The sequence below is a fragment of the Alligator mississippiensis genome, chromosome 7 (assembly GCF_030867095.1).
Source record: "Alligator mississippiensis isolate rAllMis1 chromosome 7, rAllMis1, whole genome shotgun sequence".
NCBI lineage: Eukaryota > Metazoa > Chordata > Crocodylia > Alligatoridae > Alligator > Alligator mississippiensis.
In genome coordinates this window covers 65,977,384-66,265,741 of record NC_081830.1, presented here as the reverse complement: position 1 = coordinate 66,265,741, position 288,358 = coordinate 65,977,384, and the positions used below count along the sequence as shown (strand labels likewise).

General features: G+C 44.4%; 2 protein-coding genes and 2 long non-coding RNA genes across 8 annotated transcripts; 2 read left to right on the top strand and 2 right to left on the bottom strand.

The window, feature by feature from the left end:
- Positions 1 to 40,807: 40,807 nt before the first annotated feature.
- On the top strand, positions 40,808 to 55,627 carry CCNL1 (cyclin L1). 2 transcript variants are annotated; one of them, XM_006258731.4, is made up of 11 exons: positions 40,848 to 41,244; positions 41,427 to 41,501; positions 41,589 to 41,698; positions 48,321 to 48,441; positions 48,863 to 48,927; positions 50,463 to 50,562; positions 50,705 to 50,809; positions 51,108 to 51,249; positions 53,418 to 53,529; positions 53,683 to 53,781; positions 54,844 to 55,627. In XM_006258731.4, exons 1-11 carry the CDS (start codon positions 40,960 to 40,962, stop codon positions 55,190 to 55,192), a joined length of 1,563 nt encoding a protein of 520 aa, XP_006258793.4. In that variant the 5' UTR covers positions 40,848 to 40,959; the 3' UTR covers positions 55,193 to 55,627. The 2 variants fall into 2 exon arrangements, with proteins under 2 accessions (XP_059587048.1, XP_006258793.4); XM_059731065.1 differs by lacking the exons at positions 50,705 to 50,809; positions 51,108 to 51,249; positions 53,418 to 53,529; positions 53,683 to 53,781; positions 54,844 to 55,627 and having other exon boundaries at positions 40,808 to 41,244; positions 49,156 to 50,555.
- Positions 55,628 to 72,423: 16,796 nt separating this feature from the next.
- On the top strand, positions 72,424 to 81,953 carry LOC132251435 (uncharacterized). Its single transcript, XR_009463493.1, has 2 exons — positions 72,424 to 72,652; positions 78,818 to 81,953. It is a non-coding gene; the product is annotated as an uncharacterized LOC132251435 (long non-coding RNA).
- LOC109284207 (uncharacterized) lies at positions 79,435 to 117,963 on the bottom strand. Its single transcript, XR_009463492.1, has 4 exons — positions 117,894 to 117,963; positions 99,576 to 99,719; positions 84,821 to 84,920; positions 79,435 to 79,538 (listed from the first exon to the last, which is right to left on the bottom strand). It is a non-coding gene; the product is annotated as an uncharacterized LOC109284207 (long non-coding RNA).
- A 22,369-nt stretch (positions 117,964 to 140,332) lies between these two features.
- LEKR1 (leucine, glutamate and lysine rich 1) lies at positions 140,333 to 286,963 on the bottom strand. 4 transcript variants are annotated; one of them, XM_019491840.2, is made up of 14 exons: positions 286,897 to 286,963; positions 277,108 to 278,630; positions 276,037 to 276,166; positions 261,215 to 261,429; positions 214,399 to 214,518; positions 213,541 to 213,716; positions 208,201 to 208,365; positions 179,350 to 179,431; positions 165,968 to 166,045; positions 165,145 to 165,348; positions 158,527 to 158,620; positions 148,647 to 148,799; positions 147,156 to 147,455; positions 140,333 to 140,993 (listed from the first exon to the last, which is right to left on the bottom strand). In XM_019491840.2, exons 3-14 carry the CDS (start codon positions 276,082 to 276,084, stop codon positions 140,583 to 140,585), a joined length of 2,046 nt encoding a protein of 681 aa, XP_019347385.1. In that variant the 5' UTR covers positions 276,085 to 276,166; positions 277,108 to 278,630; positions 286,897 to 286,963; the 3' UTR covers positions 140,333 to 140,582. The 4 variants fall into 4 exon arrangements, with proteins under 4 accessions (XP_019347385.1, XP_059587046.1, XP_019347389.1 ...); XM_059731063.1 differs by lacking the exon at positions 286,897 to 286,963 and having other exon boundaries at positions 277,108 to 281,425; XM_019491844.2 differs by lacking the exons at positions 148,647 to 148,799; positions 286,897 to 286,963 and having other exon boundaries at positions 277,108 to 281,430.
- Positions 286,964 to 288,358: the final 1,395 nt, after the last annotated feature.

The following is a 288,358-nucleotide window of genomic DNA, read 5'->3' as shown; positions in this document are numbered from 1 at the left end:
TTGGCCACAGGTGGACCCTGGGTGTTCCCCCAGACCCAGGAGGCACCAGTCGCTGAGCCTGGGGTGCGTGGGGGGGCCCCCTGCCCACTCCCCGGCAGACCTGGAAGTGGACCAGAAGTGCTTCTGATCCTCATCTGTGGCTGAGCACGCTGGGGAGCCCCCATACTCCCGTGGGACGCTCCATCTGGTCCACCATCGCAGCATTCGTGAGCCGCCTGGTACCTTGAGGTATGTAAAGAAAACATTTAAAGCTGTGTCTGTGTCCAAATCGTCGAATCTATCCAAATTGATTCAGAGGGTTCCGATTCGATTCAGAGAAATTAAAGGGTCTTCTGATTTGATTCAGATTTAGAGATTCGACCACCAAATCAGGCTGAATCTCTGCCGAATCCAATCAGGGACCAAAGCTTTGCACATCCCTACTGGAAATACCAATCAACTGATGGAAGCAGCGGGAGGAGGTAGCACCATGTGCCCCTGTGACTGGGAGCCTTGTCACTGATCAGAGCTCTCAGCCACAGTGGGCACCATGTACCACTGTGGCTGGAAACTCTATCAACTGGTTGAAGCTTTCAACTACTAGAAGTGCAGGGTGTATCCCTGGGGCTTGGAGCTCTGATCAACTGAGGGGTCTCCCAGCCACAGGAGCAAAGATTGCTGGTGCAAGGAGAGCCTGGGATCATGTCCCTGCGCCAGCAATATGGTGTGATGAGATCTGATGCTCAGTCCAACTGTGCCTCCTGGCATGCATGTGTAGCATAGCAGGAAGCACAGTTGTTGAGATCACACATTAGATCCCATCATCCTTTTTTTTAAATATCTGTCAGTGGCCTGGGTGATATAACCCTCTGTGCTTGTCTCCAGTAAGCCTATGTGTTTGCAACTTGCAGTGTTTGGAGAAGGTTGAGGTTTTGCCAGCATTTTCCATGCAAAAGCAAATGAAGCTCGAGACTAGGTTTTGAAGAGTCTTTTCAGTCATTAAATGACCACCTCTACCTCTCATAGTCTGGGGTGGGATTTTTTTTAGAGTGATGACCCAATTCTCAGCCCATTGAAATCAATGGTAAAGGTCACCTTGACCTTAACAGGAGAAGTATGATATTTACAATGTAAAGTTTTGAAAATACCCACCCTTAAACAGTAAGAACCACCCTTTTAACACAGAGAAAATGGACTGTAGGCCTGGCACTTAGCCGCATATCTGAGTCCTGTGACTATCATTAGCATAGGTCAATAAACTATAGCCTAAATGTATTAATCAGATTGAGGTTACTATTGTTTGAATCCAAAGTTCTTCATGAGTAGACAGGTGCTGAGGAATGGGACATGGAAGACCCCTGTGGCTCAGTTCAAGGAGTTGAGAGGGGCCATGACATGAGCTGTTGTGTCAACTCTATGCCATAGGAGGTTTATTGAAATGATTTTTAGGCCACGTAAAATGGGTTAATGGCAAAGTATACTTGAAGGCTTGTCCCGCTGTATTTGTCTTGAGATGGTTGCAAACTTTTCACTTTGCCAATTCATAGGTTATGGTTACACTGACAACCTATGAGGCCCAGCAGTGGTACCCACAAGCACACTATGATGCTCATGGACTGCCCCCAGAAATGGAAATCAGTGTAGCTGCACCCATTCAGCACTGAAGGCTGGCTCATTAGAAATGGCCAGGCTAATTGGTATGGTCACTCAGCAGTACTAGTTAGCCTACTCAAAATGCCATATGCTTTTGATTTAGCAGTTCAGTATGCTTGAGGGTGCCACTGCAGGCTAACTAGTACATTTTCTGTGTAGGCAGAGCCAGAGATGGGTCACTGGTGTTGTTTCTGCTCCTTGAGAGAATGACTGAAACTATAACAGGAAAGCAATAAATGGCAAATGTTGAATACATTTCCAGTGTGACCTCATGGATATTTCTATAAACACACAGCAGTCATCCAGATAGCCATAGCTCAGAGTTTAAGTTCCCCCAAAAGCAGCAAATTGAATTCAAGCTACTTATTTATAGGCATATTTGAAAACCAGCTTCTCTTCACTTTGTACTTCACTTGCACACATCTGGCTGCATCCTGTTCTGTTTAATCACTAATGAAAATGTAAGTGAAAGGCAGCATTCTTTTCCACAAAGCACATCTCTGGTTATGATCTTCATTTTCTGTTATCTATTAACTCTCTGTATTTACTCAACCTCGCTTTCTCACAGTCTCCTACGGCTCTCTGATCTTTCCATTTCCTTTGCCAAGCAAAAGTGTTGGGAGGGAAGCGGGGTGCAGCAGTAAGTGTGATGGAAATAAATTGTTTGGAGGAGTGAAATATTGTACATGCTGTTGTAAATAAGACAAAACATTCTGTAAAAATAGCTATATTGCTATAGACAGGAAAGAACATGAAGATGAAATTAGTGGGGCATCATCTTAACGGTGGGATGGAGAAACCAGGATGCACTTCTGCAATGTTAAATAACAGTCAAAGTTTGCAGTTTTCTCTTGAGGAGCTCAAGGCCCAAATGCAATAGAAAAGGTGTTCAAGGGATGGATATAAAGTGCAGGGGACTCTATGTGCCACAGAAGTGTGCTCCACAATGACACTGCATAGGATCCAAAGGAAGGAAAAGTTGCATTAATGCTATTTGGTCCACATACAGCATGAAGTAGCACCCAGATACAGTGAGCTCTCCATTATAATGTGATAACATATTATCATATCCTTGGTTTTCCATTTCTTTGGAAAGATGGTCCTTCCAGTAACATGTTGCCCCAGAATGTCAAACCACAGCATGAGTCTACTAGAATGTGTACAACATAGTGGCATTGTTTAAAAAAGCAGATAATGGTCTTCATGGCTCCTAAAGAAGATACCACGCAAATCTTCCTTCAGTCCTAGACTGTTTACAGGACCCTGAGCTGACATGACCTTAGCTAATGAGATGCTGCCAGATCAAGGGCTGCTCACTGCGTCACAGTGCATTGCTTGTTGCCCTTCCTGTGTCTTCCCACTGGAGTGCATGACTCGTTGCTCAGTGCTCCTTCCTCGCTTATGCTAACATGTTGTCAAAATGATGAAAAACAACCCAGAGATTATCTAGAAATTATGCTTGATCAGCCATTCCCACTTTAACAGTAAATAAGAATGTTTTCAACCTTAGGCTGTTTTGCAGTCATTTCAGCGCAACAGAGAAAGTGGGAGGTTAGCTATGGTCTAAGAATTGACAACCAAAGAGCAGTCACTCCTGCAGAGTGTCTGGATGGTAGGACCACTCCCCGTGAGACATGTTATCCCCCAGAGCTGATTAATCACTCTGATTGCTCCTGATCACTTGATAGTTTCTGCTGCCCATTGCAAATGCATCTCATGACCCTGGTATAAATGAGGAATAACTCCACCCAAGGTTGTGGAGTCACTCTCAATTTACATTAGTATTACTGAGCAGAATATGCCCCTATATGTCCAGCTTGATTTGAAACTAATCTTCATAAGAAAAACTCCCATGACAGTGTTACATTTAAGCACTAGAGATGTAGGGAACATGATGGTGCTCACCACAACGCTGCTCCTAGCAGACAAGCATCAGTATTGCTAAACTATTACCACAACTTGCATTGACTTGGCACACAGTGGAGCTGCACAGGGAAGCCTGCACTGCATGTTCTCCCTGCTTTGTGTCTAGATAGAGATGTTCAGTTGCTAGACGTGTCAATCTGGATTCGTGCAACAGAAGAAAATTCCCTCGGCCTTTCAAATATGAATAGAGTTGTGTGAATTGTCCAAGCTTCCTTTGATGAACATTTTGTTAATTAATATCAGCTGGGCTTTGTTAGTTTAAATCTCTTATTTTAGAGCCAGAACTTCTAAAGCAGGTTTCCAAGTACTGTATGTCTAGATTCCCATCTTTTGGTTATCCCAACACCAGTTATTCCTGTTCGGCTACACGCTGAAAAAAATGTGGGTCACCATGTTGTGGTGCTGGGTATTGGCAGTGCTGCTTCTGGGAGATCCTGGGTCGTTAAGAGATTTGAATCCTGAAAATGTCCCTAGGCGCACGCCAAAATGTGATACTGTAACACTTTTTGGCAAAACATGTGTAGAGCAATAATAAGAAGGGTTTGGTTCTCAGTGGTTGTCTTGGGATCACCCCAGAGACTGTACAGACATAGCCAGCGTTATTTCCACAAAATGCATGTGTTCCTGTTGTAGACACAAAACCTGTTCTTGTGCACGGCTGACACCTGTGTGCTATATAGTACAGTATTACCTCTGATTAATTCTATTAGGGTAGTCTTGAGGGGCCAACTGGGATGGTGACCCAGTGCTAGGCACTGTTCAGACTAAAAGTCTCTGCCCTGAAGAGCTTACAACTAGGCAAATGGAGGGAGAACAGAGGGAAGGTTTGCACCATTTTAAACAATCTTTTTTTGGTGTGCTTAATTAAGGAGGGGTTAACTAAATAGACAGACTAGGGAGGGGACAGGGAATACTGAAAGAGGACAGTGATATGATGAGTGGGAAAAGGGAGGGTGGGGAGGCAAAGAGTTTGAGGGGACGTGGTTTGAGGCTGAGGTGAAGAGGCTGTGAAGGAGGGGCTGAAAGGTTTTTGGAGCAAGAGGGCTGTCTGTAAAAACTGCAGGAAGCAACCTCATGACATCATCAATGTCCACTGGTACCCTGCTGCAGAACCTGCCAGAGGTACTTGCATCGGCTCCAACCAGTTGTGATCTCGTCTCACGCCTGGACTGGCTTCCTGGAATTTCTTTCCTTCTCCTGGTTACATTCCTGGAGGATGGGAGAACCCACTGGCCGTGTCCACACAAGCAGGGACATTTGGTTCCCCGGGGACAGCTAGCAACGGGCCACCTTGTATCGCCTCTAGTTGTCCCCGAGGAACACCTGTGCCACGTGCTCTCTGACACACAGCAGGTTATCCTGGATGAGGATGGGGAGTCTGGGCACTGGGCTAGCCCCAGCAGCCTTACCTGGCTTTCTGGGGTCCTCCTGGGGCTTCAGCAGTAGAGATCCTGTCGCTTGGAGCCTGGCTGGCAGGCAGAGTGTGGCTTCTACCATACAGGCTCCAGTTTTGAGCAGTGTGTGCTGCCCCCAAGTGAACTACTCTGCTTTTTTTTTGCGCAGGCTTTTTTGACCCTTGGATATCCAGGGGTCAGCACCCCCACTCCCACCCCCACGCTGCTGCCTTGCAGTGCGGAGAACAGCTGAATGTGCAGTACGTGGTGCCGCAGATATGTTTGCAGCGCCACATACCACATGGCCGCACTTGCCTGGACACAGCCATTGAGTCAGATTCTGTTCCACCTATTTGGCATCCAAATGGATTTAGGCACTGAAGTATGATTCTGTTCCATCGTGTTCACATTCTGATAATCCATTAAAACATCTGCTTGGGTAACAAACCATCCTCTTACCCTCAAAACAGGAGTCACAGAAAATCAATGAGGATGACAATGACCCACGCCTATTTTGCATGAACTGATTTTCCCAGACTCAAGTGAGGTGGCACACTTAGGCAAATAAATCTGCTTATGTACCTAATAGGTGAACTAGACCCTTGCCCGTGGTGTGGAGAAGAGGTTATGCACTCACAGTATGAGTGAAAAGGAGGTGCCTGTGTTCTCAACTGACTACTCAATTTTAGTACTGCCTTTATATTCTCTGGACTATGTTTAGTTACCTGGGTCTGTTGGTGTACGTTTGAGTGCATGTGTGTGTATGTATATTTTTTTGTCCCCTGCTTTCAGTCTTCCTTGCTTGAAATCTATAGCTCTAATATGTATATGGCAATAGCTTTCCTTATGTCTTCGTCAGTCACTTTCTTTCTAGGCCTCCTCCTATTTTCATTTTTCTTTTAATATATATATCTGTTATTCCCCTCTAACAGATTGGATTATGATCCATGAGTCCCCTGGGGAAATAAACACTTGTGGATTTGGGATTATAGTTTATCATAGAGGTCATCTGCCTTTATTTGGGAAAAGATTCAAATTTGCCAGAGCAAATTAGCTAGATAACAGGGGTGATCCTTTTGTGTCTTTTCCTGGCATGGGAGCATGGAGGGGTCAGGTGTGAAGGTGTTTTGGCAGGTCACTCAGAACTTGTGAGGATGTGCTGAAGGATAGTGTTGGGATGGGTCCCTCCAAGTGTTGTATATTTGGTGGTTGACAGCATCTGCCCAGCCGAGCAGGATGGTGGTAACTCCTCTGTAGTCTGTGGGTTTGATTGTTATTTCATTGCAGTTATTAGTTTTCTCCCAATTCCAGTCTTACCTGAGACCCCATCCTGGGCCCATGGCTCTGCCCAGCACACACAAACTCGCATTAGCACACACCCCAACACACATTACATTTAATCCCTGCCTGGTTTCAGTGATCTAAAAGGCCTGATGTGTCTGACCCAGCAGGCAGAGCATGGGGCTGGCACCTGCTGCCTCTGCTGCTCACACAGGCAAGTGGGTCCTGCAGGGCTGGTTTATGTACAGGCTGTCATGCATTTTCATTCACTGTGTGGGTCTCTGGCACAGTAATACCATGCTATGTCTGCAGGTTGGAGCCCGGTCATGCTCAGGTCCACTTGGTTGCTGGAGGGGTCTCTGCTAATACTGAGGAGGCTTTGGAGATCACTGTTATAGTCAGGGCCTCCACCTCCACCTCTCCACATAGCCCCAACCCACTCCAGCCCTTTCCCTGCTGCCTGGCGAACCCAGCGCGTATCGTAGCTAGTGAGAGAGAATTCAGACACGGTGCAGGTCAGGCTGAGTCTCTCTCCAGGCTTTGGGCCAGACTCCTTCAGTGTGACCTGGGATAGGACACCTAAGAGAGAAATGAACACAGTGTTAGCTAATGGACCCTCTCTCCCTGCCTCTGCATCCCCCTGCCCCTCACAGAAGTAGACACTCACCAAGGGGGGCTGCCAGCAGGGTCAGCAAAGCCAATGTTGGCATCATGGTTGTTCAGTCTGATGCCAGGTGCTCAGCAGGTTGGAAGGGGCAGATCTTGGGAGACATTGAAGCACCTGGAGCAGGGCTGGAGCTTAATGAGGAGGAACCTTCCAGGAAATAAGCAGGAAATGGAGCCGTGCCATTTGCACGTGCTTATTTTATAAGGGTCCTTGTCAGATCCCAGGGGATGGCCCTGGATGTCTGGCCAGCTGTGCGGGGGAAAGTGGGAGACAGGGAGGGGAGAAGGAGGTGGTCCCAGAGGGGTAGGTGAGGGACTGAAGAGGTGGTTGGGGCACTGGGGGTGTCGCATGTAGCGTTCCAGCTCCAGGGCAGGCTGGAGGTGCTGGGAGCAGTGGTGTTTGCAGATAGAGGAGTTCCTCCTTCAAAGGGGCTCTTGGGATTGAATTCAGTTCATGATCCATCTCTGACCAGTTGCTTCTTGTACAATCAGGAGCAGATCCCCTCCCAGGGGATGGAGGCGGAGACCCAGGCCAGCATGCCCCTCATCATCGTGGCCAGCACCCAGGCAGAGGGCCCCCAGCATGAAGACACCTGCACCAAGACCAGGGCCCCCTTCCTGGCTGAGGTGGGGTGCCAAGGCAAACCCCTAGCAAAGTTGGAGGCAAGCACCCAGACCAAGGTTCATCATGGTCTAAAAAGTGTACCCTGACTCGGCCCCTTCTCCCACAGGTTGAAGCTGGCCTGGATCTTTCCCTGCTGTTTTCTCCAAAAAACTTAAACAGCTGAACTCCAGCCCTCCCCTTCCACCTCTGTCATTCCCGCCCTCCATCCTCCCCTGCCTGATCCTGGATGGACCCACAGGATGCCAACAGTGGTGTTGGTGCCTCTCTTAGCATGTAAGTGGTTTCTCTTTACTTTAGTTTTCTTCAGCTGCTTTTTATGTCTCCTTGTCTTGGGCCTGCACACTCCAACTAAGGGGACATCACAACCTGTCCCTTAGTGCTATAAGGATCCATGTCCTATTAACGCGCCCATAAGCCAGGAAGGCTGAAAACACCCCTAAGCTATAAGGCAGGGCAGGATGCACAGGTGCGAACAGCAAAGCAAGGGGCATGGTATGAGCCACTGCTGCATTACCCCAATTTTATACCTGTTCAGCTTTCTGGCTTTTAAGACTTCAGACTGATGGCAAGATTTTCTAAAGGGCTTAAGTGATTATGAGCTTGACATATCCTGCTTTGATCCTTCTGAGTAAAGCATTTCAATGCTCGGTTTGGAATTATTCAGGATCTGTAGTTTGAATTTTAATTTTTGTTTTCATTGCAACCTTGGGGGCGTTTTCCTCCCAATTCCTAATGAGGCTGTTTAAAGCCGTTTGGAATGGGTCAGAAGTGTCCCCACTCTTTTGAATTGGTTTATAGTGCACCAGTGTTACATGTAGCCTTGCTGTATGATGAACTTCTTCTAGAGTGTCCAGTTGGAAACTCCACGTTCCCTGAAAATACTGTCTCTCTGCTTGTCTTCAGAGCACAAATGTAAATAGGGGCCTATACATTTTTGTGGATGGCTCCAGCTTTTATGAAGAAGTAAAATGCACATGTCCACAGCTCATTAGTCAGACAGCCCTGGGCAAGATTAAGTAACCAGGCTATGTGCAGGCTGGTCCATCGCTTAACATCCCTCTGACCCCCAGCTGCTCCTGGCCCCATTTGACTATAACATTCAAAGCCCTAGGAAATCTTAATGTTGAGATTGCCCCCCTTACTCTCATGTAACCTTTTAACAGGCCCCTGCCCACCGCACCTTGACACTGCATCTCAGGTGGCCCGGCTGCAGTCAAGGCAGACAGTGCCACACCAAACAGAGGAGCCCCACCAATTGGCCCTGGGGTTTGGGTGCAATGGCCTAAGAGTGGGCCTGGAGAAGGAGGCACTGGGGGCTTTCACTGGACTCTTTAAACAGGATTGGATGCTATCCCAGCTGCCAGAAGTGATCTGGCAATTTTCCCCAAGGCCAGCACACCCTGCTTCTGTAGCATCCAGGAAAAATGCAGATGCTCAACTCATTACTGGAAGGGGTCCAGCGGGTTCCCTCCAAAAGCCAAAACACCCAGGGAAGCACTGCACGCTATGCCAACTGCCAGAGCATCAGGAACACAAGTGAATGCTCTCCCTCCCAACATAGTCAGTGAGCGCCTGAGCTAAGAGGCAGCAGGACCCCAAAACACACACAGAAGCTTGTGAAGAAGCACCCAGGTCAGGTGTGGCTGGGAGAGGGCTGTCCAGGGTGATCTGAAGGGGGAAACAGGTGAAGAACTCTAGCAAGGAGGCTTCCCAACACCACATACCCAGTCAGTATGCCTGCAGGCTTGGAGCACCCCAGCAGGAGGCCGGTGGAAAAGCAGGCCTCACTTAGGTATGGTGGTGGCCCCCACGAGATGGTGCTATACCTGGCCTAACGCCAGGGTGGGAAGAACCTGTGTGAATAGGGCAATACGCCAGGAGGCATAGAGGCCCGATGGTGGGTGAGAGAGGGGTGCTTCAGGCACCGGACCAACCCATGCCCAGGAAAGGGATCGCTTGGTGCAGAGGCATTGTGGCCCTGCCTGGCTGCCCAGTATGAGCCATTTAACTTACATTACCTGTTTTGTTGTGATTTGGGACATAAAAGGCAGAAGCAGAAACCTTGAGGGCTCAATTCTTGCCAGATAACTAGCATAGAAGAAAAGGCAACATTGTCATGCCAAGATATCACTACAGCTAATTACAAGACTCAAGTACAAAGGGGTGGGCTGTAGTGGGGGAGGAGCCCCAAAGAAGTCATGCCAATGCTGTCGTCCCTGGACCCTCAGGGAACCACTGATCGCCACCCCCAGACAAGTGAAGGTTCATCCAGTGGAAACAACCAAGTCGTGGTATGATGTGACCCAACGGGGCGGGACGTGTCTGCGGCCCATCAGCAACTGCATTGGGTGTGAGCCTGTCACAAACCCTCTCTCCCTTGCTGTAGAAATCTCTTCCATCAATTTGTCCTTTCCCCTTTTTGACACCAGGTCAAGCCCAGGATGACCGCAGTTGGGCCTGGTGTTGGCAGTGGTATCCTAGTAGAGAACTACAGAGGGGTGAGGATGCTGCAGCACTACAGACTCCCTGTGCAGTTGGCCTAGGCACAGCAGGATGATCCGGCCCATTGCCTGATTTCCCAGTAGATCCAGAGCTGCCCTGTTTCCCAGGGCCAACAATCAAGCTGTCACAGTAAGTCCCCTGTTACCCCTTTCCATGTTCTTTGAGAATGTCTTGAGGGCTGCCTGACATAGGTCAGGGTTGTCTTTTTCTGGTGTCCCAATGTGACAGGTAAAGCTTTTCAAAAAATACCCTTCATTTGTGTTTTTACTGGTCTTTTCATTTTGAAAGGCTCACTTACAGAATGAATGACATTCAAGTAAGGCAGTGATGGTGCATGTAAAAGGTGCATGTCACAGTTCCTCACATACAGCGTGCCCCACAATATAATACACACCTTGTTCTTGAAAGTCAGAATGAAGAGAAAAAGATCATTACTTGTAGTACCTAACTGGGGAGCAGCAGCAAGGAACCTGAGCCTGCTCATTGCTCTGCACCCTTTAGATCACATGAAGATTTGATTTTTGTTTTTGCCCAGTAACTGGCAGAAACTGCTCTTACCCTCTGTCTTGCATGTAATGATCAGTGGAATTTCCGGCAGCGGTTTTTTTTTTGCTAAGAAGGGAGTATGTTATATTTTGAAAAATACAGTACTTCCTAGGCTGACACATTAACAAGCCCCTGATCCTGGAGGAGGGGATCTGCTGGGAGAGAAAGAATGCTGCCCAATGTGTCAGCTGATCCTCTTTCAGTTTTGCTCTCTCCTAATATGCACTTTGCTGCATCAGGAGTTTGAGGAAATCCAAATCTTAGTGGGGCGCTGCAACTCAAGCCCCAAAGCTTTGGCCAGGTCAGTTAGCCCTGCAGCTTCCATTCCCTCTCTGCAGACAGGCAGGCCTTCATCCCGCTAGTGGGCTGGGGGGGGATGCTGGGATGGCTAGACTGGGAGAGGAGCTTGTGTTTTTCTCTTTTTCTCTTTTTCTCTTTTGGAGTATCCTACTCCAGTTCCGGCCTCTTCTATTCTACAAGCCCCAACCCCACGAGATCCTTTCCCAAAGCTCAGAGCAATGGGCAAAATGTCTGTGTCCCTGTCTGCAATACACTGGCTACTAATGCTGGCTACCAGAGAGAACCTGCACAGTACTAGCCCACCCAAGTGTCTTTCCGAAGGGTCTTCATTGTCCTGATGTGGAAATCACAGAGGATTGTACTCATACAGGCTTTCTGCTTTATTTTTCTCTCTCATGGGCAAGGGCCTGTCCCCCCCAAACCATCCTCACAAAGATTGCAACTGTGACATGATGGAAAGAGGCTTGTCTGCTGTCACTGACATTGAGAGTGATGCCATCTGGGGTTTTGTACTTCTGCTAGGGTCATCCCTGTTGGCAAAGTCAAAAGCAAGCTTGTCTGGCTAAAGTGATTAAAAAATAAAGATACAACTCCTTGATGGTAGAGCATACAGATGAAGAAACAATATTTCTCAAAGGCAGCAAAGGCAGATGTAAACTGCAGGAGAATAGAAACCTTTAGTCCTTTCAGTTTTCCTTGCCATAAGATTCAGGTTTCTGTCCTGTCAAGTAGTGTGTGGTTGCTGACGTGCAACATCATCCTCACATGAAAAGAGGACATGAGAGAGCTGGTTGACATTTACTTCCGAAAGGCCTTTGATCTAATATCCCACGATGTCCTCGTGAGAAAATTGGAGGATTGTGGACTTAACTCCTAGACAGTCAGGTGGGAGAGAAACTGGCTGCAGGATAGGACCCAGAGAGTCATAGTGAACAGATCTGTGTCATCCTGCAGTGTCCCGCAGGGGTTGGTGCTCGGTCCAGTACTTTTCAACATCTTTATTAATTTGATGTGGGGGTGAAGGGCTCACTGGCCAAGTTTGCAGATGACACCAAGTTATGAGGGAGCGTGGCCATGCTTGAAGATAGGCTACAGATACAGGCAGACCTAGACAAGCTAGCAAGTTGGGCAGATCAGAACCTGATTAGGTTTAACATTGAGAAATGTAAAGTGCTGCACCTCGGGACAAGTAACCCCCAACACATCTACAGGCTTGGTAGCACCAAACTGACTAGCACCATGATGAAAGCTCACTCTAGCCTCTGCTTGCATCACCTTGGCATTTGGCATTTTGGTGGGATGAGAATAAATAATCCCCTGCCAGTGTCTGAGCCCCTCAGCACTGCAGGAGGTTTGAATGCATCTCCCTGTGACCAGCCTGAGGGTGTTTAAAATGCCAAGGGTCTGTCTTTTCCTGCTCCTGTTTGTGCTGCATCAGCCCTGTGTCCCCTGCAGCCTGTGGCCCTGGAGCTCCCTTCGCCTGGCAGGTCTCCTACCACTGCAGCCAGGGGTTTTTGTCTGAGCTCCCTGTCACTTCCCTTTGCTGTGTATCTCGCACAGTGATACATGGCAATGTCCTCAGCTTTCAGGTTGCTCATTTGCAGGTAGAAGGTGGAGCTGTCCTTGGGAGCTATGAATCGCCCTTTGACAGAAGAGGCATAATTACTGTCACTGGTGCTGTAATAATAGAAAAGCCACTCCAGCCCCTTCCCAGACATTTGTCTGATCCCGTTCATATAAGAGCTGCTGAGCACAAACCCACTGGTGGTACACTGCAGTGTGGGGAACTCTCCAGGCTTCTTCACGGCTGCCCCCAGTTGGGTCAGAACCACCTGGGAGATGGCACTTGGGGGAGAAGAGGCAGAGGTTGATTAATGCACAATCCCAAACCATCAACCACTTGAAGGAGAAAATGAGAATTGGCAAAGGAGTAGTGTGAGGCCTAGTGACACCACAAGCCTTGTCCAGGGCCCTACATTAGGCCAAGGACCAAGGGCTGTTCCGTAACACTAGACTCCACATCAAGAACCCAGGCTGAGGACTCGGGGAAGGAAATACCTTCCAGAGTTGCTGCAATGAGAAGGAGTTGGAGCCACAGCATTATGTTTCCCTGTGGCATTGGCAGAGAGACCCCCTGGGAGTGGCTGAGTGAGATGGGTATTAACAAAGACACAGCAGCCCTATTCGCATCTCTCATTTCCACCCCGCTCTAGGAGACACTCGCTGCACTCCTGGGGCAAGGTCTGTCCATCTCCCCACCTGCCCCATCTTTCCGTTTCTCTCCTTTTTTCTCCATTAAACTGTTCACAAACAGGCACTCAGACCCCACAATCAAGGACTATATTAAAATGGGGTTGAGTGAAATGTACAGGAAGACAGAAGAGGATGATGGGAAAGAGATGGCAGACCTCATATGGTAGAGAGGCGACTGGCATTGACTTTTCAGAGGTAAACTCTCTGAGGAGAGCAACAAAGAGGATGGAACTAAAATAGTTTAACTGTCAAAGTGGGTTTTGGTTTGTCAAGCGAACCACAGTTGGTTACTTGATGGGTTGTTAGAGGTACGATTATATATATTTATTTTGATATATAGAAATACATATTTTTGCAAAAAGCAAAAAGTATTGTGGCTAAAGGCATAAGCCTGTTCATGACACATGGTCAGAGGTTTCCTGCTTCAGTGGAGGGTGCTGTTGCCCTGGGGAACAATTAGTGACCAGCCCAAGCTGCGCCCTTCTTCTCCTGGACTGCAGGGGCTTTGCTGTCCATGGGAGTCCACTCCTGGGGCAGTTGGCATGTGAAGGAGCTGCCTTTGCAGCAGGGGCTCAGGCCCCTAAATCGTAGTGGATTCCTGTGGCCCTTGAACTCCTGAACACCTTGATCTCTTCTGACCAAGGGACTTGCTCCCGCTGTCCTGCAAGTGAGAGCTTGGCTTAGGCCTCCCAGTGTAAGAGGGGCTGAGGAGCCCTCCCTCGCCTCGCTCCCCCTGAGCACCAATGCACCGATGATCTGAGGGCCCAGAAGCTACAGGGCTGGGGGGACCTGATCCCGGGGGGTTCTGGGCTGAGCCGAGGGTCCTTGCAAGAGACGGCTTTTCCCCACTGCTGTTCCCAGGCAGAAGCATCTCCCCAGGGAGGGAAATGGGTGGAGATTTCTCCTCACTGGAAGGAGGCAGGTGCAGTGATGAGGGAGGGTGCCTGGTGTGGGGGGGGTTACAGGGACAGGTCCAGTCATGGGACCCATTAGAAAGCATGGCAGTGCCCAGCTGGGCCACTTGGGACTTTTGGGGCCCGGCCCTCCTGAAACAGCCTCAGGGATGTCTGTGTCTGTGTTCTTGCTCTGTGCTGCGGGCAGGGGCTGCCCAAGGTTGGGGCCATGGACCTGGTGAGAAAAGGGCCAGGTGGGGTCAGGGCCCTTGCAAACACACCTCTTGCTGCGGGGAAGGAGGTGGGGGTGTGTGTGTGAGGGGTGGGGGTTGCCTCTATGGGGAGGTGACACATGGGTGGGGCAGGTGCTGCCCCTTGGCAAAGGAATCTGCTTGGCTCAACCTGAGCCTCTCCAGGGCCAGGGAGGGAGCAAGACCCTCCCTGCTACTGTCACTACCCCTGGGGAAGCCAGGCACAGTAGAAAGCTCTGAGCTGGCAGGACACTGAGTCTCTGGACCTCCCTGCCTCAGCACAGACCATGCTGAGCTTCTGGACACTGTGTCCTTGCAGGGCTGCACAGAGTTGGGGTGGAGTCTCCAGCTGTTGGGAGCTCAGCTGTAGGGACCTGGCCCTGGGAATGCCTGCAGAGGGGGGATATGGCCCTTGAGAGATGAAGGGGACAACTTCCATGCTCTGAATGGGACTAGAGAAAACTGGGGGGGAAGCAGGTCTGAAAGAGTTAATGGGGACCTAATTAATTATCTCCTAGAGCTGCAATCACTTGTCATCAGCCTCAGCTGCTCCAGTAGGCTCAGCCTGGGGGCAGTTGTTGGCCACTCCCTGCAGTCTGCTGCCCTGTAGTGGGAGAAGCTGTGGGAGAGACAGTCTGCAGAGGAAGGTGCCCAGGTGAGAGGTGTCTCTACTCCCTGCCTTGAGCTCCAGGTTGGGCCTCAGAGCTGAAGCCCTAAAGTAAAATCTTGCCCTGGGAGCCAGACACCCCTTGGCAAAGAGTCTGGAGGTTTTCTCTGCATGTCCCTCCATGGCCCTCGGGGGTTTGTTCTCCTGACTGGAGCTGCCTTGGTGTGTCTAGGCCAGTGTAGCCAGGGGGTTTTGTCTGAGCTCGTCCCTGCACGTCGCACCAGAACTACACTGACAGTGACAGCACCGGTAGGTGGTGCTGTCACTGTCAGTTTAGTTCTGGTGTGACATGTGTGGGGATGTATAGGGAACATCCCTGGTGTGGGTCATAGCGTCTGGAGAGTTGATGACTGAAGGAGTGCTATAGAGAGACTGTGCTAGAAGGCAGTAGGAGCTGAACCTATGCTGGAAGTCAGCAGGTGAGTGAGTGCAGGGGATGAGCACAGATGATGCCAGTGCCCTCTCCATCTTGTAGTTCCAGTGCGGCCTGGGCAGGGGTGTATAGGGAACAACCCTGCAGGGATGCTCTGCAGGGTTGGGAGTGCACTTTTCTCCAGCTCCTTCTCCCAGTGGCACATGTAGAATGGGCACTCTGGGGACATGTTAGTGCCCAGAGCTGTGGTTTGGAGGTGGTCGTGGTTGTGGAAAATGAATTTGTGCATTAAGATGATGCAATGAGCCCTAGGGTGGCTGGGGGCTGACCTTGCTGCTCAAGTGGAGCTGAAGGAACAAGTGATGGTGCATCAGGATGAAGCTGTTTAGGGGTGTGTAGGGGCTGTCCCAGGTGAGGATCGTGGGGCCTAGATTGTTGGTGCATGGTGCTGTGGGCCTGGTGTTTCCAAGCTCCTGGGTGCAGGCTTTAGGAGACTCTCCCCTCCCAGCCCTTCCTCAGGGGGTTAAAGTGACAGGGCCTGAACTCAGAAAAGTCTCCCAAATGTCAAAGAGAGGCAGCAGGGCTTTGGGGGTCAGGGCCTGGGGTGGGCTCAGCTCTTGCCCTTGGTTGGGTTAGGGTCTCTCCAGACTTCATAGCTCCTGGGCCAAACTGGACCAGCTGTACCTGAGAGCTGACCCCTAAGGGAAAGAGAAAGCAGGTGAGGAGCAGGCTCCCACGGAGGAAGTCCCAGAGTCCTGGACTCCCTGGAGCACCCCACCCTCACCTATAACACCTACACGGGGGAAAAGAGAGAAACAGCTGGAGTGGGAATATATTAGTAGTCTTCTGCATGCATTATGAACAGTATTATAGTAATACCAGCCTGCCAAAAATCTGGCTCTACTTATTGCATCTTTAATAGTGTTGAGCAAATATTTGGAGATGCTAAGTTCTAACCCTCTGAAGTAGCCTTCCAGACTCCAAGCTGAAATCAAATATTAGCAGCCTTATTGTAATGTATCACAAGCATTACAGCTGATCTAAGTGTACTGTTTGGGGTTTATATGAATTTCAGTTCGACTTATTTGTATTTTTTTGTTATGTTTTCCACAAAAAACCAATATGGTGAAAGCAATATTCAGCATAAATCTAGTGAGTTTTGTTATACTCTTGGCCTATGGGCTTAAGAGAGTACATTTGACCCACATCAACAGTTGTTTCATTATAAAAACCAAAGCAAAATCCTGAAACATTTTTCAAAGCTGTCTAGAGACACCAAAAATGTTTGCTCAGTTTCAATAAAAGGGTCACAGGTCACAGAAAACCTTCACTTATAACTCAGCTAGTTACACTGGTGTGTTTGAACCTGAAAGTCATTGAGTTTTGCATGGTTTCTGGTTTCCTTGGGACACGTTGTATAATTCCAGTGATTATATCTTTTTTGTCATGTTGTTTTCAGGGTGATATGTTGAGATAAAGTTTGCATTGCAATATCATATTGAGGCTTCTCCATAGATTTGTGCTGCTCTAAGTATGGGTCAGAGTCCCCACTGGGACAGGTCTCCAAAAGATAAAGTGGTTCATAGAGCTGAAATCAAAACCTCTGACTGATCTAATGTTACAGAACACTGAATTTTCTGGTTTGGTACCAGTTTTCTAGTGTCATTTGATTCAAACTGGTATAAATCACACTGATCCCTCCAAAGTATTAAGTTATACAAAGTTTGTAATGATTGCAGAAACTTCACTGAAAATGGTATGAAATGACTTATACACAAATATTCTAAATGTCTCGGTCGGGTTTCAGTTTGTGACTTATTTTTAAATTAAAAATAAGATATCATGGGTTTTGATTTTTTTTTTTCTGGTAAAATGTTGCCTCCTTCTGGATGAAAAGTAACATAACAGACTCCTATTTCACTGATATTCTTGAAAATAGCCTACCACCATAATCATTGTTACTTAGAATCATAGAAAATTAGGGCTGGAAGGGACCTCAGGAGGTCACATCTAGTCCAACTCCCTACTCAAAGCAGGACCATCCCCACCTATATCATCCCAGCCACAGCTGTCAGCCTGGTTTAAAAACCTCCAGGGAAGGAGATTCCATAACATCTCTGGGTAACCTGTCCCAGTGCTTTACTACCCTCCTAGTAAGAATGTTTTTTCCTGATATCTAACCCAAACTTCCCTTGCTGCAACTTCAGATCCTTGCTCCTGTTTTATCATCTGCCACCACTGAGAACAGTCTAGCTCAGTGGTTTTCAACCTTTTTTCACTTGCAGACCCCTAAATAATTTTGAATGGAGGTACAGACTCCTTTGAATTGTAAGAAGGTATTCACATACTTTTGACTGATCATAGCCATCTTTTCTGGACCACTTAAACCCCAGAGGTTTGTAAGCCACAGGTTGAAAATAACTAATTTGGCTCCAAACTCTTCATAACCACCCTTCAGGTAGTTGAAAGCTGCTATTAAATGCCCCCTCACTCTTCTCTTCTCCAGACAAAATAAGTCCAGTTCCCTCAGCCTCTCCTCAGAAGCATAGGTGGCAGAAGGCCAGGTCTAACAGAGCTTAGTCCCCGCAAACATGGCACCAGTCATGCCACCGCCATGCCCTGCCACTGCAGCACTGTACTCTGTGCCTCTGCTGCACACTCTTCCTCTGCACACAACAGCAGTGCACACCGGCACTGCTACAGCCATGCAGGAGGGAGGGGCAGAGGTCAGGCGGCATGCTCTGCACTGCGCTTTGCACCGTCCCAGCCTCCCCAAATAATATTTTCCCTTCATACGTATGCTCAGAAGTCATGTGCCCCAGTCCCCTAACCATTTGTATTGCCCTTTGCTGGACTCTCTCCAATTTGTCCACATGCTTTCTGTAGTGGAGGGCCCAAAGCTGTGCACAGTACTCCAGATGTGGCCTCACCACTGCTGAATAGAGGGGAATAATCACTTCCCTCGATCTGTTGACAACACTCCTACTAATGCAGTCCAGTATGCTGTTTGCCTTTTTTGCAACAAGAGCACACTGTTGACTTGTATTCAGCAGAGTTGCTGCTTAGCCAGTCAGTCCCCAGCCTGTACTGGTGTATGGGATTGTTCTGTCCTAAGTGCAGGACTTTGAACTTCTCCTTATTGAACCTCATGAGATTTCTTTTGGTCCAGTCCTCCAATTTGTCAAGGTCTCTTGAATCCTACCTCTATTCTCCAGTGTGTCTACTACTTCCCCTGGTTATGTGTTGTCTGCAAACTTGCTGCAGGTACATTCCATCCCGTCTTCCAGATGGTTGATGAAGATACTTTTCATAGATTTCATAGACATTAAGGCTGGAAGGGACCTTGAAAGATCATCAAGTCCAGCCCCCTGCCCCAGGAGCAGGAAGTCAGCTGGGGTCATAGGATCCTAGCAAGATACATGTCCAACTGACTCTTAAAGGAGTCCAGAGTAGGTGCTTGCACCACCTCTGGCAGCAGTCTGTTCCAGGCCTTGGGGGCTCGGACAGTTCTTCCTCATGTCCAGCCTGAAATGGCCTTGGAGAAGTTTGTGCCCATTTGACTTTGCTGAACAAACTGGTCCCAGGACCGACCGCTGGGGTACTCCATTACTCCATTTGATACCAGCTGTCAGCTAATCACTGAGCCGTTGATTACTACCCTTTAAGCTTGATGATCCAGCTAGTTTTGTATCCACTTTATAGTCTATTCATCCAATCCATACTGTCTTAGCCTGCTTACAAGAATGTTAAGGGAGACTGTATTAAAAGCCTTGATAAACTGAAGGTGCATCATGTCCACGGCTCTCCTTGAATCCACAGAGCCAATCATCTCATCATAGAAGGCATTCAGATTGGTGAGGTGTAATTGGCCCTTGGTGAATCCATGCTGACTATTCCTAATCAAGTTCTTGTCCTCCAAGTGCTTAGAAATGGATTCCTTGAGGATGAAGATGAGTGGTCGTTCCTTAAGGAGACGATACTCGGGGCCCAAGGGGTGACAATCCCAACAAGAAGCAAGGGGGGAAGAGTGCCCAAAAGCCCCCCTGGCTCACCAAGGAAGTCCGGGAATGCCTGGTTGCCAAAAAGGCGGCGTACACCCGGTGGAAGGGGGGGGGGGCGATCTCCAAAGAAGAGTATACCTCCACTGCTCGGGCCTGTAGGGGGGCTGTTAGGAAAGCTAAGGCGGACATAGAGCTAGGACTAGCGTCCAAGATCAAAGATAATAAAAAGTCCTTTTTCAAATATATAGGGGGGATGAAGAAAGCACTGGGAAACGTGGGGCCCCTGCAAGATGCGCTGGGCAATCTGGTGGTTGCGCCAGAGGAGAAGGCAGACCTCTTTAACAAATTCTTCACCTCCATTTTCTTGTGCAGGGACCGGGACTCCCTGCACCGTGTTTCAAGATGGACGTGAGGGGAATGCCTCAAGACCTAAGGTTGAGGAGGACCGGATTAGAGTGCTTCTGGAGGGGCTGGACGTGTTCAAGTCAGCAGGTCCCGATGCTCTCCACCCCAGGGTGTTGAGGGAGCTAGCAGGGGTTATTGCTGGGCCCTTGGCATGGCTTTACAAGCACTCATGGTGCTCGGGCCAGGTGCCAGATGATTGGAAGATAGCCAATGTGGTCCTCATCTTTAAGAAAGGGAGGAGGGAGGACCCAGGCAACTATAGGCCTGTCAGTCTTACCTCAATCCTGGGGAAACTCTTTGAGAAGATCATCAAGGAGCACATCTGTGATGGGCCGGCATCGGGGATGATGCTGAGGGGCAACCAGCACGGTTTCATTAGGGGCAGGTCATGTCAGACCAACCTGATTGCCTTTTACGATCAGGTCACAAAAGCACTGGATGCAGGTGTCGCTGTGAGCATAGTCTTTCTGGACTTCAGCAAGGCCTTTGACACTGTCTCCCACCCCATCCTCACTAAAAAACTAGGCGACTGTGGCATCGATGCCTACACGGTCAGATGGATTGCTAATTGGCTGAAGGGTCGTACGCAGAGGGTGGTGGTGGACGGGTCATATTCGACCTGGGGGGAAGTGGGCAGCGGAGTCCCCCAGGGCTCGGTCCTTGGGCCCGCACTGTTCAATTTCTTTATCAGCGATTTGGACGACAGGGTGAAAAGCAACCTGTTCAAATTTGCTAATGATACCAAAATTTGGGGTGAGGTGGGCACGCTAGTAGGGAGGGAAAGACTGCAGAAAGCCCTGGATAGGTTGCAAGGGTGGGCTAACAAAAACAAGATATGTTTCAATATGGACAAGTGCAGGGTGCTGCACTTGGGCAGTAGTAACCAGCAACACACTTATAAGATGGGAAACTCCCTTCTTGAGAGCACGGAGGCAGAAAGGGATCTTGGAGTCATCACTGACTCCAAGATGAACATGGGCTGACAATGCGAGTTCACGGTCGGCAGGGCTAACTAGACCCTACCGTGCATCCACAGGTGCATCTCAAGTAGGGCCAAGGAGGTGATCCTCCCCCTCTACGCAACACTGGTCAGGCCACAGCTGGAGTACTGTGTCCAGTTCTGGGCACCCCACTTCAAGAGGGATGTGGATAACATTGAGAGGGTCCAGAGGAGGGCCAGCCGCATGATCCGAGAACAGCAGGGTAGACCCTACAATGTAAGGCTACAGGACCTGAACCTGTTCAGCCTTCACAAGAGAAGGCTGAGGGGGGACCTGGTGACTGTCTATAAACTCACTGGGGGGACCAGAAGGGTTTGGGGGACACCTTGTTTCCCCTAGCGCCCCTCCAAGATAACAAGGAATAACGGCCACAAGTTGTTGGAGAGTAGGTTCAGATTAGACATCCGTAGGAACTACTTCACAGTTAGGGTGGCTAGGATCTGGAACCAACTTCCAAGGGAAGTGGTGCTGACTCCTACCCTGGGGGTCTTTAAGAAGCAGCTTGATGCCTACCTGTCTGGGGTCACTTGAGCCCAGTTTCCCTCCTGCCCAGGCAGGGGGTCGGACTTGAAGATCTGCAAGGTCCCTTCCGACCCTACTTCTGTGATTCTATGATTCTGCTCCATGATTTTTCAGGGACTGAGGTGAGGTTGACTGATCAGTAGTTCCCTGGATCCTCCTTCCCCTTCTTAAAGATGGGCACTATATTTGCCCTTTTCCAGTCATCCGGGCCCTCTCCTGACTGCCATGAATTTTCAGAGATAATGGCGAACAACTCTGCAGTCACATTGGCCAACTCCCCTTGGGTGTATTGTGTCAAGCCCCATGCACATGTACACATTGAGCTCTTCTAAATAGTTCGTAACCTTGTCTTTTGCCACTGTCATCTGCTCCCCTGATCCCCAAACTGCTCTGCCAGGTGCAGTAGTTTGAGAGTTGACCTTGCCTGTGAAAACAGAGGTAAAAAAGGCACTGAGTACTTCAGCCTTTTCTGTATCATCTGTCACTCCCCCATTCAGTAAGGGACCCACTCTTTCCTTGATCTTCCTCTTGTTGCTGACATACTTGTAGAAATCCTTCTTGTTACCCTTCATGTCCCTTGCTAGCTGCATTGCACTTTGGCCTTCTTGATTTCATCCCTTCATGCCCAAACAATACTCTTATACTCCCCCCTAGTCATTTGTCCAAGTTTCCACTTCTTGTAAGCTTCCATTTTGTGTTTTAGCTTAACTACATCTGTAACTTCATTCTCCTGAGGAATCTCATTGTCTTCAATAGGATCACTCATGCAACCAGAGTTAAGGAGGTGCTTAAGTATTTGTAGAATTAGAAACTTAGTCCATTCCCTTTGTTTCTTTTTTCTTTCATAGCAAAAATATATATATATATAGTTTTTGTTTTTTAAATTTAAGGTACCTAAATATGACAGCCCAAAATCTGGTTGAGCAACTTTGAAACAGCTCTTGAAACAAACATCCCTTTTGAAATAAGCTAGTACTTAATGATGTCCCTTCCGAAAATGGAAAAGTGAATTTCAATATCTGGTTCATTTTCACAAGTAGTTGTGTAGTTCTCAGAAGCCCACTTTTGCAAAGTGAATTAATGCTTATGAAAGCTGTAGATTGCCAGCTTGTTTTTACTGAAAACTTTTTTTTTTTAATGAAAAATGTTTTTCCCCCTGAACAAATTTTCACACCAGGGGCTTATTATCTTCGTTAGAACTTGTGTATGGAGCAATAGTGCTCGTGTTGGAGATGACATACAAAGCATGTAAAACCATCCAAAATTGCACGTTAGTCATTGGTTCAGTTCAGTAACTTACATTTCTTTCTTTGCATGTGTCTGTTACAAAAGAGCATTACAGCCTTGTGTAGCATATTTTGGTAAAGTATCTCCATCAGATTTACACTTGAGAGTGTAAGTTGTTTTCCCCAAGTTAGTTTGCCTACCTATTTTGGCAATTGGGTTGATTAATCACATGTTGAAACAAGCAGACATACATGATGAGGTTTTGAAAGTCGATAGGAATTGGGCTCCTATTTCTTTAAGGCAGACAAGGTTCCTTGGGTGAATTTGATATCTTTTATTAGACCAACCCAAATGGTTGGAGAATAGTTATTAAGCAAGCTTTTGGTTTCAAAAACCCTTCGTCAGGCTAGGGAAGCTGCAGCAGTCGGTGTGTGCTCTTCCTGGATGGAATGAAAAGTAAAGAAGCCAGGGGCTGGGCTGGGCTGGGCTGGGGAGTCAGTTGCCAGGCAGATTGTAATGTATCAAAAATCCAATGTCTATGTTTAGTCCCTGATCTCTAGTATCCAGCAGGTTGATGAAATGGAGCTCATAGGCTCGTCTCTGGGATGTGTTGTGTAAGTTTCCCTTGAGGATCAGGACTGAGAGATTGGAGAGAGAGTGGCCCTCCTGTGAGTTACCTGTGTGCCCCCACCGGTAACTAGCTGTTTCTGTCTTTGATGGATTTCTGGTGTGCGTTCATTCTGGTGCGCAGTTGTTGTCCGGTCTCTCCTACGTATCTTCCATCAGGGCATTTGGTGCATTGGATGAGGTATACTACATTCCTGGAGGTGCAGCTGTAAGATCCTGGGATGCTGATGGCTCTGTTGTGGGGTGTAGTAATAGTGGGGGTGGTGGAGATGTGGGGGCAGGTTTTGCATTTCTTGTCATGGCACGGTCTGGATCCTTTTGGTGTGTTCTGGGGTTGAGGAAGTTTGCTTCTGGTGATGAGGTTGGCGAGGTTCGGTGCTTCTTTAAGGCACATTTTAAAATCCCATGCACAAAAACTCCTGCTATCCAGCTTTATTTTGAGTTTTCCAAATCTAGTCTCAAATCTTTTGCTATCACTCAGCAAGTTGGATGAGAAAAAGTAAACAAGTGAAACAGGTCAAACAACCTTTTACTTATTTTGAATTTCTGGTAAACCTTTGAGAAAGAGAGGTGTTTCTCTGTCCTTGATCAAGCCAATTACATGTGCCATGGATATTGTTTATAGACAATTCAAGAATTACTTTTCTTTGTGGCCCTTGGCTCCGTGATTCATTTTATTCTCAACATTTTGATTTTGTATCACATCAATAATAAATCAATGACATTTGTGAGGACGATTGTGCAAAATCAAATAATCCCACTAGATGGCATATGATCACTTATAGAAAGTTCAGGAGTACAGTTTCCTTAGAAAGAACATACACATATTTTTTTTTCGACAATAAAGTTAATGCTTATCGTTCAACTTAGGGATCATAATGGAATAAATCTAAGACTGTAACAATTATGTTGTTAATAAGCATAGTGTCCGTGTGCTAACACACAGGGAACATTCTCATTTTGTGTCTATAGAATATTTCAACAGAGTTTAAAGCATGTTCCCATGTAATTACCTGATGCCCTCATCAAATAGTTAGCATCAGTGAAGTGGCATAGTTGAAGTGGCATATAATCCTAGCTACAAAGGATGAAATCCTAACCTTTCTGAAGTGAATGAGAGTTTTGCTATTGGTTTAATAGGACCTCGCCTTCACCTTAAGTGTTAGTAGGGATCTACAGATGAAAATATCCATGTAATATCTGTAACGGAAAAAGAAATGTATTCCTTTGTCCTCTTCAGCAAATGAAACTAAACGTTAATAAAACATCTCTCTTTTTTTCCCCAGCAGTTCTGAGACAGCTTTTCATCAGGAAAATTGATCAGCTCATGACTAAACTCACCACCATTATTACAATTCCTATGATTAAAAAATTATCAGTGATTAACTTGCTCTTTCAATATATCTAATACTTTAACTTCTAACCAATAGTACCTCATCTCTGCTCTGCCCTTTTTTGTCTTTCACTGTTTCTTTTAATACTTAAGAACATAACTGGTACTATCATCAGTTCTGTTTTCTCCTTAATAAAATATAATACATGGGTACTATCCCTGTGCTAGTAGTAAATTGTGCAAGCTCAGGCCCTTGTCTACCAGAAAAAACAGGAGCAAAGGCCAATGCACTCAAGAATGTTCACCCTCAATTGACTTAGTTAAATCACAGCAGGTCCGTTTTGTGAACACTTAAATTGGCCTAAGAATATCTTGTATCAATTCAGTTAAGAGCCATTCCACACCTATTTTACTGGTGCAACTTAATGTGTACTCAAGGCCTGAGATATAGCCAGTCTTGTGACTGCTGAATTTACCCTTACTTATTTGGTACTGATCAGTGAGTACAATAAATACTACTCTGCAAATAGATTAAGTGAAACATTTACTTGCTATCTGCAGCAGATGAAAGACTTCTGTAGTGACTGCTCTTGTAGGGGAAACACCTGGTAAAATTATTCGTTGAGCTCTTCTTGCACTGTTTTCCAAATCCTGCAGCTGCTGTTAGCAAGAGATATATCAGATAATACTTCACATAAGGGCCATCTGGCCTATCCCCAATAGTGGCAAGTGGTCCTGTGTTTTCAGTACACTTGCTGCCTGTAGCGAGGGAGCCTAGGTTCAAATGCAAGATACAAGAGTCCATCACTTTATTCTGGCTATAAAACAGACAGTCAAAAAACCCTAGGCTGAATCAATTCAGTCATTGCAAGTTAGTCTAAACTGTGTAGATTGAACTGATAAGCAAGTGAGCAGACATTCACTTTTGATTCTGGAAATCCAGACGTGTGCTAGTAGCAGCCCAGACCAGAAGCTGGGAGGATGCTAGTGCACTCAGCTGGCTTCTGACAGCTGGGACAGCTTGGGCCAAAGCTAGCCCTCCCACCCTATGGGGACTGGGGGAAGGAGGTCTGCATGAGAGGTGCAAAGCATCCTGAGATACTGGAGGACTGTGAGTTAACTTGAGTCTGGAACGGATCTGGGACAGAAGTTTAATAAATCAATTTAACCTAAATCAGTTAAGTCTGATACTACATCCATCCAGGTTTATCTTAAACCAGTTTGGGCCATTTTGAAAGCAGTTTTTGTGCACTGAACTTCTGTTGTGTTACAGATTTGAACCAGTTTCTGATCACTTATACTGGTTTATGTGTAACTTCTCTTCATAGCCCAGAGGGGTGAGGCTGGAACTTCAAACATTTTCTCTCAGGGAGATGTCTTATAAATACCATAGAGAGACTTAGAAAAATACCTTTAAGCTTGCTGCAAAGAAAGATCACTTTAAAATGCTAAAACTTCTTAAGGACGCTGGATCAGATGTGTTCAATAAAGTAAAGCAGAGTGAAATAGCTATTTACTTACATTTACAGAAAACAAGGAGAGGCTTTCAGTACTGTAGGCATATATGACATGTCTGTTAGACTTTGTTTTCAGGCATGTCCCAGTTTCCATAGAGCAATATGGTACAGCCTCATTATAACAAACCCTGCTTGTATCAATCCCTCCTATTTAGTAGCAATCCCAACAGTTGGAATGGATTTTTTTAATTATGATTAGGGACCTACCAAATTCATGGTGGCTGCCCGCCAATTTTGCAAGCAGATTGATAGGCTTGGCAGATATTTTGTGGGTGGAGCACAGTACCCCCCTCTCCCCTATGCCTCTGATTGGCTGAGGGGCTCCAGTGATCCTGCCCCTTGCTGCTGATTGGCTGCAAGGGCTGTCCATTATGTGATCTTGCCCTTCGCTGTTGATTGGTGGAGGGGGGTGGGCCACATGACAGGTAGCTCTTACAATCTGTGGTGAAGGGCGGGGACAGCAGTCAACTTGTTGGCAGCCCTTTGAGTAGGCAGCCCTTACTCCCCAGTTGGCTGCTGCAGTGCCCTGAGGACTGCTGGCTCCCTTTGGGGAGCCAGTATTTTCTGTTCAGTGAGTTTTATTTTCTCTTCCCCCACAGGTAATGCCAGACTTCACAAAATCCATGTAATCGTGATTTCGGTATGTCCCTAATTATAATGCAGCAAATTGACTAACCTTCTTATAGCAAACACATCCCTCTAATGAACTTTTCTTCTCACCCCCCAGGGATTAGTAATAATGAATCGATATTGTATTTCAAGCTTCAAAAGTTTTTTGCTAGAAAGTGTTCAGTTCTAGGCAAGGGTATCATTTATACAGATAAGTATATTGACATCAAGAGAGAGACTTCTATGAGCAAGGCCTGCAATAATGACATAGCCAGTAATAATGAAACCAGACATAGTGTACTCAGAGTAGTGTAACAGCACAAGGTATCTAGGACCTATTCCATGCTATGCTGACTAAGTGGCTGCTCCCAGACTCTTGGGAAGCCTATGCACAAGCGCCGAAGCTGCTCCAATGCGCTAGAATTCTAGCATGTCGGAGCAGACTCGATTAATCTGGAATAGATATAACTGTCCTCCCCAGTAGGATAACTAGGGTGAGGCAAGGAGGACACCTATCCCAAATGCTGGCAATGAAAGGGCGCTGGGTTACTCCTCCCCTCCCCACACTTCCACTGGGAGCTACTGCAGAGGAAGCTCTGTGCCTCATCACAGGAGCTGGTCAGGGCAAAACCATGCCAAATAGTGTAGCTTGGGAGCAGGTAGGGTAAGTAGAATGGTGCTCCCCTTGCCTTAAAGAGTTCTCTATGCCAGCTGTTCTCAACCAGGGCTCTATGGTCCCCTGGCGGGCTACAAGCAGGTTTCAGGGGAGGAACTAGTTTCCCCCTTCCCCCACTAGGGCTGAGGTGAGTCCCAAGGAAGGGGTGGGGGCAGGCTAGCCCCACTTGCCCACACAGCCTCCAGTGCTGTGGGTGCATGGATGAGCCTCTGTGATGCTGCTGCTCAGTTGAATCAAGGTATGGCAGAAGAATCAGGGCAATACTGTGACTGGCTCTGGGATGGCCCCAGTTAAAAGGTCTAGATATTCTTGTACTAATAGTATTGAAGGTCAGAAAAACTGCAAAACTATTATGATCCTCCTTTCTACTGGGGCAAATAGGGACAGGACTGACTGCACCTGTTCTGCCTAGGCTGAGCTTAGCTATATCAACTCAATAGAATGATAGCGGAATCTGGCCCTGACGTACACTGGTGTGAGTACAGAGTAGCTCTACTGGAACTTTAGCGTGTAATTAAAGTATTAGGGAATTAAGCAATAAACATGGGTTAGCTAAGAAGACATAGTATCAGTTGACACCAACCAGAGGCCCATTTATACAAAAGGTTATGTCCATAATTATATTTCTGGTTTTGTACAAAAGAAGTCAAAGTAATAGGGGTGCACTGATAGAGATTTTTAGGGCCAATACTGACAGCTGATTGTTAATGAGGCATATCAGCCAATACTGATCCAATTTCTGATACCAGCCCAGCAGCTTGGAGAGCTGCGTGCAGCTGGTAAGTCTGGTGTGGTGGAAGGGGGAGGGAGAGGGAAGGGTCATGGGGGCTCAGATCAAGGCGTCCGTGGAGAGGGAGGAGTGGGGCTGGGACAGGGGCTGGTGCAAGCACTGCCCAGGTGGGGCAGGCACAGGATGGAGCTGCGGCTCATCCGGGAGGTACAGCGACGGGGGTGTGGATCCTGCTGCTGCACGCTGCTCATCTCAGTGTCACTGGTCCAGTGCTTACCTGGCGGCTCCCGCTGCTGCTCCCACCACTCATCCAGGAGAGCATGGCGGGGTGTTGTGCCCCTGGATCTGGGTGGGGCAGAGCGGGCTGAGCTAGGAAGAGTCCCACACAGCCCCAGCCCCACCCCATGAAGATCCGGGGGCACACAACCTCCTCCCATTCCCTCTTGGACGAGCGGCGGGGGCAGCAGTGGGAGCTGCCGGATGAACAAGCAGTGCACAGTGGTGGGAGTTGCCCCCCCATCACTGCAATCCCCAGACAAACCGTAGCTCTGCCCTGCCCCATCTGGGCAGCACCTGGCTCAGCCCTACTCCTCCCCCACCATGCCCCTCCCCTCCCTCCACTTCTACCACACCAGACTTACCAGCTGCATGCAGCTCTCCAAGCTGCCAGGCTGTGCTCCTTGCTGCCTACATACTGCGCTGTGGCTGCATGCATACACAGGCATTTATCAGCCAAATTATTGGCCACATCAGGCTGATTTCCAATGCAATCAATTTTCTTTATATCAGTGCCGATCCTATATTGGACTGATGTATTCATAGATTCATAGATGTTAGGGTTGGAAGGGACCTCAATAGATCATCGAGTCCGACCCCCTGCATAAGCAGGAAAGAGTGCTGGGTCTGGATGACCCCAGCTAGATGCTCATCTAACCTCCTCTTGAAGACCCCCAGGGTAGGGGAGAGCACCACCTCCCTTGGGAGCCCGTTCCAGACCTTGGCCACTCGAACTGTGAAGAAGTTCTTCCTAATGTCCAATCTAAATCTGCTCTCTGCTATTGGTGCACCTCTACAAAATAAAATATAATAATGGTGACCTCATGGGCTTTAAATGGGACTTTTCTCTTTCCAAATGGGACTTTTCTCTCTCCAAAGTCCTAAAAAAGTGTTTAGCTAAATTATCCTCTAAAAATATTTCTAGTTTTTCATCTTATCTCAAGCGTATCTAATTTAGAACCCAGAATTAACTGTCACCTCAATTATAAAAACATATAATTAATCCCTCTTAAAACTTAAATTGGCAGGACAGGAAACAGTAGCTGCCACTCTAACAGGGGTAAATTCAATTTTTGTGTTTATTTATATTTTTTAGTCTTTGAAGCCAAGTTCTGCTGTCAGTTTACACCAGTATAACTCCAGTCTGGATGTGCAGTTTCCTGTCATACTGAATTAAAGGAGGGATTAGGCATATGTTTTATGACTAAGATGACAGTTAATTTTAGATTCTAAATTAACTTCTTTTTGGGGACAAGATGAAAAATTAAAATCAATCTCAGACAATAATTTAATTAAAAGTTCTTCCTCTTTCAAAAGTCTAAGGAAAATAAAATTGATTTTAATATTGTAAGTAACAATTTCCATTCTTTTAGTTAGCTATTTCATACAACAAATGAAAATTATTTATGGATATCACCTCTTGTACCTCTTGCTTCACTATTACTTGTTAGGTGATGTTGTTGCCATTTATGTATTTTATAGATAATTATTGCTTACTCACATTAATTATGACTACATTAAGTAAGATCTCATGTAATTAATTTGCTAGATTTTCCCTATCTCCAGATGTATGCCATACCACTCTTTATGTAGCAAATTATATTTGCAGAATGCCTGGCACTATAGTTCAAGAAAGCACTATAGATTAATTCGGCTGTGTTTGGTGAGCTCTAAGATCTGGTGGGCCCCAGTATGCATATGCTTTCACACATTCTTTCCAGGATTCCAGGCATTGTGAATTGAGCTTAACTGACTCATCTCTGTTTGGCTTATTCATTATGGGTACGTCCACACATGCAGGCATATGCGCTTGCAGCAGCTCATATAGGAGCGGCACAAATTTGAGCCAGGGATTTTTGCCTTGGTGCACGTGCCCAGACATGCACTTTGGTGTGGGGCACGTTGTGCCACTTGGGGCAAAATAACCTTGCCCGACTCCTCCTGCATCTGCAGCCAGGGGGAGCTAGAGCCTGGGGACAGCACCCAGCAGTATAAAAAACCTTCCCTGGCAAGCAGCTCAGGCTATTTGATCTCATGATCTTCTGGGGCCTGGCAAATTGGTATCTGGGGACACTACCACTTGTGCCAGCTGGACTGCTGAAGCAGCCCTGAGAGTTCCTTGTACCCTCTACCCATTGCAGCAGCCTGGCAGTGGGGGCTGCTGCCTGGCTATGACCTGCTGCCACCTGCAATAGCATGTGGCTCCAAGGCTGCGTGCCTGCCAGGCCCAGACAGGGACTTCACAGCTGCAGCAGAGGCATTTGCACCTCTGGGCCAGCTGCTGGTGAGCCGTGGCTGCTCAGTTGGCCTTTGTGCAGAACTACAGCCATGTGTGCCACCGTCCTGCCATCTGGGCAGCTATCATCCAGAAGATGTTTTCAGTGTGGTGGCCTGCTTTGAACTGTCAAAGCATGTCCTCCTGGCCCCTAGTGGCCAGGAGGTCAGCCACCTCCAGCTGGGTCCTGGGTGCCAGCCTTGAGCAGGCTCCTCTGCCTGGGTCCTGCCACCTGCCTCACTAGCAGGAATTCAGGTGTTCCCTATTTAAAAACTGCAAAATCTCTGATAGAAAAATCCCAAAATCACTCTAAAATACCCCAAAATCCATGGTCTTCCACAATTAGAACAAAGGACCACTTTATATATCTTTATATATAGAGAGAGAGAACGAGAGAGAGACTGAAGAGTTGGGCAATGTTTTATTGCTATATGTACAATGTTAAAGCAGTTTGGAAGCCTACCAGTGTCTCAATCATCATAATAAAATAAATCCTAAATATCTATGTTTTGGTGTTTGCTTTTGGTGTTCTTATCACATGATGGGTGTATGACGGGGGGATGTGGGGTTTCCTGCAGCGATTGGGAAGGGGTATGGAGGGATGCAGGTGGGTTTGTGTGGACTGTGGTGGGATGCAGGTTGGACTGTGGGGGGACTGTGTAGGGGTGGCTGCTCAGGAGGGGTGGGTCCCCTTTCCCCCCATAGGGCACAGCCCTCCCACACAGCACATAGACTGCCTACAGCTCCCCTCCCCAGGGCCCACAGCTCACTCCTGCTGCAGCAGTGGCCGTCAGGCGCTCGGGACCTGTTGCTGTTGGAGCTCCCTCACAGTGTGCCCCCAATTGCCTCGGAGCCAGCACTGCCTGTGCTGCTCGTCACGGGTGTGGCCTGGTTCAACATGGTGCCACGTGGGGCTGTGAGCTTTTCTGCAGCCCTGGGCTGCTCGCACTGTCGCCCAGGGGCTGGCGCTGCTCACGGGGACCATGTGTCATGCCTGGCCGGGTCCTGCCTCCACAGAACTGGCCCAGCCCGGCAGCGTGTGGAGCACGTGCATGCAGGACCTCGCCCAGCACGACACACAGTCGCCCCAAGCAGCTCCAACCCTCCGGGTAACAGCATGAGTAGCAAGGGGCTGCAGAAAGGTGCATGGCCCCACGCTGAACTGGGCCACACCCATGACAAGCAGCACAGGCGGTGTTGGCTCGGAGGTGATTGGGGCCATGCTGTACCGCGGGGAGGCTCTGACAGCGGCGGGCCCTGAGCACCATGGCCAGTGCTGCTGGGGGGCAGGGGGGGGTGACTGTGGGCCCTGCAGGGGACCTTTGCCCCCCAACTAGCCCTCCCACCCACACACAAAATGCTGCAGTCCCCCCACACAAGCACAGCCCTCCCCCACACCCACAATTCCCCCCCCACCACAGTCCCTACTTACCTCTGACAGTGCCTGGGTCCTGATCTTTGCCACGCTTCTACTTGCCCCAGCATGCCAAGGGTGCGTGCCCTGTGTGGCGAGGCAGCAGGAGCACATAGAGACACTTTGGCCAGAAACCAGAGCATCAGAGGACCGGCTTCCTGGTTACCTCAGGGCATGGTCCCAAACCACTTTTTTCCTCCAGTATATCCAGGTATCAAATTTTGAGCTGCACTGCAAATATGCAGTGCTGGGAACATTTTTTCATTTGCAACATGCCTCTTGCAGTGTCTCAAACTGGTTTGGGACACTGCAAGAAGCACGTGTATGCTCATCTGGACATGCCCTACATGCTCAAAATGTGGTTGTGCAGCCTTCCACTGGACTCCTTCAGCTTAGTTACCCCTTCCTTGTGTTCAGGTTACTCGTGGACAAGGGTCAGTTAAGGCAAAGGCTTGTGGTGCCTGTGTTCAAAAGTAATATAACATCAGGATCTAAACTCGCACTTTGAAGTTCATGAAAATGCACCTGGTAACTGATGCAGAATAGTTATGGCCACTGGGAACTGCACTTCTGTCTGCACCCCGCAGCTGTAACAAGCCTTATAGCACAGGTGAAAGCTAACATTTACCATTAGAAAAGGCATTATTCTCCTCTAGGGCCTGGGGAGGGAGACTCCTTCAGGCCATAGGCTGGGTATGCTCTAGAGCAGTGTTTCTCAACCTGTGGTATGCATGGTACGTGGTACCCCTTGGGGGTATGCAAGACACGGGCAAGGGGTATGCAGGTGCTGCATTTTGAGTTTGCCTTACCCGCCCACCTGCAGGTTGGAGGTATCTTCGCCTGTTCGGGCTGGAAGTTTTGGCCACTGCCAGTCCCGCCATATCCAGTGCACCGGGGCTTTCACTCCCTGGCATTAGTGTATCGGGGGACAGAGAGGGGGGCCCCGTACAGGCTGCTTTGCCCCGGGCCGTGGTCCACGAGGAAAAAGTGGGACTCAGCTTGCAATGGCAAAACCGGAAGTGCCACAGTGGGACTTCCGGTTTTGCTTTTGCCACGTTGATCGGCAGGTGGCACGCAAGGTACCAAAGGTTGAGAACCACAGCTCTAGAAATGAATCAGATTGTGGGACAAATGGAAAAAATAGTAACTGTGTAATTAAAGACTATATCTTAACACAGTAAGAGTAGGGGGGCAAAAAAGTGATGTAGGCAACCATAATTTTGGCATTTCCTAACTTCCAAGTGCCTTCCTTATTTTGTAATCTGAAGGGTCTCGTAACATTGTTTTTAAAATAAAGCCTGGAAATTTTACCACTGATTTAAGTGGACTCTGTTGTTCTAATGTGTAGGGATTGTTTTCTCAGGCAGTATCTTGCTGCAGTCCTTCTTGATATACATGCTGCTGGAGTCTGTGTGTTCTGAAAGGCCAGTGCTAGCAAGCAGTCTTCCAGGTGCCAAAGATGACACAAAAAAACCCAACTCAAATCTGTGCTTGGTGGCAGAAGCTCAGCAAGGTTTATTGAAGATTAAATATTAACAGTCAGACCAACTTACTGAAGTCAGCCCTTGACAGGTAGCCACACAATATACGTTTTTTACATTCCCCAAAGTAATTACGAGAGACAGGTCTCCCAGTCCCTGTATTTTAACTTCAGTCTCCCCTGCCCCCATCGGGTACATTCTTCTGTCTCTGTCAAGATGTTCATCTGTACTTGCTTCTTCTGCAAAGTTTACGCACCTATGCTTTCATTCTTGATATCTCTGCCTCATAAGTGAATTCTTATTTGTTACTTTCGTCCTTGAGTTTTTCAGCTGCTGTTTTCTTTCTTCCTGCTTTGAATTGGTCCCTTTTCACTCATTAGCGTGTTTATTTTTTCCTGTCTTATCAGGTTATTCAGCGGTCAGTCATATTGCCTGTTTCTCCCAAGCTCCTTTTTGTCACCTGAGCGTACTATAACTTAGCATAACTACAGCTTAGCATAACCAAAACTCCTACAGACTTGTGCACATCCTTAGACAGAAGAGGCCAGCTACTATGAATATTTGTGTGGCACCCATTGTTATATCTAAGCATCGTACAATGTTTAATGTATTTATTTTTACAGCACCCCAGTAATGTTGAGATGCCTACTTATCCCCATGTAACAGATGGGAAACTAAAGTACAGAACGATTTAGGGCCAGCTTTTTAAAGGTATTTAGGTGCCTAAAGATGTACATGGGCACCTAGTGGGATTTGCAAAAGTACATACAGCCCAGATCCCTCCTGTTTCTGAACATGTCATGGGGGCTGAAGGGAGTGTTGCAGCATTTGTATCTGCACCCCTTCCCCAGCATGTCCAGAGACAAGATGGACGCTTCTGAGCACATGCTGTTTTCACTTGCATGGGCCAAATCTGGAAATCCAGTGACAAAGCCATTCCTGAGTTGTCTCCAGTAGCCACACACAAACATGCTAGAGACAGAGACCTCCATTGCAGGGCGATTTCCACAGAGCGGCTTCACAGCTGTACTTCCAGGTCTGGTGCATGTGAGCAGGAACAGGTGGGCAGGGCATGCTCGGTAGTGACCTTCTCTGGACATACATGGCGAATGCTGGGTAGAAATACTGTCAGTGTCTCAAACAGATTTCTGGCCCCTGCACTGGAACCTACGGATCTGAACTCAGCATCTATGCTCCCCACACAATGCACAGAGACTGGCAGGCACTGAATGAGGAAATAAGCTAGACCAGTGATTCTCAACCAGGGTGTGGTGGTACCTAGGGTGCTTTGAGATCCTTTCAAAGGTGTCACACAATGTTAGTAGCAGTGTTAGGTAGGCAAACATGATTCACAAGACAAACCTACATATGTCAAACAGGAATCCAATGTTAAAACCATTGGGTGCCTATACATGAGTGCGAAGGCTGCTCTGACACCCTGGAAGTTCAGTGCGTCAAAGCAGACTTGATTAATCGTAATTGCCACACTCCGGCAACTCGTGTATCAGCGTCCCTGCAATTAAAAATGGCAGTGGGGTGCTTGCTCTAAAGTTTGGCAAACAAGCTCTAGTTCAAGTGCCCCCACTGCCATTTTCAAACGCAGGAATGTTGATACAGGAGACGCATCTGCGCTTTAATTAGAGCAGAGCTGCTCTAATGAAATGTGCCACCCCTCCCACCCCCAGACCATGTATAAAAGTGCCCCTTCTACCTTATTGCAGTCTAAGTTTTTTGCAGCAGCAGAATTGTTATGCTTTCTGTAGTAAAAAATTGAGTGAAAACTAAGCTGGCATTTTCCAAGGGGGGCCTTGAGTGTAGAGAGGGGTGCCTCAAGTCTGACAAAGTTTGAGAACCTCTGAGCTAGACAAGGGGCAACACTGAGAAGGACAGCAATGCGACTTAAAACGACTTGGTCTTTAGGATTTCAGCATTTTACTCAGCACTACCAGGCAGTGCTTCCCCTCTGCACAAGCTCCTTCTGCCACGAATGCTTTGCTGAAATGCAAGTACCCACACCCGATCCAGCTGGAGGGGGTGGAGATGCCCCCTCTTTCGTCTGAGAGCAGGGAGGCAGTCACCCACGTCTGTCTACAGTACAATACTTATTGCCTTGTGAACCGTGGGGACGGGACTGGGGCAGCCCCAGGTCCTCTCCCACATGCGACATCCCTGCCGGTAACCAGTCAGACTGGGATTCACCGATTCCTCCTGCCCGGCTCATGACTGTGAACGTTTTCCTCTCAGCAAATGCTCGCTCCTGTCACCGGCCTCCTCCGCGTGTCAGTCTCCTGGCTTGTGTGCGAGATGTGGTGGATTCATCCTGTCTTCCTATCAATCGAAGATTATCCCTTCATTTGGCCCCGGGCCCAGCACAACCTGGTTTAGGAGGCCTCGGGCTTCAGGGAGCTTTGTGATCTGACCCAGCCTGTAACTCATCCCCGGGCCGCGCCTCCCTGCAACCCTGAAACCAAAGCGTGGGGAAACCTCTCCCCCACAACCACCTCCTCCCTGGCACTGGGGCACAGCAGCCACCCTGTCCTTTTGAAGGCTGCTGGGTGCAGAGGAGCTCTCCAGGGCCCAGAGCAGGCCGCTCTCCTCCCGGCAGCCGGCGTGGGCACCCCAGCGCAGCACCGGGCCGGGGGGAGGGGCAGCCAGGCTGGAACCTGGTAAACAGCAACTACGGCTCACAGCCGGAAAAGCACAACGCCAATCAAACTGAAACCAGCCAATCAGATCGCGACCTGGCCCCTAGGGGCGGGATTCGCCACTTCTCATAATCGGGCTTCCAAGAACGCGGGAGGGAGCTAGTCCCGGCTGGCGGCGGCGGAGGGACACGGGCCGAGGCGGAAGAGCGGCGATTGCGAGAAGTGACGCGCCGAGTGGGACTTTCCCGCCCGCGCGGTCAGGGCTGCTTGCGAAAGGTGCCGGCATGAGTCACTGCGGGTGGGTACGGCGCTGCCGGCTTCCTCCGCGCCGCCGCCTCGCCCGGCCGGCGCCCGCCTGCCCGCCCGCCCGCCTCCAGGGACGAGCTGAGGGGTGCGATAGCGGCACTGCTGGCAGACCTGGGCTGCACGTGCATGCGTCAGCCCCAGGCCCCTTCCCCTCCCTCGGCCCCCCTAATGTCGCTGGGCCCTGCTGCACCTTCCTTACCGCAGTCAGTGCACTGGCTAATTGACCTTCAGCAGTCAGCTCCCTGATTAACGACTAATACATTTAGGGTCACGTGGTGGGCCATGGCTCCCGGGAGGAGAGAGGCCTGCTCTGTGCCCTGGAGAGCTCCTCTGCACCCAGCAGCCTTCAAAACGACAGGGTGGCTGCTCTGCCCCAGTGCCAGGGAGGAGGTGGTTGTGGGGGAGAGGTTTCCCCATGCTTTGGTTTCAGGGTTGCAGGCAGGCACGGCCCAGGGATGAGTTACAGGCTGGTGGGACACATGCCAAGTAATCACGGCACAGAACTGACTAGCCATGAAGGAGGTCCGGCTATGGAGTCAGCTTGAAAACGTGTGGGGGCTTCCACCCAGCTGTCATGTGAGTGTGTAGCAGGGCCCGCAGGAACCTACCGCAGCCCTTTGTGCCTTGGGGCAGCCAGGGCTGTTGGCTGGTGTCCATCACACATAAAACAACCTGCGCTAAGAGATCCTCCCAGTTGTGGGCCTGAAGAGATTAAGGACAGGCACTGGAAATATGTCCTGAAAAGAATAGGGTCTTCTTTTGCTTTTCAACCCAATCTGTATCCCTATAATCTTGCGAGGTCCCTTCCAGCCCTAATAACTATGAAATCTTATCACGGGAATAAAGGCCGTGAGGATTAATTCAGGGCAGGGGGGAAACAAAAGAGCAAGCCGTTTGCAGGGAGAAGAGGATAAGTTTGATCATCGCTAAGCTTTTCCAAAGAAGTGATTCTGGAGCACCAGCTGTGGCTGTGCAAATACATGGCTGCGCAGTAATTGGGGCAGCCCACAGAGATGTAACTGCTTGCCCTCGTACATGTTTTACTGAGAATGTATTTCTCGATTCTGGAACAGTTGCTTAAAAAGAAGTGTGATCCTCCCTGCTCTGGGGCAATCCTGGGGTTCCTAAAGAACATTTACACCAGAAAGGTGAGGTTCATTCCAGATCCTCCTCAGGTGGCTGCAGAGCTCTGAAGTTGCCACCTTTGAGCAGTAGGGAAGTCAACAGTATAAGTGATTGCAGTCATTTCCACTGTATAATAATTCAGTCAGAGACTGCTGGAGCTTGGGAGAGGATCAGATCCTTGTTATTAAAGAAGCATTAACCATAAAGTGATACAACTAGTTAAAAAGAGGATTTGCATTCTAGATTAGAGTCAGTGCCCTAATGAGTTGTGCGCTTGAATTGCTATGGTTACTTAGGTACCTGGTAGACTTTAAAACACGATTAACCAGTTAATTACATTTTAAGTAGTAACCCAGCCACAGGTTAATACAATTAAGGCACGATAAAACAAGGAATAAACCACAAAGCTATTACACAAATACGTTATTGTTTCCCATGTGCATTAAATTTAAGGCAATCCAGGCATGAGATAATCAATGGGCCCCTGAGGCTGGAAGTGGCAGTCAGCTGGATGGCTTGACACTGTCTGGATATGACCCCTGATCCCACAATCATGCCTCCTGCTATGCACATATAGCAGGACAGGAGGCATGGATGTTGGGATTGTGCATCAGATCTCCTCATGCCTTTGCCAGAAGCCTTGACATACCAATTAGAATCTGTACCGATCAATCGTATTACTGGATGAAGTCCTTATCCGACTTAAAATGACCAAAGGCCAATTGGATCATAAAAATGCAGTATTTTTAACTGGTTTGTGAGTAATCTAGCATCTGACTGGCTGCACCAAACAAAATGCATTCAAGCCAGCCAGAATGCTGCTGGTGACTATTGGGGTATTGAACTGTCACTCTACTAGATCAATATCCATCACATAAAGTACATTAGTTGCTTGGTAAAAAAAAGTCATAAGATGACACTGGTACGTGATTGATGTTTTCTTGCCTTAAAAATAAATAGTTGTAGCTCTATGTATACGTAGGAGAAAATGACCATTTATTATAAGAACATTGCAGTCTTCTCAAACAATATTTATGCCAAAAATACTTGTTTAATTAGTTGAATAACAGTAATTTAGATGTTTAAATGTGTATTTGGTTTATCATGTTTCCTAGAACTAAATAAAGATGGCTAGAACAGTCAATTCAGTCTCTGGTATAAAAATATATTTTACAGATTTCTGTAAAAGTTTGGGGTTTTACAAGCTAACGCTATTTGAAAATAAGGAAATAACAAACACAAGGTGGAATAATTTAGGCTGTGCCAAACCACCATAACCCAAATATATTCCTTCGGTGGTCGTAATACAAGTTCAGGATACAAAGGCCTTATGTTTTGACTACATGGTGATGACACTGTTAAAGACACAATTCCTTATTACACACAGGGTTTCATGTTCCATCTTTGGCCATGGTAGAGTTCATGGTACTGTTGGATGACACAGTTATTCTAGGAAATTATTCTAAGAAAAATCTGTTGGTGAGAAGTATTGACATCAACATACACTAGAGTTAGTCCTTACTTTGGTTGTATGTTCCCATGCTTCTGTTAAAATTTATACTATGACTTTAGTGTTTTTTAATTGCAAGTTTTCTAAACAATTTTTATGTATTCTAAATTTTTTTGTATTCTAATCTTTATGTATTTTATGTATTCTAGCAATTATTATGTATTCTATTTTGTACTTTATTAATAAAGTCAAAGAGCAAAGAACTTCACTTGAGGACCCAATATGAAATATTTACTGGTATATCAAACAGTAACTACCTCTCCATTTAAAATAAGTTGCAGCGCTATAATCTAAAATGTGAAGTTAGGCCAGTGCAAACCCCTGCATGGATACTCATTTCATTTTGAGTAGTTTTCAGTTTCAAATGGCAACTGGGAACAGCTTTAGTTTAAACTAGATGAAGTGACTCAAATGAGTGTCTACACAGTGGGATTTTGCAAGAGTTCAAGTAAATCATTTTCAACCAATGCAACCTCTTCAGATGAATATGGTCTACTCTAACTAACTTCTTTCCTTTGCTGTTATACGGAGTACAATGCCCTGGTTAGCTGCCATTTTTCCCCAAAGCTCGGCTGCTTCAATAGCGTAATGGCCTAGTAGAGTTTATAAATCGTTTTGTGATGAAAAGCAGCATAATAAATTCAAGTTATTGCTCTGAGTTCCCTCCCAACCATGAAAGCCATCAGACAATCTGTGTGCAGCTGTGGATGTAATAATTTCCTTTGCTTCCACAGAAGAGAGAGCAAACAGAACTATAGATGGTTGTGGCTATAAACATTTCCTTCCCCTTTCTTGCACAATGACCCAGCAGGTCTTTACGTACTTGTATGTTCTCTTCCAGCCCAAGTGGGAACTTGGGGGTTTTCTCTCCTCACTTTAAAGAGTAACCCAATCTGGTTGGGTTGGAGGCAGCTTTGTGTCTGGCTCCCCTTGTGGGGCTGCCTAATTCTCATGCCGAAGTTTCATAGCTGGTAGGGACAGAAGGGACCCAAGGAGATCATCTAACAGGGCTTGTGCTGGAGTCCAGACAACTTGATTGTCTCGTGGCTGATCGTCCTGGACTTTGACTCCCATCGAACAGTATGAGGCTGAAGTTGATTCCTTATTCCCGTGTCCTTTTTCAAAGCTAATTCTTACACAATTAAAGGATCATAATAATGAATTACACAAACTAAAGAGTGTTTCATCAAAGATGTGTATTTACTAATAAAAATGTAAGATAATCACATACATAGCCCTAAAAAAAAGACCTGGGATTAGGGGGCAAAGTCACTTTCAGGTCACCCTCAACACATCCGTACACCACTGGGGGACAAGTCTATACTTCTGAGTAACAGAGCAGGGTGCCGCCCAACCCCAAGCGCGGAAAGTGCCAGTCTGCTCACTGATGGCCCCCGAGGCCTGTGTGCCATGCACGTCGCACTGAAGAATGAGCTGGGTTTGGACGCGATGGGCAAAAATCCTTTGTGGGTCACCCCAAAGCCCAAGCGGACTCCCCCCAAGAAGGCTGGGCAGAATCCAAGGCTTCGTTTCTGCATGCCGTGCTCCCAACTTGGAAGCCCCCAGGCCTGAATAAAAAGCTAGGTTTGGGCTGGGATTGTGGGTGGAAATCCTGTGCACCTCCGAACATTCAATCCTCCCCGCCCCACCCCACCCCGGGGAAGCCGGCTCAGAGCCCGCAGCTGCGGCCGCGCAGCCAGCCCGGCCCAGCAGCGCAGCGAGCACAAGCACTAGAGTCAGCACAGAGGGGGGGGCTGTGCGCGCCGCCTGCGTCACCCGGGTGGGGCCACATGCGCATGCGCAGAGCCAGGCCGCGAGGCCAGAAGGGCAGGGGGAGGGGGACTCTTTTTTCCCAGCGCGCCCCGCGCGGAGGCGCCGCGGAGTGCTGCGTCACGGGCCCTGCCGGGCCGGGTCATTCCCTGCGTGGCCGCCGCGCGTGAGGATCGTGCCCGCGTCTGCGCCTACCGACCATGGCCTCCGCCGCCGCCCTGCCGCCTCCGGCCGCCGCTGCCGCCGCGCCCGCAGCCCCGGCCCTCGCCCCGGCCCCGCCGCCGGCTCCCGCCCCGGGCATCCTCATCGGCGACCGGCTGTACTCGGAGGTGTCGCTCACCATCGACCACTCGCTGATCCCCGAGGAGCGCCTGTCGCCCACGCCCTCCATGCAGGACGGGCTGGACCTGCAGTGCGAGACAGACCTGCGCATCCTGGGCTGCGAGCTCATCCAGGCGGCCGGCATCCTGCTCCGCCTGCCGCAGGTCGGTGGCGCCTGGGCCTGGGCCGGGGCGGCCATTGTGGCGGGCGGCGGGTGGGGGGAGGGGAGCGGGCGGGCCGGTGCCTGACACAAAATGGCGGCGGCGGTTGCGGGCGGGGGGGAGGGGTGCGCGCCCGCCGCCCGCGGCTGACCCGGCCCCGCTCCCCCCGGGGCTTGTGTTGGCAGGTGGCGATGGCGACGGGGCAGGTGCTGTTCCACCGCTTCTTCTACTCCAAGTCCTTCGTCAAGCATAGCTTTGAGGTAAGCAGCTGGGCGGTTGGGCCGGGCGGGGGGGCGGTGTCTCTGCCCATGGCCCCGCGCCTCTCACGGAAATGGGCTTCTTTGCAGATTGTAGCCATGGCCTGCATCAACCTGGCGTCCAAGATCGAGGAGGCGCCGCGCCGCATCCGTGATGTGATCAACGTCTTCCACTACCTGCGCCAGCTCAGAGCCAAGAGGTAAGGTCCGCTCTGTCTCCTGTGCGCCCCCCCCTCCCCCGCAGCCGCGGAGGTTTTCAAGCCTGCCAGGCGAGGCGCAGAAGCGGAGAAGGGAGTGACCGTAGGCAGTGACGTTCCCAAAGCTGGCTTCCATTTGTGCCATTGCAGGGATCGGCCAGGAGCAGCCTAGGCAAACCTTGTAGCTACATGCTGGATACTTGCAGGAGGAGCCCTGAGTGTTGGGTGTAGTGTAAGAGTCTGTCTGTGGCTAATTGGGGGTCTGTAAGTCTTAAAAGAAATCCTGGATGTGAGTAGTGGTTACCCGGCTGGGTTGTACGTTCTCTTCTTGCCTGCTGAATCCTTCATGCAGGTCTGGTGTCACTCTTGAATTAGGGTCTTGTTAAAGCACTTAATCCCCATGTGGCTGCAGTAGACCGTATATCAGGTCTTAAAAGACTGAAGCCTGATAAACTACAAGCCCATCAAAAAAATATCATAGTGTGTAACTAGGTGGTGTAATTTGGCCTGTAGCACACGCAGCTTGAAAATGTATATCTTTGCTGTCAAGTACCTAATTGGCTGGAGGCTGAGTGTACCTTTAATTACTGGAAGGGAGACTGGTATTTTTATGGTGTAGTGCCATTACGTAAGTTAGAGAAGTTGGAATGTAGTCACGTGATGATGTTTGCGTTCTGGGTGATGCTGCTTGTTTTAGGTTTAAGTCTGTTTTTAGCTGAGTGCTTATTTTTTTTTGGCTTTTCTTGTAAAGCCATGTGTGTTCCTGTGTATAAGACCAGTTAACATGATATTAAAAGAGCAAGGAATGTGTTTTTGAAGAGAAGATATTCTCTTAATAAACTGATTAAGGCAACACTTTTTCTTAAAATTTGGCTTTTAAGCCGTGTTGCAAACTTTCTTGCAGTGCTGGTTTTGAATAGTTTAATTAAACATCAGAATTTTTGTCTGAGAAGTTCTGTCTAGCTGTAAAAGAGAATTTTTCTTTGTCTTGTCTTACAAGGTAAAGGGGGGATTCAAAGAGCGAGAGAGATTCCAAAACTTACCTTTTTGAAATAGATTGAAATAATTGAGGGAAAGTAGTTACATTTATTGGTGCACTTATTTAAGTACTTAATCTGGCTACAGTTGTGCCTTGAATTTAAACTTTTCTCTGCCACACGCTTACCTCTTCAAGTCAGTTTTACTAAAAGGAAAATTGACTACTGTTCTTTTTTCTTATTTGAATGGAACCTAGCTTTTAGAACAATCTTGTACTGGGAGGATTCTGCAAAGTTTATTGAGCTAGTACGTTGTTATATGGTGGTATGTTCTTACCATAATTACCATAGAAGATTCTGCTTGACTGCTAAAATTAGTTTTAGTTCTCCTTAATATCTCAGGCTTAACAATGAAAGTTAATTGATCATATAATAATGTCTTTATGGTGAGAATGCAAATTAGTTGCTTCTGTAAGCTGCTAAAGGATCAAAGAAATGGAAACTTAGGTATCAATGTGACACTTGGAAGATAGATTGTTCCAGATGAGAATGTCACTGCATGCCACATGGTGTCAAGCGCGCATCATGTCTAAAGAGGATCTTGTTCTCTTATTGACCCATTTGTTATCCCACTTCTGGAGAAATGGGTATCGTCTTTTAGATTCTGAGAAGTGAATCTACACAAAACTGTTCTTTAAAAACCTTAAGTCTGAAATTCAGACTTGCTTTTTTTTTTTTTTTTTAACCCAAGCAGGATAAACATTTTTCTGTACTTTTTACAAGCTTATTACATAAGCTGTACATGTTATTAACTTCAACTCTTTTTTCCCTTGCAACCGACTATACAGCGACCAGCTACATTTACCAAACCCTGGGTGATGTGGAGTGGTACATAGAGATGAAGCTGTCGTCATGGCAACAGTGAGTGAAGTATCGAAAATCCCCAAGGAGAAGCCAGTGCTCTGAGAATAGGTCACTGGAATCGGGGGACTAACAGGTTGGCCGCTGGTGAACCATTTGGAAGAACTCCTGTATCTTGTTCTAAGCCTTTTTCTTTGCTGTCCAGGTTTTTAGAACATTTGACACTAACATTTAGGTTGTAGTTGTAGTCTTTTTTTTTTTTACACAGACACAGGATTTATTAAAACAGGTTGCACTTAATTCTCACATTGCCTTTAGTTTCATATTTTTTGCAAGTCATAACATCTAGGTCAAGAGTGAGAAACAACAGGATTGCTTTTTTTGTCTCTATTTCGACATGTTTGGTTTCTAGTTCCAACTCCTGCCTCTTAATTGAAGCTTCCCCAAGAGAGCCTGTTCAAGGATAGAAAGACCTGACACTGTAAACCTGCTTTTGTGCCTAGGTTACATCACTTGTACACAAGTGCTAGTATGAATGGGACTCAATCTAGAATTCCAGAGTTGCTTTCTAGATAATGGATGCAGGTGTGTGAGGTAACGTTTCCCCAAGACCATGCAGAATAGAACATTACACAAAAAATCTTTCATAAATGAACCATCATGTTCACAATCTTGCTTTTTAAGAATACTGGTATGTTGAACAAGGTTGGGGGTAAGTGAGTATTTGAAAATATGCTTGCATTATTTAGCATGTGGGACATAAGTTAAAAGTAGGTAGGAATTGTATCCTTTGGATCTCTTATTTTGGTTGTTTTATATCCTTAAGTGTACTGTGTGCTGACAGTCCCTACTGAACATCAGCCAAATATGACTTCTCTTAAAAGCAACATGTGCTTCATAAACCAGAGCAATGTTTTTAATCAACTTACTGTAGTTTGACTATATCAATGAAGTAATGTCACAAAATTGTCACGAGTCAGACTTTACTTTAAAGTAACCTGTATTGAAATAACTTTGACATTCATAAAAAACACTCTTGAAGTTCGTTTTAATCATTTAGACTATTAGGCAGAACTCTTCCTTACATTGCACTGAGTAGGGTGACATAATTCAGGCACTTTTAGTTTTAGCAAGATGCAGGCGTTAGGCAGTGTCTGTAGTCTGAAATATTTTTGTACAATGTAAAATAAGTATAGATTTGTTTTCTTTTTCCTCTTCTATACACTTCATCATCATTTTTAGTGGAAACAAAAGATGTTCTAATGTGTTGTGTTCCAGAGAAGTGAGGGTTCCAATTAGGAGTACATAGCTTTTCATTATTCCTTTCAGTTTATTAAATGCATTTGCCAAAAATATCTTCCACGTCTTAATGATCTATTGAGTGTTACTGGCTACATCAAATGTTAGCTTGACCTGATAATGCCACGAGGCTTACACTTTTTAATGTTTTTAGTGAAACTTAACCTACACCATTGATACAGTTAAACTGTTACACGTGAAGAACAGTATTCAAGAAGAAAATGTGAAAGCTCGTTTGGCTGCATTGGGTTGGAGGTCTGTATGGTTAGAATAGATGTCTCTAATTCTGGCATCACTAATTTCTTTTCTCCCGTTTGAAACCCACAAAAAAAAGTGGTGGCCCCATGTGGTAAGCAATCTGAAAGCCTTTAGGACATCACATTTTGGGTATGGGGGAGAGCTGAAAACAATAGCAAGCTGTTTCTCTTTCCATTGGCTACCAAACTAAGGAGTTTATAGCCCTCTGTAGCATTTTTAACCCCTAAACTTAAAATCTACCATTTTGATTGTCATGGTATAAGCTTCTAAAGGTCCTTTCCATTAGTTTTAATACTTTGAAATTTGCATATCTACAAGCCACATGTAATGATGGCCCCTTATACAGAAGCACAGTTTTACTGCCTTGTAGATAAAATATTCCACATTGCAGCCCATAAGTTTTTTGGGGTTTTTTTATATCTGTTTATAGCTACAAGGGAAAAGTTCTTTCTGTAGTGGCACTATAAAATTGGTGTCTCAGATGAGCATAATTTCTTATCTCGGCAATTGAGTAAAACAAACATTCTCTGTTGGTCTGATCTTCCCTCCCCTATCACTTTGATGCTGATCGAGTACCTCTGGAGTAAGATCTAGGAGCGCATAACACCTAGATATCAAAGCAGTATTTAAAGATACGGAAGTAACCACAAACCTCTAATCTTATGCTACTGTCTGAAAATATAACAGAAGGTTTCTATAATGTTGGTTTTATATATAACAAACAGATAAGAAAGGTAGGCTTCCTTTGCGTAGGTGGATGTAAAAAATACTACCGGGGGACGTTAGTAATAAACCTTTAGAGCAGGCCTAACTTCTAGTCCACGTGTACTTCTGGGAGAAGTCCCAACTTCTGTGGACTAAACTGCTTTTAGGGAGATTATTTTTTCCTCTTCTTACAACATGGCATAGTAACAAGATAATGAGAAGCTGACCCAACACCAAAATTATTTTTGCTTTGGAAATGTACTGGCTTTGTTAATATTCTTATTCCATTAGATCTGTACAAATTCTAAAATAGGATTTTTAACTTGAATATTATCTTAACATTCTCTGAATAGATTTCAGTGCAAGTCAAACTTCAGCACTCTTAACTGTAGACTGACCAAGTGGCAGTAGGGCTACCCCAAGCCATTATGTTTAAAGTTCCATTCCATCTTGAATATCTGCTTAATCAAAGGGCTGTTAGTTATTTTTGTTGTTCTTTTAAGAAGAAAGGTTCATTCTTTTGCGGACTCCAAAATGTGAAGGAATACACTTCAACAGGATTGTAACATTCGTAACATTTAGAATAAGTTGTATAGTTTCTAAAACATGACAGAAAAGCATTATTTGCATAGTTAATAACTGCATAGTGGCAAATAACTGCATAGCTTCCGGTTCTGTGGGTGAGGAGCAGAAAAGCTAATGAGCATATAACCATTCATGCTCCCCTTTTGTCTTAAAGTTTTTTATGAGTTAATTTCTAGACACCTTGGAGTTTGTTATATTTATATTGCATACATATAAATACATGTGTATTTTAAACATCATTGTATGGACTGATGTGTCCAGTTCAGCTTTAGTTTTGTTTTTTTTTAAATAATTAGTGGGTTTTTCCCTCTTCCGCCTGGCCTAACATAGTCTGTAAACTCAGACTTAGTTATGGGTGGCCAGATACAATCTAATATGTTGAGACAGCTTTTCAGATTTCAAAAGATACAAGCATTTGTAAATAATGATAAAAATCATAAGTAAGAATTTCCCTTAATGATGACTTTTGAACTGTAATGGTATTTGTAATTCAGAGCATCTAAATACTAAGTTGGCCTTGTAGTTTGTTTGGTCACTCCACCCAGGGGAGGAAACTGGACTGTGAACAGCTTCACGTTATTTGAGTACCTAAAAGAGAAAGGTAGTCGGCTCCTAACTTCAGAACTTCCACAATTTCCTAAGAGTTTAATAAGGAACTGCGCTGTTCGTTTTACTGTAGCATTGGAACTGAAACTCTTCTGTGTTGCCCATTTCTAGTCAAACTAGTGATGTAGAAAACAGGTTTTGTTGTGACTAGTGCGGGTATGTTATTCTGTTACTTGGGTAGATGAACAGTTTGCATTTTAATTGATTACTAAGTTATCAAATATATAGCTCCAAAAGGTGGTTGACATTCTGTAGATATGGAGAAAGTCCCTGCCCCTACAAGTTTTGTAAAACGAATGACTATATTTACAGCCATATGAGTAACCAAGCAAAAACACAGGCAAGAGGAGGGCGTTGTTAGTACATTGGTTTTATTGAAGGATTTTTAAAAATGGAATTAAGGATATATGAAATTTTGGAAAGGATTGGGAATTTGACAATTGTGGGTTTTAGTATCTCTGTATTAGAAGTGATATAAATAGATATAGATATATGTTCTTAATTTGCAAGTGTCTTAATGGAAAAACAAGCACCTGAAGTTCATAACTTAATACTTCAGGATTCAGAATGTGTTGTATTTTTCTTTATAATACTTTTGAACATGGGTGCATTAGTATTTTTAAGGCAGACAAGGTTCCTTGGGTGAATCTGATATCTTTTATTAGACCAATTAGTATTTTTTATTATTATTATGAAAAGAAATCCTTCTTGCTCTATATAGGTCTCTTTTAAAGTACAAGACATCTGTCTCTCTTAATAAGTTTTTGTGAGCCTTGTTTTCTTTTGACAGGCAAGGTTCTTTGGGTAAATCTGGTATCTTTTATGAGACCAACTAAAATAGTTGGAAAAATTCTTCTTTGCAAGCTTTCAGGTGCAAACACCTTTTGTCAAATTTCTTTTGATGCACTCTTCATTTTCCTCCCATTCAATGGGAAATTTAGTAAAATAAAACATGAACTTTCTGCATAAATTAAACTTAGAAGTGAGTGCTGTCAAGTGCTTAAAGTATGGTTTGAGCTAATGGATATGCAGTCAGATTTTAGTCACTTGGCATTTGAAAATATTAGTACCTGATCCTAGAGAAGGCAGTTTGCACACAGAAGCAAAGGATTATTGTTCAGCTGTAGGTCTTTAATCACAGCTAAGTCACAGGAATTTCAGGCAGAAATGAAACTAGCTCATCTAAACATGGACAGCACAAGATTAATGCTTAAACTTGCTTGCAGGAGTTTAAAACCGGTTTCTGTTGCCATTAGTTGGTTGGAAGGGAAAACAGAGAAGCCACTATTTTGGATATGCAAAACAGTTTTGATTTTATTTCTTACAAACTATAGGACTCCAAGCCCCCTGATACTTGATCAGAACTACATAAACACCAAAAATCAAGTAATCAAAGCAGAAAGAAGGGTACTGAAGGAATTGGGATTTTGTGTTCATGTCAAGCATCCACATAAGGTGAGTTGTCAAAGATTATTCTACTTGTAAATATTGTGCTGCTGTCATGGCATCATTGTGAGCTGTGGTACAAGAAACACAGGTTTGGAAGTGGCCTCGGGTTTTTCTGCTACATCATTTTGAAGTTTGCTGGAGTTGATAATGTCCAAGCTACCAAAATGTTTGGGTGACTGGCAGATCAACTTTAATAAGCCACTTCCTTGTGAAATGACAGAAGTGACTTTGAAAAATCAAGTGTGGAAGTAGTGGAATAGGTTTTTGTTTTGTCCAGACATCTCTGATTCAAATAATTAAGTATGGGCATACAGCCTATACTCTGGTGGGGTGGGAGTAGAATACAAATACACGCTAAAGCATTAGAAATCATTTATCTGTCATTTCTCGTATATTAAAGTTGGGTTTCTTTTCTCTTCTTCCTTAGATCATTGTTATGTATTTACAAGTCTTAGAATGTGAACGTAATCAAACCCTCGTTCAGACTGCCTGGTAAGTTATTCTTTTCCATTTTGTCCTAACCAGGAAAATAGTAGCAGAAATGAGCTTGATGTCCTCCTATATGCAAAGCAATGAGCTGTAAGTTGTTTTTTAGATCAGATATACATTATACAACATGTTGCAGTGCTTGTTTCTGCCTACTATTTTCATGGTTTGATTAACTTATTTTAATGGAGAACTCAATTTAACTTTGTTCTTTTTTCTACTCTTTAATTAAAGGGTAGTCCATGATGGTAAGTCATAGAACTCTGCCCTCTGAACCACAGCTCATGACCTGGGGATGGCCTGATAGGCTGCCCTTCTCTCCAGCCAATCCAGTGCAAGCTCTCATCCGAGATTCACTGAAGTGGTCCATATCCATCTGGCAGCATCTTCTAGTTCTGTCTGGGTGTCAAAAGGATTTGTATATTTACTTTTAGAAGTAACCATTCAACATGTTTCTAATGTGTATTTATTGCATACCTACTGTATACTATAGTGTATTTAAAGGACACATGGACAAATTTTGGGTATACTGCTTCCTGCCAACGAGAATCCCATCAACTTTTATTTTTGACTGAATTTGGGTTACGAAATTAAAGTGCATGCAGCATGCTCACTTACTGATGCTAGTATTTTGGATCTATTTATTGGGCACCATTTTATTTGTAGCAAGTACTCACCTAGTGATTATTGGTTGTGCTGTTAACTTCTGTAGTACTTCAGGTGTTAAATACTTAGAGTTGTATCTGCAGTTCAAAAGTAGTTATTAACACGTACGGCTTGGCAATAATAGCTTTTCTAGAAGGAAAACTGCTTTTAAAATTGGTGCTTGAGAAATTGATTGTGCAACTGGTTAGCTTTCCCCCCTTCCAGCACAAAAGGTTACATGATAGTTGGATTACTTATTGCTGGATAAAAATAAATATTGCTGAATATAAAGCATATCTAGTGTATTCACACTTGAACATTTGCTCAATCTTAGCCATAATGTCCTTAGCTACCTGAAAATGCTGGCCGCAAGTGTATTGGAGTTTCTAATAGATGGAAAACACTCTTGAATGAAGGGGTTTTGGTGCTTAAAAGAGAACAAACACTTGACTGACATAGCTGGACAGAAACTTTTTGTTGTTCTTTGCCTAGATTCTCCCTCCCCCCCCCTGTATTTTAAGCTTCGATTGGACTCTTCATTGCACAGCTGAACATATTTAATTAATTAATCAGAACTCTGGTGCTTGCAAAAATTCCTCACGTTTTGAAAGAAGTTTCAGAAAGAATTCTAAAGTGAAAGGTAGCTCTTGCATTGACATGTCAGAGCAAAGACAGCAGGCCATATTTTGACATTTATACAAGTAAAGTAACAATTTTAATTCTTAAAAATGACAACTGTAGAATTACTGCAGTCTGGAACAACAAAGTATTGGATATATTTTACTTAAAGAAAAAATAATAAAGTAGATTGAGTCTCCAATTTTGTGCCTTATTTTAAAGTGCTATGTAAATGTGAGACCCAGCTTATAACTGTAATTTTTTTTCCCCCCTCCCAGGAATTACATGAATGACAGCCTTAGAACCAATGTCTTTGTTCGCTTTCAACCTGAGACAATAGCATGTGCTTGTATTTATCTTGCTGCGCGAGCTCTGCAGGTAAAGGTTATTTTTTTGTTAATACTTTAGCATGGCATTAATTAACAAATGACTAATTGTTACACGATGAGATCAATGAAGATATTAAATGTCAGAATATGTTTCTAACTGTTATGCATTAAGACTTGGTTTTATTTTTTAGATTCCACTACCTACCCGTCCTCACTGGTTTCTGCTCTTTGGTACCACGGAAGAGGAGATTCAGGAGATATGTCTAACAACTCTTAAGCTGTACACTAGGAAAAAGGTAACTAATATTATAGAACTAAGTAAATGGTGAGAGAGACATCTTCACTAAAGCAGCTTTATATACAGTGCATTGTGATGACCTGTGTAACTCAACCAAAACAAAATGATGGTGTGTAAAGTCACTTTGGGTTGAGGACCAAAGAGGAAAAAGCGGTCATTTTAGTGGAATTATTTCATTGGTAGTTGGCATTTTGGTGCTGTTATGGTGATTGTGGTATAAGAACTAAGGCAGAATAGAAATAATCTTGGTCCAAATTCCTGACTGGCTGTTTTGTTTTCATTTGTTTGTTTTACAGCCAAATTATGAATTGTTGGATAAAGAAGTAGAAAAGAGGAAAATGGCACTACAGGAAGCTAAATTAAAAGCAAAGGGGTTAAATCCTGATGGGACTCCAGCACTTTCAACTTTGGGTGGCTTTTCTCCTGCTTCCAAACCATGTAAGTTGTTGTCAGTCATGTGCCAAGCCTACAAGGTGGTCATCTCTTCTGTACTTCTATACAAATGTCTTGATTTTAGACTTCAATGCAGTTGGATAGATTGAGAGAGAAAATAGAGCAGTAAGATATATTTATAACTTAAGATTTCAATAGTCGAATACTATACATTTATTACTTCTGTTATTGGATTTTTATGGAAACTAATTATTGACAGCCTTACTGTAGAGAAGTATTGAAGGAAAACTCCAGTCTGTACTCCGTGTGCCATTTTGGGATACGTTTTTCGTTATTGCCATTAATAGAAGTACATCAATGATATTCATCATTCAGTAATGTGTTTTGACTATAGAAGTATGTGGGAAATGTAAAGTTTTTGTTTTGTTTTTTTTAATGATGAGTTCAAATAATTGGCAAGAGCTTAAAATAAGCTGTATTTTCATATGGCAATCTTCCCACAAGACTGTGTGGTACAGTTTTTTTTTGGTCAGATCAGCACTCATGAGGAGCCATTGGTTCCCCAGGCTGTGTGTGGGTGGGTGGACATTCCCTCCCCCTAGCACATGTGGGCACCTTGCCTTCAATTCCCTTTGAGCTCCCTTGTGGTGCCACACTGCATGAGTGTCCTCAGCTCTTAGTGTCTAGGCAGTGGGGGCTGCATTGCATTGTGCTACAGTACCCCATTCCCTGGGGCAGGGATATGCAGCAGAAGCTGGGAGAGGGAGGGAGCCCTGACAGCTCAGCTGCTATCATAGCTGGGTTAATAGGGGCTGTAGCAGCTTCATGTGTAACCCCTTACGGACCATATGCAGCCTACAGGCCCCAGTTAGACAACTCTATTTTAAGTGACATGTCTTACTCAAGTCCATTTAAACGGGGGGAAAAAAGAAATCAAGTAATTTACCTACCTGTTATGCCTTGCTAAACAGCTGTTCCTAAAATCTCACTCCATAATAATTTTAAAACTTTGTTTTAGTGCATTTACGTAGCACTCCTGTGAGTGTGAACAGCCAGCAAATGCAGAAATTTGTTTAGGCTTTGTGCATTAATGTTCTGTTGTGCAATATGGCTATGTTTAAACATAAGTCAGTAACTAACTCGTTCCTTGCAGCATGGATAATTTTGAAGCAACAGCATTGGCAAAATAGCCTGATTGCCCATGTTATTACAAAGAATGTTGAAAATCCAAAGGTCTGAATCTTAAAAAAACAAAAGCAAGCTATAGAATCTTTTGGCCTTCAGAATAAGTCGATGGCAATTCTACCCCATTTGGTAAGATGGAAGGTGTTAGCTTGTTAACTACGTTATATGGTCATCTGGAGCCCTCTTGACTCTTTTAAAAAAGAAAGAAAATGTAGATTGGGGAAACTAAGCAGCATTTCTTCTCATCTTAAACACCAGTCTTCCAGGTCAGCTAGGCTAATGTGAACCAACTCTCATATGGAATTCCCTTTGCTGAGAGGAAAAAAATCTGCTTTGTAACTACACCAATCGTTTTTCTCATGCCTGGATGCTTGGGTGTCTTGGACTGATTGTAGGTGGAGCATTTCACAGAGTTCAGCTGTAGGTTAGTTTGGATTTTGAATTACGTTCAGCACTATCTGTTCAGCACATGGGGCCAGACCGAACAAAGGCTTGCTTCAGTTTTCACCCAGTCTTTCATCATGGCTCAGTTCTTATCTTTGGCATGAGCTACAAAGCCCACCTTTTCCCATGATTTTAAAGAAACGAAGTGGGGTTAGGAAGGCTCCAAAGCTTGTAGGTAGGTTTGACAGAGGTAGTATTTCTGCTGTGAAGAGTGCTTAGGCTTTGCCTTATTTCATGAGATGTTTTATATATGCTTGAGCCAAAGGAATACAGTTCTTTGTTTTTGTTTAGGAAATTTTTAGAAACTGTCACGTGTTTCAAGAAGGACTTTGCTTGCATCTCTTAAATGTAGCTGTTTGCAGACTGTTGAAAAAAATCTTTTGTAACTATACACTCTACATAAACTTTATTTTTAGGAAAGGTTTAAAAATAGGAAGGAATGAAGCAGTAGTCGGTTTCTAAGTATCTTATCCAGTGAGCATTCATATAAAAGGGTTAGGGCTTGCATAAAATATATTAAGGAAAATTACTTCTTGATAGCCAGTTCCTACCACTAGACTACATATTAACCTTGAATCTGTTAGGTTCCCCAAGAGAGATGAAAACGGAAGAGAAGACTCCAGTATCTCTGAATGCCAAAGCTGTCAAAAAAGAGCCAGAAGAAAGGCAACTAGCTTCAAAGAGCCCTTACAATGGGTAGGTAAAAATCCAAGCAAAAGCAACACTTTACTTTTTAAGTGAATTGAATAACACCAAACTGCTTTCAAGTTAGTCTTTTCATTTTATTTCATGAAAATAGTACAGACCTTTCAAGGTTTTCCTTAACTTTTTTTTAATTTTTATTCTAAGCATGAGGAAAGAAAGCAAGCGAAGCAGAAGCAGTAGAAGTGCTAGTAGATCAAGGTCAAGAACAAAGTCCCGGTCTCGATCACATACTCCTAGGAGACAGTAAGTATAAAACTCTTGAATGCCTTGTTTTCTTCTAGAGGATTATTCAAAATGCAGTTTCTTCTAGTGGATGATCTTGCAGTAGTTTGAGGTATGTTTTGACACACGAACTTTGTTGTTCAACAAATATACTGCTATTAATGCAGTTTGGTGGCTTAAGAAATTCTTATTGTAAGTGGAATAAATTGTTTTATGCTAAGATTTTAACTGGTGGAATAACTTGGTCTTATGATTTTCAAACAAGCCAGTGCTTACGTAAAATGTCATGGTTCAAGATCTGTAAGAATTTTCTTAGCATTTCATTTAAAACAATAATAATGGTTCACGAAAGCTTATGCTCGTAATACATCTTGGTCTATAAAGGTATATATTTATCTTTCTCTCTGACTAAAAAACCATTAAACGGTTAAGAAATTGAAATGTCTTGCATAGCAGCAAACTTCTGGCATTTGAAATGCCTGCTGCAACTTGCTCCCCAACTTGTGGTGTGAAGCCATACAACAGTAGTAGCAGTATTAATAAAAGCACTCATGTGCTGTTGGAAATGCAAATCCTGACTTCATTTGCACCACTTAGGAGTTGAGGCATGTTCTAGCTGTTGTGATTACAGAGGAAACATTTATCTGTATCTGATCAATGCAGTCATTCCTGCTTATCTTAAAAACAAATACTAAAAAAAGGGCTCTAAAATGTTGATGAGAACTGCCCTGCAAGTTGAGTCTAATCCCTGTGATAATGGCTGAAATGCAAACATGAGCATTGTTTGTAAAATGTGAAAAGCAGTAGCTGCTTAAGTTCTGCATTTCAGTGTGGAGGCTTATTGTGAGCTTGAGAGGGAGAGGATTCCTAAAGAGCAGCTCTGTTTTGAAAAACTTGGGGGAACATTATTGAAGTACTCATTTGATAGGGGGAGCCTCTTGCCTTGGGCTCAGTGGACATTTGTTTTCTTTTCTGGAGTTTCTTCCTAAATCCTTTAGTTGTAACAACTGACTTGAAATTTCATATTTTATTTGCACAACATATTGAAAGTTAGGATGTTTACCTTTTTACTTTTTCTCTAAGTTACAACAATAGGAGGAGTCTCTCCGGAACATACAGCTCAAGGTCAAGAAGTAGATCCCGCAGTCACAGTGGCAGTCCTCGCAGACATCATAATCATGCTTCTCCACACCTAAAAGCCAAGCACAGCAGGGATGAGTTGAAAAGTGCAAATAGACATGGTCACAAACGGAAAAAGTCTCGCTCACGTTCTCAGAGCAAATCCAGGGATCATTCTGATGCTGCTAAGAAGCATAGACATGAACGTGGACATCATAGGGAAAGACGTGAAAGATCCCGCTCCTTTGAGAGATCTCATAAAGGCAAGCACCATAGTAGCAGTCGTTCGGGACATGGCAGACACAGGCGCTGAGGCTGGGTCTGCCCCCAAACTAGTTGAACATGTATATAATACAGTACATGGACTCTTTTCAGGAAAAAAAAATTATTAGGATTTGATTTATTTAAAGCCCAATGTCTAATTTTCTAAAACATGTAGAACTTTTTTGTTTTAAAGAACTATTGTTTTTCTTTGTTTTTATTTGCACATAATACCTTAGCAGTATCACATTGATGGAAAACAATGATCAGGATAAATTGTATGTATTAGAGTTGTGTATTGTATGTCTATAAAAACTGGAGAACAGATTTCTGTAAAAAGAAAAAAAAAAACTTATTTTTATACAAGCCAATTGCAGACACTTATATTTAAGTATAGTTATTTGTTTAAACAATGGTGAATACTTTCTTACACTGGTTTTAGTCTGCATGTGTAAAGATTTTTACAGAAAATAAAGTATAAAGCTGTTTTGTTTTGTTTTTATTACTTTTCTGTTGAATGTATTTATTGAGTTATTGCCAGAGCTAATACTAAGAAATGTTTTCTCTCATTTGAAGTATCTCCACTGTTGCTGCTTTATGTGAGACTTGGAATATTGAACCATTGAAATATTCTTCTATGCAGAATCAAGTTTGTTTACTGGCTGTCTGTATTGGTGCCATGGGGGAGGGCTGGCAGGTATTTTTCTGGATTTGTTTCTAGGCTTCAGAAGTGTGGCACTAGAGTTGGGTTTAAGTTATGAGGCAACTAGGAACCACTAGTGTGCCAATTACGTTGTGGATAACTCGGACACTTACTTCCCTAAATATTGGTTTGGCAAATGGCTGGTACAATAGAAGAGCGTATTGTAGGAAGGGATACATTTTTTAACGCACATAGTAGTCGAGGCTGGATGGGAATGTCTATCATGCTTGTCTGTCTTCTACTTTTAAAAAGCTCAAGCACTGTTATGCCCAGACATGTCCATTTTACTAAATGTCAGGAGCAGATTTGCTCTCAGCACAGTCAGTCTATGTTGGCACTGTCTCTCAAGAGTTGGAGACGGAGGAAGAGGGACCTCATCTTAGAGCGTGTGGTTTGGGTTTTTTTGTTTGTGGTGGTTCTTTTTTTGAGCTGTTTGCTCCTCAATGAAGCTTGTTCATATCCAGACCCTTCCCAAGAGATCAGTCTGCAATAGAAGCCTCAAGATATAAAAACAAAAACAAAAAAACCAACAACAAAACCCAAAAAACCATGGCTTGTACAAGTTCTCTAGAACTCAAAAGTAACTTAGTTGCGTTTTGATTGGGAGGGTGGGGGGTAAAAGGGCCTATTGATTTTGTTTCGGGAAAAGGTACTGGAACCTGCTACAGGTTAATTTTCCAGTATCTTTAGTTCAGAATTTATGACAGTTGTGCTTCTAATGAAGGGAGCAAGACTGATGCAATTAGATACATGAAGTGCAGCATCATAATATTAACTCTCAAGTTTATATACATAGTCTCTAACGAGCTATAGTAGTAGTGTGAAAGTATTAAGGAATCATGGGGCTTGAGTCTATATTTGTACTAGTATGAGAGCATGTGGCTATAAGTTAAAAACCTTTTGTGAAAAGTTCACATCTGGTGATGCTATTAATTAGTCTAGATGCTGTCTCCTATGCTGCTGCAGATAGTGACTCCAGTCAACTGGCTTCACGTACGCACCCTCTTACGTGGAAGGAAACGGATACCTTACAGGCAGCATTGCGGATTTTACTTATCAATAAAATTTGACTTGGATCACAGGATAAAGTAAACTTCACAGAAGAGAGGGGGATAGGTCTTTTCTCAGTTTCATGTAAAGTAAGTGTTAAAATACCTGTATATAAATCAGGTGAAATGAATTTTTTTTTAAGAAGAAACGACCCAGCACTGGATTAGCAACATTTGTCCAGGTTCAAAGAGTAAGACTGAGTATTAATTTACTTATCGCAGATCCTATTGATGTAAATAGAAAAACTCACTTAAGGATTCTTGTCTTCAATGTTTGCAAACTTTTGTATTAAGACAAAACACCTTTTGAAACATGAACCTCTTGACTACAGCTTGTAATATAGAGCAAGGGTGTCAAGTAAGGCCACCCATGGCATGGTTCCAGCCTGCAAATCTTCCATCTGCCCTGCAGGTAGCCTGGTGGGCTGTAGCCTACCAAAGTGCAGCAGAGATGATTGGTGGCAACTTCTCCCCACCCCCAGCTCTGTGCCACTGCCTGACTGGCTTCATGCACCTGCATACCTCCAGCTCTGCTGCCCTTTGGCAGGGAAGTGTCAGATCCAGCAGTATGTGTGTATAGAGCTGAGTTTGGGCAATAGCATTGAACTCAGGACAGTTCCAGTGCCAGGGCATGCAAACTGGAGGATACACAGTGGTGTGGAGCTGTGTTTGAGTAGTGTAGAGCTGGGGCCATGCATCAGTGTGAATCATGGATTTGCAGCTGGGTGGAGTTCTGCCTGGGCAGCAGCACAGCTGGGGGGCATGTGACTACCAAGCCATTCTTGTGTGGGGACATGGAGCCAGGGTACTGCTGCTCCTAGTCATATCTGTGTGCTCTGCTGCATGTGCCTAGGCTCCAGCTCCATTCCTGGCTCGGGGTCTCTCCTGCCCCATGCCTCAGCTCTGTGCTGCCTGAATGCAGCTCTCTGCAGCTGCTCAGCCCCATACCCATGCTGCTGCCCAAATGCAGCCCTGCAGTTCCAGCACTGGAGGAGCCTCTAATTTGGTTCTGATCCAGGGCCCCAAGTGAGTTTGACACCCCTGATACAGAGCTTTAAAATACCTGATAGATGACTGTTCTAGCTGATGTACAAGCAAAGGTGGCGCAGGAAGCCTGTGTGGGGCATGTGATAGGTTGGGGATGGAGCAGAGAAACATAGGGGAGGAGAAGAGTCACAGTCACTTTTAGGGCTGGATTTGTGGTGCACACACCAAAAAGGTTAGACCCCACAGGTCCAAAGCAATGTTGGTTTTCTTTTCAATGCAACTCAGCGATGATGCATGTGAAGTAAGTTATGCACTGCTGATCCACTAAAAATAACATGTTTCTAGGGTGTATAAGATTGGGTATATTTAGTAGCCATACCCAAGGGCTAGTTGTGTACTGCAAGGTGTTGGCAAGACCCTGCTTGGAATACTAGGTGCAGTTTTGGTTATTGATATCTAAAAAACATTAACTTAAATTGGAGCCAGTTCAAAGAAGGGCCATTACAGTGGTAAAGGAAATCAAAACCTTTTCTTATGAAAGAAGATTAAAGGTTTGTTTGCTTAGCTTGGTGATCCTCAACCAGGGTGCCATACTATGATAGTGCATAAGTATCTACACAAGATTCACAAGATAAATCTAGAGATTTCAAATAGAAATCCACAGCATCCAAAACATGCTGACCTGTTAGGGTCTTTCTGAGTTCTTTACAGCAAATGAATTACTCTGCTTTTTTGCCACAGTTAAAAACAAGTGAAAACGAAGACCTGGGATTTTCTGAAGGGTACCTTGAGTCTAAAAAGTTTCAGAACCACTGTTTTAGTTTAAAACAGATTGGCAGGGGATAGGAGTAGTTTTTACAGAGGCATTTGTCAGATGAATATTAGGGACGGAGAAGAGCTTTTTAGCAAAAACACAGAATGAAATGGTTTGTTATGAACAAATTGGGATGGGAAATAGAGTTCCAACTATAGGAGTAAAAATTTCAGTCACTTCTGGGCAGTGTTGTGGGGGGCAAACAATCTCCGTTTCAATGTATTTATGGAAAGGATGGTTTCATAGATTTCATAGACATTTGGGCTGGAAGGGACCTTGGAAGATCATCGAGTCCAGCCCCCTACCCCAGGGGCAGGAAGTCAGCTGGGGTCATAGGATCCCAGCAAGATAAGCATCCAGTTTGCCCTTGAAGGTGTTAAATGTAGGTGCTTGAACCACCCCCGGTGGCAGTAAGATGCATAGTTTCTGGTCATCAAAATGTGTCTTATGGATTCAAATATTTACAATCCTACTGCAGGAGCAGAGGTAACTCTTACAGTATGGTAGGTGTCTGATAATCCCAGGTTTTGGTGCTTTTGCTGGCTGGCTGCAGGGACCAGGAGGGAATTTGTGTGTCATGCAGAACAGTTCAGATTGGTAAGGACTGGGGAGTTTGCCTTCCCATCACAAGGCATGGTCTTGTGCCTGGGATCCTCTGAAGCAAGATTTGAGGTGAGGCAGTATCTTTTATTGGGCCAACTTCAGTTTGGAGATGTTAAAATGTTTAGGAAAGAAGCTAAGTTAGTCTATAAGGTGCTTCTCTACTCTGACTTCAGACTGACATGGCTAGCTACCTCTCTGCTTATAAGTAGTTACAGACCAGGTAAAGAGCAGAACTGATATGTAAGTATGTACATTAAGACTATTCAAAGGGAAATGGCTAGCCAGGCAGCTGGCCAAGGGGAAGAAGGAAGGGAGGCTGCCAGCACAGAGGGGAGCTCAAAGAGGGCCATCGCTACCTCCCCTTTGCTGGGAATTGGCTGAGAGTGCTGCCTGTCATGTGGTCCCACCTCTCTCCAATCCACAGCAAGGGGTAGGGCTGTGTGATAGACAACCCTCACAACCAATCAGTGGCAAGGGGCAGGTCTATCAGGGCCCCTTGGCCAGAGGCATGGGGGAGCGGGGGGACCCCTGCTGCAATCAGCCTGAGAAAATAGTGGCCGGCCCCACTATCTTCCTGTGAAATGGACCTGCTGCCACCTTGAGTTGGGTAGACCCTTACCGATAGAGCATGGCAAGTTATGCACCATAATACTGTTGTTTACGTTAAGTTACATACTTCTGTTCCCAGGCCCTTCTTCTGTAGGTTTTCTCTGAGAACTGGGACCATGAGATGAAGCAGTTGTGTTGTGAAAAGTGTCCTTCTATTGCTAATGGGTTGTTTCTGTCTCTCATCATTATTGTGTGATATTCATTCTGCAGCATATGGATGAAACCAAATCTCCCATTAGTTTGTGAGGGCATTTGGTGCATTAGATGTATCATATTTTGTGATAGGTATGTGTAGAATCTGATGGTATGTTGGTCGTCATAACAATGTTGGTAGGTTTTGCATTTGTTATTTAGGTAGGTTCTTTTTCCATTTGGTCTTTGATCGGCAGAGGTTGTTTCTGATGATCAGATGTGTAGGAGAGAGATTGGTGGCGGCTTCGGTGGCAGGCAGGCTTCTGTGGGCTGTTGCCACTTGCCACCACCCCTCCCCACCCCCCTGCCACCAGCGTCTGCAGGCAGTCCCTGGGGTCTGCGGCCGGTCCCTGCTGACCACCAACACTGGCATCTACTAACGGTGCCCCACCAGCCTCGGGAGGCACCAGTCGTTCATTCATAGAACTTGGTGAGGTAAGGGATTTGAAGACCAGGAGGGAAGGGAGTGAGATCTTCGTGTGAGGTGTGATTGCTGGTCAAGCTGTTATTTAATGACCTATCTTACAGGTTGCGGGGTGGGGGATAATGTGTGGCAACCAGGGGTGTGTGGTCATTGGGGGTTGTCTCTATTGTAGTGTTGTATACAAGATATACAGGTAGTTTATTCAAAGAATCACTGTTTCTCTGGTAAAGTGTCCCATGTTTGGTAAAGGCAGTTTTTTGATTGAGAAGGGTGTCATAACCATATTTGCTCCAAAGAGAATTTTTATCTTGGGGGCTGGACGTAATTTACAGCTGTTTTGATATGCTTAGGATACTTCTTGGTTTTGTGGAGATATGTGGTATATTAGATGAGGTGTTGTGGTAAGTACGTGACCATGGGTTTCTTTGATACGGTTGTCTGTAGGGTGCCATTCTTGCTGTGCAGTGTGGCATGTAGAAATGTGATGTTAGTGCAAGAATATTCCACAGAGAACTGGATGGAACAGTGATGGATGTTGAACATGTGTTAGAAATCAGAAAGAAACTCCAGTACTGAAGATGATAATGTAGTTTATGTATCATAGGTATTGTAGTTGGTGGTACATACTCCAAAAAACTCTTCTTCAAGGTAGGACATAAAGAAGTTGGCATATTAGGGGGCTTCCTTTGTGGTCATGGCTTAGAACAGTGGCTTTCAAATTGTTTTGGCAACATGCCTCTTTTTGCACAAAATATTGCTGCTCAGACCCACTACGCTCAGCTCATCTCTATATGTTCATTTCTTAGAAAGAGTGCTGAAGCTGACAACAATGCATAGCAGTGCCACTATTCGCTGCACATTGACCAATCAGTAGCTCCACCACCATTATTACAATTTAGGCACATGCTGCTTGGCAAAGCACTGTGTGCCCCCAGGTACCCCAGTTTGAAAACCACTGGTTTAAAGGACACATCAGTTGTTGAAGGAAAAATTGCAAGTAAGGATAAAATGGATGAGTTGTGCAAAATCTGGGATTCTAAGTGTTTCTCATGTTCTCGTAGACATTTCAGGCAGGCTGTGATGTGTTTGTTCATGGTGTGGATGTTAGTGCAGAAGTAGATGACCTTCCTAGGACAGCGTTCCCAGAGTGGCTTTTGTTACGGATTCTGCTGAGGAAGTCTGTTGTCCTGTAGAAAGCTTGCTCTTTGAGTGACAAGTGGTATGAGGGTGGTTTCTATGAACCCTGATAATACTTCAGTAAGGGTACTGGAGTTAGGTATGATGTGTCTAAATGAGTTCAATTATTCACGTATCTTGGGGAGCTTATAAAATGTTTGTAGTTTTTCTTGGAGCAGACAAGGAAAGGATTTGATGTCTTTGAGTTCAAGGGTGAATATTAGGGTGTGTCCTCAAGTTTCTTATATACTAAGTGATATAACAGACAGCCTAGTTCATGTAGTTCTCACAATCTAGGATAGCTGGCTCCTTTTTAGACTGTATCTGATTCTTCCCCAGACTTGAGGAAAGGCATTTTGCATCTGAAAGCTTATCTAACATCTGTCACAACTCTAAGGTTGGCTCAGTAAAAGATACTACCTCAACAAAAAAAAATTGCTGCTCGAATGTTCCCTGGACCATCATAGCTAGAACACCACTGCTATGAGCATCTTCTGAGCATTACTTAGCTGCTTCTGCTGTGCAGAGGGACTGGCAATGTCATCACCTCTGCTTTTACCTATAGCATGTTGTAGGGTGTTTTGGTATCTCTTGTTTTGCAATTCATAGCTGGGTGTGAAGTGGTAATCTGGAGTCATCCTTGGGCAAATGCTTGCCTGTGAATGATTGCTCCTTCCAGTCCTGTGCTCCCATTATATCTAGGTATTTTAATTCCTTACAAGAGGAAAAATTCATTTGCAAAAGCTCTTTGTTTATGAAAGACATTGCTGCCAAAGCTGCTAGAATAGATTGCTGTCCAGACTTGAGCAAGAAAATTGTGTGGAATGTATAGGAATAATTCACTGCAACCTCTGCAGTAGACTTTGCAAGAGCTAGGTTATTTATTAGAGGTGCACCAATATATTGATCCATATTGGATTGGCACCAACAAAAGGAATATTGACATTATCGGCTTTTTTTGGCTGGTGTACCCAATTAATGTCACTGATAAATGCTGCGTGCATGCATGCAGCCAGGCAGCTTGGAGAGCAGTGTCCAGCCTTTAAGTCTGTGGGGGAAAAGTGACATGGGGGGAGGGCAGCTGAGGCTCCCACAGTGAGGGAGGGAGGGAATGAGGCTGTGGCAGGGGCTAATCCAGGGGGCATGGCGGGGTGGGAAGGGGGGTGCAGCTTGTCTCCAATAACTCTTCCTCAACTGCGTCAAAATGATCTTCAGTCTCCTTCCAGTAGGTGACTAGCTATTAGAAACAGATATACAAGTAAATCCAGCAGCAGCATGGCCTTATGCTGAACACCGATGGCTGTTTGTGGGGTGGGTGACTTTCTCAAACTTGATATTTGCTAAATCCTTGTTTCCAGTATACTGGGGGGGCGGCTGTCGGTTTTTTGGGGTTTTTTTTGTTTCTGCCGCATTACTACTTGCCATCTTTACGCTTTCTGTTTTATTGTACTTATTCATCAGCAATGATCTACATGTCTGATTATGAATGTTAATGTAAATGCAATGATCTGCCATGGACCTAAGGAAATCTGTGGAGGACAGAGCACACTCAGTTACCAGAGTGCAGTGTAGGATGTAATGTGTGTCCCCTTTTGTATGGCAGGTATTTTTAGTAATCATTAACTTCAGCAGTGGCAGAAGTCCATCTGATGAAGTCACAGCAAGAAGGTTATCCAATCTGCTCTATTAAAACCAGATGGTCAGCAGTATAGTATTTATTTGCCACTGAAGAAGCAAAAATGCAATAACTGCAGAGTAGCAGATGGCAGCCAAAATGAAACTGAAATGTCAACTGCATGGTGTATTGGATAGAGTCTAAATTTTTCAGCCTGTAAACTTGTTTCAAGAAATCATTTTAGCACCGAACTCAGCTACAGAAGCATACCAGCCACTTGGATTCAGTTACCATACAGCTCATGAGCCTTGATTAGAAAAAATTGCTATGACTCTAGACAAAGAGTTTGGAAACCAGCTCGCATGGCAGAAATAGATTTAAAAAACACTTGTTCACTTCTCTTATGAAACTAAAGCAAAGGTGATTGTGACTCACTAAATTGCACAAAATTTACCTCTGTTCTTTAAATAGACAGCATATCCAATGCAGTGATAGCAATGCACAGGATAAATGGGTAGCAGAGAAGGGCCCAAGTTTGCAATATGAAAGCATGTGCTTCTAATTCATTTTCTCCAGTTTTTTGAAGTTCTCCAAATCTTACCAACCTAAAGAAACAGAAGAACTTTTTATTAAGTGTATAGTTGTGGGGATTTCTTCCCCCAGTTCCAAAGTGGGGAATCTCTCTGAGAGGCTGAGCTCAAATCTTGCTTAAATGTTGGTCAGTTGGGTATTGGAAGATCTCTAGGAGACCTCCAGACCCTTTATCTTCTCATTTTGCTCTTCCACCAGTTTCTGTGCAAGAAAATGGGTTCCTTTAGACCATGAATGACACGTGCCCCCAGCAGCTGAGGGGGCATGGCAGCAGTGGGAGCGCAGCAGTAAGCGGGAGCTCCCATAAATGCTGCCAGCACTGTCGGCAGTGTGGGGGAGGGTGGCGAGCAGCGACCAAGGGTCGGCAACCATTTGCAGATGTCGCCGGCGATGCCCAGCGGGAATCACTGACCACCTGCAGATGCCGCCAGTGGTTTCAGTAATAGTGTCAGCGGCGCCTTTTTGTAGGGAGTGTACCGCCATGCTCAGGGGGTGCAGGTGCACCCACATGCACGCCTTATGTGTTGCCCCTGCCTTAAACTTTGCAGAGAGCAAACTCTATCCTTTCCTCCCCACTCCCTCTCCCCAAATGTTGTGATCCATATTCCCTGCTACTCTGCTGCTTCTCAGAGCACCTTTCCTTCGTCAACTACCTTTTATCAGAGCACAGCAAGGGAAATTGAGCAGCAATGTTCTCACTCTCTGTAGCAGTTGCCACGTAAGGAAGGACCTTGCAGGATGCAGACAGGGCTTTCTCCGTGTATGGGCCAAAAGTCTCTTACTTCCCTTCACTTCCTCACTTTGCTATGTAAGATAGCAGATGGGCCCAGTTCATTTCCTGCATATGCGAGCAAGGCAGAGAAGTTTCTAAACAGGTTGTCATTAGAGCTGGCAGACCACTAAGGTTTCTAAGCTGTAGGAAGTGTCAGGTTTTAGAAATTTTCGTTTGGCCTCAATTGGCCTGAAACTACATACAAACTGCCGTTTACTGGGTCAAAAACCATAGGTTTATCTTACTCCATATCCTGTGCAACACAGTGGCAGACAGCAGATGCTGAAAGGGAGAGTGAACAGGGTATGGCCAGGGCTTTTTCCACTGTTCCTCTTTCACTTCCAGCATTTAAGGTCTGGTAATTCTGTTTTCGAGACTATAGCCACTAACTCCCATCCTCAAAAGTTACGGGAGACTTTCCTCCACGAATTTGTTCAATGCCTTTTTGAATCTGGCTAAACTGTCAGCTTCCATAATTTCTTGTGGCAATGAGTTCTACATGTGGATTACATGCTCTGTGAGAATAACTTCTGTGTTAGTTTTAAATTTACTACCAATTTCATTTTGTGAAACTGTGAGAGAGAGTAAATAATACATCTCTATTTACTTTCGCTTCACCATTTAGTATTTTTGTCAACCCGTATCATGCCCACCCACAAGCTAATACAGTACAACTTTCTAGTGACCCAGGAGCTGCCCAAACCCCGGGGCTGCTCAGTGAAACCTCACAGTATCACTTTTAGTGACAGCTGCAAGGGTCTCCTGGGCTAGGGGCAGACATTCAAACAGCCTGAGCCTGAATTGATTCAATATTTGTAGGTTAGTCTAACCTGGGTAGGCTCAACCAGTTTGTAACTGTACAGACATCCCCTCTGGACTAAAAAAAATGCAGGCATGTGCTTGCAGTGGTTCAGGCTAAAAGCTGAGGGGCGTTAGAGCAGCCCTCTCTTCCCTTCCACAGTGCTGAGCTGAGGGGGGGCGTGGCCAGGCCCTGGACGGATGCTTTGATTAGAGAACCCCCTACTCCCCCCGACCAGCCCAGCAAGGAATTGATAACACAGTGTTTATCACCCCATTAAGAAAACAACAGAGGGGCATTACCAGCTATCTGTTGATTCTGTCTTTGTCCCATCTGCCACAGCACAGACGGGAGCCAGCGTGTGGCTGTGTGTCTGTGTAAGGCAGAGGGGACGGCAGAATCCCTGCTTGGGCAGTGGGGAGCAGAAGCCAGGCAAACGCCTGCAGTGTCTACTAGAGCTGCAGCCAGGGAGCAGAGGGGAGGGGCCAGCTCTGCTGTGGAGCAGAGCACTGCCCAGCCCAGAGACTATGATGGGATGCTGGGGGAGGCTGATTTAACTTAAACCAGCAAGGAGTCTGGGACAGACATTGCATACACCAGTTTGACCCAAATCAGTTAAGCCTGATACTACATTCAACCCGGTTTATCTTAAAATAGTTTCAGCCATTTTCAATCTGGTTTATGTGCACTGACCATCTGTTCTGTGACGGGTTTAAACCAGTTTCTGATCGCTTAAACTGGTTTATGTGTAATGTCTGTCCCTAGCCCTAAGGTCCCCAGCTCTGGGACAGACTTCTACCAATGGACCGTGCTGGGGCTCAGCAGCTTCCAGTGTCCCCAGCTCGAGAAGGCCTCCCAGGAACCCTGCTCTGGGGTGGATGAAACTCAGTCATACCCAAATAAGAGCCACTGGCCTGATAACATTTTGTTTCATTGGAAAATATCTTAGTTAAGATTTTCAGCCTCTTTGTCTGATGTGATTTCAGTTAGCACGGTTGTAGTTCTCTTGATTAAAAGGTGTAACCGGCTAGCAAGCCTTGTGTGAAATACCTTGCCCTGTCATCTAGGTTCAGCCCTATACAGAGGAATTCCCCTGGCTCACAGGAATACACGTCTCTATCCCACCTGGATATAAGGGAGGTGGACTTGTTTATGAGAGAGTGGGGACATGGATTGTGGACTGAGGCAGAACCCGATGAGTGGCCAGGCCCACAAGGGATGGCTTGAGCTGAACTTTTCCATTCTTAGGAGCTTCTGATTTAAGAAAGCCAGAGCCCAGGGAAAGGCAAGATCTTAACTCTTCCAATGTGGGCTTTGTTTTAGAAAGCGGTGGGAAGGGTAACTAATCCAGGGAAGACTGTTTAAATCACTACCTTCTGCAGCTATAGCTTTAAATTGACAAATGTCAACTTCCATTCAGAACATGAACTATCCCTTACAAAGCAGAATTGGGAATTTACTATTGAGCATCTGCCAGCTCCCACAAAACAAACGCAGAACAGACATGACTTTCCTCGGTTAGCATGGTGAGTGCTTACACCCTGGAAACAACACTGCAGTGGGGCCATTTTTCCAGAGGCTGTAACAATGAGGCAATATACCTGGGATTAACATAATCAGATGCTGTAAGCAGTGCTATAAATAATGTAATTGAGATTCAGAGTTGTACATAACCAGAATCTGTGAATGTGAAGTAGATTCAAACTAGAGCTAATATAGCTGTTCTGTTGGGGAAAAAATTGCATTAGAAAAAGCTGATTTGGCACAATTGGAGTGTTTAGCAGGAATATGCCAACTTCATTAACATTATCAACAGGAAATTAGCAAAATCTTTCACTCTAAAACATTAAAAATATTTTGTTTCAATTGTTACTGTCATTAATATTGTAAATGCTAACATAACCTATGGAACAAAATGATAAAGGGAAATGTTTTGACCGTGCCTAAAAGTTGTGGTAAGATTGAAAAAAGCAACATTTTGGGATATTTAGTTTTGCAAAAAAATCTGAGATTTCATTTTTCTTCCTGACTTGGGGCCAAACTAAATTTTAGAATTTCCCAAGGCATGGAAATATGCTGCACACTATGTGCCTCCAGACAGAGATTGTGGAGGAAGACGGCTTGAAAATATTGGAAGTAAAAGCCAGTCAATTCTAGTGGGGCCATTGCTGTACCTTCTACTTACCATTTGTCATTAGCATGATTTCCCTGGAGGAGAGTCTATGGCCTGTGTTATGGGATGGATCAGACTACTTGATTGTAGTGTGTTCTCTTCTGGCTTTAATATCCAGAGGCTCAAAGCATAGCTGTAGTTCAGGACCATGAAGCACCCTGAAACCTGTCTTGAGCCATTGCCTAGGTTCACTTACTCCCAAGGAATCCCCAAGAGGTGCAGAGATGGAAGAGGCTAAAGTTTAGTTACTGAAACTTGGGTAGGCTTTGAAGCAGCCTACAGATGCCCTTAGTTAAGTCAGGAGCCCTATCGTCACCTGACAATTTAGGATCAGAAGAGGAGGAAAGGGAAGCAGAGCTCACATCCTCTCCTGAGCTGTAGTTGAGATCAGTTCAATAAACCTGAGGTCTGAGCCCATGAATCTTAAGTGGCCTGGGCAGTAAAAAGGTCAATGACTTCTTAGCCACTAACCATTAAGCTGCCTTTTTTCCTCTGTTTCACAGGAACTGTTTCTAATAGGCCAGTGACACCAATTAGAACAGCATACACCTTGTGCAGCCATGTCAATTATGCTTGTACAAGCCATGCTGAGCAGTAAAAGCTGAGCGGTAAATGTGCCTGACAAGAGCACAGCCAGCACTTCTGTTTCTATGAGTTCTGACAGTTAATAGTATGAATCGTGTAAGGGAATGACATGCCAATTCCAAGCAACACACGCTGTTCCAGGACATTAATTCAATGAATTTGTTTTAGGCTTCTGAAATTCTCGGCTAATACAGACAGGGTTGAAACTGATGGACATAATTCTATCTGAATATTTAGTTCAAAACATTTTGATACATCTTTGCTGCCACTAGATGACAGTATTTAGCAAATTAATCTATACGAGGAATTGCTGGCTGGCTAACACTGAAACCAAATGTTTGGCTGATGTGAAGCCACTGAAAAGCACTTGTAGCAGCACTCTGGTTTAGCAAAGAGAGAGAACCTGAGACACTACACTTCAATGCTTTTAATTTTATTGGCATTTGTGCTTTGATGGATGGATGAGTGAGAAGGTGAAAAGTCTCAAGAAATGAAAACCATCTATTTAAGTCATGAGTTACCAATCACCATAAGTTCAGCCATAGGGTAGGTTGCAGTTTATGAACACTGCACTCCTGAAGAGGTATTTTTAGTGCTGTCAAATAACTGCTGAAAGTTTCCAAGATCACACTGTATTTCATCCTGATATTAGACTCATTTCAAGCACACATATGCTCTGAAACAGCTTAGTTCTGATTCCCCTTGCCTGTTTTTTCAGAAAAAAAACACAATGATATTTTAAAGGATTAAAGAAGTGATTTGACCGTGCTGGTCCCAATAACATGGGAGGAGCAGGGGAGGGGAGCAGAAGGAAACTGAAATTGTTTGCCCTTATTATATATGACTTAAAACAAAATTACAGCTGTGCATCCCTATCAGTTTGCTGTCTAATTTTATTTTTTTTAATTGACATCTAGCATAGGGTTGCTCATCTCTAGACATGAAAATGTTTTCTAAAAGGGCTATCCCCTGCAGATAGGGAAAGAGGCATGTGTTAGCATAGAGGTACTCCCAACTGGCATAAAATTGTTACTTAAGCACATACAGTCATACACTAACTCTCCCCAACTCTTACCCTTGTGGGGCAGGGCAGGGCAGGGCAGGGCTACATTTATCACTCATTAGTGTAACTTAGAGCAGTTCCTTACTGTTCTAAGGTTATCAACCACTTGGGATGGATACAGACCAACCTTACGAATCAGGGAGCCATGAGAAGTACAATGATTTTTCTCTCCTCTTATTCCTGCATTAAGCAGAACTTGGTCATAAAAAAGAATCCAGCTCTGAGTGTGATATCCGTGCATAGGCAGACAAGGTTCCTTGGGTGAATTTGATATCTTTTATTAGACCAACCGAAATGGTTGGTCTAATATCCGTGCATAACACTCAACTTTTGCTGAAGGGAAGATACGTTGTTCAATGCAGATGAAGAAATCTCATGTGAAGAAACACTCTTGGGCAAAGAGAAACTGCTGTTTGCTTTTCAGCGACTGCCGGCCACATATTTTTAATGGTATTTTAAACATTCAGTCTCATTAATTGCAATAAGAATTGGGCACTAAATATGTTTAAAATGTGACCGTACATGGGCTGCATGCTATTAATGTGATGACAAGGTTCCTATGCAGCAGATGCATTTGTTTTGTAGGCAAAACCAGTATTGTACTAAACAAATGATGCACAAGTGGCATGCTTCAACAGTTGGCTAGTGGAAGGATAAGATCTGCTAGTACTTTGATGCCTGCAAGGGTTTCCTAGGCCAAAATATGGAGAAGGATTGAGCCTAGGGGTGAGAACACGTGGTCTTTGTTGTCAGCTACTGTCCAGAACACAAAGAAAAGGGGTGAAAATTCTACTAACAATTCTAGTATCGTTAGTAATAACAATACTAGAATTATTGTCTTCTAGTATTGAAGACCCTAGATACAGATTAAAACAATCACATAAAAGATGTGGGGAATGGGATGAAATGAGTGTGAAAATACAGATAATGATAACACAAAGCAGAGAGGAGACAGATGTGAAGGGTAGACTTTCAAGTCAGTGATGTTTAATTTTGAAGATGTTTTTTTGTCCTGTTTCTAGACTACCACTGTTTCTTTTCTGAGTGGGAGGCACCATAGGAAAGAGACAGTACATTCATTCCTTGCACTCTCAACCCTTGCACTACCTTCTCCCTTTCTGCTGTACCAGGTTCCTGTTCTTAATCCTTGTCTTCAAGGCCCTGTGGGTGCCCTGTCCCACCTGCTGTTATGTTTTCTTCACACCTGCCACTTCATAACTTATGGTCGTTGTTCTCTGTCTTCACAGCTCATGTCACACCTTCCCTGCACAAGGATTACCTTCTTGAAATGATCTATGAGGCTACTTACACTCTCCTCAAAACCCACTCCTGCTGGGAAAGGAATTAACCATCTAATCACAATTTAGTAGGGGGAGTATCAGTGATAGCAGTGAATAATATAGTGTATTTTTGGCTGTAGTCTAAGGCAGATTGTAAACTCTTTGAGACAGGACTTGTAGCTTCAAGTATCAGTGTAACATACCTAGCATTTAGTGGCTGCAACCAGAATACAAATAATAGGTATCCATAGAGCTAGAAATTTCAGGCAGAATTAGTCAGACTTCTAACTCAGTCACTGCAAACCAAGGCTCAGAGTTTGTAAAGGTGGAGTTCATTTAACTGAGCAGTGCTTTGGGACAGAAAAGCAAAAGGCAATAGCGCTGTCTGTTGACAGGAGCTGTTTCTGGTGAAGTCCCCTAGGGACCGTTGTGCTGTAGCTTCCCCCTGCTTTTTTGTGAGACTGGCAAGGTTTCCATTTTTGCAGACACTGCCTGATTTGAAAGAACTACAAAAAGAAGAGTAATAACCCAGCCATGTACAGAAAGGCCCAGATCATTCACTAAAGGCTAAACAAACAGCAAATGCAGATAACTGTAAACTAATGAACCTTAAAGAGAATACACAGAGAGGAAATGTCTGTCACGTGGAAATGTACCACAACATACAGAGCAGGAAGAAATCAGGGAGCTCTTGTGGGTAAAAAATATCCCCAAATCCTACCCCGTCCCTTTTGTATAGCTGCAGCTAAGGAAACAAATCATTCTAGATGTATCATAGCAGGAACATGCTATTAACTAGTGCGATCATTGCTATGCAAGGCCCTTACTAGCAATATGTGATGCCTCTATAACCAGGTACATAGTGTAATTTAAAAAAGGTACAGAGGAGTGCTGAGCTGAAACACCAAAATGTCACTACCCTTGCAAGATTTAAAGAGACATTGCCCAAATTTGGTGGAACCAGAGCACAGGCTCTTTGTTGATAGTATCTTCCAAGTCCATGTAATTCTGTGTTGTGGGGAAAGAGGGGTTGTTTATAAAAGCAAAATCCCCTCCCTCAGTTATCCTAAGTTCAGCTCTGCCTTCTCCCTTTGCCCAGAGAGCAGTTTCCAACTGACAGACACTCCTATTCTCCTCCGAGCTGTACTTAGAGCTCCTGGCTGTTTGAGAAGCTGCAACAGCCTGCTGCCACTGCTGTGCTCCAGCTGGCAGCAAGGCAATTCTAGTCACTCAAATGTCCTGCTGATTCTTTTATTACCCGCTTGGATTCAGCAGGGTTGCCAGTGTTTTGGTTTTCACACCTCGCATCATGCAAGATGCTGGCAGTTGTCAGAAGCTCAAGAAAAAACTAAAGGTTCCTGAGGAAACTGGAGCATTTTCCTGCTGGATGGGGGACAGCCCAGTCCCCAGCCCCTGAAAGATGTCATTTATGGGAGAGTGAAGCACACTGCTAGGAAAGTAAGCAGCCTTATCCTCCTTATTATGAAAATGGGGCTTAGCAACTTAACCAATGTCTCACAGAGAACTGGAAACTAGTACACTGGTTTCTTCACTGGTCCAGTGCCTTAACCACAACTTCCCATGACTAACTGTCTCCTGGTATATAGCTATATAACAAGGATATCATGGTCTTTTAAGAAACACATGGACCCTACCAAAGCAAGCACATTTTCCCACTGCTTATTTCTCACTCATCCTGCCTGACCTCCCCGCACCAGTTCACTGCCGTCTGTCTATGTTCAGAGAGTAACTGCCAAGCACAGTGAGCCCTGGCCTTGAACAAGGTCTAGTGATATTACTGTTGTAAACACCACCTCTGATGTTAGACATGAAGGTTGGTGTCAAAGATATCAGCTGCTCTAATGGAAGCTACTGAGACAAACATTGCACAAACCATGGCAAACTGTCTCCCAGCACACATGGGGAGGAGGGGCGATGTGTTCCTGTCCATGCTTCACGGAGAAGGCAGCCAGGATGGCTGCAGTGATGTGTTTGAAAGTCAGTGGAAGAGCTGTAGCTGGACCACAGCAGGCCCAGCTGCAATTCAGGTGTCTGATGATTGCGCCTCAAGCTTACTGTAAGTGTTCCTGCTTCTTGCTTGTCACACCTGCTTCCACAGGCTGCAAAGGAGCATATAATAATAATAGTAATAATAATAATAATAATAATAACTGAAAGACTTACAAGAACTACTACTTAGTGGTTAAAAAAAAAGGTCTATAACGATGGATAAATTATTTACAATGCTATTAGAAAACAGAGAGCAATGGGCTGCATGAGACAGAGCCCTGAGAGGAGGGGGTGTCTGGGGAGCAGGCATTGAAGCAGTGTACCTTCAGGAAGGTAGAGCTGAGGCAGGTGCTGTGATATGAGGATTTTGGCTGCAAAACGTTATTGGTTATTCTCATGAATGCTGTGGTACAGTGTATCGGTGGATCCATGCCAGCATCCCAGCACTTCCTGCCAAGCTCACAGAGGAGACAGCTTGTCACTGGGGTTAAGGTACAAGACTGGAAATCTGGCACGTATGGCTCTCTCCTTTGTGCTGCCACAGCCTTCTCATTTGTCCTGGACACACCGTTCTGCCTTGGTTTCCCTCTTTCTAAAATGGAGAAGGAGCTTTTCCTACTGCACAGTGGTGCAGAGGGGAACTAAATGCTCTGACCTGCAAAGCGTAACATATTTATATTAGTGCAGCAGTGAACTGACATTTACATGCAATAGAGGGAAAACACGTGTGTCCTATGAACAGCTTTTCTGGCAAATAACCGACTTATTTGGTTTAAATAGGTAGGTTTAAAAAAAAAGCCAACCTTTAACAAATTAAGAAACCTGTCCTGAAAACTTCTTTCTGCCTTCCTTCCCGTTTTCTTTTAAAAGTGAGTGACTGATGCGATATTTCTGTGCCAAGAAACCTCCTTGGTGATTTTATTGCAAGTGCTGGAGAGTTCATGAACACTCATAAAGAGATGCTTTGGTCTGTTTTAAAAGTGATTGACAATAAAAAAAAGAACATGAGTTTTTATGACTCGCAAGGCATCCCCACTACATAGGTTGTCATTCTGGGTTTCATTCTGTAGGTGGAAGCATTGCAAAGCAGACACACACGTGCACACAAGCACGCACACACAGTTGTTTTTTACCGTGCTGGAAGAATAACGTTCTGTATTGCTTCACTTTTCTGGGTGCGACGTGCAATACAATAAAGGCTTTTCAGTGCAGGACAGAGGACTTGCTCAGACTGAGCTGTTCTTGCTGGCTCTCTCCATTTGTTTTGCTGATATAGAAACCCTCCATTTGGGAAAGGAGCTGGGGGAAGGGAGGGTGGTGGAAAGACAGACAAAGCAACTAATGACCCTTCCTACTCTTAGCGAAAAGGCCTATTAGAATGTACAGCCCCTTTGCTTGATGCTTGTAGCCATGGGGCTTAGAAAAACTGGAAAGCATTGCATCCAGCTTTTATGGTCTACCTAGCACCAGCTCTGCTTTTGCAGGGGTTTTTTGCCAAGTAAAAAATGTAAGCCTCAGTCCTTATCTGTGACCAGGCCATTGCAGCATCCATAGGCTTGTTGTAAAGATGTAGGGCATCCAGGTGATTGCAGAGACTGCTGGACTGTCTGTAAGTCCACCAGCTGTTATGAGAAATCATAGGGAATGTTCTTTGGCTTTCTGGTACAATGGGGCTAGAGTGGGGGAGTGCACAGGCAGGGCTCTACAATGCTGACAAGTGAGCAAAAACTTTGTTACCAAAGTGGCTAGCCCCTGGTTGCCTGGGGTTTTGTGCAATGACATAGCACAGGAGTTGTCAACCCGGGGTATGCATACTCCTGGGGGTACTTGAGAAGGTCCTACGGGATATGCACGGGTGGGCGGGGAATGGAGCACCGCCATGCACCATCTGGACGTGGGGGCCAGGGGAAGCTTGCATGCAGAGGCTGCTGCCGCTCTGCATCTGGCCGCATTCCCCCCACCCCCCACCACCAGCATCCGGCTGTGTGGCATCTCCCCACCCCCACCCCCACGTACACTGCCCCACATCCAGCTGCCGGAGGTACTATGATCCAAATGGGTTGAAAACCCCTGACACAGCAGATGGGGAGCCCTTGAATACACTAAATCTTGGACTAATGTGGCCACTTCCCCAGGAATGAGATCATAGTTATGACTATAAAATAAATATCCTGGCTCAGTGCTGGTTCAGTGGGTTGGCTGATTCTAAAATAGATCAGTCTTCTCACAGACTTAAAAAATCAGACATGAGTTTTGAGACCAGTTTGGAATTAGCACTTTAAAGCTGGATGTTCGCTCTGGGGCTCTGACCTCAGTGGGTGTTCCAGACATCCTGGAGGGAGGAGAACAGGACTCAGAGGTCTTGGTGTAAAAGCTGATGTCACTGCTCGGAAAGGGGCATAACTAATGGTGACCGCAGCTCAGATTCCTACCTCTGCTCTGAGCTATTTAGACCTCAGTCTCCGAGCTTAGCTGCTGTCACCAGACTGAGCATTTGTACTGTGTTACTTAGGGACATGGGCAGCTTCCCAGCACGCAGGACCCTTCCCGGATGTAGCAGCCTTTCATAATATTTGTTCTAAATAAATGTCACCATTTGCTGCTTCCTGCATCAAGGCCAGAGACGTATCAGCTTCATTGCTAGGACTAAATGTACCTCCCCACAATCACGATAGAACCTGTTCCATGTTGGAGACTCCCGGGGAAGTACAGACTGCTATCCACTGCGGAGGGAGCATGACAAAGAACGCTTGAGCTGTGCCAGGCAGTCAAGCTGTCGGCATGGCATTTAGTGTAATGTTACTCACCATTCTTGGCAACAGGATCCTAGCTGAGTATGCTCTTTAGGTGCACCAGAGCCGGATTGCCACTACCCTGGTGCTTCCCCAGCAGGGTAGAACTTTTGATTTGTTGCTACTAAACAAATAAAACCCAAACCAAACACAATCAATCTGGCTAACAGAGCATGAGGGGAGGAAACGGTCTCCTTCCATGGAGTTCGGATACACACACACCCACAGGCACTGGGGAAGTTGGGAATTAAGGGTGAGTGTGAATGCCAGGATGTAGGAATCATTGCTGCAGTAAGCATGAGATCAGCTTCATCTCTGGCAATGATCTAACAATTGACTGGAAGGAGGGAAACTTCTCAGCAGATTCCAGAGCTGGCATTTTCAGGACTCCAGGTGTCTCTGTGGGCCTGATCAGACATGTGTGACTAGAGAGGGCTAGGTTTTGATACCCTCTACTCCCAATGGGTTTGATTCTCAACTCCAGCCACATCCCACATAGAGTGGGGGAAATGGGGCGTAAGAGGCTAGTTGCAGCTCTCTGATTGCCAGCAGCAGTGCAAGGCAGAACCAGGGCTTCTATGGAGTCCTGTGGGGACGCATCAGCAGAAAGATATCACAACTGAGCTCTTAGCTGGGTGAAGAAAGGGTTTTTTCCAAGGAGTTTGTGAGGACAAAATCTGATCCCTACTCACTGACTTCATCATGTGGGGCTCCCTGGCTCCAATGAACTTTGGTTATTTGATTTGGAAATGTTAAGGCCTAATTTCTTTTACCCACTAAACTTGCAGTGTGCAGAGGCAAAAAAAAAGGCCTGCTATTCACGATGAGAGGCCGGAAGGTATCATGCTTCACCTGTGGAGTTGTGTAGTTCTCCTATACTTTAAATAGGGAACTAGTACATAGATCATGTATGACGTGAGGTGTCTCAGGAGAAATGTGAGTTCAGGAGACACTTGACGGGTGAGCCAGCTGGTGCCCCACAGTGCAGTGGGGAAGGGGCCAGTGAGCAAGGTCTACGGACTACTCAGTGTTGTATACATGTGAGCCGTGAATGCCGTGTGCCCCCGGAGGCTGGGGGGGCATGGCAAGTTCCCGTAGGCAGCAGGAAAAGAACATACGAGAACTCCTACGGGAAAAGAACATAACAGACTTTGAGGTATGCTACTACCAACCTCTCAGGCTTTCTCCTTTCTCCAAAGGCAGGCACACACTCCTTTGTATTAAGGATTCTGTGTAATGTCTTCAAGAGGCATTCCCTGTATGAAGAAGTACTGTGATGAAGCTTATCACAAAGACTTCTTCAATAGTGCTTTCTGGGTGTGTATTCAAGCCCCATGGGAAGGGAGTTTCAAGCAGGTGGAACACAATGTAAGAAGGCCTATTCTCCTGCCCCAGTGCTGTTGATACAGCTGCTCCAATGACTCTGTAATGCAGCATGCACAAACAACATTGGAAGCAAGGACTCACTGATCCCCCACCAAGACAGCATTCACCTCCCAGAGCCATGGAGTCATGGTCTCTTTTGCTTGTTCATTTTCTGTCCTCCTCATGCCTTTTCTCTTGGTTGCCTGGTGGCCCAGCTTCAATCAGAAAGCACTCCCAGTCTTGCCTAGCCAGCAGTTTAGAGATTAGGATGCTCCTGTCAGAGGTCAGGCTTCCTCTTAGGAAAAAGGCCACAGAACTTGGGCCACCCAGGTGAACTTTATGTTTAGCATGTCCCTAGGCTACAGTGCAGAAGGTGGTAGCATCCCTGCTATACTGGCCTCAGTTCAGTGTCAGACAGTCTGTAGTTGTGATTTTTGGTCATTTGCAATTTCCATGGTTTACCTAGTACTCTGTGGGCATGTCTAGACTTGCACTTTAATGGGCATTAGCCTATTTTAATGTGCATTAAAGTGTTATTAAAAAACCCATGCTCTTTAGCTAATACCCATTAAAATAGACTAATGCGCATTTTCCTAGTACTTCACAATGGAGGTATCAGGTTCATTGCACATTACCTAAAGTGCACTAATGAACATGTAGACACCCTATGTGTCAGTGGTGAAAATGAATCCCAACAGAGCTTAACTGTAGCCAAATGTCTCTTGGCCAGCACTGCATCACTTAGAGTGTGCACAGCTGGGATAACCTTAAGCATAGAATCATAGAGATGTAGGGCTGGAAGGGACCTCCAGGGGTTACCTGGTCCAACCACCTGCCTGGGGCAGGATTATCCCAATCCAAACCATCCTGTACAAATCCACTGTCTACTCTCTTTGTAAAACTACTCAGTCAGAACACAAAACATAACACCCTAACCTAACCTAAAGCAGGGGGACCACAGCAACCACCATCTTGCTTCTGTAAAAGTGAATATACACTCAAGACATTTTAGTAAGAGGGCCACATCCCCTCACTACAGGGGAAGGCAAAAACCCCCACAGCCCATACCAACCTGACCATGGGGTAAAATTCCTTCCTGATTTGGCAATCGGTGGCCACGTCTACACAAGATGCTGACTGCGCAGTCATTACTCTGCCATCATTTAGTATTAGTGTAAACAAGTACTAAATAACTGTGCAGTAACTAGAGTTACTGCGCACTAGCCCTGATGAACGGCTTTTTTGTGATGCTACGGAGTAGTAGTGTTGTGTCATGGATTCGGCCACATGACACTACTGCACAGTAGTCTTGGGCTACTGTGCAGTCAGCAGCTCCTGTAGATGTGGCCAGTCTGACCCTAAGCAGAGGGGCAAGGCTCCCTAGCCAGGGCAAGGCCCCCTAGCCAGGAACCTCCAGTTTTAAGTTCCAGCATGAGCTTTGCCACCTACAGCATTGGGTGCAGCCAACACCCAGTGCCTCTGAGGAAGGTTTAAAAAAAGCCCTGACACATGTAGCAACAGGACCGGAGGCGGTGGGGGCAGGGAAGGGGAGGGGAGAGGTGGAGGAAATTCCTTCACTGCCCCATGTGGCAACCACCAAAGGCCAGAAGCAACCCTATAGTAGAACATAGGCATAGCTATGCCTAGAATAAATCATCCCCGACTAGTGGCTGTTCAACTTCTTCTTGAACACCTCCAGTGTCACGTAGAGTGAAAATGCTGTTGCATAAGGCAGTGGTTTTTAAACTTCCTAAAGTCATGGGACCCTTGCATATCACTTCTTGTGCTGGGAAAACCTACCCCTGGCTTCACAGGCCATGTGAGCTGACATGGAGAAAAGCAACCCAGCCCAGCAATAGCAATGCACTGCCTCCCAGCCTGCTCCACCATTATTCCTAATCTCTTTGTGGAACCCCTGATGCCTGACTGCAGAACACCAGGGTTCCATGGAAAACAGTTTGAAAACCATTGCCCTAAGGCATTTAAACTTAAGCATGGTTCAATTGTTACACAAAATAATGCAGAACATTGTGGGTGATGCCAAATGTTGCATAAATGGCATTTATGTGTCTTAGCAGAGAAACAGAATCCTGCTCCCAGGATTATCCCACCACCATCTCTACCAGCTGGGAAATTGCAGCAAAAGCCCTGGCTCTACAGCGCCCCGGATCCAATCAGGAAAAGAGGAAACCCTCTGAAGAAACCAGGAATGGAGAGGACAAACTGGCTAGCTCCCTGTCTGCAGGAATTACTCTGTATTGCAGACAGCTTTTTCTACCTTTTATTCTTCTTGCACCTGTTGGAACTTGTTTCAGATTATTGAATGTGGTATGCTCAGGTGTGCACCTGAATTCATAGCTGAGGCTCAGCTGATACAAACAAAAAGTACTATTAGCAGAGAGAGACATTTGGGAAAGCTACCCGGAAAACCAGGATGAAAAAGGTGTGTGCGCACAAATTATTAAAGGGTAAACCATGGCTTCTAGATGAACTGAATGGGATTAACACACACCACTAGAGAACAGACACACTATGATCAGATTAACAAATTTAACTATAAGGATCATGCTGGCTACCGACAGAATATGCTGGCATTAACCCACGTAACATGCTAAAAAACATCATAAGGATTTGGACACATGGCCCACAGAATAGATCAGCTACTGACCCGATGAACCAGTGAAAGAGAACAGAGAGAAGAGCAGATTCTGCTTGTAGGTCTTCATTCAGCAAGTTAAATTCTATGGTGCATTCCATCTGTCATGGCTGGGATCAATCTTTTGTTCCTTATCTGAACTGAAGTGTTGAGAGGGAGAGAGAGAGTTTGTGGTTTGTGTGTTTTGTTTATACAAAATTCAGTTCAAGGTTTTTCATTCCTCTCCCAAGTCAATTTGAACTCTATTGCATTTCCAAACACATCCTGGCCAACTGCCCTGTCTGCTATTAAAACAAAATACTGCTGTAACAGAGTTTATTTGTTGGCATTAGAACAGGTGACTACAGGATTTAGCTGTTGGTTGGGATCAAGTGAATAATCCCAGAAAGAGGATGTCAATTACAGGATGTAAACCTGTGAATTACAGGTGCAAACTGTACCCAATATAAGACACAGTCACACACTTACAGTGCTTTGAGTAAACAGTTTATAATCACATTTGTAATGAAACCTGGGCAATTTGATAGGCAGAGGTAGACTCCCTTAGGCCTAGTGTATATTTAGAAAACTTGCACTGGGATCATTAACACAGTTAATATAATTATAGCAGGGGACCTTTCTAATGTAAACATACTTAAATTGGTTTTAATCAGGTTTAGATCTGTTTAGATTGTAATAAGTTAAATCAGTTTACCCATAATTATAGGAGTGACTGAAATGAGAAACTGAAAAGGCTTTTCAAGGTGATTTCCACCATCAATGACAGATTGTTCAGGACGGAGTGTTTTCTATTGTATTCAGCTTTCTACATCCCAAACAATGGGATTTCTACTATGTCCTAGAGGAAGCTTTTATTTGTAAGACATTTCTCTTTCAGTCTTTTTTGTTACTTTTTTACTTCTAATTTTACACCTCCTTATTCCACTTGCAGGGGTTCCGCTCCACGTTTGGTGTTTATATCCTTGTTGTATTTGGAGTCAGCTATCTCAGCCAGCACTTAGCCTCTTAACAACTAGTTCTCACTCTTTTCTCATTAGTCTCCTTACTGTCACTTATTTCAAATATCTTACACTTTGTCTGTGTCTTTCTGGTGCTCGGGGCTGTACCCCTTATTCCAGATGAGGACACAAGAGGAGAAATGTCACGTTCCTTCCACCTCCATTTCCCCAAAACAAATTTGTTATCGCTGAGAGTTCTGAGGATCACCAAATATTCTCATTTTCTCTGTGACCCTGGACCAGCAAGTCAAACACCAGAGATTCCTGGGATTCTCTAAAACAGGGTGCCACAAGTGGCATGGGCAGCCTCTGGGTATGGCATGCATCAAATAGGGGGTGCAGGCAGCACAGTGGCAGATAGGGCAGGGAGCAGAAAGCAGAGCACCACATCAGGCAGGGAGCACAGGGCAGGGAGCAGAAAGCTGAGCAGGAGCTCTGGTACGGGAAAGGGTTCAGAGTGGCACTTAGGGAAGGTGCGAGGCTAATTCAAGGAATGCCTGCCACTGCTATAGAGGATTCTAGAGGAACTTCAAGGCTGGTGAATGCTAAAGTGTGTATTATTCCTGAGGAGAGTCAGCCCACACTCCAGATGATAATATGGGAATTACATGGATTCAAGTCATGTAAGATCACACCACAATAGTGGATTTACTGAAAGCCTCTTTATGGAGTATTGATCACTGCATTGAGTTGATTTGACCAGAGAAGAACATGAACTAATGAGGAATGCACTAACTCAATTGGTACAAACAGACAAAAGTGACAGTGTTTTCAAAAGTACTTTGAGGTCTGTGATAATTACAGAGTGTAGCAAGAAGTAGATGATAGCCAGACCCCATCATTCAAAGGCATTTGCTTCTCAGCTCAGATATGAAGAGAGCTGTTTCTTAAGCCCCCCGAGGCAAAATTCTAAGAAGATTCATGTCTCCTATTCAGTCACCTTTGCCTGAGAACATGTTACTACTGGTAGGGCCGGATTAACACATAGGCAAACTAGGCACATGCCTACGGTCCTAAGTGAAGAAGGGGCCAAATTGTGCTTATTTTACATGTTATAATTATTGAGTGAAAAAAGTAGGGATCCACGAGTTTGTTTGCCTAGGGCCCACTAAAGGGTTAATCCATCCCTGACTATTGGGAAACTTTTTAACCATTCTCAAGTGTCCTGAGGGGAAGAAGGACTGTATTTAGTAGTCATGTTGGGCTACCAAATACATCCTTGAAACATGGAAGATGCCAAATTTTTGCCGATTTTGGATTTAAACTTCATTGCTGATACCTCCCTGCCTGTCTGCCATATGACACCACCAGGGAAGGGAATGCTGCCTTTTCTGCACATCAAAGAGCAACTCACAATGACACTCCCATGGACCCAGAGGAAGAGACTTCTACCTTCAGCTTCCTCTGTGCAAAAATGTTTATTTTCTACTTATGGGGACTTGCTACCATCTTTAATTTTCCCTGAGCCTGAGGAAGGGTGTGTATGCCTGAAAGCTTGCAGAAAAAAAAATGTTTTTTGCAGTTTCTTAATTGGTCTAATAAAAAGTATAATCTCTGGACCAAGAGTTCTAGAGTTTTGCATTTCTAAGGGGAAGAAGACATTGCAGGAACTTGTTGTACATTGACCCCATGCTCTGGAAGTGAAACCAGTGGCATATCAGTGCTGCTCAGCGCCCCACACCCTGGTAAGTGAAGGGGGCAGGGCAAGCTCTGATTTTTCTATGATAAAAGAATCAAAAGCAAATGACGAAGTGTATAGATATTTAGAATTTGTTTTGTTATTGATAGAGGCACTGGTAGTCTTCCATATAGCTTTAAAATTGTAAATATATCAATGAAATATTGCCCAACCCGATCTCTCTATATATAGCAGCATTTCATTTTAATCACAGAAAAACATGGATTTGGGGTATTTGAATGAGAGAATTTGGGGGGTTTTATCAGAGAATTTGCAATTTTCAAACAGGGGACACCAGGATCTCTGCTGGTGAGGTGAGTGGCAAGACTTGGGCAGAGGAGCCTGCCCAGGGTCTGCACTGGGGACCCACCTAGAGGGCAGACAAGGTGGCTGACCTGGCCATTTGGGGCCAAGAGGACACACTCTGACAAAACAAAGTGGATCACCTCAATGAGCACATCTTCTGGATGATACCTGCTCAGATGGTGAGCGGGGGCACCCAAAGACATGACAGTGGCACCACACAAAGGCCAACAGTGCAGACATGGCCCACTAGCAGCTGGCCCAGAAGTGCAGGAGGCTCTGCTGCAGTGCCCAAACCACAGCCCAGGCAGCTGTGCGGTCCCCTTCTAGGTCTGGCAGGCGTGCAGCCATGGGACCATAGGTCAAGGTGGGTGGATGCTGTCACAGGCGGCAGCAGGTCACAGCCAGGCAGCAGCCCCCACTGCCAGACTACTGCAGTTGGTAGAGGGTGCAGGGGCCACTCTATGTTAGGGTAATTCAGTTGGCACAGGGGGCTAGTGTCCCCAGATACCAACTGGCTGGGACACAGAAGCTCCTGAAGGCAAATAGTCCTGAGCTGTTTGCCAGAGCAGTTTTTTTATGTGCCAGCCCCAGCCTCCAGCTCTTCCTTGTGGAAGATCTGGGAGGAGCTGGGCACGGTCAGTTTGCCCCAAGTGGCACAACTTGCCCCACACTAAAGTGCATGTTCAGGCATGAGTGCTGAGGCACAAATCTCCTGCACAAATTTGTGCCGCTGCTATTGAATGCTGCAATCACACGTGCCTTTATGTATGACTGCACCCATAGGCCCCATGGAGTTTGGAGCTGGTATGGTGAAAACTGTCTCTCTGGCTGCAACATAAACTAGCAAATACCAGAAAATTTACAGCTGGAGCTGACCTTGTCACCAACGATTGGACACACTTTACAAAAGGACACTGGCATGATGATTATGGACTGCACCAGTACTGACTGCACATTCTCTGAATTTTTGTGCTCTCTGTCATAGTCATTCTGCTGTCATAGGGTGCATCCCCACATGCAGGGGTGTGTGCTTGCAGTGGCAAAAATATTAAGAGCACAAATTTGCGGTGCTACGTTTTGCCGCAATGCATGCCGCTGCAAGAGCACTTGGGTGTGGGGCAAATTGCCCTGCTTCAGGAAAACTGCCCTTTTCACACTCCTCCTAGATCTCAGCATGCTGGAGGAGCTGGAGAACAACTAAAGGAGTGGAGATGCTGTGGCCAGCAGCCAGAGTGTCTCCCAGGAGGACCAAGCCTCTGCGTTTGCTGGTGCATGCTCCTCTCACATGTGCTGTGTTGCTTTTCTTCATGCTGGTTTTTTTTTGCTTCTGGGATTTCCTGGTAGCAAAATCTGCCCCTTCGCTGCAGTGCAGAGCATGTTTTAACATCCAGGCATGTAGATTGTGGTTCTGCAAAAGAGGTTTGCAGCACCAAGAACCACAAGTGCCTGCACGTCTGGATGCAGCCATAGAGGCACAGAAAAATAGGACTGGAAGAGACCTCAGGGGGTCATGTAGTCCAGCCCTCTACTCGAGGGCTTTTTTTTTTGCCAGGAAAAAAGACAGGCTCAATGGCTACTTGCAGTTGTGTAAAAACCCTACTTTAAGCTCAGCACCAACTGCAGTGCATGCCCAGAAGAGACATCACAGTAGTTGGATCTGGCTCACCCAAAATCTGTATAGATTGGGTACTTCAGCAGGGCTTTTTGGTGCTTTTATCTAATAGTTGATTGAATCAGCTTTAGATAAAAGTGCCAAAAAGCCCTGCTGAAGTGCCCAGTCTATACAGACACTGCGGACCTGGGTTGAACTAACACGCTGCCTCTTCTGGTAAAGCACTGTTTTGTTTTGTTTTGTCACGTCTGTCCACGACCAACTTGTTCATTTTGTGAATAGGAACATCACAGACTCAAATGATAGTAGCTTGAGGCCCAATCCACAAAGTTTGGAAAACTGAGTTACATATCAGGCAGTCATGACAAGCAGTATTTCCCTCTTAGGGAGCAGGGGTGGTAATCAAACAGCACTGTTAAAAGACAGGGGAAAACACAGCAACACAAGAAACCTAAGACTACCACCCCAAGATCTCTCACGTGACCTGGGGTGAGAACAAACTACAACCCTCCACCCTTCATTAGGCACCACTCAGAGTTTGTTGACTTACCTCACAAAAGTCCAGGTTTTGGGCAGATCAGTCTCTTGTCCCTGCATGATATTATTAAGCTCAAAGGGATCAGTACCCATCTCAGCTGAAGCAACTACTGCTCTGCTCCTGTGTAGGGAAGCCCTCACCACTAGCTGTAACCCCGTGACTCTCAGCAGCAGTGCAAGGTAGAAGCAGGGCTTCAACGGAGTCCTGGCACATGCCAGCAGAATGATACTCCAACCAAACTGCAGAGCTCTTAGCTGGGTGAAGAAAGGGCTTTTCCAAGGGGAACTCACCACACTGAAAGCTTTGTTCTCAGGGGTGCTAGCTGATGTAGTCCTGGTTGTCACCATTCTTCAACACATTTTGGCTTTTCAGGTTGTCTCAAATTAGACTCTGCAATATAAATAGCATCATGCGGTTCTCCATGGCCTTCTCAGAGAGGGATAGATATCTTTCTCAGAGCTCCGCTGTCTGACCATTACAGGCTATAGTAAGGCTCGGGTGACCTTTGCCCTCAGGCACACTTGATATAGGTCACGTGCTAAACCAAACACGACGCATAGTGTTTTGTCCATCTCCCAACTCCAAAACTCAATGGCTTTTTAACAAAATTCTCCCAAACTGTCACATTACATGTGCAAAGAAGGCATGCAAACAAGACACACATCCTCTAACCAGTTCCCCTGGCTCATCCACAGATACCAGCAGAGGCCTCCCTCCTTGGTAAGGTCTCTGTACATCTAGGCTAGGTACAGACATTACACTTATCATGCGTTAAGCATGCAAAAAGCACTCTACAGCCATAACCAAGCAGACATTCATAGAACATAGAGCACTTTAAAAATGGTGGCTCTTGCTCTAAGATAACCCTGGATAGATGTGGCATCACACTAGAACACTTTAGGTTACAGCACTTTATCGAACATCTGTACCAAAGACCATTATGACTCAAGTTAGTTTGCAGTCCCCTGGCATCCCAGAGACTCCTCAGAGGGCAACATGTTAGCTTTGGCTAGTGCTCTCGCCTACTCTGATCCAGCCCCTCCACCCAAGGCTCTCACAGAGAGGAGACAGAAAAGGCTTTATCTCCTCCCTGTGCAGCCGGGTGGAGTTGCGGGGGGGGGGGGGGAAGCAGTGTAGGAATAGAGCCCCATTGCTGCGTGGGTCCCCCCCAGCTTGCTGACTTGGGTTTGGGGGTGGCCAGACTAGGTCCACATGGCAGATAGGCTCCGTTCCCCCAGCTATAGCCAGGAGCTGCAGTTTGTGGCTGTACCACTTTTCACCATAATGGGAACTGGGAGTCGGGGGCAGGGAACAGACCCTCCTCTGCTACGTGGACCCAGACTGGCCCTTTCCAAGACCCAAGCCAGCAACCTGTGGGGCGGGAGCCCACATAGCCAGCTGGGGGGGGTGGGGAGGGGCCTGGGGAGAAGGGCTGCTCTGGCAGCCTCCTGGGAGGTGTGCAGGAGCACCCCAGCCTGGTGGCCTTAGGCAATGCAGGCCGCTTTCATTCTCCTTCCCTCTCCTCAAGGTGAACGGCAGTTCTGTTCACTCCCACAGTAATCTAGGGCACTTTGAATAAAGCATGGTAATTAGAGTGCTTCTGCCTTGGGCTTCTTGAACATCTATACTTAGTCCTAGAGTTCTGCTAGGGCTGCTAGGTGTCTGCAGCAAGCTCCTCATTCTTTTAAGGCTTCAGGCCACAGAGTTATGCAAAATATTGGGAAGGGTTTGGGTACAGCCAGTTCCAATGCCTTGGTGAGTGGAGAAGAACAGCAAATCCTTGCAAAGGAATAAAGCCAAGTACTTGATTTTAGCTGGGTTTTATTGTAGGCTGAGTGATGGAGAGGCATGTCTGGCTGGGCTGTGGAAAGCAAGACAATGACACTCATTAAGTATCTGGGTGGAAGTTGTGCATCTGCAAAAATAGTCATGGTTGTGCTATTTGCCTGGTGTGTGCTGTGAGACAAGGATGGTGTTTTCTGGATGCAGTCTGAATACTGGCATGGGGGAAATGATCTGGTGCTGGGAATGCAAGCTGGTGCTAGGGGCACAGGCAATGAACATTGTCCATATTTGTCATCAATGTCTATCCCAAATGTCCTTATGCTCCTCAGTCTGGCTCTAACAACGGAGTCAGAAACTTCTAGTGGAATCCACTGCTAGTGCCAATTGCTTCTGAATAATCCAACAGGTATATTTAAATTGATGTCACCTCTTCCTGGTAACGGAAACAATGTGGCCTGCAAGCAGAGCAGAACTGGCCCATCTTCTTGTTGGTTCTGTGGCTTGTCGGTGTGAAGATATTTACCTATGGAAATGGCTGAGCCTTGATTTTCTGAAGCAGCACTGACCAAATCTTGGGTCCATCTGCATTTGTAGTAAAACTGTTCTTAGTACTGGTTTTGCTACAAATAGGTCGTCAATACCACTGTCAACCACAGGTAAAATACCTAATCTGGTCAAATTGTAGAGACGTTGGCCACTCAAGAATTGCTACACTTGAGCATGAAAATAAAAATTTATGTTCCAAGCCCACACCCCTTGAAGTCAATGGGATTTTTATCAGTCTTTCAACAGGCTCTAGCTCAGATCCTTAACTTTAGCAGAATACAATGTGACTTAACTGTCCCGCACAGCCTTACTCCAATGCTTATATTTTAATCCACATACCATTCTAGGGAAGAAGTAAGCATGATTCTCTCCATTTCCCAATGGGGGAAAGCAAAGCAAAGAAGTCTCATGATGGGAGACTGTGGAATCAAAATTAGAATTCAGGTGTTTCTTTCTGCTCTGCCACTCTCTCAGCTCAGTAACGTGACGTGGGTGAAGGGAGGGATTCAACACAGTGGGCCTGGAATGTGGTAGGCTGAATTTAGCTGACTGATGCTGCTTGCTGCTGTTTGTATAAGCCCTGTTTAAGCCAATACAAAGAGAGATCACAAAATGTCTTTGGTAGGACAGGAATGCAGGAACTTTTTGTTCTACTCACCACCTGCTTACCTCCAAAACTATTTATCCCCATGTTGATCTATATTATTAACTGAACATTGACAGAGAGGTGAAGGGCACTCATGAACTTGGCTGTTTTATTTGATAAATTCACAAAACTGTCAGAGCAGAACCTTCCTTGCTCTGTGCATGAACTGTCCTCTTTTGAAGGAGCACAGTGGGTACTCTACACATTGTTTTACTTAATATTTTGCACTAAGTGGATGGTGTTGAAAAGCAAAAGAAAATGGGCATCCTTTCACTCAATCTGTATTGCTTTAGCAATCAGAAAGTTGCCCAGAAAGGGATTCTGTGGGTGTAATGGAATTCTCCCACTTGGTATAAAGCTAGCGTAGAAAGCATAGGCAACTAGTGCCCCCTTAGTCAGGGGGGCACATGCCCCCCCCATGACCAGTCCTGCCAATGGGGGTCCCCTGCGGCCAATCTCTCTGCCTGGGGGGGATATCCATGGTTAATCCCACAACAGCCTATCGCTGCGGCCGATCATTGCAGCCGCTTCCAGGGGTGGCTGCAGCCACTTCTGGGAGCGGCTGCAGCGATCAGCTGGTTTGCAGTAGGGGCACCAGCACTCCTGCCTGCCCCACCCCGCCCATTGCCTAAATGGTGAGCACAGCACCAGCGCTCTCGGGTGCATGTGCACCCCTGTGCACCCCCTACACGTCACCACTGGTAGAAAGCTCCCTACTACCCCCTCCCTCATCTCCAGCCCAAACATATCCAGGCCAGGAAAACAAACAAATTCTTTCAAAATAATCTGGGTGATACAGTAGTCATTTTCTGAACTTGTCTCCACCTGTTTTATTACTAGAGATGTTCATATGAAAACAGCATCTTTTCCCCATTGAAGTTTGTCCATTTTTGTATTTTTCTGTCTCATTTCATGTTCCAAGTCTGTGACATTGCTGCTGCTTCATGGCGATTATAATGCCATAAAGAAGGAGGATGCCTCCACTGAGGAATAAGGAGCAGGAACAGATGGAAATCTTAAGGAAAACAATAAATCTTGTTTTTCTTTTAAGTCTTACACAAAGGAAGGAAGAAAGCAAGCCCTGAGTCAGCGGAATTGTTTTAAATAGCAGATTTTCCAAGAGTGTCAGCATCTCTTCAGGCTGAATTGAAAGAAGGGAAAATAGTTTACATCTAATAAGAAACTGTCTTTAATTTTCTAGCTATTGTAGCCAGAATTGACATATTTGAGTTTTAAGTTTGCAAACTCCCTGACCTTGGCCATTCAGTGCAACACAGCAGGGATTCCTGAGTTGGGATGACTTCAAGTCCTACTAGAATCAGTCAGGTGATATCATGAATGACTTGTGTCTCCTGAGCCTGTGGGGGCATGGCGACCACCTGCAGGCAGTGGCACCGGTGGTGGTGGCAGGGGGGGGCGTGGTGGTGGACCAAGCAGGGACTGCCTGCAGGTGGCCATGGTGATGTCAGCAGCAAGGTCCGGCTGAGCAGGTACCACCTGCAGGCGGCTGCGGCAGTGTCATTAGTAAGGAGTGGGGTGGTTAGCAGCAACTGTCCCCACATGCCAGCAGCAGCGCTGGCAGCAGCTAATCTCAGGGGGGGACACGTGACCCCTTCTGCCCCCCCACCCCCATGCATTGCCTATGGGTGATATAAAAACAATTCTATGATTCATTTTTATTTAAAAAATAAAGAACTTCATAAAGTTATAATGTCTGTTTAGCTCTTGATGTCAGTTCTTAAATATATTATCTGTATGCAGTGGCAAATATCATAGCATGCATCATTATAGTGCCTAATTGTCTTCTTCTATCCCACACAAGTGCATGCTGTGCTGCTCTTACTTATTACCTTTCTTTTAGCATGGACATCTATGTAACCTATCTATTTTTTTTATATTAGCAGTAGGCTGAAATTTTGACTTGTTTTATGCCAGTGAAATCTCCCTGAAAGCAGGTTTTGACTCTAAGGCTTCTTGTAGTGAATTCCACATGGAAAATCTTCCATGTTCATCTGCCATTTCTTTTGCTAGACAGAGGCATGATCTAAAGACTACTGTACTGATGTCAATAGGGAGACTCCCATTCACTTCAATAGGATCTGAATCCTGCCATAAGTGCTTTACTAACCATCTAATGCACAAACAATGGTGTCATAAACCTGTTTGTGGGGGTACCCCCAGGCCATATCTACACAAGACTCTGACTGCACAGTAGCTCATTACTATTGCACAGTAGCATTGCGTGGCACACAGCATGGTGAGACACTAGTGCACAGTAGTAATGAGCTACTGTGCAGTCAGTGTTACCAAAGAGCCATTTGGGGACGCTACTGTGCAGTAATGCTGGTTACTGTGCAGTCATTTAGTATATGCAAATACTAAATGACTACACAGTAACAACTGCACAGCCAGTGTCTCGTGTAGATGCAGCCCCAGAGTCCCAAATTTCTGCCTGCTGTTCTGCTGCTAGTCCCAAGAAACAGACCAAGGTTTGCCCCAGGATAATTCCTTACCCTTGCAAGTCGTGGCTGTGCTCTTATACCCTACAGCAGGGGTTTTCAACCTTTTTTAATAAGTGTACCCCCGGTGGCTGGACATGAAGCAGCGTGGGGGTGGCACGTAGCCAGACGGGGGAGGATTGTGGCGAGCGATCGGACACAAAGGAGAGGTGTGGCAGGGTCTGCGTGGCCAAACATGGAACGGTGGCTGCACAGCCCACCCAGGCAGCCCCAGGGGGTGCTGCCACCATGGAGCCAGCGGGGGAGGATTGTGGCGAGTGATCGGACACAAAGGAGAGGTGTGGCAGGGTCTGCGTGGCCAAACATGGAGCGGTGGCTGCACAGCCCACCCAGGCAGCCCCAGGGGGTGCTGCCACCATGGAGGGAAGGACCAGGCCCCCTGCAGCTCAGGGGCTGGACAGCCCACTGGCAGCTCAGGCAGGCAGGCTCCGCTGGGGAAAAAAAGTTGCCAGGGGCCTGATCTTTTTTTTTTTCTCAGAGCCTGAATGCCTCTCCTGCAGCTGGGGGGCATGCTGCTGGTGGGCCCTGAGCTGCAGGGTGCCCTGGTCCTTCCCTCCATGGTGGTGGCACCCTCTGGGGCCGCCCGGGTGGGTGGGTAGCGGGAGGGTGCTGCCCCAGCTCGGAATCAACACGCAGCCCAATTCAACTCTTTTCTGAGCCCAATATGGGGCAGCACCCACACAGCTAGTAGCCTGCCCAGGCAGCCCTGGGGGGTGCTGCTGCTGTGGAGGGAAGGACCGGGGCCCCTGCAGCTCAGGGGATGCTTGGTCCACTGGCAGCTCAGCCCCCAGCTGCAGGGGTTGGCAGTCTTTGCAGAAAAAAACAGGATTGGGCCCCTCACGTTAACAGTGATGGAAGCCCCTAAATTGAAATGGTGGGTTTTTAATCATCACAATTAAAAAGCGACCATTTCAATTTAGGGAACTAAACTCCCATCATGTGTACAAGCATCCTTAGATAGCCACCTAAACACTTCCAAACTATCCCCTCCCCCCATCAGCATTCTCCAGTTTGTTCCTGAATCTCAGATGCCTCTCACATTTTTTTTTTCTTTGGGTCTCTGGAATTCCTCTAGCTAATTCCAGTACACTATGATATGCTGACCATTAAGAGGTTGATTTTACCATTACAAGCAGACTACTTTGGGTGCCCTTCCCAACAATAGCTTCTCTGCCTGTTTTTGTGGGGTGACAATTGTTCTTCCCATGTCACAATGGCAAGAGATACTTAGAAGTTTGGCCTACTCCCTTTGCTGTAAGTATGCATCCTTCAGTTGTCTTGCCTAACCATGTCCAAAATCATAAAAGTATAAACAGACACCATAACGTAATCCATATAGAGATAAAAGTGACATAAATGAATATAGCATACCATTGGCTTTTCAACAATACCACATATGCCATATCAGTAAAACAAACACAAGAAAATCTGCAGGATGTCCCCAGAGTCACCTCAAAATATGATGAGGCTTATGACAAATAGATCTGATTTCATGCACACCTTCCATATTCTACTTGCCCATTCCATGTCTAGGGAAATCAATTTATCATCACAAAGGAAAACCTGGCCTTTTCAAACTGCTAAGACATATGATTTAGGATTATTTAGTTTATTTAAATCAGTATGATGGATGTGGCAGAAATGCCTGAATTCCACTGCCCTCAGCCAGAGCCTGCTGATAATCATGCCCTCAGATCCAGGACCTGCAGCTCTTACATGTACGACTCTTCCATTAATATCAATGGGATTTTTGCTCAAGTACGCTCCGCAGGTTTGAGACCTTACTGTCTCTTCCTGTCTTGCTTGAAATCAATGGCAAATTCTCATTGCTCTCCATGGTGTCAGATCACACTGCTAGTGTACAAACAGTGCAATCTGCCTACAGCCCTCATCGGTTCCCACAGTGTGAGCTGAGAGCAGGTTCTCTGAATCTTGCAGGACTTGGTGTAGTAGAAGGGTATCTCTGGCATGTTGCACTGCAGGGAAATCAATCTAGTCCCTCTGCTATTATGCTATATTAGGTATTTCTCATGGGCCCATGACTGAACTAATAGCAGGTCCTGCTTTTGGCTAAGTCAGAACTGAACTCCCTGGACCAGTGCTGTAGATTAGGCTATAGACTGTGCATGCTGTGGGAGGATGTTGCTGGCGTATTTCATAGAGCTGTATATGTGCAGCTTCTAAGGTCTCCTCAGAATCAGACAGCAAGATTACAGGAAGGTGACACCTCATACTTGTCCATGCCTGATCATTACTAACATTTTACACGTCTGCATTGTATTGAGGGACACACTCCTCTAGGACACAGGGAACCATTTGCATGAGTTGCTCTCTCCACCTGTCCCTTGCATTAGGTTAGAGCACAGGCCAGAGAGGCTGTAAGATAGATGATGGTGACAGGGGATGAAAAAGTGATGGCAGAACATGGCGAACTCATTTGTTTTTCTTGACTCCGAAAAAGAGTGAAAACTATTTGCTGAGCACTTGTGAATGACAAATACATTTGCAGGAAAAGGAAAGGAGCAGGAACTAGAGAGCAGAAAAAGGTTTAAGCTTGTCAGGTAACTTGAAGGAATAATTCAACCCATTCTAACCCTGAGCATCCTGCTTTTCCACAAAGGACGTGCCTGCACTATAGACTGTCATCTCAGCTGTGCAGCATTTTAACTGGTCATCTCTTGTGCAGATATTAATACTACTGGGTGAAACCTGAGCTAGGCTTTATTAGTGGGTGGAATGTGGTTCATGTAGACATCTCCGTCTTCTAGTCTGGAGGTATTTAAGTGTAACCAATTACGTTTACAAGTAGGAAGGTCAAGATATACTCATCTGACCCAGGGTAAAATGCTGAGAATGAAAACCTGTGTGTTTGGCCTCACTCTGATGAAGTCTAAAATGCCCAGGAGAGCTACATCTTCAAGACAATATTGATCAACAGTTAATCATTGCCCATTAACTGTTGCACTGCAATACCAAAAAAACCCAGGGCATTTTGACTGACTGCTGCTTTAAGGAAAAAATGTCAGCTTGAAAATTATTCAGGTCAAAAACTGAGTTGAAAGTAGTTCAGACACTACAAATGCTTTTAGATTTCTTGTCTTGCCCTTAAAGTTTTATAAACCTTTTAAAAAAATAAAACATTTTTCTCCCCTCCGACACTATATCCAAGACCCAGCCAAGCAAGCTGAGACAGAGAACTGGCTACACACAGTATCTAGAAACCAGTCTAGTTAGATTGGTGAAGCCCCCTCACATGGACACTCCTAAAATGTGCTGATTGGCTTAACTTGGCAAGGGATCAGTATCAGCTAAATCAATATAAGGCCCTGACTTAGACCAGTAGCTTTACAAAAGGGTTTTGCACTGATGTATCTACATTAATTTAATATAATCAGCTCAACTTTTGTGTTTGGACAAAGGGTAATATATTCAAAAGTGAGTTAGGATCCTAAGGCTCATCTTTTTCAAATTACTTTATCTCATTAGCATCACAAATGTGGTCCCATTTTCAAACATGATTCAGAACCAAGGTCTTGAGAATTAGCTGAGAATTAGGCTTCTACAAGTGTCTCCCAGAAATCACACTTAGGTTAGGGAGAGAAGTTACACATAAACTGGTTTAAGTGATCAGAAACTAGTTTAAACCTGTAACAGAACAAAAGTTCAGTGCACATAAACCAGTTTCAAAATGGCTGAAACTGGTTTGAGATAAACCTGGTTGAATGTAGTATCAGACTTAACTGATTTGGGTCAAACCGGTTTATGAAATTTCTGTCCCAGACCCCTTCCTGGTTTAAGTTAAACCAGAGTCCCCCAGCATCCTCTGCAGCCCTGAGTTGGGATGTTCTCTCCGCTTGGCTGGCTCCATCCCTCTGCTCTCTAGCCCAAGCAGGGGTTGGGGTATGGCCAGATATGTCTAGGCATGGCCCTGTTAAGGCAAAGTGGACAGGGAGGGGGTTAATTCTTCCCTCTTTCCCCTCCCCATCCCACAGCACAGCGGGGTCTGCATGTTTGTGGGTGAGCAGTGGAGACAGAAGCAACGCTGGGTTTGGCAGACCCCAGCTGTGGCAGAAGTGATGGAGGGAGGAATTAACACCCTCTCTGCCGCCTTTGCCTTAATGGGGGTCATGCTGGGATGGTGTCTGACCACACCCCCACTGCTGAAGCAGCAAGGGGAGGGGAAGGCACAGCAACCTCTATCAGGGTGCCCCAGGGAATGCAAGCACAGAGGGGGTTTATTTCCCACCTCCCTTCCCTGTCCCACTGGCAGGGATCACAGCCATCCTGGCATGGCCCCATTAAGACTAAGGGGGCAGGGAGGGGATTGATTCTCCCCCCACCACGGGACCGTAGCTGGGGTGAAGTAGTCCCCCTCCTCTCCCCTCCACCTCTGCGGGGTGGGGAGGGGGGCTCTGTGCAGTGCTGCCCAGCCCCAGAGGGGGATTCTTCCCCCTCCTTCTCCTGCCTCCACTGCCACTGCCACAGGGTTGGGAGAGGGGCTCTGTGTTGCACTGTCCAGCCTGGTCCCACCTGGGCATGGGAAGCAGCTGTCACTAAGCTGCAGCCACTGGGGAGGGCCCTGCCCCTGCTGCCCAGGGTAGCTCCCGGCTGTCAGGGAGCCACTGCAGTGGGCAAGGCACTCCCCCCCTCCTCCTCCTCTGCCACAGGGGTCTGGCCATGCCCCCATCTGGCCACGCTCCCTCTTCCCCAACCCTCAAACCCTGCAGACGAACGTGGAGGTTTAAACTCTTACTCAGTCATACTCAGACCTGCCAGGGCCTGGCCATGCCCTCCCCTTCTCAGCTCAGGTTCCCTGCAGAAGGGAAGGGAGGGCTGCTTTAGCAACCCCAGGCTTCTGATCTGAGGCAATGCAGGCATGTGCCTGCATTTCCAGAATGAAAAGTGGATGTCTGTCCTCTTGCAAATCAGCTCAATCTCTGCAGGTTAGACTAACCTGCAAAGATTGAATCAATTCAGACTTGGACATTTTTGAATATCTGTCCCTAGTCTTAGGCTCCTACATTATTGAGACACTTCTGAAAAATTTTCCCAAATCTTTGCCTAGTGCCCACAGCCAGGAAGTATATGGCTCTCACCAGGGGCTACACATAAGGGGTGCAGGCACACCCCCTGAGAGCGCCGGAGCATCCCCTGTCAGGCCGCTCTCCTTGTATAGCCAGCGGGCAGGGGGGGCAGGTGGGAGCACCAATGCCTCCCTTGTGAGTGCTGGCCAGGGAGCGGGGCCACCAGCAAAAGCGGTTGCATTGCTTCTGGAAGTGGCCACGGAGCTCCAGAAATGGTGCGGCTGCTTTTACGGTGAGAGAGATTGGCGCCCTGCAGCCAACGGGATCGGCCACCAGGCCCTCCCCCCACCACTGGCCAGCAGGATTGGTTGCTGGAAGACCCCCCGGTCGCTGACTGGTGTCGGGGCGGCACGTGCCCTCCCTGACTCAAGAGGCACCAGACACCCATGGCTCTCACAGGTGTCTCTTGTAGTATTGGAAGTGAAACATGTATAGAGGGCAGTGTGGGCCATGCATGGACAGTATCCCTTTCCCTTGATTCCTTCTGCTTCTCACCCAAGCACACAGGAGAATCTGTCAGGAGGTCTTTGCTCAGGATGAGCCTGAACCCACATGAGCATTTCTTAGTATTTCATGTTTTTATTTATTACTATTTCATAAACTGCTTGGATAATAAAGGATTATAGCACAGTAGTTTGCCATCAAGGAAACCACAAGCAACAAACAAAAGATGTTATCTGTAACATATGGTTCTTATTTGAGGAAATATGTCTGGTTACATTAATTGACATAGTAAGACTCTAGGCTGTTCTGTTTTATAATCCCTTGTAGTTGTCTTAGCAACAGAAAAACTAATGACACTGATATCAGAGTTCAAAACAAATATGAACATCCCCCACACATACACATGCATTCAAGGCGGGAAGAGATGTTTGCCTCATGAAATAAAAAGGCATCAATTTTACTGTGCGGGCCAGGAGCGATCCGGGGCCCTTTTGTGCACGCGGGCTGTGGCCAGCAGCCCGGGCACGCGGGGTTGGAGAAAACAGGCGGCGAGCTAGAATTAGTCATGGACGCGTAGTGGTTGATTTAAGATTGTTTACTTACACCAAAGATGGTCGCGGTGTAGGCTGGACAGTTTCCAGGCACAGCTCCGCTTAAATCCTCGTTTGAGGACTACGACAAGCTCGGTCTCTCCTACGGAGTTGTCGAGGCTCCGTGGATCCGTCTTTTTTGCGCGCAGGGAGGGGTACGTCTAGGAATCAATCGGCGATGGGGAGAGGCCAGAGGCTGATCAGACCCCTGTTGCCTATTAAGAAATGCGTTGGGTCCAATAGGATCCGCAGCGCTTAGAGATCTTCACACAGGGTGAAGACTCCTCCTCCTGGTGTTCATGGAGTCCTCCCTTGCGGGGTTCTCCTCGGAGTTCTCTCTCTCTCTTTCTCTCCAACTTGGGCGGAAACCACTCAAGCCTCTTATACGGCTAGCAAGCCAATCACTAGCTGCCACGTGTGCATAATTTAATACAAGCCAATAATGGGGCTCGAATTCTAATACAAATGGCGGGAACTCTTTGCAACGAGCATTTCTCAGATGCAAAGAAGAAATGCACACGGCAAAGAAAGCTGCAAATCTGGAGGGAAAATAATTTAGCAGTGCCAAAGCACACACAAAACAAAAATCACATCTTTGGGTTGTGACATTTACAACTGCACTTCAACACAGAAAAGAGAACTGTAGCAGGGAAGCCAATGTTCTGGCTCTGCAAAATTTTCCCATCTCTTGTAGGTTTAATAACCTTGGTTAGAAAAGAAAAACGTGAGACTTATCTAGGGCTACCATATTCCCAGTATCATGATTTCCAATGGTTTCCAATCACTGATACCAATATTTATGTAATTTCTGTCCCTAACCTAAAAGACCTGCAGAATTATGGTCCAAAATCATGTATTAAATATAGACATTGGATTTATGACACATTACAACCTGCCTGACATCTGATAACCCCAGGTAACCTGTCTGCATTTTACTACCTACAGTCTATCACCAGATCAACATTCCCCCTTTCCCCTCCCTGCCCCACCCACCTGTCTCATACCTATTGTCTGCTATTCCCTCTGATCCTTATTGCCATGCATTTGCATTTTCACAAACCTGCATTTTGCATATTGGCTTCCATGCCCACCTGGACAGCACACAAAACACCACCAGACTCTCCCTATGCCTGAAGAAGGATGTTTGTGCTGAAAGCTTGCAGCGAACAACTTTTCCAACTGCTTAGTTGATCTAATAAAAGATACCACACATTTACCCAAATAACATTGTCTGAACTTCTGTTGTGTTACAGATTTGAATCTGTTTCCAATCACTGATACCGATTTATATTTCTGTCCCTAGCCTAAAAGACCTACAGAATAATGGTTCATGTGGCTACCTTCAGTTCTGTTTAGGAAGATGTCCAGAGATTTTAGTATTTAAAGAGAAGGTATCACTTTAAATAAGCTGGGCAAATTGTCAAACTTGGCCGCTTAACTTCAGTTCATAACCAATATTTCAATGAGTGATGTGATATTCAGTAGTATCTACTGACTTCACTGGGAAGCGTGGCAGCTCCCTACTTCTACAGATCAGTTTGCTGTGATTTAGGTCCCTAAATAAGTGTTAAGGAGGTAAATGTTAGAGATTTGATAATATAGGTCTGTGTGCTGTAAATGAAGAAATAGATACAAATGTCAGGTCAGCTTGCCTTACAACAGAAGGAAGGCCAGTGTACAATCTCTTCCTAGGGGCCTTCTTCTTGGTTGCATTTCTCTAAGCTTGGAAAATGAAAATTAGTCAAGTCACTTTCACTTCTCTTTATTGTTTTCGGTTACTCAGTACTGCAATATTTGAAATGTGGACACTGTAAGGGAATGCTTTCCTTCCTTTACTGGTAGTCTCAGTGGGGAAATCAGGAAGCAGAACGGACTGAACTCCCCTTGGTATAGCACTTTCAGTTCAGGGTTGGAACACCATGGCAAAGTTCACACTGTTGCTGCCTGTCCCGATCTGTCCTGTGGGTAAAGAACTTTGGCCTCTAGTTTTCTTCATGCTTTACAGGAACAGTGTTTTCTTCTATATTGTTATTTGGTGTTTTAAATAGTACTACTTCAGCAAAGGGAAGGCTGCCCCCGTGGTTAATCCAAGAGTCAACGTACTCATGTTCTTAGCCCAGTCCTGCCCTAAGCTTCTTGTGTGACCCTGAGGAAGTCTTGTGTGACCTTTAGGAAGTCAAGTGCTTTACTCCATTTTAGGCACATAGCCGAAGGCATATCAACAATCATCAATGTATCAGCTGGCCTTAGCAGTCTTCCTTGCCTAGTGCAAGGGGGCAGGACCTGAAGATCTCACGAGGTCCCTTCCAGCCCCTAACATCTATGAATCTATGACTATGAAAAACAGGGTACAGTGCAGGGTCACGGAGAGATGCTCAACCTTGGTGAGGTACCAAAGCATTATGGTGGAGCTTCTCCCACACTAATGTGGCTGCTTGGCTTCTGGTAGCAGAGCTAACTCATTCAGAACTAGCCTGCGCATCTCTTTTCAGCATTGCACTGTGCTGTGTAAATGAACTTTAAGCAGTCTCGTTTTTCACAGGTGATGATCCAGCAGTTCTCACAGACAAGGACCTCATAGATTCATAGATGCTAGGGACATAAGGGACCTCAATAGAGTATCCAGTCCGACCCTCTGCCTAGGCAAGAAAGAGTGCTGGGGTCAGATGACCTGAGTCAGATGCCTATCCAGCCTTCTCTTAAAGGCCCCCAAGGTAGGGGTGCACTTCAGCACCTCTGAACCCTTTCCTCAGAGGAAGTTGACTCAAGAGCATCTGATCCTTTGATAAGTGAGGGTGAAATCCAGCTGGCTTGCAGTGGTAACATTTAAGCCTCATAAAGCACTGAGCCTAGAGGCTGCTACATAGTCACACAGGGTTTGTAGGTCACTCTTGCTTGCAGAGGTGATGACTTTGTGCTTGCCTGCTTGGGTCCAGTGTGTAAAGTAAGTTTGAGGGAGAAGCCTAGGATATGTATAGGCCCCAAGATCTGAAGTATTGTTTTGCTGCACAGTGGAGCAGCAGCTACTGGTGGGATGCACTGTAGATACACATCATTGTCTTGGGGGTGCAGGATTTCACTCCTTGAACTCCAGCTGATTACCCAGACTTTAATGGGAGGAGTAATTCTCCATCTGAGTGAAGGGCAAAGCAGTTTGGGACCCAGTCCCCAAAGTAAGGAAGTAAAGAAGCTGGCTGTGAGGAGAGCTGAGCAAATTTAGGGGGAACCAGGCATATTTATGGGATGAGTGAGAGCATGGGGTAGAAATCCTCAGAGTAGAAAAATGTATGGTATACATGGCTGCTAACTGGAAGTGAAATGCCCACTTCTGTGACTACAAACTGTAAGCAGCAGTAAATAGTGAGAAACAGTCTGTCAGCTTCCTTTCCTGAACAGGAGTCAAGTTCAGAGAGCCTTGACACATGACTCACCAGATCTGCAGATGGAAGTTGCATGCAAAAGTTGCTTTGTTTCTGGAGCAATGTCAAAAAAACCCAAGCTCATCACTTGGGATTTTCATTGTGCACACAGTGTCCTGTCAACAAAGGGCAACATTCACCACGCTCTCACCTAATCTGTGAAATAGAAATAAAAATCAGTGTCAAATGTACTTACTCATCTTCAGGAAAAGGTTCAGAAAGAGAAGACAGCACCCAATTCCTGAGGATATCACTGAACTACATAGGACATACACACTGTGCCAGACAGGGTGTGTATGACCTATTGCATGCAGAACTGCAAATATTTGAGGGACAATTAATTTTTCTTGCAAGGTATAGGCCTGATCCAAAGCTCAGAGATGTTCATTGATTTTGATAGGCCTTGGAGCAGGACCTATATGAACAAATTACAATATCCAGTTTAACATTTATGCAATTCCAGAGGCTTTCAGCTCTACCAATGCCTTGTTGTGTGCACTTGCCAGGTGACTTTCTAAGGAATATGCATTCTTCACAAGGCTTGGACAGCCAGTTCGAGGTCTTCAGAAAACCAGAGGATTCTTCTAAGCAGAACACCCATGCTTTGCAAATTTGTTTTTGGCTGTATGTTAGTCTGTGCAGATTAGCACTTTACATTTGTTAATCAGGTATGGGTATGGTATGTTGAGAATGGCCACACAGACCAGATTTGGGCTACAGTCAGGTGGGAGGAGAGGCATTACAGATTTTCTTTTCAAATTGTCTCTCCTGAAGCCTTGAGGAAAAGCAAGTGATACTGCTCTCAGCTAGGCAAATGTCAATTAGGAGTGATGGGTTTACACCCAGCGTAAAACCAGTGTATCTGCAAGGAAAACCAGACCTTCCCCTTCTTATCCTACAGCTAAATGGTGTGTGTCCCTTTTTGAGTCTTAAGAGTTTGCACTGAAAAGGCTAATGTGCCTTACTCTATGCCCTGACTACTCTGGCTGCAATGTATTATCCCATCTTGTGTGGCACGCCAAGTACCACACCTGACAGCAATCTCTACTTTTCAACAATGACAGCTGCAATGACTGAGATTGTTAAACCCATGGACGGGAGAAAAAAATCTCAAGTTAATCTTTGTCTCTTGAAATGTCCCCAAATCCATGATCTCAGCAAAGCTCAGGAGCCCAGCATAGCAGTGTGACCGAGCTTGGGGGGGTTCTTCGCTGACTTTGAGCTGCATTTGAGTTTCTGCCAAAGGGCTGCATTCCAGCTGCCAACACCTACTTGGCTTTACGTCAGCCCTGAAGTCAACAATTACAGTGAAGGCCCTGGTTGCTAGGGGGGATGAGCTGATTGTAAAGGAGCTGAAAGGGGTGGGGGTAGCATCTCACTATATACAGAAACCAGCCAGGTCTCCGAAAACTGCTTTTTACACCAAGTGTTCTGCTCCTTACCTATGTGTCCCAGGTATTAACAGACCAGTACTATAAAAGATTGCAGTCTAAGCATGTTCCAAGAGTGTCCCAATGGAAAACAAATCTTCAGAACAGCCCTATTCCTTCTAGATGGTTCCAGCCTCTCCGGAAAATGCTTGGAAAACATATAGTCTTACTCATATTATTAATTTTCAAGTCTTTTGTTCTCACCCTCAGTGATGATACCAAGGTTTTTCCTAGAAAATAAATTACTCAGAGTCCAACCCTGCAAGGTACTTGATGGGTTCAACCTCGTATTGAAGAGAAAAGGAGGTTGTGGGCTCCCAGTACCTTGTCAAATCAAAAGTTGGAGACTTCTCCCATTAGTCATGGGTATGTGAGAATACTCAAATCCTCATTCAGTGTAAGGAAGTTTGACCTATCCAAACAATATATACATGCCAGCTCTTCAACTCAGAACAATCTCTTCTCTTTCAAGCCCGAAGTCAGAACACATTCCTTCTGTGCGGCTCTTCAAAAATGACATTGTGAGATTCCTGTCATGTCAGCCCTATCTGTACAGTACTAGATATCTACATTTTAGTGGAGTTTGACGCAGGCCAGATCTCTCTGATGTGTTTGCACATCACTTGCTCTAAGCTATGAGTGAGGCAAGTATTAAGAGGACTGAACATTTATGTGGGAAGGAAACTTTACCTCTACCACATCTGTAATTTGATGCATCATGTATGATGCAGGACTATTTCTATCAAGAAGTGGTCAAGACATCAAAAACACCCACAAGGCAGGTGAAGTCATACTGCTCCTTGAGGGATGAACACCAGGAAGGGAAAAGCAGAATTAAAACACAAAAGGAAATTCTTGATTGGTAGTAAGCAAAAGTTGTTACTGCCTGAAGGCTGAATGTGGTCCAGCTCAAATAAGCTGCCCTGGTTCCAGTTCTTACGGGCAAGTATCTCGATCCCAAGTAGCATGAGCTTTGAATTAACAGTTAATTATATCAGACCATATATATTGCAAACTTTGTGCTGATGGAGAGCAGCACTAAATCCATTCATTCCTCAGGTGGAGACTATTCAGCCTCAGCATGACATATCTGGCCCACACATCAAAGGGGTTCTAAAGAGACCCTCTTTGTAAATGCAGGGCAACTGGATGCAGGTTGAGTCTATGGGAATAGGTTGGTGCATACAATATGATTTCTGAAGATCTAATGTTAGAAACTTTCATCTCTTCCTCCCTCCCTTGTCCCGGTCATGATTCTTCAGTGATAAATAATTCACTTCCTTCACTGACTAATCATCTGTAGCACAGCCCACTATCTGCAGCATCTTCTAGCACCAACACCAGCTCAATAGTAACTCTGGAGTAATGACTGGATTTTGAGTTATATATTAACCTTGTTCTTGAACTGGCTCCCGACTAATGGGCAGGGGCGCTGGGCCATAACTTGTAATTGCACTGGAGAGATTCTGAAAGGAAGGCTCACCTTAAGGAACTGCTCTATCTACAACAAAAGTAGTAATTGTATACTTCATTCTGGGGCTAGTTACATAGTAAATGAAATCGATATATGAATAGTTTTGTGTGTGATGCAGATTGTTATGGGTGATACTCTTTGTGAATGACTGCTGGGTGTTCACGTAAATGTTGGTGAATCTCAGAAGCTTTCTGAATTCTAGAACTTATCATTACCTAACTGAATCATTGCCTGTCCATACCAAAGAAAACACCCCGGAACACGGACATGAGAGGCACATCCAGATGAGTGCACATGTGTGGTATGCAGTGCTGCAGATGGGTCTGCAGCGCCAAACACTGCACATGCCACACATGCTAATTTGTAGACACCAGGAGATTCTGATGTCAAAAAACCCCACTCTAGAAAAAAGTGGGGTGGTGCATGTGGCAGCAGTGTGCACTGCCCAGATTTGAAGCTTGGCCGGCCAGAGCCATGTTCCAGCTGCTGATCAGGCTCCCTGCTGCCGGATCACTGTTGCTGGGACCCTGGAAGGCCTCCTGGACCCCAGATAAGGCTCTTGGGACCAGTCCAGGTGTTGGCCCCAGCTTCCCCTACCGCACGTGGGGCAACTTGCCACATGCCAGAGCATGCATGCGTGGGCATTCCCTAGGGATAAGTAGCAGTGGCACAACTATGTGCCGCTGCTATTTGTCCCTGGGGAAACATATGTGCATGCTAGTCTGGCCGCGCCCGAGCTGTGTAAAAAAAATCTATGCCAAAGAACTTCCATGATAAACTACACGGCAGAAATAACACATAGCAAAGGATTTCAGCTAAAGGCCTGCAAACAACATGCATCCTGAAAAGGGACAGTTAAGCGTTTGGCAACTGCTCATGGAAAAAGGATATGTCCATGGAAGACTAGGATCAGTTCATAAACAATTCCCTTGCTGAAAAGTGGAGTTTACTCACACTAACTAGTACTGACAACAAACAGCTCCGTTTGATGTGCTGCCTGTGTCCACTCCCACAAGTACAGCTCTTGTGCATAGATATGTGCTTCTTGTGTTCCCGCACCTAGCGCACAAAACGATCACAAAAACATTCCCACACACGCAGAGCCACATGTACATGGGCAGAGGCCCCTAAAGAGCCCTGGGTCTCTAAAACGCAACACTCCTTAGTTGGCAGTCAAACTCTGGGAGCAGCGGCTGTCGCTATCTGCTGGGACCTGCGTGTGAAACTGTCGCCCAAACAAATACTAACATTGGCTCACAGATCTCCAGAAACAGCCTTTCCTTTTTTCTTGCCGGCAGAAGAAACCAAGATGCCCTTTGTATCCAGTTTTAGCACATTAATTACAGTCGTCTTCTAGCTGCGGTAACTGATTCTAGGGTTCCCTGAGGAGACGACGTGGTGGTTATTTTTAGAGGCAAGTACAAAAAACAACAGACACCAACAAACAAGATTAAGTTGGCAACTGGCAGCATGTGAAAGCAGTAAGGCAGTTTTGCTACCTAGTTACACCCAGGGCTTCCATAAATCACATTTGACACCTGACCTCTTTCTGGAAATTATTTAGCTGTTGCTGATTATCTTTTTTGGGTGACTTTCTCAAAACACACATGTGGTTCTTTGTTTGAATCTTTATGGTGATGAGAATGACCATTCAGACCTAGTAACTTACAACAAATTTTGCAGGGAACACAATGTTTTACACACACAGGAAACAGCTGGATAATAAACCAGGTTTAAACAGGTTCCTATAAAAGCCAATGATTCATGCAAGCTAGCATTTGTATAAGCAGGATCAGCCTTAAAGTTCCTTTAGGGCTTCCAGTGCCCCAAGACAGACTTAATTATAACAACACCCCATGTGTGGTCATTCATAGGAGACTGAGCACCTGAGAATTCCCCTTCTGTCTCAGTGCTCTCTGCAAATACCCAAAGGTCAGCCCTGTTTATTACATTCAGCCTTAGCGAGGGCATGCAGAGTTTACAAAACGCAGGGTGGGGGGCATATTTCATCTCAGTTTTCTGCTGCCAATTAAACGCTTCTTAGCTGACCCGGACATGGAACAACAGTGATCTCATATGTCAGGAGAGGGTAATCCGCGTGTTATTAATGGTTTTCCTTGCTTTATCTCCCTGGAGAGTTTGAAAGCTGATGCAGAAAATATCACTAACAAGAACATTTGAGCAGGACAGAAAACACGACCTCCCCCTTCCACCTCCCTCTCCAAACCAAACACAATGACAAAGGAAAATCTGCTGCTTGATTCCAGTCCCAGCCCCTCTGAGTTAATAAACATTCTTAAAGTAATCTGTACCCAAGCTTCAAAGCATGCAGGTTGCCAACTGGTTATTTTTCAATACAATAAAATAATGGTGAATACAAATAAATTAATTTCCGTGTAGCAGAAACTGGGAGGTGGAAAAAAATCCTATTTGGATTCGCCAATGCAGGAGTGTTCCTGACAGTCCAGTTTCCACTGCTTTTTCATATCCACTTTGAAATGACTCAAACAACAGGGCTTCCCCACTCCGCCCTTCTCCTGGGAGACTATTCCACCATTAATCAAGCTTATAATCAGGACATTTTCCTTTCTAAGTTGGCAAAATTTTCTTTGTTAAATGTCATCCCATTGCTCCTAGCTCTGCCTTGGACCAACTTAGATGATTCCACTTTCCTTTCTTCTGTTTACCTCTAGGTTTTTCTGCTGTGCCCATCACCATGGTATTGGAGTTATTGCGACCTTCCAACATTTTGGACAATAGGCAAAGGGAGGCTGCATGTCTAGTGGTTAGAGAACTGGCCAGGGCCTTATTCCATGGGCTGCCCTTGAGAAATGTTGACAAGCCATGTCACCTTTCTGTGTTTAAAGCCATCCAAAGATATAAATGCAGCCAAAGGGGATGTATCTGAGCTTGCTTTACAGGAGGAAGATACAAATAGCATACTAAGCAGTGGCACCAGGGTCTTCCACTGCACACTATGTACCTTGGGTCCCAGGCAGGTTTGTGTAGCTCATGCTGAAGCCTGTGCTGCTACAACTAGCTTGCTACTGGGAGATGAGTTTAAAGTAGGCTGGGCTGCATCTACACTTGTTGCAATCACACTTGTGCACTGCACTGTAGATTTCCCCTCAGCTTCCTGGGTTGTAAAAGGAAGGTAATGCTTGCCCACCTTGCCCACCCTTGTAGAGTGCTCTGAGATCCTTGGATATAAAGCACTTGAAATGCAAAGCAGGAGCTGTGTTGCATGCTGTGCTATGGGCTGTGGTTTCACTTGCTCCATGGTGGACACACCCAGAAGCTTCATTTGCTCGGGCTGGTGCTTGCAGCTCCTGCGCAGTAGCTGAAAATGAACAACTGAAGAATCTTTCTTTTTCCTTGGTGAACCCGGAATAAGCTATTTGAGGCTAGGTACAGACATTAAAAAAGCCAGAAGTGAAATCAATCCAAGTTATGTGTTTTCTGTAAGTGGTGCAGTTTAGATCAATAGTGAACAGAACACAAATTTGCCCTTCCGGGAGTGGTGGGGGAGAGAGAACAAACCTTAGACAGTCCACCATTTTTAAAACAGTCTACATGTGCTGGACTTCCGGCCTGTTACAGATAGAGACTGATTTCCAATCACTTATGCTAATAAAAGTGTAATGTCTGTACCTGGTCTGCCTGAAGTATGCAGGGCTAGCCCCCATCCTCTGTCTCAACTTTCATTAGTTCTGAGTCAGGGGCTCACTCACCGAACTGACTGGCCAAGGACTGCAGAATCCCGCTTCTCCTCCTTAAGTCTTCCTAAACCTACTTCTGTTTTGTGTTCAAATGCAAACAAGTCCCTTGCCCCTCTCACTGACCCCTGCTGCTAGAGAGGGGCAGATCTTTATATTGTTATTTGTATTATCCCTTCAATGAGCAAACCCCAGCCACCCACAGAGCTGTTGAAAAAGCAGCTTAACTTCAGTTCCCAAACACTTGCCTCTGCACAGCTCTTCTTTGTACTCATGTCTCCTCCTACTCACTCTCCCAGCACAGGCCTCTGTTAATGCTGTATCCCGTCTCCTCCTGGAGGAATGGGAAGAAGGGGCTGTGTGCACTGTGGAGGCAGATGGAAGGGGAGCGGTGGAGGGAAGACCTGGGCCTGCAAAGCTCTGAATGTTTGCTCCCAAATGCTGAAGCAGCTTAATCTATAGATAGGATAGTGCAGTGACAGAGGAGTATTAAAACACCAGCCTCCCCACCCTGACATGATGGCATTTCTGCCTGAACCAACTAAACTGCCTTCATGGCCCCCTCTCCTAATCAGCAAATCCCTGCTTCTGAGGAGGTACAAACCGTCAGACTGCCCCTGTAATTAGCATGCTAGAATCTCAATTGCTGTCAGAAACCACACTTTATCTCCAGGTCCCATTCAGGAGACGTGATCATGCCACATCTGAGCCAAAACAACCCTCTAGATAAGAACACAGGCTTTTAGAAAGTTGCAACCCAAGGCCTAACCATACAGCTCAAGTCCCTCTCTGTGTCCTTCTCAACAAATGACATTCTCAGGTACACATTTGCAAGTCTCTTTACTATAATGTCAGTCTTTGCACTTGGGGAAAAGGTGGCTGTTGGTGGATGCCAGCAAGGTAAGGTGTATTAGCAGTTGCTTGTAGACAATGCTTGCCTTCAGCAAGACTCAGGGCTTCCTGAATTTGCTAAGCACCGAAGGCAAGGAACTGCCTGCCTTTAAACTGTTGTACACAAGCGTGACCTCAATTTAACACATGCTGGACAATGTAACTGCAGTAACAGCAGAGCAGGAAGCACATAGTAGCCACCACAGCCTCTTTGTCCCTGCCTAGCATAGATGGACTGTGCCAGGTGTCATGCTGGGAGTGAACTCCAGGACTTGGCACTAGATATTTATTTTCCCATTTGTGATTTTTCCTCTTCCCTCATGATTCAGCTCTTTGTATTCCACTGCACAAATGGCTGCTTGCCAAGGAGCTACAATCCAAGCTCTGAAACTGGGCTGGCCGATTCTTTACAACTATGATTGGTACCAGAACCCCTTTGCTTTGTGCATTTGCTTGTGTTTAGCTGCACAAACTGAGCTGTCAGTCACTGGACTACTGCATGCACTTGTCAAAGTACACTGAAGGGCACATGAATCCAAGCTTTTGCATTTTTAAAAGCCTGTCTGACCATCAGCATATTCAGAAACTTGGACACAGGCCATTTCAGATAAGATTTTATGAGCGTCTTTAAAAAATCTGGCCTTGGTAATATAAGGATGTGGGCTGAGGTGCCAGCAAACTGCACTGACCAAATTATTGGCTCTGAAGGTGGTACTATTCCTGTGATTCCTGTATGGAAGGTGCTTTTAAAACACTCATGAGTTTAGCCTCACAATACTGCTATCTATGGGCAGATCTGGGATTCTGAAAAAGGGGGTGCAGATGGTGTGGCACATCATCACATATGCCATAATACATATTGTTCTTAAGTTAAAGAGAAACTAGATGCTTTATTAATATGCCAGGGGCTAGCACTATACTGTTGGATATAACGGTTGGAATGTGTACCAGTTTGCTAGATTACATATATATAGCTTAAAGAAACACAACAAACTAGGCAAAAAATAGTCAAAAGATCGAAAGATATTGTGTCATTAGTTCTGTAGTAATTAGAGTTACATGGACATCTCTTACTCAAATATGTAAAACAAAATCTAGCCCTCTTGAGCATCTTGCCTGTGCCTCCAATACTTCACTGTTAGTCATTTGTACACCTGAGTTACTATAACCACACCTGAGTTAAGGTTTTTAGCTACAGCTAAATCATTCTGTAGGGCCATGGAATAGAAGAGAGACATTACCAGGAATGGCTTACAGACAGCAAAATTGCAAAAAAAAAAAGGGTAGTTTGAATAGTGCAACATCAAGACCATTAAATAGGAAAGAGGGTGGTTAACATCCATGGAGTGGGGACAGATTAACAAGAATCAGGGAGATGACAATGACCCATGACGTCAATGCTCTCTTAGCACTGCCTGACAAGAAATGTGGCTGCCCTTCCCAGAGTGCTGGTTTTATATTGTGCGCAGACAATTTTCACCCAGTCTGGCCACAGAAAGCACTTTATAGCCATGACCAAACACCGTGCATGGCTGCAGGCTGCTTCAAAAATGGCCAGCTGGATGAAAATCTGAACCCCCATTGCATGTGAAGTCAGATGAAGACATTTCAAAACAGAGTATCTTCTGTAACTTCTGTCTGTGCTTCCTGCCAGCCTGTCACTGTTTTCAGAATAGGAGGGGGAAAGGGAGAGGAGGGAGTTCAGTCTGGGTTTTTTTCAGCCCTTGCTGGAAGGTGGGGTGGGTGTATTGAGGTCCCCTGAGGGTGGGGGAAGGACTCCAATTCACCCATCCCACCCTCCAGTGCCGGCTGGGGAACCCCTAAAAGGAGCTCCCTCTTGGTCCCTTCCCCCCTCCCATTTTGAAAACAAGAACAGGCTGGGAGAGAGGGGAAACCAGCTGCAGGCTGGCACCCAGCAGCTAGATTCCCTTCCCCACTGGAACCAACAGTGTATTTCTATTTGGTCTGGGGATCATTGTAACTCAGAATGCTTCCTGCAAAGCCCTCTCCCTTACAGCAGGGAGCTGCACTTATGTTTGCACCCAAAGTTTGGGTGGAGCAAGAATCAAAGAGGTGTGCAACTTTATTACTGCATCCACCCTGGATCCACCCCTGTTGCCATCTGATAGAAGTCATTTCCATTTTATAGATGAGGCAACTAAGGCACTCAGAGCCTGATCCAAAGCCTACTCAAGTCAGTGGTATCTGTCTACTGATTTCAGTGAGAGTGGAACAGTGAGCCTGAAGCAGTACTGAGAACAAATCCTAGACTACCAGAACACAAACCTTCTGTTTTAAGACACAAAATCATCCTCATACCTATGCTTGAAGAAGTGGAAAGACAATTAAATCCATACTATCATAGATAATTCAGAGACTGACTTTACTACAGACAAGGAGAAACAAAAACAGAAGCACGTGCTGCCACCCCTGCTGTCCCACATCAGCACCTGCTATCTTCTCATGCAAACTGATGCTGAATAATCAAGAATAACCTTAGGAAGTGGTCTGACTAAGGTGTTCCCCCTGCCTGGGAATGAAGCAACAACATGTTAAAAATTTACCATGCTTTCTGAGATAAAGCAAAACTTCGGATGTATGTGGTTCCCTGCTCACCACTAGAAAAAAAAAAGATGCAGTGGAGTGTGCAGAAGGGAGGAGCTGCATTTGTTAACACAGACAAAGCTATCAGAGTCCACCAGCACAAACTCCATTTTCCAAGAGCCCTCTTTAATACATTGTCCCAATACATTGTTAAAAATATGCCCTTGAGGTCAGAGGAGACAGAGGGTGGTGGAAGAGGAAAAAACTTGCCCAGAAAATCCAGAAAGAACAATATGATGTGTGACAGGCTGAAGTCTTGACTCTGTTTTTATTAGGGCCAAATACTCATTCACCTATTTTATCTAGGGTAAAACTTGGTGGGGACTTTAACCCAGGAAGAATTAAGTCTGAGTCAGCAATTGAGGATAAGATGGGGTCATACTAAGGATACGCCTCTGTTCCTGCTACTGAACCTTTGCCTAGGGAGCCCTATGTCTCACTGCCAGACAGCTAATATAGTACTCACAGAATCATAGTATCATAGAAGATTAGGGTTGGAAGGGACCTCAGGAGGTCATCTAGTTCAACTCCCTGCTCAAAGCAGGACCATCCCCAACTAGATCATTCCAGCGAGGGCTTTATCAAGCTGGACCTTAAAAACCTCCAAGGATGGAGATTCCACCACCTCTCTAGGTCACCCATCCCAGTACTTCACCACCCTTCTAGTGAGAAAGTTTTTCCTAATATATAACCTAACCCCCGCTTGCTGCAACTTGACACCATTGTTCCTTGTTCTGTCATCTGCCACCATTGAGAAGTCCATCTCCAGCCTCTTAAGGAACCTCCCTTCAGGTAGTTGAAGGCTGCTATCAAATCCCCTCTCAGTCTTCTCTTCTCTAGACTAAATAAGCCCAGTTCCTTCAGCCTCTCCTTAGAAGTCATGTGTCCCAGCACCCTAACCATTTTTGTTGCCCTCCACTGGACTCTCTTCAATTTGTCCACCTCCTTTCTCTAGTATGGGACCCAAAACTGAACACAATACAACAGACGGGGCTTCACCAGTGCCAAATAGAAGGGAATAATCACTTTCCTTAATCTGCTAGTAACACTAATGCAGCCCAGTATGCTGTCAGCTTTCTTCACAACAAGAGCACAGTGTTGGCTCATATTCAGCTCATTGTCCACTGTAACTCCCTGGTCCTTTTCTGGAGAGCTGCTGCTTAGCCAGTCAGTAGGGCTGTAAGAAATGTTGCCCAGTGTTTCATTTTGAAGTTGTTTTGATGTGTTTCAAGCTTGAAACAGCAAAATTGAAATGAAACAAAACCCTTTGAAACAGCTTCGAAATGAAACAAGGGAACTCAAAATGTTTTGAAAGTTTCAAAATGTTTCGAGTTTCGAAGCCAGGCTTATTGGCTTCAGTGCCGGTCCCAGCTGGCAGCACCTGCCATCCGGCAGGCAGATCAGGGGCCTGCCTGCAACCCTGGGATGCTGCAGGGGCTGTGCCAGAGTCCTACCGTGGGTGCAGGCCCCCCATCTGCCTGCCAGGTGACAGATCAGTGCTGTGCGCACCAGGAAGATCACTGCTGTTGCTGGCCCCAGGCTCCTGTCATCCTGTGCGTAGATTGAGGGCACACAGCCCTGGGAGGACTCCAGCATAGCCCCCGCAACCCTACTGAGGGTGCCAGAGGGCCCTGATCTGCACGCAGGATGACAGGAGCTGGGTGCTGCCACCTGGGACCGATGGCAGCAGCGATCTTCCCGGTGCCAGTCCCAGCCAGCAGCACCCAGCTCCTCTCATCTGGCAGGCAGATCGGGGGCTCACCTGCACCTCGGGGAGGGCTGTGGGGGCTGTGCCAGAGCCCTCCCGGGGCTAGGGGCCCCTGATCTGCCTACCAGATGACAGACCAGCACTGGGCGCAGCCCGCATCCAGTGCCAGGAAGATCACTGCTGCTGCTGGCCCCAGGCAGCAGCACCTGGCTCCTGTCACCTGGTAGGCAGGTTCGGGGCCCGCACTGCCAGGAGGACTCTGGTACAGCCCTTGCAGCCCTCCCAGGGGTGCCAGTGAGCCCCCAATCTGCCTGCCAGCTGACAGGAGCCAGGTGCTGCCGCCTGGGGCCAGCAGCAGCCAGGGCCGTCCCTGAGGGAGCAAATCAGGGTGACTGCCCCAGGCCCTATGCTTTGGGGGGCCCTGCAGAGCCAGGAGGAGGGACCATGGTGACTCTGTACTGCCACCGCCACCGGCTTTGTGTCTGGCCACTCACTACCCGCTCCCCCCCACACACCACCACCACCACCACTGCTGCCGCTGATGGCAGCGGCAGCTTTTTTGCATCCAGGGTGCACAGGATCGGTGGCAGGTCCCCGCATGAACTGATTTGTTCTGGCCCCCGCACCTTGGACTCAGCAGAGGAGGTAGTAAGTGGCTAGACACAAAAAAGCAGAGCCAAACCAGAGCCAGGAGCCAGGAAACAGAACCACAGGGAAATCCAAAGTCAAAGTCCAGAAACAAACCAAAAATCAGGGTCAGGAACCAGGTGAACAAGCTGGGGCTTGCTGCAGGTATAGCTGCTGTGGTACTTGGCTTAGGCTGGTCTGCCTGATCAGCATCCCTGACAGACTGGAAGAGAGAAGAAGAAATAAATCATAATGATCTAGCAGCTCCTTCTGTCTGAGGGTCTCAGGGTAGCTGGCAAAAGCAAGCAGGTGTAATTTCTACCAGGCATAGAGGTTATGTGACTGCCTTAATCTCTATTAGATATAATTATCTTTAGTGTGCTTGGTAAAAATAACAACATTAAAAGAATCATGCTTCGTGATATAAAACTTTCAATCCTAGTACCCAGCTACACAGAATCTGTAATTGTAACCTCTCTCTCAAGCATATTCTCATTCTACTTTGGTTGTATATGTGTACATAGACACATGCACACAGAGGCCTGCTATGACAATTTAAGCACTTTTTTTGTCCAGTGCCACAGATGCCCTTGTGCAAAATATTTATCAGTAGCCATAGCTACAGTATGCTACATAACAAGGAGCCCTTTGGTGTCAGCAGAGCTTGTCATTCTTCAGCTCTGAAAGCCTCCACCCTCTCTTATGCATCATGTCCTGACAGTATGCCTGGGACAAGCTTAGTTTCCTACCTGTCAGTGAAACAGATATCAAACAGGGTGGGTGGGACAGAGAAAAGGTAGTGACATCTGCCAAGTTCCATTCACAAAAAAGCTCTTCCCACATGAAAATTCAAAATGAGATGTCATTCCTAGTGATTTGTGCAAATGTTAAGCATACAGCTGGGCCTGCCATGTGAGCTTGATTTCTTCTTCATTGGGAAAAAAATAGATGGTGGTAACTCCTAAACTCACAGAGTTAACCCCTCCCTGAGATTAATGATACTGTTCACATGTTGGGGAAGTGGGGGGTTGTTTCAGCCATACTGCAAATTCAAGAAGGCATCAATGAACGATGATACTTGGTTCTGATTTTGAGGGATTTCCTCACAACTAACAACACATGCATCCTGAACACTAGGGAAAGTATAACAGTCCCAGTTTTAAAAAATGGTGATTTGAGAGATCCAATCATACCATCCAATTAGTCTTATGTGTTTTTTTACCAAAATACATGGGGGACACTTACTCTTGCACTTACATGCCATAGATTTCTAAAAGTAACATTCTGGGAGAAGAGCAATCTGGTTTTAGCGAAGGTTATTCTTGCATGGACCATTGCTTGATGTTGCACTATTTGGCATCCAAATAGGGAAAATAACTAAAGCTTTCATTGATTTAAAGGGAGCTTTTGATTCTATAGACTGATTAAAATTATGGAAGAAATGAGCAGCGACATCAGTGGACAAAGCTCTCCTATAATAACTTGTTGTTTACTGTTCAAATACGGCTGCATTATGGGATCTGTGGTACCTTATCTAGTAGTTTTCTGACCATGACGGGGTACAACAAAGATGTCTTCTTGCTTCATTACTTTTTAATTTATTTCTGAATGACCTAAAGCATGTGTTAACAGGGAATCAGTCCCACACACCTATGTTACTGCATTATTTTATGGCTCTTTTACTTTGTGGAGATGATGCACTATTAATGTTACAGTCCCAGATAGGTCTTCAAAGGTTCCTACATGCTTTTCAGCAGTATTGTGTTTTAAATAGTTTGGACATGAACACTGCTAAATCCAAGGTACTAGGTTTTAAAAATTAAAGGAAGAAACAGGTATGGCTTTTACAGAAAAAGAAATTGGAGGTGGTATTCTAATTTAAATACCTTGGAAACTATTTTAATAAAAACCTGCGCTGGAATAAACACATTGAAAACTTAATCATTAAAGCAAAACAAGCTATGGCTGGAGTTTTATCTTTATATTAAGACTGGTAGAAGAGTGGTACTGGTAGCACTAAAGGTCTGTAGATCTAAGGTAGTGTACATTTTATTGCATGGAGAAGAGCTACAGGATGCTGACCCTATGATTCCTTCAAAAATAAAAAAAAAACTTAACTTTTTAAGGTGGCCTTTATTTCTACCCAATTCAGGTGATCTGAAACAGGCCTGGTTAATGGGAGCACTTCAGTTAAGAATTTTAAATTATTGGATAAAAATTTGAGCCTTTATCCCTAGCAGATACACAAAGAAGTAGACTTGATGATCTCCCGAGGTCCCTTCCAGCCCTAATGTCTATGAAATCTAAGTGTATTTTAGAAGCCTTTCCCCTTCCAAACAAGCCCTTACATGACTGGTTAAATAACATTCATATTGTTCTCTAAATGGCATGGGAAATGTGCTGACTGTCACTGACCCAATATTTCCCCTTGTTTTAAAACAAGACATAAATAAAGAATTAAAGATGCCAGCATATAGAAAGATATGCAGGCTGTGAGATATTCTCAAACTTCTTCTATTTTAAGATTAATAAAGCACTCCTTTGGCCTAGAAACCTACCTATCTGAAGTATAAAACCACAAATGAGAGGCTATTACTAGACTGAGATTCACTCAAATGAGGTGTGCAGTCATTACGGGCAGGTAATGCCAGACCCCACATACTGACAGGGTATATTCTTGCAGGAAGAATGAAATAGACCATTTTAAACAGTATTTATAGTCTTATTTATTCTTTGATGAAATTAGAGGAAAATGGATCTCTCATTAAGCTGAAAATATTAAACTCTGAGTTAATGAGGAAAAACAATCTGTGTCCTTTCTAATAACTCACAGCCCTGGGTGTATTTGTCTATATGCCCTGGGTGTATTTGCATTACTTGCACCAAGAATAAGGGCCAAACTCAAATCCAATGTCCCTATTTTTATTCTATTACTACAGCATAGTGTTTAATTTAATCTATTTCTGTACCATCGTATTATAGATTCATAGAGTCCGGAGGGACCTCAGTGGGCCACCTACTCTGAACCCCTGCCCCTGGCAGGCAAGAAAAGAGTCACCAACCCTGGGGTCATGTGGTCCCAGCCAGGTGCCTGTCTAGTCTCTTCCTGAAGACCCCCAAGGATGAGGCAAGCACCACCTCCCTTGGGAGCCCATTCCAGATTCTGGCAACCCTGACCATAAAGAACTTTCTCCTAATGTCCAGCCTAAACCTTCTCTCTAGTAGCTTATGGCCATTTTTCCTTGTCATTCCAGGGGGTGCCCTGGTGAACAGATTGTCACCTACTTCATGTTGCTCTCCCCTTATGAATTTGTACGCCGCCACAAGGTTCCCCCTCAGCCTTCTCTTGGAGAGGCTGAAGAGGTTAAGGTCCCTTAGCTTTTCCTCATAGGGCCTTCCCTGCAGGCCTCTAATCAGGCGAGTGGCTCTTCTTTGGACCCTCTCCAGGTTGTCCACATCCCACTTGAACTGCGGCGTACAGAACTAGACACAATACTCTAGCTGCGGTCTGACCAGTGCAGCATAGAGGGGGAAAATCACTTCCCTGGACCTGTTTGTGAAGCACCTACGGATGCATGACAAGGTGCAATTGGCTCTGCCAACTGCTTCATCACATTGGCAACTCATGTTCATCCTGGAGTCAACAGTGACTCCAAGATCTTTTTTTGGCTCAGTGGAGCTGAGAAGGTTGCCCCCCAGCCTATAGGTATGATGGCCGTTCTTCCTCCCTAGATGCAACACCTTGCACTTGTCCTTATTGAATTGCATCCTGTTGTTCTCTGCCCACTTCCCCAGCCTGTCTAGGTCAGCCTGGATCTGGTTCCTCCTCTCCAGGGTGTTAGCTGTACCCCATAATTTTTGGACAGGATGCTTCCCACCCTCTCATCCAGATCATTGATGAAGGTGTTGAACAGCACCAGTCCCAGAACTGAGCCTTGAGGGACTCCACTGCCCACATCTTTCCAGATTGACACCAACCCATCCTCTACCACCCTCTGAGTGCGACCCTTAAGCCAATTTGCTACCCAGTATACCATGTAATCATCCAAGGCAACTCCCCTCAGTTTATTTATAAGCATGGTATGGGATACCTTGTCAAAGGCCTTCTTGAAGTCCAGTTAGAGAACATCCACCTCAACTCCTGCATCTAAACAATTGGTGACCTTGTTGTAACAGGAAACTAGGTTAGTCAGGCAGGACCTGGCTGTTAAAAACCTATGTTGGTTACCCCTCCGCATCACATTAACCAGTGGGCTCCCACAGATATGCTCCTTGATAATTTTTTTCTAGGATTTTCTCAGGGATAGAGGTAAGGCTGACTGGTGTATAGTTCCCCGGGTCCTCCTTCCTCCCCTTAAAGATTGGGAGGACATTAGCCCTCTTCCAATCCTCCAGAACCTGACCTGAGCACCATGAGCGCTCATATATCCTTGCCAGTGGATCAGCTATGACCCCCATTAATTCCTTCAATACCCATGGGTGGAGTCCCTCCAGTCACGGTGTTTTGAATATGTCCAGTCCCTTCAAGTGTCTTTTTATTGTGTCGGCACTGACCATTAGTCAGCTGATGTTCCCTTTGTTGGTGTCTGTGATGTACCTTGAGGGTTTGCCTAGATTCCAATTTAAGAAGACGGAGGCAAAAAACTCATTGAAGAGCTCTGCCTTGTCCCTGCTATCCGTCACTAAGCCCCCCTGACCGTCCTGTACGGGTCCTATGCTACCCCGCACCCTCTTTTTGCTCCCCACGTACCTAAAGAAGGACTTTTTATTGTCCTTAATCCCTGACTCTAGCCTGAGTTCTAGAGCTGCCTTGGCCTTCCTGAATGACTCCCTGTAGGTGAGGACCAAAGAAGTATACTCCTCTTTGCTAGCTACCCCCTGCTTCCACTTCCTGTATGCCCCTTTTTTTGCCCTTAAGGTATCTTGGATGCCCCTGGTTAGCCAAAGGGGCTTCCTGGCCCCCTTGCTCCCTTTCCTCTGCCATGGGATTGACTCTCTCTGAGCCCAAAGAATGGTTTTCTTGAGGAATGTCCACCCATCCTGGACCCTCAACGCATCTAAGTTCTTAGCTCCTAGCATCCTGCTAATCAATCCCCTGAGTCTATTAAAGTCAGCTTTTTTAAAGTTTAGCACCCGTGCCCTGCTGGGTACAATGCCCGCCCTTCACTAGATAGTGAATTTAATCATTTGGTGATTGCTGTCCCCTAAGTTGCCTTGAATCCGCAGGTCCCCCGCCAGGTCATCCCCTGTGGCCAACACCAAGTCGAGCAAGGCGTTGCCCCTGGTGAAACACCTTACCTCCTTTGTTAGGTGGAGGTCCTGAATACAGGTTAAGAACCTGTGAGAGCGCTTAGAGCTAACTGACTGCTCCTCCCAGCATATGCCTGGGTAGTTAAGGTCCCCCATGACTACCATATCTCTAGACCTCACAGCCTCTTTGAGCTGCTTGGAAAAGTCCTGGTCTAGCTTGTCATCCTGGTGCAGCGGCCTGTAGTAGACCCCCCCCACCAGATCCCTTTCTCCCCGAGCCCCTTGGATCCTAACCCACAGAGTCTCTGCTTGACCACCCTCTGACCCTAATTTGATTAGGGAAGATGTGTACTGTTCTTTGACATAGAGAGCAACTCCCCCACCTTTTTTCCCTACTCTATCTCTCTTATACAACCTATAGCTCTCTATTCCTACCACCCAGTCATGAGAAGAGTCCCACCAGGTTTCAGTTAGTCCTACTAGGTCAAAGTTGTTGCTCACTAGCAAGAGCTCTAGATCCTCCTGCTTGTTTCCCATGCTTCTGGCATTTGTGTATATACACCTAATTGCCCTGGTGGCTGTCCCTGGTCCCCCCTTAAACTGATGTCTAATAGGATCTTTGCTACATACCTGGGCTGATCTTGTGGGTGTCTCTTGGTTCCGTGTTCCATGGCTCACTCTGTACTCATCCTCCCCTTCCCCCAATGAACCTAGTTTAAAGCCCGCTGGAGGAAATCAGCCAACCTGAAAGACAACACATGCTTACCTTCAGGGGAGAGGTGAAGCCTATCCCACCCGAGCATTAACTTTGTTCTAATTTAAATTGGTTGAATGAATAATCTTATTGTATGCTTTTACCAGTACCCATACATTGTATCACTTCTTGTCAGTTTTACTGTGCTGTTTTAGTTAAAGCTGTTAATAAACTACCTACCTACCATGACTAACAGAACTTGCCTTTCCTTTTCTTTTAAAAGTTGAAATGGTGGAGAAGTAGCAAACTGCTTAGGAGATGTAAACTACCACTGAATATTACTAACAAGTTTTCAGATGTGATGTAAAATAGTGATTAGTCAGTTTCACCCATCAGCATTAAGCTCATTATCCATAAAATTTATTCAGGACTTTCTTCTCTTCTTAGTAGTACAGATGAGAGTATATTGTAGATAAAAAAGACCTAACCTATGCTTTTACCTGACATGTGAAGCAAATTGTTGTGATTATTCAGAAGAGCTCAGGAAGCCATAATCCCAGTCCCTGCCTGTTCTCTTAACTCAACCTGATGGAGTCTAGGGCTTCCGGCCTCTAGGCAAGGAAGAGGATATGCCACTGCCTCCCTGTCTCCTGGCTGGCCAGCATACCTGGATGCTACAAGGGGGAGTACACATTGCACTCTGTGGGCATTTTACCCACTGTTCTTTTATGGTACCTAGGGGCAGCCAGTCTTGTCAACTGGATATCACTGACAGACATGGTATTCAGTAACCCTAAGCCTCCCAGTATGCTTAAGGGAGTGCACCAGGGTACAAGCACAAGCATGGGTAGCTGACTCTGGTTTTTATTTGAGTTTTGTATGGCTGGGCATTTTTTTAAATTCTATCCTTAGAAATTCTATATTTCAGTGACTTAAGCTGGGTGGTTGTGTTTTGGTTATGTGTTAACGGTCTATTAAGATGCATAGGGAATATTTTTACCTCTCCTGGTGCCAAGATGAGGCTAGTGAATGAAAACACTCACTAGACTGACCCTCCATGCTCCAAGCAAGTCTTATCAGATCCCTGAAGCAAGCAGCATTAGTCAATCACAGCAGGTAAGATGCTACTAGGAAGTACCTAGCCAATGTTAAAGAGAAAATGTGCATAGTGAACATCCAGGACAAAGAAGAAAACCAGGAAAGGCATCAGGCAGGAATAACAAAGCGAGACAATGTATAAATTCAGCTCAGTACACAACCACTACCGGGGAAACACAGAACTGGGTGAACAATGGTAATAGCAGAACAAGCAACTGTAATGTGTGTGTTGTGTAATGTAATGCATTGTGTGCACTGGAAATGTGATATGAGTGTGTTACAGAAGCACAGCAACCTTGTGGAGGCTTGCTGACCAACCATGGACTACAAACCCCAGAGGCATCTGGAAGCAGGAAGAGGAAGTGATGAGAAACCCTGCAGAGTCCTGCTGTTGGATTGCAAATCTCAGAAAACCTTGGGGGCAGCAGGAAGAGGTGGCAACTTCTGATCCCTGGCTGGCGACCTCTGATTCCCTGGGGGAAATCTGCTGAATGAGCTGATGTGAGTTGGACTGAATGAGAGAGGAGCCTCTGCGCAGCACAGATGAACCACAGATCGACTGCACATGATCCCTGGCCCACAGTCCCTCCTTCACGGTGCGACTCTGGACTAGAGGCTGGTTCTTGGGGATGCCTATGGTGGGCAGGGGACCCTATGTGCCGAATGTTTGTACCCCAGCGGTACTGACTACTACCTGTTTACTCAGCCTCTAAGTGTATGTTGATATATTGTGAATATATTGTGAATGTCTATTTACCTGTATTTGTCCTTTCCCATTGGCCTGTTGGCCTGTGACCCTAACCCCTGGATACTCAATATAAAGTAAATCCCTCATTGGCTGTAGTGATTGTGCCTGACACTGCAGGGGTTTGTTACACAACTCTGGAGATCAGTGAAGTAACAGTGTCCCAGCTATTAACACAACAAAAGAGCATGATTCTGTTATGAGAGGCGTGTCTGAAACAACAGCCCAGATGTGAACACATTGAACACTGCACCTCTCTGACTGTATAGCAGGCTGGTCTCAAACCCTACTTCTGGATACAGTCTAATGCAAAGTGTTTGAAACATAGGTCTAAATACTGCATCCTCCACCCCACTGATTCAGCCAGTGTTGTTGTGTGTGGCCTCTTCCACTAACGTCCTACAGCAATATTCTTAACACACACAGGTTTGTGGTTTGGTACAAATGCAAGTGCCTAGTTAACCCAGCATTTTCCTGTAGTGTGTGCAATGTCGGGGAGGGGTCAAACCTTCACACAGATGAATACAGGAGCAAGACAACTGCCTGCGGTACATCTTAAGCAAGGCCACACTGAAGTGACTTTTATGACAGCACAAAGGCCAACTATTTCTTTGATGCCACCTTCTCTATTTACCAGTGCATATAAAGTTGTTTCTCTGCATGCAGCTAGTATTTGCAAGGCTTTTTATTCCAGCCAGCACTCTCTGCAAAATCTTGTTTCTCTGGCTGTTTTTCAAGGTCAGGCAGCAGATGCTTCCCTGGCCATTTTTGCCGGGGGTGGGAGTGGGGGGGGAGGAGAGGGGCTTGCTGGTTGTTCTGTGTATATGTTGTAATTATTCTGCTTCTGTCTGTCTGTCTGTCTGTCTCTCTCATACACACACCTCATTTGAACAGTACACACACACCCACACCCCTTATTTGAACAGTTTCCAGATCCCTGTGTTTGTTTGTATTTAGCCCCCAGTCAAACCTTATTGCCCAGTTAACTCAGATTTGTAACTGCCCTTGCGTGGGACCTTTTTTTAATGGTGCATCCTAGGCTAGGGACAGTCATTACACATAAACAGGTTTAAGTGATCAGAAACTGGTTTAAACCTGTAACAGAACAGAAGTTCAGTGTGCATAAACCAGCTTGAAAATGGCTGAAACCAGTTTGAGATAAACCTGGTTGAATGTAGTATCAGACTTAACTGATTTGGCTCAAACCAGTTTATGCATTGTCTGTCCCTTTGCTGGGTTGAGTTAAATCAGAGACCCCCAGCATCCCAGCATGCTCTCTGGGCGAGGCTCTCTGCTCCAGCACAGCCAGGCTGGCCCCTCCCCTCCCCTCCACGCCATAGCTGGAGCAGGGCCTGGCAGGGGCAGGGATCTGGCCAGAGAGGAGTTTAATTCCCCCCTCCCTGTGCCACCAGAGGCAGAGGGGGGCAGGGAGCAGAGTTAGTTTCCTCGCTACCCCACTGCCAGCTGGGTGGCTCCCTGTCTGCAATAGGCCCCTGGCTGTCCCCTCTTCTGGAGGGAGGAGGAATAATCCTGTCCCTGCCCACCCCCCAGGGGCCCTTACTGGGGGCAGCAGCCCCTGTCACACTGTGGGGGAGAGTGAACCCCTTTCCGGTGAGGGGCTGAGCTGCAGGCTTGGGCTGTGAGCAGCAGCACCAGGGTTTGGAGCGGGCCAGAGCTCTGCAAGCCCCCACAGTGCCGCCACGCTCCACAACAGCTCTGCCAGCCCTGCAGTGCAGCCCCGCCGGGAAGCCACGATCCAATGCCAGTGGCTGAATAAGCTCCTCTTGCCGGGAGGAAGCCAGCTCTGAGCACAGAGCAATGGCTGCTGGACCAGGCAGACCCTGCTGTGGTGCAAGCAGCTGAATAAACCCCTTCCTGTTGGGAGGGGGCTTGCTCAAGCACAGAGGTCGTTCGCACCGTAGTGGAATCAGCCCAGCCCAGCCACTGCTTTGTGCCTTCTGTCCAGCCTGGCTGCCACTGGCCCAGAGCACAGGGCAGTGGCGGAGGCTGGGCTGGGCCAACCCCGCTGTGGGGACGGGGCACGGCCAGGCAGGGCCCCAGGGCCGAGGCAAGGATGGGTTTATTCCTCCTCCCTCCAGCCTCCAGAAGAGGGGACAGCTGGGGGCCCATTCAGGGCAGGGAGCCACCCGGCTGCCACTGAGTAGAGGGGAAACTAACTCTGCTTCCTGCCCCCCTCTCCCTCAGGGCCCATGGTGCCCCTCTGCTGCAGCAGTGAGGGGGGAGTGTGGACACAGGGAGGGGGAATGAAACCCCTGTCTGGGCAGTTCAGCCTGGGTTGCCCCCACCTCCACACAGCTTCCCTGCAGGTGAGGGCCAGCTCTAGCGCCCCCTGCGCCTGGCCTGAGCAACTGCAGGCATGTGCCCACATTGCCTCAGTGCGGAGAGCATGTTTGTCCAGCTACAAACGGATTAGGCCTGGCCAGGTTAGACTAACCTGCAAAGGTTGAATCAGTTCAGGCTCTGGGTTTTTGAATGTCTGAACCTAGCTCTATTGTTTCGGCCATTTATTCCGTGAAGCAGTTTAACTAATTTCTACATTTAACCTGATTGGAGGGTGGCTGCTTCCCCGACTACTTCCACCATATTTATCCAACACCCAGCATAGTGACTCCTTGCTTTACAAACAAAAATATACAATACCATGAGGCAGCCACTTCCAGACGGCAAACATTCATGATAACCTCTTTCTTCCCTGCCCAGTTTTGCTGGGCTGGTTCAGACAGCAGGTGTAAAGTGCCTGGGTGTTACCTTTGGAGCACGAGGGGGATAAATGCAGGCATTTGTATGTGTAAAATGGGTAAATGAGACTTTGTAGGTGTGTGCAAAAATGGCTGATTGAGCACGCAACAAACTCAGCAGGCACAGGACAGGCACCTGGGCACTTACACAAATGATCACGCCTTCCAAACATGCTGTAACTTTTGTGCTTTAGACAAAGTGCTTAAAGTTACAGCACAATCAGCCTTAACAGATATTCAGAGTTTGGGGGGGGGGGGGGGGGGCTCAGAGGCTCTGTGCACTGGCTGAGGCCAGGAAGCAGGGGGTGCTGTTGCATGCCTCACAGCATGAGTGACTGGTGCCTCCTGAATCTGGGGGGACACCCACAGAAGCAGCCAACAGAGGAGGCCCTGTCAGTGGGGGCACCAGCCCTATTGACAGCATCAGTGTCAGCTGTCGGGTGGGGCATGTGCACCCCTGTGTACCCCCTACCAGTCGCCTGTGCCTCACAGCATGCTCTACAGGCACCCCAGGCTGCAAGAAGGTGCTAAGAAGGGGCCAGCCAGAGCCCTGCTTCCAGGTCAGTAGCAGTGGGGAAGGCAGCCAGGACACCCCCACCCCCCACAGTGCTATTTTGCCAGCTGCCTACTGGTTCCTTTCCTGGGGATTCCCACAGGTAGGCGGGTACTCTCTGTGGAAAGAGAGCCCATGACCCAGCTGGCAGTGCTAGTTGGGAACCAGCAAAGACAAGCTATGGGTGGGTGAGTTGCTGAGCCCAACACAAGCATGTTGCCAGTAGCCCTGGCTGCCACGACAGGAGCTCGGGTGAGGGGAGGGGGCAGGACAGGACAGATTGTGTCTCCTCTCTGTGACAGCCCCCAGGGCTGGGCTGGTGCTCGTGCTCACTCACAGAAGCACCAGCTCAGTCCCACCCCACAAAGACCCATGGGATGCAGGCAGAATTGCCTGAAATTAACTCTTTCAGGAAACCTATATATAAGTTCCCTAAGGCACTCTGTCTGAGATCAACTTCTTCTAATAGCTGATTTAACAAGGGTTAATTTTTTTCAGGATCTACCATTTTAAAAGCACTTTGCAGCCATGAACATTTGTTATGTTATGGCTGTAGAGCACCTTCAGAGGCCTCATTTAGAGAAAAATGTAACTTCTGTAAGCACCCTGAATGCTTGAGCATTAATAGCATGCAAACTAAATCCATTTTAGCTAGTCATAATGTTCAGCTGAGTAAATCACTAAGAAGTCAGTAAAGTGCCAGTGAAAAGGTAAAGCATAAGAAAGCTGAAAAGAAACTGTGAAAACAAAAAAAATGTGAATGCAGACCAGAGCCTCAGAGTCTTTTGGTAATGGTTCCACTCTCTCAAGTCAAAAAGCAGCTTACCAAGAAGCTCTTACAAATACATCTAAGAGGCTGTGAAGTAGCTGTTACATTATATATTTCTCCCCAACTAAAATTGAAAGGGATTAATCTCAGTGGCAGTGTATGGGATTTTACCTGTTCACAACTACTTAGAGACCCTCCAGCAAATTGAGCATGGATGTACTCTTTGAGAGAAAGGCCTTCAATATGTATGTTATTGACCTGACAGGCTGTAATGGGTCCTCCAGACTGTAGTATGAAGCTCTAAGTGCTAGACAGGCAGGCTCTTGAATCCTCATTATGGGAAATACTGGTGAGATGAGATGATGTGTTTTTTGCACACTTCCAGGCAGAATCTTTTCTTCTCTGTGAATAAAAAAGAAATTAAATTGCTCAAAGTAATGTTAATCATGGAGTGGACTAGACAGTGAGTCAGATGCATATTTACTTACCCACTCCCACTGAGAGCACAATCCACAGCACGTGCCACCTCTGGTCCAGTGCACAGTGCAGTTCTTTGTGCTGCCTGACACTGGGGAAGTTCAGGTTCTAGGTTTGATCTGAAAGTCTGGAGACTCATCAGAACTTGAGTGCAGCTTCCTCTTCCTCTCCTTGCTCTACTGCTGTATCTCTGACCGTGCAGCACTTCTAGGAGAATGAAAAGAAAGTGGTTAGTTTTGTCTTCCTCTGCACTCACCTTCCTACTAAGGAAGGTTTCCTTGAGCTGCTGACTGTCCTTCCTATAGATGTGCTGGAAACCTCACAGCATGACTTTTTCTCCAGCATACAAGGTTTTATGGCCATAGCCTTGCTAAACACAATAATACTCCAGTGCCATTTCAGCTGACGTAGATGTGACAGGTGTCGGAAGGCTGGGATTAGGCTTAAACTACAATTCATTTATCCGTGTTCCAAACCCCTCTTGCAAACCTCACTATGCAAAATATAGAACAGGGGTCAGCAACCCCCAGCATGCATGCCGAGCATGGCACGTGAGGCCATTTTGCTCGGCATGCCACGGCCAGCTCTGGCTCTGGGTAGCTGCTGCCAGTGACAGAGACTGGGCTGCTCCCAGCAGGGCTTGCAGCATCCCATATGCCTGTTGGGAGCAGCCTGGGCTCCCGGCTGGCAGCAGCTACCCAGAGCCAGGGCCGATTGCAGCTGGGAGGCTCCAAACAGCTGTGCCATGCTCTGGAGCCCTGGCATCAAATCTGTACTGGCATGTGCAGGCATGCCTTGCAGTGGGCAGTGGAAGAGGTGCCTGAGGCAGCACAACCCCGGTCTCTCCCCTACTCCTGGCACAGAGCTGGTGACTGGGCTCTGGAGCCCGGCACATCTGTTTGTAGCCAGCCTGGGCTCTGGACAACTGGAGCAAGCAGCTGGCAGGCTGCCAACAGCTGTGCTGGCCTCCAGAGCTCCGGCATCAGCTCCATGCACACGCAGTCACTGCCAGTGTGGAGCTGATGCCAGACTGGGGGGCAGGGGCTCTGGGTGCGGGGTAGGGGCAGCCGGGCTGGGGGGCAGGGACTTTGAGTGGGGGGCACAGGGCAGCAGGGCTGGGGGAAAGGGGCTTTGGGTGGGGAGGTAAGGGGCACAAGCAGAGCATCCTGTCATGTACCACCTGCCCTCTTTTTGTTTTTCTGGCATGCCAGCACTCCAGCACCTTCCAATGTAGGCATTGTGGTATTTTTCAGCACTCCGGCCAAAAAGCATTGCCTACCCCGATATAGAATCATAGAACCATAGGAAATTAGGGTTGGAAGGGACCCATAGGCGATGCATAAGAGGGACAGGGGGACACATGCCCCCCTTAAAATTGGCCCTTGCCGGCCGGGAAGTGGGGAGCACCAGCTGGTGCCTCACTGAGAAGCGCTGGTGGCACTTCCAGTTTGCCACTGGTGTTTCTGGTTTGCCACCAGCACTTCTGCTGGTGGCGGCAATCAGCTGCTGGGGTCTGCCCCCCCTCATCGGCAATTGGCAGCTGGTACCCCCCCCCCAGAGTCAGAAGGCACCGGCTGCCTTCTAAATTAATTATTATCTGTGTGTGGCTACCTGTCAAAGATGACAAGGCACCAGCAACAGCATGACCCAGGAGAAACCAGCAGCAGGACACAGTGGCTGAGCAGCAAGGCCAGTACCCCCCCCCCCCACCTCCTCAGCCCCCAACCAGAAGCCTCTGTGGCTTCTGGCCTGGTGACCCTGCAGTTGTTCCCCATCCTCACTTCATCTGAGGGAAAACTCAGGTAAGATCAGACAGAGGGAGTGGAGGAAACCACCACAATCACATACACACTCTCCCACAACCCCCACCCACCATAACCCCACACCCTCCCAGAGCCCCCACCCCAACAAAGTACCCCACACCCCCATACCACACATACATATACCCACTCCCCAATCATCCCTTCCCACATACACCCCTTACCTCCCATACAATATACAGGAATAGGACTGTATTTTGAGCTATTATGCATTTGACTCTAGACACACTATGCAAGCACACATAAATCAGGACAGAAATATTTTTAAATAAAATTAAAATAAGTTATAGTAGATGTTTTATTTTTTCATATATGAGTTGGGTCTTTTTTGCAGGGGGGGAGGGAGGTTGGTTTCAAGATGGTGTCACTCCTCCTCCCAAAAGGAGTACTTCCAGGGCAAGGAGAGGGACTTGTGGTGGCAAAGGTCAGGGCTCAGAGGTGGGACTTCCACTCCCAAGATGGTGACCAGGGGGTGGGGCACTCATCAAAGGGTGGGGCTACCTTTGTGGGGCTCAACAGCTCACCAAAGCTCATTAAGTGGCCCTCCAGTGGAAATAATTGCCTGCCCCTGGTCTAGCTCCATCCTCTTTGGAACCCTACTTTAGGTAGTCGAAGGTTGCTATTAAATCTGCGCCCCCCCCTCCCCCCGCACCCCCAGTCTTTTCTTCTCCAGACTAAATAAGACTAGTTACCTCAGCCTCTTCTCAGAAGTCATGTGCCCCAGCCCCTAACCAAATATGCCAAACTTATCCATACCTTCAAAACTCGGAATGATGTGAGATAAAAAGTTATGCAGAGCCTGGGTTTCTCACCAATTCCACATGTAAAATTGCTAGGAGCGCTAACTTTGGTGCTTGGTGAACTTTCAGCTACAGTAAATAATTGCATCCTGATGACCTATGAGATTATCACAGTTTCAATGGGATATAGTATTTTTCATGTCCCATTTGAGATGTAGTGTTGCTATCCACTGTTAAACAGCTGCTGAGTCTCAAGTCTGAGGTGGGTGAGTGTCATTAATCCCTAAAGTGATCGTTATACAGTTTGTGTTCAAGATGAAAGGAGCTGGTGTTAGACAAAGTAACGTGAGGTGAGACACCCTCCCTGTTAATGATGCAAGATTTTTTAAATGCACTATTTGCATCGAGGAGCATCATAGCTGGCAAAGAAAGGCAGACTTAGTAACCGCATCATGTTGCTGACACAAAAATCATGGTCTGATTCTGCTATCAACAACTAGTTTTGCGCTGGTCTTGCTCCAATGGCTTCTTTGGTTATTCTTGATTTTCACATGCTTGAACATGAATCAGGCACTTACCTGTCTTCATGGTGGTTTTAGAGCCTGCAGTTAATTGCAGGTGCAAAACTTTTCCTCCAAAATAGGCAACAGGATACCTCTTAAAAATCACTTCCTTTATATCTTCTGACCTAGGTACCTAATCCTACTCTCTAGCACCTTGTCCAAGAACTGATTATATCATTAAAAGACCTTTTACAGGGTGTTTCACTGCAGCTGGCCTTCTTTGTATGTGAGGTAATCAAGTCCCTATTTATACAAAATTGTTCCTCAAATTTTACATTGATGGAGTCATTCAAATTCTTTGAAATGTTTCCAGCTGCAAAAATCAATCCTGTTCCACACCTTATCATTTAAATAATCAATATGATAGTAGCATATGCTTGAAATAAGCAATATGTGGCTGGCTACATGACCGGGGGTCCTGGTTTTCTCTGTTTAAAAAAACACAAATTCTCTGATTAAAACCCCCCAAAATCTGCATTATTCCAGGATTGAAATGAAATGTCACTATATATATATGTATTAATTGAACACAATATTTTATTCACATATTTACAATTTTAAAGCAATTTGGAAGCCTACTAGTGCCTCAATCACTATAATAAAATACATTACAAATACCTATACATTTTGGCCTTTGATTTGGGGTTTTTTATCATGGAGACTCAGAGCTCCCCCTACTCCTTTCACTTAGCAGGATGTGGGTTCAGCTGCAACTGCCCCCCTCCCCCTGTGGCACTGAGCAGCTCTGATATGCTGGTGCTCTGCCCATGCCGTTGCCCCTTACTCCTGACCCACAGCCCCTTAGCCCTGCTTGTGCCCCTCACTCCTCACACACAGCCCTCTGCCCCTCCAGCCCTGCCAGAGGGGGCCATCAGCTGCCAGGACTATGGGGCCAGGGACTCAGGTCTGCAGCCCCTTGCCCCCTGCAGAAGTGCCTGAGCTGTGGCTGCCACCTGTGGGAGGTGGTGGGTGCTACGGCGAAGTAGAGCCCAGCTCTCCCTCCCCAACATGTGGCAGGGCCAGAGCAGAGCCCATTTAGGGTGGTGGATGTGGGCTGCCTGCTGTTGGCTCAGGGCTCCCTACCCTTCTGACTTCCTCCTAGGGCCTCCACAGCCCAGTGGGCTCACAGTGGGCAGGACCCGGCACAGCAGGGCAGAGCGGGGCAGGGAAGCTCATGGCACTGCTGGGAGCCCTGCACTGCCTTGGTGAGGTGCCCCCTGTCTGCCCAGCAGCAGTGAGGAGCACAACTGTGTGCTGCCACCCCCACTGCTGCTGGGCAGGCAGGAGGCACCTCACCAGGATGGTGTGGGGCTCCCGGCAGCAGCAATAAGCTTCCCCACCTGGCCCTACTCTGCTCTGCTGTACTGGGTCCTGCCTGCTGGGTTGTGGAGGCCCCATGGGGAGGACATGAGGCAGGGAGCCCTGAGTCTACAGTGGGCAGATGCATATGCCCCCTATGCCCTCCCAGAGTGTGCACAGTGGCAGAGCTAGCCTCCCCCCGGATAAGCTTCCTTCAACCCCATCCCACTCCCTGCCTAGGCCCTGCAGCTGTGCATTCTGGCCCTGGGCCCCAAGCACTGCCTGGGATGGACAGCAGCCCCAGCTCCAGTCCCAACTCCTTCCCTCCCTCCCTATGGGGGCCTCAATTCCCTGCCCACCCCTGCCATCAAAGCCACTGCTGCCACTGCCACCAGACTTACCTTCAGGGAGCTGCTCTCCAGGCTGCCTGGCAGCCATGTGTGTACATGTGCACATGTCCATGGTGCTTCCTGCTGATTGCCTTCCTCCCACTCCCCACATCCATTTACAGGCTGGAACTCTGCCAGCTTGTGAGTGGGAACCCACCATTTCCCGCGTTTTTCTCTTTTAAAGGAGAAAATCCAGGTTTTACCATGTTTTTCTATGAGAATCAGAAAACCCAGATCCCTGATAATGACCTATATCCTTTCATGGTGATTGGTCAACTTAGACTTGTAAAATAGAGTTGGAGAAGTATGGTTTTGTGTCCTTTGAGAATTTTTAAGTTTTTAAAATTAGCATTGGAATGATGTGGCCATGATGGTCCAGGAAATTGTTAGATGCAAGGATTTTTATGGGTGATACCTTTTATTCAACAAACTGTATGGTTGGAAGAGATTTAGACAAACTTTTGGGCACATTGTCACACTACTGAGATCTGAAGAAGGGTGCCTTCTACTCACAAGCTTCCCTAAATGTTTCCTAATCATGCAGTTAATCCAAGAAAAGATATCACTCACAAAAACCCATGCTTCTCACAAGATTGCCTGTCACAGTTCTATCACAGAAGTTAAAAATCCCCAATTTTTGCCAAATGCAAAAAAAATAATTGAGTTAGTCAATAATTTTAAACATGTCAATTACAACTTTTATCATTTCTGTATTTCCATGACAACTTAATTAACTAATTACATTTAAAAGTTAAAAGTCAATTCAAATTGAAAAATGTAACTTCATTTTAAAATCACAAAATATGGTGCGTTCTCTTAATTCCGAAATTAAAAAAAAAAAATCAAGGGAAATTTGTCAAAACTAACCCTTCCTTGGAAAGCTTTTGGTTTTGACAAATCAACATTTTTGTTTAAAAAATTCCAACTAGAAAGTTTTTAACAAATTTATGGTTCTGTTTCATTATTGGTATATATTCCCAGTAACTCAACTTTTGGAAAAAAATCCTCCACTAATTCATTGTTTTCTACCACAGAATGGAAATATCTGCGTAGCTTCCAAAGTACTCAGTAACGTCATAATACTAAATGAGTGAGCACAGGTTATGAGGAGAATAGAAAAGATATGGCAGCTGCAGTGTGACTTGGAAAAATAATGCCCTTTAATTTTGTAACAGGTGCCAGATTATGACTCACACAAAAAATTATAGTTGCATCTGCTTTTTGAAGAGGTCTGGTGCCATGTACAGCAACATGGCACTGAAGTATAGAAACAAAATGAGCCAACCTTCACAAAAGTGGCTTCAGAATTTGTTAACCTTGATTTGTTTGGGGTTTTTTTTAATTGTGTGCAAGTGAATCTGGAATACATTTAAAGATCTGTGAAAGAGAATCTCTTATAATTGTGGAATGACAGAAATGCAAGCTTTTTAGAATTCTAAATGCAGATGAAAACTTGCACAGGGATAACCTTTAACTCTGTTGCAGCTGACTCTTAAGAGTTGCACTTCAGACCTGATCAGTGCTGATAATCCAAAATGTCATTACCTATGGATAATATTACAAGGATCAGTCAGTAAATAATGCCTCCTAATTTTTATCTTCTAAGCAAGTCATAGACATAAAGCGTGTTCTTCTTGTTGACATCCTGCCTATGGGGGCCACAGGAAACTGTGTCAAGACCCTGAAGAAACTGAGTGCTGAATGCAGTAGCAGAGTCCAGAGGAGACCCACACACATGATTAGAGGTCAAGAGAACAGGCCTTATGAAGAGAGGCTGAGAGGCATGGGACTCTTCAGCCTGGAAAAGCACAGGCTCAGAGGTAACTTGGTGGAAGCCTATAAGTACATAAGGGGTGTGCATCAGGAACTGGGAGAACGTTTGTTCACCAGGGCACCCCAAGGGAAGACAAGGTCTAATGGTCACAAACTGCTGGAAGACCACTTTGGACTGGACATAAGGAAAAACTTTTTTACCGTCTGAGTCTCCAGAGTCTGGAATAGACTCCCCCCAGAAGTGGTGCAAGCACCTACTCTAGATACCTTTAAGAAATGCTTTGATGCTTATCTTGCTGGGGTGATCTGACCCCAGCTGAGTTCTAGCCACTTGGGCAGGAGGCTGGACCCGATGATCTCACAAAGTCCCTTCCAGTCCTAATGTTTATGAAATCTATGAATCCATGCCCTTGTTCACCAGTAGAAAAAGGTCATCAATGGACAAGTAGGCTGTGCTGAAAAACAGCTGTGTGTACAGTGATAATGTGCAAACTGTCCATGCAAGTTTAATATTTTTTCGATAATAGCTGGCTGAGAATAAAAATAGAGGGCACTGCTTTCTGACTAACCCTCATATAGTGTGCAAAGTGAATATACAATACAACACTTCAGTGGTGTGATTAATTATGTAAATATATTATAATTTCTGTTGCAGAAATGATAACAATTTATGACATTATAATAGAGTTCATCAATATGATTATATGTGGCAAACATTAAATCAATTATGAATATGATAGACTTTCAACACATCAGCCATTTTTGTATCACATAGTATTAAGCTGATATTAGTTTATAACGGGGTGTCAAACTCATCTAGCCCCAGCCAGATGAGTGGTGTGGGGCCAGTCAACGAGCCAAATCATGTCCATGGACACCCCACCACACCACCATGCATGCTGGTCTCAGCGCCTGTGATGCCCGCTCTGGGACCCAGGCTACATGAAGCACAGGTCCCAGAGTGGCCACTGCAGAGCCCAAACTGGCTGGAATGGGCAAGGCATTTAGTGATGGCCTCTTGAGTGGCTAGAGTGGATGCCATGTGTCCTGGGCCCTGTGCATGCCACATGGTCTACTCTGAGATCCAGGGGCAGCAATGGGAGCCAGATGACAAGGTTTCACATGTTGGATCCAGCTCAGGGGCCTGATGTTTGACACCTCTGGCTTATAGTAATATTAGTACCAAGTGACATTGTTGATAAACAACAGTCTGGTAGTTCAGTAAATCCTGGTGTTACATTTACAAGCCTGACCCTGTGATCTGCTCAGAAACATCTCCTCCCTTGGAGAGAAGCCCAGGACACATTTATTAAGTTCTCATCTTGATTTTCTCTATTTTATGTTGTAAGAATGTTCTAATGGAAATGCAATCTTTGTAGACAACAACAAATCATTATTGCCCTCTGGGAAGCCAGTCCATTTGGTTAACATTGCTTTGGACCTTGGTATTGCTGACCTTTTAGGATGTAAACAATCAATCCCAAACTTACTCCTAGGAGTTTCAGCCAGCCATGAGTCACTCTTTTCTTCTTGTATGTAACAATGTACATGGATAAGACACAATGCGGTACTCTTCAGGTAGCATTGAACAGCTGTCTTTTGTATGTGATGCATCACTAAAACGTTGGGGGTCAAGAATATCAGAGCCTACAGGAAGAACTGTCTGTCATGGCATCAATATTACACATACCCTAATTTTTGGGACATACTTGAGATTTTTGTTTTAAGGAAAGAGTTTTAAGAGACTCTTGAAAAGGTCTCATTTTTGTATTACATTAAATGTCAAATTATCATTGCTAATTGTCCGTTTAGATTAATGTAATACTAATACTGCCAAAATGGCATTGTACCAATATTACCCATCTTAACTTTAAACCCAGATATGTACTACTTTCCTGGTATGGTAAGGATAACATTTTACCTGCTTCAGTTGCAATATTACTGTAATGAGATCTTTGTTATACAGAAGAAAGTCTTTGATACTGTGGACTAGTAAGTGATCATCTTTTAGTTAACTGGGAAGAAGTACAGTCACATCCTGGAACTGACCTTAATTTATCAACAATTCAAAGTTCCAGATGGAAAACTGCATCTATGGAACGTTTGTCACTCATTTTCAGAGGGTAGGAAGGTATCCCTTTAGAGACAGGCAAAAATAATATGCTGGAACAGTCCACCCTTACTTGGAAGATTTTTTTTTCATTATCTGGAAACAGTTCACAATGCAATGCCAGCTGTTATGATTTTCCATCACACAAATTATATTTCCAGCATTAAAAACTTTTGCATGGAAGTCTCTTGCAGAATCCTTTTCATTATTGTACCAAAATTAATTTTGTACAGTGCTTTGAGGATGAAAAGCATAAGTCCTAAGTGTTATGAGACTATTATTTCAAGCTGTCGTATTACTTCAAGCTGTAGTATCTGCCGATTGAGTTTGCCATGGATATAAATGAAGAACAAACTTATCTACCTACCTGTATTAATTAGAGACAACAGAATAAACAAATAGGTCATATGTAGTTAAACCCAATATTAAGTAATTCTAACAAATTGGAATTTTTTATAAAGAAATTAATTCTTTATCTTATTTAATTTGCTCTTTTACTTTGCAATAGTACCGCACTTTTTGCATGATAATGAGTACTGTAAAGGAAAGTTTACATTAAGTGTCATATATTCAAGGTGAACAATATTGTATCATCAACCAAATGTTCACTCAGAAATAGAAACTAAAGAATTCCTCTGAATGGAGTGCCTGGGGGAGATAAATGAAGATGCAGGGACTAAAATCAAGACAGTACACCTCTAAACCTCATGACACAAAGGTCTCAGGTCTGAACAATCTGGCTGCTATACAAGACAATGGAACGGAGATAAAGACCAGTGAGTAGGTGTACGTGGAACAATGCAGTGCCATGCAGTGATTATCAAGCTAACTCAGGTACCAGAAGTGGTAAAGCTGCATTGACACAATGCTTCACTCAGACTAATTAATCTCGAGAGGAGCTAACTCTGATATCTCTGGGTGGTTCAGCATTGTGGTGTGTAGAAGGAAGTCAGGAGGCTCCTGTAAAAGCTTGTGGAAACTGCAACCCTCGTGGCTCTGAGTTAGGTTTGGCTTCAGTCATAGCCAAAGGACCATACACACTATGTTCCAGCTGAGTAACACATGCTTGTTTTGAAATAACTGCTTTTTGTTACTACTGGAAGGGCTAAGAAGAATTTTAATTCAATTTGATTTGCTCATGAGGGTTAGGTGGGAAAGAGGTTTTACCCCAAAGGCATAGTCATGGGATTAACTGGTTTAAACCTGTAACAGAACAAATGTTCAGTGCACATAAAGCGGTTTGAAAATGGCTGAAACTGGTTTGAGATAAACCTGGTTTAATGTAGTATCAGAGTTGACTGATTTGAGCCAAACCAGTTTATGCAATGTCTGCCCCAGACCCCTTGCTGGTTTAAGCTAAACCAGACACCCCCCGCATCCCAGTATGGGCTGGGAGCAGCTTTCTGCTCCACAGCAGGGCTGACCCCGCCCCTCTACTCCCTAGCCAGAGCTCCGGTACAGACTTGCAGGCACAGCAGGGTCTGCTGGCTTCCCTTTGCCTCCCTCACCCCCCAGCTCCCCACTCACTGCTTAAATAGAGATCCTTTCCTCCTCTCTCCAACAGCATGGACTGTAGCCGGCATGTGATATGCTAGCTAATGCTGCCTGGCCACACCCCGCTCAACTCAGCCCTGTAGAAAGGAAGGGAGGGCTGCTGTAGTGCTCTCTGGCTTGTAGCCAGAGCCACTGCAGGAATGTGCCTGCTTTCTGGGATGTCTGTCAGGTTACAATACTGATTTAGCCTAGCCAGATTAGACTAACCTGCAAAGATTGAATCAATTCAGGTTCAGGCTTTTTTAATGTCTGTCCCTAGCCTAAGTGATGCCTTGGGACTAGCTTCAAATGGGCATTCAAAGAGACCCTAAAGGCTGTGGCACTGAAACCCCTTGTAAATCTAATACCCTCATACCAGGGCAGTCCATTCTTCTCCCCTGCCAGGGGTTCTGTGTCTCTGTTTCCCAGGTTTTCCCTATTTTCCTCTGCCTTATTGTGGGCTCCACACGTGGCACAATTTCCCCCTTCTTCACAGCATGGGCTTTATGTAATTCTCATTCCCTCTGCCATGTGCCAGGATGCCTCCACTTTTAAAAGTTATTGAGTTCAAGATAGACAGCAGAAGATGTATAGAAAATGTGTTTGAAAAGTATTCAGTTATATGGTCTGTAAGAACTAAATGAATTATTGGTTAGTTCCTATCAAGATTATTGGCCCTGATTATGAGATGTAGCTAACCTATGCTTGGTGCAGAATGGAAGTTGGGGAGAAAAAGACGACTATATGTCAACTTTGTACTTCCGATTCATGGGGTTGGTTCATCCTCTGATCTAAGCTGCATTACATTGGCTGCTCATCAATTTTAGTTTTGTACCAGATTCTGCAACAGCTGGAGAATGAAATAAATCATGTTTACCATTACTACTATCTGTGACACAATGCAATACAAGTCTTTCTTTTTTCAGTGTGGGTCAAGTAACTTGTGTGACTCCTAAAACATATTTCATGTGTAGTGCTTCAATGTTTAAGGGTAGTCTCTTCTTTCCAATTAGTATCAGTGTTAGGTTGATATCTTAAGGTGAACTGAAGTTTAAAACCAGTGGGTAATCCCCACTGGTAAAGTTCAGCAGTAAAAAAATCTGTATGTTATTAGACAGATTAAGATTAACCTTTCTTTGGAAAGGTTTAGGGATATAAAAAATGCCATTCAGAAAAAATAGCCAAAACCAGCTGTTTCAGAAGAAGGTATGAGAAATCGTATGTTGGGCAGTTATGGGATAACATGCTCCAGGGAAAACTTTCTTCTGCCTCTTGACAGTAAAAAGTTGATTTATGCTCTGAAGCTGAGGACCTGTATGCCTTTCAGAATTGTTTCTTTTCTTGTATAGTGTATGACTGGATCTTAAACAAATCTGGCTTAGAAATGCCATAATTTTTTTAAATGAAAGTACTTTTTTCAGTCAATGTTATTACCTGAACCACAGGTTACTGCTATGATTAGGATTTTTTAAATATATTTTCCATGCTATTGCCTGTTGCTGAATTTCATCTAAATATTTTATCTATTTTATTTTTAAATGTTTTATTTTGGTTAAATGAAATTGATTTAAATACTGTCATATTTTCATATTCATTTTCACCATTGAGCAGGATTTCCTGACATGAATGCATTTTGTCTTATTGCCTAGGAAATAAAGTTCTAGATTTCTGTGATGTGGGGCAGAAAGAGAAGGACTTGTTCTTGTTGAGCTTCTTGACCCATGATTTACCTGCTTTTTTGCTGCTAGCTACCAGACTCCAACAGTTTTTCTCAAAATTTTAGGTTGGTATCTTCTCTTTTACAGTTTATAGATATAAAGTCAAGGCCTGTGATCAAAACAGGGGTACAGAACGCCAGCTTCTAGGCTTTGATACTGTCCATTCTGAACTGCAGCAGCAGCACAAAGGGGATGAATAGTTCACCTAACTTGGTAACTAGGGAGTCCACTAATATAGGAAAATAAAGTCAACGGAGGTAATTTTATCCCTATTTTTTTCCTTCTTCCTACTCAACACAAGGGTATAACACAGACTTCACTATATTCTGATCCCTGATTGGTGCAGCAGTCCATAGTGGAAGGCAAGTGGAAAGAACGTACAGCAGCCCTTATAGTGCCTGTTTAGATGCAGGTTTTGGGAACTGGAATGGTGGCTTTCTCTTCCTAACGTCAGGACCCAAACCAAGCAGAGCTCAATGATACGAACTGCCCCTTCATATTTATACTTACACCCCCTTTGTTGATGTCCAAATCACACTATTCCTTGACAGGAAAAACTTTTTAGCTGTCAGGAGTTTTGCCTGAATAAACCACAGTAGAATCAGGTCCATGTAGTTTACCATATGAGTCAGTGAAATTAAGTAATTTTAATAAAACAGTAATAAGAGTAGCAGCTGACAAATCCTTTGTTTTGGTTTGTGGGCTAGTGAACATGGGTGGAATTTTCAGAAAGCTCAGTATTGTCAACAGCAGTTTTACAAATGACTTCAATGAGAGCCAAGATCAGGAAAGATCAAGTAGTTCCAAAAAACTCACCCTAGATAGTTAACCTACATTCTTCACTGATTTGGAATGCGTGACACGACTTTTATCTTTTGTAACTTCATTTCTCAGGATCTATTCCACTGTGAGATCATAATCAGAGCCTTAGAGAACACAAATTATAGATTGCTATCATTTCAGACATTCTGAGTGCCTTGTGACTCAGAAATCAAGAGAAAGTCAGGGTACATTTTGTAGATAGAAATTAAAATGTCCTGTAAAGAAGAAATAGCTTGATTACAGGGGGACACTGTGCCCAGTGCCAAAGCTTTCAAAAGGACAGTTCAGATTCTCAGTCCTCTGATTTTTTGATATGTTTCTAAGAATTTCCAAAGACTCCTCATTTAACCTACCTCCTAGTAGGTTAGCAGGCAGGCCATGGCAGCATGAAGCTTAACACAGGATAATTTACCTGCTGCTTCTTGGGTATATTAGCCTATGCCAAGTTGTGTTGTATCTTGGGTATCTCTACACTATCTTGTAGTCTGAAGTGCAGAGACATACCTTATTACCATAAGCTCATTATGCTATGACAGACCACTTGGGTTCCCCCCAAAAATAAAACTATCCTTGTGGCAGGCTCTAAAACAAACCAGTTTTACACATGCAGTAGTAAAATAGAAATATTATTCCTCTTGTGTCACAATTCTATGCCTGTCCTTATACATAGAAAAAGCATCTCATGCTAAAACCTGCTTGCATGATGGAAAAAAAAGGCCACATCTTTCAGACTGCAGCAGAGCCAGACCAGGCATTACTGAATCCTTCACACCACTTGTGGAGCCCACAAAGAAAGCTATCACCAAGGAGGAGTACTCCTCCTTGGCCCAGGAGTGTAGGAGGGCTATTAGGAAGGCCAAGGCAGAGATGGAACTCAGGCTAGTGTCCAGGATTAAGGACAACAAAAAGTCCTTTTTCAAGTATATCGGGAGCAAGAAGAGGGCACCAGGCAACGTAAGGCTCTTGCAAGACACAAACGGTAATCTTGTGGCTATGCCAGACAAGGAAGGTGATATTTTTAACAGTTTCTTTGCCTCTTTGCCTGTTTTCTTGAACAGGGACCAGGATATCCCACCTACCAGAGGTAGGGACAATCTTGGGGATAGCTCTATCAGGCCTTCAGTCAGCGCAAATGTAGTTAGGGATCTTCTGGAAAGGCTAGACATTTTTAAATCTGCAGGTCCAGATGCCCTCCACCCAAGGGTGTTGAGGCACCTGGCAGGGGTCATCACGGAGCCCTTGGCCCAGATGTATGAGCATTCGTGGTCATCTGGCCAGGTGCTGGGGGATTGGAAACTAGCTAATGTGGTCCCAATTTTCAAGATGGGGAGGAAGGAGGACCCGAGTAACTATAGGCCTGTAAGCCTCACCTCGGTGCTCAGGAAGATCTTGGAGAGAATCATCTAGGAGCACATCTGTGGGGGGCCAGCAGGGGAGATCAAGCCCAGGGGCAATCAGCATGGGTTCATCAAAGGCAGGTCCTGCCAGACCAACCTGATTGCCTTTTATGACCAAGTAACTAAATCCTTGGATGATGGTGTCACTGTGGACATAGTCTTTCTAGACTTTAAGAAGGCCTTTGACACTGTCTCTCACCCCATCCTCATCAATAAATTAAGTGACTGTGGCATTGATGCCTGCACAGTTGGATGGGTAAAAAATTGGCTGATGGGGCACACCCAGAGAGTAGTGGTGGACGGGTTGTACTCAACCTGGCGAGATGTGAGCAGTGGGGTACCCAAGGGCTCGGTCCTCAGGCCTGCACTGTTTAACATCTTCATCAGCGACTTGGACGAGGGGGTGGAAAGCACGCTGTCCAAATTTGCTGATGACACTAAGATGTGGGGCAAGGTGGACACACTTGAAGGGAGAGAGAGGCTGCAACTAGATTTAGACAGACTACAAAAGTGGGCAGATGAGAATAGGATGGGGTTCAACCTAGACAAATGCAGGGTGCTGCACCTTGGAAGAAGGAATCCACAGCATACATACAGGCTGGGGAGTTCCCTTCTTGAAAGCACAGAGGCGGAAAGGGATCTTGGAGTCATTATTGACTCCAAGATGAACATGAGCTGCCAATGCCAGACCACAGCCAGCAAGGCCAGCCATACCTTGTCATGCATCCCAAGGTGCATCTTAAGCCGGTCCAGAGAGGTGATACTCCCCCTCTATGCAACTTTGTTCAGGCCGCAGTTGGAGTACTGCATCCAGTACTGGGCACCGCACTTCAAAAGGGATGTGGCCAGCTTGGAGAGGGTTCAGAGGAGGGCCACCCACTTGGTGAGAGGGCAGCAGGACAGGCCCTATGAGGAGAGACTGAAGGATCTGAACCTGTTCAGCCTCAGCAAGAGAAGACTGAGGGGAGACCTGGTGGCTGCCTACAAGCTCATCAGGGGAGATCAACAGCAAATAGGCAGAGCCCTTTTCTCCCCAGCACTACCTGGGGTGACAAGGAACAATGGTCATAGGCTGATGGAGAATAGGTTTAGGTTAGAGATCAGAAGGTAATATTTTACAGTTAGGGTGGCCAAAATCTGGAACCAACTTTCCAGGGAAGTGGTCCTTGCCCCTACCTTGGGCAAATTCAAGAGGAGGTTGGATGATCACCTGTCTGGGGTCTTGTGAACCCAGCATTCATCCCTGCCTGTGGCAGGGGGTCAGGCTAGATGATCTGTTCAGGTCCCTCCTGACCCTAGCTACTATAAAACTACTATGAAACTATGAAAACTTTATGTCCTGCCACAGGTACAGGTGAACACTGGCTTTGGAGTCTGTGATGGTTTTTATTCAGAGATTTTTCTCTCAAGGAAAGAGTTTAAAAGAGTTTACTTCTAGGTTCTCATGTGCCTAAATTGGCACAGCTCCATGGATTGCAATGACCTTATGCCAATTTACATCAGTTGAAGACCTAGTCCAAATCACTACACTGCCCTGCATTAGTGGTGCTATACATTTGTTAGAATGGGTTAAGAACTGATAGACAATTAGGTGGGAGGGTGTTCCCGACAGTGTTTTGTCTGTTCTTCAGGCTTAGATTCTGCAATGTCTCTCCTGCTGAGTAATATGTTACTCCATGATTAGTTCGTCTCATGGCTTAAATAAGACAATTTGCAAGTACGAAAGAGTGGCAAAATTTGGCAATTTTGTAAACTAGTAGCTAGTGATGTAATTACTGGGTAACACTGAAACAGAAAAACACAGACAAAATAATTTTGCAAATAATTTAGTTACAATTTTGCCATATATGCTCTCCCTGTGTTGTGAGATATGTATCTGAAAGTAAGTTTTAGCTTAGTTTTAAGTTCTTGAAAAATAGAAATGCACTAATCTTCAAGAAAGAACTTCAGAGTCATTTATGCCCCTATGATACACCACTAAGAGACTACATGATGCACTGAAGGGTCTTTCCTGTGCTACACAGAGATATAAAACAATCTGTCCTTGTCATTTCTATATATTAAAGCTGACTCAGTTGTCTCCTTATAATTGCAGTTATTCTGCTCCTGGATTCATTCAGAGATGCTCTTCCCCTAGGAGGATGTGGTAGAGTTAGAACTGGTAAACCCACATCACCATTGCTCTTGTGCTTATTGGATGTTGGTGTATTAGCAGCTCTTGAAATGCCACACAGCTCTGAGAGTTTGATTTCCTTCCCAGAATTTGGACTTGTAAGGTTTTTCTGCCCATAACTATTGACCAGTGCAGCACAGGAGGTTATGCTGCCCTGAGTGAGAGAACACTGTGACAATGGGAAGTTTCCACTGAGTGTCTTCAGTTCCAGTATTTGTTCTTTGGCTTGAGTCAATGCTTCAGTTAGTCCATAGCGTTCCTCACACTCCCTGCGCACTGTTTCCTGGAGAAGAGAGTTCTGAAAGCAGAAAGAAACACAAGCTTTGTGAAATACCAACAATAAAAAAGACAGATGCTACATGTGTTGAACTCCTCAAACTGAAGGTACTGAGGATCAGAGGATGTATGGTACCACACAGGATAAGGAAGGAGATCTAAAATGATAATAACAATGGCCAAAGCAAACCAGATACCCACATTTTTAGTTTTTCACTTGGACTCTGTTCTTTTTTCACAGTTTTATCTGTCAAAACAATTGCCCTGTAGGTGGTGCACAATGAAGCATAACCTGACCTGGTGGCAAGTGAAGAGTTGGTTTGAGATGACTACATACACCTAAATACAGGTATTTGGCTCACAGTCTTCTGTCTAACAACTTGGTGTAGAGAGCCTAGATGGACAGCACAGTATATATATATTTTTTGCCAGAAGACTTCTACTATTTCAGCACTTGGTGGTTAAAACTTTCATATGCCATCTCGCAATCTGTTTCCACAGTTAAAACTCATGCTAAATATTTCCCGTATTCCTGCTTAGTCACACTATTGGGGCACTTGTATTTTATTTGCAGTCTTTGCATAAGAGCTGTTCTAAAAGGTCACAAGTTCACTTCTGCCTCAAATTGTCAAATAGCAATTTACTAAAAGCTACAATGGAACATCTAATCTGCTGAATCCATAATGCATCTCAAGAGTTATCAGGAAATACATTTTTCCTACCTCAGCTTTCATTAAAAAGAAAGTAGTGCATTTATTACCCTCTGTTATGATGCTTATATTATTTCCAAGGGTCTCTGAATCAAAGAATTTGTCACAAGGCCTGCCAACTTTCCCCATCACTGCTGCTATGCACTGTGTCATTCCAAAGCCAATGACCTATGGTCTTAGATTTGGATCAAATGAAATGGCAAACCATGAGTCTCAAAAACTCATCACAACTGGTATCTTTGAAAGCTGCTCAAAGGGCAACATTAGCTGTAATGCCAGACTTTCACTCTTGTCAACCCTCCCTTCATAATTGTTGGCAGAAATGGGAAACAGAAAAGTGAGTTATCATGAAATTACTGTTGTAAATCTGCCCACACACCTTGAACACAGGGAGAAGGGGATGCCTGTTTGTAGAAAAGAAGGAAAGACAGTGGGGAAGGAAGCTGAGATACGATTAATATACAACTGATGCCACATACAACAATCCCAAAAGTGAGGTGTTCATAGAATAGCATCAGATGGAATGGGAAGGAGGCCAGGAGCAGGGAAAAGAATAAAAGAAAAGATGGGGTCACAAAGAAGCAGCAAAAATAACCAGCTCATTTCCCTTGCTTGCCACATACCACAACTTACTGAGGAAGAGCCAAGATGAAGGGAAAAAGAAAAGGGAAAAAATGAAGGGAGACAAGTACTTTAGTGCTGTCAGCTACCGAGATCAGAAGGCAGACAACCAAAAAGTAGAAAAGGAAGAAGGCAAATAGCCCCCAACCCCCGATTCTCAGATGGCTGCCAGCTGGTATCATTAATAACTATCAACATCTATGTTAGGCTACAACTAGCCAGTGATTGGTGAAATCCTGGGCATCTGGAATCCTGGGTGCCTGGGATCCTATGTTGCAAGCAATCAGATATAAGCAGGGATCTGGGTTTTCTGTTTCCCCCAGAAAAATGGAGTAACCCATGGATTTTACCTTTTACTGGAGGCAAACATGGATGTCTTATTTTACTGGAGAAACCCATGGATTTTGCGGTTTTGTGACGAGCCCCCTGCAGGCTGGCAGAGCTCCAGCCTGCAGGGAGCTGGTCAGGAGCAGGAGGAGGGCGGTCAGGCAGGGGGCACCATGGCCACCAGACAGCCTGAAGCAGCTCTTGCAGGTAAATTGGGGGTGCAAATTGAGGCCCCCATAAGGAGGGAGGAAGGAACGCAGGGAGTTGAGCAGGGCTGAGGCTGGGGCTGCTGCCCAGCTGGGCAGTGCCAGGGCTTGGGGCCCGGCACTGCAACGTGCAGCTGCAGGGCCCTGGTGGGGAGTGGGACAGTCCTGCAGGTGGCTTGTCTGGGCGGCGGGGCTGGCTCCCTGCCGCTGTGTACATTCCCAGGGAGGCAGGGGGACCCATGCCCCCCACAGTTGTGTGCAGGACGGGGGCTGCGTGCTGCCCACTTCAGGTTTGGGCTCCCACCCTGATGTTCTACTGCAGAGCCTCCACAGCCCAGCGTTTGTGATGCACCGGCGCTGCAGGGAACAGCAGATCTGCACAGAAAGCTGCCTGCCACTGCAAGCCCCATGCTGCCCGGGTCCCTCACGTGCAACCCCGTGCTGCCACCCCCACCGAAGTCATATGCTTAGGGGACACCTTGCCAGGGCAGCGCAGAGCTCGCAGTGGCAGGCAGCTTCCTGTGCAGCTCCACTGTTACTGGCAGCGTTGGGTCTCATACTCTGGGCTGTGGAGGCACCGAGGAAGGGCAGCAGGGCAGGAGCCTGCAGTGGGCAGCCCGCCCCCACCCCACACACATATGTGGGGGTCCCTCATATGTGCCCCCCAGGAGTGCATGCCATGGTGGGGAGCAGCCGCCCCCTCCCGTCTGAGCCCACAGTGGGCAGCAGGCGGCAGCAGGGGGAGGGAGGGGGGGGAGGAGCTGGGTTCTGCTCTGCTGCAGCAGCTGCCACCTTCTGCCAGGGGCAGGGGGCTGTGGACCCGGGTCCTTGGCCCCCTAGCCCTGGCAGCTGGGAGACCCCTCCAGCAGAGCTGGGGGAGCAGGAGCCATGAGTGGGGGGTGAGAGGCACCAGCAGGGCCAGAGGGCTGTGGGAAGGGACTGAAGGGCACCAGCAGGGCTGGGAGGCTGGAGGGGGAGGTGGGGTGAGGGGTACCTGCAGAGTCAGGGGGCTGTGGGGGGGAAATGGGGGGCACCAGCAGGGCTGGGGGCTTTCATTTTAATCACAGATTTTGTGGATTTAATCAGAGAATTTGTGATTTTTTTTTTATCAGGGAAAACCAGGATCCTTGGTTATATGTGATATTAACTGAACTGAGCCATGTCAGATGGCTTTGCCTTTCAAGTTAAAACTGTGGTGAGTGACCCATATTGTGAGCTTAGGCATTCTTGGGACTGGAGTGGCTAGTACTAGAACTAGGAGGGAACTTCATTAGCTAAAACATGAAATCAGAGCAATCTAGCTAATTTTCAAAAAATAAAAGTAAAAAATAAAAGAGAGATTTTAAAGGCTGAGAAAGCAAACACAGCATGAAGAACATGAGACAGCCTCTGATGGCAAAAAATGATAAATGAAAACAGGTTTAAACTGGACAGAAGAAAAGACCACCGGGTTTAACTACAAGATTTCTACTGGCAATATTCTAACTCCAGTCTTACAGAACCATTTTCGTAGAGGCAAGAATGACAACTTTTGTTGTAGAATTTTATGAAGAGTGTATGAATAATCCAGACAGTGAAAAATGTATGCAAGCCAAGCAGATTTAGCCAAGTTTATTACATTGCCATGCCTGGATTCACCTGCATATGTACATAAAGAAGTAGTATGCAAACATCTGTTTACAGAAAATGCATCATTATTTTGAATTTTGAAAAATAAATATTTAGGATTCTTAGAAGTAATAAAGGCATTGGCTGTTTTGCTTATTTCTATTGGTCAAGTTGGTTACATCATTGTGAATAAGTAATTTAGCACATTAGTGCTAATTTACTCATAAGCTAAATGATTGAGAACTGCTCCTGAAGTTTTGCAAATGCATTCTTTAATCATTATTTTTTGCTAAATAGTTTAGGCAAACATTTTCCATTTTGGGATTGTTTGGAAACTGTTTACTGTGACGATAGACCAAATTTATAATATTGTTCCTAATCCCTAATAGGATAACTGAAACTCTTCGCAAATGATGGAATTTCCCAAAATAATGTTACATGGAAGCATTACTAATACTGTACTTCTACCTTCCTGTCTAAGACAAACAGGGGAAATGAGATGGAGAGACTAAAGGAAGAGAAAAAAACAACAGAATTAACTTGATTCAAAGGCTAGGTACAGACCTTCAGAAAGCTCAAGGCAGAATTGATCTAAGTTATGTGGTTTTGTGTAAGCAGTGTAGTTTAGATCAGTGACGAACACACATTTGCCCTTTGGTGGTGGGGGGGAGTGGGTGGGCGGTGGGAAGGGGTGCAAATCTTAGAATGGATTCCACCATTCTTAAACCAGTTTAAGTACTGAACTTCTGTTTTGTTATGGGTATAGACCAGTTTCTGATCACTTAGTGTAATGTCTGTACCTGGTCAATAAGGTCAAAGCACTCACAGCACTCTAGATAGCTAAAAATTATATATGTGTACTTTCTCAAGGTTACTTGTCCACGTAAGTAACTTTCTGTTTGCCACAGGAACGTTATATGAGCATGGATGAGAAGTGGTCCATAAGACAATTTCTCCAATAAACTGTGAAAACTGAGTGCCCCTGAAACAAGAGAATAACAAACAAATAGCAAGTAGACAGCACTCTAATTCATGCAAAATATACCTTGGTTTGCACACTAGCCATTCCCCAACTGTAGGAAAGAGCTGAGTTGTAGGCAGGGTCAGATTCATGTAGCATCTTGAGAATGAGACTTGTAGTTTCTTTTTCAGGCTGCATGCAAGACTGAGATGGTGAACTGCTACAACGAAGCAGCTAAGGTCTAATAAATAGCATAGAATCTCAGTGACCTTTCTTTGAATGTTTTTAAGAGAGGGCTACTGAAATCAGTGAGGCCTGAGAACTAAAGATCAGAATGGTCAAGGTGGAAGATGACATGCCCAAACCACTGGGTTCCTTAGAAACCATTTTTTCCACCTGATGAAAATTCAGGCACATTTGAATCAAGGTAAACAGCACTTCTGCTTAAAAGCTTTGTTGTTAAAAATATTTCTGAGGCTATTACTTCTGAGGGACATGCAGGTTGTTTTCAAATCCAGAAAAATCTCTGGGGAAACAAAGGCTTTTTCACTAAACAGCTTTATCTAAAAGGTAAGAACCTGACACCTACTTTAAAGCATATGTAGAAGCAGAATTTGATGAGGTGAGACAGGAAAGAAATTTACTGGAAGAAGTTATACAAAGTCACGAACAATGAAAGAACAGCATAATTAGAGGCTTTATTCAACCTAGCTAACCTGTGTACCATCTGAGTGCAAAGTAGCTGTTGCTCAAGTCACATGATAATATGTATAAAAAATAATAAACCCCTTACAAAGTGGTTAAAAATACTAAACCACTTACAAAGTCGTTCTTTAACTGTTTCTTTCCACAGAAAATATATAGGAAAAAGTTAGGGCTAACTTTTCTTCCTCATTCCCAGTGAAAGGTTCAAACCTGTTTTAATTCTGCAAACCACCAAAATTCCCATTCTCTTGCTCACTGGTATTTAAAGCTAACCCCACACTTTTTTGCATGGCTATTCTGGAAGCATGGATCACATTTTAGAGCAGAAAAAGGGGAATTGCCTGAACTGTGGGAATCACTGGTGTATTATTAGTAGTAGTATTAATAATACTCATTATCATCATCTGGTAATTATCATGCTCCTTAGTCTAATAAATTTCTTGTTCAGTATATAAAAAAGCAAGTCTTTCAGACTTGTTTTTCCCCACTGTATGACAAGTACTTAACAACTACTGATGATAGGAATATTCAGAAGTTTAACTCCTCTTCACATTTGAGACTACTTTATGCACTCCTATATTGGTGGTCTGAAATTGATTCTTATAAATTATCCTTAATTTGAATTACATTAGTTATAAATTATTGTTCTTATAAATTATCTTAACTCTCAATAAATTATTATTCTTGTAATTTTTTCCTGTATATTTATGACTGCTGTGTGGAACATTACTATCATGTGCTTTTCATTTGCACCCTAATACATCTCTGGCGTGTTGTGAGGCATGAGGCTGAAACAATATATTAGTTGAACTGCTTGCCTTACTGTGTCTTCTATACATTTTGAAAAAAATAATCTTCATAAAATGTGCCATTATTTGGCCTTACTGTTCTTTGTTATAAAAAAAATGTAAAATCAGCACGCTACAGATATGCAATTTTTTTAGACATTAAATATACAATTTTAGATTTATAAAAGCTGTGTGTTCATAACAATAATAGACTAGGACATGTGTCTCTTACTAAATACAGCAGGGTCAGTTTCCTACCTCTTCTTCAGCCTGACTCAAATTCTGAAGCAGCTGGGTTTGTTCCTGGGTTATTTTTTCCAGTTCATCTGACTTCTTTTTAATTTCTTTCCTCATACGCTCCAAAAGTGAATCATTGCTCTTTTGTTCCTTCTTAAGCTGAAACTCAAGCTCAGTATTCAGTCTTTTAAGGCTTTGAATTTCTTTTCCCATATCTCTGTTCTTTTCTGTCAGTTTGTTTTGTGCTGCTTGTAGTTTCTTTTCAAGAATTTCCACTTCTACACTTAGGCCATCCGTGGCCCTGGATATTAATTCAGGGACCTGCAAGATATCTTGCATTAGTTTTCATTCAATGATTTGTGAAGTTATGAAGACTTATATATCTGACAAAAGGAGACTTGAAGGACAATGAGAAAGTGGAAACATGTGGGTCCTAAGAGGTATTAAAATCAATACTACTCTGGATTTATACAATACTTACATAGTACCCATAGAGGAATTCATGGTTCTATCCAAACTTGAGCACAGAGACAAAAGGGTTTGCCTAGAGCAGGGGTATAAAACTCACCTCCTTTCCTGGGTCAGATCCAGTACCATAGAGCTCCTTGCAGGCTAAATCCAACATGGGACCTAAGGAAGCAGTGGTGGCATTGCAACTCTGGCTTTCACTTAGAGCATGTAGCAGCATCTCCAGTTCCTGTCTTGGGCCCTGTGCCACAATTGAGCTGCCACTGCTGTGTGCCCTGTTTCAGAGCCTGAGTTGCCACTACCACATGCCCAGTGCCAGAGCTAGAGCTGCAGCAGTGTGGAGAGGCAAAACAGCTGAAGAGTAACCAGGGCTGTGTCATTCTTCCCCTGCCCTCCTGCCACACTGATCTCCCTGTCTACCTACATAAGGAAACACAATCTAAGGAATTAATTTTCACCTTGATATATTTTCTTTCAAAGGGTGCCTACAGATGTTAGGGCCGCACTCTAACTTATGGCGCTTTACATAAAGTGCCATGAGCTAGAGCTCCCCCCCCATGACGGACATTTACCTGTTGGGTCGGGCGGGGGGTGGAAGGGGAGCGGTTTGGAGAAAGCCTTCACTGGCCCTGGCCAGCAGGTGGGGGCACTCCGGCAGCCTCCAAGGAGGCTTCTGAACCACCCCTCTCCCTAGGCCCACCATTCAGAGTAGCCAGGAACCTCCTCCTCCTCCCTGCTCCCTAACAGCTGAGGGAGGCAGGGCTGAGCTGATAGCACTAACCCACCCACACCCTCTGCAAGAAAATTAACCCTGGAGGGAATACAAGTTCCCTAAGGTGCCCCAAATCAATACCTGGTTTGACCGGGGTTATTTTTTTTGCCTGATTGGCTATTTTAAAAGTGCTCCGCAGCTGTACACGTATGTTAAGTTATGGCTGTGGAGTGCTTTCAGGGGCCTGATTGTACAAAAAATGTCACTTGTGAATGCACCCAAAGTTACATATCTGCTCTGATATCATCAACTTTCTTTCAATTTTCCCATACCTTTTTCTGTAACTCTTCCTTATCTTTTTGATACTTGCTGATTAATTCTTGGTGTTTTTGTCTTTCAGTGTCTAGTTTTATCCTAGCTTCTTCCTTGAGTATGAGAATCTCTTCTTTGTGTTGTGCTTGAGATTTAGCTAGGTCGGTTTCAATCTAGAAAATACATATATTTATTGACTTTTCTTACCACATTTTCATACTCAAGACATTTAAGTTCCTCTAAAATATAGCAGAATCAAATAGTTTAAAATTCAAATTCAAAGCTTCCAGGGTTTGGATGTTTGCCCAGTATGTATCTGAGTTATTGGAATCATTAGAGTCTCCAAAATTGGGATGTAACCTGGCAATGTTAAGAGCTCTCAACTCCTGTTAATTCCATTCTGAAGGCTTTTAGCTTTCCATAGTGCACAGAACCTTGAAGGACTGGGCCTCTGGATTGGCAAAATCATGAGAAATGCTCATGAAATATCGATACTGTTCCTTCTGGCTCTAGGCAGAATCAGAGTGATAATTGCATGTCCTTTCTTAGTAGACTGAGTACTAGTGTTACTGCTGTCTGCACTTGCATTACAGATTTAAAAAATGTTACTATCTATATATCAGGCCCACATAGTATAAAAACAACTAAAACTGTATAAAGTAGACCAGTTACACCACTGATACTTCCTTCCTTAACCAGCTTATCCAAAACATGACTGACCCAAACCCCAAGCCCCACGTCCTCCTAAACCATCTCCTTCCATAATGCTTGGCAAAGTAGTCCTTGCAGTATGGAACACATCAAGAGGAATGTCAGATCCAAAATTAAAAGAGTAGTCTGCAACCCCTCAGCTGAAGGCAACCTTGCCACCAGGTCTGTGTGCTGAAAAATAAGTTGTTAGCCTGAGAACTTTGCTTAATCTCACCTGCTATGACATCCCATGGGAAAAAGAAATGATCCAAGAGGGTGGGGCAGTGCAATCATACTCCTTTTGGTGGTGCTACACCTGAGCCATCAGCTTTCACATGCCTCTGGAGCCCAGGGGGTGAGTGCTGCTGCTGTTGCTTGTCCTCTCCTTTCCCCTGCTTCTGAATTCAGCAAGGAGTGGGGAGAAGGGGAAGGGCAAACAGGAGAAGCATTCACCTCTGCACTCTGAAGTCACATGAAAGCCAGAGTTCCAGCCAGCCCCAGCCCCAGCCCCAATCAGCTGGTGAGCTCAGAGTTCACTGTTCACCCAGAGCTCTAGTTGGAGCCTGTGCTGACCAGGCCTTGAAGTCAGAGCTCACCAAGCATGCATGGCACAGGGTGCACCCCAACTGCCCCATTTCTGAATCTGTTAGTACATGGGAAGAAAGGCCCATGTGAATAGCCATGACTTAACCCGTTTATAAACATCTTGAATTCCACTGAAGATGGATCATGAAGATCTTGCAACACAAGTAAAATGTGATCTAAGCAAAAGTTAATGGTGAGTGTGTTTAGCACTTGTATTTTGATATGTTCTAGTGGTTTGGAGATTGATTGAATAATCTTAACATGAAATGAAGTGTGAGGTAGATCACAGATAATGGTTGTTAGGACAAAATATTTTCCCTAACTGAAGAAAAAGAAAAAGACTAGCACACTGTGATAATATTACATTATAAGACCCTAATCTAGGTACTTCCAATAAGGTAATATTATACTGGGAATGCTATTCTGTGGATATTAAAAATATAAAATGCTAACATTACTTTCCTATATACATATTTTTTTTGGTTCAACCTGGCCCACTCAGCTTTGCCAATGCATAATAATTTATCGTATTAAAAATGGTTATCTGAACTTATCCACATGGGTGAGATTGAGATGATACATGGCTTGTGTGTGCAAGCTCAAAATCTTATGGATAATAGTACCTAGGGGTGCACTGATAAAAATTTTCTTGGCCAATACCAATGACCAATTATTAACCAGCCATTTTGGCCAATATTGATCTGATAGTTGGTTTACAGAAATGCAACCTGGCAGCTTGGAAAACAGCATTCGGCTGGTAAGTCTGGGGAGGGGGGGAGGGTTGGAGAAGCATGGGGGAGGGAAGGGGCAGGGGGGGATGCAGATTGAGCCCCCCACGGTGAGGAAGGGAATGGGGTACGGACAAGGGCAGGTGCTGCCCAGCCAGGGCAGTGAATGTGACCCTGGGAGTGGGATGGAGCTATGAGCAGCTCATCTGGGGGAGCACAGGGAGGAAGGCTGGCTCCGCACCACTGCACACACCTGCGAGGGAGGCATGGGGGCATGTGCCCCCCCAGATTTGTGAGCAGAGTGAGGGTGGGCTGCCCACTGTGGGCTCAGGGACAGGGGCTGCACTGGCCTCTTCCCAGCATGGGGGTTTTGCTGGGGCTGGGATCTGAGCAGGTGGGGATGGGGTGGGTGGTGGTAGTGCTGGGAGGAGTAGCTATGGGGAATTTTGGGATAACTATAGCCCACCCCATAGTCACCCCTCCCCATGCCACCCCTGCCTGCCCCAAATGCAGCTCCGGCCCAGCCCCAGTGCTGAGAAAAGGCCAGCACAGCTCTTGGCCTCAAGCCTGCAGCAGGCAGCCCTCCCTTGCCCCATGGACAAACGAGGTCACATGCTCCACATGCCTCCCCTGGGGGTGGAAGCAGTGACAGAGAGCTACCCCCCTCCCCACCCTCTTGTGCCCCCCAGATGAGCCACCCGCAACTCTGTCCCATTCCTGGGGTTGTGTTCACTGCCCTGGCTTGGCAGCACCTGCCTCTGCCTCACTGCCTCCTCCCTTACCATGAAGGCCTCAATTTGCCCCTGCCCCGACATCCCTTTCTTCTCCAATACCCCTTCCCCCCACAGACTTACCGGCCAGATGCTGCTTTCCATGCTGCCGGTCTACATTCCTGGCCACATGCATGCTGCAGCTGTGCACATGCATGCAGTATTTATGGGTGACACTACTGGCTATACCATCCATAAAAAGCCAATTGCCAATAATGTTAATTTTCCTTTTATTGGTGCCAATCTGATGTGCCATCGATGTATCGGTGCACCTCTAGTAATGTCCTTTTGGGCTGTCTGATCACCCCAGCTATTCCCCCAGGTGGCTCCCACTTGCACTAAATTAAGAAGCTATTGTAAGCATCAGGTACAAGGTGGATAAGGAGTATGCATCCATGCTGTAATCCTTACAAGGAATGACAATTACTATTATATGAAGCCTTTCTTCTATTATCATTGCTTCATGGAACTCAGCTATAGATGAGTAACAAGAACTTTAGTTCCCTCATGTTTAGATTACCTTTAAATTGTGGTAATTAGGTTTCATAAATAAAATAGATGAGCGAGGTACTTTGCAACTGTTCCAGAGCTGTTACTTCACTTTGCCTTCAGACTCAACAAGACAACAAACACCTCATTGATGGACTGTGTAGAGGAAAATTTCAGAACAAAAAGAACCCAAATGTAAGTACCCACATTTTAAAATTTGCTAAATGATGATAAAATATATTAAAGGTCTATACAATTATGTTCATTTTAAAATGTTATTAAAAATAGAAAAACTCACCAGGTTTGCAGACTACTCTTTTATAATGATTTAATCTCATATGCTAAACATGAGCAAAAGCTTGTGAAAAAGCCCACTAAGAAACTAACAGAGAAGGTGGGAGATTAGGAGCTCTTTACTAAAGAAAGAATAAGTCAGTCAAAATTTTACTTTTTAAAAAATAAGTCACTCAAAATTATGTTGCAGGTCATAAAATCAGCTTTAGCCTGGAAATAGTGTATATTCTAAAATTTTAAAACCAGTAAAATAAAAGTTGTTTTAGTTTTGATGGTGATAGTGGTTATGTGACATTACAGATATACAGACATTACATATAGCAAAGACATTTCCTGTTATTTTATTAGATATAAAAATTAAGGGTCTAGAATTAGATTCACAGAAAAAAAAATGTTTGTTATAGCTAGTTTATTTTAGAAACAACCTTGCTGCTGCAAGTTACTTGATTATAGAGATTGAAAATAATATTGACACTATAAGACCATTGCAACTATTGTTCAAGCTTAAAAATGCATTTTATTATGCATTGTTCACATCTAAGTAATATTTGAAATTAATGTAACTAATACCCATAATAATGAGTAAACTGGCAGTATTTTTAAAGAACTTACTCTAGTTGCCTAGTGACTATTAATTCTCTTCTAATAATTTGTGTATGACAAACAAATGCCAAAACCACAATCTAAAAATGTATTTAGAAAGTTTTTTGTTTAGTTGTTTTTTTTTAATTTGGTCCAAGGATTTCAACTTTTTTTAAAGAAAACACTTTATGCCAATGCAATGGCAAAATGACCCAAACAAACACTGACAATGTCATGTTAGTGATTCCTTTGTCTGATGAGAACATTTTTAGAGTACTTGACATTCACCACATTTTAATGGTTATGTTAGCAAAGACATAATTGCTCTCTCTCATTTGTACTAGTCTTTTATCTAGTTTTAATGGCAAGTTGCATAACAGATTGTGACTATGCAGACAGTGTGACCTCAAACTAAAGTTATATCCTGTACTGGTTAAGTAAAGAGGTGTTATGACAAACTTAACTGATTTTTATTATTATTACCTCTAAAATTTGTTGAGACTAAATAGAAGTTTCAGATATAGCTCTTACAGGGGACAAAATACTATTTGCCCTCTGCCCTTTAGCACTTGTTTATTGAATAATTGTGATATTCCTTTGCCAGGAACATGTTTTGTTCATGAAAAAGTGTTCTGGCATGAAAATGGGCTTGGAAATTTACCATGATTTCAAGTAGTTAGGTTTTCAAATCCTAATGACAGTTGGCATCCAATTCTTTTAAGCTCCTTTGAAATTTTCAGTTATGGCCCTCAGACTCCAGAATTTCATGATATGTGGCAGAATTGCAAACGTTTATTTGCCACATGGCACATGTTCAAGACATTACTATTGTAGTATTATGCAGATGGTGAGCATTTGATGAATATTTCTACCTCTCCATAGCAGTGAGCTCTGCACCTGTAGCTTTGTGTACTATATGCTAATACCTACAGAGCCTCTGCATGGAGAAAAATATACTTTTATAAATGGTGTTTCATGTATGTATGTGTATTCCTTAAATAATCAGCTGGAAATACTTCTCCAGCTACAATGCACCAACAGTGGGTTAAAAAGAGACTAAAAATCACTGTCAGACTATACAGACTGGAATAAATACTGATGAATAAAGACACTGAAATAATTAATATATGGAATGAAGGCAGTTTAAATCTGCAGATGTTTGTGCAATATTAATTTGTTTCCTGTGACATTTCTGGAATTTCAAAAATGTTGTCAAAATGCAGCACTTCCCTCATCTGAAGCCCAGTGAAAATTCTAATGCAGCTTTTTGTCCTACATGTTTTCAAATTTTGTGCCAGGCTAATTGGGTTTAATGGCTGTGCTTTTTTTTTAATTTCTCCATGTGCCTGTGCATATTCTAAAAGTCTGTGTGAGCAGAAGAACAAAAATATACCCTCAAGAGACAGCATGGAAGTCTTTCTTCGAGCAGCACTAATTAAGAAGGCTTGAATGCTGTGCTGGGATGGGTATTTCAAAGGGCCTGCTGGAGAAGACATCTATGGATGTGGAGGGTCATACCATGACTTATGGGCTAAGGACCAACATTACACAGAAGCTGGTTTAAGTGATAAGAAACTGGTTTAAATCTGTAAGAGAACAGAAGTTCAGTGCACATAAACCTGTTTCAAAATGGCTGAAACTGGTTTAAGATAAACCTGGTTGAATGTAGTATCAGACTTAATTGATATGGGTCAAACCAGTTTATGTAATGTCTGTTCCAGACCCCTTCCTGGTTTAAGTTAAGCCAGAGTCCCCCTGCATTCAAAATGCTTTGCAGCCTTGGGCTGTGCTGTGCTGTGCTCTCTGTTCCAGAGAGCAGAGCTGGCTGTGCCCCTCTGCTGCCTAGCCAGTGCTCTGGCAGAGACTGCAGGCACAGCAAGATCTGCTTGTCTTCCCCCTGCCCAACCCCCACCCTCGCCACTAGCTGCTCAAGCAAGGATCCCCCCTTCCCCCCATTTCCCACAGCATGGACCCCAGCCCCATGAACCCTAGGCATATGGTATGCTAGTTAATGCTGATAGGTGCCCATGTATGTGTGTCTCCAATTTCACTGGGACAGGCAGACAGGACAGTGTCCACTTAAGGCTTTTTGGAGCTAATCAGCATGTCAGCTGGTAAAGTTCTTTCATTCTTTCCTTGGAAAAAGCTGTTTAAGAAGAGATTGAACTAATTAGAGAGGCTTTTGTTTTGTTGATGGGCTGATAAACACTGTGTTATCAGCCCCCTGCTGGCAGCCTCACCTGTCAGGTTTGCAGACAGTATGAAGAAGCAGGGAGAAGGATATTGAAAATCTCAGTATCATCAACAGATGCATGCACTCCATGCCCCCCCCACCTTTGCCTCAGAGTGCTGTGAGGTGGGGTCTGGCACCACTCCCACCCCTTGAGCAGGGAGTGGGAAAAAGCCTGGGATGGTGCAGGCATGGTGGGGTTTTACACCCCTCCCTAATCAGAGCATCCTGCTGGGGCCTGGCTATGCCCCCCACCCCAGCTCAGCACTATAGAAGGGAAGGGAGGGCTGCCCTAGTACCCCCCCCCCATCTTCTATCCTGAGCCAATGCAGGCATGTGCCTATATTTCTTCAGTCCAGAAGGAACGTCTGTGCACTTTCAAACTGGTTCAACCTAGACAGGTTAGACTAACCTGCAAAGATTGAATCAATTCAGGATCAGGCTTTTTGAATGTCTGTCTCTAGCCCTACAGGATTATCTCAATCAATCTTGTAAAGTTTTTAAAGTTTCCCATATCTAGTTTTATTTTTATTTTTCCAGTAGCAAGGCTGCCCAAATACTTACTTTAAATGCTGTTTTGCATTGGGGATGCTGGTGTATTGACTGTTTTAAATATATACATGTGGTGGCTGTGTTATAGCATTCCCTTATAAACAGGTGATTTTACTGTGTTCATGATAGGGCTTGTATTTTTGCTCATATAATCTGATGTCATTGCAGTCCTTCAGTTAGGCCAAAAGGAGAATATTATTCCAGTCTGGATGTTACACATGAAATGGGGAAACTTGGAAAACCCACATTTTGTATTTTACCGATTCTTGATGCATACAAATCCACTAGCAGTGCAAAGGAAGATGTATCCCATTATTCTTCTTTCCTTTCTATTCCCATTATTTCAGGGGTGGGCTAAATATGGCCAACAGGCCAGATCCAGCCCACCAGGCCATTCTGTCTGGCCCATGGGACCCCTAAAATTTTAGACAACATGTATTTGTTCCTGGCTGCCTGCCAAAGACAACAGGAGAGAGGGGCAGTAGGACCCAGGGTGAGCCAGCAGCAGAAGGCAGGAGCCCAGCCTCATCTGTCCTGAGCCATTTCCCTGCTTCCTGCCCTCCCTATCCCCCCACTGCTCCAGCACTACGTGGCTCCTAGCTGCATGGCCAGACCAGGGAGCACGGGGTCCTGCTGGTATGGGGGTGTGTGCCCACACACAGGCAGGGGCAAAGAGTGTGTGTGTGTGTGTGTGTGTGTGTGCGCGTGTGTGTAGGCAGGGGCAGTGTATGTGTGTGTAGGCAGGGGCACTGTGTGTGTGTGTGTGTGTGTGTGTGTGTTCGTAGGGTGAGTCCCACATGCACACCCCACAATACACATATACCCACACCCCACCTTGGACTGCCATACTTGCAGACCCTGACACCCACACCCCCTCACACACTACAGCCCCCCCCTCCTCCCACACACATCCCCCTACAAATCCCATGCCTTCCCACACCCCATATATCCATACACACACCCACATGCTCCCTCTCCCTACATACCCACAGTCCCCCACAAAACTGAACCCACCCCCCACAATATACAAGCATAAGACTTCATTTTAAGCTATTGTGCAATCACCTCCATGTACACTACATAAACACATGTAAACCAGGGCAAAAATATTTTTTTAAATCAAATTAAAAAATGTTTTAGATGTTTCCTTTTAACAATATAATTTGGTATTTTTCTGGTTCCAAGATGGCAAAACCCATTCAGGAGTACTTCCAGGAGCAAGGAGAGGGATTTCTGGTGGCAAAGGTCAGGGGGGTAAGGGGCAGGACTTCCAGTCCCAAGATGGTGACCAGGGGGTGGGGACCTGTCGAGGGGTGGAGCTACCCATGCGGCCCTTGACAGCTTGCCAAAACTTGGTAAGCAGCCCTCCGCCCAAAATAATTCCCCACCCCTGAATTGTTTTATTGTTATATATTACAGATACAGTATGGTCTGTAACTAAGCCTGGCTTTATTTTCTAAAGTACTGACAGTGTCCACTAAATCAGCTGTTACTCCCATGTTATATACTTTTATTAATTTAATTGGTTATCTTAAGTCATGGATCTTCTCTGTGTGGAGTACAAGTCAGGATCAGTAATATAAGGGGCTCCTGATGTTGTTCCTTTGTGCTATATACCATAAAGAAAAACACAAGGACAAGGGCTTTTTGCACAAGCAGTGCTCTTCTTTCAGTGAAGCACAGGTTTTGGGAGATGCGTGCACAGCTGAGCGTACCTTTTTGTGTGTGACCTTCAATTACTTCCACACACAAATGGCTCTGAACATGCTTGGGAGCAAAAATGACACCTTATTCTGTGTATGATCTACATAAAAGGTCAGTTCCTCATCCACGGTACTCTATCCCCGAAATCTGGGAGGTCTGCTGGGACCATCCGCTTCACTCATTTGCAACCTTTGCTTGCTTTCTTTCTACCTTCACTTCAACAGATTAAGAATGCACATATCTGTGTATTCAGAAAGCTTCTCATTCTGCCTCACACCTTCTCTAAAGGGTCACTGCTCACTACTATTCACAACTAAAATAAATATTTTGTGTGAAAGTGGCTTCTCTTGCATTTGTATGATTCAATGAATAACATAACCAGTGTCTTGACACCTCCAGGAAAGGCCCAAGTATGAAATCACTTGAAATGGAACAGATAATATGCACAGTAATTTTACTTAAAATGTGCAAAATTAAGGACTTCTTTATGACACAGGAGAGGTTAATATAAAACAACACCAGGAGGGTCAGGTCAGCAGTAGGTGCCTTAAGGATACTGGTAAAGCTAGACATGGTATTAAAAGCCCCTAGTTAGTTGTGTGCTCATCTCTTACCTCTGTTAAAGTAAACCCTTAAACTGAAAATAGCTGCTTGCTATTGCTAGCACTGATTATGGAGATCATATAACTAATCTGGAGGTTTATTCCTCTCCATGTATGTGCATAATTTGTACTGACATTAATGGGAGCAAGGGGCTCAGACTAAACTTACTGGGCACTTCTACATGTGCAATTAATATGACCGAAGATACCACTTGAGTCTGATGGGACTATCTGGCAGTGTAGTAAATTAGTCTACTGTACCTTAATTGATGTGCATGTGTAGATGGTGATGATTTACTATGCAGCAAATTAGTCTACTGTGCAGTAAAACCTCTCATGTAGATGTGACTGCTGTTTAGAAAAAATAATTCAGGAAGGGAATATAAAGTTTCCACTGTAATATCCACTTAACTCCCCTGTTGTCTTATGCAACAAGCATGATATTAATATGTATCTACTATTTTTTTCAATTGTATGGTAAGAACTTAACTTGTTTGTTTGTATAGCCTTAACCTGTGTATAGGCATTCTCTATTAAATATTTTTGTATACGGAATACTATTGACATATGTAGATAGAAGAAGTTAGAATCTGGTTTATTGCTCTGCTTCCTGGCAACTGACTACAATGAAAGAAAACAAATCAAAACCATGCCAATTAAAAATATAAAATCACCTTTTTCTTCCAGTTGTCTTCATTCTGCATCTTCTGTTTTAATGCTCCCTGCAGCTGCTCTGTTTTGTTCTGATGAGAAATCAACATTACCTCCCTAAAAACCACAGAAACTCGTAAGTAAAAGATACATTATGTCTGATTGATTTCATGCAGGATTCTTGCAACTTATCTCTGTGCATTGTTTGATAAAACAATGGTGCCCCTCAATCCTGGGAGGGACTTCAAAAAATTACAGAAATGTATTATTTGTAAATTGTATATTATTTGCATTACTATATATATGTGTGTGTGTGTTTGCAGTCTGATAGTTGCTTACTCAGCCACCTATATTAAAACACAGTGCAAATATCTTAGGGTGCTAACAAACATGGAGAAAGAAAAAAACATATTTTACAAGAAGCAGCAGCGCATTAGTTCAACTTGGCTCCACAGTGTCTGTATAGATCGGGTGCTTCAGTGGGGCTTTTTGGTGCTTATAGTTAAAGCTGATTCAATCAGCTATTATATAAAAGTGCCAAAAAAGCCCCAGTAAAGCACACTGTCTATACAGATGATGGGAAAGACAGGTGCACCTAATGCAATTTTTTTCCGTATTGTGCTCCCTGTTGCAGGTTATGGACCCAAGAGGGAAGGCTGTGTGGAAGAAGTAAACGGATGCCTCTGATAGTGGTGCTACCGTGAGGGCTTTGGTTTCTTCGACCACAGCACACACTTCAGGGAGAGAAGACTCCTGGGATGAGATGGCATCCACATCACGTGGAGAGGTAAGTCCCTGTTCTCAGCCAGGATGGCTGATCTACTAGACAGGTCTTTAAGCTTTTTTGCTGGGGGACAGGGAAACTCCAAGTAGAGCATGCCTAGGGACTGACACACAGGAAAGTTCCCACATGGAGAACACTAAGATAACTGCTTTTGAAAATGCTAATGGAATGGTTCTCCCACAGCATCTCAGGAAATTGAGGGTGTCAGTTGGGGGCCTCAGTTGCCTGTACACCAATGCCAAGAGCATGGGGAACAAGCAAGAGGAGCTAGCCATCCTGCTTTCTAGCAGGCAATATGACCTGGTAGGGATCACAGAGACCTGGTGGGATTCCTTGCATGATTGGAGCATAGCCATAGAGGGCTACACCCTGCACAGAAGGGATCAAGCAGGGAGAAAAGGCGGAGGGGTAGCTCTCTATGTGAGGGAGCAGGACACCTCTCTGGAGGCTGACATTGACTTCAAAGATAAGCAGCCTGAAACACTCTGGATCAAGCTTTGGGGGAGCGAGGTGAGAAAGACCTAACTGTAGGCATTTACTACAGGCCATGGAACCAAGGGAAGGAGCTTGATCTGGAGTTCTCTCAGGAACTGACAGGGGCCGTGCATGCAAGAGACCTGGTTGTCATGGGCGACTTCAATTACCCAGACATAGATTGGGAGGAACACTCAGCTAGGTCAGGCCAGTCATGTAGCTTCTTAACTGTAATCAAAGAGCACTTTCTGACCTAGGAAGTCCAAGTCCCACCAGAGGTACCAAGACCAAGTCTTGGCCAAAGGGAATGATCTGGTGTATGGCTTGATCATTGAGGGTAGCCTGGGCAACAGTGACCATGAGCTCATCAGGTTCACTGTCTGCCGCAAGGTTGACAAACCAACTAGCAGGATTGAAGTCCTGGACTTCAAAAATGCTGACTTCAACAGGCTCAGGGCATTAGTAGGGGAGGTGATGCGGGACCAGGGATGGAAGGCAAATGGGGTGCATGAAGAGTGGTCATTCCTCAAGGACATGAGGAACAAAAGAAAACCGTTCCCATGAAGAGGAAAGGTAGCAGAAGGACTGGCAAGCCCTCCTGGCTCAATAGGGACATTGCAGTCCTCTTGAAAAAGAAAAGAGGCATACACACAGTGGAAGCTAGGGACAGTCCTCAAAGAGGACTATACAACAGTGGTCTGCACTTGTAGAGAAATGATTAGGAAAGCTAAGGCAGCAACTGAGTTTAAGTTAGTCAAGGGAGTCAAGGACAATAAGAAACCCTTCTTTAGGTATGTAGGGAGCAGAAGGAAAACAAATGGAAGTGTGGGACCCCTGCTTAACACCTCAGGACAGCTGGTAATGGATACTCAACAAAAAACTGAACTCCTGAATGCCCACTTTGCTTTGGTATTTCACCGGACCAAGGGAAAAGACAAGCAAGATAAGGATCACAGGGGCATGGCGGGAATGATAGCCTTCCCACTGTGGATGCTGAGCTGTTACAAAACCAACTAGAAAAGCTAAACATTTATAAGTCAGCAGGACCAGATGGACTTCACCTGAGTGCGGAGGGAGCTGACTGAGGTCATTGCGGAACCCCTGGCAAAACTCTTTCAGAAATCATGGCAGACAGGGGAGATCCCTGAGGATTGGAAGAGGGCCAACATTGTGCCCATCTTCAAGAAGGGGAAGAGGGAGGACCAGGGCAACTATAGGCCAATCAGCCTAACCTCCATCCCAGGGAAAACCCTGGAAAAACTCATTGCAGAATCTGTGTGTGATACGCTCATTGAGGGTAAGATGCATGCTGAACGACAGCCAGCATGGCTTTGTTGTGGGTAGGGCTTGTCTTACCAATCTCATCTCCTTCTATGAACAGGTCTCTCACCGCCTGGACGTGGGAGAGAAGGTCAACATTATATACCTAGACTTCCAAAAGGCTTTTGATCTAGTGTCCCATGATATCCTTGTGGAAAAATTGGAAGATTGTGGGCTTAATTACTCAACTGTCCAGTGGGTGGAAAACTGGCTGCATGGTAGAACCCAGAGAATTCTCATGAACAGATCTGTATTGTCCTGGTGAGAAGTGGCCAGTGGTGTCCCTCAGGGGTCCGTGCTTGGACCAGTGCTTTTCAACATCTTTATCAATGATTTGGATGTGGGGTTGAAAAGCTCGCTGGCCAGGTTTGTGGATGACACCAAGTTATGGAGGAGCGTGATCATGCCAGAAGATAGGTTGCAGATATAGGTGGACCTGGACAAGCTGGAGAGCTGGGCAGACCAGAACCAGAACCAGATGAAGTTCAACACTCAGAAATGTAAGGTGCTCCATCTGGGGGCAAACAATCCCCAACATACCTACAGGCTTGGTGGTGACAATTTGACTTGCACGACAGCCGAAAGGGACCTAGGGGTAGTAATTGACCATCACATGAACATGAGCCAGCAGTGTGACTACTGCGTCCAGTTCTGGGGGCCGCACTTCAACAAGGACATGGAAAAACTTGAGAGGGTCCAGAGAAGAGCCACCCGTATGATCAGGGTTTTGCAATACAAGCCGTACAAGGAGAGGCTGAGGGACTTGAGTCTCTTCAGCCTACAGAAGAGAAGGCTGAGAGGGGACTTGGTAGTGGCTTACCGCTACATCAGGGGAGTACATGAAGAACTCGGTGAACAGCTGTTCACCATGGCACCTCTGGGGAAGACCAGGAGTAATGGATACAAACTCCTGGAAGGCTGTTTCAGGCTCAATTCCAGGAAAAACTGCTTCACAGTCAGGGTGTCCAGATTGTGGAATAAACTCCCTCCAGTGGTGGTGCAGTCACCTACCCTGAAAATCTTCAAAGGAGACTGGACAGTCACCTCAGTGGGGTCACTTGACCCCGGTTGTCTTTTCCTGCCTAGTGCAGGGGGACTGGACCCGATCTTTTACAAGGTCCCTTCCAGACCCTAAATCTGTGAAACTATGAATCCAGACAATGCCACTTCTGGGCACGTGCTGGGCTTGGTGTGGGAGTACACCATGTTTAAAGTGCTGATATTTTTTCCATGTCTGCAAGCAGCCTTACTGTCTTCTCAGGTTGATTTTCAGGTAACCATGAATAACTATAAATACTATAATATTTAAAACAGAAAATGCTAAAGTTAGTGAACTCAGAACATTACTACGATCATGTTAATATTGCAACAAGTTTAAAACAGAACCACTCAGTCTTTTATTGTCTGTTATTTGTCTGTTATTTGGCTAAAAGGAAAATATTCTTAAATGATGCTAGAAATTAACTTGTAATACAACTGATAATTGTTAGGTTTGTATGCAGACATTTCTGATACAGCAAAAACCTTTCAATTTAAGCCCTGTGAATCTTGAAAGATGGTAATGCCTCCCAGTGCACAACAGCACAAAACCTCCATGTCTTACTCAAAAGCCATTTGTCTGAATAAATTCCTTCCATATCATTCCAGGCAGACAAAAAAAATCCTTGTGCATTGCTATGACTTTGGTTTAGAGTAAGGGATGGCACTTCTCTCTCCATTTTACCAATAATGGAAAATATGCTTTATCAGTAAGTGGAATAAGATAGTCTTGTGATTAAAGCACAGGAAAAAACATCAAGAAGTGCAGATTCTATTCCTAGCTTTCCAAATGTGGGGCAAGCCACCTAGACCAAATTTTGAAATGTGTACCTCATTTTTTACATAGCCAATTCTAGATGCATACAGCATGCTGAACACTCAGGCTGATTCAAATTTTCAATGTGCTGAACATCTTGGGCTGATTAAAAAAGGATTTCTGAGGACTAGTCACACTGTAATCAGAATTCACATGCCTTTTTTTCTCATGTGTTGCCCAAGTGTTTAAGGGCATGTGAAGATCTATGCACTTCGGCCAGTAACTATCTGCAGGCACGAGTGTTCTTTTGTGATTAATTAAATAACTATTACACATGCTCACATCAGCCATTTTAAGATACATGTGCATAACACACCCATTTGGCCCAGTTTCCTAGATGAACCTAGATTACAAATAGCCAGACTAAATAACCCAGACTACAAATGTCAGATGATGACCCTCATGAACTGTTTTCAGCAATCTCACTAGATTCTTAGCAATCAACCCTAACATAAGCATGCAAGTAAGTGTTCTCATGATTTTGGTGAATTTATGTTCTTTTTGGAGTGTTTTCTGATGGCCAGATTGGGTGGTAATTCCAAGGATAGCATGGGCTGTTTGTAAATTTGGCCTGGCCACCTACAGAAGATTGTTTTTTTTTGCAGCTAGACATGACTCTAAGATAGTGCATGTGTCCTTGTGTTTCCAAGGGCATCTCTTTGAAGCAGTCGCTGACTGTAGCAATTGTTTCTAAAAATTAGTAGTGTGTGGGAGGCATCTGAGTTCATGTTTTCAAGGTCACAAATAAAATTATACTGAATGTTTCAGAAGCATTTGAAACTGCAGTTGAACAGAAAAGACACAAAGTTTAGCACTCATGAAATAAACACATCCCACACCAGGAAAGTTTGTAACCGCTGGCCAATATAAAAATATGTATCTGTGTAGACAGACAGACAGACATGGATAAGGATATTGTTCAACTGCTATAAACCAACTCTTGGTGTGAGATTATATATTAGTAAAGCTGGCTTTTCTGGGAGATAAGTGCCATGTGGCCACTTGTTTTTCCCCAAAGAAGGGAGGGAATCCATGAAAGAAAGAACTGTAAACAAGTAAAATTGGAAAGGATATGAGAACCACGCAGGAAAAGTAATGAGACAATGTAGATGTGAAAACTGCTGTTTACAACCTTCCTCAATAGTTAATTAGAGAGAACTTTGCTATCATTTATAGAGGCATTCATACTATACACAATATGAATCACTGCCTACATGTATGTCTAATTCCAATCTATGTGTCCATATCAATGCAGGGGTTTACCCTACTGAATCCCCACTATCAGGAATGTACAATTCAAGACTCCAAAGGAGAGAGGTGGGATCTCAGATGCACTTCCTCTTCTACACTTCCCTTCATAGCATGGTAGCTGCTGTGAACCTTGAGATCTCCATTCCAAGTATGGTGCCCCAGGGCACGTAACTCTTCCTTTTGAAATCTGCTTATGGGAACATACAACTAAATGATAGATGAGGCAATGTACAGCACTGCTGAAGCTTAAATGCCAGACCCTACCACGCAAAGACCCTATTTCAGAAAAAAAAACCCAAAACACACATACACAAATTTAAATCCCTCCTAGCTCAGAACAGCACTTCATTGTATATATAAATTTAACCATGAGCCAGGTTCAGAAAGGCATCTAGATACAGAGATCCTGTGTTTTCTTGCCTAAAATTTAGAGTGTGAATCCTTTAAGCACACAAATGGACCTCTTTAGCACTCAACTCTGATCAGACTACTCAGCCCACTCATCCCTACTGATTTTGGTTAAAAATGGAGACACAAGATTTCACAAATATCATGCTATTTTTTTAACTGTCAGTCATGAACAGACCATATACCAAAGTGGAGTTAGATGGTATGCAAAGAAGGGCCTTGGCTACAATAGTCCAGCTTGACTAATAGAAGCAACCTAGTGTGATTTTCTAAATTCTCTACACAAACAAAATAGTGTTATACTGTATTATGGATTTTTATTTGAAATCTTTGAGTTTATCTTGTGAATCAATCGTGTAGGTGTTAGCAATATTGTGCCATGCCTTGTGTCAACCTTAATAGGATCTTACAGCACCCCACAGTGATGTTTTCTTATCTTTTTTGGCCGAGGTCTGAAGATTGGACTTTTACTTCAAAGATACTCTCAGAAAGAAATTCTAGGCAAAACATCCCATCATACATCATATACGAAAATTCATTTCTGATTACCTTTCTTTTTTTAGCATTTCCACTTCTTCTTCTCTCTGTCTAAGAAGATTTTTCATTGTTTGCAGTTCACTCTCTAAACAATTAGTCCTTCGTTTTAGCTCTTCTCCTTGCCTCTCTTTCTCAGTCACTTCTTCCTGTAAATGACTGCATACTTGTTGGCAAACTAGCAAAGACTCTTCTTTTTCTTTTAAATCATTAGTAAGCCTAAAAATAAATTTAAAGAAATTACCAGGACATAGTAGATAATGTGTTTATTCATAGGTGGGAACTAAATTTCCTGAACGAATGTTTGCTTGGAAAAAAAAGATGACAAAATACCAAAAAAGCAAAAGCACAGTAAGAAGAAAACTGGAAACACCTTTGTGAAGTCAGAGCCAGTCACCCACCCACACACACACACCCAGAGCAGCACTTTCCCCCCTGCCCCACTCCAGGTGAAGGTAGGAGGAGTGGTGCCCAGCCCAGCCTGCCCCTCCCACCTCCAACCCCTGCTAGAGCTGGGCTGGGCAGTGTGGGTGGCTCTGCCTCCCCACTGGACTGCACCCCATGGCCCTGCCCACCTGACTTTGCCTGCAGCAGCACTGCTGACTTCAGGGAGGGGTGGAGCTACTGGGGGTGGGGGAGCCAAAATACAATTTCACCCAGGACTCCATTATTCCTAAGGCCAGCTCTGTGTGAACTTAACCGAGCGATCATTCAAATACAGAAATAAAAAATACATAAACTAAAAGTAATAAACATGCTGATCATATGACAATTATTAAAGCAATAAAATAAAAATAATTTGCTCTGTATATAATGTATAAATGATTTCGAAATTTACCTTGATTGTGAAATGTCATTTGCATGCTCCAGTTTTTTTAGTTCACTTTGGTAGCTGTCAACTTCTGTTGTTTTCATTCTAAAACATAAAATTGTTGATAAAGCCTATATGTAATAGGAAATGAAGCCTTTATTCAGAAAAAAACCTGTGAAATTAATGTATTCATTTGTTATTCGATTCCTATTTTTTATTTTAATATCAAGAAAAAAAATATTTTCTAGGCAGCTGTTTCTCTCTCTCTCTCTCTTTATATATATATATATATATATATAGCTGCTTGTCTCTACTCCTGTAACTTGGACCTTCAGGGTGCATCTACACATGCAATTAGCACACAGAAATAAACTCTAGCGCAGTTCTCACTGGAGTTTTATTTCTTCTGGGCACAGGATTTACATGTGCATCTACAACTGTAGCATGTTGAGCTGGGGCAGAGCAGGCCTGGGCCAGCAGGGGCCCCAGAGGTCTGCCTGCCAGCCTGGTGCTGCTCCACCCCAGCTTAATGTGCTGTGGAGAAACTGGTTGGGGCATGAGGGTGCTACAGTGTGGGGCTAGCCAGCAGACACTGTAGCACCCTCATGCCCCAGCCAGCCCCAGTCACCATCTACCCATGCGTTCTGGCACAAAAAATGACATTGCTGTCCTCCTGGTTACAAAAAATCATGGACTAAATATAGACATTGGATTTATGACATTATAGCCTGCCTAACATTTGACCCCCCAGATACCTCTCCACTTTTTACCTGCTACATTCATTCCCCTTTCCCCCCACCCCAGCCTTTCTCTCACCCACTGACTCCTCAATTTACATCTTCACCGACTGGCTTTCTTGCATGCAGACCAGCCTCTGACTTCTTTACTTCTCATTCCATCCAGGAAGAGCATGCACTGACTGCAGATGCTTCCTCAGCCTGATGAAAGGTATTCAAACCCGAAAGCTTGCTAAGAAGAATTTTTCTTCTTAGCAAGCAAGTTGATTTAATAAAAGATATCAGATTTACCCAAAGAACCTTGTCTGTCTATTGTCGTGGGATAGTACTTGTCCCTGGAAGTACTATCCTACAGCAGAGTTAATTAATTGACTTTGCCCTAATATGCGTGCATGTGTAGACGGTGATGCTTTCCTGAGGAGCTAAGTAGTCAACTCTGTGGTACAGCACATGTGCAGATGTACCCCCAGATTCTTCAGGGGACTAAAAGTAACATCACAGAAGTTACAACCTTTATTGACACCCATATGACCTTATCACAGGATCATAGGAAAGTAAGGCTGGAAGGGAACTCATAAGATCTTGTCCAGGACCCTGCTCACGACAGGATAGTCCCTGACTAAATCATTTCTGCTAAGTGTCCATATAACCTGCCTTTGAAAGTCCAAGGATGGAGAATCAACAACTTCTCTAGGAAGTTTGTTTTGATGCCTGACTACCCTCATAGTTACAAAGTTTCTTCTAATCTCCAACCTAAATTTCCCCTGCTGCAGCTAGAGGCCATGGCTCCTAGTCCTGTCCCCTACAGCCACAAAGAAAAGCCTACTACCTTCATCCTCTCTATAAGGTATTTGAAGACTGTTATCAAATTTCCCTTCAGTCTTCTCTTTTCTAGGCTAAATAACCCTGGTTCTTTTACCTTTCCTCATAAGTCTCATCTCCCAGGCCCATGATCATTTTTGTTACCCTCTTTCCAAGCTGTCCACATTCTTCTTGATGTGTAGGGCCCAAAACTGGACAACAGTACTCTATGTGAAGCCTCACCAGTGCTGAATAGAGCAGAAGAATCACTTCTCTTGATTTGCAAGTGACTCATCTGTTAATACAACACAAGATGCTGTGGGCATTTTTCTTCCTCAGCAAGAGCACACAGTAGCCTCATATTTTGCTTACAGTTCAGCATAACCCCCCGGTCCCTTTCTGCAGTACTGCAGCCTTAGCAGCTGTTCCCCAGTCTGTATTTGTGCATGTGGTTATTCTGTTGCAAGTGCACTTTGCACTTGTCCTTATTAAATTATATCTGATTGACTATGGGCCATTTCTCCACTCTATCAAGGTCATTCTGGATCTTAGACCTGCCCTCCTGATTGTCCACAATTCCACCCAAATTTGCTAAGTGTGCACTCAATCTCATTAGCCAAATCATTAATGAAGATGTTGAACAATACCAGGCCTGGGACTGACTCCTGGGGAACTGCACTTGGTATGTTCCCTCTAACTAGACACTGAGCCATTGAGTACTACTGGTTGAGCATGATGATCCAACTTCAGTGCCGATCACACTTACCCAGAAGTGCCAGCAGCTGGGATTGGCTGTGGTGGGGACTCCCCCTTCCCCCCCGACCCGGTTGGCAAGATCAGCCATGGGGGACCCCCCCCCCACCAGTCTGTGGGATCGGTCGTGGGGGGACCCCCCGGTCGCTGATTGTCCGCCGGGGGGGGCAAGTGCCTCCCCTGACTCAGGATGCACCAGTAGCCCATGCAGTTTTGTATCTACCTTACAATACTTTTGTGTAGTCTGTGTTTTCTTAGCTTGCTTGCATGGATATGGTTTCTGGAAACTTCATTTTTAAAAGTGCACTCTTCAAAACAGCATTTAGGGCAGGAAAGCGTTTGAAGGAATTAGTGAATGCCTGTTGTGTAACTTTAAGGTGTATAGAGAGAATTTCTGTTTTCAGTACTCCCTAGCATTTTTAGGACCATTAAATTAACTTGATAAAGCTTTCTAATTGTTATCTTTTAATCTTATTTCCCCAGGCAGCACATCTATATAGAAGTTCTGATGACAGATTGACTCACTCTCCAACACTACGCTTCCAATAAAAGGACTTAGAAAATTAACAAACAAATCACTGTACACACTGAGGCAAGCAGACTGACCCCTTGAATAAGACAGAAAGAAAAACACTGAAGTGAAGAAGGTAATACACTGCCAACTTAAAGGAGTAAAGCAAATTTGCCCTAAATTATAACCTGACTGACCTCTCCTAACTTCAGCCAGGAAAGACAAACTTAAAATTTGCTCCGAAAAAGTTCCAAACAAACACGGAACAAATATATGGCAGACAAGAGTACAAACACCAAGTGGAGCCAGACATGAAGACTGTGGCCAACTAAAACTCAATTCAGTTGAACAAACTGCAGTACAAAGAGTAAATTACCAGTAAATACATCTTAAGTCTTCCTATTAAAATACACAGAGAAGTCACTTTGTATAGTACTATAATTACCTCAGCTTCTATAGAAAAGACAGCAGTGAAATTTTCTTAGCAGCTCTGTTCCACTGGAGTCTAGTAAATTAAGCAATGGTCTAGAAAATGTACCTGAGAGAAACACTTGGTTTTTGATGCCAGCTTTGCCACATATTTATTGTATTACTTTCAGCATATATATTTTCTGTGTTTCAGTTTCCTACTCTATCAGATAGAAATACTTTTTTTACCTTGCCTGAGTGTTTTGGGAGTTCGTTTATTAATGCTGATATCACTCTTGCAAGATGCTAAATACTGTGGATCTGATCCAGCTCCCACTGACATCAGCAAGAGTCTTTCTATGAGAATTAGATTAGTCCTGATAACTCAGTGAGACTAACTATTATTAAAAGGTTCTCTCAGCAGTGAAGCTCAGTGGCACTGTGACTGGCTTAATATTAAGACAATTAAAGTGAAAAGTTTTCAGATTATTAAGCTTTCTGAAAAGCAACTGGTTTAGTAATAAGACCAATGCATTTCTTTTCTAGTGAACAATGCTTCTATTGTAAAGGAAGAGAAACAAAAAAAAATCAATTGAACTTTTGTTCACACTTTATTTATGCATATCATACATCATAGATCAGCTGTTTCAAAGCTATTATGGTTTTTGGTCAACAACAAAATTATCAAGCACAAGAGATCCCCAGAACTTAAAGTCCTTCAGTTGTTTTCATAAAATGGAGGCCAACACTAACCATGGAGAAATATGATGAATTGAAAAATAATAAATCTTTACTTTACTCTTATTATAAATGTAATATTGGAAAAAAATTTAATAACTAAAAATATGCACAGAAAAATATGTATTAGTCAAAGCAAGCACAGAACGTGATGGCTAAAACCCATCAGGGATGCTGCTTTTCCCTGATAAATAAAATCACAAATTCTCTGATAAAACCCCCCAAATCCGTTATTAAAATAAAATGTCTCCATAGCCCCCCTTCCTCCCCCTCCAACAGCCCCCACAGCCCCCCAGCCCTCCTGGTGCCCCTCACTTTTCACCCCCCAACAGCTCCCTGGCCCTGCTGGTGCCTCTCACCCCCACTCCCCCAGCTGTCAAGACTACAGGGCCAGAGATCCTGGTCTGCAGCCCCCTGCCCATGGCAGGAGGTGGTGGCTGCTGCAGCAGAGCAGAACCTGGCTCCCCCGTGTTGCCTACCTGCTTCAGGCTCAGGTTCCCACCATGCTTCCCTCCCCCAGGGCCTCTGCAGCCCGGCAGGTATGACACAAGAAACAGCAGGGCCTCATGGAGAATCTGCTTGTTGTTGTGAGTTCTGCACTGCCCTAGTGATGTGTCCCTTGCACATGCAGATGTAGTAAGGGCAGCAGCATGGGGTTGTGCCAGTCAAAGGTGCTGCACACAGGGGGCACATCACCAAGGCAGCATGGAGCTCGCAGTGACAAGCAGCTTCTCCAAATGGCCCCGCTGTTCCCTGCTGCACAGGACCATGCCCACCAGACTGCGGAGGCCCTGTGGTACGGCAGCAGGGCAGGAGCCCTAGCCTGCAGCCTGTGCCCACCCCGCACACAGATCTGGGGGGGGTGTGGGTCCCCCTGCCCCTGGGAGCTCATGCACCAGCAGGGAGCTGGCTTCATCCCATCCCCAGGAGGAGCTGCCTGCAGCCCTGTCCCGCCCCCCACTTGGGCCCTATAGCTGTGCATTGTGGCCCTGAGCCCCAAGCCCCATGCACCGCCTGGCTGGGCAGCAGCCCCAGCCCTGCCCAACTCCCCCCCCTCCCTATGGGGACTCAATTCCCTGCTCCACCTACTTACCTGCAGGAGCTGCTCTCCAGGCTACCTGGGGCCATATACATACACATGCTCATGGTGCCCCCTGCCTGACTGCCCTCCTCCCACTCCCTCCCAGCTCCCTGCAGGCTGGGACTCAGCCAGCCTGCAGAGGGCTTGTTGCAAAACTGCAAAATCCAGGGGTTTCTCCAGTACAATGAGAAATCTGCGTTTGCCTCTGGTAAAAGATAAAATCTGTGGTTTACTCCATTTTTCCATGGGAAATGGAGAACCCAGATCCCTGATAATCATATAGCTACATATTTGGATGAAAGATTTAAGAGGGACAAATTACAATCAGAGATAAACACAGTTAAACCAGTTAATTATCTTCCTAACAGGAATAAACTAACTATATGTTTTCTAGTCTTTCAAATAAAAGAGTTTTTCTGAACAACTCCTGCTGGTTTTCAAGTGCTTGTACCACCAAACCAGGGTCTTGTACAAACCTTACAATATTCTCACAATCCCCCCTCTAAATTATCTCATGCACAACATGCATGCCACCTCCCTCCCCTTCTACAGAAATTACATAACTTTTAACTGTGTCCATGTGGAGTGATGTTTGGTGTTAAAAGTAGACTGTGGTTTGCAGATTTCAGCTGATAGTTGTATTTAAGTATGTTGCATTGAGTGGTAGTTAACGGAGGGAATATTTTATCTTTAAAGTGGAAGTACCTTGTAATATTGTTTATATTTTTTAGATGTTACTGTGCCTAAAGTTTCCTATAATGGTGTTATGTGAGTGGTACGTATAAGGAAGCAAGATGAAATGATGCATTTTTCATATTTGATGTTTGTGGTAGGGTTTAAGGCTGCATGTTTTGTACTACAGCTAAAGGAAGAATGCATGTATGCTGTGGATGAAATAATGTGAAGAAGGACAAAGTAGGTCAAACCGTTTTAGGTTACAATGGAAGGGTAAAGTTTTCATTAGTAATTTCCTATCATTTTTGTGCGCCATGAGACAAGCAGGTAACTTGTTTCTATATCAATTATTTTATCTGGGGAAATTTTCTAGTATTTAGTTTTTGAAGGAGTCTATACCCATCTGTGTAAATAACTATCCATGTTGATTATTAGGGGTGTGCAAAACAGGCTGTATTTGATTTGGATTTGGCCCGAATCAGGGACCATGATTCGATTAGTTGATTCAGATCACTGTCCCTGATTCGATTCAGCTGAATCTGAATCTGAAGATTCAATGTTGATTCGGAGAACCAGAGATTCGGCCATAGACACAGCTTTAAATGTTTTTTCTACATACCTCGAGGTACCAGGCATGGATCATGAAAGCTGTGATGCTGGGGTGGATGGACTGTCCCAAAGGAGCGCAGCCCCACCCCCTGTGTGCTTGGCAGTGAACCCGGAAGTGGACTGGAATTTTTCTTATTCACTTCTGGGTCCGTTGGGGAGTGCTCTGGCGGCCCCCCCCGAAACCCTGTCCTGGCTCAGTGTTTGGCCATGGGGGGACCCTGGCGGCCCCCCCCCCCCCCAGACCCAGGAGGCACCAGTCACTGAGACAGAGGGTATGGGGGGGTCCCTGTGAGCTCCCCAGCGAATCCAGAAGTAGATCAGAAGTGCTTCTGGTCCATTTCCAGGCCTGCTGCCAAGCGCGCTGGGGAGTCCCCCATGCTCCTGTGGGACGCTCTGTCTGCCCCACCATCGCAGCATTCACGAGCCGCCTGCTACTTTGAGGTATGTAGAAGAAACATTTAAAGCTGTGTCTATGTCCAAATCTCCAAGTCTTTCCAAATCTCTCCGAATCAATTCTCCAGTACAATGAGAACTGTACTGTTCCAATTCGATTTGGAGAGATTAAAGGGTCTTCTGAGTTGATTTGGATTCAGAGATTCAGCCGCCAAATCAGGCTGAATCTCCACCAGATTGAATCAGGGACCAAAGCTTTGCACAGCCCTATTGATTATACATGTTTCTGTCCTCTTTGCCACATTACCAAATACTGAAGACCTCCATGTCATGGCTACATTCTCCCAGTGCTCCTCTTTATGCACACCCTTGCTCCTTTTCCATGTCAATCTATCTCTGCATGATCCTTTACATCCAGCCTTGCTCACCAGCCATACCCCCTCACTCCCTCCACATCTTCATTAACCCATGGTGCTGCTGCTTGGTAAAGACTGGAGTGACAGAGGGAAATAAGCATGTGTGTACATGCATCTGGAGACTAACTTTATATACCCATTTATTAAATCTTGGCTCATCTTTTTAATTATAGAGGTATGATAAAAATGACCATCATTTTGCAATTCAAAGGAAGAAAGGTTCTTGGTAGTATATGAGTCTGGTACACTCAGAGGAGTGTCTGGAAGAAATCCATCATCTTCTCTGCTTTGAGTTGACTCTGTTGGGACATGAAGAAAGTAGTGTTTAGCAACCCCAGCTGCATACTAATGCCTCAAAGTACAGACGTACTAGAGTCCCCACTAGCCCAGACCCCAATCAGATTCTGAGGTGGATAGTAAAAATGTTAAAGGGCTTGGAAGGCAAGCCATGTAAGGGAGGTTAGAAAAAATAGGTACGCTGTAAAGACGATTAAGAGGGGACATGATACCATCTTCAAATATCTGAAGAGCTGCCATAAAGAAAAGGCAGAACACCTTTCTTCCATTGCTTCAAAGAACAGGATGCATACCAATGGCTTGAAGTTGCAACAAATTAGGTTTAGATTGGATACCAGGAAGAATTTTTTCACTGTTGTAATAGTGAGACAGGGAAGTAAACTGCTTTGGCAAGCTGTGAAATCTCCATCACTGGAGGTTAAGAAGAGCTTGGATAACCATTGGTCAGAGATGATCTAGCATTAGCTATGCCAGGATTGTTGGGAGATAAATGAGAAGACTCTGCAGCCAAGAGCAGGTGTGTATTGGAGGACACCGTGCTCAGCACCCAGAGAATGAAGCTGAACTCCACAATTGGCTTAGTTGCCAAAAAAAAAAAAAAAAAGATTAAAAGAGCTGGGATGAGTTTATGGAGGGGACACAGAAAGGGGAGTTCTGACTGTCCAGTGCAAGGTGATGTGTCAAGTTATGCTTGCTGTTGCCAGGTTGAAGAGCAGAATGGAGGATATTTGGTTTTCCCATGCTTCTCAGCTTTGCTGATTGCTGCATAGGGCTGGGAACGCATTTCTTCTCTCCTGTTACTACAGGTGTCAGGGGGTTTTCTGCATTCCATAGAAGCATTGGGTGTTGGTTATAGCCAAGGCTGGAGATTTATGACTGCGGTATGCCAGTGCTCCTGCCGGGACTAAAACCTGGAGAGTCCTGGCTACAGGGTATTGCCCCATCAACTCATGGTCAGAACAATCATCACATTTGGGAACAGAAAGGAATTTTACTCCATGGTCAGACTAATATGGACTGGATTTAAATTGATTTTTGCCTTCTTGTATAGCAGGAGATCTTCCTTGGATCTCTTCAGTACTCTATAACAACTCTTATAGCAGCAGGACACTGACCACCATTATCCTTCTTTTTTACCTATGGCAGGTTAGGGCACTTTTTTGGGGGGCAATATACTGGTACTTGTGCAACAAGATTGATTGGATAGACAGAAGGATTTGGCTAAGAATGATCTTCCTCCAAGCAGGGGATTGGACTAGAAGACCTCCAGAAGTCTTTTCAAGCCTTACTTTTCTATGATTCTGTAATATAACCTGTCATCCCATAACTGAATCCTATATCTTCAGTCATTCCTGCTGAGGAAGGATGGGAAGGACTAGGGGCTCCTGAGGACAGTTGCTTCAGTTAATTGATATATAAATGTCACAGCCCCAGGGGGAGTCCAGGGTAAGACAATGTCCTTGTGCTGTTGCCTTTATAAGTTATGTTTCTCCTCTTTTTTTTGTTCTCATGTTAGCTTGTTTTGTAAGGTATTTTGCTGACTTCTGTAAGCCACCCTGAGCTTTGTTGGGAAGGACAGCATATAAATCTAATAAATAAATAAAAAAAATAACAAAATCTTCCTACAATTGGGAGCCCTAGCATAGTCAACATTCTTATGGTTACTTATACTTATAACTACCTTGCTAGTTATATTAGCAAGAATTATACCAGAGTTTCCCCTGGGAGGTCTTTTTTTCTCCCTAAAGGAGACAGAGTCAAAATTCACAGTTTTGCTTAGGGTTGCATCACAGAAATCACATACACACATATCTTTTTGACACAAAGGAAAGTGTTATCCAGATGATGCATCAATTCTATGCAATTCGGTAATTTATGAAGCCCATTTTTGCCAGTCTACTAATCTACTTTTCCAGGTTGTAGCGTAACATTCCAAACAGCTTTGAACAGCTGCCACTAAAAAACTGCTAAAAATCCAGTTTTACTTGTATGTGGAACTTCTCCCTAATTTTTAATGGATCCACTATTTCATTAAAATGGGAAAAATCCCAACTTCTCAAAGGAACCTAAGATTCATTTCTAGTCTCAGAATAACATAAGTGAAAATCACAACAGTCTCATATACAGAAAAGCTATTTTAGGTTACTGCCAGAGAATTTCATAGTGCCCTCTAAGCTATACAAAGCTGGTCTCATGATTGGGGCGGCAGTTAGGGGGAGGTTAGATTGCATTAAAAATGGCCACCCAATAAGATAAGTCAGGATGGAAGAGACTAGATGGGGGGGGGGGGGGGTTGGAGGAATGGTGTGGCAGGGACAAGCAGGCTCAGGGCTCCATAGGGGTGTTGCTGGTGCAGGCAGCAACTGCAGGATGAATCAGGGAGATGGGGAGGCAGGAGGGATCTGCAGGAGGGATTGTGGGGATTGTGGTAGGTAGCACTTGCAAGAGCAATCAGAGGGATGGAGGGGCAGGTGGGATCTGTGGGAGGGGTTGGGGGGGGCATGCAAGATCTGCAGTAGGGTTTGGGAGGATCAGGGGGACAGGTGAGATCCGCAGGAGCAATCAGGGATGATGGTGGAGGTTGCTGGGCTCCATGGGAAATTGCTGAGGTTCAGGAGGTTCTGGGAGGATCAAGTGGGGAAGGGGGTTGTGGGATCCATGGGGGGAGCTTGGGGAAGACCAAGGGTTTGGGAAGGACCACCCTCTATTTTTAGCCCCTCAATCTCCTCAGAAAACCTACACCCCCATCCCTCCTGCCCCATCTGCCCACTGATACTTACTTCCTTGGCTCCTGACAGCAGCAAACATTGACAAAAATGATACCTGGAGTGGCTGGAGGACTGGGGTTTGGAGGCGGGGGGAGCTGGCTGGTCCATGGCAGGGGGGGTGAGGGGCTGGGGGGCTAAAAATAGCCCCATGCCAGGGGGGTGGACAGGAAAAGTGCAGCTCAAAGGGTCAGGGCAAGGAGCTGGGCTTCCCAGGCATGCAGATGTGCAAGTAACTGTATAGAAGTTGTATTTTATGGTTTAGTCTAGATTATTTAAGTTTGGGTGTACATCAATCCAGGTCTATCTTAGACCACATTCTGCCATTTTTAGACTGGTCTGTGTGTGCAGAACTTGTGTTCTGTTTTGGGTTTAGATTGATTTCTTATCACTGAGATCAGGTCTAAGTGTAAGGTCCACACCTGGATGAACTAAATTAAATAGGGTATTGATTATATTTCTGTATGAATGATTATTACATTAAACCTTCACATTGTTATTATATAACAAAATATACTTGGTTTTATACATATTACCTCTTTATAGGTCAGTATATACAACTTCTTTAAAAAGAACACTATAACAGGAATAGGAAGAGGTATTCAATTTACATCTCATAAGTCTGCAAGTCAAAACTACAAAGAAAGGAAATTTTAATTCTATGTATATATAACACATCATGAGACAAATGATTTTTATTAGTTTATGTTTTATGTTTTACTGTAATCTAAGCATAACCTAATATAAAGTAAAATATAAGGCATTTATTATAGTAAACAAGAAAAGTATTAGCTTGCAGATGGAGGTTTTAATTAAGAAAATCCACAATTATCACCTACAATAACAACGGAGGAAGGTATTAGGTTGGAAACTTTGGAGGCTTCTTTTTCCTATGGCATTACTTCTCCAAGTAATAACCATGCTTAAACCTCATGTTTATATTTAAACAGAAATAGAATATGTTATTTTATTAAATTATAGCCATATTACATTGATATTTTAAAATTGCATTTGGAAGGGGTTTTTTTTACTGTATAGTTAACTACATTAAATGTGTTTTTCATACTGAGAGCTTGCCTTACTATTAAAGCACTTTGTTGCTAAGCATTCTAAATATTTGTAACTTGTTATTATCGGGCTCTCCAAATATAGGAACTGAAAATGACAACTTCAGACTATAAAGGAAATCTTGTTTAAATTTGAGAAATGTCTGTAAAAGAGACTGTGGACAGGCATTTTCTTAGGGTTGATAATACTAACTCATTACTCTTGTCTTTAAAATGTGACGAGTAACATTTATCTTCATTAGAGCACTATAAAAATGGATACCAGTTCTGAATTATTTACAATAAAATATTTTTCGTAGATTGTGAAAAGTCCAAATGTACATGCCACATGAATTTTAAATTTGGCAAAAAGCTCATTCAAGGATATATGGTCTCTGGTTCTGATCCTTTTAAATGCACTCTGGTTTCATTATGGATCTGTTAAAGCTTCTCATGTATGTTATCTTATCAAAGATGAAAAAAACAATTCAGAACAGAAAACAAAATCAGGTCTGATTCCAAAGCTGATCTGTGCACTGATCACTCCTCTTGAGGTCAATGAAGTACAGCTTTTAATGCCAGGGGGGTTTTGTCAGGACTAGCAAGGCATCTGGGTATGGTTGAAAAGTACCTGACTTGGTAAGGCTCAGGTAAACCACTGATGTGTTTTACAAGTGTGAAGACAAGAGAAATCCTGATTTTCCATACTGAACTACTTTTTTTAACTCCTCCGTGCTTCTGGCATTAGGAAAGGACTGGAGTTTTTATCTGCTTTTAGTAAAGTCCTTAGGTTCTAATTGCCTCTGTTTAGCAGATGGCAGGTACTAGGAATATAGCTTGGGCTCCTAATGTTGGATGCAACAAAGTGACAAACCCCTTCACCCAACCCTTTAATATGTGATAGGCGGTTGGATATCAACTTTGGAGTGGTGGTGACATCAGTGAACTGACATCAGTCTTCCTCCAGGTGGAAATATTTAAGGTCAGTTTAACTGTGACCAACAGTATAGCAGTTATTGCTGCCAGTTTCCAGAATAACATTTTGTGGCCTAATTAAATCAGATCACTTGCATTTTTTCTTTCTTTCCATGTGTATGGGATAAAGATACACTGGCTTCAATAAGCATTGAGTAAAGCTCTGAGAGGAAGATGAGTTGATCTGTGAATTATGAAAGCAGACCTTTAACATTAAAACAGAATGATGATTTTCTGATGCCTCTTTATGAAGGACCAAGGGGTCAATTTTTAAAATAGTTTTTGTTTCTTTTTATAAAACACAAATATAATAGAATAGTTTGGAAGTATAGTAGAGGTTGTAAGGAGCAGTATCTCTTTCCCCACCGTTCTGGGAGTTTGGGGAAAGAGAATCTTTCCTCAGCTTCCTTTTATGTTGAAATAGAAGGTGCATAGGCTTCTTCCTTTCCTCCTCCTTTTTTTCCCCTCTCTAATAATCCCACTAAGGTAAGGTTTAACCCAAAGCAGCACATACCACTGTGAGTTCAACTAGCATGTTCCTCTCATATGTGTGAGTAGGAAATAGTGAATATGTGCACCAGTCACAACATGAATCTCAGTTATACTTCCACTTTATCAGGATTAGTTATTACCATCTCTGGGCATTTATACACATGCTCCAGGAGTGGGGGGAGAGAGGGCACTTTAATTACAGCAGCACCAGAGCCACTATAATTAATGTGCACATTGAACAAGCTTTAGATAAAGCATCTCTGCCACCATTTTTAAGCATAGGGACGCTGATACACAGGACGCTGGAGGCTGCTGGAGTGCAGTAATTACCACGCTCCAGCAGACTTGATTTAATTGCTCCAGCAGACTTGATCAAGTTGTTGCTAGTGCTTTCTGTTTGAGCAGCTGATTTTGGCTGCCCCGGAAGAGCATATTTATTATACAGTCTCCTTGGTCTCTGTTGCAGCACAGACATGCATTCATATAGAATTAATGTACCGTTCTCAGAAACACTAGGTGCAAGCTCTAGTAACCTTAGTAAACAAACCTTAATACAATTTAAAATAGGTCATATACCATATGCCACACATCTTATACTAAACCTCTTTGACAATCAGCAATAATTCTCTATTTTTTTAAAAGATATTCACAGTTTTGAACACAAATTGATGGCAGAATCACAACACAAAATAAATAAAGTAGTATGTCTTACATGAATAGATTTTTGTAGTGGTCCAGTTCAGCTGTTACTTTCTGAAATTTGAGTCCAACTGTCTCTACTTGATTTGTTAAATCTGAAAAAAACACAAATGGATTTGTTTTACTTTTATATGTTTGTGTGTTATTTGTTCTTATGATGTATTACACCAACAAAATTAACTGCCTTCTCACTACTCCATATAAGCAAAGTAAAATAAATTTTACTCAAATTATAAACTAGTCTTCATATGATCTTTAGTGATAGGAAATACAAAGTATCTACCTTTCTTGATAATGTCCATTATCTTGTGATTCTTTATATTGAAATGATTTTTCACTATTAATAAGTTCTATACAAACATATATTTGTGTTAGTTTATGAACAACATAATATATTTTTTGGATTAGTCAGATTTGTGCTGCATTGTGTTTTGATTTAGAAAGAGACTTATTTTCATTCCTGTGTTAGCTTTAGTTGGATGCATTAACAAATTGATTTTGTATTATTAGAGTTTTGATTCCCCAGGGAAATATACAGTTCACTGGTGGGAATGAAAAAAAATTCAACAGTAGATATACTGGGAATCCTTAAAGCACAACTGAAAAAGAATTTGGCCCAGCAATCAGAGTTCAAACATGAAATGAACTTCAAAACTTAGAAGTATCAGAAATTAACCAAACTTTAATGTGCATTTTCTGTCATGTTCTCTCAGCTAAATGTTGTCCCTCAAACCACAACATCTATCAGCAGTTGGATAAATAATCAACTTTTCTCTTTTTCCAGAAGAGTTCAGTTTATCAAATAAATCAAAAATATTTTATTTTAGGGCAGTTTGGCATTCCACTGATGCATGCCCTATTCTGTCTTATAGGGTGGACTTCCTGGCTGACTTCACTGTGATATATGATAGGGCTGTGTGAAGCTTCGGGTGCTGATTCAATTAGGAGGAGATTTGGCGGACAAATCTCTGAATCTAAATTGAATCAGGAGACCAATTAAAAGGTCTGAATCGATTTGAAGCTCTCTGAATTGATTTGGCAAAGATTTGGAGAGCTTCGGAGATTAGGGCAGTCCCCGTTCACTGCCGCAAGGAGCTTACCAAAACTCCATGCTGGTAAGTAGGGGGCGGGGGAGGGCGGGGCTGGAGGAGGGGGAAGGGGACCATGGAGGCACTCCTGCCTGCTCCCCTAGCCCCCCTGAGTGCCCCCGACCCCTGCCCGCTCTCCCAGTGCGTCCCCCCCCACCCATGGCTGCCCTGCCTGGCCGCAGCTCCTGGCTCTTTAAAAAAAAAGGAAAAAAGCCCAGTACTCACCAGCTGCTGCAGCAGCATTGGGCCTTCTGGGGGCTCATGGCAGAGCCCCCCACACAGTAGGGGGCAGTGGGGATCACCCTCCCCCTGCTTGGCAGCAGCCAGTTATTAGGGCTTTTAAAAAAAGAGCTGGGAGCTGGGGTGGGCAGGGCAGCCATGAGGGGTGCTGGGAGAGCAGGCGGGGGTTGGGATGCTTATGGCAGAGCCCCCCACGTGGCGTGGGGCAGTGGGGGGCAGCGGGGATTGCCCCCCCTGCCTGGCAGCAGCAGGTGAGTGCTGGGATTTTTTTTAAAGAGCAGGGAGCTGGGACCAGATGGGGCAGACATTGACAGGGCTGGGAGAGTGGGCGGGGATGGGGCTGATTTGGAGATTCAGCCAATTCGGTGGTGGCCAAATCTCCAAATCAGATTTGGCTAAATTGATTTGGGACAGTGATTCGAATAACTGAATCAAATCACTGTCCCCAGAATTGGTCGAATCTGAAGTGAATACAGCTGCTTCACACCAGCTTAATATATAATGGCCATCCTATTTTTTAATTCAATGCAGTGCATCATAGGACTTAGGAATTATGTGGTACATCCTGAGAATGTAGTATGGTTTGGGAGCTGACTCATTAAGACAACAGGAAATACATGCGGTTAGGTTTATACCACATCCCTAGTATATCCCAGCAGAGGTAACCCCACAGCACACCTTCCCCGTCCCCCTGTCCCTGTTTGCATGTTTCAGATTTCTGGGGATGTCCTCTTGCAATCAATATTGAGATCTGGGTCTTCAGTGAGATCCAGAGATGCCTCTGGAGTGGCTTCACTGGAACATTTCTGTGTTTAGGATAAGTGAGCAGACTCAGGAATACTTCCACCACAGATGTTTATAATCAGAGCTGTCCTTCCTACATTAATGGTGAACTTTGTCAGTTTAGATATAACTTAATGACTGCTCGCAACAGGTAAACTTTCCTCATTGTAGAACAAACCATTCTAAAATAAAGTATTACACAGGTCACAACTCTACAGTAATAAAATGTTATTCAGTCTAAATTAAAGAAGGCTTAATATCCCTTTAGTTTTCTATATGAAAAGTTTAAAGGGCCATAGATTAATGTTTCTGCAATAAATGAATTATAACATTTTCTATACAAATAACAAAGGAGCCTCATTTTCTTGGGAAATCATGTGATCACAATTTAAATCGTTCTATACAAAGCATTATCATTTTATGAATTTAATTTAAAATATAAATACATTTCCAAATATAAAACTTGTTAAGGTTATGGTTAAATTTTCTGAAGTAAATTAATTTAATCAGAGTATTTTCATTTATAAAATCTAAGCATTTACACATCTGGAAACAAGTTGAAATAATTTCTATCAATATCTGATTATTTTTGCAATTATCCTTACAACAACAAGCTGTCACTGCTGCAGGCTATCACCACTGCAAGGAGCCTGGATAGAGCTGCGATCCCCTGCCTGCGTGTCCCTCCTGCAGCTTGCAGGCTGCAGATTGCGGCTCTGCCCTGGCTCCAGAGCAAGCTAGCCCCATTCCAAGTTCCCAGTGGCTCCAGGCAGCCCCCTCCTCTGCTCTGCCATGTGCACTGCCAGCGCAGCTCAGGCTGGTCTCCATGGCAATTCCAGCCTGCTACAGGTATGGCTGGGGTCCCCATGGAGACTGGGGCCCAAGCCATGAGGGCAGGGGCTGCTGGGAAATACAGTCTGGCTGCTGGCTGGATCAGTTCCCTGGGGCTGTGCCCACTTCTGGGGGGGAAGAAGGTTCTGGGGGGGAGGGAAGTGGGTGCAGCCCCAGGGAGCACGACCAGGCTGCAGGGGATGAGTGCCTCCACTGCCTGACTACAGCTGACATGCAAGTGACTGATGAAGACGGCATGGCCCAGCTATTTGACTGCTTGGCTGTGCTCAGCAGTCTTTGGCAGCGCAAGGAGCCCACTGGGAGTTGTCTAGGAGGGCCCCCAACCTCAGCCAGAGCAGGCAGCCTGTGTGCCCGACCCCCACCAAAGGGCAAATGTGCGTTCTGTTCACTCCCAAGGTAACCTATGCTGCTTACAGAAACCCACATAAGTTTGATTGATTCTGCCTCAGGCTTTTTGAATGTCCATACTTAGCCATAACGTGCAAAGGGACTAGATTGTTTGGGAGGGGAAGTGCTGAGAGTAAACTCCTAACTCCTCTCCCACTAAATTCCTATTGACTTCCTATTACATAAAGGACCCTATGGTTTAAAACAGGACAAGTGAAGAGCTTAGCAATGGTCATCTTCATCCAGGCAACCACAGATATGTCACCAGCTATAATTCAGAATTAATTTGTTATGACTATAATGTGGTCCATTACTTGTATGTTTTAAAAAAGATCTATGACTTAATATTTTTGAGATTTTGCCATTTTAGTTATAAAAGTAGGACAAAGGTCTGTGTGCACAAAGGTCCTCAAATACATGGAAATCTGGAATTATGTGCAGATAGGAAATGTTATACAAGACCTATTTTTATAAGCAATTAATTGTATCTAATGCATAAATGCAGATAGGTACAGACCAGTGCAGTGTTTCCACATGGATCTTGAATTTGCCGCAAAAAACACTTGTCCATAGGAAGTATCTGTGGTGCAAGTACATGGATTCAATAGAAGGCAAGCATCCAGAAAGACCTTTGTTGTGAGTTTTGAAAACTGCAAATTTGATCTGCCTGGAAAACAATTAGAGAGCAGAACACCTAAAGGGTTGACTTCATTGCCTAGGCTCTTATTTGGCGTAGACTCTAACCATACTCCAGTCTGCACATTAAAACCTCTGATCTGAAGAAAGGTAACTTTTGCTTTCAATACAAACTAGTTGGCACCAGTGGGATTATGGATTAAAGCCTAAATTCTGCTTACACTTAGGTGAGGAGCCTATTGATGCAAACTGAGGGTTTGGGCACACAACACATTTATACTGATGTAACTTGCCTTTTCAGTACTATAAATGTGGCGCAAACACAAAACATACAGCCCTATACCAGGGTAAGTCATTCCACACCAGAAAAAAGTTACTCCCTAGAAAGTCAAGAGAAAATGTGTATGCGTGTAAATTATACCAGGTTACGGATTGTGTGTCAGCAGCTCTAATCAGTGTGATCCGAGGCAACTTTTGCTCAATGCAAGCATGCTCTTACTGGATCCCCTACTACTTAGGGTGTGGTGCTGCAATACTGCCTAATGCAGGCAGTTATCTCTGGACACTTGATTGTCCAGTCTGGATACCAGTATAACCTACAGTGGTATACAAACTAAGTTGCCTTTAATTGTCTTATGTATCCACATCATAATTTTCTGAAGTATTCCTAGTCCTTCAGTGCCTTTGCAAAATTTTCCTTGTGTGTCAAGAAAGCTTCTCCCACAATTAACTGGGAAAAAAGCATAGAGCATTTCATTCCTCTAGAGAACAAAAACTGTGGGATATAGTCCCAGAAGTATCAGAAACACATACGGGGAAACACAGCACCAGTGAGGACTAGTACAGTGATTCTCAACCAGGGTGGTGAGGCATACGGGGGTTCTGCAAAATCCTTTGAAGGGTACCACAAGGTGTAAGGAGTGTAACCAGATGTAAGGAGATAAGCATATAAGAGCAGACTCAGTTCACTCTCTACCTTGCTATTCCTCTGCCCCAACTACCTGGACCCTCTAGAAAGTGGCATAACATATAAGGAGGTATAAAAAAGTTATTTTTTTTAAATGGGGCGCTGCTCAAATCACAAAGGTGCTTTAAGTCTGTTAAATGTTCCTTGAGTCTAAAATGGTTGAGAACCACTGACATAGTAACAGTATTGCAGTGTGCCTGCTCACACATTGGATAGACTAATCTGAAGGCGCAGATCCAGATGCCAATCATCCAGCTAACAATGAAAATATATCCTTAAGGACGATACTGTGGCAATATACAAGCTAAGATTTATTTAAGGAGTTATAATTAGGCTTCCTAAAGAGGCCATTTTATTTTTAAATATGAAGTTCAATTGGATTGACTTACCTAAGATATGTACCAGTACAGTAAAAGTCATTATTACAGCATATGTGACATTTTAACTTGTACTATAAACAGGAAAAATCCTGATGATGATTCAACGTACAATCAATAACTGTGTCATTTGATGCCACAACAGAACTGCCACTTTTGCCACAACATCCTCGTGGTTATTTTTAAGTTTGTCATGACAAAAATCTCTCTCTAACAATCAGTCACATAACTGCTGGGTTATCCAAGTTATGTTACCTACATTATAAAAATGCACAATAGATACTGAGCAAAGCCCTGACCTTTGTTTTCCAAAGCTAAGTATCCCTGGCTTTTCTAAGAACAGGAGGTTGTGGCCAAATATATTAAGGATAGATTATACCACCTGCAGTTGCTTTAGTTTCTCCAATGAGGCATTCTTCATTGTTCTGTGCAGTTCTCCAAAGCTAAATAATTCAACTTTAATTTCCTGTCATTCATAATAACATTGGCTTATGAAGTAAACGGCTACAAAAAAAGGAAACATTGGCCTTAAACACCAAACAGATGTAAGGCAGAACACATGGAAACAATCCAAAATTTACAACAGCAAATTCTACTGTGATGTGACTGCTTTCTTAACAGAGATTAAGTAAGGATCAAATTATTTTAGATCAGCAAGGCACAGAAAGAGCCCTTAGGTTCTCTTCACATGGGGACAGCTGCGCATAAAACAGTGTTTCACAGTGATCTGATTTTTGACAATTAGTCATTTAAAAGTTTCCTGTGATTCTGGAAGGTTTCTAGGAATTGTGAATCTGAATAGTTAGCATAATCTATTTCATGCTAGGATGTGGGATTGTAAGAAGTGCTTTGGAGGAAAAAGAAAGAAAGTTTATTTTGGTATTTGGGTGTAATTTGGGTGGTCTTTTGTTGCTTAATGCAATCTGTTTTGCAATGTTTTTACAATACTAGCCCTGTACTAAGAGCACTGCACAGGGATTCAATTAGAGAGCCAGCTCCTTTAAGTTCCCTCTGAAGTTAATAAGGGTTCTGCAACTGGGTCTGCAGGATCAGATATACAGAGGGTAAACAATATGATTTCATGTGAAGCTTGAAGGACAGGTCAAATTGGCATAAATCTGAGGAGATTAATAAAGGTAAGGGGAAAATAAAAGGTAACTCATGCTGAAAATTTGCTGAATAAAGGAAAATGCTATATAAATAACTGCTATAATTAAATAGTAAAGTAAAAATTTCCATTACTAAAGAAAGTAAAGCTTACTGTAAGGTACTGGAAACTAAAAAAGATCAATAGGCTTTTCTGGGTTTGCAATGTGAATACCAACTGATCATTATATTTAGGCTTGAGGGATATTTTTTCATAGTTTGTTCTCATATTTAAAACTATCTTCTATCCTGGTTGGTTTCATATCAAATTCATCCCAGTATTTTTATGTTCCATTTCTCTACCTTCCTAACTCGGAATTGTGTCTAACCTTTGTCACAAACCCCTACCCCTGCAAAGAATTTTTTTTTTTTAAATCCCCAAAAGCTTTAACTATGAAGACCTCTAACACTTCTTTGAAAGGGCCAAACCAAACAAAATTTATTCTTCAAGGGTGTGCTTTAATAGGGGAGATAGCAGCTTGTATTTGGTAATTCTGGATTATTGTCACATATTTTGCAACAGCAGGTTGGATGTTAGTTTTTAAGTTTAGATTTTATTTTAGTTTGGTAATTTTGAGGGCAAAACCAAAAAGCATCATATAACAAACTCTATAACATACTTACTTTGTTTAGCATGTCAGGGTGAACTCCAAAACATTTTTTTCCTTTTCAGATGTAATAAAAGACATCTAATAGAGGGAAGCTCAGCTACTTTAAAAATTGGTTCCTTACCAGCACAATAACTGCAGTTCTCTAAGGGATAATGTATGTATTCCACTGTTGATGACTGTACACCCAGGAACCTCAAGCTAGAGAATTTTGGTCAGTGCATATTTTCAGCATAGCCTTGTACTTCCAGTTGAGGTCACAAGGGAACAGTGGTCCCCAAGAAGCTTTAAAAGCAAAGTAATTTATTGCTTCTGGAATAAAAATTTGAGTTAAACTAAGAATTTAGGTTAAAGAAGTGTCAGACTAGGCCTGAAATTGTAAACAAAGGATTAACGCAAGAGTACCAGAAATGAGACTGTTATATGAAGCAAAATGAAGCAGGAAGTAACAAGAAACTCAGAGTACAAAACTGATACAAGGACAAACAAGAAACACAGAGCTGAAGGGGAATCTTGGACATTATGGCTAGGTACAGAAGTTACACTGAATGTGCTTTAAGCATGCAGAAAGCTTTAAGCTGTAACAGAACAGATGTTCATTGTCCATAAAATACTTTAAAAATGGTGGATCCCACTCTAAGTTAACCCTGGATGGATGTGTATTAACCTAAAGCACTTTCTTTTAGAGTGCTTCATTGAATACCAGTGCCAGATCCCATCAAGGGTTAACTTACAGCATGAGTGCTGACATCCCAGACAGCATTGCGCAGGGCTGCTCTAGCCTCGGGAAGTCAGTGACAGCCTCTGATCCCAGCCTCCATGCAGCCTGGCTGGGTGGAGTGGAGGGGGAGTTCTGTCCCCATGGCGTGCCACAGCCCAACTGGCAGGATGTTGCAGGGGAAGAAGTTCAAGGTCTCTCTCCCAGAAGCTGCTGCTGGAACAGCCCCTCCTCCCCCCAGCCCAACCCTGTTCACCAGATGGCAACTGTCAGTAGCGGCTAGGGGGTGGGAAAGGAGCTCCCTGGCCATGAGCGCCCCCCCCCACCCCAGCTTGCTGGCTCGGGGGTTGGGGGAGGCCAGGATGGGCCCACATGGCATAGGGGCTCCCTCCACCCACCCCAAAGGTGAAGTTCTTGGTGTAGCAAAAAGCCAAAGTATCCCCATCACTTTGATGGTTGCATGTGCACCCGGGACCATAGCAGTTTGAGCTAGGGCAGAGCAGCTCAGCCTGTCAAGGAGCCCAGGGGGTTAGCCCTGGGCTCTGGGTGCAGAGTTGGGCACAGGAGGGGCTGGATGGGGTACAAGAGTGCTAAAGTATGAGGTTAGGAGGCGGGTAGTCCCCACACTTTAGCATCCATGTGCCCCAGCCAGCCCCTGTCACTGTCTACACGTGCATTTCAGTGCATGTAATTACTCCACCATAGGATAGTACTGCCCCTGACAGTACTATGCTAGGATGGACTTAATTAATTTACTGAGCCCTAATACCTACACACATGTAGAAAGTGATGCTTTGTGGTAGAGCTAATTAGTCAACTCTACAGTAAAGCACATGTGTAACTGCACCCCCTGTGATTTATATTAGGACATGATGATTTTAATGGCACTGAAGTACTCCTGGGAAAAATCAGAAGAAAAATTTTCCTAATTGGGAAAATGGAAATGACAAAACAATGCAATCTTACAGCTAATCCTACCATTAAATGCTTCTGTCGCTACCTGCAAATAATCATGAGGCAAGAGAGACCGCATTAAATGCTAAGGGGCAGTGAGGTAAGCTTTAATTCAGTGACGCGTAACCACAGGCAATGAGAAGACACTGAAGTTAGTTGTGATAGCTCTGCCCTTTAGATCCTTTGGAGGCATGTGGAAATGCAAGTCACATGTCCTGTCCCAAAAGCTACTACTGACCAAAAATTCCTAGCATCAGTGCACTGGATGCACACACACTGCATTATGTAATATATATGAAAATAACAAAAAGGAGTAGAGAGAACTTGGAAGAGAATCACAGATTAAATAACTTTTACTAGAGGTGCACCAATATATCAGTTCATATCATATTGGCAACAATAAAAGCAAAACTGACATTAACAGCAACTGGGGTTTTTTTGGCTGATGTGCCTGATAATGTCTCCGATAAATGCTGCGTCTATGTTCACAGCCCAGCATCTTGGAGAGCAGCATCCGTTGGTTAAGTCTGTGGAGGAAAAGGAACATGGGTGGGGGGCAGATCAAGACCCCCATGGTGAGGGAGGGAGTGGGGCTGGGGTTGGGCCAAGGCAGGACAGGGAGCAGACCAGATTCACAAGCAGCTCATCTGGAGGTGGGGGGTGGCGGTTCTCGCCACTGATGTACCCCAGGGAAGGCATGGATGGTCACATGCCCCCTGGATTTGTGCACAGGGTGAGGGCAGGCTGCCACTATGGGCTGGGGCCAAAAGCAGTGCTGGGCTCTTCCTGGGGGGAGGTGGGGCTGGGCTGGGCTGGGGCTGCGCTCGGTCCAAGCGGTGATAGCACTGTGAGGGGGGCTATGGTGTGGGCTGCAAGCACCCCAACATTTTCTGTAGACGTCTCTGAACCCTCCCTCCCAGTGCCACTGCTACTGCTGCTTCCTGCCCCGCACACAGCCCTAGCCCAACCCCAACTAGGAAGAGCCCAGGGCCACCCACAGCCCCAGCTCATCCTCACCCCCACTGCCTCCCTCACTACAGGGGCCTTGATCTGCTCCCCCCCCATGCCTCTTCCCTCCCCCCACCCCTTTTCCCCCACAGACTTACCAGCCAGACACTGCTCTCCAAGCTGCCAGGCTTGCATATCAGCAACTAGATCGGTATCGGCCAATATAGCTCATTAATAATCGATCATCGGTATCGGCCCAAAAAATCTTTATCGGTGCACCTCTAACTTTTACTTTAGCAAATATTTTTCATGAAAGTCTAATGGTAATGCAGCCACTTATATAATTCAATTCCTTTTAAGGAATAATATCTCAGAGGCTTGATTCATATCTACTTGAATATACATATTTTATAAGATTAATTTAACATCCATATTATCTCAGATAAAATATTGTCATGCTGGGGGTTGGATGAAACCTTTCTGATGCGAATGGGTTTAATAGTGCTCTTCATTCATGGTAAGCGCAGGAATCAGTTAAACAATCAGAACTCTTTGGGAGGTGATATCTTTTATTAGAACAAGGGTGGGCAAAATACAGCCTGTGGGCTGGATCTGGCCCATGAGACCCCTATAATATTTAGAAAATATTTATCTGCATCTGGCTGCCTGTCAAACATGAAAGGAGCCAAGGGCTGAACTGAAATATATAACCCAAAAGAGTTAAACCCTTCTGAAGTTTAATTTTGAAAATGTTAATAGGTGAGAAAAGAGGCAGGTAAGAAAATGATACATATACAAATAAGAAAAAGTAACTGTTAGACTGAGAACAATTCATAGAACTGGGTTCTTTTCCAGAGATCAGAGAAGCACGTGGGACACTAAAAGGATGGTGCATTCAATGTAAAGATATTTTTGTTGTTAGGAAAACGTTTCCTGGACCACTTACTTTAAGGTGACTGTTAAGGGGCAATGCAGGATGTGTGAATCAAACACAAGGGAGAAGGTTCTAAATTCTTCCTTTGGTACAAATCCAGAATAACTTTAGTGACTTCAAAAGAATCATACAGGATTTCTCCTCTATACAGAGGATCAGTTTCTCTTCTAAAAACATAAGAAGTACATGCTAATATAAACTTGGCTTAGCCTACCAAAACCCTACCCTTCATCTTTCTTACTAAGGAGTCAGCCCACTGGTGACATTTACACAAGAAGTTTTGCTGAAGTCAATGAGTCTACTAGCATGGCCACTTGCTCACCTATATAAGGATTTTGCCCTTAAGCTTCTAAATGTATGCCTCTCCAGATCCCTACCTGAACTTACTTGGGGTTGAGTAGAAGTGGTTTCCATAGGGCAGCTTATTCCCTTCATTTTTCATAGAGCACCAGGAATAGGCAGCATGGATAATCATTATAACTAGCAGGGAATGAAGACAGAACCTCTGCCCACACACAGGGCAAGGCAACAAAATGAAAGAAGCACACACTTTTTTACTAACTCCTGCTTTCATAGTGTTCCAGTGAATAGATTCTCTTTCTAATACTAAATCTCTCACGAACCTACTGCCTCCCAAATACCAAGCCCAGGGTGACTAGAAAGGATCTTTTTCTATTTTTCTTGTCTTTTTTATGGAATCATAATATAGCTTGTTGCATCAAGATAGTTTCAAAAGATCACTGAAGAAACTTTAAAGCAGATGCAAATACTGCTCCTTCCTCAGTTCACATATGTAACCATGAAGAAAAGTCTCATTTTCCTACATACCAATTTCTCAGCCACACCTATAGCAACTTCCCTTCTCAAGTCATCTCTCATTAATAATTATTATCATATTCTGCAGACCAGTGTTAATGTTAATGTTTAATACTATAAATGGGATGTAAAGCAAGAGCATCTGAAGTCAGATCAGATGCTGTATCTCTGGCCAGCAGTTAGAATCCTACACAGCTAAATCTGTGCCTAATTTCTGTGGTCCAGATTGACTTGAAAAAATTGTAGTGGCTGTTAAAAGTGCAGTGATATGGCTGTCTACTGCCACACATGCTGACTGGTCAGAGCAATGAAAGTAAGGGCACCTCCCCATCTCACAGAAAGTTGCAGTAATATGAGGCCTTTGCTGCCCCAGGCCACAGGGAATACAGATGGGGTCTCTATCAAATGCCACTGTACATTTTTACAGGTCCCTCTGATTAGAAAATTAGCCAGTAGATTTTAGTCACTTTGAAATTTGTGCATGTTTTATTGACCCTCTTTAACCACAAAATGGCTGAACAAGAGATGGCTGAAATTTAAAACAAACTAACAAATAAACTCACTTCTTTGGCTAACAGAACAATAATAAATTACAGGTCAAGATGATAAAGTCCTGTGATCCAGGGAAAACAGAGTTTTAGAGTAGAAATTATTTTTCACCTTAATTATAGCAGCAGATGTTGAGTGATTACTAGAATATAAAACTTGTTGTACAGCATTTGTTTTTGATTGAGCAATAATAAATAACAGAACTATATGTTGAAAACCCTGCTTATAGAAATTAAAATTATCTTCAAAAGACTTGCACAAATAACTGCAAACAATAAACAAAGCAGTAGTCTTACTTTTAGAACATTGAAAATATTTACGTACTAAAAAAAAGTAACGATATTTTCAAAATAACTGCTAAAAATAAAAACAAAAATATCATGGGCCCAACTCTGGATTAATTTACAACAGTTTTTGGCTTGAGCAAGTCCACTGAAGATTGAAGTTCTTCTTGATTTCTATTGATCTAAGTGGGTGCATCTACACATGCAATTAACATGAAGCAATAAGCTCCAGTGCATATTGTGCTGTAATTTATTGCTTTTGAGCACAGCGTTTACAAGTGTTCCCAGGACCACTGCATGTTGAGCAGGGTCAAAGCAGCCTTGGCTGGCAGAGGGCCTAGAGGGTCAGCCTGCCAGTCTGGGGCTGCTCCAACCTGGCTCAATGTGCTGCAGAGGGGCTGGCTGGGGCACGAGGATGCTTCAGTGCAGGGCTAGCTGGCAGACAGCCCCCATGTGCATTGCTGCACAGTAAACAATGACACTGCTGGATAGTATTTGTATTTACAAGTACTAACCTATGGTGGCATTTATTAGTTTACTCTGACCTAGTAGGGCTGTGTGTGTACGCACAGAGACTTAACTGCAGAGCTAATGAAGCAGCTTCACAGTAAACGTCTTGTGTAGACATGCCCAAATTGTACCTTCAAATTGTATTTGTTTTAAGACTATACTTTTGTTTTTTTGTTTAATGAAAATAATATCTGCAATGTTTTCTGTTTCAAAGATAACACATGCTTATCAGGTAATATAATCACGATGGCATTATGGCCCCAAACAATTGATAACTCCTAGGCAGACAGATCCTTTAGGTGTGGTGGTGGTAGGGCAAAACGTTCAAACAAACAGTCCTTCTATATTTGAAACTCTTACTAGAAAGCAACACTAAAGATTTTGTCTGACTTCAGGGAATGCTAATATTCCTGATAAATTTGCTAATTTTTCTTAGTGATTTTTTAAAATCCTGCTTCACTTCAAATCAACTACCTGCTCAGATTCAATGTTAGTTGCTTATTTTTACTTGTGCAGAAAGTGAATCCTAGTGTTTAGTTTGAATCCAATATGCTGAGTTTCATTTATGTTTTCCCCAGAGAATGCCTGCTATTTCACTTTCCAATTATAAGCACTTTTAAAAAATAAACCTGACAAGGGCAAAATAACCAAATGATATGTCAAGCAGAATAGCAGACAACTAAATCAGAGCTGGTCATAGTGACCTTTCTGTTGCAAATATGGTATTGCTGAGATGTTAGCGATTCCACACAATCATACTAACTGCTGAGATAACTTCAAGTAAGCCCATTACATGAACTTGGTAAGAAATTCCTCTTTTCTGTAAACACATTTAAGGAAAATAAGAAAATGGAGAAGATGGAACATAACAGTACACAAGACCTCTAAATGAAGGAGAAATTTGGCCTAACACTGTAAATGTTCATCTCCTTAACAACACTAATTAGTTCATTCCCTAAACAGCCTGGTGGGTACATAAAAAATAGTTTGTTTATTTTTGTGAGGAAAGCAGAGTATGGCAGAAGTCAAGGATCCCCCATGATTTATAAATCCTTATATTGGAAAGTCACTACAAAGTTATTAGCATGGGTATAACTTCTTATTTTATTAAAACCATTTTAAAGCTTTTGTTTCAAACACCTTTCAATTGCACTGTATTGTGACAAATGGGAACCAAGGTCAACAGATCCTGATTTGTTTCCTAAGAAAGAAAGCAATCTATAGTTAATTCTCTTTCCACTGAGCACCAAGACCAGAGTGACCTGGCAAAAGAAAAACTCAGAGTCAGCTTTCTGAAAGACTGGACAGAGAAAGAGAATTGGGGACGAAGGCTAATAGAAAGCATTCTCTCTAGCACCAATTAACATTTGGTGTTAAATCAGACCTTATGATGAGAGGCTGAGAGCCTTGGGACTCTTGAGACTGGAAAAGCACAGGCTCAGGGGTGATCTGGTGGCCATCTATAAGATTGTCAGGGATGCTCACCAGGATCTGGGGGAACATTTGTTCACCAGAGCGCCCCAAGGGATGTCAAGGTCGAACGGTCACAAACTCCGCCACGACCGTTTCAGGCTGGACATAAGAAACAACTTCTTTACTGTCCGAGCCCCCAAGGTTTGGAATAGACTGCCACCGTAGGTGGTTCAAGCACCTACTCTGAATGCCTTCAAGAGACATTTGGATGTTTATCTTGCTGGGATCCTATGACTCCAGCTGACTTCCTGCCCGTCAGGCAGGGGGCTGGACTCGATGATCTTCCAGGTCCCTTCCAGCCCTGGTGTCTATGAAAGTTATGAAACACGTTTATACTTTGTGACTTTCTGCAGTGGTTAATGTACCTAGTAGGTAACATGGAAATCTGGTCACTCAGCCTTGGAAGACATTAGCATTCAATAATCATTCTTCAAGGTTCAATACTTTCTAGCTAAGTCAATCTATTATTTAATAACATTGTTCAGAGAAGATGGAAAGGATTCAGAGAAGAGCTAAAAGAATAATTCAGGATTTGGAAAACAGTTCCAGTCTTACAGTTAAAGACACAAGAATCTCAATCTTCTTAGTTTAACAGAGAGTTGAATTGTAGTTTATAAATATCTGTATGTGGAACAGAAAATTGATATTAGAAGGCAGACAGTTGTGTAGCAAGATCCAGTGCCTGAAACTTCTTCTTCACCATATTTGCATTAGGATTAAGTGCAAATTTTGCAGGAGGGGTATATAATCACTAGAACAGTTTATCAAGAGTTTCAGAATCTCCATCACCAGAAATTTTTATATCAAAATCGGATGTTTTTTAAAAAAATATGCTCTACTCCAAAGAGGAATTAATTTGGGGAAGCCCGATGGCCTCTGTGATTCAAGAGGTCAAATCTGATCATTGCAATGGTCACTCTTAGCTCTACAATATATGAATGTTTCTTTGATCTGGCCTGCCTGGAGTTAAGCTAGATTTCTCTCTAGAAGGACAGGAAGATGACTTCTTGATGCAGGATAGACTGCAGAATTGTCTATCCTTCCGTTCGGTAAAGTGAGCCTCTCTGGTGGTGCTGTCTGTCTTTACAAACAGATGGACACCTTAGAGATGGTCCTGAAGATAAAGAACTAATTGTTGCACTCACACTTACAAAAAATTAAGACTTTGACTTTCTTCTTGTACAGACCCTGTACAGACCCCTGTGCTTTGCAGCCCTGCAGGCTTCCAACAATAGGAGCATAGTACTCTCCCTTTAGTCACTGGCAAAATGAAGACCAGGACTCCAATGTCAATAATGCTACCGACTTCAAATGAAAACCAGGGAAGAATTCCATATCTGTAAAAGTAAAACTGAAGTTTGGTAAAATTTAAATTGAAAGGAAAATTTTTGTAGAGACTGTTATCTTATTCTATTCTCAAATGATGCCATGCACTTCTGAAAATACCATTCACAGAAAAAAAGCAACTAAAATATGCCATATAGCAAAACTGGCAATGTAACTTGTATTAGCCTGTTATTTTTAATTTGCTTAAGAAGAGCAAGTTACAAATTTCAACTCAAAGTGAAATGTGCAAATGCATTTGAGAAAGTGGTAGTGGTATTTTCATTTTTTTCTTTTTTCTTTAGATGGATTATTCTCTTGAAAAAATGCATTGAAAAATATAACTTGTGAAAGTTATCTTTAAAAAACTTTCAAAAATTATAGAAATGCTATGAGAAAAGTTTTCCATGTTTAATTTCTAGGGACTTTTTAAAATATAAAATGATCTAACTGCCTCATGACTGTCATCATTTGTGTTTGTTTATTGAAAGTTAGAGGGCATACAATCCTTCTGGGGGAAAAAATGAAAGTCAGATAACTAGTTTGCTGGTCATACTGACCTCTAAAAAGAGAGTCAGAGATTAGGAAAAATAATAAGCATTTTATGCACACTACTTATAAATTGCAACAGTATGAAAAAACCCTCCAATTATATACTAGGTACCTTGATTCCAAATGGAACAAACGTAATTTCTCCCACTTATTCATTCCTCAAATCAGCAAAAAAAATAATACTTAGACTGATATTTAGATCAGCTCAACTTTGTATACACTTCTAGCAGAACACCAATCTACCATAACAGCCATCTTTCTGGTTTATATTTAGGAGATTTTTATGTTACCGGCCAAACAAAAATATTAAAAACCAAAACAAAACTTTTTTTTTCCATTCCCTCCCTTTGAGTGGGGAATGGAGAATTTACTCTAAATTAATTAACCAGTTTCCTATGGGAAAATATACACTGATATTCCTGGGTCCATGACTGACTGCTGTGTGATCTTGAGCAATCACTTAACTCTCTCTGTGACTGTTTCCACTTCCTTCCATCTTTTGTTTGCCTTATCTACTTGGACTATAATGTCTCTGGATCAAGAACCGACTGCTCCTCTATATTTGACAAAGCCTACTAAACTAGAAATTGAATCTTAATTAGGACCTCTTGGTATTCTGTAGTACAAACCAAAAATGATAAAAACAATTAAAGCCATCCAGCAATGAGAAATCATAGACAGAATGCAGGATTAAAATGAATCATAAGAATAATGGTTTGTTGCAGGCTAACCTAAAAGGACATAACGGAGTTCTAAGAGGCCTAGCACAAGGTCTGTACATTATTCAAAATAGGGTTTAACTGAGCCCCAAATAATGCATAGTCCTTCTACTGGCCCTTTTGACTTGGTTGAATTTACCCCTTGATCCCCCACAATACACAATTGATAATTGTTTTTAAAAGAAGCCAGTCTTATTCCATTATAAGAATATGGATCCTGTGTCAGAGGACTTTTAATCCCCATTTAATAATGTTATATTATTATATATAATAATAATGCTTTTTGACTGTCATCTATATTGTTTGACTCTGGTCATTTGACTCCTTACAATTTCTGTTACTACACTGCTTATCAGGTCTTTTTCTTAGTGTTAGTTCATTCCCCATTTTGTTCAATATCCCGCCTCTGCCTTTTGTCCTAGCCATGTTACCAATGAAGCCCAACAAACTGTTTTGTTTTGTTTTTAATTTTCCATTAATATTCAAATTATTGCTTGTTAAATACTTTTCTAACACTAGACTCTTTGGAACACTTACATGGTACAAAATGGACTTAGTAACTTCAGAATTTTGGCCCTTTACCTCTTATTTTTAATGAGAAAAGCAATGCCATTATATAAGATAAAAATAGAAGAAAATCGATCAAAACATAATTAAAAATATATTTTTAGTGCAGATCACTGAATTCCAAAAACTGTCCTGTAGCACTGGTCATTTTAAAGAGTCCAGAGTTGTTCCTACGGAACATACCGTACACATGTGGAACACATTATAAAGGACACAAGGTAAGAAACACTTAGTTTCAGAGGGCTTTTATGCATTGTATACAGCAAAAGTTTGATCAAGATTAAAAAAGAAGCATGTTTACTTGAACCCAAAGAAAGAGTTATATAGATTTCAAAGAAACATAAAAGAATAAACATGAATTCAAAATAGGAATTTTGAAGAAAGCATATTTGATGCATCTTAAATTGGGATACTGTTTACAATATTATTTATATTATTCATTGGGGTGATTGTTCATGTTTGTAAAAATAATAATCCAATATTGCTTTTAGATTACTTCCTAAATGGTTATAATTCTTATGAATGCTTTCTGAATGCTGTACTATCTGCAATTTTTCAACTATCTGAAGCTCTACATTTCTAACCTGTTCTATATAGATGACTCATTTTCCTTTTTCTTATTCTTCCATCTCTTTTTGGTTTGTGCACCTCCTACATATATACTGTACATACGTACAATTGTGAAGTAAGAAGATACAAGCAGCAGCTTGAAAGATCAGTATCTTGAATAAGCAGTACCGCAATACAATTGTCTATTAATAATAGTTTACTAACAGTAGTAGATATTAACCTCTCATAATTTCTTTGCTAGAGGTATGCTGTACTGCATCTTAAATTCAGCGCTTTAAGGTAATCCTAAAACACTCCACTGAGTACAAGGTCATGTAAGAACTATACCCACTCCAATTTTAACCATAACTAACAGGTCAAAAACCTTTCTTTTGAAGAATGTATATCTCATTCATCCTCTTGAACTCCAAGCATTTTTCAAAAATATGCAAAGATAACATACCTTTTATTTCTCTTATTTCCAGCATGATGTGCTGACTTGAAAAAGAACCCAACATGTCATCATCATCATTGGAAGTTTATGAAGAAGAAAAATGGCTCTACATTGTGGATTTGATACCCAGAAGCCAAATGGGCTGAGACAGTTTTGTCACTTTCTACCAAGAATACCTCTTAGAACTCAAGAAAGTAATTACTATTGTAAATCATCTTCTCAGAGAGGAAGAAAGTCTCAGAGATGGTCTGCTTTGAGAAATCTGAATCTAGAACCAACTTAATCTTAAAACCATTAAGTTGGTTCTATTCAATGGAAAACTAATGGACGTTTCAAAGCTCAAGGGTTATGTTCCTGCATTTGTACTGTGGAATAAGGAGACTGCTTTATTCTGATGAAATAAAGCTTTTACAGGGTTCCCCCATTCATGATTATGTAATGGTGCACAGTAATTGTAAAGCCTGGAAATTATCAGCACATGGATCACTATAGGCAAATTACAATCTGTTAGGAATGGTGAAACCCTTGAATGCAGTAATGTAAATGAGGGCCGATGCCTGGGGCAGAAGCTCTGGGTACCACGTTTGTTGGGGGTGGTACAAAAACTGTCCCCATGATTGCAACATTGCAGCCATTGCAGCCATCGCTGCCTTGTACATTGTGGCTGCCCCAGGTGTGGAGCTGTCCTGCTACACCTCTGTTTGAATGGAAGGACACATTTTCAATATGTCTTCTATCTAGGTTTCCAGTAGCCATGATCTTAATGAATATGAAACAAATAACATTAATATTCCTATTACGAGGAATAGGAAATAAAGTGATGTTTAAACCTTTAAATTTTCTTTTTTTCCAGTAATATGGCCTTTTTCTCTATTTTATTTGGATTTCATGTCTTTTCCCAGAAAGCTACAAAATGATAATATCTGCTTTCCTTACAAAGATACACATAGCAGGTATCATCTACTTACTTTTATTAGTTCAGGCCTTCACAGAAACTCTGCCAAAAGTTTTACACAAATGTTAAATAAAAAGGGGGGACAAAGTGCCTTATGAGGTTTCTGTGTGTGTCCATTACAGCCCTTGGAGTGGCTTGAGAAGAAAGACTTGAAATACATTACAGCATTTCTTTGCACTTACTTGCAATTTTTAAGATGAAGTAGTGGTATCCAATGATTGACACATTAAAATGCTTTTCAGGTAAAACATTTGGCTGGTAGTGTTTATCATGAATGCCCTTAATTTGTTATCTGATGATAAGCCTGCTGGAAAATGTTAAATGTATTTTGTTGACTTACTGTTATACTTTGCTACCTAGATATAAGGAAGTGACTCTCTAAGCAAGAGGGTGCATAGTATGTGCTAAACTGTCTAAAGAGAGGAATCCTGGCAACAGTTAAGCATGAAGAGAAGCTTGCAGTGGTTTTGATGTTCATTTTAAGCTCTTTTTTATGAATAAACACTAAGAAAAGGGATGTATTAACTCCATATCTAAGGCGGCTGTGTTTGAAGGAGGGCAGAAAAATGACTAGCTGACACCCACAATCTTCTGTATTTGTGGGTATTTTGTTTGCTCACATTGAGATCTCTGAAGCATTCTTGCAGTCATGGATTTGTAATTATAGTGCAAATCTGTGAATCATGCATAGGTAACAAAATACAGCCCTAACTACTATGAGATGACAAGGAAGTAAAAGATCTCTGTGCCCAACTGTTTTCCAATCATACCTTAAATACTACCAATGGTGTGGGCTTTGGGATGAAATTCATTCAAGATCATTAGCAATAAGAACCACTGGTTTAGATCTTAAATCACATACTGTGCAGTTTGCTCTGTAATTTAGATGAGTCAAAACAGCATCCAGAATAGCACAACCTAAACAAGTTCTGAATATACCAGTCTTAAACCAGATTTGTGAACATAGCGTAGACTTTCCTTTAAAAAGGATGGTGCCTTAATAGGTATTGAAACAGAAAACTAATTAGCAATAATTTATTTTTAGTAAGATAATGTCTGGGCAAAGTTTAGACAATGTTAATTATAAAGACGTTACTATCACTTTTTATATTTTTGAAGACCACCAACATTCCACGGGCAAATTCCAGAATAGATAAAAGTTTATGACCCTAAGCTAAGTTTATCACCCTAAGGCTAGGGACAGAAGTTGCACAAAACTGGTTTAAGAAATCAGAAATCAATTTAAACCTCTAAGGCTAAGTACAGACAATCAAAAAGTCTGAGGCTGAATCAATTCAGTCTTTGTAGGTTAGTCTAAACTGCAGAGATTAAACTGAGAAGCAAGTGAGCAGACATTTGTTTTTGATTCCAGAAATGCAGCCACATGCCTGCAGTAGCTCAGGCCAGAAGTTGGGGGGTGGTAGAGCATGCCCCCCAGCCTGCCAGCTGCTGCCAAAGGGAAGGGACTGAAGTTCCAAGGCTTTTGCCCCTCCCTGCTAGAGCTGAGGGGGTGTGGCCAGGCTCCAGCCCCAGGCTAGCATAGTGAGGTCAGGGGGAGGAGCACTTTAAATGCTCCATCATGGCCTGCATGAGACTCGAGCCCAGGTCCCAAAGCATCAGCTGTCAGGCACTAACTGCCTCCTAACTTGCACAATCCCCCACCTCTGTTCTCCCCACTTCTCCCCCAAGCGAATGACTGCTGCTAGCCACTGCAATGCTAAATCTTGCACCCAAACTCTCCAGCGACCTTTCAGCTGAAGGAAGAAGTGTGAGGAAGGTCATTTTCAATCTGTCCCCAGGTGCCCTGAATCAGCCAGGCTCAGCCTCTGTCCCATCAATGCCACTTTATCAGCCTTGCCTAGGCCTAGAGAGGCTTGAGGCTGGCAAAGATGAGAGGAGAGTGGTGTGCAGATCTCCTGCAGGGGTAGCTGGCAAAGCCTGGGCTGGAAACTTCCCTGCGAAGTGGGCAGGCAGCTGCTCAAACCCACTTCACTTACTACTTTGAAGTGATGCATTGGGTTGGAGGTGGGGAGCAGAAAGGAGGCAGGGGGAAGCAGACTGTGGGGAATGCTCAGCCTGCGTCTGATTTATTAGGCAGAGGAGATGGGGGGGAGATGTGTGTGGTGGGGTGTGTGTGTGCATGTGGGGGACATGTGGGTGTATGTGTTTGTGTGTGTATATGTGCATGTGTCCACACATGTCTGTGTGTGAGAGTGTGTGTACATAGGCATGGGCACCATACCTGCTTCCTGAGCACCTTGAAGGCGGTGCTGATGGTGTGCATGCAGGTGTGCTCCCAGGCCAGCAACCACCAGGTCTGTTACAAGACTCAAGCAGGGAGCAGGGTACAGGGGTGGGGAACAGCCTGGGAGGGACTGTTCCCCCCCAGGCAAACCCTGGTTGACAGCCTGACAGCTCCAGGGGAAAAGCCAGGGCCACCTGCTTGTCCAGCCGGGAGGGGGAGGGGTATATGTGTGTGCCTGGCTGGGAACAGGAAAGGTAGCAGTGACCCGAGAGTGGCAGAGAGCGGGAGTGAGCCCCATGCCCAGCCAGCAGCATGAAGAACCCACAGCTGGAGGGGAAGGTGGCATGGGACAGCCTGTGCATGAAGCCGCTTCACAGCATCAGGAGGCTGAAGAGAAAGAGCAAGGCGCACGCCCCCAAGGCACCTGTCCCGGGGGCTCTGGTGCGCATGGGAGGTGGCTGGCCAGGCAGTGGTGCAGAGGTGACACCTCTGCAGCTGCAGGCAGGTACATTGGCAGCCGGATTAGCTGTGCAGGTTGAGTCCTTCATGCCCGTGGCTGCCCAGGCCGGCTCAGAGGGCACAGGCATGAAGCCTGCCAGGAGAGCAGGGGGTGTGGCCATGTCCCGTCCCAGTGCCAGCGCACTGAGTCGAGGAGGGGGGTTTAAAACCCCTCCCTGGACCCAGACCCCAGATGGGGTTTGCTGGGTGGGACAGTCCCTCCCAGGCTTTCTCCCTACCCTGTGATCTGCCCCATGCTCCTACCCCCTCCAGAGGGGAAAAGTCTGGCAGGGGCTGCCTCCCCACCCCCAGGCAGACCCAGCTGCATCCCCAGGGAGCAGAGTAGTGGGGCCAACCCTGCTGGAACAGATGTTTCATAAACCAGTTTGACTTAAATCAGTTAAGTCTGATACTTTCAACCAGGTTTATCTTAAACCAGTTTCAGCCATTTTGAAACTGGATTATGTTCACCGAACTTCTGTTCTGTTACAGTTTTAAACCAGTTTCTGAGCACTTAAACCAGTTTGTGTGTAACTACTGTCCCTAGCCTAACAGAAGAGCAGTTAAGTTCACATAAACTGCTTTCAAAATGGCTGAAACCAATTTAAGATAAACCTGGATGGATGTAGTATCAGATTTAACTGATTTATGTCAAACCAGTTTATGGAACTTCGGTCTCAGCTCCCCTCCCTATTCAAGATAACTCATAGTCCTCCAGCATCCCAGAATCCCAGGATCCCAGCCTTGGGCTGGGCTGTGGTGTCTGCTCTGGTGTTGCAGGGCTGGCTCCGTCCCCCTTCTTTCACAGAGTTGAGGCAATAAAACCTCTGCTCCCTAGCCTCTGCCTCTGCCTGTTAGCCTGGTGTCAGAGGAACAGATCCCAGGACCCCTAGCCTGGGTCTGCAAAGCACAAGAGAAACTACCTCTGTGGGGCTTACCGCCCCACCCCACAGACCTTCAAGCCAGGCTGGGATCCTTTGGTCCTGCCCCTCACCAGCTACCCATGTGTCCAAGGGGCTGGGGAGCAGGGAACACCCCCCCAACCCAGCATTGTCCCCCTAACTGGGGTCTGTAAGGCATGGGGAGAGGAAAGCCCCTTTCCCCTGGGCTTTTTGTCCCACTGCAGCCTAGTGAGCTGGCTGGGATCCCTTGGCCCCACTGCTCTGCTTTCACAGAGCTGAGGCAGTAAAGCCTCTACTTCCTAGCCTCTGCCTGTACCTGGCAGCCCAGCACAAAGCCAAGCCCTACATGAGCATACTGAGGGGTGGGAGGGGGAAAATCCTCTGTCTGCACCAAGATAAGCACTCAGGGAACCCTGCCAGAGACAGGGAGCCTGTCTCTGAGGCTGGGGGATCTGGTCAGCCCAGACTGGAGGGACTGTTCACCCCTGGGGGGTAGGGATAGCAAGGGGCTGTGGGCGTGTGCTGGTCAGCCAATCAAGGATGAGCCCTGCTTGGCTGCATTCAGGTATCTTTGGCCAGCAGACTGGACAACATGCTCTAGCTTTACCTGGTTACTGGTATGAACTACTGCAGGGGTCGGGCTCCCTTTCCAGTTTCAAAAGCAAACATCAGTTCACTTATTATTATTTCAATTACGCAGTTTAGAGAAACCTGCAGTGATTGAATCGATTCAGCCTGGGGCTTTTGACTGTCTGTACTTAGCCTGATACAAAGACCCATGCTGGCCCAGTCTAGTTTTCCTCACAACTTTTGCAGATGGTCACAGCCAATCCAGTCTGACCTCAGACTGTGGCTCAGAACAAGGGCAGCTCTTTTCATTCTAATCTTGTAGCCCTTTCTGACAGGGCAGTGATCTGTAGGTATGTCATGCTTGACAGGTGTGCAGACACTCTTGGCATTTTGGAAACCATGTGCCAGATGGATGTACAACTGAAGAAAAGTTGTGCTGTAGTGCAGTCAAACCCAAAAGGGTTCCTTTATCTGACCTACCTAAAAAGTGGACATTTGCCACTGCCAGCTCTTCCTCTGTTTGCACCTGTGAGGTGTTTGTCCGGAAAAAACTGCTCATAGTCGAGGCTTCCTGAACTGCCAAGTGGAGGAGTGCCTGCCAGTGACAGCCAGGTGGGGGAGTGCCTGCAATATGAAGGAAGAGGACAGGGACTCCCAGGAAGGTGGAAGCTAGAAGCAAGCAACATCCCCACCTACAGTGGTCTGGCTGAAGAACAAATATGGAGCTCTAGCAGCAAAGAAGGAGTACATTCTGTCAGCAGAAGTCAGGCTAGGTCTCCCCAAGGTTGTAAGGGCGGAAACCACTGCTACTAAGAAGCAACAGATGGTGGTAGTTGGAGACTTTTTTCTGCAGGGGATAGACACATCCATCTGCCAACCTGACGTGTTGCCTCAGAAAGCCTGCTGCTTGCCCAGATCTGAGATAGCACAGAAGGATTACTAAGATTTATCCAGTCCTCTGACTACCATCCCATGCTGCTCATCCACGTGGGCACCAATGATACTGCCAGGGGGAGCCAGACCAAATCTAAAGTGACTACAGAGCTCTGGGTGCAAGGGTGAAGTGGACAGGAGCTCAGATGGTGTTCTCCTCAATTCTTCCAGTGAAAAGGGAGGGCCCACATAGGAGTGGACACACCATGAAGATCTATGAATGTCTGTGCAGATAGTGTCGCCAGCAGGGCTTTGGCTTCTTTGACCATGGGATGTTGTTCTAAGAAGAAGGATTGCTAGGAAGAGATGGGATCCACCTGATGAAGAGAGGGAAGAGCATCTTTGCAGACAGGCTACCTAACCTAGTGAGGAGGGTTTTAAACCAGGTTTGCCAGGGGTTGGAGACCAAAGCCCTGAAGTAAGTTGGTAAGCGGGTGATCTGAAGGAAGCACAAACAGGAGGGGGTGACAGGACAGGCCTTCTCATTCTTCTTGAGAAAGTAGGGCAATCATCTAGTTACCTCAGATGTCTATATATGAACGCATAGAGCCTAGGAAACAAGCAGGAAAAACTGGAAGTCCTGGCACAGTCATGGAACTGTGATGCAATAGGAGTAACAAAGACTTGGTTTGATAGCTCACATGACTGGAGCACTGTCATGGATGGGTACAAACTGTTCAAGAAGGACAGGCAGGGGAGAAGAGGAGGACTTGCTCTTTATGTAAAAGAGCTGTATGATTGCTCAGAGGTACAGTATGAAACTGGAGGCAGGCCTGTTGAAAGTCTCTGGGTTAGGGTCAAAGAGGAAAGCAACAAGGGTGATGTCATGGTGGGTGTCTACTACAGACCACCAGGACAGGAGGATGAGGTGGATAACGCTTTCTTTAAACAGCTAGCAGAAATTTCCAGATCACAGGCCCTGGTTCTCATGGGGGACTTCAATTACCCTGACATCAGCTGGGGGAGGAGGCAATCCAGCAGTGCACAGGCAATCCAGGAAGTTTTTGGAGAGCGTTGCAAGTGCAACTTCCTGTTGCAAGTGCTGGAGAGGTCTTCTTGACCTGCTGCTCACAAAGGAAAAGATTGGTGAGGAATATAGAAGTGGATGGCAACTTGGGCAGCAGCAACTATGAGATGATTGAATTCAGTACCCTAAGGGAAGGAAGGAAGGAAAGCAGCAGAGTCTGCTGCTGGACCCTGGACTTCAGAAAAGCAGACTTTGACTCACTCAAGGAACTGATGGACAGGATCCCCTAGGAGGCCAATCTGAGGGGGAAAAGGAGTCCAGGAGAGTTAGTTGTACTTTAAGAACCTTACTACAGGCACTGGAATGAACCATCTCAATGCAAAGAAAGACGAGCAAGTATGATACAGATGATACAGAAAATGCTGAAGTACTCAGTACCTTCTTACCTCAGTTTTCACAGGACTTCACAAGACTACAGTGGCGAAAGAAAAGGTTAGGGACTATTTAGAAAAGCTGAAAGTGTACAAGCCATGGGGCTGGATGTGAAGCACCTGAGGGTACTGAGGGAGTTGGCTGATGAGATTGCAGAGCTGCTAGCCCTTATCTTTGAAAACTTGTGGTGATCAGGGGAGGTCCTGGACAATTGGAAATGGGAAAATATAGTGCCCATCTTTAAGAAAGGGAAGAAGAAGGATCCAGGAAACTACAGACTTGTCACTTAATTCCTTGGAAATATCATGGAGCAGGTCCTCAAGGAGTCCATTTATAAGCATTTGAAGGGGAAGATGGCGATTAGAAACAGTCAGCACAATTCACCAAGGGCAAGACATGCCTGACTAACCTAATTGCCTTCTATGATGTGATGTACTGGCTCTATGGATGTAGGAGGAGCAGTGGATGCAATATACCTTGACTTTTGATATGGTCTCACACAACATCCTTGCAGGCAAGCTCAGGAAGTGAATTGGATGAATGGACTGTAAGGTGGATAGAAAACTGGCTGGATGGTCAGGCTCAAAGGGTAGTAATCAATGGCTCTATGTCTATTTGGCAGCTGGTATCAAGTGGAGTACCCCAAGGGTTGGTCCTGGAGCCAGTTTTGTTCAATATCTTCACCAGCAGGGATCCAGGTTTTCCATTTCCTGTGAAAGTACAGATTTTCTCCTTTAAAGGGCAAAAATGTGGGAAACTGACAGAGTTCCAGCCTGCAAAGGGCTGCTTGGGGATCAGGGGAGTGAATGCAGGAGGTGCCATGTGCTTGTCTGCACACACACACATGCACGTGGCCAGCAATACAGCCAGACAGAGAGTATTTCCCCCAGCTGCCTGCAGGTAAGTCTATGTGGGGAGGGGTTACAGACTGAGGCAGTCACAGTGAGAAACGGAGTGGAGCAGCGTTGGTGGCTGGGGCTAGGGTTAGAGGTGCTGTCCAGCTGGGGCAGTGCATGGGGCCTGGATGGGAATGAGTGGCCATGGGTCCCGCTCAGGGAGTGGGATGGAGCCACGGGTGGCTCATCTGAGAGGCAGTGTTGGGGGTAGTTGTGCACACTCCCAAGGAGAGGGGCATGGAGGGGGCACGTGCCCCCCCCCAATTTGTGCATGGGGCAGGGGATGGTGCTGGCTTATATATAAATAAGAACAGAGAGAGAGAGTGGCATTTCATTTTAATTGCAGAAAAACATGAATATTGAGGGTTTTAATCAGAGGATTTGGGATTTTTATAAGAGAATTTGTAATTTTTAAACAGAAAACCAGGACCCCTGTCATTAACATCCCTGTGAATGAATGGCTTGCTCTTTGTTTTTGGTGAAATTTAGTTGTAACTGCTTACTGTAGGATTTTATAAACTCATTTGCCTCTGGTTGATACCTATTCATGTACCATATCATATCTAGTTGTTTAGTCTAGCTTTATTTTAAATTTCAATTTAATTAGTAATTTCTATTTTACTGACTAGGGATTGCTATTTTTAGCATTTCATTTCTTGACAAATAGAGAACTAGATGAATAATCATCATATATTAGCTGAAGTCTCATATCACGCCAGCTTCCACCTTGTGGCAGTTAAAAACACACAGCAAGGTGAAAGGCATACAGACACTGTGTGTTGATCTCTCTCAGCTATTGTGAAACCCAGTATTTGAGGACGGAATATATAAATATTTAAGGGGTTGAGGGAAGGAGGGGAGAAGGCTCTTTTGCAAAACATTGAGGATTCCCCTCATTTTCCTCAGTGTAATTTTTTGATCCTGCATGCCCCATGAGTTTAGATCCTTTGAGATGTGCAAAAAGAAAATATTTAATACAGGGTGCTTGACCAGATTCTGAGGCCAAAGTGACAGAGGCTGGGACTCTGAAAATCATCCTGATTTTATACAGACAAGTACATAATACTTTTACTGTAATTCTCTACACATAAGACTGTAGGTAGAAGAAATACAAATCCTCCAGCTTGAGCAGAACTGGAAGTCACTGTGAACGCATCCATCCACTGGCTCCAAATCTGCTTCTGTTGTCAACTGAAGGGTTTGGTCCTTATATTCAAAGTCACTCATGGACCAAGACCCGGCTACATCAGTGACTGCATGAGAGGAAAAACCACAAGGGACAGAAGTAAAGGGTTCTTTAGGATCTCAGCTGCAGAGGCAGCCTGCAGAAGCTGGGCTTGCCTAAAGCCATGCTATTTTTCAAGCATCTTGCAAAGACAATTTTTTTAATTGAAACTTTCTCAAAAAAACTGAAGAAAGGTGGAAAGAGTAGCTTAGGTCCCCAAGCAAAACTTCTATAACTCAGGAAAGAGAAAGCAGAATCATTCTTGAAATCTGGACCTCCCAATGCAGATTTTATTTATCTATCCAGCATTTAGGTACTAAAGTAACAATCCTGTAGAGAGAGGTGGTTAGCTACGTTAGTTGAAGTCAAGCAGAAAACAGGGAGAGATGGCACCTTAGATACTAATTCATTCAGAAAGGCATAAGCTTTCGTGGTGACATCCTACTTCATCAGATGCCACGCCCTCAGCTGAGTGGGCTCCCAGCTGTGGGAGTTTGCTTGTTGCCGGTGCAGGGGGGGCCTGGGATCAGGCTCCCCCTGCACCGGCAATAAGGCACGATGAGATCTGATTCACAATCCCACAATCATGCTTCCTGCCATGCATGTGTGGTATGGCAAGAAACACAATTGTGTAGGTGGCACATTAGATTCTATTGTGCCTTTACCTCCAAGTGTAGAGGGGTCCGAGGGCCTTTTAGTGCTACTTCAATAGAAATACTAATGTTATAGACTGGAAGTAAAATGATTGATTTTGCTTTTACTGCACTTAGTTTTTTTGCTTAAGATGCAAAAAATCCTCTCTCTTACCTAGTGTTTCCTTTTGTAATTCATTCTCTCGCTGGAGTGAGTGCTGAAGCTGCTGAGTTTTCAGTTCAACTTCATCAAACACCAACTTCAGCTGTTTCACCTCTTCTTGGAGGGACACATTATTCTTTTGGGATTCTGCCAACCTTTTATTCAATATGGATATCTCTGAGGAGAAAATCATATAAAACATTGGTCCATTTATAATCTTAAAACATAAGGATACTGTCAATACCCTAATGCCTGTGTTCTATTAAGGCCTCAAGACTTCTAGGAATCTAAATTCTATGTTATAATAATAGAAACATAGGGCTGGAAGGGTCCTTTGAAGGTCATCTAGTTTAGTCCCTTGCTTGAGACAGGATAAGAAAAGCACTGCTTCTTTCCGCTAGGATCAGAGAAAAAGTGAAAGATATGGCCAGTAAAATTCATTTTCACTTGGATAACTTGCACTAGCCTAGGCAGATCATGATGAATATCAGCCAATGAACAGTACAAGTCTTTCAAAATTTATTTTAGATCTGATACAAATCCTTTAACAGGATCTGAAGCATGCACAGCCAGTGGGACTCCATCTAGCATAATGGTCTGCTCATAAGCCCCTTGAGGCACTGGAGATCCATAAGTATAAAAAAAAACCATATTAAATGTAACATGCTTATGTTCATGAATTCAATACGGTTTGTGATTAAAAAATAAACATTACATTAACTTAATTTTTTATTAAGTTAATGTAATAAGTGCCTTATTGCCTAGTAGGGGGTGCTCCTGCGCTGAGCCACCCACCTCACTGCACCTGACCACCTTCCAGGCTCTGAGTGCCTCCCTGGAGGCGCCTCACGTCTGGCCAACCCCCTTCCTGGAGCACACCCGCTAGCCTGGGGGTAGTGCTGCCACCAGCCAGGGTCTGGCCTGATCTTGGCATTGTGCCCTCTGGGAAGCACAGGCCTAGGAGCCCTTGAGGGTACTCAACTCACTTCAAAAACTTGGGGTCCTTCCCTCAGTCTGAAGTACAAATAGTGGTCTCCCTTAGTCAGCCAAACCAAGGGGACTCCAAGGCATAATCTAGACCAACTCCCAATAAGTCTCCCATGCTAGGTACAAAGGAGAACTTTATTGGTTACAAGGAGTAGGTTTGGAATAGGGTACAGAGTAGAGCAATATCAGAGAAATCCCATAGAGCAAACAGGGTGGCTGGGTAGCCTTTGGTCACACATCTGAGTTATTGCAAGCTATATATCTAGTTAGATCTCAGGTAGCTTACTCACGAGTATCATCCAGAGGCAGGTGGAGATTCCCTCTGGAGGCAGGCAGTTCATTGATCATGAGTTTCAAGAGAAAAAGCAAGTTTCAGATGATCTAGCTCTTCTCTCTCTGAGTTTTCATCACGGCTACTGCCTCTCCTCCTGGGCAGTCCTTAACTTTTATAGACCTTATGACCTTATTTACCTGGTCCAATGGAGGCCAGCACCTGTTGGCTGCCAGCCAACCAATTTGAAATGCATTGCTGGTTACTGGGCAGGGTCTTTAGCCCCCTCCCAGCCAGGTTGGCATTGCTTAGAACAATAGGGAACATATGTGATGCCAGCCATGTAGGCAGAGGGAGTAGGTTCCCCCCACCTCCCTCAGGAATGTATCCAACTTAGGCTACCTAAAGAGATGGGATGTCTGCCCTCTGCAGGGCCCATGTTAACCAAATTGTCACAGAACAGGGTTTTCGGGGAGAGATAGAGGTGGCATTCTGCCACAACCCATACCTTTGTTTTAAGATGTTTTTTCTTTGTGTATATACATATAAGGATACTATTGCACATTACTTCTTGCCTCCTAGTACATGGTGCTATATGATTCATGCTACTTAGTGTGTATGATAGAATGACAAGAGAGTGAAACGGCAAATTAAAATATCTCCAACTGTTAGAGTCCCAGCTGAAGTATTCATATTGCCTATACTTCAACATGGTTGAACTGTCCAAATACCATATTTATTCAAATATAAGATTCCCTCTCCCTCCCCTCCCCCCCCCCCCCGCATGGAAAAAAGCCCCATGCCTTATATTTGCATACCAGCAACCCCACCCCCCTTAAATACACTGGCTATTGTTAAACTGCTGCTAGAATCAGCATGTGCTTAGTCATGGACGCTAACTATGAAGTTAACTGAATGCAGCCCATGAGGAACATGGCCATAAAACGCATGACCCATACTGGGAAAACAGGCTGATGGAAACTTTATTTTGTTTCCCTTTAAAATTTGGGCACTTGTTTCCTCAGGAGGGAACAAGCACTGCGTCTGGACGTACTACAATACCAGGTCAGCGCTCAGAGAGGCTGAAGCTCAAAAATGTTAAGGGGAACATATCAGAAGCCTAATTTAGTACAGCCCATCTGAATAAGATATAGTGCCCGCTTTGCTCAGCCTCCCTCAACGCCAACTTTTTCAAGTCACGATGAACCACTACATAAAATACATTTCAACTTCCTCTTCACTCCCACAGCTGAGCAGAGTCTTTCTTTCCCATTTCCAATGATTCCTATTTCTTCAGCAGCCTTAAATGTCTGGCAAACATCACCAAACTTCCATGTAGCTGAGAGGCTCTGCTGCCCCCTCTGTCAGCCTGTTGAATGTGATTAGTGTGGCCCCACCCTCTCTGGGGTGGCGACAGATCATGCAGCCCTGTTCCTCACCTGTGTATGAAGTTTGGAGGGTCCCAGGACTTGTGAAAAGAGCAACTAGTTTTAGTTGTGAGTGAGGGCCTAGTTAGCATATGGATCTTTTGTAGGGGTATCTGGAATGCACACACATACTGAGCAGTGCTGAGCTGTGGGGTCACCATGGCTTGACATGTTGTTGACTCTGCTAAGGCCCAGCCCAATGAACTATGTAAGTTATGAACCTTTTGGCTCTGAACTATCATGCACAGTTTGTACTATGTATAAATAGGTATAGAAGTGGTGCTCAGAAGTGCATTTATGGAATACCTGTGCTGAAATTTGCAGCAGTCAGTGTTGGGGCCAGAGTTAGACTGCCAGCAGTCTCCTGTTCCCTCTGCAGTTTCTACCCTCCCCACTTGCTGTCACATGCAGCTCACTTCCACATTGTGCTTGTGGAGGGAACAGAGCCTGGGCAGGGTCTGACAGTAAGGGGTGGCAGGAAAGCTGTAGGGGGGAGAAGTTGGGGTGGGAGGTAGAGGGCAAGAGGGCTAGCTGATGCCCCCCGCTCTCCCACCAGCCACTTTCCCAGCTATAGTGTGGGAAGGGGATGAATTCAAGACAACATTCCAATAATTAGATTCTACACCTGGAAAAATATAACAAATTTATACATTTTCCATATATAGAATCTAGAATAGAATTTTGGGGAGTTGTCTTATATTTGTTATCTTGTATTGCAGTAAATATGGTAGGTGACCCTGAACAATTTTCAGCAAAAATAACAGCTGCCAATTTCACACTTAAACATGCTATTAGAGTTTCTTCTAGCAATACTGGGTGCAGGCTCTAAAAGCCTTTTCTTAAATGCCAAGCATTTTATAAGTTGTGATAAAGTGGTGTTATAATGGGTTTAATTAATTAAAAAATATGGATATTGCATTCATCTTGCTTCTGTGCAAGATATTTGTTAGAAGAATTCCTTATAAATACACTGTATGGTGTTTAAAAGTAAAGAATTTAATTAAAATGGCATTTTAAAGTTTTTATTTGTAGCCATGATGTTGCTGCAAAGTGCAATATTTTGTGACAAGGGAAGAATAGACTTAATTATCATCAAAAGAACCTGACTAGTTAATGCTAAAACAAAATATTTAAATATTAAACAGTTATATTCTTCATCTAATTGCTAATAATATTCAGGATATTTTAAATGGTCCTACTTTTAGAGAACTTTTTTAAAAACTCCACTTTTAGAAGGCAAAAATTATGTTGGTGTTTCTCAGAGTAATGGCAAACTCAGAAATGTCAATTCTCAGTCAAGACAAACAAAACTCTTGGGTTAGAGGTGATATCTTTTATTAGACCAACTACATAGTAGCAAAAAAAATATCTTTATTTGCAAGCTTTTGGGTCCAAACACCCTTCCTTCAGGCTGAGGAGAATTCAAGGACTGTAAAAGTTCTCCCAGGTAAAAAAGAAACTGCATTTTACACAGGGGATGTAGAGGGTGGAATTTTTTCCCCTGGGTTACTCCGAGTCCTTTTGTGAGAGCGCTGCTCTTTGATATGTTGATTAGGCAAGGCTTCATCCCTGGAGGTGTCTGGTGTCGGTCAGGGAAGTGAAAAATTCCTCTTTCTTGGTTAGCAATGAAGTTTACATTTCCAAGCGGCTAACGTATTTTAGCCGTTTGGAAATGTAAAGTTCACTGCTAACCAAGAAAGAGGAATTTTTCACCTCCCAGACTGACATCCACGGATGAAGCCAGCCTAATCAACATATCAAAGAACAACTCTCTCCCAAAAGGACTTGAGTAAGCCAGGGGAAAAAAACTTCCACCCTCTACCTCCCTTGTGCAAAATGAAGTTTTTTTTCTACCTGGGAGAACTTTTCCAATCCTTGAATTCTCCTCAGCCTGAAGAAAGGTGTTTGGACCTGAAAGCTTGCAAAGAAAGACATTTTTGTGGCTACTATTTAGTTGGTCTAATAAAAGATGTCGCCTCTAACCCAAGAGTTTTGTTTGTCTATATTTCTTAGACCAACGCAGCTACAGCTTATATCCCTGAAGATTCATTCAAAACAATCACAGAAAATTCTCACTACAGATATGCAAAATGCCAGACTGCTGCACAGACTGAAAGTTTTCTTTTTAGCAGTACTATAAAATAGCTTTAAGGGTTTCTTAAAGTTTTTAAATGATTAAATACTCTATTGATTACTCTATCAACAGAACAAGTATAGAAGACAGCAGTAATACAAACTGTCCCACTCCATCATCCTGCCAATAAGTCTCTACTCTGTCTATAGAAACCAGGCCACATTTGGCTTGTAGCACTCAAGCAACTCCTAGTTTATTATGTTTTGGCATCTGGGGATAATTCAGCTTCCATGACAACTTAACCCTTCTTCTCTGAGTTATAGACAAGCATTGGCTACGATTGCAGGGAAAAAGGATTAGAGACCGTGATATGAACATCTGTCTCAACTCATTTCACATAGGCCCCCAGAAATGCTATCAGATAGCAAGGGTGTACTTGGTAAAATCAGATAGCAGTGCCTTTCAGCTACTTTTGCCCTGGGCCAAATAATGACCAGCAATGTAAAACATCTTCTGCAATTCTAATTATTTGTGTTTACTCAACATTCAAAAATTAATCTCTTGTCTAATAATATTGCAAGTTGATGAATTACCTGTCAAAACTGCTTTGCTTAAAGTTTTTATTTGTCGAAAAATCTCTTCTTTCAGTGTAGTCCAGCTATCTAGATTATTAGCCACTACTTGTTTAATACTGTCTAGCTCAGTTCTAACAAAGAGAAGTAATGAAAGAGCCTCGTGCAGAGTTAACCGGTGGTTCTCCAATATTCTTCTGCAAAAAAAGGAAAATAGGTTGACAATATCGCTCATTAGAAGACAGAGAACAAATACCAATAGTTGTCAAAGTGTAGCTATTGTATTAACCAGGAAGCCTGCTAAATACTTTTCCTTAGGTCACATTTTAAAATATAGCTTGCTACTATTATTCAGTATAACAAATAGAGTTAAACATTTAACATATTTGTCAGGCAATATCAAGCAAAGGAGTATTTCTTCCTCCTTTGTTTTTACTTCAAACCTAATTTATGTACAAATGCAGACAAATGTAAATAAAACAGACAAAGCAAATGTCCTATGATTCTTTTTCAAAAGTTCTGACATGGATTTGTGTATGTACTCAAAGTCTTCTTAGGCAATCATCAGGAAGAAACACAGAACTGCAGCTATGTTTCAAATGTTACAATATCCCAAGAACAACTGGCTTTAACTCTGTTGTTAACTTATTCTGTTGAGATTAACGTCAAAAGTTCCAACAATATGCATTAGTCTCTTTCCAGTTTCATTTGCTAACAAAACATCTTAACATGTGCTGAGAAACAACAAAGTTTCCAACATTTTTTCTCAAGTATTAGTTCTTGCCAGGATGCTTACAATTCTACTGGGTCTAGTTACTGACTGCACCCCACTTTTTCACAGAAAACAGATATTTTGCATTACCTTTTGGGAAGTCTTACCTGAACAGCTGCAACTGCTTATATGCGACTTCCTTCTCTTCTTGGAAACATCTCAAATCCCCATTTAGATTTTGCAATTCATCTTGTTTGTTTTTCAACTGCAGGGTTAGATTTTGTATTCTATAAAAGTAAATAAAAGAATTATAGTAATAGTATTTGCTCAACTAAAATCTACACATTCTGTTTTTTGCACTGATATAACTACTTTTCATTTTAGAAACTGCATTCTTTAAGATAAGAGGTATGGTGTCTTCAAGTAGAGAGAAATGGGAAATCTCTAGTCATTTGAAATGTTCCCTTATACTATTCAATAAAACTTGAATCTACTGAATTTTTGTGTCAGGTTCTTGCTTGCCTATGAATCATTGCTGTATTATTGTTATGACCATAAAAAGAGGTGGATGCGTTGTGCAGTTTATTGGGGTAATTTAATTAACAGCTATGTAGTCAACTTAGATTTGGCCCCAAATTTAGATTTAACAAGAACAAACTTTTGTAAAACATAAATATTTCCATAATTTTACGATAAAAATGCTGCAAAAATAAGATATATATATCATTGTATGTATATTTACAGGCACAACTATTCCCCTGCTGTGTTTGCAAACTAACTACTACAACACAAAGAAACTTAGCCATAATGCGTTAACTTTACTTTAGATACTGGTAAACAGTTTTAGTCACAAGTAAACTGGAATATTAAAATTCTTAAAATTTTAATAACAAAGTTGGTGTTAGTAGCTTTTGTAAGAACGTGTCTCTTTGCAATTAATAACTTTAAACTTCTGTTACTAATATTATATTCCACCTATGTCATACAACAAGTTTCAAACACTGCATAAACACATACAAAAAAAATTAATACGGATTTAAAACCTACGTGAAAGCTACAATACTTTAAAATATTTCTGTTTCATAAATCTGAGTCCCGAAAGAAAAAAGGACTTGAAAATGGAAGCAACTTTTAACATGCATCTTCTGTGACAGCCTCCTTCAGTAATATATATACACCAAAAAATTCTTCTTAATTTAGCACTAAGGTTTTTTCCAATGCATTTCCTATCAATACAATCACTAAAACAAAGATAAAATAATTAGTTAACCCAACATTAACATCTGTAACAACCTCAGCTCATACCCCTTAACACCTGAACCATGGGCATGACAGCAACTACTTTCTCATGGTGCCTCCTATGAGTAGCTGTAAAGAGAAACTAAGAGTGCTGACAGATGAACAGTTTCACATAAAGTGCCATGAGTTACAGCAACTCTCTCCCTCCCCCCCACTGACCAATAGATGTTCACTCTTTGGTTGGGGAGGGTGGAAATGGAGTTCTACTTTGAAGCCAATCTAGCGGAGAGAGGCTGTGTGTCTGCAGCCTCTCTCCCATAGCCTGCCCCCCCTCCTCCCCCCCCCCCCCGCCAGCTCCAGTGCTGTCTGCAGCTGCAGGACTGGGGGGGGAGGGGGAGCTCCAGTCTGGGGTTTGCCCAGCTTCCACTGGAGGGGGGGGGTGGATTGGAGGCCCCATCTCAGGGGTGGGGGCTCCAATCCACCCATCCCTTCCCTCCATCGGAGGCTGGGCAAACCTCAAAGCAAGCTCCCTCCACTCTCCCATCCTCCCTCTCCCATCCTACAAACATCACAGGGGCAGGGACAAACATTAGTTAATGAAGGCACTCCACTTTGGAATGCCATCTGAACCCTCATGAAATAAGGGTTAATTTGTTGTGTGATTGGGCACTTTTTAAAGTGCTCTGCAGCCATGTACTTCTGTCAGGGCACAGCTGTAGAGTGCTTTCAAGGGATCAATTGTGTGACAAATATCACTTTTGTCAGCACCCTAAAAGTCACTACTAAGGCAGCCAGACTTTCAATTTGTCCAATTTCAATACATTATACTTGCCAATTTTGATATACTAACTACAAGATGAGCCAAAGTAACCTCTCCTATCTATAAGGGAAAAGCTTGACTGGTCTTCAACTTAATGTTGAAGGCTATTCATCACTCAGATCAGTGCTGGAACACATCACCAGGGAAATTCATTCTTTCTACACTACAGGAAACACAAATGGAGTAGCTGAGGAAGATGAAGCTCTCAGATGACACCCTTGCAGACTCTATAGCCAGCAATATCTATGGCTTTGCTACTGTCATCAGAAACAGCCTGCCATATATGCCCAAGGGACATAACACCTCCCAGAGCACAATAGAATGGAATGCTGCCCAGGTCAATGATATAAACACTGTCAACATATACAGGCCCCACCTTCCATCTTGTCAATGACATCCCTGACTATTCATGACTACATCAATATATGTAAGAGACTTCAACTGACAATATTAAGATTGGGGGCACTCCGTTAACAGTAGCAACAGAGACAATTTTTGTCTCTGGGCAAGCCTGAATAATATAACCTTCATATATGACTCAAAGGAGCCATGTACCATCCACTCTGGATGACGAACATTCAAACAAACTCAGATCTTGTCTGTTGGAAGCACATCTTGAGTAAAATACTGATAAGAAAAGTACTTGAAAACAATACCATAACAAGGAAGTTTGGTGCCCAGGGCAAGCCCACAGCAGCAGGCCACCCTCACTCCACACACAGATCTGGGGAGCACACCCCCCTCAGTGTTTGCCTGGGGGTGCACACAGCAGCAGGAGCTGCGCCCCCCCAAATAAGCCACTGATGGCTCTGTCCCGCACCCCGCCCTGGCTGGGCAGAACCTATTAGCACCTCTTCACTTTGGCACCCAGGGCAGTCACCCCGCTCTCCTCCCGCTTGTTAATGTACTGTTTGACAAATTTCCATCACTCCAGTACAGACCCTCCCTCATAAGTACTGACAACATGATTTTTCAGCCCACACCATCCAGACCAACTGCAAGATGAACCTTTTGGAGGGCAAACTGGCAGAAATACCAAAGGCTGACCAACAGGAGAGCAAAACAAATAGAGGATCCATCAGAAACCAACAATGATCAAGGCTACAAAACATTTACAAGCTGCCTAACTGAAATAGCCAAACTCTACGTACCTAGAGGCTATAGAAGCGACTCTATGCCATGCTGCAACAAGCAGTTCGAACAGGTCTTTAACATCATTAAGCAATGTAATAACCCTACAACCATAAAAAGAACTAGAGAACTAACTACCACACTGAACAATATAAAAAAGGAGAGATGTTTCACTACCATAGAAGGATTGGATATGAGCCACTTGAGCAGACAAGCATGGAGCATCGTTAACCACCTTACAGGCAAAGGCACCAAAAAACAACAGTTTGTTGTTGTAAGTCCTGTGTCAGCCAACTCCGTCACGAAAATACTATGCAACAGCAGAAAGTACTGTAACCCAAGCAAGCAACACAGAAATGATTAATCGTCTGATTCATGAACAACTTAAATCACCCTATGTCAACCTTAATTTAACCACCTCTATTTCTGACAATGAGTTTGACACAGCTATTCAAGTGATCAAGATTGGCAAAGCTGCTGGACCAGATAAAATATTCCCAGAATTCATTACCAAGCTCAGAACCAAAATGAAAAAATGGCTTCAGAAATGCACGTATAAATGTCTAGAAAGTAACAGACTTCCAAAAATATCGAGAAAAGCTGATGTCATTGCTATTCTGAAACCCAATAAACCACCAGAGGATCCAGAGAGATACCGACCCATCTCACTACTCTGCATTACATACAAACTCATGGAGTGCATAATCCTGAATAGAATAAAGAACATCACTGACCCCCCAGCTACCAAAAACAGAAGCTGTTTTTTGGACAAAGTATTGTACTACTGACCAAGTTACACTACTTACATCTCACATAGAAAGCAGATTTGAAATGAGGCAGAAAACAGGCACAGGCTTTATCGACCTCACAACACCCATGACATTGTATGGCATCAAGGCCACAAATATAAAGTGAACTCTGTGATACCTGACTGCAAGCTATGAGCTTTCATCACTAACATGATCTCTAGCAGATCATTCAAACTCACTACCAGCCAAGAAGAAAAAGCAGAGTACAAACTCTGAAGAATGGAGTCCCCCAAGTGTCAGTACTAGCACCAATACCTTTCAGTGTATATACCTCAAACTTCCTGCATATTGCATCTAAGTGATACACATACGCTGATGATGTTGCCGTAGTAGCCCAAGGAATAGACATGACAGAACTGGAAAAGACACTGAACACTTACACTGAACTCATCACTGACTATCTCCACAAGTGGTGCTTAAAGTTGTGCATCAATAAATCAGTATCTTCACTCTTTCACCTGGACAATCGCTGAGCCGCAAGCACACTGAATATCAGAGTAAGCAACCACATCCCTCTCCATGAGCATACTCTAACCTACCTAGGAGTAACATTAGATCGTTTCCTCACCTATAAACTTCATATTCAAAAGGTCAGAAGTAAAGTCTCAGCACAGGTAGCAATCTTAAGATGTTTAGCCAGCATGACATGGGTGTCAACTTCAAAGTACTCAGAACCATCATACTTGCAATGGTATGAATACCCTAGCAGAATACTGTGCTCCTGTACAGTTCAGAAGTTGTCACTAAAAGTTCAACACTGTACTTAACAGTGTGCTGAGACTCATAACAGGCTGCATAATTCACACACACATAGATGTACCCCATGCACTCCTGGGCATTAGACCAAGTGATAAAGGAAGACGGACCCTAACATGATTACTGACAATAGAGGCAAGAGATGACAAAAATACTTGCTCCATCAACTGTTAACTGAAGACTCAAACAGCTGGAGGCTTAAGAGGCTTAAAAGTAGTAAACAATTTATACATGAAGCCCACAAGCTCCTGGAAGAGATTCGGGACACTGAACCAAACCAAACCTGTTGCACCAGGATGGGTCCTGTGTGCATGGGCCCTACCTGGGCCAGTTCCATGTATGTAAGACCTGGCCAGCAAGACACGCAGTCCCTGCAAGTAGCACAGGGCCCCAGATGACAACTGTGCACCTTTGGGGAGCTCTGGTCCACTTGGGTTGTCACCCAGGGCCCCGCACCACTGCAGCAGGGCTTTGGCCCCTGCGGGGGCTCTGGGCCCTGCAGGGGGAGGGCTGTAGCCCCTCTGAGGGGGCTTTGGTCCTTGCAGGGGGGGTTATGGGCCCTGCAGGGGGGGTTGTAGCACTTGCGGAGGGAGGGAACTCTGGCCCCTGTGGGGGGGCAGTCCATGGGCTGTGTGGGGGGGTCTGCACCCTGCAGGCGGCAGGGGACCCACCCCTCCTGAGCAGCCCCCCCATGCCCCCCACACCCACAGGTCCCCCCACAATCTCCCCACAAACCCCATACCCCCAAGCCACCCCCACAAACCCCCCACCCACGTACCTGGTCCTGTGAGTCTGGAGTGAGGGGATTAGGGCAGAGGGCAGGCTATGGGTTGAGAGTGAGGGGCAAGGGCAGAGGCAGGGAACTGGCATATCAGTGCTGCTCAGCGCTGCACATCCTGGTGAGTAAAGTGGGTAGGGGCAGCTCTGGTTTTTCTATGACAAAAAAGCCAAAAGTAAATGCCAAAGTGTATAGATATTTAGAATTTATTTTATTATGATGATAGAGGCACTGGTAGGCTTCCAAACTGCTTTAAACTTGTAAATATATCAATAAAACATTGCCCAGCTGATTTCTCTCCATATAGTGGCATTTCATTTTAATACCGAAAGAACACTATTTTGGGTATTTTAATGAAAGAAATTGGGTTTATCACAGAATTTGCAATTTTTAAACAGGAAACACCAGGATCTCTGCTGGTGAGAAGTGGCAAGACCCAGGCAGAGGAACCTGTCCAGGGCCAGCACTGGGGGCCCAGCTGGAGGGCAGATGAGGTGGCTGACCTGTTGGCCATTTGGGGCCAAGAAGACACACTTGGACAGTTCAAAGTGGGCCACCACAAGGAGCACATCTTCTGAGCAATAACTGCCCAGGTGGCAGAGCGGGGGCACCCCATCCGGGTCTGGCAGGCATGGAGCCATGAGGCTGAAGGTCCAAGGGGGTGGATGCTGTCACAGATGGCAGCAGGTCACAGCCATGCAACAGCCCCCACTGCCAGACTGCTGCAGTGAATAGAGGAGGCAGGGGACACTCCAGGTCACGGCTGCTTCAGTAGTCCAGCTGGCACAAGGGGTAGCATCCCCAGATACCAACTGGCTGAGCTCCTGAAGGCAAGCAGCCCTGAGCTGTTCATCAGAGCAGGTTTTTATACTGCTGGGACCAGCACAGGTGCTGACCCCAAGGTCTAGCTCCCCCTGGCTGCAGCTCCAAGAGGAGCTGGCCAGGGTTATTTTGCCCCAAGTGGCATAACTTGAGCCACACCGAAGTGCACATCCAGGCATGTGCGCTGCAGCAAAAATCCCTGGCTCAAATTTGTGCTGCTCCTATTTGAGCTGCCACAAGCACACGTGCCTGCATGTATGGACACACCCTCTGGATTTATCTTGTGAATCATGTTTGCACACTTAACAGTAACACCATGGGGCACCCTTGAAAGGATCTCAAGGTATCCTGGCTGAGAATCACTGATCTAAGGATTAATTTATAATCAATAATCAGAGTGCGAAAGAGGACAATGATCCGGTAATCAGAAATGTTAGCATAGTTAAACTGCACACTTCAAGGGCTTGTAATGTTTTCATTACGAAGTTTTGGCATAGGAATAAATTCTGAAATGGAGTCTGTCAGAATCTGGACTGGCATGGGAATAAGAGAAACATCTCTAGCAAGTACAAACATATTGAAAGTATCATTTTCCTAGCTTTAAAATAAGACATTTCCATCGTAATCATCATCCTGGGTGGAGAAAAGATCCAAATGCAGCACAGATCAATGTTTTTGGTATGTTGGGAGCTGAGTGAGTGTTGTTGAATTTAGTTAGTGTGATAATTGTTCTAAATTCAAGATAAATGTGAGACGTAATTAAGCTCTTTTATGGAACAGACAGCTGAATCCAAAGAAGTCACCTTTAAAAATGCAAGCCACATGTTGGAATCTGAGCCACCTGGGTAGAGAGATTTGACTAAATACAAACACAAGGGTCTGGTAATTGTTTACGGTAATTGTGTGTGTGAGCAGGAAGCACAAGACAGACATGTATGCACACAGAAGGCAGCAAGGAAGCCCCAGCCACTGCCACAGAAGCATTTGCAGAATGACCCAAAGAAAGTCAGAAGATCCAGCTGTTTGCAGAATGTGCTGGCTGGAAAGTGGTGTTGAAATAAAAGCAAAGAAACTATCATTTAGCTCCTGTGTTCAGAGAAACAGGACTTTGTATACATTTTTTAAAATGTAATATGACTGCATTCAAGAAATATGTCACTCCATCATCAACATGAAACCAACTTGCGAGACCATAAAGATTGGCTTGCTGCTCTAGTGAAAAGGGGTAATTTTCTTAATCTGAAGAAATATAGTCAGAAATATAGTATCCACAGGATTAAACCAGGAAAATGGAAAGATCATTGGAAGGCCAGTAAGGGTAGTTCTCTTCCATCAAATTCAAGAACTACTTGGTCAGATGGAGAGAACTTGTCAAAACTCCTTTCAACCTGATTCTTGGTAAATTCATTTTTGGTTTTTCAATTCCATTTTCACTCATTTGGATTTGTGCATGTCCTGCTCCTTTTCTATTGTAAGTCTTTCTATCAATGGTTTACAGCGGTGGTTTTCAACCAGTGATCCACAGACCCCTGGGGGTCCACAGACTACGTCTAAAGGTCTTTGAAAAATGACGATGATCAATCAAAGTATGTGAATACCCACACTTACAATTCAAAGGGGTCTGCACCTCCATGCTAATTTTTTAGGAATCTGCAAATGAAAGAAGGTTGAAAACCTCTGCCTTACAACAATCCAACATTTCAAAGGAAAGAAGATGCTCCTTCCTTGCAGGAGCCACATTCTGTTTTGACAGCAGACCTAGCGATAGACCTAGGCAGGGTGTCATATGTGACAGTACAAAGTCCTAGTACCAGTTCACTAAGCTGATGCCAGGAGACTTTCCCAAGCACTTACGGCCATGCAGAGAATTATTTTGCTCGCTTTATAATCACTATTTTATGTGATTCATTTTTATGTGTTCTTCAGCCACTCTCCAGAAAAGGACTCTCAAGAGAAACAGATCGCCAATCCCTTATTCACACTATTGACCAGTTACAAAGGTAGCCTTATCAGCTTCATCCACATTACCTTTCATTGGAGCCACCTGCATGTGAGTAACTGTTTGCCCTTGAAAAAGACTCAAAATCTGGCCCACTGGTAACATTTCAAAGATAAAAGGGGCTCTAATTATTATTTCTTTTAAATTGCTTGTGGATTCCAATAATATAAAACGTTTCAAAGACAAGCAGAAAGAATACAGTAATTAAACCAACTTTCTTCATAAATTCCAGCATAAAGAAAAAAATCAGTTATCATCTTTGTGAGACGAGTCCTGTGGCATATGTTTATTGGCAAATAGAGCTTATATCAGCTAGTGCAGATCAGCAGCAAGCCACCCTGACCACGCTGGATTCTTTTCTAGCTATCTTTTTATTTCTCTCTTTTTAACAGATAGCTAGGAAGGAATAAGAGCATGTTAGAAGCTAAATTACTCCAAGAGGAAATATGAAACATATTTCATTTTGTCACTCACCTCAGCTTCTGCTCCATTTATTTTAGTCTAGATTGAAAACGAGATTACATTCTTGGACTCTCGGTTGCTCAATATGCAGGTGACAGAGGACTATGGTTTGTTTGTTTGTTTTAATGACTCTTTAAATTAATATTATTGATCTAGAGAAGTGCTAGATTGAGTGTACTGGAGACAGACTGATTTATTCAGATAACAGATATAACAGTCTGGAGCTGGGCAAGCATTTGTGAACTCTGGCTCACTTCAACAGAAGTTCATGCTCTGTATCTTATTTGGTTAGTCTGTAAAGTGTGTTTCTACCCTGCCTGACTTCAAGCATCTGTAATCCAGAAATGTGCACAATCTGCCTGCTAAGTATGCTTGGGAGGCATTCAGGTTGCCCTTGCGCACTCTGGCAAAAGTCTGTCTCTTAAAAGTTCTCTTTCTGCTTAGCTGTAAACGTTCTTTCTGCAACACGTGCAGCTTGATTTATAGTCTGTTCAGTGGGGCTACTAATTCTATACTGACATTTCAGTAACGTTTATCAGTTGCAGTTGAATGCCCACCTGAACAACCTTCATGGGTCTTGCTCATTTTAGAGTCAGTTCATTATTTTCATTTTACAAAACTATGAAAAAGCCACTCCACCATAACCAGCCACCAACTCACACCGAGGAAACATACTCTTACTTTGTATCATTAGCACTAGAACACAAAGAGTGTCCACTCTTGGCTAACTCTTTTTACCTTTGAACTGGGCTGTATCCTAAAAGTATTTCCTTATACTAAAGTTTCAGTGAAACAAAAGAAATAGAGGCTATTTAAAGGCTATTCTAATTTTCCATGTAATGCCAGGCTGCTATTAAATTTCTGTATCCTCAGGACATCATAGATATGAAAACTGCAAGCAATACTATTCTCTCTCTCTCTCATCACTCACAGCGTGTAAGGTTAACTCTAAAAAAAATCATAAACATCGACTAGTCTAAGTTTCTTGAAAAGGGTTAAACTACCAGAGAAACTCAAATCAGTTGTTTTGCTTTAGTCATAGTCACGTGACATGCATGCCACAGCAGCTGCAACAGGCAGTGCACTAAGCAACAGCCTGTGCTCACGAGAGTGTACTAAGCACAGTGTACTAGGCAGTTCAGTTAGATCTAAGCTTTGCTTGTGCTGTAAACTAAAGCTATTTATAATGGAGAACATTTCCTTACCAGAAATTCTGATAAACGTACCTATAAGAAATCACATTCTCACAGAAAAATTTTAAAGGGCAAAAAGGTCCTAAGGACATGAGAACAGTGTAGTTGCTCATAATGCTACTTGTCCTGGGAGTGGGAGAATTTGCAATAAAGAATTTTCCATTTTAAGCAGGACAAATACTGATGAAGTGAGAGAGGTGGCACTCTCATTTTGAGGAGAGAATGGATGGAAAAAATTGGTACCCCAGATGATTTTACCACTTCTTTTAAAAATATATAACAACAGTCCTGATACCTGAACTGACCCAGTCTTCCCAAATGAAAAATTCCAATAGACTCCAATGGCTTACTAATGGCTACAGGACAGTGCTTAACTAACATTAAACAACATATATATAATACATAAGTTTATATTTTAATATCCTCCAAGTCTATTTTGTAACTTTATACAAAAATTAACTGAGACACGCGACAGTTTTCTACTTGTACAGTACTACAACAAATTTAAAACAAAATAGTCACAAACTCAGGCACACAGCAAGTGAATTCACATGCAATTGACTAATTTAATTTAATCTTTGTCCAGCCACCTACTGCTGTTGGCATGCTTTCCCACGGGTTTGCAAAGGAAGATCAAATGTTGCTACACTGCGGGGTTCAGTTGTGCTAGCAGATAATGCCGTTATTTTTATCAGCAATGACTATCTCATTACCTCACTTAAAAGTTCAGTTCATTGCTTTTTCCTACCCATTTCCAGTGAATAATTTTGCTCAGCAGATGAAGTGTGTTATTTTTTTAAATGTGTACAAATGAAAACAGCAAACCAGTCCAAAAAAAGCAAAACATTTTATCAAACTATAAACTTTTAAATTTAACCATGTATACCATATGCATACAGTATAGACCCATTCATTGCAAAAGGGCTAACAGAAAAGGTATTCAGTCCTGAATAAGCTGCTAGGATTCTGAAGTCCTCAGAATCGGTGACACACGAAGTTAGACAGTTAAAACTAAACAAAATTAGACCACAAATGAAATGAGTTGATGGTTTCAATGCAACAGCTCCACACATATCAAGAAACTACCACATAACTAAAGCTTGCTGTGTGTATTTAGGGAGAGCTTAGCAGAGAAATCAAAAGTTAGGGTTAGGGTAACAATGGGAAATGTAGGAAATGAGTGTCTTTTCTGCCCAGAATCTGTGAATCTGTATTCAGTATTGCTTTGTGTGTTACTTTGTACAATGCCTAGCACAAATGTGTCCTGATCCAGGAATGGGCCCTATGGGCCCCATAATAAATAATGACCATCATCATCTACACTGTCCTGACAGATAATTGACCTAAATTATCAGTTCTAGATTGGTATAGATTCTGTATAGGTCTGTATATTGGCCTAGATTCTGTAAAGCAGTTACTATTACTGCTAGGCTGGCACAAAGCAGGCCTAAAAGAATAAACAACAGGTGGAATGAATAGGTGGCCTGCTCTTTTTGCTAGAGTAGAGAGCATTGGGGTGTGCCTGGGCCTCCTTTAAAACCAGCTGATTCCCAGCTGCTGTACTGATTCCCTGGGCTCCTGGCAAACCTTCATGCTAGACTTAGTTACACTGATGGACCAAACCAGCATGCAGGCAGCCTAGGTTGGGGGGAACTCACAAATAACTTTAATGCCATCTTTGAATCCCTCACTCCAGTTGTGTTGTGAAGTTACTGGCCAAATCAAAAGATCTAACCCAATCTAAAAGATCTAACCTAATCAAAAGATACTTATTTTTCAAGTATGCTCACAATATAGGTATACATTTTAAAAATTCCCATTCTTAGACCCACTCCTGAAAAAATTAATAGAGCTGCTTGGGCATAACTGAGGATAGAATCTAACCAACTGCCTTTTGCCTATGTGACATATGTAGAAATAATACTACACAGTACGATATCATCAGTTGAAAATTCAAATATAAGCTTCTTGCCAATAACGAAGCACTTCAGTTTAGATAGCAAGAAATGTTAAAATGACTAATACTTTAAGGAAAATTAGGATGACCAGTAACTTCTGAAAACTACAATAATGGCTAGAGACAACAATTACACATAAACCAGTAAAAGTGATTGGAAACCAATTCAAATATGTAACACAACAGAGGTTCAGTGCACGTAAATTGCTGTCAAAATCGCCCAAACTGGTCTAAGATAAACCTAAATGGACATAGTATCAGACTTAACTGATACAGGTGTAATCAGTTTTTTGAAATTCTGTCTCGGATCTGCTTCAGATTCAAGTTAACTCACAGTCCCCCAGCATCCCAAGATGTTTGCACCTCCCCCATAAATCCCCCCTCACAGGGTTGGTGGGCTAGCCTTGGCCCAAGTTGTCTGCTCCACCCAAGCAGGGAAGTGTGCTCTAGTGCCCTCCTGTTTCTGACCTGGGCCACTGAAGCATGTGGCTGCATTTCTGGAATCAAAAGTGAATGTTTGTTCACTTGCTTATCATTTTAATCTATGCAACCTAGACTAACCTGAAAAGACTGAATCGATTCAGCCTTGGGCTTTTTGACCGTCTGTACTTAGCCCTTTAGGTAACAATTTCTCCTGTTAATCTAACATAGCCAAACTCTAAATGATCTAGGTACAGGCTCTTTTTTCATATTCAGTAAATTAATTTTGCATTCACAAATATGTTCCCAAAGATATTGGCACCAGAAGCACTGCTTCAAGTTCAAAAAGCAAAAGAGAAATAACATAAACACTTGTACATGCAAAACAATGTTAATTTGACAATCTTCATTGCTACCAAATGCATCACCAAAATTTCATTTCACCTCTTCCTACGGTCATCTGGCCTAGTATTATGAAAGAAATTTGAATCTGTGGAATTTTAACTAAAGCTATGATTGAAGCTACTACATTAACATAATAAAAAAGAGCTGTTTCTCAATATGACATTTATTGATGAGTACTAGAAAAACTGATATAGTGCATTTTTTTTTTCCTAAGACCTGCATTCTCCCAAATGTGGCCCAAGAGCTGATGGTCTATGAATGGGTTGACAGTCTATCAAGAGCTAGCTGGTCACATGTTCAGTTTCCCTTTTCAGTGGCTAAATCACATTAAAGGGAAGTTAAAAAACATTAGATACTTTCCTATTAGTTTGTTAAGAAAATAAGCTTTGCTACTACCATAGCATATTTACTCATTCGGACCTGAAAATTTCCTCTCTTTGAGTAAAGGGTTCACAGATCTGTTATAAATTTGCTTCAGCAAGCATCCAGCTTAGGGCAGAGTCAGACCTGTCAGTCACTGGCAGCAGAGGTATGCCCTGTGTCCTTAAGTTTTTGCTACTTGAGATCATTTCCAGAGCCAGGACAATTTAAGTCTATTTTCCTTACAGATTGTGAAAACTGTACTCTGTGGAAAAGCACAATGATATCTTATACACAAAGCATGTTAAACTCCACCTAACAAAGAAAAATCCATATCCTCAATACCGATTTTCCATTCTACCCTGGCTGATGCACCAGGGTAGACTTGATCTGTGCATCTCATTACTTCACCAAAGAAAACTGTCAAGCAAGAACAAATAAAAGTTGCACTTTGTGCCAATGTGCATAGATCTAGTATAATGGGATTTTCATAGCAGTGCACCTTGAAGGTAAGAAGGAAAATCATCTCTTAAATATGGAGATACAAAACTAGATCAACTTTGTTTAAATAACAACTCTTCACTACTCCCAGGCACTGAGACGTAGGAAGGACATCTGCCAAAAGGAAGGAAACAGCATTGGCAAAAATTGGATGACCCATCCAGAATTTGGTGAATTCATGTATTGATGGCCACATGGCTGTTTAGAATATCATGATACAGAAGATATAATGGGATCCCTATGACTGCTAGTGCTCATGAAACTGGACTATTTTTTAATTTTCTTAGGAAATATATGCTATGATTGTCATAAGGACCAGCTGTCTGAATAACAAACACAATACTGTATTCAATAGAGAATACTGCCATCCTCAAACAAAAACTCATCTGATTAGAGACTGTCATCAGGAGGTCTAATTTAATGGATAAAACATATGACGACCCTTCCTACAGGGTTCACGCTGGATAGATGAATTCCACTAATATCATCAGACTTGGAAAAATATTAAACTAAATTTGGCAATATTAAGCATGATGGACCATGAAATATCAACTGACCACAAGAGATTGTTAACTCCTGGCATTAGGAGAGAGTCCTGAGAACATGGTGATCTCTTCTCCATTCTTACATTTTAGATAAACTGAAACTGAACATCTTATCTTTGGAGACAGCTGAATACAGTAAGAAGTCTACACAGAGTGGAAGTTGTATTGTGACATGTTGGCAACTAGTAGACAATGAAAGCATGGGAAAGGAGTATTTGCAAGGGACCCTTGCCAACAAACTGATATATCTCATGTCTTGAAGTAGAACTAATGGTCAAAAGCTGTTACCAAACGTTACTGGAAGATCTGATTGTGCCTTCTCCATACCAGTTTGTTTTCAACATGTTTTATTTCTTTTTGTACACAAGCTGTTATACATCTCTGTGAAGAAGCTAATATTTCATTTATAAATCAGGTGTGCAATAAGATAATACATAAACCTTGTGACTAGGTACAGACATTCAAAAAGCCCAAGGTGGAACTGATCAAAGTTATATGGCTTTCTGTAAGAGGCATAGTTTAGATCAGTAATAAACAGAACACACATTCGCCCTTTGGGGGGAGAGGGCAAATCTTAGACTGGGTTCTGCCATTTTTAAACCAGTCTATATGTGCTGAACTTCTGTTCTGTTACAGGTTTAGACTGGTTTCTGATCGCTTATATCAGTAAAAGTGTAATGTCTGTACCTGGCCTGTGAAGCATAGTACTTCTTAAAGACCTGTTCACAAACTACTTCCTAATTATGTTTTCCAGAACTCTGTTTAAACTTAACGCATCACACCTGAGCTAGATGATTTTGGATCTGGACGCTATAATGGCATACAGGCCCTTTCACCTCTTGACAACTTGTTCACATGTGACCTAGTTTAGTAATGAATTAAAATTGTTCTGACAACTGTTCAGTAAAATTATTTGATGGTCTCCATTCATTCCCATGCAATTTACATTTGGCATTAATTATCTCTCCTCTTTTCAGTCTCAACAGAGGTAAAGAGTTTAGTGGGCAGAAAAACTGAACAACGTTCTTTCCACCGAAGTTAAGTCTCTGGAACAGATGTAAGGTATAATGGTAGGAAAGCAGTTGCATTACCACTATCCGTTCTCAATCTGTTCTGTGCACAAACAAAAAACTAAACTAAACTTTTCAAGGTTATCAAACCATTGTCTACCATGTGCAGAAAATTCAAGTTACAAAATATGGGCCTAATTTTCTTCCCACAACAACTATTTCTTCAGTTTTCACTGTCATTATATGAGGGTTACCATACATCTGGGTTTTCCCAGGAATGTCCTTTTTTTGAGTCCTCCCATCTCTGTCCAGGTGTTTTTTTGTAATAGCAACATGAGTCTGGGATTTTGCTCTGCTCAGCATCAAAGTTTTTCCTGGCACTTCCTGGCCTACCCTAACCTACCCTAGCCAGGAACTGCTTGGGGCCGGGGGCGAGTGGGGGGAGGGCGACTGGAGGCAGGGGGCATTACATGTGTTTGCACGCACACACGCGCGTGGCCAGCATGCAGCCAGGCAGGGTGGTGGGAGCAGCCTTGGCAGCTGGACGCAGGTAAGTCTATGGAGGGTGGGGGTTGGAGGGCCAGGGCTTGGGGACTATGTGTGTGTGTGTGTGTGTGTGTGTGTGTGTGGCAAGGGTGTGTGGAGGGGATGGGTGTGTGAGGGTGGCAGGTGCCTGCCAGCGGAGCAGGGGGCTGTGCGTTAGGAGTGAAGGGCAGCAGAGGGACTGTGGGTCAGGAGTGTGGGGCACAGGCAGTGGCAAGGGGCTGTGGGTCAGGAATGAGGGGACAGAGGGGCGGGGGCTGAGGGTTGGGAGTGAGGGGCACCAGCATGGTCTGTGAGGCAGGGAACTGTGGGTCAGGAGTGAGGGGCAGCAGCAGGGCTGGGGGGGCTGTGGCTTGGGAGTGAGGGGCAGGGGTAGGGGCAGGGGACAGGCATATCATAGCCTCTCCCTCCCTCCCCAACATGTGTCCTTTTTGAAACTGGAAATACAGTAACCCTAACATAGTTACATAAAACTGATACGAGAGAAGTACCTTTTTCAATTAACAGATTAGGGTATTAAATGGCCACAATTATGAAAAGGAAACAGTATTGATACCATTTTAAAGACAATCTTTAAACTGTACAAAAGTCAGAACCTTCAGAGAATTTTTTTCCCAACATAATGTTAGAGAGACCTGCTTAGTCAAGTTTAGTGAAAAAAAATAACACTTTGGTAGCTAGTAAATAAGAAGCTGACAGGAAAATTAAACTATACCAGGAACTGACTACTATGTTTTTTCCTATGAAACTTAAAAGACATGCAAAACATTAACAGCATAAATAGTGACCAATCTGTTAGATCTGTGAAATTATAACAATTTCATTAATATAGATAAGAAAGTCTTTTTTTAAGAATATAGGGCATTTATAGACGTGCTCCATTTATAGACATGCTCCAGGAGCAGGGGGGGAGGGGGCACTTTAACCAGAGACGCTCCAAGAGCTGCTCTAATTAAAGTGCCCAGAGTGTCACATATATCAGCATCCCCATGCTGAAAAATGGCGGTGGGGGTGCTTTAACTAAAGCTCATTGAACAAGCTTTAGTTAAAGCACCCCCGCTGCCATTTTTCAGTGCAGGGACGCTCATACATATGATCTGGAGTCTGCTGGAGTGCAGTAATTACCATACTGTAGCAGACTCAATTGAGTCTGCTCTGATGCACAGTAATTACAGTGTGTTGGAGCAGCCTCCCTGGACATGTATAGGCTCCCATAATTTCTAAATACACAATATCTCTTAACTCTGCCTGCTGTAGGTATGCATTACTTTAAGTTCTTGTATTATGTGCAGTAATACAAAACACTACATGTTTCCTTAAAATTACAAAAAAATGCATTAATTCTCCTTTCTATATTGTATTTTTGGCACTATAGATATATTGCGCCAAACCTGTCCCCCACGCAACTAACATTTTAGTGAATTCCAAAGAAATGCATACTTTTCCTTAGAGATGGGGGAAAAAATCAGGTAATTCTATTCCATCTGGTTTTTTCCCTGCCTGAAGCTATATATCCCCCTCTACCTCTTTCCCTTGGATGACTTTCTTCTCCTTCATCTTCTTATCCCATAAGCAGCCCTGGTTCCCAAAGTGGACTATGAGACTATGAGGACTTTGCCTCCTGCCAGGGTGGATCCAGGATTTCATAAAGCAGGGGGCAGAAGCAGCTACTAGTGCTGCAAAGATGGCTGCACCCCCAGCTCCCAAACTTCCACTACTACCTATCAGTGTGGGCAGACCACACCACAGGAGCCTCTTGGGACATTTATAAAGTCCCCAAAGCATATAAGAACCCTCCTTGCCCCCACCATGCTCAAAAATATGGTTCTGCCTCTTCTTTCCCTCCCTCTCCAGTAGCAGTGGGTAGGGGGTGGGAAGGAGGTGGGATTCCCACACATTGGCTAGTCCCCCAAGAGCAGAAGGATGAGAGGGAACCCCGCAGCCCATCACCACTGCCACTCTGGCTGTTCTCAGATGAGCCTAGGCCCCATGCAAACTGGCAGGGGTGGGCAGAAGCAGCTCTGAAGTATCCCCCACACAGAGGACAGCAAGGAAAGCATCAGTGGCAGCTGGGAAGGTGTGGAAGGGGAGTGCCTTTGAGCATGGAGGGTGGGGGAGTCTAACACACTTTAAGGTTTAAAAAGGTCCCCAAAGATTCCCACAGTGCAGTCCATCCAAAAGGGGGAGATGGGTTGCAGCTGTACCACTGCACCCCTTCCAGATATTGTCCATCTTACTTCCTATGCTAATAGGCAAATCAGCCTTAAGTCATTTCTGAGCTCTGTGGTGAGAGCTTTCATGTCCAGGTGTTTCTCTGAGACCCTATCATCTTTTTCCATGCAATAATAGGGGTAGGACCAACTTGAGGATAAGACAAGGAAAAAAGGGGAAAAGGTTGTCTCCAAATGGGAGATGAATGCTCTAGAGTCCCAATTCAGTTCCACCTGCTACACAGCCAGTGACTCTTGCATCTCCTCTGCATGATTCCCAACATACTTGTCTTTCACTAAAATAGCATAAAATGATCATCTTAATTTAATACACAATAAGGCAGAATTGCCATGGATTATCAATGAGATTTTTGCCTGAATAAGGATCGAGTAAAAACTGATTAAGGCTTCATAATTTTGCTTCATGTCATTGTGTAACTATTGTTCCAACCCGCGGCTCTGGTATTAAATTATACAGTAGGAATAAATGTAGGCACCAAAAATAAGTTTACTGAAAACAGCTTGATATGTGCAATTCTTGCTCTCATTTTGTTAAACAAGAGTCAGAAAATCAATGGTAACTCATTGTAACAAACTATCTGAAAGTTACATTGTTGGAGAAATATAATTACATTTTTGAGGAAATGTAGTCTTGATCTGATCGCGTGAATGAATGACTCCATTTATACCATGCAGCTGGCAATATGCAACTGTAGTGTAATATTAAAAAAAAGCCTGAATGTGGATTATGCAGAGTTTTGTAAAATGTACTATGAAACAAAAGTTATTAAACACAAATTTTCTTTTGTGTCAATTTCTGAATTTTACAATTAAACAACTATAAAAACATTTATAAGCAGTATTTTGGTGACTTGCATATGCTACTGCAGTGGTGCTGACTTTGCTTCATATTAAGTAAGATTAGACACAACACTTAAACATGGTGATTTCCCCTCATAGCACATAAGCAAAGAGTTTTTTCTCTTCCACTGTAGTGCTGAGGAGGGCTCATCTACAAGGATTACGTGGGCAAATAAAACATGAGTAAGTTCCAGTGATCAGAGACGGGAGGTGGGACTACCAATGAAAAGGTTCAGACGTTAAAGTATTTGAATCATTTCAAATAAAGTTCTGGAAAAAGATATTTAAATATAATATGGGGGATAAAGCCTGCTTTGAGGGAAGTGAACTATATCAGGGGTGTCAAAGATACAGCCCATGGGCAGGATCTGGCCTGCAAACCATATCATCCGTCCCGCAGTGCTGTCTGTAGGTCTCGGACCATGTGCCACATGCAGCACATGCAGGTCCCAGCCCCATGTGTTCCACCTGGACCCAGTCCAGATCAGGCCCACAGACCTGCTCTGCATGTGAGATCCTGCACACAAAGTCAGACTGGTGCAGGTGCTGCATGCAACCTGTGCTGTGGACCAGCTCCATGTGCTGTCTTCAGCACACACAGTGCCTCAAGCCCCATGTGCCACATGTAGCCAGCCCTGGCCCAAGGTGCTGGATCCAGACTATGGGGCCTGTTTTGTAGGCCCAATCTGGCCCGTGGACTGGCCCTGCATTACTCATATGACCCTGTGAGGCTGGATGAGTTTGATACCTTGAACTAAAGGAACAACACTTTTTCAACTCTGATTTAAAAGGCCTGACTAATGCAGTTTTAGTTTCCAGAAGAAAGGAATCAATTCATAGAATCATGTCTCCTTTTGTGAAATTTTTGCTGTTCCCTTCTTGTACCTAACCTATCTGTCATGATACAACTGTGTGACCTGGATACCAGGCTGTAAAACAACCAATGAAAAAGTAGTAAGCGTACCCTGAATTACTTGTAAAAATAAAAATCTCACAGCAATGCATGCAATGTTTCTGGATTAATACTCCCTCCTGCCCCCATCCGCCACCTTCTCAAGTAATCATTTATATACTTTTCCTGTTCTCAAAATAGCCTTTCATTTTCCCACATAGGATCTTGCCTGTTTTTCAAAGTGCCTAGGTTTACTCCGACTGCTCGTGGTCACTATTAATTGGCACAGTGACCAGGCAGAAGTATAGGTTTCTCCTATGCAGTTAGGTTCATAGATTCATGAATTATAAGGGGCTGGAAGGGACCTCGCAGGATCATCAGGTCCAGCCCCCCTGCACCACACAAGGAAGACAAATGGGGGCAGGTGACCCCAGCAAGGTGACTGTCCAGTCTCTTCTTGAAGATTTCCAGGGTAGGTGATTGCATCATCTCTGGAGGGATGCACCAACTCTGGAGGGAAAATATTAGTAAAACAGAAGGGATTTAAAATATATTTTTAACAGACAGTACTTAAAGAAGAAAAAATCACAAAGTCTTTCACCTTCATAACCTCCTGTGAGGTTTTGAAATTCTTTATTACAAATATTCTGGAATCTCAATACTCAGTTCACAATATTAGATTTTAATGTAAAGTAAATGTACTCAGATTCGAATTCTTTGTCAAAGTAATACAAATAGAAAATCAACAAACCATTATATTACATCGTGGGTAAAGGTTTCTTGAAATTAAACATTCCCTGTCCAAAGGTCTCAAAGGCTGCTTCAGACCTCCTTCCCAGGACTACTGCTTCAAATTCTAGGCTTGAGTAGACCATGCAGGAACAGACAGGAAGAGAAAAGCAAGAGTTCCTTTTAGTCCAATTGCTTTCCTCAACCCCTATACACCTGAGGCAGGCAATTATTTTGGGAGGAGAGCCGCTTAAGGAGGTTTGGTGAGCTGCTGACTGCCGTATGGGTAGCCCTACCCCTTCACAAGTGCCCCACCCCCTGGTTGCCATCTTGTGACTGGAAGACCCACCCCTAACCCCTGACCTTTGTCGCTGGAAGTCTCTCCCCTTGCTCCCTGGAAATATTCCTTTTGTGGGAGGGTCCCATCTTACAACCAGAAAAAAAAAACAAATCATACACTAAAAGTCAAACACCTACTATGACATTTTAATTTTATTACAAAAATATAATGATTTATGTTTACATACCTTATATAGAGGGGACTGCATAATAACTAAAAAATAAATTCTTAGTATTGTACATTGTGGTGGAGGGGGGGTGGCTGGGGATGTGTGGGAGGAGTTGTGAGGGGGTGTGGCTGTGTGTGTGGTGGGGCACAGGATATGTTGGGGGTTGTGTATATGTGGGGGGTTGTGAGGGCAGGGTGTGGATGTGTGGTGTTTCTCAGATGTGGGTGTGTGGTGTTTGAACTAGCTGCAGCTCCTCCTCTGCCCCCGCCACTTGTCTATCTGGTGCCCAGAGTGAGCAGGACCCAGAGGAGCTGAGCAGGTCCCCGGGGGCTGCAGTGGCAGCAGCAGCCATGCCTGGAAGCTGTCTGCTGGCCAGGCCAGGCCCTTCCACTCATGAGGATGGGAGTGAGGTACAATAGGGTATGCTGGGGGCGCGTGTATACATGGGTGCCTCACCCTCACCCCCATGGGCAGAAGGTAAGGCCAGGGCAGGGCAAAATTTGTTGGTGGGCGCCGCAGGCCAAATGAAAATGCCTGGCAGGCCAGATGCAGCCGTAGGCCATATTTCGCCCGCCCCTGCTACATAGTATTGAGTACTGCTGTGGAGCTGGTATGAGTGGTGGTGGAAGGGGGAAAAGGGAAGGGAGAAAGGGGAAGGGGAAAAGACGATGGGGGTCGGACTTGATGATCTGCTCAGGTCCCTTCCGACCCTACCAACTATGAAACTATAATTGTTTGCTTATTGTATTCAACTTCTTCTGAGATCTCTGATAGATATTTATTTAGCAAAATTCCTATAAAAACTAGGGATGACTCAGGAGCTGCTTCCTTTTCTCTACAAGAATTTGGTGACAAGTTATATTTTCCTTAGTGGATCTCAAAAGCAACTGCATATTTAGGCAACATCCATCCATCTAAGCCAGGGGCAGGCAAAATACAGCCTGTGGGGCCTATCAGGCGATTTCATCTGGTCCACAGGCTCCCACCAATTAATTGTACCCTGTTCAGCCCACGCACCTCACTCCCACCCGCGTGCATGGAAGGGCCCAGCCCAGCCAGCGCACATAGTTTCTAGGCAAGGCTGCTGCTACCACTGCTGCAGCCACTCAGGGACCTGCTCAGCTTCCCTGACCTCCAATGGCTCCTCCTCTTGTCTCCGCTGCAGTGCTTGCTCTAGGCAGCAGGTAGGGAAATGGTGAGGGTGCGGGGAGGGAGGGAGCTGCAGCTGGGTGGGAGTGGAGAGCATGGGGCTGGGGCTGGTGGGAGCGCAGAGCCCAGGCCCAGGGGGGTGGTGGAACATGGACCTGGGATGGGCAGGGTGTGGGTATATGAGGTTTGTGGGGTGTGCAGGAGGGTGGGCAGCTGTGGGGACCCACACACACTTTCCTCATGGTACACAGTTCTCCCTGCCAACAGCAACAACAGCAGGAGGCCTGTGCAGGCACTGCTGCCTAGTGGTGCTCGGCTCTGGGCAGTTCCAGGAGCTGCGCTTGGCAGCAAGGACTGGAGCCAGGCTGGCCTGCCTATATTGCATGGGGCTCCCTGCAGTGCACATGCAGCTCCTGACACTCATGCACCACTGGTGGGAAGCCCTGTGTGATGAAGTCAGCGGCCTGGCCCCACTCCCTGCTGCCACTTGCAGCTCATGGGACTCTGCTGGGAAGCATGAGGCGGGGGTCCCATCCACTTCCAGTGGAGTCCCAGGAGCTGCACATGGCAGCAGGGAAGGCTGCCAACTCCACTGAATGGGGCTTCCCCCTGGTGGCAAGGTGAGTGCCAGGAGCTGCAAGCATACCACAAGGAGCCTTGTGCAATAGAGATGGGCTGGCCTGGCTCTGCTCTTTGTCGCCATGTGCAGATCCTGGAACTGGTTAGAGCTGCACACCACTGGGTGGCAGCACATGCTCAGGCCACGAGCACCCCAAGGGCCTGTCACCTGCTGCTACTGCTACCACCAGTGGCAGGGGCCTGTGCACCATGGCGGGGGGGAGTTTGTTTGGGAGGTCCCCACCCCCCCACCATCCTTCACACACTGCCCCCACAACCCCCCACATATATACACACCCTGCAACATACCCTACACCTCTCACATACACAGCCACACCCCCTTACAACCCCCCCCACACCCCACCATATACACAACCTAAGTTAACCACACCCCACACACTCCCTCATACACAATATACAAGTCAGACTTTATTTTTGAGCTATTATGCAATCATCTCTATATACACTACGCAAACACAAACCATGACAAAAATATTTTTTGAAATAAAATTAAAATACATTATAGTAGATGTTTGACTTCTAGGAGATGATTTGTTTTTTCCGGTTGCAAGATGGCAACCCTCCCCTTCAAAAGTAATGCTACTGGGGGCAAGGGGAGGGACTTCTGGTGGCAAAGGTCAGGGGTTATGGGGTGGGACTTCTGGTCCTAAGATGGCAACCTGGGGGTGAGGCACCTGTCAAGGAGTGTGGCTATCCTTGCAGCCCTTGACAACCCACCAAAACTCATTAAGTGGCCCTCCACCCAAAATAATTGCCCCTGAGCTAATCAGTAAAGCAAGACTGACAGAATGAGATACTTTTTTTTTGTATAGTCCATGAACATGAATGCAAGACTTTGCATTTCTAATGCTCCTTGATTCCTAGGATCTCAAAGTACTTTACATATATTAATTAAGCAAGAATCATAACACTACTGTGTGACAAGTATCATTATGCCAGTTTTCTAGAAGAAGAAACTGAAGAAAACAAGTTGCATGATTTTGCTAAGTCACATGGCAAATGAATGGCTAAGTCAGAAATCATCTCAGGAGCCTCTTCTAACCATTAAAAAACCCCATAAACATTAGATTATTCAACTATGAAAAATGTTCTTCTTTTTACACTGAAGTATACATTGCTTTCAGAATTGTTCAATAGAGTCACTATACCTAGGGAGTAAATAATCACTTCTTATTCTATTAGTCGTTTGCAGTCTGTAATACCATTTCAAAATGCCAAAACATTTTAAAAGCTTGGAACGTAATTTTTAAAATATTGTTTATTTATTTCATATTTTACTAAGCGAAAAAGCACAAGTGTTCTACTGAAAATTCTGCATGACCCTTACCATAGTCTATTTGACTGCTGTTTGCATCTCTTCCAAACAGTGCTTTTTTCCTGATCCAGACAAAGTTACTTTTACAGCTAAATATTGCTTTTGCTGCTAAACAAACTGTTGGAAACAGCAGGAAGGTAAGTATGTCAGATATGCCAGGGCCTTTTTTGAATGAAGGAATAACATCTTATGGACTAAAACATGATCAGTTTTGGTGGGTGGGACCCATGAATGAGTTCCAATAACACTGAATGTTTTATTTTATTAACAAAAGAGTAAGCTTCAAGAATTAGTCAACTAAATATACTAAGGTTCACATTGAATTAAGCTTATGATTGTAGTGATGGTATATAGCATACAGTTTGCATACAGCATCCTATATGTAAGAATCTAACAGCTAGAAAGAGGAACCATGATCTTCCCTCCTACTATTGCCCAGGATACTGTGCTGACTCGCACACTTTGTGAGAACTTGACTAAATCTTTCTTGTAATTTTCATATGTATGGAAGTTGGGCTCTGTAGGCTGGAATTCACCCCTGTGCAGAGGGCAGACACAAAGCATATGCATCACAAAAAACTTACTTAAACCCTGTTAGGCCTTGGGATGCGTCTCTATACAACTGAATAGCTCTCAGGGCCGAGGGAAAGCCTAAGCCTGAATTGATTCAATCTTTGCAGGTTAATCTAATGTACATAGGCTGAATCAGTTTGTAACTGTACAGACATCCCCTCTGGACTGAAGAAATGCAGGCACGTGCCTGCAGTGGCTCAGGCTAGAAGCCAGGGGGTGCTAAAGCAACCCTCCCTTGCCTTCCACAGGGCTGAGCTGAGGGGGTGTGTGGCAGGATGCTCTGATTAGGGGAGAGGTCCCCCCCCACTGGTTATCAAGGAAGCCAGGGATTTACACAGCATTTATCACTCCATCAGCAAAACAAAAGGATCTCTCATTAGTTCAAGTTCTTCTTAAACAACTTGTTCCAAGGAAGGAATGGAGGGACATTACCAGCTACCTGTTAAAGGAGCCCTAAGCCACTGTGCTTTTGTCCTGTCTGCCACAGCACGGACCGTAATCAGCATGTGGTATGCTAGCTAATGCTGAGAGGTGTCTGTGTAAGGCAGAGGGGAGAGGAGAATCCCTGCTTGAGCAGGGAGTGGTGAGGGGTGTGGGGGGAGAAGGAAGCCAGGCAGACCCTGCTGTATTTGCAATCTTTGCCAAAGCTGCAGCCAAGAAGCAGAGGGGAGGGGCCATCCCAGCTCTGGAGCAGAGATACCCACCCAGCCCAGAGGGCATGCCAACACACTGGGGGACCCTGCTTTAACTTAAACCAGGAAACAGTCTGGGACATACATTGCATAGACCGGTTTGACCCATATCAGTTAAGTCTGATACTACATTCAACCAGGTTTATCTCAAACCAGTTTCTGCCATTTTCAAACCGGTTTATGTCTACTGAACGTCTATTCTGTTATAGCTTTAAACTAGTTTCTGATCACTTAAACCATTTTGTGTGTAATGTCTGTACCTAGCCAAGAAGATCAACAGTTAAGTCAACCTGAGATCGTCTGAATCATCACTTAGGCTGCTGCCTACTGTAACAGGGCCCTGCCTGTTACTAGGGGTTTGGGGGACTCTGAACACCCCCACACCTCAGAAGCACCTCTGCACACCCACCTCAGACCTGGGAGATCTCACCGGAGGCTGAGCAACCAGGTCCTGGGAGGTAGTAAGTCCCACAGCAAGGGAGCTGACACAGGTGTGGGGAGTGAGAGAGGATTAGCCACGCGAGCCCAGAGTGGGAAGGATAAAAGACACTGAAATCAGCCTCAAGGGGCTGCACCTAGCTCAGGAAGCAGGCTGCCTGGAGTTGCCAGGGGTTTTAGCAGCCACCAGGAGAGCCCTGGGCAGGGCTCTTCTCTGTTTGTTTGTTTGTTTGTTTGCTTGCTTGCTTGATCATTTGCTTTGTTGTACAAGTCTGCAGGCTGTGCAAAACCTCTGAAAGATAAGAGGCAGCCAGGGGGTGAAGCTTGGAAGAACCACTGGAAGACAGCTAAGTGCTAACTTATTTGTTTAATTTCTTTTGTTTGTTTTGCATTGCTAGCAAGCCTGGGGTGGCCTCCGGGTATTATCCACTAGCCTGGCTGAAGCAGAGGCAAGGGCCCTGAACAGTGGGTCCTTGGCCAAAGCCAGCAGCAAAAATAAAACTGGTCAGCTCAACTAGCTTGATCAAACATACCCTGCTGTGATCTGCGCAGACTCTGCCCATAGCAGCCTACACTATGAAAAAATATGCCTTTCTGAATTAGTCTCTAAGGTGCCATCCTCCCCGCATTCTGCTAATAGAATTTATGAATTATTATATTGTTAAAATTAAGAAGAACACATACAAATGTTTTATGAAAAAACATTCTGGTTTCCTGCCAACTGGTACAAGAATACCAATACTATAGAGCTGTGTTTTTGCAACTGGTTGTGTGTACATCTCCAGATATACAGTGAACTTTTAGTCTAAGTACAGACAGTCAAAAAGCCCAAGGCTGAATCAATTCAATCTTTGCAGGTTAATCTAAGATGCGTGGATTGAACAGATAAGCAAATGAAGAGACATTCACTTTTGATTCCGAAAATGCAGCCACATGCCTGCAGTGGCTCAGGCCAGACGTTAGAGGGTGCTAAAGCATGCCTCCCTGCTCAGCTGCAGCAGACAGATTGAGCTAAGGTTAACCCACCCATCTTGCAAGGGGGGAGCGGGGCTTCCGGGGAGGTTCAAATGACCTGTAAGTGAACTTGAATCTGGAGGGGATTTGGGACAGAATTTCAATAAAACAATTTAACCTAAATCAACTAGGGTGCAGACAGAAGTGCAGTTCCCAGCTATAACTCAGAATAATTCCTGCAAAGCACTCTGAGTTACAACATTGTCCCAGACCAAACAGAAGTTCACTGTTGGTTCCAGGGAGGAGGGGAAACTAGCTGTGGGCTGGAAGCCTGCAGCCAGGTTCTCATAGGAACAGCTAGGGCTCTCTGCCACTGCTTGCTGTTTTCAGAATGGAAGGGGAGAAAGGCAGAGGAGGCAGCTCATCCTTGGGGTGTCCCAGCTAGTACCCCGCCACAGCTCCTACTTGGCCCAGGCCCCCAGGCAGCCAAGCGACTAGAGCCGCCAGCATGTGAGACAGGGTAGGGGGTGCACTTTCTTGCCCCCTCCTTTGGTGGTGAGGGGGGAGGGACCGCCCTAGCGCCCTGAGAGTGGCACGGCGCTGGCAGGCCCTTCTGCACATGTGCGCAGTTTAAAAAGAGCCCAGCAATGGCAGAAGCCACATTCAGCCCCGCCTGTGGTACAAGATGCATGGGAGTAAGCCGGCTGCGCTCCTGTGAACAGAGCGACCCCTCAAGTGACCCCAGGACCCCTGACGAGTCCCGGCCTGCCCACAGGTAAGCAGGGGCCCATGGTGGGTGGGACGTAGCCTAGCTCAGCTACAGGGAGGCAGCTGAGTAGAGCTGAGTAGAGTCATGCCCCCCCAGCTCCTACTTGGCCCAGCCCCTCAGGGAGCCATGTGACCAGAGCCTCGTGACAACAACAGGACGTGCAAACAGGCGTGCTTCTGGGCCTGGTGCGTGAGTTTAGTGTGGGAGTTTGCAAAGGAGGGTGAGCGGGAGGGCCCATGGCTCTACCAGTGAGCCCTAGGGAAACTAGTCCCATCAGTACCCATCAGTAGCTGGACTACCAGCGGCACAATGTGGATGAGAACATGCCACACTCCAAGGGTCCCCTCGGAGTCTGCAGCCTCCCCCTCTGGCACCTCAGAGGCCTCCACCCAGACGGAACCCATGGTTCCAGGCTCCACACAGACAGAGCCTCTGGCTCTTGGCTGCAGGGGCTGCCTAGCATGTTTCTAGGCTCATGGGACTGGGAGCATGGCCACCTCCTCTTACATGGTTTGCTCCACTTTGGAGTCTCTGGGGCGCCAGATAGAGGAGCTCCAGGCCGCAGTCCAGAGACTGCGTGCCATCAGGGATGGAGAGTGGAAGATAGACTCCTACTGCCAGGCCCTTCACCCCCCGGAGGCAGAAGGTAGACCAAGGTCACCTTCCAGGACAAGTGAGGACTCGGGGATCTCCCATGCTGTCCAGACAGGAGGGTGGACCAAGGTGGTCAAGGGCCCCAAGGCCTGCCGCACCAAGGTCACCTCCCTTCTGGGGATTTGCAACAGATACGAACCTCTTGCAGCCCCAGTAGAGCCTGCAGAGATGCCAGCTCCTGCAGGCAAGAGAGGATCATCCATCCCTACTCTTCCTAAGATGAAATGCAGAGTGGTCATCATGGGAGACTCCCTCCTGAGAGAGACTGAGGGGGCAATCTGCTGCCCCAACCCCTTAGCTTGGGAGGCCTGCTACTTCCGGGGGGCCCACATCCGGGACATAGTGGAGAGGATCCCAAAGATTATCCAGCCCTCCAGCCACTACCCTATGCTCCTTATCCATGTGGGCATGAACGACATGGCTCAGAGCAATCCCAGCTGGGTCATGAGAGACTACAGGTCTCTGGGAGCGGGGCTTAGGGAGTTGCGGGTGCGGGTGGTCTTTTTCTCGCTCCTCCTGGTTGTGGGTCATGGGCTGAGGAGGAAGAGACGGGCTGAGGTAGTAAATCAAAGACTGGTGTCATTGTGAAGGCTTCAGCTTTCATGATCACAGTTTGCTCATTGGTGAGAGAGGAAGTGGGCTGCTGGGAAGAGATGGCCTCCACCTCACTCGGTTGGGGAAGAGGTTTTTCTCAGCCAGACTGGCTGACCTACTCGACTGGGCTTTAAACTGAGGCCACCAGGGGGTGGGGGGACTACCACCACTGCAAGCCCACTGGACAGCTTTTTTAAACCCAGCAGACTAAGGCACTCAAGGGAACCCACCCCTACCCCAGCCCCAGAGTGATCCGTAGGGAAGGCAAGGGCCCACAATGGGACACTTACGTGCCTGTACACCAATGCCAGGAGCTTGGGGAACAAACAGGAGGAACTGGTCCTCCTGCTAAACATTATGACCTCATAGGGATATCAGAGACCTGGTGGGACTCCATCTATGACTGGGCCACAGGTACAGACGGGTATACCTTGTACAGGAGAGGTTGTGTGGAAAAAAGGGGCAGGGGAGTAGCTCTCTATGTCAAAGAAAGCTATGTATCCCTGCAAGCTGAAATTGGCACCCAGGGGGGATGATTGAAGACTCTCTGGGTCAAAATCCATGGTGAACAAGGCACAGGGGACACAATGGTGGGAGTCTACTACAGACCTCCTAGCCAGGGTCAAGAGCTTGACCCAGAATTCACCAGAGAACTAGCTGAGGCTGCACTCTCCCGGTGCATGGTTGTCATGGAAGATTTCAACAACCCTGACAGTCCCAGGGGTACAAGAACAGGGGCCACGCACCCCCAGAGGGGAAACCCTAAAAGTAAAGAGAATGTACCTACCTTAGGACTCCAGATGCCAGACAAGTGCTGCCGACAAGAAAAACCCATGCGGTTTGTCAGCCGCGCCGATATACAGCTGGGGCCGGCGGGTGACGTCACAAACGATCACCAACTGGCCAGGATAAAAGCCGGCACCAGCTGGGAGCGAAGGAGAGCAGGAGAGGCAGCAGAGGCTGCAGCTGCTCTCCATACCAGTGGCAGTCAGCACCGGCAAGACAAGGGAAGCTCTGATCGGGCAGGGACGCCTGGAGAGCAACGACCGTGGAAAAGTCTCACGCCAGTCATGGACAGCACCAGCGTGTGGAAAGAGACCCCGCTCCAAGAAGAGAAGGCAGCACGGGGGACAGTGGGCACTCATCACACCAGACATCTACAGACCAGGTCTGGGGAGGAGAATTAACCTGGGGAAAGAGGTACGGGAAGCTCACATCTGGAAGAGAGTGGAGCAGCATCAGGGGATACAGCAGGGCATAAGTTTGAGGGCAGACTCAGTATAACAAGGCAGTTCAGCCTGATCTTTCTTTTCTGCATACCTGCCTTTTTTTCTTTCCTTAGCATTATTTCCTGTTGTATCCTTCTGACCTGTGCCCATTCCTTAGTTGTCTCCTGTGTTATTTTATTATTTTATTTTATTTGCTTGTAACCCTTCATTGAGGGATCTGGGCAACAGCCGTACAACAAAGGATCGCCTGCAAGAAGCAACAGACAACTGGCAGAAAGCAAGAGAGATCCTCAGGAGAGGAGAACATCTATCAGACCCAGGGTCCATTAGGAAAAGAAAAAGCAGACCTGACACTGGAGACCGTGTGACGGGTAAGAGTCATCTAGACTGGAGGTTTTGCCGCATCAAGATCAGGTCGCCCGTCAGAGGCTGGCATATGGAAGGGGTGTAGGGGAGGTGGAGCCCCACGAATATCCAATCTAAAGGGACCACCAATGAAAGACCCTACCACTGAAGAAACACTCAAAGTTGTGGCAGGTGAGTTCTGGTGTCTTCCCCGGGATGATCGGGACCTCTGTCAGAGGTTGCACAAAGCCTCCCCATGTCCTTCACCAGGCAGAGGATATTCAAAGCAAGGCAGGCACACTGACATCTTGAGGGAAGAGCACTCGACCACATCCGAACAGTCGCAAACCTTCCTCATGTGTGTGGATGAGCTCTATCTGACTCAAGAAGTCTATGGACTAATGAGAGGCAAAGCGCTGCTCGACCTGGTACTGGCAATAGGGGATGATTTAATCAGCGACCTAATGATCAAAGGGAAGCTGGGAGACAGCGACCAAGAGCTGATCACCTTCACCATCCACCGTAAAGCTGGCAAGTCAGTCAGCAAAGCAGAAGTCCTCGACTTCAGGAAAGCTGACTTCGAGAAGCTCAGGAGGCTTGTTGGTGAGGCCCTAAGAGACCATGACCGAAAGGGGAGGAAAGTTCAGAAAGAGTGGTTGCTCCTCAAGGGAGTGATCCTGGAAGCTCAAGCAATGTCTATTCCGTCTCGGAGGAAAGGCAGGAAAACAGCACAGCAGCCCCCTTGGTTCTGCAGGGAACTAATGGACCTCCTGCATCTATAAAGGAAGACGTATAAAGGATGGAAAGCTGGATCCACCCCAAAGGAAGAGTACTCTGCACTGGTCTGGACCTTTAGGGAGTGAACCAGGAAAGCAAAGGCTGAGACTGAACTCCAACTGGCTACATGTATCAAGGACAATAAACAGTCCTTTTTTAGATATGTGGGGAGCTAGAGAAAAAGCAAGGGTAACATTGGACCCCTGCTAAACCATATGGGTCAAATGTCAACCAACGTCCAGGAAAAAGCCAACCTGCTTAACAGGTATTTTGCATCGGTTTTTCACCAGCCCCAGGGGACAGCAATGCTCAATATGGTACAGGACGGCCAGGACAAGGGAGAATTGTTACCCTTCATCAATGTTGACCATGTGAAGGAACACCTTGAGAGGCTGGACACCTTCAAGTCAGCTGGGCCAAACAGCTTACACCCCAGAGTACTTAAGGAGCTGTAAGCCTCATATCTCTGCCACTGGCACAGATCTTCGAGAACTCGTGGCGCTCAGGCGAAGTGCCTGAATATTGGAAGAAGGCCAATGTGGTGCTTATCTTCAAGAAAGGGAAGAAAGTAGATCTGCAGAACTATAGGCCCATCAGCCTGACCTCTATACTGTGGAAGATTTTGGAAAAAATCAGAGACCATTCCTGACAAACTGACTGAAGGCAACTTCCTAAGGGACAGCCAGCACAGGTTTGCTGTGGGTAGGTCTTACCTGACCAATCTCATCTCCTTCTACAACCAGGTGACATATCTCCTAGACAAGGGAGAAGAGATTGACATCAGATATCTTGATTTTAAAAAAGCTTTCAATCTGGTATCCCATGATCATCTCATAGGAAAACTGGCCAACTGCAGCCTCAGCTACATTGCAGTCTGCTGGCTGGGGAATTGGCTCTGAGGTCAGACCCAGAAAGCGGTAGTTGACGGAAGTCAATCATTGTGGTGTCCTGTGACCAGTGGGGTCTCCCAAGGCTCCTATGACCCCAGCTGACTTCCTGCCCCTGGGGCAGGGGGCTGGACTTGATGATCTTCCGAGGTCCCTTCAAGCCCTAATGTCTATGAATCTATGAATCTACTGAAGGGTGGGTAATTGGAGCCCCCCCCTCCCACCTTGAGGGGGCTCCATTACACTCACCCCATCCTCGGGGGGGGGGGAGGGAGGCTGAAAAAACCCCAGACTGAACTCCCTCCACTCTCATTCCCCCCTCCCATTCTGAAAACAGCAACAGGCTGGGAGCTCTGCAGACACAAGTTACAAAAGAGGCTACACTTTAAAACATCTTTATCTGATACCTCATGCAATGAAGATTCAGATTTTTACCTGATCCACCATTTTTTAACCTTTCTGCAGCTGTGCGCTTGTGTTTGGCCACAGCTATAAACTGCTTTCTGTGGCCAGATCAGGTGAAAATTGTCACTTCTATCTGCACCCTTAAGTCTGACCATCCATCCCGGGTTATCTTAAACCAGTTTCAACCATTTTGAAAGCATGTTATGAACACTGAATTTTTGCTGTGTTACAGATTTGAACTGGTTTCTGATCACTTATACTGGTTTGTGTGCAATTTCTGTCCCTAATCTTATAAGGTATATGAGAGGAAGGAATGAAAAAGCATAAGTGAAAGGGGCAATATAAATGGAGGAAAAGGAAGAAAAGGAAAAATGAAGAATAATTCAACCCTCTTAGATTGAAGAGGTTACAGTGTAATTGCCAAAAACATTAAGTAATTCTTGCTTTTTTATCCATCATAGACTCAGGAGAAGACAGTTGTACTATAAACTTAAAAAGTAGTATATCGCCCAGAAGAAAATGAGAACCCCTGCACAGAGCAATACTTAAAGCTGCATTCTTTTGAATTAAAAGAATATACACTATTAAGTTACTATGTAGACTTATTCACAAAAAATACTGCTCTATCGCTTTGTTAATTTCATTCCTTTTCTTCTAAATACACATACATACCACCTTTTTCTCTAAGTACAAACTAACTATCATGCACTTATCCTTTCAGATTCATGTTTCAGAATACAATAAAATTATATGACTAAAAGCCCAGAAAAAATCTATAATGACTGTGTGTTCATTCCACCTACAATAAAAGGTGGCACCACAGCAACATAAGCACTTCCTTATGTTGGCAACTGATCTGTGTAACACATGTAGCATTTGAGTTCTAGAGCCATATGCCACCTCCCAGCAGAAGAATATGTCTTTTTGCCTCTTACAATCAAGCTTTTAAGGCACACCCACATCCTACATCCTGACACCCACATGAAACATCTGCATCATATTGTAGAACATTCATTTACTACTTTATGAATTGATCTCTTTTTATGTATAAAGTGATATGCATCAATGTCATTCTAGCAAATACACTGCAGTATTGTGGTGATTATAATGCCCTATCAATTTCTACTGTAATAAAAAGAGATATGTAAGTCTTCCCATGTTCCCCATATATGACCCTAAGGCTTGAGAGGAACAGCTGAGCATAGTTCCTAAGGCATATTTCAAACTTTAGTAAATGATTCTTTGTTTCTTTATAAAGCCACTGATGTTTTGTTTTCAATAAGACATTCTATTTCGAAACAAATCTGCTATCTTTCTCTTACAAATTTCTTGTGTCTTTCTTTTTTAATTGTAGTGGCATGGAAATCAGAGAAATGTCATGATTCTCTTATTCCCTACTAAATGGCAGAATCCTCTAATTCAAAATTATCTGTCTTAGAATCCTCCTTACTTTCTCATCACATGACAGTGCAAATGGAGAATTACTAAGCAGTAAAAGCAGAAGCAAACACTCTACAGCTAAATTGCCTTAATAATAAAAAACAAAGAGAAATTTCTGTGCTACCAAAGCAATAAATAGAATGTATTTCAAGCCATCAGTAGCTCTTGAAGGCTATTGATGTAGCTGGCATACATTCTCTGACCAGAAAGTCTCAGGATCTTTAGAGAAAGAAGAATAAGAGCTGTTTATCTGGACTATTTGAGTCCCTTCTGCACATGAATCTTTTAAAGGCAAGCTTCAAACACTAAACTGATAAATTTCAAAAGATGAACTTCTGTTGCCCCAGGGAACCAGCTAGCAAAAAGTTTATCTTATCTAATGAAAATACAACCTCCCACAAGATGCTGAGCTAGTAATTTGTCATGTCTTTCCTTCAGCTATCAATGCTGAAAATGTCCAACAGTCAAATTCCTCTAGCATATATCAGTAGTTAGCAGCCACTGGCTCTGGGTCTCATGCTCACTCACCCACAATAGTTTATACTTCTAAAATTGAAGGTGTAAAACGAGTGACTCTGTTCTGGCCATGATAAAGGTTAGCTCCACTGTTTGCATTAAGATGTAAGACTAAGCAACCACCTTTCTTGAGCCATATAGTTTACACAAATCAGGTTACAATGATGCCTATACCAGTTGCTTGATTACAAGAATACTTACACTGGTAATAAAAAGTGACTTCCCTTCCCCAGCATAATTTGGGTTTAAACATGCATCTTCACAAAGATTCAAAGCCAAAACATACCTAAGCCATATTCCCCAACTGTCCCTAAGAATGGCAACAAAGTCCCCTGAGAGATTGTTCTCAAATAAAAACCACAACTAGAGTGAACCGGGTGTTAACAAGATCACATATTTTATATGAGACATTTTGAATGAAAGTATTTACAGTTTAGATGTCAGAATAATGATCCATCAGGTTGACCCCTCCCCGCCCCTGCACCTCCATTCCATCATTTCCACTGCACAGTGGCCTGTAGACAGCCACTGTCAAGCTGGGCTCTGTGGTACTCCTTGCTCTTCAGATTTACTCAGTCCATAAAGGTTTCCCTCAATTTATGCTGTACATGCATTCCTGGAGAACGGCACATAAATTGAATTTGCATAAAGCGAACCCACTTTACAGTGTAACAAATAGGGATAGGTTCCCATGGTGGTGATGGAGGGAGTGAGGCTGGGACTGGGGAAGGGATAGGGGGGAGGGATGCCACTACTGGAGCTGCACAAGGCAGCAAAGCAGAAGGAACAGAGTGGCACTCACCCCAGCCCTGGCTGCAGCGGCCCCAGGAGCAGCTGGCGCCAGCTGCCAGCAGCCATTAGGTTGCACCGTGTTCCACCTGTCCCCACTCACCTCTGTTCTTGGGCTGTGCCGTGCCCTGGTGCTGGCAGCTGGTGTCGGCTGCTCCTGGGGCTGCTGCAGCCAGGCCTGGGGCGAGTGCTGTGCCCTGTGCCACCCAGGGCTCCACTTGTCTGCGCTCACCCCAGCCTGTGCTGGAGCAGCCCCAGGAGCAGCCAACACCAGCTGCCTGCACCACAGCACAGTGCAGCCCAGAAGCCAAGGTGAGCTCAGGCACAGAGGGACAGGCAAAGCACGGTGCAGCTCAGCGGTATAGGCAGCTGGTGCTGGCTGCTCCCAGGGCCACTGCAGCTGGGGCTAGGGTGAGTGGGGATATGGCCCTCCCTCCACAGACTGCTTGGGCAGGGGGGCATCTATGCTAATCGCATAAGAGCGAATTTACCTCACATATAACGAATTATGAATCTAAATATGTTCATTGCATAAGAGCGAATTCACATATAAAGAACCCACATAAATCAAGGGAAACCTGTAATTTCTGAAGAAGAAACAAATTGTTGCCTCTCTTTTATGAAAAACATTAGTGAGAGGTGAAGAAACAGAGGTCAAGCAGAGGTACTAAGAGTACACATACAGAAATATACAAATCCCCATGGACAGGTGAGATGAGTCTGTTGCAGAATACATCTCATACCTTCTGTGAAAAACATTGATCCCCATGTCTGCTGCTCAGAGTAAGCACTTTTTTTATCTTACTTTTGATGGTTCAAAATACATTAACATAAAAAGTGATGCAGACTAGCCAGTATACGAAACCATGAATCATGAGAGACTTAACATTTTCGTTATTAAGGAAACAAAACCCTGTGCCACCTTGAAATATAACAAATACCTAATGATTATATGCAACACACAATTTATATAAAAAAAGAAAACTGCCAACATTATTAAGCAAAGTTGCTTATATGATAAATTGATTACGTCTCATGGGGGTATTTAATTCAAACTAAAAGGCTTTCCAAATAGTACTAGCATATGCGTTAATCTAAGATCCCAAATTTCATCTTTTAGGAGAACAGTCATAGGTGACATGTAGGAGAGGAATGGGGAGGCATATGCCCCTCACCCCTGAGATTGGATGCCATAGCCACTGCCACCACTCACCACCCTCCCTCCCTCGCCGCTGCCATCACCACAGCTGCCTGCGGGCAGTCCCCACTCGCCATGCCCCCCGATACATCCAAATAATGTACAGAAAAATCACAAATTTTTCATTATGAAATGTGACAAAAAAATTTAAAAAAATCATATTTCTGTCAAAAGATTACCGAAAAAAATGTAGTTTGTAACTGTAGCTGTAAAATGTAATTGTAGTTGTAAAATCTGTTTGTAAAATTGCTATAAACTTTGACTGGTCAAAAAATATGCGGGCAATTAACCGGTCAAGTGACAATATTTGACCAGTCAATTGACCAGCGTGGTAACCCTAATCTAAATATTATTCTATAAGGATATATGCTATCTGATGCATATGAGAAAAATATCACATATAGCACAGTAGAAAAGACTAGAGTACATATCCTGTATTGTTCCAATAAATTCTCTCAAACTATAATTATCATCACCACACAGATGGATTCAAGAAAGACAACAGAAAGATTTCTGGGTGAGGAAACAGCGTTCTGCTTTATGAATCAAGTAAATAAAAGGTAAATTTGTGAAATATTCATGAGGGCTGAATCTTTCATCTATACTTTTGAATTATCTGGAAGATATGTGAAATCACACGTACCTGAAGGCAAAGAACTTCTTTTATGTGATACATTATGTATGTGTATGGAATAAGTTATAGTCACAAACTCTGTTCCTATTCATTTCACCCTGTTCAGATGATAAAGTACAAATAACTTGTGCATAATACCTTTCAGTTTATGGTCACTCCAAACAAGTGGCATCTGAATGCTTCTAAGAATTAAAACTACTATACTAGGCTTCACTTGGGCCACTGTAAAGAGACTTTCATGTTCGCATATTGTAAGAGGTTTTTATAAGAGAAGAAACTAGGTGCGTCGAGGGATGGGTGAGCAGACAGGAATGCAAACTGAGGGACAGCCAAGCGGGAAGGAAATAGAGATGGCAGTCAGGGAGATGTTGAGAGGCTGGAATGATGTTGGGGCAGCAGGGAATTGGGGGTTACCAATGGGGTACTAACGTGTCTATACACAAATGCTAGGAGTAGGGGGAATAAGCAGGAGGACCTGGTACCCCTACTAGCAAAAAGGGAATATGATCTCATCGGAATAACAGAGACCTGGTGGAATGCCATGTATGACTGGGCTGTATGCATAGAGGGCTACAGGCTGCACAGAAGGGATTGAGTATGGAAGAAGGGAAGAAGTGTAGCTCCTCTCTATGTAAAGGAGTGGTATGCTGCCTCAGAGACCCATGTTGGTTCAAGAGAAGGGCGAGTTGAAACCCTGTGGGTCAAGATACGGGGGTGACAAGGAGAAGGGGTCTTGATGGTAGGCATCTGTTAGAGACCACAACACCAGGAGGAGGACCTGGATCTGGAATTTTCCAGAGAACTAATGGAGGTTGCATGTTCAAGGGACATGACTGTTATGAGTGACCTCAATTACCCTGACATCTGCTGGGAGGAGCACTCAGCCAGATCTGACTGGTCATGTAGATTTTTGACCTGTGTGGAAGTACTTTATTTAGTACAGAAAGTGAATAGGCCAACCAGGGGAAAGGCTTTGTTGGATTTGATTCTAGCCAAAGGGGACGACCTGGTGGGAGATCTGAGGATTGAGATAATCTGGGAGATAGTGATCATGAGATGACAGAATTCACTATGTGTCATAGGGCACGGAAGTCAGCCATTAGGGCAGAGGTGCTTGATTTCAGGAAGGCTGACTTCAATGACCTTAGGAAAATAGTGGGAGAGGCCCTATGGGAAAAGGGACTGGAGGGGAAGGGAGTTCAGGAAGGGTGGTCCTCAAAGGAGTGATCCTCAGAGCAAAAAAAAAGGGTCCATTCCTGTATGCAGGAAAGGTGGTAAAGGGGCCGGAAAGCCCTCTTGGCTTACCAGAGGAGTCAGAGAGTGCTTAAAAAAGAAAAAGAAGGCTTACAGACAGTGGAAACAAAAAGTAGTTACCGAGGAGGAATATACAAGTATAGCCTGCATTTGTACGGAGAGGATACGGAAAGCAAGAGTGGCGACCAAGATCAGGTTGGCAACTAAACTCAGGAACAATAAGAAGTCTTTCTTTAGGTATGGAGGGAGCAGGAGGAAGATCAAGGGAAATGTGGGGCCCTTAAACAATGGGATGGGACAGCTGATAACAGACAGGAGAAAGCTGAACTCTTTGATGAATACTTTGCGTCAGTATTCCTGCATACAAATGACAGTCGCCCACCTGATCGGACACTGGACAGATGTGGGGGAAGGGTCATTGGTCGGTGTCGAACTGGTGAGGGAGCAATTGGAGCAGCTGAATGTCTTCAAGTCAGCAGGACTAGATGGACTACATCCGCAAGTGCTGCAGGAATTGGCGGGAGTCATTGCAGGACCATTGGTGAAGGTATTTGAAGACTTGTGGTGCTTGGGAGAGGTCCTGAAAGACTGGAAAAGGGCCAACATGGTGCCAATTTTTAAGAAGGGGAGGAGGGAGGATCCAGGAAACTATACACTGGCCAATTTGACCTCAATACCTGGTAAAATTTTGGAAAAAATTATCAAGAAGTCCATTTGTGAGAGATTGGCAGAAGGCATGATGCTGAAGGATAACCAACATGTTTTCACTGTGGGCAGGCCATGTCTGACCAACCTCGTCTCCTTCTATGATCAAGTAATGAACCACTTAGATGTAGGAGACACAGTTGATGTCATATACTTGGATTTTTAAAAAGTCTTCAATATCGTCTCCCATAATTCTCTTATAAAAAACTGGGGGATTGTGGGTTGGCGGAGTCCACGGTTAGGGGACCAATTCAGAGAGTGCGTTGGGAGGGGTCAGACTCAGAGACTGTTAGTGGATGGGTCTGTATCATCTTGGAGGGAGGTGGCCAGTCGTGTCCTGTGAGATTTGGTTCTTGGCCCCGTGCTGTTCAACATCTTTATCAACAATTTAGAAGAGCATGTGGAAAGCACCCCCCATTGGCCAAGTTTGTGGATGATACTACGTTATGGGGAAAAGCAGTCACGCTAGGGTGGATCCAAGTGGTCCTAGACAAGCTGAAAAGGGGGGTGGAGAGGAACCAGATTCAGTTCAATAAGGATAAATGCAGAGTGCTTCATCTGGGGAGAAGTAACCAGTGATGTGAATATAGGTTAGGAGGAGATGTCCTGGCCAGCACAATGACTGAAATGGACCTCAGGGTTATTATTGATCACTGGATAAGCATGAGCCACCAGTGTGATGCTGTAGTCAACAGAGCTATTAGCATGTTGGGATGCATTAGCCGATAAATCGTGAGCAGGGCTATGGAAATTATACTTCCTCTCTACTCGGCACTGGTGAGACCCCAGCTGGAATACTGTGTCCAGTTCTGGGTGCCACTTCAAAAAAGACGTGGAGAATCTTGAAAGGATCCAGAGAAAGGTCACAAGAATAATTAAGGGCCTGGAGGACAAACCTTATGAGGAAAGACTAAGGGATCTGGGACTGTTAAGCCTGAGGAAGAGAAGACTGAGGGGTGACTTGGTAGCTGTGTATAAGTATGTAAGGGGTGAATAGCTGGAGCTGAGAGAAAAACTGTTCACTAGGGTATCCCAGGGGAGGAAAAGGAGCAATGGCCATAAACTGTTAGAGGATCGTTTCAGGTTGGATGCAAGGAAGAAATTCTTAATGGTAAGGGTGATTAGAATCTGGAAGAAACTTTCCAAGGAGGTGGTGTAGTCCTCAATCTTGGAAGTCTTCAAGAGGAGATTGCACAGACATGTTGTTGGCATCATTTGATCTCAGCAGTATTCCTGCCCAGAACAGGGGGGGTAGGGGTTGGGGGGGGGGGGGGAACTCAATGTTTCAAGGTGCCTTCCAGTCCTTAATCATATCATAGAATCATAGAAGTTAAGAGAAAATATGTAGTCTTTGTATCAAAAATAAAAATAGTTAAGCACTAAACTAAGTGCACATACTACCTTCAGGTAAAAAAAAAATTGCTTGGCAAAACAACAGTATCTGATATATCAAGTCAGGTTATATCAGTAAACAATAGACTGATCCAATAAGGAAGCCACCTTGCACCTAATTACCAAAAATGGCACAAACTGCAGATTTCACTATACATATAGTCTGCATGTGTTATAATGAGCAGATTACTATATGGCTCTCTTTGAGTACTGATAGGCCTAAACCTAATTACACTTAATTAATGGTAATGACTACTACTTAAGGTATATCTAGTGCAAGATGTGCCTGTGGCTTAACTCCACACATTTGGGCTGTCTTTAAGCAAACAGCTGCAGCAGCACAGAGCTCAGCACAGATTACCTCACCCAGCTTCTCACACAGGTTTCACATCCTGTGCTGAGTTTTACTCCACTGAAGATCTACTATTGTCAGTATCCAAGCTAACTATACATTAAAAACAGCTCAGGTATATCTACCCATAAATATTTCATGGATTTTTCCCACAAGCCATTTCACCATGGTATTTACTAAAAATCATGTAGTGATTTTAGAGAAGCACTGTGCCACTTCTACAGATTTACTCTTCACAGAATGAGAAAGAAGTGTGTAAGCTAACAAGCTTTCTATTGGGAACAGGCATGGACCAGTGCCAATATGGTATTACTGTTCTAAAGTGAACCATCCACTGACCTGGCAAGGCTAAGACAATGTGTGTACCCCTTCTTGTTAGTGCTATCTACTTATACAGCTGCACTACTATAATATCTGAAATGTCAATGAAGATTTCAAATCACATCACTGCATATATTATTTCTAGAATGGAATTTGCTTAATCATTCATTTTCCATACCACTGCCTTGATAATTTATGAAAAAAGAATCAGGCTATAAGAACATTCCTAGAAAACCATGTAATAATATGTGAGCAGGGAGGTTGCCTGTTTTGTTGTTCATTTCACTCAACCTAGGTCCTCAGCAATTGTAACTCAATTCCATATTATCACAGAATATTTTTTAAACAGAATGAAAAACAGAGCCCTAATTAAGAATAACCCAAAATCAAAATGCTGATTTTGTATAATTGCTTACATGTTTTTAAAGAAAGATTTCCTCCCTACACATCTGATAAACTGTTTTGATTCATATTACCAAACTGCATGATGACATTGCAAGTTGTGTGGTAAGACGCCTTTTTCATATCACTGGAATATTATTGGCAAATTAAAGTCCTGTGTTATCAATGCCCAGTCAGCCTGGTATGAAGATTTTTCAGTCAGTACATTTTTTAACTCCAAGCATGCAGAGTAACTTACCTAATTCACCTAAATGTTATAGCTTTCATAAACAACCATCCTGTCAGCAACAAATTTACCTTATGCAAACTAGACCTTAAAATATTGAACTGAAAATTCTATGGTGTTAAAGACATGCTATAACACCTAAAAAAAATAAAGTCTACAACTCAAGAAAAAGCAAGTTAAAAGATACAGGGAAGAGGAAGCACCAGGCAGTTGCTACAAAATTAAAATACAGAAAATGGGTATGCTACCTTTTAGATTTTCTTATTCTTCAGTAAAGTTTCAATAGCCCCTGGGTGATAGCCCTCCCAGATGCAGTGCTACACAAGGTGCGTGGGGCAGTTCCACCCAGTGCCAGTGGCAGCAGCAGCACCTGGCTGAGAACCCTTGGGTAAGCTAAGGTAGCACAAATGTGGTTCTCAACCAGGGTGCTGCCTAATACAAAAATGTTACAAAGGGTGCCTGAACCACTGGTGTAAAATAAATTAAACATGGATCATAGAAAAAAAGATTGACAAGTAGGAAAAAATGGCAGAGTACTGGCACAATATAGTCTCATAAATCTACTCTGTTTGGGCCCTTTGATATGGGGAAATTGATCATGTGAATGTGACTTTATTCTAGAAAAAGTACTTAGCTCACAGAAAGCAGAGCATTTACTCCAAGCTAATATTGGAATGGTGTCTGCATCAGAGAGTTGTTCTTAAATAGCTAAATAGTACTGGAATGGCTACTCCAGAATAGCTGTGTCAGATAAGTATGCTGGTCAATTGCTCCCATGTAGACAAGACTTCAGAGAGCAGGTAGTTGATCTTTGAAGGCAGAGCAAACAGGAGTCTAACAGGAGTCTAAAAGTAAAATAAAGAAAAAAGGTATGGGGTCCTACACTTGAGTGAGAGATCCAGTTTCTTCATCACCCACAAATGAAAAGGCAGTTTCAACCAGTGATGGAATCCTGGAGACTGAAAAAAGTCATTATAAGCCTCATGTCTGCCATGCCAAAACCAGGATCATGGCAGTGCACGGAATGATGCATGCATGTTATAATTTGCTAGGCAAATAACACTAGTAACAGTAACTAGTGACACAAGTAATTTCTTTCCCAGAGACCTGACAGAGTACTGGGGTACCCAAAAGCTACCTAAATCTACCCCAACCATGCAGTTGGTCCAGTAAAAGATATCACCCACATAACACCATTCCTCTTGCATAATAACAGAAAAGCAAGGTAACAAAAAAACAAAACAGAGAAACTCAGAAAGGGTACTTAACAGGGCCCAAGAGCGTATTTATTTGTATTACTCAAATAAGGCCTGGTTGGTAGCCTATTGAAAACAATGGTTACATTCCCTTCGATTCAGTGGGCTTTGCATCAAACCTATACTTCAGGCCTCCAGGAAAAAAAATTGCCATAGTCTAATTTTTATTAACTGTTCAACCCTGGCTACAAAAGTTCTGTTAAATGAAAAATTTAGTCCACCTCTAGAAAATATTCTAAGCCAGAAGCAAGGGCTGTTTCTGCGATTGCATCATCTGCCAATACACTGAATGCTGCCTTTATGCATAAAGTACTTGGTGCCCAGAGCTGTAAAAGCATTTAGAAGCAAATGCACTCTTCAGAAAAAAGTCTACTGAACCAAAAAACCCCACAAGAAATATCTATTTTTTACTTCACTCCAAACTCAGGGCCCAGAGTAAATTTTATATCTATCTATCTATCTATCTATCTATCTATCTATCTATCTATCTATCTATCAGATGTCAAAGGACCCAAACAGAGTAGATTTATGAGACGATAGATAGATAGATAGATAGATAGATAGATAGATAGATAGATAGATAGATAGATAGATAGATAGATAGATAGATAGATAGATAGATTTCTGTAACTTCAAAATGGACTACACAGACAGGTTATGCTACTGATCTCTAAACTCTAGAATTTTAGAGTTAATGGGCTATTAACAACAACTGCTAATTGATGTTCCCTCCAGTGTCATATTCAATATTTAATTGTTACTTTGCTTGAGTGGCTCACAAAATTGTTAATGGATTAGAGTGCTTCACCTGTTGGCAGGCCATTAATCTAATGCAGAATGATTCTCCTCTGGCATTTCCAATGCATTCTAAACCAGTCTTGACTAAAAGTTATTACTAGTAGAGGGCTCCTTACTGCCCAGTGTGTTAAGAGTTAGCAATTTAAGTTCAGTCTCTACTGAACATGAGTCCATGACATAAAAACTGTCACAAAAAGTATTTAGCATTAGAATGATGACTGGTTAGACAAAGTCTTTGAATTACTGTATCATCACTAAGGACAGTCTCTCCATAATAATGACCATATAAATTAGTGAAACACTGCAAGGAAGCCTTCAATATAGCCGCTTGTTTTACACCAATTACTGGCCAGTTGGATCAGTAACAGAACAGTAGGCTTGAGTTCCAGAGAAATCCGAAATACTTTTGCTTTTTACAAACAATACATTGTAGCTAACTAAATAAACTATAATAATAATTATGTTATTGATCTAACTTGAACAGTACCACTTACAGTCATGTTATAATATAAACCTACTAAAGGAAAATAAAAGTAAATTCAAAGTAAGGGAAGAGAAAATGAGGATGCAGGGAACAGTCCAGAAGATACAGGAGAAATCTGGATAAAAGAGCAGAAAAGAGGGAAAATAATGGAAACCAGTTCCTTAAAACTTCAAGCTTAAAGAGCTCACAATCCTGAATTTCTTTTATAGATCAGAGTAAAGGCAGCAGACAAGTAGTTTGGATGGACAATTAGTTTGGATGAAGTTTGCTAAAGCACTGTGATATAAGGTAAAGACATATAAGCAAAAGAAGATGAAATACAGAAAATAAATGTTGGTGTGTAAAAACCCTAAAGAAAGAAAGAAAGAAAGACATCCACAATGTGGTACTGAGCATAACAAGAAACAATCTTTTACTTGGTTATTAAATAATCACCAATGAGAACTATCGGGTGTATACTTAGGGACTTATGGATGAAATACTTGTGTAGGTGAAAGGTGGAAAAGGGACAGGCAAACCCAGCCTAGTCAAAGTTGTAATTGCAGCTCATACAGTCATACCCAAAATAGGTTGGAACTGATAGCTAGGGATAGACATTCAAAAAGCCTGAGCCTGAATTGATTCAATCTTTGCACGTTAGTCTAAACTGTAAAGCTTGAACCGATTTGGAGGTGGATAGACATTCCCTTTTCATTCCAGAAATGCAGGCACATGCCTGCAGTGGCTCAGGCTAGAAGCCAAGGTAGGGGGGTGGCCAGACCCCAGCAGCAGACTGTGATTAGAGAGGGTTCCCCCCTCATGAGCAGCCCAGCAGTGAATGTTTATCACCCCTGACTCATTGTTTATCAACCCATTAAGAAAACAACACAGGGACATTACCAGCTATCTGTTGATTCTACCTTGTGTGCCACAGCTGAGAGGTAGCCAGCATGTGGTCTGCCAGCTAATGCTGAGAGGTGTCTGTGAGGGAGTGGGGAGTGCCTGCTTAGCAGAGAGTGGGGAGGGGAGGGGGGAAGGCAGAAGCCAAACAGATGCCTGCAAAGACTGCTGGAGCAGCAGCCAGGGAACAGAGGGGAGGGGCCAGCCCTGCTGTGGATCAGAGAGCCCCACCCAACCCAGAGAGCATGCCGGGCTGCTGGGGAGGTCTGATTTAACTTAAACCAGCAAGGGGTCTGGGACATACATTGCATAAACTGGTTTGAGCCAAATCATTAAGTCTGATACTACATTCAAACAGGTTTATCTCAAACCAGTGTCAGCCATTTTTTAACTGGTTTATGTGCACTGAACATCTGTTCTGTTACAGGTTTAAACCAGTTTTTGATCACTTAAACCGGTTTATGTGCGATGTCTGTCCCTAGCCTCTGAGCTTAAACTGAGATTGCCACGTGGGATTGCAGCCCATGATGATGTCCATATTGCTGCAACTGTTAGTGGTTCAAGAAGAGCTAGCTTGTTTAAAGCTATCCTTTACATCATATTGACTTGTACACGTACCCAAAGAATGGAAGTAATGAGGAAAAGTTTAAAAGAATAGGAAAAAGGCTTTTAAATAGCTTCTATATTTGGGTTTCTCTTGTCTTCCTAAGATCAACTGTGAGATACAAGAACAAACCTATGCTCTTAGCCTAGGAAAAGGACTGTTCATTGTATAACTAGGGCTTCTAGATTTATGTTTAAAGTAATTGCTGATAAATAGGAAGAAACATAAAGCAGATTTATCTGATAAAGGAAGCATTTGCATTTCTCAGGCACTGCCCTAGAGCATCAGTTTAAAGCTATTCCAAATCATTCTCTCACTGGGAAGTTGTGCAGTATTGACTGACAACAGGCATATATACAACAAGGAACAAACATTGCATATGACAGAAATATTTGTATAGCCATGTTTCCTTGTTTCCTTTGTTGCTCATTTGGGGTTTTTTATTTTCCATTTTTTACCTAGCAACAAGGACAAAAAAACCCACACAAACCCATCCTCATAAAAGGTAGGAAAATGTTATTGTAAAACCAAGTTTTAGCTCTGAGAGTTCAAACTGTCAGTAACTTTTATTTTATTTTATTTTTTCCAGTTTCGGATAATAACTGCCTGATGGAATGAACTTTTATTATTAGCAAGAGTTTCAAATATTTCCATCTATGAATCCAATTCTCCATTTTTATTTCTATTGTGATTATGCATATGTCTCTAAGCAAAATCAACCAGATAAAATAAAAGTTGTATGTTTACAGTACTGCCATAGGTACTGCAGTTCCTGTGAAGGCAAAATTTTAACAGATCCTACTGGAGATACCATGGAAATAACTTACTTTATACATGACTATGCATTTGCAAGGTGAATTCCTATATAATAAAGACTTCAAAAGCCATCTCAAAATGAGTTCCACTTTCTTACCAGTTTGAATAATTAAATAATTCGTTTTAGGCACTGGATTTTAAACTTTTAATGTCAGGGATTATGTTATTCCTTTAGCACTGTAAGGTGTTGTGTGCACATGTTCTGATTATATTACCTTAAGGATCTAAATTTTGATTTGAACCATTACAGAGAATTTGATTACAGGACAGGTAGTCCAAAATATCTGATTTAGATTATTTCTAATATTTGTCTTTAGCCATTTCTGAAATAACTTCTAACCTTTCTTTCATTTTAAATGTAATATTTGGTTCTAAACTATTCAGATACTAAATATTTAAATAATAAACACTACAATGCTATATAAACTATACCTGATATTGACTGATCCTAGTAGGAGGGGCAAAATGTATTGGCTGAAACTTCCTTGGTACTAAATTAATTAGTGTTGTTACATAAAAAAATAAGGATAATGAACATGTTCCAACCTTTCTGTTTTTGATTCACTGTCAGTTCTGCAAAGTTCAAAGTCCTGGCTAAGAGAGTGCAATTCTGCTTGAAGCCTTTTCTCCCGTTCTACACTTTCCTCATAAAACTTCATCTTGTTTTCCATTGCTTTTACTTTTTCTTCCATCAGCTTAAATTCATGAAGGATCAGATAGCTGACTCCACAATATTTACATACTGTTTCATCCCGGGACATCTAAAAAAAGATATAATCAGACTGTATTTAGGAAACTCACTGAAAAAAATTAGAATACTGAATCATTCTGAAATGTGACCCATTTAAACTATTCATTGTAAAGGAACATTTCTGATCAGAAAATTATTTATTGTTTTGCCATGTAGTAATAGTGAAAACAGTTGCCACGTTAGCAAGAACACAAACTATAATAATATATCTAGTTTTGGGAACCTTACCAGGTGTTACGGACTTTTCAGAGTATCATACATAACTCCCATTATATCATCTAAAAAGGGAAGACAAACCTCTGATGCAGATTTTATGGATAGGTGGTATTAGGAAAATAAACCTTTACAATCTCCAAAGTTATTTTCTTGTTGTGACTTTCTGATTGTGTGAGGCAGAAAGATGTTGAAGTTTGTTGTTTCCTGATAAATAGTATTCTCTTAGACAAGAAAAACATCTGGAAAAGAAAGGAGTGATATATCCCAACAGAGTACACATTTCACAATGACTAAAGTAGTGGTCATCGTGAGATATAATATACATGACTTTTGCATGACACAGAAATTCCATCTGATTTGGCAGGTGGGAAGTAATTCATCAACATAAATATTCAGCATATAATGGGCAACTGATTGAGCCACCATTTCTTAAAATGAGAGAAAAATTATACATTTATGACACTGCAACACTTTCAGCAAAACTTAGTGAAAATCTAACAGGCCCAGAAAAATGCACCAAGACTGTCAGACATACATACTAGTCAGTAGAGGTGTGTGAAACAGGCCGTATTCGTTTTGGATTCGGCCCAAATCCAAATCTGCAGATTCGATGCTGATTCAGAAAAATCAGCGATTCAGCCATAGATGCAGCTTTAAATGTTTTTTCTACATACCTCAAGGTACCAGGCACAGCTCATAAGTGCTGCGAGGCTGGGGCAGATGGAATGTCCTACAGAAGTGCGGGGGGGAGGGAGCATATGCTCAGTGGCAAGCCCAGAAGTGGACCAGAAGTGCTTTTGGTCCACTTCCGGGTCTGCTGCTGAGCATACTGGGGAGCTCCCCACTCTCCCATGGGACACTTGTTGCCTGGTACTTTGAGGTACAGAGAAAGAACATTTAAAGCTGTGTCTATGTCCGAATCGTCAAATCTTTCCAAATCTCTCCAAATTGATTCAGAGGGTTCTGATTCGATTCGGAGAGATTACATGGTCTCCTGATTCGATTCAGATTTGGAGATTCAGCCACCGAATTGGACTGAATCTCTGGTGAATTGACTCAGGGACCAAGCTTTGCACAGCTGTACTAGTCAGTAGATTATCAACCTTGTGCTTTCCATTCTGATCTCTCTCCAAGACTTCAAGACCAAATTTGCTTGGTTTAAAAGTAAAATCATTTTTCTCTCACAGTCCTGCAAACTCACCCCATCCATTTTAACTAACAATAAACATTCTGCAACTATTTGACAATCTTATTGATGCTGCACAAGCCAGAATAGGTGAGTAGTGGTGACAACAACAAGTAGGAAGATGATCTTTGCAGTGCATTCTGAATCTATGGGAGGGAAATAACATAAGTGTCAGGGAGGTCACATAGGAGGTGATTAAAGCAGTCAGATTAGGAAATGGTAGGGGCCTGAAGGAGAGTCTCAGTTGTATATAGGCAGACAGGAAGGTCAAGTCATAGAAATACTGTGAAGCAAGCAGCTGAAAGATCTCAAATATATGGGGGTCAGAGATAAGTATCCAAAAAAGCACCCAAGCTGCAGGCCTGAGCAACAAGAACAGTGTAATATTTTGAATAAGAAAAGAAAGAGTACTATGGATGGCCTGGAGAAAGTTCAGTTTTGCCCAGGTCACATTAAGTCAAAAGGCAAGATATCTAAGAGATTACGTCAGGGAAAAAAACTGAGATGCAGGACTGAAAAGAGACATCTGTTTGCAGATCATCAGGGCACAGATGGTATTTGAAGCCATTACAATGGATAAGACCACACAAAGAATGTGGAGAGACAAGAAAAATGGGTCTCAAATAGAAGCATGTAGACACTAACAGAAAGTGAGAAGAGCAAAGAGTGACCAACCAACCAAATAGGATGATAAACAAGAGAGGACAAGACTTCAAAAAGGATGCGATCTAATGTGTCTAGAGCAGCAGAAAGGTCAAGGAGGCTGAGAAAGGAGTAGAGGTCTTGATATTTAGTTAAAGAGAGGTCACTAAGGGTAAGTTCATACCACAGTGACAGTGTACCTTAGCTAGGAAGTTCCCAAGCACACTCAATCTACTCATTCCTACTTGCATGTTCCAAACCCAGAATTATACCATGGCATCCAACTACTACTGCCCTCAAAACCTTAATCTCAGTCTCTTGAGACTGGCTGATGAGAATGGCCCTGAAACAAACTCATCAGTGCATTTCTGGGGTTGAAAGTTATGAACAGCATGGGTAGGTAGGGCATGCTCAGGAACAGCCCAGTTGGAGTATGTTGCCACAACAATGCAGACATACCCTAGAAGGACTTGATGAGAGCAGTTTCAACTGAGCAGAGATGGCAAACCAGACTCAAGCATATCTACAGCATACTGGAGAATATCTGCATTTTGGGGTTGGACTCAATCTGCTGAGGTCCCTTCCGACCCTAGCACCTATGAATCTATGAATCTGTGACAGAAGAGAAATGCCAAGCAACACATGAAGATATTGTATTCAATGAGCTTAGAGATAGGGCAGAAGAAAGATGGAAGAGTAGTAGCAAAGACGGGTAGGGCATTCAATATATCAGAACATGAATCACAGAATCATAGAAAGAAGGACTGGAAGGGGTTTGTTAAAGATAGAACTGGCCAAAGCAGCAAGTACTAAAGACTTGATTGTTATGGATGACTTCAAGTACTCCGACATCTGTTGGGAAGATCATTCAGCTAGCTCCAGCAGATCAACCAACTTCTTGGCAACTACAGATGACCTGTTCTTGACACAGGCTGTGGAGGAGCCGATTAGGAGTAAAGCCACTCTGGACTTGGTGCTGGCCAAAGGTGAAGACATGGTAAGTGACCTGAAGATTGGAGGTGCTCTGGGTGACAGAGATCACAGTCTGATCAGATTCACCATCCACTGAAAGGCTGGGAACTCCACTGGCAGAACAAAAGTCCTAGACTTCAGATGGGCACACTTTGGTAAACTCAAAAGTCTAGTTGGAAAGGCCCTTTGCAACCAGTGACTGGACGACTTGGGAACTCATGAAGGATGGCACTTCCTCAAGGAGGCTATTCTTACTGTTCAAAAAGAGGCCATCCCCATGCAATCAAAGAGAGCGAGAGGGGCAAAGAGACCCACCTGCCTCAACAGAGACATTAGGGAACTTCTCAAAAAGAAAAAAGAAGTATACGTGAAATGGAAAAATGGATCAGGATCCAGAGAACAGTATGTTCATGAGGCCAGGGTCTGCAGACATGAGACAAGGAAAGCCAAGGCATCCATGGAAATCAAGCTGGTGAGCGCTTCTTGTCTCTGTTTCAGCTGTAACAAAGATTGTAATATACAGATACTGAAAATGAAGAAAGCAACCAAGCAATCCTTTGGACTGACTAGAGGAAAAACAGAAAGAATTAACATTTAGTTAAAAGGAAAGTTCTCAAAAATTATCAGAGTCCCTATGTCATGGTTCAAAACATGTACTATTTTTAAATATACCTTCATAAAAATGGTAGTTAAGGAGGTTTGCTCTGGAATTACCAAGCAAGGTTTATTTTCCTGTATCTCAATTTTGCCTCAATATAAAATGACCATAACTACAGTGGCTCTGAATGAACTGAAAAATCAAGTTTATTTTTCCTGGCAGTTACAATCTGTGCTTGGAAATATGAAACTGTTATTCAGAATAAATACCATAAGCTTCCAAGCACTGAAATTACTATATTGAAAAAGGACAAAATGAGCTGTTATGGGGAAGGGAGGAGAGGATTGTTATCCCAAAAAGAACATTGTGCTCCCTTGCAGCCCCACCACTTCTGTCTGTCTTTCAAATAAACAATTATGGACACTTTGCTCTGTCCCTGCATAATATCCATGTCATGGGTCTAAACTGGAATTTTTAAATGTAAATCTAATAACATCAGTCTTCAAAAGGAGCAAGTCTATTTCAGTTTTTCTAACTGAACTCACTGGTTTGGAACTATTAAGATTAAATTTAAAAAGGTAATATACAAAAATAATTCCCCTCCGGATTTAAGGGAAAAAAGGTTGTATTTTGTTTGTTTGTTATCTCCCCCGACCGTAGGTAAAGTAAACTAAAAATGTAGAGGACTGTCAGCACCTTCAGTTTCTGATTTTGAATTGTCTTTCTACCCAAGAGTCGCACTAAAATGAGGTGGTTTTATGAAAGGGCAGGAGGAAAGAAAACTCTGTCTCCCCATCAGAGCTTTACTTTTCTCAGTAAAATGCTGCAGTCACTGGAATGCAAGGTAGATATTCATAAGCCAGGTTTAAACTAGCTGACTCTGTAACTGGTAACAGCCTAGCTATGGCAGCATGGAGCTCAGCACAAGCTGTACACTAAAGCAATATAATGAAAAGGCACGATTCACAGGTGAAAATGCAGCTAAGTCAAGGCCTGATCCTGCTAAGTGTTAGGCCCCTCAACTGTCTTTAAAGTCAGTCTGATAGGATTAAACATTTTTTTAAATGTTTTGTTTTTCTTCATCAAAGTGCTTCTGCATCAGTTAAATAATAAAGGAAAGGAACTGTGACTGCCTCTAACAAGTGTGTAGCACTGTACTGTTCTTGATATTGCTATCTGTTATTTATACACTGCTGATAAAGTTACTTTGAGTTTCAAATTGGAATGCAAGATGAAACATGTATACTTAAGACTTAGAAAAAAACATTTATAAACATCCAACAATAGCTACAAACCTCAATAAATATAATCATTTTTTTCTGTGATAGGACACAGAAAAGGGAAACAATTAATTGTAAGAAAACAAGTACATTAAGGGTATGGCATAGTATTAAATAAAGTATGCAGTAATCAACCATCTGAAATAAGATTCATTTTCAAACTTAAAAAATTTACTCCTACAAGAGGGCCACATATGTTATTGCTCAGGTGGACTCAGCTGAGCTCTTACCTCTCTGTGGCTGCTTCTCTTGTCAGAACATTATTGATTTTGGCAAAAATTAGATAGACAAGCTTGATTTCAGTAAAATCAGACTATGCTTTCCAGAGGGGTGAGGAATGCTTCAATGACTCACCATCTATAAAGCCTAAGATATCTATTAGCTAACTTGTTATGGTCATAGTGATCCATCAGTATTTCTCAATTCATTCTTATCACTACAGGGGCTGTCAGCCTACAACCTACATGCTGAATCTAGGCCATGAAGCTGGAGCGTCAGTAGCCATTTGGCTGCAGAGAAAGTGTTGGCAGTGGCCAGATCATAAGCAAAGCAGTGGCAAGAGGGTAAGAAGCATGGAAATAGCAGGGGATCTGTTCACAAGGGAAGCAGCAGCATCAGTGTTACCACTTTCAGACCAAGCTCTGTTAATTCAGCCTGCTACTGCTAAAAGGTTGCTAACACTTGATCTATAGCTTGGCCAACAGATTGCTACCATCTGGTTGCTACCCGATTGCTTCTCTAGTACACTTCTAGAAGAGGTCTACATAATACAGAGTGCACAAAAGAAATGAAACAAGAAAAGATCAGAGATGTATGTGAAGGGGTCCGTAGGCCTCAACCTGATTGAGTGTATTGAATCTGGCTAAGGAAAGACAAAACAATTACACCCATTTAGAAGTACAACTTACAATGAATTAGCTTTATGTGCGGTAACTGTGTTATGCATCTGCTCTGTCTCAGAGTTAGTGGAAGCTAAACCAGTGATTTATCGGCTATTTCACTTTAGGATAAGCTACTCCAATTTAGTTTTCAGTTACTGTAAATAGATTGGACACACAAATCAGGTCAGCTAATGTGTTCTCTTGACTGGCAAATCCCCACACTCCTTTTAAATAAGTGTAATTGTTTCATCTCTCTGCAGTCTCTGACATGGTAAAAGACAGCAGGCCACCCAAGTGATTCAAGAAAAGAGAAGTTGTGATGGAAGCAACGGAAAGAAAAGATTTCCGTAGTACTGCAGTTTTGGATAGCAGCATGCATGTGGGGCAAAATCAATGGCAAGTGAGAAAGGGGGTTATATTAAGGCAGAGTTGACCAACATTTGGATATCAAAATACTTGCTTTTTGTTTTTGTATGAATGTACTCTGTGTATGCGCTGATATTCACATGTGGGAACGAGTCCTTGGACATCAAGAGAGACAGGGTGAAGCAAATCACAAACAGAAAACAAAGCTAAATTCAGAGGACAATGAGCTAAAACTGGGGAATAAACTAGACTCCTAGGATTTTGTACCAAGGCCCCAATATATGCAACAGCAGACAAAAAGCAAGCATGACAAAAAGAGCACGCAGAACAAATCATTTTGAAGGGAAGTCTTTTCAGCTCTGACGTTGTACCAGCTGTTAAACTACAGCATCTGTGGTAGTAGAGTCAGCTCAGAGCTGTATTAAATTTTGAAAGAAATAATGTTATTGCATGACTATGCTGGACTTGTGTAGCCTACCAAAGACAAACAGAAAATTGAGCCAAGATAGCGTGTCATTCAAATTACATCTAAATCCACACTGTAGGCACTTGAAGGCACGTCTACACAAGCATATTAATGGGCTGCAATAAACTCCAGTAGGATCTGATATCTATAAAATACAAATCTGTAATGAATGTTAAAGCTTAGTGTTGGAAAATCATATTATCCAAATCATACTGGAGGCTGAACGATAGTTAAAAACACGACTTTTATGAAGCTGCAGACGTGGTAATTCTTTTTCTCCTTTTAGAGAGTTTTAATCCTCTGGTGTATTAGTTTCTGTCTCCATAATCTGAATCTGTATCTCCTTCCCCTCTTTGGCCCCTTGACTTCCCCCTTCTGCCAGATTACCCTTAGTTCCCCATAGCTCTATTTCTCTCCCTCCTAGCACCAAAAATCCCCCAGTCCCATGACACAAAAAGAAACATTCAGGTAAATGATACAGCAAGTAATACAGGGAGAAAGTGAAATCTCTTTACTATTCAGGTTTGGGCATGTTGTCATTTGAAACTCCTGTTATTCAGAAGACAAATTTCAATACATTTCTACTTACAAGAAAGCTTCAATTTTATGTACTTTTAAATTACATAAGAAAAATTTCAGAGTCAACTTTTTCAGCCAGGATTTAGTAAGAAAAGAGCGCAGCTTGCCATGCCATTTTAAATGATATGTATAAATATTTTATTGAACTTTCCTCATAAAAACAAGAAAATTGCAGTATGTAAAACTTCTGAATATACATGAACAGTAAAAATAGGGTAACAGAACAGAATGTTCCAGTGTGGTAGAAGGACCTTTCAAACATGCACTTAAACAATCAATATAAGATAAATTTTGGAAAAAAGTCATATAAATTCATTTTTTTCATACATTAGCTGCTGTATTAATAATAAACCTCAAAACGTGACTCTGGTCACATCTATACTGGTAGGTATTGATGCACACCTGCAATCTCCATCCACACTGCCTTTTATTGCATATGCTAAGCCCCGATTACTGTCCACCCTACATCACACAAACACGGATTACTGTCCACGCTACAATTATCAGTATTTGTGCATGATGCAAAAAATTGTGCAGGGTGTATGAACCACAGATTCCCTTATACCATACAGAACAGAGCCCTTCTAGGAACTTGTCTATTGTACATCATAGGAAAAGAAGCCTTTTCTTTATGTCTCCCCATATTAAAATTAATTTAGCCCAACATTAATTGCAGTTGTGTCAGCCCAGAAGATCACCTGGTTTTATGTGTTAGTAGCAGTAATAAGAACCATGAATACATTGAAGGAGGTCCTCCTGCCTACAGGTTAGTTACTTATGATCTCGGGTGCTTGTTCAAAGAGATGGTAATGGAGCATCAGTCATTACAAAAATGTGTAGATACAAGATGGACTGGAAGTAGCATTTAAGACAAATTTGGATGACATAATGAATGCTAAAATTGCTAACCCACATAGTTTTGGAGGAGAAATAGCATAGGGCAGAGGAGTTGTATCATTCTGCACACATGAAGTGACCAACAGTGGCTCCAAAATCTACAAATAATAAAGTGGATTTTCATGGACACATGTAAGAAACTTGCCCCAATTCTGCTGTGCCACAATAAATGAAAACCCCTATTGAAATAGAAGGGTATTACTTGTTAATCTTAGAACTGGCGATACCATATTGCTGCAAGTGCATAGCTTACCCATTTAGCATTAGCAAATCAACTGTCAAGCTGGTAATGGCAGACATTTACCTGTGAACTGTCAGTATCTGGAGTACATCTGGAACAGCAGTACGCTTTCAGAAAGTAAGTGTCCAAAACTAAACAAGTCATTGTTGTACTGGACCAATTGTATAGTTGGGAGAGTTGTTGGACAGGCTTTAGGGCACAAAGTTCCCTTCTTCAAGGGAGTAAAGGTATTTTCATATAGAATCAATCTCTTAGCCAATTTGCATGACTGGAAAGTGTCCCCATAAGCAATATAGGTCCCAAGACCAAGGGAGTCAAATTAAGGATGCTGCATATGTTCACATCCATGCCACACATGGAGATCTTAATGAGCAATTAATTGTTAATGCCTTGCTGTCTTGTAGACAGAAAAATCCCATAGAACGCGATGTACTGATATGTGTCTGTTCTGATATTTTTTCAATCTTCTGGGGTGAGAGGACTGCTAATCTGTATGCGGTATTTTGTCCACGATTAATTTTAGAGTCTGCATTTGATAGAGGTTGATTTATTTGCCAAACAAAATATTTTTAAAAGATTTGGATTTAATTTAAATGTAACTTTCTGTGCTTTCTAGTTTGGGGACACAGGCTGCCAGTTTATTGGTTTAAGTAGTTTGCCTGCTTGCACTTCAATAAAATCTTAGTACTTGTACTTCAATAGCTGCAGTTTACCATTTCTTACAATCAAGTGGCCAAGTCCTGAAACAAGCGCAGAACTTTGCTAAACTCATGGATAGATACAAGGAAAAACTTTAGAATAGTGCAGTCAGACCTACTGACTGAACAAAAAAACAAATGTGTTCTAATTCACAAGATGGAACATGAAAAACTGAAATGCAAATTAAAACTGAAGTGCAAAAAAAGCAGGCATCTTTAGTGGGAGTGGCACTGGCTGCTTGCTTTGCCTTCTTGTTTTCTTTTCCCTTCTGACCTCTTATTGCTCATGCAGTATGGAACCAGGTAAGAGTCAAGAGAGAAAGGGTTTCCTCCCAGCAGTTAGTAGAGCTGTCCAAGTCCCAAAGAAACACTGACATTTCCACCTCCAATCTGCACAGTCTGCAGATTAGGAGAGCATACTGGAGAGGGCAGGTAACTGTAGAGCTTCTTGTGACTGACAAAGCATTTAGAGAAAGGACTTGTGTTAAAAGAGAGAGCATGTAGCCTGACCCTGCGCAAAGAACTATCACCAATGCCTGGCCCTACACAGCTGGTCGACTTAGAAGCCTGCAAAGAATCTTGGGTCTGCATGAAGACTTGTGGGCTCTCAGTCCAGTTCAGCACCATTCTGAAGAGTTGCTCCATGAGTTCCTGTTCCTGCCTCCTTTCTACAGTCTCTCATTATATAAACCTCTCCCAGTTACTCTGTGCTCCTGTTCCTCCTTGGCCTTTAGTAGCTCCCTTAATCTGCACCTCTTTTTTGCATCTCTTAGACAATGTCATCCACGTGGTGCTTTCCTTTTGCCCTTTGCAGTACAAGTCTGTATACCCAAATATATGTAAAGGAAGACTAGTCCTTCAGAACTCCAAGTGCCTGCATTGGAAAGAGAGAGAGTATCCATTCATTTTATTCCTTAACTGTAACAAATTCTTACTTCCCACTTTACTTCTTGTCATAAGGCCAGAATCTACAACTTTGATCTTTTTGGTATGCCATCCTCTCTCAATTTCAAGTTTGGCTCTCCAGAGATATGTGACAAAATGGCAAACATGATGACTTGATGCTTTTTCTTTATATTATATAATGTTTTAATGGACATCAAGCTGTCTGCCAGTGGCCCAGGTTCTCTAATTTTTTTCAGGCTGAGAAGCCCATCAAGGATAAAAAGAAACAGAAAAGGCATCCAGAGATGGCATTCCTTTAATCTACGTGATGGGATTTTTAAGATTTTTGTCACAGAGAAACATATAAGCAAATTGAGGAGTCTACTGAGTTACACTAAAAATCCTGCCACACACCAAATATGCAGGCATCACTTTCTGTGGTGGAGAAAGATCCAGAAGAACATTGATAAGCTGCTGAATTAAGAACTAGGAGACTCACGGGTACAGACCACTCTCTCTAAGAACCAACATAAGAGAGATCCTCAAAAAGTTCGGACTTGGAAACTGAGAGGTGTAGTTATTTATTTCTGGAGCAACTGTAAGCCCTTACGAGCTGTTTGCCAAAAAACAGCAGCTTCTCCCATTCCCCCTTGTTCCCTGGCATAGCTTCCCTGGAAAGAGATTTGCAAGAACAGAAGTGACTTCTAGTGACTTTTAAAACTGACAAATCTTCTCCAGTGAAGGGGCCATTACAGTTTGCAGGCCAAGCCACAACTCTATTTTTAAATGTGTTTCCTTGCACTGTGATCCATGAACAGAATGTTTACACAAATAATGACAAAGCTTTAGCAAAAAAAAAAAATATATATATATATATATATCCCTTATGTAACCGCTCTTACGAAGCACTTGACCATATAACTGTACTTTAAGTTGATAAGGCAATACTACAAAATGCTTAGCACTGGACTTGGGCATTTACTTGCTCTTTTTACTGCTCAGTGGCTATTTTGGGATCTACATGGCATTGGTAAGGAGCATGGAATGGAAGGGAGGGGTGTGGAGAGAAAGGTGCTGCATATAAACTTTTATGTGACTTCTATCATTGATCATAGCTGATCATAACCTGGGAACACCCAAATCCCTCTGAGTTAGTTGCCCCTCTACAACGAAACTCTTTATACCAAGACTTCCTTCATAACAGTAACAAATACGGTTGACAGTACTTACCAAGCACAAGATCAAGTTGATTATTCCACTTTTACCTCTACAGGAGTGTCAGTGGCTTCATTACTGACCAAATTCCTCAGAGACCTCTTCTAGGATGCCCGGTGCAAGAGCTTGCTGAACTGGCTCTGCTTCTGTGAGAAAGGTCTTCTGTGGAAGGCTGTGGGTTTGGTGCTCAGAGCACTGGCAAGCTCAGGAATACAAAGCAGGTGCCATTGCCAGACCGCTGGTCTGCATCCTTTGCCTTCCAGTAGTTTCTTGAGGTGCTTGATATATGCTTGCCACTGTGACTGAGTCCTGAGATTCCTCACTAAAACAGGCGCTGAAATGGTGAATAGTCCTGTTTCTGCAGGATGCTTGGAACATTGCCTCCAGATAGTCATCAAGATGCTTGTGTTTTTCTATAGCCAGCTAGCTGCACACTGGGAACACCCCCTTAGCTTAGCACAGCAAAGGCTGGTAAGGAAGCCAGTCAGGGCAGTACTGGTAGCTGAGAGCAGTCCATGAGAAAAAGGGAGCAGGAATTTGAATATCAAACAGAGTTTAAAAGTGCCATCTGGCTTCTTGAAGTGGAGGGTGAAGGAGGAGGTCCACATAAAGGACAAATGACATAGGAACAGGAATTGCAGAAGTACCATAGGTCAACTATTATATTCAAGCAAAATTGCCATGGGAGAGTTCCTATATAGCTCATGGCTGCACTCAGAGATGTGGGTTTTCTGGAAAATTTTGACTTGGAACATTTTCCAGAAATTTTTCCAATGCCCTAAATAGTGTGTGATCTGATTTAGCATGTTTATTTCACTCATATTTAGTAAACAAAACTAAAAAAGTACCCCCATGTAAATTTTATGTCCTAATAGCCACACGTATTTGAACTGAAATATTTGATTAGGAAAAAATTAAATACAGCACACTTAATATGGTTTAAATGTTATATTCAAACAAATTCAAAGCTTTATGTGGAAAGAAATTATTTTTATTGGAATACTTGTAAAATGTAAAGACAATAGCATGTACTTCCCTTACACTGTTTTTTTTTCAATTTAAGAAGAAAAAAAACGCAAAGGCACTGATGCTCCCCCATGCACAGCTGCTGCCCATGGTACTTGAGCACCCAGTTACAATACACTCACTGTGGTTGGACAGAGACTCAAGAGGTTAATGAGTTTATCCCCTTACTCTGAGGTAGCATCAGATACAAAGGTTAAGCAAATATAACTTCCTTAAGTAACCTGTTCCAATACTCAGCTATTCTTATATCTTGAAAGCTTTTTCCTAATATCTAACCTAAATCTCCTTTGGCACATGTTAAGACTGTTATTTCTTGTTCCACTCTCAAAGGACGCAGAGAACAGATAATCACTGTTTTCAATTTAAAACAATTAAGCACTGTCTTTTCATGTGTTTGAAGATTATTATCTTGTATGCCTTCCATCTTTTCTGGTCTAGCAGTTCTTTCAACCTCGCTTACATGCCATGTTTCTACACTGATTTTCACTCTTTATTATCTCTTGAACTCTCTCTATGATGGCTACATCTTGCATAAATTGTGGTGCCCAAAACTTCACTTGTTATTGTTGAGGCCTCACCAGAGCTCAGGTAAGTAGAATAATTACCTCCTATGTTTCCCATAAAATACTCCTGTTAATACAACCCAAAATATTTCTTTTTTGCAATAATATCACATTGACAACTTTATACTCCCTTTATAATCCACTCTGCTTTCTGCCATATCACTGTCTAGTCAGTTATTGCTATTCTGTATTTGTGCACGTGTTTTTTCTTTCCCAAAAAGAATGTTTTTCACTTGTCTTTACTGTACTTCATCTTTTGATTTCTATTTCAGCTGTTTACCAAGATGATTTTGAATTTTAATATTGTCCTTCAAAGTGCTTATAACTCCTCCCACATGCAAATTTTCTACAATCAAGGGTCAGCAACATAAGGCACACATGCCAGATCTGGCTTGCAGAGTCAGGGGGCTTCAGCAGTGGTTTGGCAGCAGGGGGCTTCAGCCACGCTCAAGTGCTGAAGCCCTTGCCACAGCTGCCCCATGCCAGGAGGTGGGGAGCTGTGCCCATGCCCCAGCCAGGTTGGAACACCAGCATCTCAGACCCAAGCTGGGCTGTTTCAGCCTATGGCTCTGAAATGTTGCCAGCCACTATCCCACGTGTGCCCTTTTTCCGTGATTCAAATCAGTAATGAAAATACTGAACAGTATTGGATGCAGCACAGACCCTTGTGGGACCTCAACTGATATGTCAGCACAGTTTGACTACAAATTACTTACTCTTTGAGTACACTTTTTTTCCATCAGTTGCGTACAAACATTATAATAATCTCATCTAGACTTCATCTATATGTCCCTACTTTGTTTGGAAAAATGCTATCTGGAACAGTGTCAAAATCCTTACTAAAGTCAAGATACCCCATCAAAGAAGGAAATTAGTTCTGCTTGGTGTGATTTGTTCTTGACAGACGTATACAGAGTGTATTTTATCACCTTGTAATCCTCTTGAGGCTTACAAATTGATCTTTCCAGATCCAAAGTTAGCGGGGTAAAAATACCCCTCCTTTTCACTCTTTTTAAAGAAAAATATTCTATTTGTCCTTCTGTGGTTTCCCTCATACCTCATCCTTCCTCAATACATTCTCATTTATTATCACTAGAAGTCCAAAGACTGCTTCAGGTAGTTCCTGAAACACTTGAGGGTTGAACTACATCAGGACAGACCAACTTGAAATCTAATATTTTCATTCCTTTTTTATTTGATATTTGGGCATGAAAGCCAGCACACACTGCCATTTTGCCAGCTAAGACATAAATTGCTAACAAATATAAAAAGTAACTTCATTTATGTATGTCAATAAGCTTCTCCCATTTCAAGGACAATTCAGAGAGAAGTAGGACTGGAAGGGACCTCCAGAGGTCATCTAATCCAACCCCCTGCCTAAGGCAGGAGTATCTCTATCCAAACTATCCTATACAAGCCACAATCTAAACTCTACAAACATCATTGTTACCTTAGTACCAGTGTACCTCAAAACACAAAAATGAGCTTAATAGCTCAATGCAGAAACACATAAAATATGGTAAAGTATGAAGTGCTATGGGATAGTTTCTTGGCACTCATTTGAAAAGACTGAAGTATTTCCAAACTCATGGCAATACATAGGGGAACATAGGAACTGCCATGCTGAAACAGACTCAAGGTCCATCTAGTAGTCATCCTGCCTCCCATACTGCAGATCGCACAATGCTACCAGGTGATGAAAAATCTCTATGGTTTTAAAAATCACTAGCAGACTGCATGTAACTTAAGTTCAGAAGGAAGAGAGAAGGACAGGGCTCCAAAATACCCATTCTGCAACTAAAACTCTCCCAGCAGTGCAACTGAACTGACTTCAGGCCAGCAAATATTCACAGGTGACTAGAAAATCTGTACCCAAGGTGTTATTGTTGGCTCCAGCATTTTATACCTTCTGGATTTCTTCAGGTAATGCGTGCATAGGAAGATGCCGATCCATGGCCTTCCAAAATTCAGGCACAGTTGTGAGGCAGGAAGACACAGGACTGGTGGGAATTACACGGTCAGCAGCAGGTGTTTAACTATCAAGAGAAAAAGATGTTAAAAATGTATGTGCCTAAGGTACAGACCAGTGGTTCTCAATCTGTTTAGACTCAAGGTGCTTCTCATTAGACTCAAAGCCCCCTCCCCAGCACCAGGGCCCCTCCAGGACATTTTTGTGAATGGAACGACTCCTGTTTGGAGGATGAACTGGTTTAGGACCATGCCAACCTCCTCGTGGAGGAGCAGGCGGGGGTGGGGAGCAGCCAGGCAGGGACCTGGGCTTATCTCCTCAGACCTTTTTTTGGAAATTTCGTGTTTCATATTCTACGGTCTGGGCAGACCTCAGTCCTTCAAGTCTGTGCAGCACTGCCACCAGCAAGTCTCCTTCCCAGCCTCGCCAGCCTGCAGCTGCTTCCCCAGCCTGATGAAGGGTTTTTAAACCCGAAAGCTTCCTAAGATAATCTTTCCCCAACTATTTAAGTTGGTCTAATAAAAAATATCAGCTTCACCCGAAGAAGCTTGTCTGCCTGTGTCCCGAGACCAACACGGCTACGACCTACACCCCCCATCCAAAGCATTTACATTTGCACTGACTGGCTTTCTTGCCTACGTACTGGCCTCTGGCTGCTTTACCTACCTCTCCATCCAGGGGCGGCACAGGCCGTCGGCAAGCACAGCCTCGCCCCAAAGCTTGCTAGGAAGAATTTATCCAGCTATTTGAGTTGATGTAATAAAAAATACCGGATTTACCCAAAGGCGCTTGTTTGCCAAATCCAAAGTAAGACAAGGGTCTTTGGGTAAATCTGATATTATTATTATTATTTTATTGTCTATGTCCTTAGACCAACACGGCTACAACCTACACCCCTAAATCCATGCTCCATGCAAGCCCCAGACCTCTGGAGCGCAGGAACCCCCTGCCAGAGGGAAAGGCCCAGGACCGCGGGGGTGTCACCTGCACGCGGGGGACGACTCTTACCTCGGCGTCTCGCGCGGCGCCAACGGCTTCCCTGGGCGCCATGGCAACCGGCGCCCAGGGAACGTGACTCGAACGTGACGCAGAGCGGGAGGAGTCGCGCGCCGGCGGGGGCGGGGCGTCCCCTCGCTGCAAGGGCTGGAGCCGCGGGCCAGCGAGTGGAGGCCCAGCCTTGCCTGGCGTGTGAAATAAAAGCAGGGGTGGAGCTCAGCACGCCTGTCTTTCCTGGGGAGGAGCGAGCCGGGGGGGCGGATAAGGAAGGAGGGGCAGCACCCGGTGCGTCCTACACAGGGTGACAACGCACTTGCCTGGAAAAGCAGGAGCCACGCACGACCTTCGGTCCCTGAGCAATGCTGGAGACTTCCAGGTCCTGCCGGCCAGGCGGGGTGCACCTGGCAGCACTTCCGCTAACAAGAGTTAGCTGCGGTTGCCACTTGAGGGCTTTCAGACATGGGAAAGAACAGGGTTTGGTTTTGCTTGTGCATTGAATACTGCCGGGAGAGGCAAGACTGCCGGGCAAAACCGAGAGAGGATCAAATGACGGTATGTGTAGTGAAGCATAGCAGTCACTTTTATGCAGGCCCAGGGTGCAAATCTAACCTGCCCAATGCAAAATTGTCAACTTGCTTTATTCAGTGAGAAAGAGAAATAATATTAGTGGGCATATTTCTGTGGTTGCAAAAGTGCTATCTTTAACTTCTACCTGGACAAGCACAGACGTGCTGAGAAGAGATCTTGCTTTGTCATTTCCTGTAATAGAGGCCTTGAATAATAGAGTACCACAATCTCCGCTCCTGTTGCTCTGCAGGGCCTGAATTGAAACTAAAAATCACATTTTAAGTTCAAAAGTGTGCAGCTGTGGTGCTGCTTCACAGACTTTGCTGCCTTACTGCATTGCACTGTCCCAGGTCCCATCTCGTAACCCAGTGAGCGAGCAGAAGCCATTTCAAATCCAACAACAGGGGGGCACAGCCTACCTGGCAGGGCAAAGCAAGCAGAGAGAAGTAACCAGCTGAACGCCTCGCTGGTTTTACTGAAAACAGCATCTTGGTTTCACTTGAGCTGTCTGTGACCTTCAAATTGTTCCTCAAGCCTGGGTCAATCCCTGTAAGCTGGGACATATGTTCAACCTCTGTCTGAACTGCCTTTGCTCTCTGTGGCAGCCTAGAATGAAATCTGTTTGAGTTTACAGCAGACCAATAAAAAGTAAATAAATCAATTAAAGATGTGAGAATCAAAGTAGGAGTTTTTATTATGACTCTGTTTCAACTGAATTAATTTCACATCCCACACTCACTCCTTTTCATGTTGTTGTCTTACGTGCAGCCTTCCAAACCTAAACCAAGGCCAGCAGCCTTGGCTTCCTGGGAATGTTTTGCTTTACTCTGTCTTGTCAGCCTTGTCACAACACGCCAGGAGTTTGGGTCACTCCTTTGATGAAGTGTTGGGCTTGGGGGTTTTGACAGCTTTTGTTTAGGTCTTCATCCCCTTGAACCTGGTGCAGGTCATCTGTATTCTGGATGAACCTTTGGCAACAGAACAGGTCATCAGACAGTTGTCTAGAATAATTTAAACACATGATCTTGCCTTAAGCAGGGGGTTGGACTAGATGGCTTCTTCAGGGCCCTTCCAGCTTGCTTTTTTATGATCCTAATGTCCTCCTGGGTTCATGAATCTGCATCCCTTTATCTTGATCGTTTCCTGAACCATGCACATGACCAATATAGTAAGTTAATCTATAAACTATGAGAACAAATGAGACACATGCTGTAACTGGTCTACTTCTGTGTGTTTGATATTTTCCCCCTTTAGAGAAGGTTTGATTAACAATATGGTTCTGGGTGAAACATCCACTGTCATTCAGAACTGGAATAAAAGCTAACAGCAAACATCTTGTAATGAAAAACAGAACAGCCTGACAGTAGTGTTGTTGATCAAACTAATACAATCCGTGTATTTGTTAATTCTGCTCATATCTACACTAGAAAGTGAGGTTGCATCTAGCACTAAGCTGTATGAATGAAACACAACTGCACAAGATAACAAGTTAAGGCCAGTGCCAACTGCAGAAGGTTCATTATCCATCTGGTACCGAGAATCCTCATCTTTCAGTGACTTTGGTTCCTAATAGTGTCAGGCCTATAACAGAAGTAGCTACACAAAATTCAGGATATGTGAACATTTATCCAGGGCTTCCAAGAAAGGGAATTTGAGTTTCACCTTTTTAAAAAAATCTAATATAAATACACTGCCCTTGTTTGTATTAGTGAAACACTTCTACATCAAACTGATGCATAAATAATGCAAGCAGCCAGAATTAACATGATAAGCACGGAAATATTAGGTACAGGTTGCAGCTGTTATTAGGTATTAGCTGCCCCTGCTTCTGCTGAGATGATGTCAGACGATGAGATGCTAAGTACGTGCAAGACCCCTGAGAAGATCATCGTGACCCTAATGTTGCACAGGCTGAAATCATCAGGGGCCTTTGCCCTCGGCTTAAATGGGAGGGCGCCGGCCCGGCTCAGCGTGTCCTTCGCATTCCGATCTCAGCCTTCCCCACTCCCTCGTGCCAGCCTGGGCAGAGCCGCTCTGCCTATTTCGGGACAAACCCGGACGCAGCTCCTGACTCCTTTGAAGCAGGCTGGACTAAAAGTCAAAATAGGACATCGGAAATACCCTGCTGAAACCGAGGCACCGCGCATCCCCGAGCGGGGCAGGGCGGGACGGGCCGTGCTGCGGAGGGTACAGGGCGTCCTCGGGCACAGCCTGTTACATCAGCGCGAGGGCAGCGCGCTTCCTTGCAAACCGAGCGCCCTCGCCTGCTCGGGCCGCGGCCGGGATCAAGGGAGGGGGACTCTTGCTTTTTGAAACGTGGGTGGGATTGAACACCTCTCCCCGGCCGCAGCTGCGCAGCCCGGGGGAGCGGCAGCTGCACCCCCCAGCCTCCCGCCCAAAGCCGCGGGGCAAGGCAGCGCCGCTCGCTCCCCCGGCGGCCCCGTGTCCCTGCTCCCTCCTAGCCATAGCGTGACTGTCCCGACAGCTCCTCCCCCAACACCTGCGCGCCAGCTCCCGGGTCACCCGTGCGTGCGCTCTCCGGGCCGCGGCTGCCTGCGCCGCACGCAAGCCCGGGGCCGGGCCGGAAGCCGCAGCTGCACGCACGTGGCGCGGCCGCACGGAAGGCGCTGGCTGCGGCGTCGCGTCCTGGCCCGGCCCGGGGGACAATCCCCGGGCTGCGGCCGCCGCTAGCGTGCGTGGCCGGGTGCCTGTTCCCCGCCGCGGGGCCTTGCGTGCCGGCCCGGCTCGCTAATCCCGGCGCTGGCAGCAGCGAGGCACCGCCCGAGCCCCTGCAGCTTAGCATCCGAGGTGCCCCCCCCCCCCAAGGACCCCATGTGCGCGGGGGGCGGAGGCGGCTGCCTGCCAGCGGGCGGGGCGGAGACAGCTGGTGCCGCACGCACAGCCCCGGCCTGAGCAGGGCTCGGACTCGGTGAGCCCTCGGCTCCCTGCCGAGCAACCCGAGCTGCGAGCCGACGAGCTGCACTGCGGAGCCCTCCGCTCCCCCCAATAATGGAGCTACAAAAGCAGCTCTGCCCCGTCCCCAAAGCACGCGGAGAGGAGGGGAGCAGTGCCAGCTCGGCTCCCCCGGGATGCCGGTGTGAGCTGCGCGGCGCCGGGCGCTGCAGAGCCCTTTTCTCGGGCCGCGAGAGCTGCAGCTCCAGCTTTCGCAACAGCTGTTCCCCTGCGTGAGCCCTGCCCGGGGATTTGCGTGCCGGGGGGGCCGCGGGCGGCGGAGGCCGGGCCGCGCTCTCACGCGAGGCGATGTCAGGTTCAGGGCGAGGGTGTCGTGCGGAGCCGCGATGAGATCAAGGCGAGGAACCGCAGCGCTGTGATCAGGAGCTGCAGGGAAAGGGCAGGGCAGGGCAGGGCTCCCCCCTCCCCGGCAGAGCCCGTCCCTCGGCACGCTGAGCACAGGCTGGCCCCGCCGGGCGGGACGTGACTCAGCCTCCAGTCCCGCACTGGCACTTCGGGGAATAGCCGGGGCTGAGCGCACGTACGGCCCCGCCAGCGGCGGCACGAAACGCGGGAGCGGGTCCCCGCTCGGCGGTGCTCTGCTCCCCGCGAGTCCCGTCGGGTTTCCAATGTAGAGAAGCGGAGCGTGGCCAGACCCAGGCCCAGGGGCTGACGAGAATGAACCCCCGCCCGGCACGGCTTCATCTTCCCCCGGGAAACGCGGCGTGCAGCTGAGCGGCGCCGTGCGCGGGGGGAGCCGTGGGGCCGAGCCGCACCAGGAGCTCCAAGGATGAGGGAACCCGGGAAGCAGCTAAGGGCATTGCCCTCTCGCACACGTGGGCAACCTCCCACGGTGCTTGGAAATCAGCGAGCGTCCTTTACAGCAACGTTTCTCAACCCGTGGATTGCAAGACTACGTGAAAGGGGCCCGAGCAAACTTTTAAAGGAAAAACACAGGGAGCCCGGGTTTTCCCTTGGAAGCTGGCAGAGTTCCAGCCTGCAAGGGGCTGCTTGGGTCCCCAGCACACTGCGGGGCTGGGGGCAGGCGTAGTGGGTTATAAGTGAGGGGCCCTGGGGTAGGACTGGCCATTGGTGATTACAAATGAGTCCTGGTACAACATTTTTGAGAACCGCTGCTTTACAACCGGCCTCCAACAATTAGCTGGATGTGCCCAGAGCAGAGCCCCTTGCTTACATTCAGGGAGCTGTTTTTCTCCTCAGCAGTGTGCCTGGTGCAAGGATTTAAGTTCAGGGAAATGTCTTTTTCTGGTAAAAAGCTTGGGCTTGTTCTCTGTCAGGCTTGTGCTCTGATTTGGGGTTTTCTTTTCTTTTTTTTTTTTTTAATTCAGTGCCTACCATGAGACAGACTCCCAAAGCCATTTTGCAGTGAGGGCTTGAATTCAATTCTATTTGGAAACTTCTGGTTTTAAATGTTTAATGAGGGACCTGCAGTGATAAAGCTGTTACCTACAGGCCCAAGGAACTTGACAGAGAAATAAAAACAGGTTCTTGTGTTGGGAGGCCTGCAGACAAGGTTCGCATAAAGGGACAGATGATGATGAGACAAGGAGGGGGAGGGGCACTGTGTAAGGGCAGGAGTTTGTTTCTGATGCTACTTATACACCATGCTGCCGTTTCTTATGCTGCCGTTTCTTAAGTTAGGTTGTTCCAGAGGTTGGTTGTGATTTTTTCCTTTTAAAAAATAAGGAAAAGGTCAACACTGAAAAGCAAATCTCTCAAGGAATGCCACAAAAGGAGGGAGTGGAGGGTGAATGTTGCATGGAGAACAGGGCCAGGAGCTCCTTCAAAGCAGTGGGACAGCAATATGGGAGAAAGTCTTGAGGTATGAAAGTCAGCGGAGCATGAAGGAAGTTGAGGAAGGAGACAGGAACTGTAGGCAGAGGCAGAACTGTGCAGAGCAAAAAACAGGGAGTTGACACTTGGAGAATAGTCAGGGCAGGCATAAGGTTTCATAGACATTAGGACTGGAAGGGACCTTGCAAGATCATTGGGTGCAGCCCCCTGCCCAAAGGGCAGGAAATCAGCTGGGGTCAGATGACCTCAGTAAGGTAAGCATCCAGTAGGAAATCCTTGCACAGTCAGGGAACTATGACATGATCGGAATAATAGAGACTTGGGAGCTCGTATGCCTGGAGCACTGCCATGGGTGGGTATAAAGTGTTCAGGAAGGACAGGCAAGGGAGAAGAAGAGGAGGAGTTGCACTTGATGTAAAAGAGCCATATGATTGCTCAGAGCTCCAGTATGAAACTGGAGGTAGGCTTGTTGAAAGTCTCTGGGTTAGGGTCAGAGGGGAGAGCAACAAGGGTGATGTCGTTGTGGGGGTCTGCTACAGATGACCAGACCAGGAGGAAGTGGTGGATGAGGCTTTCTTCAAACTGCTAGCAGAAGTTTCCCAATCACAGGCCCTGGTTCTCTTGGGGAACTTCAATCATAATCAGGATAGTTTGTTCCTGCACTCTCTGTAAGGCTTCTTTAAAGTACAGCCAGCTCTCCTGGACTTCTTTCCCCCTCCATCTAGCTTCCCAGAGGCTCCTATCCAGGAGTTCCCCAAGCAAGTCAGAGACTGCTTTTATGAAGTCCAGGGTCCTTACTCTGCTGCTCTTCTACCTTCCTTTCCTCAGGATCCTGAACTCAATCACCTGAGTTCATTGGCTGCCCAAGTTGCCAACTACTACTGTGCTCCCCACCAATTCTTCCCTGTTTATGAGCAGAAGGTCAAGAAGAACACGGCCCCTAGTTGGCCACTCCAGCACTTGCACCAGGAAGTTGTCCCCTGTACTCTCCAAAAACTTCCTGGATTACACCTGCACACCCTTGTATTGCCCTCCCAAGGTGGTGTGATACTACCATACGGAGGAATTGGACAGGAGTGAGATTTTGGCAGAAGCCTAGGCAGATGCATGGTGAGAATTAAATAGGTCAAAGAGAAGGAGGTTCCATAAAAAGCTGCAACTATCAAATTAAAGACAAGCTACTGACAGGAGAAATGCAGGTGATGGAGAGGAGGAATTGGTAGGATTAGCCCATCACCTAATGACAGAAGAGGTGAGAGGCATTATATACAATATCAAGAGTGCATGATTTATTCACTATGATAGAAAAGGGAAATAATTGGAAGAGAATTATAAGCAGCTCGTGTTGCACTGAAGTTGACAACAGGACATCAAGGGAGAAAGGTCAGAAAGACAGTAGGGGATAGGAGACTTAAGTGAGGAGCTGGGAGCACAGAGGCATGTTTAGCAGTCATCTGCACAGAAAAGAAACCATAAGAGCCCAGAGGGGCTATGGAAAGGAGGATGAGGCAAAAGACTACATAGATTAGACAAGGTCCTGTTCCTCCTTTGCAAGGTGCTCAATCGCCTAGGCCCACTAATCTAAAAGAACACTTAAATCTCCAAGGACACTGGCGGGCAACTTTGCTCTTCAGGCAAAACAGACTTTTTTTTTTTAGATAAAGGCATAAAACAGCTTTCCCAGGGACTGGTTCAAGACTGAAAGAAGTTACATAGAACCTAATTATAATCACAGATTTTAGCATACACTGCTTCAAGTACAGGATGCCCTGCTATCTACAATTTAAAAACATAGCTGTATGTACATAAACAACCAGTCCGCTGCAAACTATTCTTTCCTGGATATTGGAGAGGATGCACATGACACATGCAACTCACAAAGTTTATTATTGCTCTACTGGAAGACACTATAGCCATGATGGTGATACAGAGCCTACATAAAGTAGACTAGAAAGAGAGAAAGGAGGAATATGCAGAAGGAATTTCACAGGGAGGAGAGGAGGGGGTGACTGCCATTACTGAATGTGGATGGGTTAGAGAATAAGGTTTGGCTAGAAGATCATCATCCCTAGCAGTACGAGCAAAAGCAGCCTCAGTGCAATGTATTTGTACCACATGCTGTCCACTCTTTTGTGCTCTTTGTTTCTGTAAAGCATTCAGTCTGTTTGAATGATGTAGTAAAATAAGGCCCCAACCCATGCTGAAATCAGTGTACCCAATTACATTTTTAGATGTAATTGGGTACATCCATGGCATCAGGATCTGGGTGGAGGTCCAGAACAGAACGCATCAGCCTACCACTTTGAGACCTTAAGCTTTGACTCACACAGGGAAACAAAAACCAACTTTGTTGTGGGCTACTTAACCTCTCCTCCTTCTCAAAATGCTACTTCAGGATTCAACTATAGACAATAATACAGGCAGCCCTGGGAGTTAGGACACAATTAGTTCCTGAAAACCATGTTGTAAGTCGAAACATTGTAACTTGGAACCATTTTTCCCAAAGGAAACAATGTTATAAATGGAGATTGGTTCCTGAACCAAGGCCCGATACCCTTTTTTCATCAAAAGTACCTCAGAATTTTGTACTCAATCAATTATAGATGAGTAATATAGCTACATTAATGTATTTATATTATAAATAGCAATCATTGATTTGGAAGGACTTCTTTGAGGTGACTTTGCTGAACTTTTTGAAGGGTTTTTGGCTGGAGTCCTCTCAGGAGTCTTGTCTGCTTTCTTAAAGAAAGTGTCCAAGGAAGTTTAGACAGATGTTCTCCAGGGAGATGTGATGCCACGCCAGTGAACAAGTTCACTGTGTCACCCATTGGATCAAACATTGTAAAGTTGAAACTGACATCAGAAAATTGAAACAGTGTCAGTTTATAAGTGTTGTAACTCGAAACATTGTAAGTTCAGGACTGCCTGTATACCAACACATCAGGATATGAAAATACAAATGTTGCAGTGGTGTGATGTGAAAGGATGTGTTTAAAATAGGTCACAAGTTAGCACAGGGTGTGCTTTAATTGCATGCTATGGCTACAATTTCTTGGCTGTCAGAACCCACTGAGGAACTTATGCATCTAGAACTATACCGAGCATTAATAATTGTCCTGTAGTTTCAAGTCTGATCTGATTCCTATTGAATTAACTAAGAAAAAAAAAAGTCTGACATTAAGTGAGGGCAAGATCTAGCCCTATTTTACAGTTTACTCATTAATATAATTAAAATATTAAAATTATCAACACATGTAATTAAAACTCTAGCATCATTATTTCTATTATTACATATGCCTGTGTTCTCTGTTAGTGGTATCTACATCATAACAGCCAGGTTTACTGCATTGAACACCATATGAAAAAAAGTTAATTGGAGGCCCGCTACTATTTATTCTTTATTTATACATTAGAAGTAACTGTACTGACACCAGTGGAGTTACAGTAGACTAAAACTGCTATAAGCAAGATCAGAATCAGGACCCATGACTTCATAAATGCATGACGATCGGTTAAGACATACAAAAAACTAGAACTGTTGGTTCCAAAATGATACCTTTTATTAGACCAGCCCCTTACTATCAGTTAGACTGGCAACTATTGAGAGAGAGAAAGGTAGTTAGCCCTGTTAGTTTAAGTCAGGCAGAGACACAGCCATGTGATGTGGGGGAGGGAGAATCGAGCAACGTGATTTGTGAGGGGCTTGAAGCAGCAGCCAAAAAAAGAAAAGCCATCAACCGTGAAGATTTAGTCACTTCCAGCATCAAAGAAAAAGCCCAGGAAACTGCAGTATGAAAATTTCAGTCAGTTATTTTAGTTCTTATTTATGTTTGTGAATGATGGATGAGCAAGTCACAATTTCTGCTGATTTGTTTTCTGTTTATAGTTGTCCTAACAGTTTGTAAAAGCCAAGTTTCAGTTTATAAAATGCTGGCTAGGACTCTCTGTTATTCACCTCAGAGAAGTACCAAAGACTCTGACACAATTGTGAGGCCTAGAGCTGTAGGATATTCAGGTGTGCTGCTAGAGGCTGAAGCATATTAGCAAAATATGTGCAGCAGCTGTCACAGTACCTACCTACCCTATACCTGCTTCCAGCCGTGCTTTGGGTCCTTCATTTTTATAAGCACTGAATTCTCCCCATCTCCCATTATTTTTAGGGAATAAGAAATATACAGCACAGGCATCGGGTTCCTTATTTCTGGTGCCCAATTTCTACATGGCTTCATTTGTATATAAAGGTTCATGATAGGTTAACTTTCTAAGTATTGATGCCAGTGGCTTAAGTATTGGCTGCCTAGCAACTGGTTTCTGGGGAATCGGGAGGTCAGTCCAGAAGCTTTGTTCACCTTGTTTGATCCTTGGGGATCAAACTGTTAATGTAGTGTATGGTCTAGCAGACTGGTCATGCAATGTTTACACTGCAAAGTGCTGCACACAGTGCCATGTAAGACAAATCCTGCTCACCTTCTTCACTGGATGCACTGGAGTCAATGGGCCTATTCACATGAGCAGGAGAAGAAAGACTTGGCCTATAAGAGAGAAATATGACATTAAAGCAATGTTAGTTTGTCAATAGCGGCCACTAAGGGAGCATATTTCCTGCTCATGTCTAAAGTGCTTCTCTAGTGATATCAGGCCTAGTCATTACTATTAGTGCCTTGCAGCCACATTCTTCCAGCTATATTGACACAAAGTGACTGCAAAATTCCGCTGAAGCCCTCTAATCAAATACTCGTAATGCATGCAATTTCCCTGGCAGGCATATTAGTGTCTGGCCTGACTCCACTGCAGGATCCCTCAGTGCAGAAAAAGTACTTAGGTTGTTTCAGGGTGCAGAGGCGGGCAAAATACGGCCTGTGGGCTGGATCCAGCCCACCAGGCCATTCTATCCAGCCCATGGGGCCCTAAAAAGTTTAGAAAATGAATTATTATCTGCCCATGGCTGCCTGTCAAAGATAACAAGGTGCCAGTGGCAGCAGGACCCAAGAGCACAGCAGCAAGGCCTACCCAGCCCTGCCCCACCCTTAGCCCCCACAATACTCCCAGCCCCCAACCAGAAGGCTCTGCAGCTTCTGACCTGGCCACCCTTTGGCTGTTCCCCAACCCTCCCTCCATCCACGTGGAAATTCAGATAAGATTGGATAGGGGGTCATGAATGCCATGTGCCCCTGGAGGCTGGGGGGCACAGCGACAGCCCACAGGCGGTGGTGGCAGTGGCAGCAGTGGGGGCATGGTGGCGGTGGGTGGGGAGCTCCCGTTGGAAGCCACGCTGATGTCGGTGGGGGGTGGGGGGAGATAGTGAGTGGCAAACACCCACAGGCACAGACAGCAGCGTTGGCAGCACTTTTTGCAGAGGGTGCACCACCAAGCTCAGGGGATCCATGTGCACCCATGTACCCCGCCACGCGTCGCCAAAGTTGGGGGTGAAGGACTGCCGCAATCAGTCCATGCCACAGGACCTGGGTTGGGCGGACTGGATCCATACCATGCCATGTGGCATGGAGTTAGCGGGGCCTGGGGAGGAGGGAGGGAGTGGGTGAGAAGAAACCGCCGCGATCAGCCCATGCCATGCGTCCTGTGCCAGGCCAGGTTGGTTCGATGCCATGTTGTGTGGTCCCAGCCATGCAGCTGGGAACTGCGTGGTGCTGGCTAGAACAGGCTGGAGCCAGAGTGGTAGGCAGGAGGGCCAGGAAGTGGCAGCAGGTGAGGTGAGCGGTGGCAGAGGGTGGGAAATGATAGCGGCTGTGTGTTGGGCAGGCATGCAAGAGGGAAAGTAGGGCAGCAGCAGTGGAAGAGTGGCAGCGGCAGTGAAGGAAGCAACAGCAGTGGGGGAGGGGCAGCAGTGGTGGGTGGGAGCTCAGGGCCTGCGCCAGTGCCCCGGGGCTGGTGGAGACCTAGGGTGGGGCAGCAGGAAAGCAAAGTCTGA

What these genes read in the sequence shown, in the direction of transcription:
- CCNL1 (XM_006258731.4), top strand. Translation starts at nt 40,960, where the DNA reads ATGGCCTCCGCCGCCGCCCTGCCGCCTCCGGCCGCCGCTGCCGCCGCG. An exon ending in TCGTCAAGCATAGCTTTGAG is followed by an intron (nt 41,502 to 41,588) that starts GTAAGCAGCTGG and finishes GCTTCTTTGCAG; the next exon opens with ATTGTAGCCATGGCCTGCAT. An exon ending in ACCCTCGTTCAGACTGCCTG is followed by an intron (nt 48,928 to 50,462) that starts GTAAGTTATTCT and finishes CCCCCCTCCCAG; the next exon opens with GAATTACATGAATGACAGCC.
- LEKR1 (XM_019491840.2), bottom strand. Translation starts at nt 276,084, where the DNA reads ATGGATCGGCATCTTCCTATGCACGCATTACCTGAAGAAATCCAGAAG. An exon ending in TACCTGAAGAAATCCAGAAG is followed by an intron (nt 261,430 to 276,036) that starts GTATAAAATGCT and finishes ATCTTTTTTTAG; the next exon opens with ATGTCCCGGGATGAAACAGT. An exon ending in AATGACATTTCACAATCAAG is followed by an intron (nt 165,349 to 165,967) that starts GTAAATTTCGAA and finishes ATTTATTTTTAG; the next exon opens with GCTTACTAATGATTTAAAAG.